The sequence below is a fragment of the Erinaceus europaeus genome, chromosome 15 (genome assembly GCF_950295315.1).
Source record: "Erinaceus europaeus chromosome 15, mEriEur2.1, whole genome shotgun sequence".
Taxonomy (NCBI): Eukaryota; Metazoa; Chordata; class Mammalia; order Eulipotyphla; family Erinaceidae; genus Erinaceus; species Erinaceus europaeus.
In genome coordinates, this window is record NC_080176.1 from 5,569,690 (window position 1) to 5,779,371 (window position 209,682).

Below are 209,682 nucleotides of genomic sequence, written 5' to 3' on the forward strand. Positions count from 1 at the left end.
CATGTGCTGCCAGGGATTGAATTCAGGACCTCATGGTTGAGAATCCAATGTTTTATCCACTGCACCACCTCCCCGACCACAAAAAGATTTTTAAATTTTATTTTCCCTTTTTGTTGCCCTTGTTTTTCATTATAGTTATTATTGTTGATGATGTCGTCATTGGTAGAGAGGAGGGAAAGACGGGGAGAGAAAGATGGACACCTGCAGACCTGCTTCACCACCTGTGAAGCAACTCCCCTGCAGGTGGGGAGCCGGGGGCTCGAACTGTAAACTTTATTTTTAAGAAGAGTGCCAGAGACAGCTCACTGGGTTGGCAAATGCCTTGCCCTGCGCACAACCTGTTGGGAAAAGTTGGATAAGATAGATGTGTTAAGTTGAATGGGAAGAAAAAAAAATGAGATGAGGTAAGCTGAACAGAAGTGGGGCCAGAAGAAACAGCTGACCACAAAGTAGTAGCAACGGTCACACTTAGCTGAGGTCTTCTGAGAATCAAAGGGACTTTCCATGTATTTAACAGCTAAGGGCTGGAACATGTGGGGAGAGTTAAAGAAGATGACAATTGTAGCTTCTATAAAACTTGCTTCCTCTTTGCTGAGGGGAAGAAAACTGGGTCAGAACCTAACATGCCAAAATACCTGCTTCTGTAAGCCAAAAGCTAGCTTCCACCTAGCCATATGGGTATATATATGGGGAGGTGAAACTTGGTCCCTTGCCAAAAGCTTCCAGAATGATCTGGCTTTCTGGCCTGCCTGTGCAATAAAATTCTTTTCTCCATCCAATCCTGGCTCCAGTTTCCTCGGTTTTCTAGGGGAATTCCTGTGTTGGCTTCTCTTACAAACCAGTGCTCAAGTCTCAAGCTTCAAGAGAATTTTTTAAATATATATTCCTTGGGAGAGTTGGGTGATAACAGCAGGTTAAGCGCATGTGGTGCAAAGCGCAAGGACCGGCATAAGGATCCTGGTTCAAGCTCCCGGCTCCCCACCTGCAGGGGAGTCACTTCACAGGCGGTGAAGCAGGTCTGCAGGTGTCTGTCTTTCTCTCCCCCTCTCTCTTCCCCTCCTCTCCATTTCTCTGTCCTATCCAACAACAATGACACCAATATTAACTACAACAGTAAGACATGGGCAACAAAAAGGAATAAAGCCTAAAAAGAGATATTTAAATACACATTATATTCATTCCTTGGATGCTCAGAGGTTGCGCACCTGGTTGAGCACACATGTTAACGTGTGTAAGGATAATTTATTAGTTATTAATGAAGAGGTGAGGGAAAAAACCAGAGCATCGTTCTGGCACATTGCTGGAGATCAAGCTTGAAAGTTCAGTGCTTTATCCACTGCACCACCATCCAGGTCGCAACAGCAAAGGATTCCTTCATAAGAGGGGAGAGACTAGAGCACTGCTCAGCTCTGGCATAAAGTGGTGGCAAGAATTGAACCCAAGGCCGTAGGCATGCAGGCTGAGCTATCCCAGGGCTGCAGTCAGTTTTAGGACTCAGATGAAACATCTCTGCACTTGGCTCTTGCTTGTCGCTGTGGAGGGTGGGTGTTACATGTCCTAAAGATTCACACTTGGAGCCTGACCCCAAACAGCCCTCTCAGTGGTCCCTCCCACCCCCACCTCCACAGAGCCACAGGCCGGAGGTGGGTGGCAAGGAAGGTGGTGGTGGGCTGACTGGCAAAGCAACTCACTCAGAGGGCCAGCTGGTGGTGCACCTGGCAGAGCACCCACATTAGCACGTGCAAGGACCCAGGTTCAAGCTTCTGCTCCCCACCTGCAGGGAGAAAGCAGTGAAGCAGGTCTGCAGGTGTCCATCTATCTACCTATCTCCTCTCCATTTCTGTCCTATCAAAATAGGAGAGAAAAAAATGGTTGCCAGGAGCAGTGGATTCGAAGTGTCAGCGCTGAGTTGCCAGCAATAACCCTGGTGGCAAAATAAATAAAAATTACTCACTTGGATAGGGTGCTGCTTTGCCATGTGTATGGCCCAGGTTTGAGCCTAGCCCCCACTGCACTGATGGAATTTTCCGTGCTGTCACCTTTGCAGCATCATCCTGCTCTCACAGCCAAGGCCCCGCTGCTCTCTGAGCTGTGCCAGCCCTGGGAAGGGCGCCCTGAGCCTCTAGAGGGTTCCTGACTGCAGATCTCTACAGATGAGAGACAGGCACCCCAGAAAACACGCCTTTATTCTCCAGGGCTGTACAAAGGAAGGCTGGAGGTGAGGCTGGCTTGGAAGCTGGCTCCATGGTCTACATGGCTGGCACCCATGGCTGCCAGTCCCCTGGCATGTCTGGTTTCCCAAGTGCTCTCCGGAAGCCACAGCCTCAGCCTGTTGCAAGGTGGCAGGAGAGGAAGGCCTCTCCTTGCACTCTCGGAGGGCAAGGTGCTGGGCAGGAGTGGCCAGGAGGGGGCAGCAGAACGCCAAGGCCCATACGGGGCCCTCCAGCAGTCGGTTAAGGGGACCCGAATCCCTGAAGTCTGTCGGGAAGCCCCTCCCAGGGCCAGTGGCCGCTCAGGGCCTGCAGCAGGAGGCCACACGGCCCTCCCTCCTCACGTAGTCGTGCAGCCGGAAGCGGGGCTCGCTGGGGGCCTTCATGGAGCGCTGCTTCAGCTCCCTGGGGGCAGAGGGGGCAGTGGAGCTGGTGGCTTTTGCCCCCACACCAAGGGGGCCCTTGGCAAGCCTGCGCTCTCCCTGGTGACTTACTTGGCTATGGCCGTGAAGGCCAGGTCCACGTTGAGGCCCGTCTTGGCGCTGGTCTCCATGAAGGGCAGCCCATACTCCTGCAAGCAGCGGCTGCCTTCCAGTGGTGGCCTGGGGGACAGCCCACCCCGCCACCGCAGCCAAGTCCGGGCACCCCCCTTCCCACCGGCCAGCTCACCTTGGCCAGCTTCTCCCCATCCTCCTTCCTCACCACACGCTCCTGGGCGGAGTCCACCTGTGGGGTCCAGGTTGTGGATCTGGGTGAGAGGTGGCCCCCGTGTGACAACAAACCCACCCCGGGGTGAGGACGGGCCTGGCCCCACCTTGTTCCCCAGCAGCATGAGCACCACGTCGCGCTGGGCGTGCTCCTGGATCTCTGTCAGCCAGGCCTGTGGACAGAGCTGGCACCAGGCGGGGACCCAGCCAGAGACCTCACGAGGGCCTCCCTCCCGCCTTAGAATCCTGGGGGCAGGCCCATGCCACCTCCAGAGGGGGTGCTGACCTGGATGTTGTCGAAGGAGGACTTGTTGGTGACGTCGTAGAGCAGCAGCAGCGCTGGGGGCAGAGGCACATGAGCACCTGCAGCCCAGCCTCACCCCCCACCCTCCTGCCGCACCCTCACCATGAGCGTCCCGGTAGTAGGCGTGGGTGACACTGCGGAAGCGCTCCTGGCCAGCCGTGTCCCACATCTGCTGGGACATCGTGGCGCAGCGTCGGGGCGCTGCCCCATGTCCATCCCCCAGCCCCTCCCCCACCCCACCCCCGCTAACCTGCAGCTTCACCTTGGCGCCGTCCACATCCACGACCTTGTTCTGCAACATGGCGGGCGCTTAGCCAGAGGCCCCGCCCACACGTCCAGGGTCCGGAAGAGGGGCCCAGCACCCCCAGTCTATCTCGACCTCCCTTCAGTGGCTGGGTTTTGCCCGTCTCACACATCCTCCACAGGCTAATCCCTGCCCTGTCCCAGTAGGTGGTGGTCCCCCCACTCCACCCCCTACCTAGACTTGCAGCTGAGTAGCTGGCCCCTGCTTCTGCCCCACCCACCCACCAGCACCCTCAGAACTCTGCACTGCCCTCTCTAGGTGTCTCCGTCCACCTCTCACAGCCCCAGCTCTGCATACTGTTGGTGACAGCTCCCTGCAAGAACTGTCTGGAGAGCCGGGTGGTAGCACAGCGGGTTCAGTGCATGTGGCGGGTTAAGTGCAAACACCGGCATAGGGATCCTGGTTCGAGCCCCCGGCTCCCCACCAGCAGGGGAGTCGCTTCACAGGTGGTGAAGCAGGTCTGCAGGTGTCTGTCTTTCCCCCCCTCTGTCTTCTGCTCCTTTCTCCATTTCTCTCTGTTCTATCCAATAATGATGACATCAATAACTACAACAATTAAAAAAACAAGGGCAATAAAAAGGGAATAAATAATATATATATATATTTTAAAGTACTATCTGAAGTCACCATGGTATGACCCCGGCCCACAACTAGTACTCTGTGCCTCAGTTTCCCTGTGTACAAGTGCGGGTAACAGGGGGTCACAGTCCCACTGGCCCCATCCCCTGTGTGCAAGCTCTGCTTCCACAGCCTCCACACCTGCACAGCAGCTGCCCCAGGGTGGGTCTAGTGCCCGCCCCCAGCATGGAGAACTCTGCCTGATGCATGGGGCACTAAGTGGGGTGCTTCCCCAAGACCTCAAGGTTCAGGACTAGGGGTGGGGAGAGCCAGTCCCCACTTGCTGGGTGGGGGTGGGCCATCAGCACCCCTCCTCCCCCATCACTGCAGGCAGGTGCTTCTGGGTCTCTAGGGAACCAAGTGCCGCCATCTGCCGGCTGAGACACCCCACCTTCCTGAACCCCACTGGTGTGAAGCAAGTGGCCTCACCTCCTTCACACCTGCCCCAGAGCCCAGGGGGAGGGGGATAGTGCCACTGATATCACCCTCCTCTTATTCCTTCCTGTCCCCAAAATGGGCCTCTCTTCCAGTCCCCCCCTCCCCAGCCAACTGGGTCTAATTAAAGGGTGAGAAAATGTAAATTCAAGATTCACAGAGAACACAGCATCTCACTTGGGATTTAGGCTGGAGAGAGGTGGTGGTGGGGGCTGCACCCTGCCACTCGCTGCTTATCCCACAGATGCGGGAGGGGCTGGAGAACAGGCATCCAGTGCCACCGCCGCCCCACAGAACACAGCCTGCAGCCTGGCAGACATTTGGATTAGGGCAACTGTGTGTGTGTGTGTGGGGGGCACTTCTCTCCTCACTCCTGGCTGGAGCGTACCCCCAGGCAAGCCCCCAGGCTCAAGAGGGGCCCCTGAGGGTCTGCTTTGTGCAGCGCTGCACCCCTGCCAGCCCCCCAATGTGCCTGAGCCATCTGTCCCTCTCAGTGCCACCACCCGGGGCTCCAGCACGCACCTCCCTGGCAGACAGGACACAGCCCCTGCATGGGGGGGGGGATCCACATCTGCCTCCAGGTTCCTTGGAGGGAGTGTCAGGATGGACGGTTCGGTGACAAAGGTGTCCTTCACCAACCACCCTGAGCCTGAGGACAGGCAGCCAGCTCAAGCTGGTCACGGGGGTCAGGGAGACCCAGCAGCCCAGGGTGCTGGCCAGAGCCAGTCTACATGCTCACCCTGAAGTCGATGCCCACAGTGGAGATGAAGGTCCCGGCCAGGAAGGCTCCGTCCTTGAAGCGCACGAGCAGGCAGGTCTTCCCCACGCCCGAGTCCCCCACCAGCATGACCTGGACAGGCGTGAGGGCCAGGCTCACCCCAGAGCCTGTGCTCCTCCCCTGGCTTCTAGAAGGATCTGTGGTCCCCCCCCCCCCACGCTCCCAGCAAAGGCCCATCTCCATGCACAGCTGCCTCTGCCCCAGACCCTACAACTCCCCACCCTGGATGTGGAAGAAAAGCACTTTGGACTTGGTGTGTGTGGGGGGGAGCAGAGCCTGGGGGCGGGCTGGCAGTTGGTAACCTCCCTGGAAGCCAGTAGGGGCCTCTTCCATTCCCATCAAGATTGGGGAGCAGTTTGCCCAACCAAAATCCAGATCTGCGGGCAGGGAGGGACAGAAGGGCCCCCCCTTCCTCCAGTCTGCAGCCAAGGGCCCCTGAACGCAAAGATGGTCTGCAGATGCCACCCCCCCCAACCACAAACCTCTGCATGGCCTGAAGGAGGATGCCTAGGGCTCCCCAACTGGCAAACCTTCTGCTTACCCACCCACCCCCAAAATATAAATAAACACGTGAGGAGACCCACAGCGCGGGGGCTGGGGAGGCAGCACCTGGGGAAGGGGCGGGACTCGGCACCTGCCCGGCGGCGAGGGCCCTGCCAGCTGCGCGGGTGCCCCTGGGCCCGGGGCCTGCACCCCCTCCCCGCGGCGACCGGCCCACCTGCTGCGTCCGCTCGGTGGGGTGCGGGCGCCCGGCTCACCTTGAAGGCGACGTCGTAGAAGTCGCCGCTGCTGCCCAGCGAGGGCCGGCCGGGCAGCGGGGGCGCGTGGGGCGGCGCGCCGGAGCCCGGGCGCACCGGCCGGGGCCCGTTGGCGGCGGGCAGCGCGGAGGCGCCGGGCGTGCTGCCCCCCTTGCTCTTGGGGGTTTTCTTCCTGGACATGGCGGCCGGCCGCTGTGCCCTCCGCTGCAGCCGCCGCACCCCGGCCGTCCGCTCCCGGCCCCGCGCTCGCACCCGCGCCCCCGCCGGAGCTGGACGCGAACCCGGCCCGCCGCCGCTCGCCCCGCCCCGCCCCGCGCCCCAGCCACTCAGGCCCGGCCTCTCGCCGCCGCCGCCAATAGGCGCGTGGGGGCGTGAATATGCAAATGAGGCGCCTGCCCGGGCGGGGTCCGGAGTCCCGGCTCCGGGGGCACCTGAGACCCTGCGGCCGCCTAGGGGAGCGGGGCCTCGTTATCCTGCGGGCTCTGCCCCGGCTGCCCCCACCCCAGGGACCCCCACTGGACACCCCGGGCCTGTGCAGGAGCAGCGTCCTGCGGGCGTGGGCACTCCGGGCTGCCTCTCCGGGTCTCCCGAGCCACCTGGCCTGCTAGCCCGGCCCCTGGGGCAGGCGGGTCCAGGAAGCTCCCGCACCGGCGCTGGCAAACAAACCACTGGCCCAGCGGCTCAGCTGACAGCTGGTTATCAGGGCCCTGACTTGGCAGTGCCCATGGCCCATGGCGGAGCCCTCCTAGGCCAGCAGAGGCCCCTCCCAGAGGGAGGTGGGAGAGCTCCCCCGCACGCCAGGCTGCCCCCCTAGCCTCCCACTGCCCGTGGGGGCAAGAGCTGATGTCGCCCTGCCCAGCTACCTCCTGAGTCCCTGGGCTTTGAGAATGAGGCTGGGGGTGGGGGCGTCAGCAGAGCCCTGAGTACAGTGCCAAGAGGCCCCCACCAAGGGCTGGGAGGGGCAGCCCCCACCCATCCTCTGGGGAGGAGTTGATCTGGGCTGTCCCCTAAGATGTGACAGCTGTCACGGGGACACTGGGTCCTCAGAAGTCTTCGCCCCCTCAGCTGGCAGTGCCTGGAGTCCAGACAGCAAGCTCAGAGAACTGAGTACCCCCCACTCCCCCCACCCTAGCAGAAGCTTTCGTCTCCTTCCTCAGGAGAGAGCCTACGGGGCCACATGGTGCTGGCACCATCAACATCACCCCTGAAGTCCTGATGGGAAAACTGAAACTCCATCAGAAGGGAGCCGCCCTGGGTCTGCACCCAGCCCTTTACTCCAGAGAGGACAAGCTCACCCAAATGGCCTCGAGACACCCCTAGGGTCCTGTCAGGACTGGGGGCACACAGGCCTCGCAGAGCCTCCCATGAAGTTCGGGAGCCCCCGTGCTATGGCAGTCCTGATCTGGCTGGGCTTGTCTTGCTCCCAGGTGCCACCTGTTCCACTGGTTGTGCCCGCTGGAATGTGGGTTCTCCCGGCACAGGAAGCAGCTTGGTGCGGTCACTGCCGTGTCCCTGGCAGCTGGCTCTGGGCCTCAACAAACAGTTAATAATTGGCGAGAGAAGCAGGAGCCAGCAGCACAGGGTGCGGGAGGACACGTCACTGCCGGCAGGGCTGAAGGCAGATGGTGCCTCCACGTGCAACCCCAGTGAGACCCTGAGGTCAAGGGCAGAGCCAGGCTTCGTGGCAGAGGGGCTTTTGCACTGGGCTCTGAGAGATGAGTAGAAGTCCATCAGAACAGGAAATAGAGCAGCTCCGTAGGTGGAAGGGGGTGGGTGGGTGTGGGTTCAGGGTGCAGGGGCAGACGCTGTCACCTTGAACCATGGGGCCTTGGAGGAAATGGGAAGAAGCTGCGGTGCAGGGGAAGTGTGACGTGGGCATGAGGAGTGGAGTTAGAAGCGTCACAGAACCTGGGAGCAGGAAAGAGGGCAGGAGAGGGAACTCAGGACATTCTGAAGGCATGGGGGTGCGTTGTGACAAAGCAGGAAACGGAGACTCACTGGGCCAAAGGCAGTGGGGCATCCAGGCCTGCCCCAGGGGAAGCGTTTCAGGAGCTGGGAGCCTGTGGCCATGGCAGAGGTGAGGCCTTGTGGCAGCTGCTCAGTCCTGTATGCCAGACCTTCCTCCTTGGTCCCAGCTTTCCCCCTTGAGGAAGGCTCAAGGCATGCACATGGCCTGGGGCTCCGCCATCCGGAGGCCTCACTGCTCGCCCTCACCCAGCACCCTGTAAGGACCTGGCTTCCTGGCACCCAGTCCCACTGCCTCCAAATCCTACCCTCTGCCCTGCACAGTGAGTGCAAGAGCCCCAGCCAGGGCTGTCTCTCTGGGTCCCTCTTTCTATTTTTTCTACCTTTTCTTCCTTCTTATTTTATGGCTCCATGCGGTGGGAAGTGGCCTCCACACACGTGCTTCCTGTGAGAGTCGTGAGTTGGAGAGGGGGAGCAAGGTGTAGCCCCAAAGCATGACTCCACTACCATGGAGCTGCTCTGGTACCATTCACCGTGTTCTGAGACTTGCTCCGAACTCTGCTGGTAATGCCCTCCTCCAAGCAGCCTTCCTGGTCACCCCTCCTTGGAGGGCACTCACCTCACACTTGCTCTCCTGTGGGCCCTGCATGTGGCCTGTGAGTCACCTGAGGACAGGACCCTTCAGGCACTGACTGAACAGGACCAGGCCAGACTTAGGGAAGTGGTAGAGTGTGGGAGCCAGGGCTAGTCCAGGTCTGCCTGCCCTCCTGGAAGAGGGGAGCACTCAAAGGGGGCAGAGCCCCACTGGCTGGGGGACCCCAGCACGCGGTAGGCCAGCTGTGGGTCTGTCCCCTCTCTGTGAAATGCAGGGGCTCCAGGGTCCCTTCCAGCTCCAACACCTGCCGTTCTGGGAAGCGTTGCCATGGAGACAGCAGACAGTGCAGTGAGACTTCCACCCGCTGGAGTGAAGAGCCAGTCACCCCAGGAAGCACTGGCAGAGCAGCCCGCCCCCTGAATCTCCTGCTCCCCCACCTGAGTCCCTCACCAGCCTGTGCCTGGCCCTCAAGGGTCCTCCATCGGGGAAGGCCAGGGAGCTGTGAACTTCTGCCTTGATCTCTGCGGGTTGAGTTTCTCTGAGGTGGGGGTCCCCAGGGACTTGGAGTGCTAGCCTGTCTTGTCTTTAGGAGCTGCTTCCTGGGCCTGGGGTGTCAGGCCAGCTGTAGGGGAGGAAGGAGAGCAGGGGCACCTCAGGCTGATCCAGACTGGGCAGGGTCCAGGGCAGCTCACGCCAGCAGGGGGCGCCCATTACCATGACGACAGACAGCTGCAGTCTTCCGAACACCCCCCTTCCTCCTCACTACTAGCACCTAGCATACTCAGTTGAGCCCACATAGTATTAAGTGCAAAGACCTGCACAGGGATCTGGGTTTGAGCCCCCGCTCCCCACCCGCAGCAGGAATACTTCACGAGTGATGAATCAGGTAGTGCCTGCACTACGAATCGACCGCTTTCGGAGGCCACTTTTTCCCATTTTTTGCCCTTGTTACCCTGGTTGTTGTTGTTATTATTATTGTTGTTGGGTAAGACAGAGAGAAATGGAGAGGGGGGGGGAAGACAGAGAGGGGGAGAGAAAGACAGACACCTGCAGACCTGCTTCACTGCTTGTGAAGCGGGATCCTTGCGCCGGTCCTTGCGCTTTGCACCACGTGCACTTAACCCGCTGCGCTACCGCCTGACTCCCTCAGTACAGAAGATTTTAAAGAGAGATAGGAAAAGAGAGAGAGAGAGAAACAGGAAAAGCACACCAGAAGCACTGTTCCACCACTCATGAAGCAAGTGGGGACCAGGGCCTTGAGTCCTGCGTCATGATAATGTGTGTCCCACTGAAGGAGCCACCACACAGCCCCTAGATATAGATCTCCCAATGGTTATTTATTTATTTATGAGAAAGATCGGAGAGAGAGAAAGAACCCCACATACTCTGGTACATGTGCTGCCAGGGATTGAACTTGGGACCTCATGCCTGAGAATCCAATACTTTATCCACTGTACCACCTCCTGGACCACAGCCAAAGGTTTATTTTATTTTACTTTTTAATATTTATTTATTTATTTTCCCTTTTGTTGCCCTTGTTTTTTTATTGTTGGTGTAGTTATTATTGTTGTTGATGTCGCCATTGTTAGACAGAAAAGGGAGAAATGGAGAGAGGAGGGGAAGACAGAGAGGGGGAGAGAAAGAGAGACACCTGCAGACCTGCTTCACCGCCTGCAGGTGGGGAGCCAGGGCTCGAACTGGGATCCTTACTCCAGTCCTTGCACTTCGTGCCCCGTGCACTTAACCTGCTGCACTACCGCCTCACCCCCAACTGGTTTGATTTTCATGCTGACTAATAAAAATGAAGATATCCGGGAGTCGGGTGGTAGCGCAGCAGGTTAAGCGCACGTGGCGCAAAGCGAAAGGACTGGTATAAGGATCCCGGTTCGAGCCCCCGGCTCCCCACCTGCAGGGGAGTCGCTTCACAGGCGGTGAAGCAGGTCTGCAGGTGTCTGTCTTTCTCTCCCCCTCTCTGTCTTTCCCTCCTCTCTCCATTTCTCCCTTTTCTGTCTAACAATGGGGAGGGGGAGATAGAGAGGGTGAGAGGGGGCCTGGTGGTGGCACAAGGATCTAGGTTTGAGCCCCAATCCCCACCTGCAGGGGGGAAGTTTTGTGAGGGTAAAACAGTATTACAGGAGTGTCCCCCTCTCTCCACCACCCCCTCCCTCTTAATTTCTGGCTGTCTCTATCCAATAAATAAAAATAAAGATAATTAAAACAATTAAGGTGGCCGGCTGGTAGCACATTGAGTTTAAGTGTGCATAGTATGAAGCACAAGGACCTGTGCAAGGATCCTGGTTCGAACCCCTGACTCGAACCCAGGTCCTTGTGCATTGTGACATGTGTGCTCAACCAGGTTCACCCCCACCCATCGCTACACAAATATTTTTTTAATTAGCTTTTCTTTTAATTTTTTTGACACCTGCAGACCTGCTTCACTGCCTGTGAAGCAAAACCCCTGCAGGTGGCGAGCCAGGGGCTTGAACCGGGATCTTTACTCCGGACCTTGTGCTTCGCACCATGTGGGCTTAACCCGCTGCGCCACCACCCGGCTCCCATTAAATTAGCTTTTCTGAAGCACAATTTATGTACAGTTACATTAGCCCATTTGACTCTGCAAGTGGATTTGTTTGGACAAATTCAGAGTGATTGAATCTGAGCTGTAGTTGTGCTCTAAGACATTCAACCTCAGGCTTCTCCCTAGATCCGTCGCAGGCCTCTGCTCAGCAGGGGGCCCTGGGTAAAGGTGAGTTTGGGGAACCCCAAGCTTGGGTGGGTTGGCACAAGCGGCTGCCTTGCAGAGAGTGGGTGAAAGGACTCAGAGCACCACCAGGGGGCAGTGTTGTCTAAAGTCACTTCCCCTGCCGATTTCCTTCCCCCTCATCCTCTCCAAATCCTATTAACATAAATACACAACAGGACAATTATTTTACTTTATTTTTTTTGTTTTTATTCATAAAATGGAAATACTGACAATACCATAGGATAAGAGGGGTACAATTCCATATAATTCCTGCCACCGGAACTCCATATCCCATTCCCTCCCTGGATAGCTTCCCTATTCTTTATCCCTCTGGGAGCATGGACCCAGGGTCATTATGGGGTCCAGAAGGTGGAAGGTCCGGCTTCTGTAATTGCTTTCCCACTGAACATCCATACTCCATACTCGATCCATACTCCCAGTCCGTCTCTCTCTTTCCCTGGTGGGGCAGGGATCTGGGAAGGTGGGACTCCAGGACACATTGGTGGGGTCTTCTGCCTTGGGAAGTCCACTTGGCATCCTGGTAGCATCTGGAACCTCGTAGCTGAAATAGAGTTAAGATAGGAAGCAGAGCAAATTGCTGACTAATCATGAACTTAAAGGCAAGAATATTGCGGATGGAGATTTGAAGTCTCTGTTTTGGAAAAAGCTATCAGGTCTATTTTAGGTATATTCCAAGGGCCCCATGACCCGTGGCCTGCACCTGACATCTAATATGCAGGTGACCAAAGCTATTGTCTGGGAGGATGGTGTCACAGTTGGAAAAAGGACCAGAGAGCTGGATCAGGGAAGAGAGTATCTCCCAAATATGGGAAAAGTATATAAATATTGTTAACTGTAAACCCCATTGATCTGATCTGGGGCCCATAGTCAGCACAGGAGCCTGTGTAACCTCTGCATCCCTGTAGGGCTGAGCTCACATTCTGTGGTCACGGCTAGGAACATTCCAGGCTGCACCAATTTCAGGACCCATGTTCCTCAGGTGATAGGCAGAGAGGATGCTATCCAACCTCCCTTCGGAGAACAGAACATTCCCTACTATTGTTGATCCACATTGAGGGCCAGGTCCGATAGGGACCCACAGAGGGGCCCATTATGTTGTTCCTGATGGAGGTGACCAGTGACAGTGGTGAGAAGGATCTGTTAGAGGTCTAGGCCCATCATGTCTGTGTGGGAACCCCAGGACTCCCTGACTAGGGCCCCAGGTTATTTTACTTTATTTTTGCTACTTTAAAAAATTAATATTTATTTATTTCCTTTTGTTGCCCTTATTGTTTTATTGTTGTAGTTATTATTGATGTCATTGTTGCTGGATAGGACTGAGAGAAATGGAGAGAGGAGGGGAAGACAGAGGGGGAGAGAAAGACAGACACCTGCAGACCTGCTTCACTGCCTGTGAAGCGACTCCCCTGCAGGTGGGGAGCCAGGGACTCGAATCAGGATCCTTCCGCTGGTCCTTGTGCTTTGTGCCACGTGTGCTTAACCCGCTGTGCTACCACCCGACTCCCATTTTTGCTACTTTTACACTGGGGCTTGAGTCCTGAAGGATGAAACCATCACTTCTGGAGGTCATCCTCCCCTGCCCCTTTAAATTTTTTTTAAATTATCTGTATTTATTTACTGGGTAGAGATAGCCAGACATGGAGAGGAAGGTGGAGGTAGAGAGGGAGAGAGACAGAGAGACACCTGCAGCCTGGCTTCACCATTCACGAAGCTTTCCCCCTGCAGGTGGGGACTAGACTCTTAATTCCCAGTCCATGCGCATTGTAACATGAGCACTTAACCAGGTGTGCCACCACCCAGCCCCCTCTTTTTTTTTCTCCCTTTCTTTTCTTTTATGTGGGAGGACAGAGAGAAACTGAGAAGGGAGAAGGTAGGGGAAGGTAGAAATGGGGAGAAAAAAGAGACACCTGCAGCACTGCTTACCACTTGTGAAGCTTCCCCCACAGGTGGAGAAGGTGGCAAGTTGAGCTGGGGTCCTTGTGATGATGTGTGTGCCCCCCAGGTGTGTCACCTTACACCACCTCCCTTTTTAATTAAAATATTTGATTCATTTACTTTAATGGGAGAGGTACAGAGAGAGAGACAAGAGACAGACAGACAAGAGCAGAGATTTGGCAGGAGAGTCTTTTGCAGATCCACTGTGCTGGCTCTCCAACCTGACCTTCCGCCCCTCCCCTCCTTTAAGGGTTGTTCCACTGGGTAGCAGAGATAGTATAATGCTCATGCAAATAGACTTCCACGTCTGTGGCTCAGAAGTCTCAAGTTTCCCTGCACCTCCAGGTTAAGCAGTACTCTGGAAAATTTGTTGTTGTTGTTGTTGTTGATTGAGAGAGAGAGAGAGAGAGATCAGAACACACCTGGGATTCGAAGTGCTTAGGATTAAACTAGGAGTCTCAGGCAAGAGGAGCCCAACACTCTATCCCTTGAGCTACTTCTCCAGTCATTGATTTTTTTTTTTTTTTTCTTGCAGGGCTATTGCTGGTGCTGGGTGCCTGCACTATGACTCCATTGAACCTGGAGGCCATTTTTTTCCCTTTTGTTGCCCTTGTTGTATATCATTGTTGTAGTTATTGTTGTTGTTGGATAGGACAGAGAGAAACTGAGAGAGGAGGGGAAGACAGAGAGGGGGAGAGAAAGATAGACACCTGCAGACCTGCTTTACTGCCTGTGAAGTGACCCCCCTGCAGGTGGGGAGCCGGGGGCTCTAACTGGCATCCTTGTGTGCTTAACTCACTGTACTATCACCCAACTACCATCGCTGATTTTTTAAAATTTGTTATTGGATAGAGACAGAGAGAAATTGAGAGGGAAGGGGGAGATAGAGAGGAAGAGAGACAGAGAGACACCTGCAGACCTGCTTCACCACCTGTGAAGCGACTCCACTGCAGGTGGGGAGCTGGAACCAGGATCCTAACAGGTCCTTGTGCTTTGCGCCACATGTGCTTAACCCACTGCACTACCTCATGACTCCCGGCTGATTTTTTTAAAAAAGATTTTATTTAATAATGAGAAAGCTAGGAGGAGGGAGAGAAAGAACCAGACATCGCTCTGGTACATGTGCTGCCAGGGATTGAAGTCAGGACCTCATGCTTGAGAGTCTGATGCTTTATCCACTACGCCACCTCCCGGACCACCCGTCACTGATTTTTTTTTTTTTAATTTCCTTATTGGGGAATTAATGTTTTACATTCAACAGTAAACACAATAGTTTGTATATATGCATAACATTTCCTGGTTTTCCATATAACAATACACCCCCGACTAGGTCCTCTGTCATCCTTCTTGGACCTGTATTCTCCCCACCCCAGAGTCTTTTACTTTGGTGCGTTACACCAATTCCAGTTCAGGTTCTGCTTGTGTTTTCTCTTCTGATCTTGTTTTTCAATTTCGGCCTAATCCATTGCTGATTTTTTACATTCAGTTTTGTGAGCTCCTTCCTTCTCTTTCTCCTTCTTCTTCTCCTCTTCCACCTTTTCCATTGTCTCTGCAATTAAGATCTCACACCTGGGAGTCAGGCGGTAGCAAAGCGGGTTAAGCGCAAGTGGCGCAAAGCACAAGGAGAGGCGTAAGGATCCTGGTTCGAGCCCCTGGCTCCCACCAGCAGGGGGTCAATTCACAGGCAGTGAAGCAGGTCTGCAGATGTCTCTTTCTCTTCCCCTCTCTGTCTCCCCCCATTCTCTCCATTTCTCTGTCCGATCTAACAACGATGACATCAATAACAACAATAATAACTCAGTTGGGCGGTAGCGCAAGGGGTTAATTGCAGGTTCAATCCCCCATACCACCATAAGCCAGAGCTGTGCAGTGCTCTGTATTCCTCTCTGTGTCTTTCTCTCTCTGCGTTCTCAAAAATAAAATAAATAGGAGCCAGGTGGTGGCGCACCTGGTTGAGTGCACATGTTACAATGCACAAGGACCCAGGTTCGAGTCCCTGGTCCCCACCTGCAAGGGAAAACTTAACGAGAGGTGAAGCAGTGTTGCAAAGTTAACACTTCCTCTCTATCCCCCCTTCCCTCTCAATTTCTGGCTGTCTCTCTCCAATAAATAAATAAAGATAATAAACATTTTAAAAACTATTTTTTAAAATTAAGATAAATAAAATACTTTTTTAAAAAAGAGAGAAAAAATTGAAAGGGAAGGGGTGATAGAGAGGGAGAGAGACATCTGCAGCCCTGCTTCACCACTTGTGAAGCTTTCCTCCTGCAAGTGAGGACCAGGGCCTTGAACCTGGGTCTTTGCATACTGCAGTGTGTGCACTTAACCAGGTGCACCACTGCCTGTTCCCCCTGCCATTTTGTATTTTGTGCTTTCGAAAAACCCACCTTGTTTGGATCTTCATTCAAAGATTTCAAAGATCTTTTATTTGCTTTATGCATTTATTTATCTATTAGACAGCGAGGCAGAGAGGCAGAGGCAGAGAGGGTGTGAAAGAGGCCACAGCATCAAAGCTTCCTTCAGTGCAGTGGCGGCCGGGCTTGAACTGAGCTGAGTTCACTGCAAAACAGTGCATAATTGGGAGTCAGGCAGTAGCGCAGCGGGTTAAGCACACGCACGTGGCACAAAGCTTAAGGACTGGTGTTAAGCACCCGGGTTTGAGCCCAGGGCTCCCCACCTGCAGGGGAGTCACTTCACAAGCGGTGAAGCAGGTCTGCAGGTGTCTGTCTTTCTCTCCCCGTCTTCCCCTCCTCTCTCCATTTCTCTCTGTCCTATCTAACAATGACGACATCAATTAAAACAACAATAGTGACAAGGGCAACAAAAAGGAAAATGAATAAATAAATAAATGTAAAAAAAAAGTAGTGCATTATCTGAGTTTTTTTTCCTGTGCTCTAGTCATGTCCATCTAATTAGCATTTATCTATTTGTGTGTTCTGGTTAACATACAGGTCCCTGCTTCCTTTGTCCATTATTCCCTGAACCAATCAGGTTTTCTTGTCTCTCAAATGTCAACTTTTCCCTTTGTTTTACCATAATATCAATCATAATTTTTTTCTTTCTCAGAGCCTTGCTCAGTCCTGACTTTTGGTAGCTCGGGGGATTGAACCTGGGGCTTTGGAGCCTCAGGTATGACAGTCTCTTCGCATAACCATTATGCTATCTATCCTCACCCATAATTTTTACTTACTTATTTATTCATTTTTGCTACCAGGGTTATTGGTGGGGCCTGGTGCCTGTATGATGAATCCATTCCTTCTGGTGGGGAAATTTTCTTCCTTTTCTTTTTTCCCTCTCATTTGACAGGACAAAGAAATTAAGAGGGGGGAGGGAGAAAGGATGGCAGAAAGAGAGACACCTGCAGACCTGCTTTACTACTTTTGAAACTTCCCCCCTGCAGGTGGGGACTGTTGGTTTGAACCCAAGTCCTTGCACATGGCACATTCAAAGGTGGTGAAGCAGGTCTGCAGGTGTCTGTCTTTCTCTCCCCCTCTCTGTCTTCCCCTCCTCTTTCCATTTCTCTCTGTCCTATTCAACAACAGATACATCAATAACAACAACAACAACAACAACAACAACAAAGGGGCAACGAAAGGGGGTGTCGTATGCTTTACATTGGTTTGTTCTAGCCCTCCCCCGCCAAGAGAATTGGATCAGTCCTATTAATTTCGCAGGCCTGCTTGGCCCCGCCCCGAGGAACCCCGAGAGAGGGTTCCTGAGTCAGAGAGTTCCTGAGTTCGAGAGTTTCAGGGTTACAGAGTAAGAGAGAGTTCCAGTGTGCCAGAGTTTCAGAGGGTTCCCGAGTTCGAGAGTTTGAGAGTTCCTGAGTTCCAGAGTAAGGGAGAGGGTTCCTGAGTTCGAGAGAAAAAGAAAGAGTGCTTGCAAAGAGACAGCAGAGTTCTGTTTGGTGATTAGTTTGTCTTAGTTTATGAATCGTTGTTCCTGAATAAAGAAATACAGCTGCCCTGCCCAGCTGTTGTCTCCGCGTCTCTGTTACCTGCCCGTGAAGCTAGACCCGCCCGGCAAGAGCCTCCGAAAATTTTAACAACAAGGGGGGAATTAAAAAAAATAAAAACCTTCATTGGGAGACAGCATAATGATTATGCAAGACTTCCATGTCTGAAGTTCAGAGGCCTCAGGTTCAATTCTCAGCACTACCAAAAAGACAAGGCAGAGTTGTTCTCTGGTTAGAAAATCAATAACTTGTAAAAGCCAACAGTACTGATTTTTTTGGGTGCTGGTGCGTGGTAGTGTTGTTCACTTGTTGTTGAGCACAGTACTATTCAGTACTACTCTGACTGTTGTTAGTGTTGCGTTATCTTCCCAGACAATAAAAGCTGTAAATCTCTATCTTATGGCTGAAGAACCAAACCAGACATGCACTTATTCCAAGTGAGCCATCTTTGCCACATTTTATTTCCTCTGCCTCACCACAGGGTTTGTTGAAATAGTCTAGGATTCCACTTCCACATTATTCCTCCCCCACCCCCTTCTACACATATGTCTTTTCTACTTCGGAAATCCTTTCCAGACAGTTACTCACCCAGGTCTCATTCATCTGTTTTGCTCATTTGGTATCCAAGCTTCCAGCGGGTGTATCTCTCTGCATCTCGAGCTGGCATCTAGGCAAAGGGAACCGCATAAGGCAAGGCCCAGAGTGGGGAAACTGCAGTGCAGTCTGGAAACCCTGAGTGGGGGCGTACAGGGGCAGAGGCGGGTATGGTACTTGTCGCCACACTCTAGTCCCCGCTCAGTCCTAGCTCCTTGGCTCTGTATACAGGAAATCGTGTCAGCAGGAGACCAGACCGCGGTTCATTCTCTGTTGTCACATTAAAAAGAAGAAATGTTGGCTCCCCACCTGCAGGGCCGTCCCTTCACAGGCGGTGAAGTGGGTCTGCAGGTGTCTGTCTTTCTCTCCCCCTCTCTGTCTTCCCCTTCTCTCTACATTTCTCTCTGTCGTATCCAACAACGAAGACATCAACAACAACAACAACAATAATAACTACAACAAAAAAACAAGGGCAACAAAAAAGGGAAAATAAATAGTAATAAAAACAAAGAAACATGGGGCTTGGGGGTGGCACACCTGGTTGAGTGCACACGTTACCATGCACAAAGGCACAGGCTCCAACCCTCAGTCCCCACCTGCAGGGAGGAAGCCACATGGGCAGTGAAGTAATGCAGCAGGTGTCTCTCTGTCTCCATCTCTAGCTCTTCCTCCGCCTCCTCTTTTCAATTTCATCGTCTCTATCCAAAAACGAGGGAAAAAAAAAAATCAAAACACTGTAGGGAGTCGGGTGATAGCGCAGAGGGTTAACCGCACGTGGTGTGAATCACAAGAACCTGCTGAAGGATCCTGGTTCAAGCCCCCGGCTCCCCACCTGCAGGGGAGTCGCTTCACAGGCGGTTCTTCTTCTTCTAGCGTTTGCCCTTCTTCTGTAGCCAGTCAACAGCGTCAGGTTGCGCCTGATGTCAAGTTTCGAGACCTCCTTTGAATGTGGAGAGGTGGCAGTCGTTGACTATGTGGGTCATAGTCTGTCTGGAGCCGCAGGGGCAGTTCGGGTCGTCTCTGGCTCCCCAGCGATGGAACATAGCGGCGCACCGGCCATGGCCTGTTCGGTAGCCATGGAGGAGGGCCCGATCATCACGTGCTAGGTCAAAGCCGGGTTGACGCTTGCAGGGGTCTGTGATGAGGTGTTTGTTCTTGACCTCAGCTGACTGCCAACTCTGTTTCCAAGAGTCTGGAACAGAGAAGTTCAGTGTAGGCGTAGGGGACCAGATTGGGTGACGAGACGTCAAGCGTTGGACAGGGTGGGCGAAGATATCCGCGTAAATTGGCAGGTCCGGTCGAGCGTAGACGTGGGAAATGAACTTAGATGATGCCGCATCCCGACGAATATCTGGCGGGGCGATGAATATCTGGCGGGGCGATGTTGCTAAGAACTGGCAGCCATGGAACCGGGGTGGAACGGATGGTTCCAGAAATGATCCTCATGGAGGAATATAATTTGGAATCGACCAAGTGGACATGGGGGCTACGGAACCATACTGGGGCACAGTATTCTGCAGTATTCACAGGCGGTGAAGCAGGTCTGCAGGTGTCTGTCTCTCTCTCCCCCTCTCTGTCTTCCCCTCCTCTCTCCATTTCTCTCTTTCCTATCCAATAACGACATCAACAACAACAACAACAATAACTACAACAATAAAACAAGGGCAACAAAAGGGAATAAATAAATAGATAAAAAAACACTGTAGAGTTCACATATCATCGACTTCTGGGTGCACAGTGGTTGTAGTGTGGGTACAAGGGCAACTACGCGTTTGGTAACATAACTATGCCCGCATAACTACGCGTTTCGCTTGTCCTCACGTCCAGAGAACCCGCACACCCTCCCAGCCACCCAGCCCTTGATCCCTACGGGAGTCGTCTATGCTGGGGACATGGGGGTGGGGCTGTCAGCAGTTAGCGTCTGGCTACTGTACTGTTCCTGTACAGGCAGGTGAGCCCCCCACCCCCCCCAGAGGAAAGCGGGGCTGAGAGGCACCTGAGCAGGTGAGGGACCTGGGGGGCGGTCACAGCTCCACCTGGACAGTGCCCAGAGGACGACTCAGCGACCCCGGGTTCGGGGATCCAAGGGGGCGGAAGCCAGCAGCAGTGCCGCTGGTACTTTCAGGGTTGTCGTTGTGACGACCCCGCATCGCGGATCGGCGGACACCCAGCAGCAGGCGCTGCAGGGACTGAGAAGCGCGCCCGCGGAGGCCGCCTGGGGACACCGGGTGGGCGGGCCCGACGGACGCTCCGCCCACAGCGCCTCCGGGAGCCAGCCCGAAGGACGCCCCGCCCACCCGCACGCGCCAGGAGGCGGGGCATTACAAAGCCACGCCCTCCCTGGGGCGGAGTCCGCGGTCGCCCCGCCCCGCGCTGGCCGGGAGGAGGCGGCGCCGTGGCGTCCGGCACTTCAGCGCTAGCGCGCCAGCGGGCGGCCGAGAGCTAGGGCGGCGGGCCGAGCGCCGAGCGGGTGTCGCCAGCAGACAGGCCGGATTCCGCTCTGGGCCCCGCATGCCGGCCGCGGGCCCCGCCTGAACCTCCCGGCCTGCCCGGGACCAGGGCCGGGGCCATGCGCGCGCTGCCCTGACGATGCCGCCCGCCGCGCCCGCCCGCCTGGCGCTCGCTCTGGGCCTGGGCCTGTGGCTCGGGACGCTGGCGGGGGACCCGGGGCGCGGCTGCGGGCCCTGCGCGCCCCCCTGCTTCTGCGGCCCGGCGCCTGGCGCCGCCTGCCGCGCCAACTGCTCGGGTGGGGGGCTGCGGACGCTCGGACCCGAGCTGCGCATCCCCGCGGACGCCACGGCGCTGTGAGTAGGCGCCGCCGGGTTGCCATGGCGCCGGGGCGCGGGGCTCTGAGGGGCGCGGACCGGGGGGCTCTGAGGGGCGCGGACCGGGGGGCTCTGAGGGGCGCGGACCGGGGGGCTCTGAGGGGCGCGGACCCGGGAGGCGGCGCGGGGCTCTGAGGGGCGGCGTGGGGCGCGGGGCTGTGGGACGCGGGGCTCTGAGGGGCGCGGACCGGGGGGGCTTTGAGGGGCGCGGGGCTCTGAGGGGCGCGGGGCTCTGAGGGGCGCGGGGCTCTGAGGGGCGCGGGGCTCTGAGGGGCGCGGACCCGGGGGGCTCGAGGGGCGCGGGGTCCGAGGCGGCGCGGCCCCGTGAGGAGCGCGGTCCCGAGGGCCGGTTGCGGGGTGCAAGCCCTTGTGGTGTCTGCGGCTGCCGCGCGGGGCCTTCTGGCAAGTTCGGCGTCTGGGGCGCGGGCAGGCGGGCGTGTCCCCGGGTGAGGCCGCTAAATAAGGAAAAACCTCGTCCGGGCGTGGAGCCCGGTGGCCGCGGAGGGCGTCCGGGAGGGGGTGTCCCGCGCGTGGTGCGCATCCACTGGCTCTGGGGGGCCGGCGGGTGGGCACAGACCCCCGGCCCGCCGCCCGCCCTCGGGGGTCTCCTCTCTGCCCAGAGAGAGAGGCTCAAACCCAACTAGTGTTACTGTTATTACTAGTGCTATTTTGTGCGAGGGTCTGCGCAGCAGTGGTCTGGGGGCGTCCCGGGCGGAGGTGGGGGCTCCTCATGCAGAGGGAACCAGGCTCCTGTTGCCCCCCCCCCCCTGAGGCACCCAGCAGGGTGACTGGGCAGCGGGACCAGGGTTGCAGACAGCGGGCTTCTGGGCTTCCTGCAGGGTCCGCAGTCGGCTCAGGCTGGCTCACCTGGCCAGGTTTAGAGGGTGTGGGTGTTGGCATGAAGCAGGGTTTGGAGGGGCCCGGTAAGGCCCCTGGAGCTGTCTTGCCCCTTGACTGTCTCTGAGCTGGGCGTCCTGCCTGCCTCCAGCACCCGCATCACCCCGCAGCCCCCCCCCCCCCGCCCTTGTTTCTTGGAGCTTTGGGCAGGTCCCCACCACTGGTGCCCAGGAAGTGGCCTTCCCTGGCCTGCTGGGCACAGGATCCTGTGCCCTCTGCCTCTGCCCCAGAGTTCCCGGCCTCTCTAGGCAAGAGCGGGGCTCCAGTGTGGGGTGGCCTCACTCACCTGGACAGCCCACAGCTGCCTCTGGGGATGTCTGGAGGGCTGGGTGAGGAGCTGGTGGGAAAGGGGGTGCTGGGTGGGTGCAGCTGTGAGTCCCCATCCCCAGCCACTGCCCACTCTGATTCTGCCCCCAACCTGGGAAACCCCTCCCGTGGAAGAGGGTGGCACTGGGAGAGGCCTGATCCTGTGACTTCCTGGGCAGCCTGAAGTCGAGGGTGTCCTCCGCTCCCCAGGCCTCGTCAGGAACCCCTAGCAGGCCCCAGAGCAGGTAGCATGGCATGGTGCCCTCAGGGCCTGACCCACAGTGCCCACCCTTCCAGTCTCGAACAATGGTGTGCGAGGAAGACAGAGAGACACCTGCAGACCAGCTTCACCACTTGTAAAGCTTTCCCCCTGCAGGTGAGGACCCGGGGCTTGAACCTGGGTCCTTGCTCATCTGCACTACTTCCCGGCCCTTAAAGATTTGTTAATGAGAAAGTGGGAGAAAACCAGAGCATCACTCTAGCTTATGCTGTGCCAAGGATCAGAAGTCAGGATCTTATGGTCCAGAGTCCAAGGCTTTATCTAGTGCACCAGCCTCTGGGCCACTATTTTTTCATTACTTAAAATTTTTTGGGGAGGTTGCGTTAGCACAGTGGGTTGGGCACAGGTGGCGCAAAGCACAAGGACTGGCTGAAGGATCCCGGTTCGAGCCCCCGGCTCCCCACCTGCAGGGGAATAGTTTCACAAGCGGTGAAGCAGACCTGCAGGTGTCTGTCTTTCTCTCCTCCTCTTTGTCTTCCCCTCCTCTCTCCATTTCTCTCTGTCCTATCCAACAACAACGACATCAATCATAACTACAACAATAAAACAACGAGGGCAACGAAAGGGAATAAATAATAAATGAAAAATATTTAAAAAAATTTTTAAAAATATTTATTTTCCCTTTTGTTGCCCTTATTGTTGTTGTAGTTATTTTATTGTTGTTGTTGTTGATGTCGTCGTTGTTAGATAGGATGAAGCAACTCTCCTGCAGGTGGGGAGCCGGGGGCTCAAACCAGGATCTCTTACTCCCTGGTCCTTGGCGCTTTGAGCCATGTGCGCTTAACCCACTGCGCTACCACCTGACTCCCTAGTTTTTTTTTAAATTATTTTTTTACTCCCTACCTTTTTTTTTTTTTTTTTAAAGATTTTATTTATTTATTCATGAGAAAGATAGGAGGAAAGAGAGAAAGAACCAGACATCACTCTGGTACGTGTGCTGCCGGGAATTGAACTCAGAACCTCATGCTTGAGAGTCCATTGCTTTATCCACTGTGCCACCTCCCAGACCACGTACTCCCTACTTTTTTATAAGTGATTTGGTAGTGCTTTACAAGCTTGCAAGATAATAGGGTGTGGTCCCACACCAATCCCCGAACTAAAGTTCTTTGCCCTTACCTCCTCCACCGCTGCCACTATTATCTTTAAAATTTTTTTTTTTCTTTCATGAGACTGACACCAGCCAGAGCCCCTATCTGGGATATGCAGTGCTGGGATCAGACTTGGGGCCTTGGACATGCAAGTTTAATAGTCTTCCAGTTGAACTATTTTTTTTTTTTCAAAAAAATTCTTTAATGGAGAATTAATGGCTTACAGTTAACAGTAAAATAAAATACAGTAGTTTGTACATGTGTAACGTTTCTCAGTTTTCCACGTAACAATTCAACACCCTCTAGGTCCTCCTCTGACTTACAGGTCATGAACTCTCTCCTCACCCCAGAGTCTTACTTTGGTGCAATACACCAATCTAGTCCAAGTTCTGCTTTGTGTTTTTCCTTCAGTTCTTATTTTTCAACTTCTGTCTGAGTGAGAACATTCCATATTCTTCCTTCTCTTTCTTGCTGATCTCACTTAACATGATTCATTCAAGCTCCATCTAAGATGTGGTGAAGAAAGTGAATTCATCATTTTTAATAGCTAAGTAGTATATATATACCACAACTTACTCAGCCTCTCATCTGTTGTTGGACACCTGGGTTGCTTCCAGGTTTTGGCTATTACAAATTGTGCTGCTATGAACATAGGCATACACAAATATTTTTGGATGGTTGTGTTTGGTAATACACAATGTTAAAAATTAATTTTAACTCATAAAATAAGAAACATGGTAAATAAAAGTATGCGTGTTTAAGGAATATTGGAAGTGGTTGATAGTTAAAAGGGAGAGGTAAATAAGAAGTGGCACTGGTAGAACTCTGTAAAAGAGTATAAAATAAAGACTGACTAATTGTGGAAATAAACTGAATTAAAGAAACTCAAGGTATTATATATGATAATAAGGGTGTGAAAAAGAAACAGAAAGATGTAGAAAAGATTATGAAGTAGAAAGAAAATGACATAATTTTTTTTTTTTTGAAGTGGTATCTCACTGTTGTCTTTTTTTTTTTTGATGCTTTTATTTTTTTATTTTTATTTATTTTTTTTCTTTTTTATTTAAGAAAGGATTAATTAACAAAACCATAGGGTAGGAGGGGTACAACCCCACACAATTCCCACCGCCCAATCTCCATATCCCACCCCCTCCCCCGATAGTTTTCCCATTCTCTATCCCTCTGGGAGCATGGACCCAGGGTCATTGTGGGTTGCAGAAGGTAGAAGGTCTGGCTTCTGTAATTGCTTCCCCGCTGAACGTGGGTGTTGACTGGTCGGTCCATACTCCCAGTCTGCCTCTCTCTTTCCCTAGTAGGGTTGGTCTCCGGGGAAGCTGAGCTCCAGGACACATTGGTGGGGTCTTCAATCCAGGGAAGTCTGGCCGGCATCCTGATGACACCTGGAACCTGGTGACTGAAAAGAGAGTTAACATACAAAGCCAAACAAATTGTTGAGCAATCATGGACCCAAAGCTTGGAAAAGTGGAGAGGAAGTATTAGGGAGGTACTCACTGCAAACTCTAGTGTACTTCTGCTTTCTTACTTTGGTGCCATACTCCAAACTCAGTCAATTTCTGCTTTGCGTTTCTACTTCTTTTTTTTTTTTTTTTACATGCATAACATTCCCCAGATTCCCATTTAACAATACAACCCCCACTATTTCATTCATCATTTTTCATGGACCTGTATTCTCCCCACCCACCCACCCACCCCAGAGTCTTTTACTTTGGTGTAATACTCCAATTCCATTTCAGGTTCAAGCAGTTGAACTATTTTTTTAAAAATTTTGTTTATTTCTTTATTTAAATATTTTATTTATTTATGATAAAGATAGGTGGAGAAAGGACCAGATATTACTCTGGCACATGTTTTGCCGGGGATCGAACTCGGGACGTCATGCTTGAGAGTCCAAAGCTTTACCACTGTACCATCTCCCAGACCACTAAAGTTTTGTGTTTTTTTTTTAAATTTATTTATTCCCTTTTATTGTCCTTGTTGTTTTTTATTGTTGCAGTTATTATTGATGTCGTTGTTGTTGGATAGGACAGAGAGAAATGGAGAGAGGAGGGGAAGACGGGGAGAGAAAGATACCTGCAGACCTGCTTCACTGCCTGTGAAGTGACTTCCCTGCAGGTGGGGAGCCGGGGGCTCGAACTGGGATCCTTATGCAGATCCTTGCGCTTCGAGCCACGTGTTCTTAACCCACTGTGCTACCACCTGACTCCCCTACTTAACTTTTTTCTTACTTTAAAAAATATATATGTATATTTATTTATCTATTTATTCCCTTTTGTTGCCCTTGTTTTACTGTTGTAGTTATTGTTATTGATGTCGTCATTGGATAGGACAAAGAGAAATGGAGAGAGGAGGGAAAGACGGGGAGAGAAAGATAGACATCTGCAGACCTGCTTCACCGTTTGTGAAGTGACCCCACCCCCACCCCGAAGGTGTAAGCCGGAGGCTCGAACCGGGATCCTTGCGTGGGTCCTTTTGCTTTATATTATGTGCACTTAACCTGCTGCACTACCACCTGGCCCCTTCATTTTTATTTTGAATGTGAGAGAGTGAGCTCAGCTCTGGGATATGGCAGTTCAACCCAGGGTTGAGCCAGGGACCTCTGGGCCTTGGGCCCAAGAGTCTGCCCCATGAACTAGAGCTGCTCTGGCTCCCCAGCCCATTAGTTTGCTTTAGGGTCCAGGCCAGGTTGAGGAGGGCAGCAGGAGCCAGCTGGGTAGCCGCCGTCCACAGGGGAGGGCCCCTACTCCCTCGCTGTTCCTGGTGCGCTTGGCAGGTTGAAGAAACTGCTCCATGGGCACCTGCATCGTATTGCCTCTGCGACCTCCATGTGCCATCCCCCCCCACCTCAGCTGTGCCTCCTGTGGAGTGCTGTGTGGTGGGTCATGCCGGCCACCTGTGGCAGTGGCTACTGTGTTGAGCAGGACAGCAGAGAATCGGGCACTGTAGCAAGTTCTAGGTGTGACAGTGCTGCCCTAGGTGTGTGCTGCCCTTCCATTTGAGGAGTGCTTGCTTTGGGAGGCTGCCGTCTGGGAAGGTGCTGCTGATGTTGGCCAGATGTGGGGAGCGGTGCTGTCTCGGAACGTTTCAAGTCAGCGGCTGGACTCCATAGGTTCTTGTGTGCTGACTTGAAAGACTGGATGGAGCCTGGGTCTAAGCGGTGGTGTGCCTGCTGGAGCTCGCATATTCTGTGTAAGGACCCGCTTTCAAGCCCCATCCCTACCTGCAGCGGGGAAGCTCCATGAAGAAGACACCTGTAGAGGGCCAGGCGGTGGTGCACTTGATTAAGCACTCACAGTGTAGTGCACAAGGACCCAGATTCAAGGCCATGGTCCCCATCTGCAGGGGGAAAGCTTCACGAGTGGTGAAGCAGGGCTGCAAGTGTCTCTCTGTTTCACTCCCTCTTTATCTCCCCCTCCTCTCTCAATATCTGTCTCTATCGGATAATAAATAAAACAGTAAAACATCAATCCCCCAATAAAGAAATAAAAATAAGTAAAACAAAAATTTTTTTAAAAAGGAGCTGTAGCACCACCTTCTCAATTTCTGTAACTGAAAAAAAAAAGGTGTGTGTGTGGTGAAGCCACTGGGAGCAGCGGCTTCATGGTGTAGGCTCCTGGCCTTACCCTGTGGCAAAAAGAACAGAGTGGAGCCTTTGGATCGCCCCAGTGTCCCTAAAATAATAGAGCATGGGAGCCCTGGTGGGTGGGCACTGGGGGCCTGATGTGTGTGATGTGGACTACTTTCCTAGAAGGCTGGGGGGTGAGCAGAGGGGGTGTCCCCATGAAGCCCTAGGTGACAGAAAGTCTAGAACACTGGCTGCTGTTGCAGAGATTGGGGAGCTGTGGAGTCCTCGTGTCTGCTCAGCCTGCTAGTCTCACCTGAACACTTCCTGAGCTGCATGAGATAGATGGCAGCGCTGGGAATTGAGATCATGAAGGCACGCTGATTCTGTGCGCGGCCCTGTGGGATAGGGAAGCCAGGACTCGGAAGGGACCAGCCAACACCAGAGTGCCAGCAGTGGCCCTCAGGACACCTGGGAGTCCTGAGGACAGTTGTGGGCAAAGGGTGGGCACACATCTCTAAAAAGACTTGAAGCCACAACACAGAAAGAACCCTGTGACTCAGAACTAAAAGGCAAAGTGACTGGATTAAAAGAAAAAAAAGGGTTGGGGGGAGTTAAGAGGCAAGACTCTGAACCGATGTTTCTCCAAATATTCAGAGACCTGGGCCAGTTGGTGGCCCAGCTGTAGAGTGCTACATTGCCAAAGACTCAGGTTCGAGCCCCTGGTCCCTTCCTGTAGGGGAGAGGCTTCCTGAGTGGTAGAGCAGGGCTGCAGCTGTCTTATCTTCTCTTTATATGTCTCTTCCTCTCTCCTTTCCTTTCCTCTCCTTTCCTCTTCTCTCCTTTCCTTCCTTCCTTCCTTCCTTCCTTCCTTCCTTTTTTTTTTTTTTTGTCTCCAAGGTTATTGCTGGGGCTCGATGCCTGTACTAGGAATCCACTGCTCCTGGAGGCTATTTTTCCCATTTTTGTTGCCCTTATTGTTACTGTTGTTGTTGGATAGGACAGAGAGAGATAGAGAGAGGAGGGGAAGACAGAGATGGGGAGAAAAAAGATAGACACCTGCAGACCAGCTTCACCGCCTGTGAAGGGACTCCCCTGCAAGTGGGGAGCTGTGGGCTCAAACCTGGATCCTTATGCAGGTCCTTGTGCTTTGCACCATGTGTGCTTAAGCCACTGAGCCTTGCACCCCCCCCCCTTTTTTTTTTTACTAGGGCACTGGGCACTGAACCTGGGGCTTCAGAGCCTCAGGTATGAGAGTCCTTTTGCATGACGATTATACTGTCTTCCCAGTCCCCCTGCCTCTCTTTCTGTCTCTCACCCTGACCCTCTATTGAAAGAAAAAAGGGAAAAATGGATGGTAAGACTGGTCAATCCCTGTAGGCACTGAGCCCCAATGCAATAAGCCACACAGAAAAAAGACCAGTTGAGGGGCTGGGTGGTGGTGTACCAGGTTAAGGACATATATTGCCAAGAGCAAGGGCCTGGGTTCAAGCCTCTGCTTGCCACCTGCAGGGGGTCTGCTTCACGAGCCATGAAGCAGGTGTCCCTCAGCATGTATTCAAGTCCAGATTGTAATGGAAACCAGCACCCTCCTCTTCCTATAGACTCCTCCGCCATCCAGGTGCACACTTGCTAATAGCCACGTGACTGACCCTCCTCTAGTTGTTTGTTCTTTTTAATTTGGGGAAAGGGGGGAGGGGGAAGGACATGTACTACAGAGAGAGACCAGAGGCCATGCACTGCTCAGCTCTGGCCGATGGTGTGGTACAAGTAACTGACCCTGGGACCTTGGATCCTCAGGCAGGAAAGTCTTTTTTGCATCACCATTATGCTGTCTCCCCACCCATGCCTAGTTCTTATGTTGCTGCCAATTCAGGGGCCTTGTGGACGAATCTTTCCCTCTTCTGGGGGTGTGGCAACTAGGTTTAACACATGAGGAGGGGGTGCGAGTTGGGCTTTGGACCATGGAGTGTGAGGTTTCTGTTTGGGGTGATAGATTGTTTTTTGTTTTGTTTTGTTTTTACCAGAGCACTGGCTTATGTGGTGCTAGGGATTGAACCTGGGACCTCAGAGTCTCAGGTATGAAAGTGCTTCTTTTTTTCGGATAACCATTATGCTATCTCTCTACCCTTGAAAATGTTCTAGAGGGGACCAGGTGGTGGCGCAGCAGGTTAAGTGCACGTGGCGAGAAGCGCAAGGACCAGTGTAAGGATCCCGGTTTGAGCCCCCGGCTCCCCACCTGCACAGGGGTCGCTTCACAAGTGGTGAAGCAGGTCTGCAGGTGTCTTATCTTTCTCTCCCCCTCTCTCCCCTTCTCTCTCCATTTCTCTCTGTTCTATCCAACAACAATGACAGCAGTAACAAAATAATAACAACGACAACGATAAACAACAAGGGCAACAAAAGGGGAAAATATAGATTTGAGGAGTGGTGCAGGCGCTGAGCCCCAGCGATAACCCTGGAGACAAACAAAAAAATTAAAAAAAAGAAAAAAGAAAATGTTCTAGAGTGAGTGAGTGGTGGTCAGGTAAAGCTAAGAGCATTCCAGAAGCACGGATTGCATGCTTCAGAAGACTCAACTTTATCACGAGTGAATTACATCTGAATCAGAAAGCAAACCCCCCCCAAAAAATAAAAATAAATAAATAAAAAAGAAAGCAAACCCAAAGAATAGTACTTTTGGGTGCACCCCCTACAGCTCCCCGTTTCCCCCCTCCATGGATACCACATGCTGGCTGCATACTGAACCTTTCCTTCCATTTCTATGGGTGTCAGTCCCCTCTTCGACCATTTTTTCCATGCAAGAGCTGAGACTTGGAGATGTTGCCTTTGTGACTTAGGTCCCATGGCTGGTAGCTGTGGAAAGTTTCTTGGTGTACAGGGACCTGGGGACATGAGTGGAGGTGACTCTGGGCTTGGCCCCCTGGCTTGCTCAGCTGCCTGGCCTCTGTACTCCTCGCACCTTCTCATCTGCTGCTCTCGGCCCCTCCCTCGGCTACCCCAGCCCTGTTTAGGTCGCAAGAACAAGGTGAACACAAAAGGTGCCACAGGCTGTTCCACCCATGACTTCACTGTTTTTTTCCTGGATGTTTCAAACCACAAACACAAAGACCTGATAAAAAAACGTGAATGTGGAGGTTGTGGGTAAAGAGCATAATGGTTATGCAAACAGACTCTTAAGCCTGAGGCTCTGAAGTCCCAGGTTCAGTCCCCCATACCACTGTAAGCCAGAGCTGAGCAGTGTTCTGGTTTAAAAAAAGTGAACGTGGTGACCTGGGAGGTGGCGCAGTGGTTAGAGCATAGGACTAGAACATGAGGCCCTAGGTTTGATTCCTGGCATTGCATGCACACTAGTTCTCCTCCTCTCCTTTTAATGACTAAATCTCAAAACGTGGATGTGCCTGAATGCCATGTGAACTATTCGCTTGCTGATTTTTAAAAAAATCTTTATTTATTTATTATGGATAGAGACAGAAATTGAGAGGAGGCGACAGGGAGAGAGACAGAGTTACCTGCAGCCCTGCTTCACCACTTGTGAAGCTTTTCCCCCTGCAGAGGGTGACCAGGGGCTTGAACCCGGGTCCTTGCACACTGTAATGTGTGCACTTAACCAGGTGTACCCCCGCCTGGCCCCTTTGCTTGCTTATTTTAATGAGACTTCAGAGCCAGACTCAGCTCGGGCATACCTGGTACCAGGGACTGACCCTGGGACCTTGGGCATGTACATCCTGTGCACTGCCGCCCCAGGTGCCCCATGTGGTAGGCATGTGGGGTCAGGCCGGGGAAGGCGGCAGCTTCTAGACGCTAGCCTTCCACTGTGGCCCTGGGGATCCAGCCGGAGTGGAGGCTTGTTGCACCATAAGATGGCCTATCTAAGGCCCAGCATTCGAGCTCCCTGGTCGTTGCCCCAGCTGGCATCCGCTGTCGCTGGCCTGCAACAATCGCCTGGCACTTTTGGTGCAGGGCAGCGGGTTCCTGGCAAGCTCATCCTTTGGTTCTCCCCCCTGAGGCCCAGACCAGGGCGTCTCCTTGTGGCTTTGCTGTCCCTTCTCTGATGTGGTGCTGGCTGCGTCTTGTGATAGCTGGCAGGGCACCGCTGCCATATGTGTCCCAATCCCCCTGCCCCCCTAGTTCATTGGGGCCCCAGATCAGAGGGGGATCCTGTCTGGGCTTTGCTGTGGTGCAGATGCACATTTTCCTTCCTGGGGCCAGCGGTGGCGGCAGTGGGGGAAACGGCCTGCTTAGCACGGAGAATGAAAACATCCGCTTCTGCTGCTGCCGTCTGGGGTGGTGGCTGACTGGCCAGGCACGTGGGGCTGGGCCTTGGAGCTCGGTGCTGGCCGGGGTGCAGGCTGTGTCTGTGGGGTGGGCCGAGTCGGCCGGGTGCCTGCAGTCTCACTGCAGAATGAGACGCAGCTGGAAAATGCAGCTCATGTCCTCATTCCCGGAACACTTCGTTCTTCATGCCTTGGCACCCAGTTCTGCCAGGGGGCCCAGAGGTGCCCAGCTGCCAGTAACGAGGAGTAGGCTGCCTTTAGGGGGCCCATGATGGGCAGGGTTGTTTCCCCAGATGTCTGTAGACTTAGCAGCCTTTAAGGTGTGCCAGCCTTTAACAGCTCACTGTGGATCCTGGGGGGCACCTCAAAAGGCTGGCTCCTGAGTAAAATGGGCCCTGCTGGCTTTCCTGCCTGGGGTGGGGGGTGTGGTGGGAGCCCCATGCTGAGGCAGAGTCAGCCATTAGGGACTTCACAGCCGGTGTGTGGGGGGGGCACTTACAGTTCCACAAGCCTGGCAGTGGACTGTTTTGTGCCAGGGGCCACCATCAGGTTAGAGGGTTCTGGCTGCCTGCTCCTGCTAGTTCATGTGCCTCGTCCCTAGAGAGGAAAGTGACAGTCCTGCTGCTTTTCTCCTTTACCAGAATCTGAAGAGGCAGCAGCAGGAAGAGCAGGACAGGCTCTCCAAGCCCCCAGGTGCCCACCTGTATAGGAGAAAGGTGGTCGGCACCTAGGACCACCTTGCAGTGCCCAGAAGCACTCTGGGTCCGATCTTGAAGGACCTTCTTAGGACATGACCTCTCATTCCCTCCCCATGACTCTCTCCTGTCACAGTCTGCAGGGCCGGGGTCCTGGCAGGGTGGTATCCTGCAGACACTGTCTTTTCTGGGTGATTGATTGCCCGGAGAGAGGGTCTGTGACGTGGGGCTGCCATGTGGCCACCTTCTACAGAGAGGCCGAGACCCCTGCATCTTGCTGATACAGGACCTTGATGTGGAGCTCCAGCCCCTCCCCAGCCGGCCCTCAAGCGTGTTTTTCTTTATATCAGCTCTCTCCCAAACTTGAATTTGTTCATTTAAACATCATCACTTCCGGCCCTGGGAGCTAGCTCACTCGCTTGCTTGCCAGAAATAGAAAGGAATGAAAACAGAATGTGGTTATTCCAGCAGGCTAGGCGCGGGGCTCTTGGCTGGCTGTCCTCCACCCGCAGTCCCCTTCCCCATGTGGCTGTAAGGCGAGAGGGCCCTGCGGGTGACACCGCATGGACCTCAGGGGCAGTAGCCAGTCCTGGCCTTTCTCCCCACTGTGGGACCTGGCTTCTGGGGGGATCCTCAGGAGGGCTGTTTGCTGGGTTAAGGGGAAGCTAGGGGGGCTTTGGGGTGGTGAAGAAAGGAGCAGGGAACTGTAGCCCCTGCCTGGGTAGGGAGCAGGGGTGCCTTCCCGACGCCGGCCTGTCCTGCCAGAGGGAGGAGGCCTCTGCTGGTTGGAGGCTTAGTTACATAACCTCTGCAGACAGCCCCTTGGATCCTAGCCCCCCAAGCCCTGTTTCCAGCAAGGCGGCCAGCACCGGGTGGGGGTGCTGGGCTGGGGCCTGGCACTCACCCCTGCGCTGACCACACACGTCTGGAATGTGCAGATGTTTCCTTGGGGGCCCCAGTAGGCCTGAGACCCCACCCAGCATCAGAACCAGGGTCCCTCCCCTTGTCGGCATAGGAGGAAACTGAAGCTTCGGGGGGCAGAAAGCAGGGCCCCCAACTTGTCTGTGGCCTCTAACTTCCTCACCTCCAGGAAGGGACACCTTGGTTCGGTGGGCACTTTCAGAGCTGTTGGTGTGGGGACCCTCTCCCTGTCTCTACCCTCCAGATCCCCCGAAAGTTATGCTGTGAACCACCATTTGGGCTGAGCTAGTGGGAGAGGCAGGGGGGCCATTTTCCATGGTGGGGTCCTCACCACTTTGCTAGGTGCTTTCAGCTTGGTTGTGGAAGTGGGGACCCCCTCAGGAGTCTGGAGCAAGAGAGATGGGAACCAGACAGGTAGGATGTGTGTGTCTCTCCCCTCCCCCCATGAGATATCGTCTCTAGAAGGCAGAGGGAGTTGGGACCACCCTGCTGGGGGAGACAGACTAGGCTCCAGTGCCTCCTGGGGTGTTGCAGGAAGGCCTGAGGGCAGCATGGGGGTCCTCACCCCCAGCTAGCCTGTCTTGGAGCAGCAGGAGGGCAGGGGCAGGCTTGAGCCTCTCTCCAGACCCTGGCTGCCAAGCAGTGCTACTGGCAGAGGGCCCTGGGGCAGTGCTGGTTCCTAGGTGATACTGGTGTCCCCATGTCCTGGGGGTCTGCCCCAGGCCATCACCTCCCCACAGTTGTCCTGTTGGCCTTATAGGGCCCCATTGGCCCAGGACCTTCTAGCCGGGCCCCCTGGAGCAGGACTGGAACTGTGTGGGGGTGGGGCGTCAGACTGAGATGATGTCACGGGGCGGGGGGTGTGCAGAGGAAGCCTGAGTAGCTGTGGGGGGAGGACCTGGCCCCCGGCTGCTTTGGCGCGCCCCCAGAGTAGTGATGGCAGAAGCAGATGGAGACAGGCGGAGCGCCTTCTGGGCCTCTGCCTACGACGCCTCTAAAGTCCGGTCCCTTTCTTGTGCCCACCAGACACCCAGAATCCTCCCCGGAGACTGTACTAGTGTTTCCCCAGAAGCCCCCTGCTCTGCGCAGTGAACACTGTTACCCCATGTCAACACTGCTTTGCCCACACTGAGCATGTTCTGTGGCACTCCGTGACTCAGGAGGCTCTGGTGAGCAGGTAGCAGTGTTGAGGCAGCAGCTGCACCCAGGGACTGAGGTGCCCTGTGCAGACACCCCACAGACCCTGGGCCAGGCGGTGTCCCCACAGCCTCAGACCTGCCCTGTTGGTCCTGCCCTACAAGTGTGGCCATGGTCACATGTGCTTGAGGCCCAGGCTAGGAGAGCCTCCCTGTGGATTACCCTGGCTGTTTCCTCTTGGCCACAACAGAGGCCCCTGGGAACCCCCGTTGGTCCCATGCAGAGCTGCACCCATTACAGGGCGCCCTGTAATACCAGGGGCAGGGCCTGGCTGCCTCCCCCCTCCACTCCCTCTGCTGGGAGATGGCATGACCCTTCTGTCATGTGTGTGGTGGTGGCCTGGTTTGGGGGCCTGGCCTGAGCCCTGTGTGAGTGGACGTGACTGTCCTGAGTCTGTCGGTGGGAGTGTCACCATCATCGCTGTTGTCTTAGGGGCTGTGCAGGCTGCACCTTCATGTCTCTACGGTGCTGATTCCAGAGGGCACCTGGGCCCTGTGGGCTGGCAGCAGGGCAGGGCGAGCTGGAGGTAACAGCCCGTTCTAGATGGAATGGGGGCCATGGCATCTTACACAGGGGCTTGGGGTTGAGACACTGACCTTGTATCACTGCCCGGTATGTGAGGCTTGTGGAGGCGCTAGGCTCAGCCTTGACATAACATTTGAGGACCCGGGAGGGTGCATGCTGGTGTGTGTGGACTCTGTGAGTGGGAGGTGGAGTGCATCAGCTCTGGGGATAGAAGTGGCCACCAGGGAGGGTGGTCCTGGGACCCCTGGCCCAAAAGCTGGGTGAGCAGGTCACAGGTCCCAGCTTCTAGGCGGCAGGGAAGGTGGGTGGATGGGTGAAGCATGGAGCTGGTGGGAGGTGACAGCACCCGGTGCCCAGCCAGCCTGAGGGTTGTGACTCGCAGGACGTTCCCAGTGCCATGGCGTTGCCTCCTGCTGTGGACAAGGCCGAGGCAGAAGCCTTCTCTGTCAGCTGTGTGTGTGTGGTGGGGAGTAGCGGTCTGTGACCACCATCTAGATGGTTGTGGCTTTTTGCTTGGAAGTTGTATTTATGTAGGAGATCTTTTTTCTTTTTAATTTTATTATTATCTTTATTTATTCACTGGATAGAGAAAGTCAGAACTCAAGAGGGGAGGGGGTGGCCGGGAGGGGGAGAGAAAGAGAGAGACTGCAACACTGCTTCACCACTCACAAAGCTTTCCCCCTGCAGGTGAGGACTGGGGGCTCAAACCTGGGTCCTTGGACACTGTAACATATGTGCTTAACCAGGGGTGCCACCACCCGGCCCCTATGGGAGATCTTTTTTCAATGTGACTTAAAAAAAAATTACTGCTATGTTGGATAGTGACAGAAATCAAGGGGGAAGGGGAAGATAGAAAGGGAGAGAGCAAAAGACACCTGTAGCTCTATTTCACTGCTCAGGAAGCTTCCTCCCCTGCAGGTGGGGAGTGGGAGGGCTTGAACGTGGGTCCTTGCGCATGGTAACACATGTGCTCAACTAGATGCGTCACCGCCTGGCCCCGCTGTGCCACTGGAGATGGAGCTCAGCCTTAGTTCCTGGAGGGGACAGGAGTGCTGAGTGACCCCAGTTCCTACCTCAGTTTCTCCTGATGCCAATTCTCCTGGTCCCTCCTGGCCCTGGGAGTAGCTGCCGTTTGGGAGTGGGGAGGGGTCAGTCGGCTTTGCGCTGGTGCTCATCTGAGACATCTTCATCCCCATAGAGACATCTCCCACAACCTGCTGCGGGCACTGGACCTCAGGGACCTCGAGCCCCTCTCGGCGCTGACAGAGCTGTGAGTGTCCCCCAGGGTGGGCAGGTGGCAGCTGCCCAGCTCTGGCCTGTGTGACTCCGCCCACTCCGCCTGTCTTCCAGGGACATAAGCAACAACAAGATTTCCACATTAGAAGAAGGAATATTTGCTCATTTGTTTAACTTGAGTGAAATGTAAGTTGTGGTGTTGGGGGAGGGTCCCTGCTGCCTCACCTGACATCCAGACATGCTCCCTAGCCTGTCACCTGCCTGTCCCGCAGAAACCTGGGTGGGAACCCTCTGGTGTGTGACTGCCGCCTGGCCTGGCTGCCCCGCTGGCTGGAGGAGCAGCGTGTCCACGTGGTGCGGCCGGAAGCTGCCACGTGTGCAGGCCCCGGCCCCCTGGCCGGTCAGCCTCTTCTTGGAGGCCCCTTGGTGGCTAGAGGCTGTGGTGAGTGTGGCGCCCCTGGGGTGCGTGGGAGGCCGTGCAGGCAGGTGGAGGAGCGTGAGTGAACCGGTCTCTGCCCCCCAGGTGAAGAGTACGTCGCCTGCCTCCCAGATGGTGGCTCAGGCGCGCTGGTGCCGATGGTCTTCTTGGCTGCCTGGGAGGAGCCCCTGGCGCCCGAGGCCTGTGGCGCTGTCTGCTTCGCTGCCGGCCGGGGCCTGGCTGCCTGCTCGGACCAGGGTCTCTGCCTGTGCGGGCCTGTCCAGCCACCTAATGCCTCTGAGGCCTGCCTGGCCTTCTGCTCCACTCCCCCACTCCTCACCCCTGCTTGTGGGGGTCCCACCCTCCTCCGACATACCTTCCCCACCTCCCCTGGGGCCACCCTGGTGGGGCCCCCAGGACCCCTGGCCTCTGGCCAGCCAGCAGCCTTTCACGTGAGCGCCCTGCTGCCTGTCAATGCCACCCGCTGGGACTTCGGGGACGGCTCCCCAGAGGTGGGCGTCGCGGGCCCGGCCACCTCTCACCGCTATGTGCTTCCCGGGCACTATCACGTGACAGCTGTGCTGGCTCTTGGGGCTGGCTCTGCCCAGCTGGGGGTGGACGTGCAGGTGGAGGCTGCGCCTGCCACCCTGGAGCTCCACTGTCCGCCCTCCGTGCACAGTGACACACCCCTGGAGCTGGGCATCCGCAACCGAGGAGGCTCAGGCCTCAAGGCCACCTACAGCATCGTGGCACTGGACCCAGGACAAGGTGGTACCCCACCCCCGCCATGACCCCTCAGCCTACCTGGGGCCGCAGTGGGTGGGCTAGAGCTGGTAGGCACCCGGTGACGCCCTCACCCCTCTGTTGCTACCCACCAGTGGTGCACCCGCTCTGTCCCTCGGACACCCAGATCTTCCCTGGAAACGGGCACTGCTACCGCCTGGTGGCAGAGAAGGCAGCCTGGCTGCAGGCGCAGGAGCACTGTGGCACCTGGTCAGGGGCTGCCCTGGCCATGGTGGACAGCACCGCTGTCCAGCGCTTCCTCATCTCTCAGGTCACCAGGTGCCTGTCCCCACCGCTTGGGAGGCTGGGTGCTGGGTCGACCTGGGAAACCAGGAGTGTTGGGGGGTTGAGCAGGAGCCCTCATTCCCCATAGGCAGGACCCATCCACCTGGATGATTGTTTCTAGCTAGGCTCTTCTGGGGAGGCTCTGGGCATCTGCTGAGACTGGGAGGGCGAGAAGCTGGGCCGCACCCCCCAGCGCCCAGAAAGGCAAGTTGAACTGTGGCAGCACCCTGTCTATACTCAGTGCCTGAGACAGACAGAGGCTTTCAGTGATGAGGGACTCACAGTTAGCAGGCAGTGTTGGCTTTACTCCCCTCCACAGCTAACTCCTGCCTGTGGCTGTCCCGCCGTCTATGAATCTGTCTGTCCTGCCTATGCAGACTCTTTCTCCCCTGGTTAGAGCTAGCTGCAGGCCTGCTCCAGAAGGATGTGGGAGGCACCATCTTGGGGAGCCTCCTAGCACTCCTCCTCCCCATGTGGTCTGCAGGAGCCTGGACGTGTGGATCGGCTTCTCAGCTGTGGACGGAGCAGAGGCAGGCCCGGCACCAAGAAGCGAGGCCTTCAGCCTCGAGAGCTGCCAGAACTGGCTCCCTGGGGAGCCACACCCCGCCACTGCCAAGCGCTGCGTGCGACTTGGGCCCGCCGGCCAGTGTAACACCGACCTGTGCTCCACACCGCACAGCTACGTCTGTGAGCTGCGGCCTGGAGGTGCGTCTCCTGCCACCAAATATGGGGGCTCCAGGTTGCCAGAGCTCCTCCTGTACTGAGCCAGGGCAACCCCCTCGCTCCTCAGCAGTGCATCTGGTACCCTGCCTAGCGGGCTGGCCCGAGACACAGGCTGAGGGAGCTGGGGGGGCTTGGTGCCCGGTCTGGGGACCTTATGGCGTACTTGCCACTCCAGGCCCTGTGCAGGATGCAGAGAACTTCCTCATGGGAGTACCCAGTGGGGACCTGCAGGGGCCCCTGAGCCCCCTGGTCCAGCAGGAGACCCTCTCAACGCCTCAGGAGCCTGTGGAGGTAGGCTGGCCTCGAAACCCTGCCTCATGCACCTCTGCGGTCTCCTGGCCTCATCAGCATCCAGAGTGCCCAGAGGAGGTGGTTGGAGTGGAGAGAGAAAAGCCCCCTTCCCATCACCCAGGACCCCTGGCACCACTGCGCCGTCCCCTTTGGAGCTTGTGGGCCCTCCTCCCTCACAGCCTGCACCTTCCTTCCTGGCGAAGCCCTGCCTGCTGTGTGCCCCTCTCTGCTCTCATGCTGGGATGCTTTGTTCTACCTGGTTTTCCCTCTCAAGTGACAGCGTGGCATGAATGGGTGTGTGGGTTCCCTTCAGGTTTGAAAGGGGTTTGCTCTTGGGGGGACCTGGGCCATGGGTCAAGGTCTGTGGAGCTGAGTGCCCCTGCCCCCCAGGTGCTGGTGTTCCCGGGCCTGGTCCTGAACCATGAAGCCTTCCTCACCGCAGCAGAATTCAGCACTCAGGAGCTTGCCCGCCCCGTCCAGCTGCGCCTACAAGTGTACCGGCCCACGGGAGCAGGTGGGCTGCACCCCGCACAGGATGGGGAGTGTCTCAGGAAGCCACTGCTATTATCCACTGGTCCCTGGTCCAACTTTGGCCTGTCTGACTCCCAGGGACATATGGTGTGTGGTCTGCCTAGGTTGGGACCTGTCCAGGTCATCAGCTGGCCTGGTGTCAGGAGAGCAGGGGGTGGGGAACTGTCTGGTAGGTGCTGTGATGGGGTGGCCAAAGTGAATCAAGGTCCCTAACACTCCTTCTGCCTGCAGGGGCCCGAGAAAATAGCAGTGACAACATGAGCGCTTCCCAGGATAACAGGACTGAGCCAACCCCAGTGTGCATGCCAGAGGGCTGCTGGTGCCCCAATGCCAATGTCTGCCTGCCGCTGGATGTGCCCTGCTTCCCTGGGGCCTGTACCCGTGGCTCTGCATCCACAGCGGGGCTTCCAACGGTGTCCTACTTGCTGTGGAGGGAGTTTCTGTTCTCTGTACCTGCGGGGCCCCCTACCCAGTACTCAGTAAGTGTCACCTGCCCTCTCTCAGCACCCCAGCTCGGAGTCTCCATCCAACACAACGCAGGGTCTTAGGCCGGGCCCCCCACTCTCGCCAGAGCTCTTGATCACCTCTGCACACGGGGAGCCTGACCCACCCTGCTCCTTCTTGTCTGTCTCGGAGACCACCTTTAGGCCTCCTCTGGGGCAACCCCAGCTAGCCCAATTAGCTGTGCCCTGTGTCTGTGTCATAGGTGGTGGCCTTGTCACTTGCATGAGTTCCTGGTGCTGAGGCCCCTGTGGAAGAGTGACAACCCCTTCACTCTCTTCCTTAGGCGACCTTTCATGACCTGGATGACCCCCTGCTCCCTGGCGACCTCTTCAGCTTGCAGCATGATGGGGGCCCTGGCGCCCTCCTGCACTGCCCCCTGGCACTCAGCTGCCCTGGCCCCACAGCCCCCTACTTCTCCGCCAATGCCTCGGGCTGGCTGCTCCATCTGCCACCCCAGCTGGAGGCAGCCCCAGCCGGCCCGTCCTGCGCCCTACGAGTGCTCACTGCCACCGAGTGCCTCACTCCCCTGCTAGGCCGCAACCCTGGGCTGCGGCAGCCAGGGCGCTATGAGGTCCGGGCCACGGTGGGCAGCAGCGTGTCCCAGCACAACCTGTCCTGTCTCTTCCAAGTGGTGTCCCCAGTGGCAGGGCTTCAGCTCCTCTACCCTGTGCCCCAGGATGGGCACTTGTACATACCCACCCACGGCTCAGCCCTGGTGCTGCAGGTGGACTCCGGTGCCAACGTCACCGCCACAGTACACTGGCCAGGGGGCAACGTCAGTGCCCCTTTTGAGGCCAAGTGTCCCGCCACGGTGGCCACTTGGGTACCTAACTGTGACTTGAAGGCCAACAGCACCCTGTTCTCAGTGCTGGCGCTCCCCGGGCTCAGTGAGGGAGAACACACTGTGGACGTGGCGGTGGAGAACGACGGCGGTGGTCGGGCTGACCTCAGCCTGTGGCTGAGGGCTGAGGAGCCCATCTGTGGGCTGCGCGCCACGCCCAGCCCCGAGGCCCGAGTGCTTCAGGGCGTCCTGGTGGTGAGTACGTGGCAGCCCCCGCTGAGCTTCTGTCAGATGGCTCCCGTGCCAGTGCCCAGTAGCCCCTCTGAAGCCCACATCCTTTCCCTGCCAAATCGTTGTCTTGAGGAAATACTGTCTTGAAACAGCATTGTTGTCCCGGGGACATTTTCCCAAGGGGACTCTGAGTGTGTCTCACATAGCACCCTCACCTGGCAGGGTGTGCAAGGGTATGGAGTGAGTGCCTTTGTCCCTGGTGCTCAGGCCTCTGGGCGGACAGCAGAGTTGTGCAGGGAGGTGACAGGTCACCATCCCTGAGCTCCTTCCCCCAGCCTCCTCCTGAGGGCATCTGTCAGGGAGGCTTCCCCACAGGAAGCCTGTGTCCAGGCTGGCTGCCTCGGTGGAGGGGGGTTGTCTGGGCCCAGGCCACAGCTGGTGATGCTGCACCCACTCCACAGAGGTACAGCCCGGTGGTGGAGGCTGGTTCGGGTGTAGTCTTCCGCTGGACCATTGACGACAAGCAGTCCTTGACCTTCCACAATGTAGCTTTCAACGTCATCTACCAGAGCGCCGCCGTGTTCAAGCTCTCGGTGGGCGAGGCATGGGCCAGGGGTGCTGGTGGGGGGGAGTTAATGGGGGAGTGGCAGGGGGGTACAGGCACGAGTGCTGTCGGGGGCATAGCGGTTGTGGGCAAGGGTGCATGGGTACAGATGCATGTGGGTAGGTGGGCTGGTGGCAGTTGGTCCTCACCTCTGCTTTCTGCCCCTTCTGCTGCGGGTGACCCCACTGTGACCATGGGCGAGTGCGGGGCAGGGTACTCTCTGTAGCCCACAGCCTCAACAGCATCTCACTGCCCCTTCTGCACAGCTGACAGCCTCCAACCACGTGAGCAATGTCACTGTCAACTACAATGTCACAGTTGAGCGCATGCAGCACATGCGGGACCTGCGAGTGTCAGCCGTGCCGACAGTGCTGCCCCCTAATGGCACGCTGGTGCTGGCGGCCTCTGTGCTGGTGGACTCAGCCGTGGAAGCCGCCTTTCTGTGAGTGCTGGCTGGACCCACTGGCTGCCTCTTTGAGGCACAGAATGCAGAGGACCTGGGGGCAGGGACCCTCCCCCCCCCCCGCCTTGGCTTCTGGCCCTCTGTCCTCATGCTCTGCTTGCCCCCTAGCTGGACCTTTGGTGATGGGGAACAGATGCTTGGCCAGTTCAAACCACCTTATGAGTCGTTTCTGGTCCCGAACCCCAAAGTGGCCCAGGTGCTGGTGGAGCATAACACCACACACATCTACGCCTTCCCAGGTGAGGGCTGGGCCTGCTGCCCCACCCCCTATCCCTGCCGCTCCCCAAAGGGTTAAGAGGACATCTGGACTTGAAGGGGGAGGAGTGGACTGGGCTGTGGTTCCTGACTGCTGGCCAGACATGGACTGTCACCTCCTCAGAACCATTTTACTTAGAAAACTATCAGCCTGGGTGGGGGTAGATAGCACAGTGGTTATGCAAAGAGACTCTTATGCTTGTGGCTCCAATGTCCCAAGTTCAATTCACTGCACCACCATAAGCCAGAGCTTCAGAAAAAGTTAAAAAAAAAAAAAAATCTGAGGGCCAGGCGGTAGCGCAGCTGGTTAAACATGCAAAGTATAAGGATCGGTGTAGGGATCCTGGTTCAATCCCCTGGCTCCCCACCTGCAGGAGGGTCGCTTCACAAGCGGTGAAGCAGGTCTGCAGGTGTCTTTCTCTTCCCCCACTTCCCCTCCTCTCTCCATTTCTCTCTGTCCCACAACAACAATAATAAACAAGGGCAACAAAAGGGTGGGGGGGAAATGGCTTCCAGGAGCAGTGGATTCGCAGTGCAGGCACCAAGTCCCAGCAATAACCTTGGAGGAAAAAAAAAATCTTTCAGCCTCATTGACCTGCCTGTACCTGGGGCTGGGTGTTCCCCAGTCCCTCTTGGGTCTTTCCAGCATCATCTCCCTCAGGGTGGTTCTTCCTAGAGGGTCCCTCTTCTGCCTTCTTGGTTCTCCCTTCCCTGAGCAGGGGAGATGGCTGAGGCTGCGGCCCCACCCTCACTCCAGGCCTGACCCTCAGGTGAGTACAACCTGACGCTGCTCGTGTCCAACGCCTTTGAGAACCTGACGCGGCAGGTGACCGTCAGCGTGCGTGCCACGCTTCCCACTGTGTCGGTGATTGTGGACAGCTGTGTCCTGGTGGCTGGCCAGCCTGTCATCTTCTCCTCAACCCCACTGCCCTCTCCCGGCAACATCTTGTACACATGGGACTTTGGGGACGGCTCCCTGGCTGTGACGCAGCTGCAACCAGCAATCAGCCACACGTACACCTCAAGGGGCTGGTACAGCATCCGGCTGGAGGTTAACAACACCGTGAGCCGCCGGGTGGCCGAGACCAGCGTCCATGTTCTTGAGGAACTCCGGGGTCTGAGCGTAAGTCTGAGCCAGACCGTGGAGCAGGGTGTGCCCGTGGTGGTCAGTGCTGCCCTGGAGTCAGGTGACAACGTCACGTGGACTTTTGACATGGGCGACGGCACAGTTATCACAGGCCCCGAGGCCACAGTGCAACATGTGTACCTGCGGGCCCAGAACTGCACGGTGACCGTGGCGGCGTCCAGCCCCGCTGGCCACCTGGCCCAGAGCCTATTTGTGCAGGTCTTCGTCCTGGAAGTGCTGCGCATCGACCCGGCGGGCTGTATCCCCACACAGCCCCAGGCCCAGCTCACGGCCCACGTCACAGGTGACCCTGCCCATTACATCTTTGACTGGACCTTTGGGGACGGCTCAGCCAACGTGAGTGTTGAGGGGAGCCCATTGGTGACCCACAACTTCACACGCAGTGGCACGTTCCCATTGGTGCTGGTCCTGTCCAGCCGGGTGAACAAGGCGCACTACTTCACCAGCGTCTGTGTGGAGCCCGAAGTGGGCAATGTCACCCTTTGGCCAGAGAGACAGTTTGTGCAGCTCGGGGACGAGGCTCAGTTGGTGGCCCGAGCCTGGCCTCCCTTCCCCTACCGATTCACCTGGGACCCCGGCTCCCAGGATGCCACAGCCCGCATCAGGGGCCCTGAGGCAGCGTTTACCTACCGTGGCTCGGGCTCCTTCCTGGTGGCTGTCACTGCAGCCAACAACATCTCGGCTGCCAATGACTCGGCGCTGGTGGAGGTGCAGGAGCCGGTGGAACTCTGGGGCATCCAGTTCAACGGATCCCACGGACCCCACGTGCTGGAGTTGCGGCAGCCCTACCTGTTCTCCACCTCGGGCCGGGGCCACCCCGCCAGCTACCTGTGGGAGCTGGGAGACGGTGGGCGGATTGAGGGCCCCGAGGTCACCCACACCTACAACAGCACCGGCCACTTCAGTGTCGTGGTGACCGTCTGGAACGAGGTGAGCCGCGCTGAGGCCTGGCTCAATGTCACGGTCCAGCAGTGTGTGCAGGGGCTGAGCGTCAATGCCAGCCGCACGGTGCTGCCGCTTAATGGCAGCGTGAGCTTCAGCACCTCCCTGCAGGCGGGCAGTGCTGTGCGCTACTCCTGGGTGTTGTGTGACCGCTGCACGCCCATCCCCGGGGGGCCCACCATCTCCTACACTTTCCGCTCCGTGGGCACCTTCAACATCATCGTCACGGCCGAGAACGAGGTGGGCTCCGCCCAGGACAGTATCTTCATCTATGTCCTGCAGCACATCGAGGGTCTGCAGGTGGCAGGCGGCGGCTGCTGCTTCCCCACCAACCACACGCTGCAGCTGCAGGCCGTGGTGCGGGCTGGCACCAACATCTCCTACAGCTGGAGTGCCCATCAGGACGGCGGCCCTGTCCTGGCCGGCAGCGGCAAAACCTTCTTCATCACGGCGCCCAGGCCTAGCACCTACCACATCCAGCTCCGGGCCACCAACATGCTGGGCAGCGCCTCTGCCAGTGGCACTGTGGACTTCGTGGAGCCTCTGGGGGGGCTGACCGTGGTCACCTCCCCCAACCCGGCTGCCGTCAATGTGAGTGTCACCCTGAGTGCCCGGCTGTCCACGGGTAGCAGTGCCTGCTATACCTGGTCCTTGGAGGAAGGGCTGAGCTGGGAGACTGTGGAGCCAGCCACCACCTATGCCTTCCCCACACCGGGCCTGCACCGGGTCACAGTCACGGCTGAGAACCCACTGGGCTCTACCAATGCCTCAGTGGAAGTGGCCGTCCATGTGCCAGTGTGTGGCCTCCATATCAGGGCCTGTGAGCAGGACTGTGGTTTTGTGGCAACTGGCTCCACTGTGACCTTCTGGGGACAGCTGGCTTCGGGGACCGGAGTGAGCTGGTATTGGACTGTGCCCGGGGGCAGCAGACTCGGCCAGCACATCGCCCTGGACTTCCCCAGTGCTGGCACCTTCTCCATCCAGCTCAATGCCTCCAATGCTGTCAGCTGGGCAAGCACCACCCACAGCCTCACGGTAGAGGACCCTGTGCTGGGCCTGGTTCTGTGGGCCAGCAGCAAAGTGGCAGAGCCTGGGCAGCTGGTCCACTTCCAGACGCTGCTGGCCTCAGGCTCTGCCGTCAGCTTCCGCCTGCAGGTCAACGGGGCTGGCTCCGAGATGCTGCTAGGGCCCCATTTCACTCGAAGCTTCCCCCGGGTCGGGGACTACCTGGTGAGTGTGCAGGCCGAGAACCATGTGAGCCAGGCCCAGGCGCAGGTGCGTGTCTCTGTGCTGGAGGCCGTGGCTGGGCTGCTGGTGCCCAACTGCTGTGAGCCAGGCATCGCCACAGGCACCGAGAGGAACTTCACGGCTCGTGTGCAGCGGGGTTCCCGGGTCGCCTACGCCTGGTACTTCTCCCTGCAGAAGGTGCAGGGGGACTCGCTTGTCATCCTGTCGGGCCGAGACGTCACCTATACGCCGGTGGCCGCAGGGCGGCTGGAGATCCACGTGCGCGCCTTCAACGAGCTGGGCGGCGTGAACTGCACGCTGGTGGTGGAGGTGCAGGACGTCATTCAGCTGGTGGTGCTGCTCAGCACGCGCTGCTTCACGAACCGATCGTCCCGCTTCGAGGCATCCACGAGCCCCAGCCCCTGGCATGTGGCCTACCGCTGGGACTTTGGGGATGGGGCACCGATGCAGAACACGGAGCTTCCCTGGGCCGAGCACACCTACCTGCAGCCCGGGGACTACCACGTGGAGGTGAACGCCTCCAACCTGGTGAGCTTCTTTGTGGCCCAGGTGGCCGTCACGGTGCACATGCTGGCCTGCAGGGAGCCCGAGGTGGCTGTGGCGCTGCCCCCACAGGTGCTCATGCGGCGGTCCCAGCGTAACTACCTACAGGCCCACGTCGACCTGCGGGACTGTGTGACCTACCAGACTGAGTACCGCTGGGAGGTGTACCGTGCTGCCAGCTGTCAGCGTGCCCGCCACTCTGCCCATGTGGCCCTGCCCGGAGTGGACACCAGCCGTCCCCAGCTAGTGGTGCCACGCCTGGCCCTGCCTGTGGGCCACTACTGCTTTGTGTTTGTGGTGTCGTTTGGGGACACGCCCCTAGCACAGAGCATCCAGGCCAACGTGACAGTAGCCGCCGAGCGCCTGGTCCCCATAGTGGAAGGTGGCTCCTCCCGGGTGTGGCCAGACACGCAGGACCTGGTACTGGACGGCAGCAAGTCCTATGACCCCAACCTGGAGGATGGTGACCAGACGCCACTCAGCTTCCACTGGGCCTGTGTGGCCTCAACACAGGTCAGCTGGGGGGGAGTGGCGGGCTTAGTCCCCTCCACCCTACCCCTTGGCTCCCCACCTCATGGATTGGGCTCCCTAGCACTCAGCAGACCCTGGGGCCTCTGGCCACAGTGTACCCCGGGGGTTTGCACCCCGGCAGGCCTGTTCTCAGCCTCCTCTTTTCGGACTGCAGAGTGACTCTGGCGTGTGTGTGCTGAACTTTGCACCCCGTGGGAGCAGCGTGGTCACCATTCCTCGGGAGCGCCTGCAGCCTGGCGTGGAATACACCTTCAGCCTGACAGTGTGGAAGGCAGGACGGAAGGAGGAGGCCACCAACCAGACGGTGGGTGCAGAGCGTGATTCTGAGTTAGCTTCTCTGGGGCTATCCTTTCTCCAAAGTGTTACTGCTTCTGACAGAAGTTCTGAGTGGCTTCCGGTGGAGCACACCAACCCTCCAGAACTTCATGGGGAACGTGACCCCCGCAGGCAGGGCCTGCTCTCTGCCCCAGTGGGCACTTGGTCCCTCCTGACGCCAATAGGTCAGGACTGCTGTGTGGGTCTCACCCTGAGAATCGCTCCCTCTACCGGTGGCAGCCAGTGTGCCTGGCCAGGCTGGATCTAACTCTGGGGCCAGGCCCTCAGGGCCGTAGCACATCCTCGGCCTGTGGGCACTTGTCTAGCAGACCCTGTGAGTGCCTCCCTCCCTAGGTGACCCCCCTGGGGGCCCTATGTGCCAGTCCCACTTGGGCTCTGCCTTTTCTGGTGGTATCCGCACCAAGCACCAGCTGGTGGCTCCTACGCCAGCACACAGGACCCCACCCTGGGGGGCCAGGACTGCCCATGGGGCATGTTGGGAATGAAGGTTTCGTGCCTGGGCCTCTGGGCCCAGCCTGCTGAGCCTCTGTGTCCCCCAGGTGCTGATCCGCCGTGGCCAGGTGCCCCTGGTGTCCCTGGAGTGTGTATCCTGTAAGGCACAGGCCGTGTATGCCGTGAGCCGCAGCTCCTACGTGTACCTGGAGGGCCGCTGCCTCAACTGCAGTGGGGGTGCCAAGCTGGGGGTGAGTGGAGCGCGGGCAGGGGCAGGGGTGGGAAGGGCAGGCGGGGTGGGGGGTGCCAGGTGAGCGGGTCTAAGAGCCCCAGTGCCCCGCAGCGCTGGGCCGCCCGCACCTTCAGCAACAAGACACTGGTGCTGGACGAGAGGACCACATCCACCGGCAGCTCGGACCTGCGGCTGGTGCTGCGGCGCGGCGTGCTGCGGGACGGTGAGGGCTACATCTTCACGCTCACGGTGCTGGGCCCGGGCGGCGAGGAGGAGGGCTGTGCCTCCCTCCGCTTGGCCGCCAACCGCCCGCCCCTGGGTGGCACCTGCCGCCTCTCCCCACTGGAGGCTGTGCACGCCCTCACCACCAAGGTCTACTTCTCATGTGAGGGTGAGTACTCCTGGTGGGTAGGGAGGGTGCGTGGGCCGCCAGACTGACCCCCGGCTCCGCAGGCTGGCAGGACGCGGAGGATGCGTCCGCCCCGCTGGTATATGCCCTGTTGCTGCGGCGCTGTCGCCAGGGCCACTGTGAGGAGTTCTGTGTCTACAAAGGCAGCCTTTCCAGTTATGGGGCTGTGCTGCCGCCAGGCTTCGCGCCCCGCTTCCTGGTGAGCCTGGCCGTGCTGGTGCAGGACCAGCTGGGCGCTGCCGTGGTCGCCCTCAACAGGTGAGCCCGTCCTTCAGTGCCCCCCTCCTAAGCACTCTCTCCCCAGCGTGCACCCGCATGCTCACCTGCAGCCTCTGTGCACAGGTCTCTGACTATCGGCCTGCCAGAGCCCCCTGCTGACAGCCCCGGCAGCCCCCCAGACCTGACGTCCTGGCTGCACAGCCTGACGGAGAGCATGCTGCCCGGGCTGCTGAGACAGGCTGACCCCCAGCATGTCATCGAGTACTCCCTGGCCCTCATTGCCGTCCTCAACGAGGTCAGCAGGCAGCACCCCTGGGTTCCCCTCCTGTGAGCTCTCCCAGTCAGCACACCCTTCCACCCCGTGCCAGGCTCTCCCCACACCTGCCCCCAATCCCCTGAGGAACACTTTGCTCTTGAAGCCTCTCACCTGGCTGTTGGTGCAGCCGGTGACCCCCCCATGACCCCGCCCTCAGTACGAGCAGAGCCCACCTGTAGCGGCACAGCTGGACCACCGATGGCAGCTTCAGGCCCAGATTCGCAAGAACGTCACAGAGACCTTGGTGTCCCTTCGGGTACATACAGTGGACGACATTCAGCAGATCGCAGCTGCGCTGGCCCAGTGCACGGTAGGCAGAGGCCCTTCACTGGGTGAAGGGGAGACAGGTGTGAGGCGCCCTCATTGGGCTCCCCCTTAGCCTGTAGCACTAGCATCTAGCAGCCAGGTGGGGCCAGTGCTGGGGTCTCCGCAGGAGGTGCTGGGGAGGGCGTGGAGGCAGGGAGGCCACAGCCCCTAGTCCCGGTGGTGCTGAGCTGACGTGGGGCCACAGGTGTCCAGTCGGGAGTTGGTGTGCCGCTCCTGCCTGAAGGGGACGCTGCACAAGCTGGAGGCCATGGTGCGCATCCTGCAGGCCGAGACCGCCGCCGGCACCGGCACCCCCACCGCCATCGCAGACAACATCCTCAACATCACAGGTAGGAGTGGCCCCGGTGGCGGGTGGGCTCGCCTGCCCCTCCCAGCGCCGTCCCAACCCGCCCGGACTTCCCCTGCAGGCGACCTCATCCATCTGGCCAGCGCGGACGTGCAAGGCCCACAACCCTCTGTGCTGGGGGCCGAGCTGCCGCCGCCATCGCTGCTGGTGGCGTCCAGGGCCTACCACCTGTCCTCGGCACTCATGCGCGTCCTCATGCGATCTCGAGTGCTCAATGAGGAGCCTCTGACACTGGTCGGGGAGGAGATCGTGGCTCAGGGCAAGCGTTCAGACCCCAGGGGCCTGCTCTGTTACGGCAACACCTCGGGGCCCGGCTGCCACTTCTCCATCCCCACTGCCTTCAGCGGGGCCCTGGCCAACGTCAGCGATGTGGTGCAGCTCATCCTGCTGGTGGACTCCAATCCCTTCCCCTTCGGCTACATCAGCAACTACACCGTGTCCACCAAGGTGGCGTCCCTGGCCTTTCAGACAGAGGCTGGCACCCAGATCCCCATTGGGCAGCTGGCCTCGGAGCGTGCCATCACTGTCAAGGTTCCCAGCAACTCTGACCAGGCCTCCCGGGGCTTCCAGGGCCCCCCCCACTCTGCGGCTGTCCCACCTGGCGCCTCGGTCAGCGCTGTGGTGTCCCTTGAGAACAGCAACCCCGAGGCGGGGCTGCACCTGCAGATCACATACACCATGGTGGACGGTAGGTGTTGCTGGCGCACCCCCCCACCCCCCCACCCCCATGGAGAGCAGGGGTCAGGGAGAACCAGTGCCACCTCTGCACGGGGCTTCCTCCACCCCCGGGGCATCGTGTTGGGAGGGAGATTCCCCGCGGTGTCCCGTGATCCCTCGAGCAGCTCGGCTGCCTCTGATGCCATGCATGGTGCCCCAGAGCGCTACCTGCTCCAGGAGCCGGAGCCCTACCTGGCTGTGTTCCTGCACTCCACGCCACGGCCCAATGAGCACAACTGCTCGGCCAGCAGGAAGATTAGCCCTGAGGCCCTGGGGGGCGAGGACCATAGGCCCTACACCTTCTTCGTCGCCCCTGGGTGAGCACACGTCCCTCCCGGCAGGCAGTGCCACCAGGAGCCCCTAGACGCACAGGCTCTATGTTGATGCTCCCTCTCCCCCAGGACCAGAGCACCTGGTGGGAGCTACCACCTGAACCTGACCAGCCACTTCCGCTGGTCGGCACTGGAAGTGTCGGTGAGGCTGTACACGTCGCTGTGCCAGTACTTCAGTGAGGACGAGATGATGTGGCGGACGGAGGGCCTGGTGCCCCTGGAGGAGACCTCGCCCAGCCAGGCCGTCTGCCTAACACGCCACCTGACCGCCTTTGGTGCCAGCGTCTTTGTGCCCCCCAGCCGTGTCGACTTCATTTTGCCAGTGAGTGGCACCCTTTGTCCCTAGGAGGAGTGGGGAGGTACCAGTGGTTTGAGGAGGTCAAAAGGTGCCAGGAGCTTCCAGGAGGTGTGGGGCGCTGTCGGGAGGTGCTTAGAGGTGCCCGGGGCCTCTCTCCCCAGGAACCTGCCGCGGGCGTGAACTATGTAGTGCTGCTGACATGTGCTGTGTGTGGGGCGACCTACGGTGTGGTGGCCGTGCTCCTGCACAAGCTGGACCGCCTGGACGCCCGCCGCAGCCGGGCCATCCCCTTCTGTGGGAAGGGGGGCCGCTTCAAATACGAGATCCTGGTCAAGACCGGCTGGGGCCGTGGCTCCGGTGAGTGTGCCATGGGGCCGTCTGGGGCTGGTGGTCAGAGGCGGCAGTGGACTTGGAGAAAGGCCAGGATGAGTGGCGGGATCTCACGGTGGGTGCTGGGCCCGTCTGGAAGCTACCACTCCCCTAACGGGCCCCTAAGACCCTTGTCTGGAACCATTCCTCTCGCGATGGCCCGCTGGAGTGTGACTCTGTCCCCCAGGCACCACAGCACACGTGGGCATCATGCTGTACGGGGCGGATAGCCGGAGCGGCCACCGGCACCTGGACGGGGACAGAGCCTTCCACCGCAATAGCCTGGACATCTTCCGCATCGCCACCCCGCACAGCCTGGGCAGCGTGTGGAAGATCCGCGTGTGGCATGACAACAAAGGTCTCGGTGGGCACTTGAGTGGCCCTGGGCTTCGCTGGGCGGCCTGCTGGCGCCCACCCTGAATGCCACACCCTCCCCTCATCTTCCACCCAAGGGCTCAGCCCCGCCTGGTTCCTGCAGCATGTCATCGTCAGGGACCTGCAGAGCGCCCGCAGCACCTTCTTCCTGGTGGACGACTGGCTGTCGGTGGATGCGGAGGCCAATGGGGGTCTGGTGGAGAAGGAGGTGCTGGCAGCAAGTAAGGCGCTGCCCTGCCCGCTAGGGGTGGGGTTGTTCCCAGGCCGAGGTGCTGTACGCCCTGCTGTCTTTCCTCAGGTGACGCGGCCCTGTGCTGCTTCCGGCGCCTCCTGGTGGCCGAGCTGCAGCGGGGCTTCTTCGACAAGCACATCTGGCTGTCCCTCTGGGACCGGCCACCCAGAAGCCGCTTCACGCGCGTCCAGCGGGCCACCTGCTGTGCCCTACTCCTCTTCCTCTTCCTGGGCACCAACGCCGTGTGGTATGGGGTTGTGGGTGACACAGCCTTCAGGTGGGTACCCCTGGGCACCTCGGCCTCCCTCGTCCAGCTCCCAGCCTGCCCGCCAGCCCTCACTGGCTGCTCTCCCCTCATCACAGCCCAGGGCCTGTGTCCCATCTCGTCCCACTGGGTCCAGACACAGTCACCGTGGGCCTGGTGTCCAGCGTGGTCGTCTACCCCGTCTACCTGCTCATCTTATTCCTCTTCCGGATGTCCAGGAGCAAGGTGGGTAGGCCTGTGCAGAGCAGCCAGAGGAAAGGAGACTGGGGAGCAGCGAGGCTGAGCCATTGGCTGACCCCAGACCCCACAGATGCTGTGGGAGGTGGGAAGGAAGCCCTCAGCCCACTGCCACCAGGCAGCTCAGGACACACGGACAGCTTCCAGAAGGGCAGACACAAGCCATGGGGGCATCGGCCGTCTCTCCCATAGGCTGGGGGCACGCGCCCTGAGCCCACGGGGCAGCTGAATGTAGACAGCTACCTGGACTCATCAGCACTGGACAGCTCCTTCCTCGCCTTCCCCGGGCTCCGAGCCGAGGTGAGCACTCTTGCTCTTGGGCCTGCCTGTGCTGGGGGTTGGTGGGCCTGGGTGCCCCAGACCCTGAGGCCTTCTGCATCCCCTGCAGGCCTTTTCTGGACATGTGAAAAGCCAGTTACTGCTGGATGACTCAAAAAGGTGAGGGACCAGAGGAGGCAGAGCCCTGGTGCACGTCCCCGAGTACAGCCCCGAGGCTGGGTATGCACACATGTCCCTTCCACCCGTGTCGTTCCCCACAGCGTGCTGTGCTGGCCCTCCAGCGAGGGCACCCTCAGCTGGCCAGACCTGCTCAGCGACCCCTCCATCATGGGCAGCACCCTGCAGCAGCTGGCATGGGGCCCTGAAGAGGACAGTCTATCCCTGGTCAGCCCTTCGAGTGCCCAGTGCTTCTCAGAGGCGGGTGAGCAGCTGGCGCATGGCTCCCAGGGTGGGGCGGGTGGGGGTACTGGAGTCCCGGGGCACCCTCCCTGACTGCTGTGATGTCTAGGTGGTGAAATGGGCCAGCCGAACACAGCTGCCCCACCAGACATGCGCAGAGAGACGGACCTGCTCTCAGACCTGTGAGTCCCCCACAGTAACTGAGCCACCCCCGTACCTTCTCACCCACTTTAAGGACCTCGTAGGGTCTCCATGAGGGGCAGTGGGGCTGAGTGGGGGGCCCGGGAAAGCTCCCAGAAGGGTGACAGAGCCCACAGCCCCCCTTTCCCCGTTCCCTTCAGGTCCAGCTGCCAGGGGGAAAGGGCAGAGACACTGGTGCTGCAGCCACTGGGAGAGAAGGGGCTGCCCGGCCCCACGCCACCTTGGGAGCAGCCCCAGCCCGTGAAGCGTGGCCCAACAGGTGTGTCTGCAGGCCCCCAGCTGCCCGCCTGCCCCTCCCACTGGCTCCAGGGTCACCCCCATGTCTCTGCTCCCCAGGGCTGGTGGAGGGGCTGCGGAGGCGCCTGCTACCGGCCTGGTGTGCGACCCTGGCCCACGGGCTCAGCCTGTTCCTGGCAGCTGTAGCTGTGGGGGTGTCGGGGTGGGTCGGTGCCAGCTTCCCCCCAAGCGTGAGCATCATGTGGCTCCTGTCAAGTGGCGCCAGCTTCCTGGCCTCATTCCTGGGCTGGGAGCCCCTCAAGGTGAGTGGGCTGTGGGGGGGGGGTGGCTCGGGGATAGGAGGGGGCACTCAGCCTACCGAGATGCCCCCCAGGTCCTGCTGGAGGCGCTATACTTCTCATTGGTGGCCAAGCGGCTGCTCCCCGAGGAGGACGACACGCTAGTGGAGAGCCCGACTGTGACTCCCGTGGGTGAGCGGGTGCCCCGTGTGCGGCCCCCCCACGGCTTCGCACTCTTCCTGGCCAAGGAGGAGGCCCGCAAGGTCAAGCGGCTGCACGGGACGCTGCAGGTGAGCCGGCCTCCCTGCCTCCCACAGACCCCAGAGGCCCACCGCCCCCCCGTCTTCCCTGCACCCACGAGCTGGCCGGTGTCCCTGCCCTCAGAGCCTGCTGGTGTACATGCTCTTCCTGCTGGTGACGCTGCTGGCCACCTACGGGGACACCTCAGGCCACAGCCACGCCTACCGCCTGCAGAGCGCCATCAGGCAGGAGCTGGACAGCCAGGCCTTCCTGGCCATCACCCGGTAGGACAGGGGCACCGTGCCAGCCAGGTCCCCCCTTGGCCACCAGAGGGCGCTGCCGGGTGATGGCAGCAGCTGGGGCCAGGGCCCAGGCCGCCCCTGGAGCCTGGGCCCTGGGGCAGCTGTGGCATCTTCGGCAGGTCGGAGGAGTTCTGGCCCTGGATGGCTGAGGTGCTGCTGCCCTCCGTGCACAGAAACTGCTCCAGCCCAGAGCTGGGGCCCCTGCGACTGCGGCAGGTGCGGCTGCAGGAAGGTGAGAGGGGCGGCTGGTCTGCCAGAGCCCCCGGGCGGTGGTGTCCACACGACCTCATTGCGCCCCTGTGGGTGCTGGGAGTCAGCAGGGGCCCTTCCTGCAGCGCTCTGTCCAGACCCGCCGGGAACCAGGGTGCACAGCTGCGAGCCGGGCCGGGACTTCAGCACTGCGGACTACAGCGTCGGCTGGGGGCCCCCCGGCCACAATGACTCCCAGATGTGGGCCTACTCTGCGCCTGACCTCCTGGGGTGAGCAGAGGGCCCGGGCCTGGGGGTGGGGGTGGGGAGGTGCCCAGTCAGCCCCCACTAATTGCCGCCCACCCGCAGTGTCTGGTACTGGGGGGCCTGCGCCGTGTACGACAGCGGGGGGTACGTGCAGGAGCTGGGGCTCAGCCTAGAGGAGAGCCGCGCGCGCCTGGGCTTCCTGCAGCTGCATGACTGGATCGACAACAGGTGGGCCGCCCCCCGCCGTCCCCCAGGCTTCCCCCTACACAGCCACTCTGACACGCGGACGCCACCCCCGCCCCCAGGAGCCGCGCCGTGTTCGTGGAGCTCACCCGCTACAGCCCGGCCGTGGGGCTGCACGCCGCCGTCACGCTGCGCCTGGAGTTCCCGGCGGCTGGCCGCGCAGTGACAGCGCTGAGCGTCCACCCCTTCGCACTGCGCCGCCTGAGCGCTGGCCTGACGCTGCCACTGCTCACCTCGGTGAGCCCGCCCGCCCGCCCGTCCCGCCAGGGAGTCCCACCTGGGCAGCCCCCACTGACCCCACCGACCCCCACAGGTCAGCCTGCTGCTCTTCGCGCTCTACTTCTCCTTCTTGGAGGCGCGCGCCTGGTACCGGGAGGGGTGCACGCGCGCCTGGCAGTCGGTGGCCTGGGCACGGTGGCTGCTGGTGGTGCTGACCGCGGCCGCAGCGCTCGTGCGCCTGGCCCAGCTGGGTGTCGCGGACCGCCAGTGGACGCGCTTCCTGCGTCGCCGCCCGCGCTTCACCAGCTTCGACCAGGTGGCTCAGCTGAGTGCCACCGCCCGCGGGCTGGCCGCCTCACTGCTCTTCCTGCTCCTGGTCAAGGTGAGGTCAGCGGCGAGGGTGCGGGGGGGGGGGGGGGACACAGGGCTCTCCGCTGACACCCGCCTCCGCAGGCTGCCCAGCAGCTGAAGTTCATGCGCCAGTGGTCAGTGTTTGGCAAGACGCTGTGCCGGGCCCTGCCGGAGCTGGCGGGCACAGCCCTCGGCCTGGTGGTGCTCGCCGTGGCCTACACGCAGCTGGCCGTCCTGGTAGGTATTGGTTGGGGGGGGTTCCGGGGGGGGTGCCGGGGAGGGGCACCCCTCACGGTTCTGCTTTCCCCACAGCTGGTCACCTCAGGTGTGGATTCGCTGAGGAGTGCAGCCCGGACCCTCCTGGTGCTGTGCCCCGGGGCAGGGGGCCTCGCCCTGTGCCCGGCTGATTCCTGGCACCTGGCAGCCCTACTGTGTGTGGGACTCTGGGCGCTACGGCTGTGGGGCACCCTGCGGCTGGGGGCCGTGGTGCTGCGCTGGAGGTACCACACTCTGCGCGGGGAGCTGTACCGGCCAGCCTGGGAGCCCCAGGACTACGAGATGGTGGAGCTCTTCCTGCGACGGCTGCGGCTCTGGATGGGCGTCAGCAAGGTCAAGGAGGTGGGTACGGCCCAGTGGGGGGGAGAGGGACGCCCTGGGCCCACGTAGCCCGGGGCGCAGCCGGACTGACCGAGCCCCTGTGCCGCCCCCAGTTCCGCCACAAGGTCCGCTTTGAAGGGATGGAGCCGCTGCCCTCCCGCTCCTCCAGGGGCTCCAAGTCGTCCCCGGACATGTCGCCCCCCAGCGGCGGCTCGGATGCCTCTCGTCCCTCCACCGCCTCCAGCCAGCTGGACGCACTGGGGGTGGGCCGGCCGGGGCTGAGGGGGGAGCCGGAGCCCTCCCGCCTCCACACAGTGTTCGAGGCCCTGCTGACCCAGTTTGACAGACTCAACCAGGCCACGGAAGACGTGTACCGGCTGGAGCAGCAGCTGCAGCACCTGCAGGGCTCCCGGGGAGAGGGTCCCACTGCCCCACCCCCCCCAGGCACCTCCCCAACCCTCCCCTCCCGCCTTGCCCGCCCCAGCCGGGCTTCCCAGAGGGCAAAGAGGAAGGTCCACCCCAGCAGCACTTAGCTCGGGCCGTCAGAGCCACCCTTCAGTATTACTTCCACTGCACGCAGTCCCCAGAGCGCGTGGTCTGCGCCTCTGGGCTCAGCACTTTAAGAGGCCACGTGCCCAGCCAGGACCCAGGGTCCCTCCCCTGAGGGGAGGCGCAGCAGTATTGAACTAGTGCCCAGCCGTGGAGGTGCTAACTTATTTCCTGAGTCCGCAGGTCCAGTGGGCTGTGCCCACTCCTCCTCCTGGGCAGACACCCCCCTCACCAAGGATCCAGGGAGGGACCCTGCACCTCCCACCCCTAAGTTATTGCCTCCCGCCCCCACTGATGCCCAGCCCCCACTGCGTCTGTCTAGCGTCTAATTTATACGGGGTTCAAATGTATTTTTGTACGTCCTCTATTTCTCCCTAGGGCAGGGGCGCTCCCAGACCCCTTCCCAGCCCGGCCTGCTGGTGTCAGGCCTGAGCAGACAAAGGCCGGGGGTGGAGTGGGGTGGTGGAGAGACCCCTCCTGGGGCTGGCTCCTGGCTGAGGAAGGGGTGCTGCCCAGATTCCAGCCTGGCCCATTCCAGACGAAGCCCAATAAAGAAGTTGGCTGACATCCCTGGGCCTGTGTGTGAGCACTAGGCCCGGCTATACTTTTATTTCATTTCAACAAACACGCCCGGTGCCACTTGGTGTGAGGGTGCCCGGGAGGCAGGGTAGCCCAGGCTTCACACAAACTCGGTGAAGTCGTCCACAGAGGAGATGAGGCGTTTGCGCTGGCCCGTCTCGTAGGTGGGCATGGGCTCAGCCGGCACCGGTGCTGGCACCTTGCTGTGCCCCGGGGGGTGCAGCAGAGGCAAGCTGGGATTTGAGTAGTGGGCTTCCTCGCGGATCTGGGGAGAGAGACTGTGAGCACCGAGCCGGACAGGAGCCCCGGGAGGCGCTGGCCCCCCTCCTACCCGATGACGCAGCCTCTTGATGTGGCGGAGCCTGGCGATCCACTTGGACGGGTAGATGTCCGTGGGGTTGGAGCGGCTGTGGTGCACCTGCGAGGCCATCTGGGGGTGCAGGATGGTGAGCCTCACGAAACGGGCACCCCAGGGCACCCCGCCACCACACACACGGCCCCGCTCACGTTTGCATGCAGCGCCATCTGGCGGGCCACGAAGGGCAGGTTCCGGTCAGACACGATCTTGGCCACACTGGTGTCCACCAGCCCCTCCATGTCTGGGAAGCAGATGCGTCAGCCCTGCCTGCGCTGAACACGCCCGCACAGCCTCGCCCCCCACCCAGCCTCACCTTTGCGGCACTGCAGCGTCACCAGATTGCACTCGTAGTCCAGGGGGGTGATGATCACGTGGACAAAGTTGAACTGGCCCTGCAGTGCAAGAGCAGGGCTGTCACCAAGGGCTGCAGCGCTGGGGGGGGGGGGGGGAGGCTCCCATCTCCCGTCCAGTCCCTGTGGTGTGTCACCGTCTGCCTGGCCCAGTGCCCATGAGGGAAATGGCAGACCGTTCTCAGAGCCAGCACAGGCTAACTGCCACTCACCCTGCTGGCTTGGTAGCCGTGGGTCTGTCTCAGTCACTCACCTTGATGGTGCCCAGCTTAAAGTCCTCTCCGGAGTCGTTGTAGACAATGGACACAAAGTCATTGCCCAGGTGGCGTTTCTTGTCACAGCGGTGCTTGTCCGCATCCTTGGTGGGCATCAGAGTGGCGATGTGGAACACAGCTGCCGGGAGAAGCCCCAGGGAGAGGCTCAGTGCCAGGGGGCACACTGCCCGTGGTGGTTGGGGGGGCAGGCCAGCACTCACCCTGCATGATGTCATCGTGCCAGCAGTAGGTGAACTGGCCGTCCTCCCCGCACACGTCCAGGCCGCCCAGGTACACCTTGTCTGGCTGGCAGTCCTTGAGCTCGATGAGAGTGCCCAGGCCCGTCAGGAACTCTGTGTACCGGTAGGAGCCATGCTCATTGGACAGGACGGCCAGCTCACTGTTGCTCTGTAGAGAGAAGCAGTAGCACCTGCACCCAGGCCACCCCCTCAGCACCTTGTGGCCTGGGACTGGTCACTGCAGGGGCCAGTGACTCCCAGCACACTCAGCTCAGACCCACACTCTCCAATATCGGGTCAGAAGCTGGCGGTTCACACACACCTTAGCTCACACCGCCGCCCGGCAGCCCCTCTGCTCAACACTCGAGGCTTCAGCGGCCGGGCAGCTGTGGACACGGTCCCTGTGGTGCAGAGAACCCTCCCCACATGCCCTCTGGAGTCGCTGCTCACCTGGCCTTCGCCCACGTACAGGACGGCGATCTTGTGTGTGTCATAGGACGGGATCTGGTCGAGGAGCTGCACTGAGCGCTCGAAGGACTGTGGGCACAGCCAGGCTGAGCTGGGGCAGAGGCCAACTGGCCTGCCCAGCCCCATCAGGGCCATCCCCGCAGGCTCCAGACCCCTCGGGGAGGGGCGCACACACCTCGTTGGGCAGGAGGATCGGCTTGTTGGACTCGTCGCCAAAGAAGGGCGAGTGGTAGAGCTGCAGGAACACAAAGCTACAAGGGCACAGGCGGGTCAGCCGATGGAGGGCAGAACCCCACGCCTGGAACTGCTCCGACCAACTCCAGCACCAGCCAGAAGCCTACTCACCTGGGGTTGATGCCTGGAACCTTCTCCACGTTGGAGGCCCCGGCCCTGCTCTTAAAGGCGTCCCTCTCCACCCGCTTGCCCCTGCGCGACGGAGCCGAGTCGGAGATGGTATAGCCCCGGGGCCTCAGGCCGCTGGGGGAGCGGGGGCAGCTGGCCGTCGCAGGGCTCTCACGTGGGATGGGGCCTAGGCCCTGACTCTCTCCAGCCGTGGCTGACCAGGCAGCACCCTCCCCGTCCAGGATCCCCGAGTGGGACCGGGCCTTGGCCTCGGGACTCAGCCGGCCAACGTCAGCCTTGTCCCCAGGCTCACCAAGGATGTCCTGCAGCGTCTGCAGCTCCGGTGAGGAGCTGGACTTGCTCAGGGTCTGCGAGGGCTGGAAGGAGAGATCCACACAGGGCCTCGCACCCTCGGAGGACACGGCCCGCTCAATGGGGATGCCTCCTGCAGCTGGCTCTTCACCACGAAATGTCTTCTCCTCCTGGCTGGAGGTGGACGATGACTGGGGACACACAAGGTACCCTGGTCAGGTGGCACCCTGGGGAGACCCGTCTGCCCCCCAGAACCAAGCCCACAGTCCTGTGTCTTGCTGGGAATCCCAAGGGGAAGAGGGCACCGTGAGGGCACTTGCTCACAGACCCAGGAAGGAGGCCGGGAAGAACGGCTAATGGTCCTTAGACCACAGACCTGTACAGGCTAAGGGCGAGTTGGTGGAACAAAAGGCCTGAAGCCAGGCCCTCCAGGTGTCAGCTCCAACCCCTAGCCTGTGCCCTTCTCCACCTACTCAGGGCCCCAGCCCTGCACTCAGTGCCCTGCCTTGGACTCCCTGGGCAATCGGATCCAGCAGGCATGTGCCCTGTAGCCAGCACACTCACCCGGCTGTAAGCTTTGGTGCGGCAACTCCCATCTGTGCCCACGGGGGCCTCCAAGTCCTCCAGGTCAGGGGGCTCACCTGGCAAGCTGGCATCGCCCAGACTTCCCTCCTCAAGAACCACAGCAGAGTCTGGGGGGGACACGGGGGGGGGGCAGCTTGGGGCTTCAGAGACCAGTCTCTCCAGAGGCGACCACAGCCCTGCAGGCCTCCCCCAAGGCCTTCCTCGCTCTGCTGCTCCCACCCATGATCTGAAGTGTTTCCTGGGGAGTCTCTGGGGTGAACGGGGCAGCAGAAGCCGCTGAGCCCCCTCCAATGTCACTGGAGCTACAGGCCTGAGAGGCGGGGCCCTGGAGTAGCCTGGGACAGCACTGGGGGCTGGGAGAAGGCCCATACACACACTTGGGAAAGTTCCAGAAAGCAGGGGCTCGCCTTCCGAGTCCAAGCCAAACCAGGAGCCAAACTCAAGAGCATCCCGGGTGCCAGTGTCCATCCAGGGGGCAGGGAGTGCAGGGTCAGCGCAGATGGCGAACCTGCCTGGCCCTCGGGTGGGGGTGGCACACAGGGTCAGGCCCTTCTGCCAGGCCCAGGGTCGACGAGCCAGCCCACGATGAAAGCGGGTAGACTGGGGGGTTCACAAAGCCAATCAACCCTCCAGAGGCCAGGGCAGCCAGCTCGCTGAGCCCCAAGGCCACTTCCAAACAGCTGTCCCACAGCACCTGCGGCTCAGCTGCCCACTGTCGCTACAAGTCCGCAGGTGGGGCCTGGGCACCCACAGCGCAGGGCTGTGCAAAGCCAAGGCAGAGCAGACTCGCCATGCACCAGCCTGCTGCCGGGCTCACGGGCGGAACGAGCAGGCGAGCGGTGCCGCAGCCCACCGCTCCAGAGACGCCGAGTACCTGCCCAGGAAACGCTCCTGTGCAGCCGTCCTCGGCAGCTGGACTGGCACAGGGAGGAGAGAGAGGCCACTGCAAGGGAACCCGCAGCCTGTCAGCCGGGTGCGCGGGTGGGCGAGGGGCAGCCCAGGGAGAGGGCAGGCCCCAGGCCTCTCCAGGTGGGGCCCCAGTGAGAGCACCCCTCCTCTCACAGTGGGCACAGGCCGCAGCGTCAGGCAGCCTGGAAGGAGGCACAAGCCCAGACAGACGGGACTCGAGCGCAGGCAGGCTTGGGGTTCAGCCCCAAACCCAAGCAGGAAGTACTGCGGCCGCGGGTGTCCCTGGCTCTGCCTGTGCGCAGACCTGCTCACCTGTGTTGGAGCGTGGGGGTGGCGGGGGCTTGACTGAGCCGGTGGCTGGCACAGACAGCGACTTGTAGAGCGCCGTGTCCCGGCGCTCCTTGAAGCGCTCGGCCGCCATGAGGGCATTGGACAGCTCCTGCAGGGGCATGCTATTGATGTCCGAGGAGAAGGGGCTGAGAGGGTTCTCCAGGCTCATCAGCCAGCTAGTGTTCCCTAGGGGCGGGGGACAGGGGGCATCCCTCAGCCTACACCCAGAGCCAGCGCGCCTCCAGGCCCGCCTGACCTCCGCCGGGGGATTCCCAGGGCAGTCCCACATCGCCACTCAACACGTGCCTGACGCGCCCCACGGCAACCCCGGGCCCTCGAACTCGACAATGTCCTTCCTTGGCCCGAGACACCCATTGGGGACTAAGTGTCCCCTGACAGCCACATGCTGAAGCTCTAACACCCAGGGAACCCACACAGGGCTGCAGGAGGGCGCGGAGCCATTATAGGAGAGGATGGGGGACATGGGGTTTCCGGGGTACCCGGACTTCTGACTGTCCTTATGAGAAAGGGGAAGAGCTACAGACATCCAGTGAGGGAGGGGCAGTAGCGTCCACACCAGGAGTGTCCACTGCCCTCAGACCCCCATCCCCAGCAGCATGGCTTTGCTTGAAGGCCACAGGACTGACTGGCTCCACTGCCTGTGTGGCTACCTGTGGGCCTGCGCACCAGGATCTCGGCCCAGCCCTGGGTCAGCAGGGGCACGTAGGACGCCAGCTTTGTCGGCTTCGGGGTTGGAAGTGAGCTGCCGGCCGTCTCAGGCTTGCAGGCAGGCGTGGCCTGCGGTCCAGGGGAGGCAGAGCCACATGGGAAGTGGGAGGCGGGGGTGTCCTGGGTGCCCACTCGCAGGCCGTGGCCCCCTGTGGAGGGCACGGGTCAGTGTGTGCGGCCCCAGCCCGGGCCTCAGAGAAGCCAGGGGCTCAGCCTCCACACCTGCCCGTGTCAGCTCACTGCACCTCAGGGGCCCAGGCCCCAAATGTGGCTGGCTTGGTTTCTAGCCAAAGCAGAGAACTGGGCTGAAGACCAGGGCTCCTGAGGGCTGACAGGAATGCAGGCACACAGCAGCCAACCCTCTGGACCCGTGGCTCCGACAACCCTCCAAGCCCCCTCAGGGACGGCCCACCAGAGGGGGTCGGGGGCTGCTCACCGGACATGGAGCGGACCCGGTCTCGGGCCCCACGGCACACCTGCTGGCCAGCCTGAGACTCCAGCTTGGCAGGGGCCTCCTTGGTCTGCCGCACGTGCATGCCAGGGCCAGAACTGAGGACACAAGCAGAGTGAGGGCCTGAGACCCAGGGCCACTGTCCCAGGCAGGCCTGCTTGGGACACAGCTGGGCAGAGGTGAGGTGGAGGGGAGGGGGTGGCACCTCAGCTCCAGACTGCCCTGCAGCTCTCCTGCATCCAGGCCCAGCAGCGACCGGGTCCCGGTCCCCACACTCGTCGTCACGGTGACAAGCTTGTTCCCCACCAGCCAGGTCTTGGTCCTGCCGCCAGCCAGCAGGAACTCGCCCACAGGAGACCTGCGAGCACAGGCATCAGTTCCGCCCTGTCCGGGGCGGCCCCACGCCAGTCCCGTGGTCCCACCTCTTGGGCACCGCTGTGAAGTTGGAGAACACATATCTGGCCATCATGTCCAGGCACGTCTCCGTGAGCTCCAGATGCAGGCTCTTCAGGTGGTCATCTGCCTGGGCCACGGAGTTCTCGTCGGCAGAGCCCAGGCTGGCACTGGTCAGGGATGTCTGGATCCTGCTGGAGGGGGACCCTAGCGGTCAGGGTACTGGCAGGCAGGGCACCTCCCCGGGCCCAGGGCGAGGCATGCATAGGCCGAGGCCTGCTCGCGCCGCCAGCGCGCACACCCGAGAACTGTCCCTGGAGAGGGGCCAGGGCGCAGGGAAGAGCCGGCGGCCAGTGGAGCAGGCAGGAGGCGGCAGGACAGGCCCTCACCGAAGCGCCCAGGAGTTAGGGGCCGGCGTCTGGTGACAGCTTAGTCATGCAGACACACAGACAAGATTGCATTCTGCCCACAGACCCACCTCCCAGCAAAGCCGGGGAGGGTGTGGGGTTCCGCCTCATTCAGGCCCAGGGCCCCAAACTCCACACACACCCAGACAGGGAAGAGGTGCTATGAGAGGTTTCTCTGACAGAAGTCACAGGCCCCTTTTTCAGCGTTTGCTGACAGTAAAGACTGACAGAGCTGAGAAGGACCTCCGTGGCCACCCCCAGACCAACCCCACTCAGCAGAGGCAAGTTGGGGGCCAGGGAAGCCCCCTTGGGAGCTTCCCGGCAAGGGGACGATGGTCCCTGCTCGGTGCGGCTGACCTGCTGGGCGCAGTGACCCAGGTACGCCCAGACTGCCTGCCTACCCTGTCCCCCTTGCTATGAGAAGCAGAAGACTTTCTAGAAAACGCTCAGAAGTCCAGCTGAGAGCAAGAGGAGCCGGCCCCGGACCAGGCCCCAGCATGTGGTGTGCCGTCTGCAGAGGAGCTGGCCCGGAGCCCGCGTGCCTGGCTCTCTCAGTCCCCGACTCCATCCAGGCCCGGCCCGGCCCAGCCCCAAGGACGCCGTGCAGCCAGGCTATGCCCGCACAGGACATGGGGACAGAATGCAACCTTCCCGCCCTCCCCACCAGGCTCCCACACTCGGCCCTACCCTGGGTCCAGCCACGGCTGGGGGCCGGAGGCCAGGGGCCAGGCCATGCAAGCAGCCCCATGCACCACCGCCACCCGGGAGCTCCCGCCGGGCAGCGCCACCTCAGGCCGGTGCCAGGGCCGAGCCCCCCGCCCGACAGAGCCACTACCTGCGGACCACATGTTCAGACACACTGATGCTGCGGCACCGGAAGACCTCGGCGGCAGAGCTCTCCTTGAACTCTTTCACAGGCGGAGAGTTATTCAAGCCTTGCTTGGGGGGCCTGGCTACCCTCAAACTACCAGGTGAGGAAGGAGGCCCCGGCCCGCAGAGCCCAGCTCACGGAGGGAGGACAAGCCAGTGGAGGGAGGAGCAAAGGTCACAGGCCACAGGGTCGGGGTGGAGAGCCCGCGGGTGAGGTGGCAAAGCCCATGCCAGAGGCCGGGGAGCAGGGGGAGAAACAGAAAACAAAAACGCGTGAAAATATATCTCGTAAACACAATGGAGAAAGTCAGGTTTCACACACGATACCAAAACCAAGCAGGGCAGCAAATCAAAGGGGGGTCCAGGCAGCTCGCAGGGACCCCCAGGGCTCTGGAAGCTGCTAAAGACCCACTGAGGGCTCCCAAACAAGCTGGGGGGAGGCTGGGAGGCAGGGCTGCAGACAGGACACAGGCCCAGCGCAGCTCTGCTCTAGGAGTGGCACAAGCACCGTGGGCAGGAGCGTGGCTGACAGCAGTGGCTGGGGAGGGAGCTCTGGAGGGCGGCCCTACCCAAGACTGGGCTGAGCGCAGGTGTGGGGTGCGGGCAGGGGGTGCCCCGTCCAGGCCAGGCAATGGTTTCCCGGGGGGTCCCTAACACAACCTCTGGGCTTGCTTGAGGGGGCTGGACTTCAGCCAGCACCCTGCCCCGACCTGAGCTCGCGCCGGCCACCTGTGGCCAGCCAATGTGGTCTCCATCTGGTCGCCTGGCGCCGTAGGCCATAGGGGGCAGCACCGGCCACTCTGGCTGAGTGAGGGCGGCCCTGGCCTGTCACCCGCACGGGACCCCGGCACCCAGTGTGGCCTGCAGAGGACGCCTCTCTGCCCTCCCTGCCCGCCGCAGGCCCCACACCTCTTGGGCCTCTCGTTGAGGCTGGTGCTCCGTGCCCGGAAGCTGTCCTTCTCGGGGGTGTCATCAAAAGAAAGCAGGACATTGGAGCGCAGGCCCTGGCAGAGGGGAGTACAGGCTGGGGGCGGGTCTCTGCCTCTGCCCAGGCACCCCCAGCACCGACCTACATCCCTGCCCCTGCCCACTGGCAGCCTTGCCAGGGCCTACCTTAGTGATGTAGGGGACAAAGTCCTTCCTGAAGGGCAGGCGACACCGGATGAACCACATGGCGATGACGTGGTGGGCCAGGCACACGATGTACTGATTGAACCTGCAGGAGAGAGCACTGGCGCTCACCCCGAGGGAGCCCCGAAGCCGAGGCCCAGACCAGGTTCTGAGGCCACCAGCAGTTGTGAGGTACAGATGTCTGGCCTCGGGCTGGCCTGGCTCACCACCTAGGGGCATGGCCTCTGAGGGACTCACTTGGAAGGGTTGGTATACGGCAAGGAGATGGCAAACACACTTGCGTACTGCTCGGCCGCGAAGTTCCTGTAGAGGTGGGGCAGCCTGGCTAGAGCTGCCCAAAGAATTGAGCTGTGAGAGGCCCTGGGCAGAACCCCAGCTCCAGGCAGGCCCAGCAGGGGCTGGGTTCAGTGTAGCCCCCACTGTCAGCGACCACGGCCCAGCAGCCCACCCCTGGTCCTCACCTGGGATGCCCAGTCTAGGGCTGGCACACTGGCCTAGCCAAACCCACCCAACAGTGGTTTTTGTCTTCAAAGGCCATGAGTGAGTGAGGGTCTGCAGTGGAGGCCACATGGCTCCCAGGGGCCAGCCCCACCCTCCCTCCTCCCGGGTGCCAGTCCGTGTGCTGCTTTCAGGGGAAGGAGGGCTGGGCCCTGTGTGGGCGCCCTAGCAAGGAGGCTTCTGGCCCTGGACACGGCAGAGAGCCAGCCACTCACCGCCAGGATGGCGTTCAAGGGCTGAGGGCAGACAGGCCCAGGGGGCAGAGAGAACAGGGTTCTTCCAAGCCAGACAGCACCCCCGAAATGGCATCGAGAGGGGTCAGCACCGCTGGTGTGAACAGAGCAGGGTCCCAGGGTCCCACACTCACAGGGCAGTGTGCACACGCGTCTAAGCACAGCTACTTACTGGACAGGAACTCGAGCAGCGGGACAGCCATGCTGGCCGTGGCTGAGATGTGCGTGAGCTTCACCACCAGCACGGGCAGTGCCTTGATGATGATGTCAGGCATCTCCACGCTGCATATGGCCAGGGCCACCACGCACTGGCTGGCACAGCGGAAGATGAGGCCTTGCTCCAGGCAGTACACCATCTCCCGCTGTGGGCACACAGGAGTCTCAGGCCCTACCCGAGGTGCTACGCAGCGCAGCCAGCACTGGCCCAGGCTGAGAAGTGCTCCAGAGAAGGGCACAGCTAAGGAAGCCTAAGCGTTCTGTCCCTTGTCATCCCACAGAGCTGCAGGCAGTGGACCTTTCCCATGGTGAGTGGGCAGTGGGGCTGTTCTAGTCAGGCTCTTTCTAACTCATCATCACCAGCCAATACTCAACGAGCCCCCAGCTGTCCAGCCCTGGAGCCAAAATGTGCTGAATTCATACCCCCTTGGTTCTGGAACCCTCAGCTGACTGACTCTACCTACACAGCAAGGCTGTCAGGAGCACAGGTACCAGCCTCCAGACAGCAGGCATCTCTAGACCTATACTAGCCTCACCCCTGCAAACACAGCAGCCTCGAGGGCCCTCAGGGAACCCTCAGTGCATAGCCACCTGCTTGAGGCTCAGTCTGAGGAGTGGAATGGAGGGCAGACAGGAAGTGAGCACAGGCTGGGCCCAGGCCCCTCCCCTAATGACTGTGACTTCGAGGAGCTCCCAGGCCTCTCCAGGCCTCTAGTCACCCACGAATAAGGTGGTGCAACAGGAGGGGAGTCAGGAATTTAATGAGACAGCTACCCCTTCACCAGCCCAGACCACAGGCCACGAAGAGCACCTGGACTTTTTCAGTGACAGCCGAACCCCAGGCTCCAGGAGGCTCACAGCCCAGCCCACACACACCTGCCTGGCTTTGTCCAAGTAGTTGTGATAAGAGATCAAGGCCGTCAGCACGGGAACCACAGCCAAGTGCAGGTCTGTTCTGGAGAACCCTTCTGGGGTGCCTCGGAGCCGCTCCAGGGTCTTGGGACCTGAGAGCTAGGGACCACAGTGCAGAACTGAAAACACCCGCTGCTGGAGCAGATGAGGGGGAGTACAGAAGTGGAGTACACGCGACCGTGAAGGACGACACAGCTCGAGGAGGGGAGCCCTTCATGGAGTGCTCAGACCTCCCACCCTGCTGGGAGCTGGGGCTGTGCCTGGGTGCCGACCCATGGCCCTCACTGGACTGCCAGCTCATGGCAGCAGTGAGCTGGTCGGGCCTCAGCTGCCCTCTGCCCAGCCGGCCCAGGAGGGTTACCATGGAGCAGAGCGCTGAGGACAGCTGGTCCACACTGCATGGGGATGTAAATATGAGGACTTTGTAGCGCAGTGACTCGGGCAGCTTGCTAAGGACCAGCTTCAGCACCTTCCAGTCTGTCTCCTGAGGAGAGAGAGGGGGGTCAGGGCCAGCTGGCTGCCAGGGCCAGCACTCTCTGTGGACAGAAAGGGTCCTGTCCTCGTTCCGCCTGGCAGACGCGTGGCGTGGCCTCCCTGTTCCACCCCAGCACAGGTACCAGAGCTGCTATCTCCCTCTCTTGCTTTGTCTCATGTGGAACTTTCATCCTCACACATGATAAGTAAAATGACTTTTCAGAAAAATGTATTAACGAGAAACAGGAGAAAGAACCAAAGCATCTCTCTGGCATGTGACACTGGGGATCAAACATAGGACCTCATGTTTGAGAGTCAAGCATTTTAGCTACCATGCCACCAGCATGGCTACAAGTAAAAACAGTATTAGGCAGCCTGGGTGGAGATGCAGTGGATGAAGTGTCGGACTCGCAAGCAGGAGGGCTCCCGAGTTCAACCCCCAGCACTGCATGCGCCACAGTGACACGCTGGTTCTCTCTCTCCCACTAGTAAATAAAAATGTATTTTAATTTGAAAAATGAGTGCAGGGGCCAGGGGGTGGCACACCTGGTTAAGCACTCACATGACAGTGCACAAGGACCCAGGTTCAAGCCCCTGGTCCCCACCTGCAGGGGGAAAGCTTCATGAGTGGAGAAGCAGGGCTACAGGTGTCTGTCTCCTTCCCTACTTCCCCTCTCAATTTCTGTCTCTATCTAATAAGTAAATAAAATATTTTTAAAATAACGAATGTAGGGTAGTCCGGGAGATGGCGCAGTGGATAAAGCATCGGATTCTCAAGGATGAGGAGGTCCTGAGTTCGGTCCCCAGCAGCACATGTACCAGAGTGATGTCTGGCTCTTTCTCTCTCCTCCTATGTTTCTCATTGATAAATAAATAAAACATTTAAATAAAAAAAAAGAATGTAGGGGCTGGGCATGGTGTGCCGGGTTACGCACACATAGTGTGAAGCACTAGGATCCTAGTTTGAGCCCCAACTACAAGGGGGGGGTCACTTCATAAGTGGTGAATTAGTTCTGTAGGTGTCTATCTTTCTTCTCCTCCTCTCTATCTCTCCAACAACTCTCAATTTCTCAATTTCTGTCCTATCCAATAAAATGGAAAAAATGGCTGCCTGTAGCAGTGATTCCTAGTGATGGCATTGAGCCCCAGCAATAACTTTGGAGACAAAAAAAAAATGCACCTATCCAACAACGACAACAACAATAACTACAACAATAAAAGACAACAAGGGCAACAAAAGGGAATAAATAAAATTTAAAAAAAAGATAATAAAAAATTAAAAAAAAAAATGTATCAAGGGCTGGAAAACAGCACAGTAGTCATGTAAAACACTTAAACCCCAAAGGTCCTAGGTTCAGTTGCCAGCACTACCATGTGCCAGAGTGATCAGTGTTCTGGTATTTCTGTATCTCTCTCAGTAAAATAAATAAATATTTTTAAAATATTGATGAGAAAGATAGGAAAGAACCAGACATCACTCTGGCATATGTGCTGCCGGGGACTGAACTCAGGACCTCATGCTTGAGAGTCCAACACTTTATCCATTGCGCCACCTCCCGGATCACAAATAAACATTTTTTTAATATTTATTTCCTTTTGTTGCCCTTGTTGTTTTATTGTTGTAGTTATTATTGACGTTGTTGTTGTTGGATAGTACAGAGAGAAATGGGGGGGGGAGAAAGACACCTACAGACCTGCTTCTCTGCCTGTGAAGCGACTCCCCTGCAGGTGGGGAGCCAGGGGCTCGAACAAGGATCCTTATGCCAGTCCTTCGCTTTGCGCCACGTGCGCTTAACCTGCTGCGCTACCACCCGACTCCGTTTTTTTAAAAATATTTATTTATTCCCTTTTGTCGTCCTTGTTTTTTTATTGTTGTAGTTATTACTGTTGTTATTGATGTCGTTGTTGTTGGATAGGACAGAGAGAAATGGAGAGAGGAGGGGAAGACAGAGGGGGAGAGAAAGACAGACACCTGCAGACCTGCTTCACAGCTTGTGAAGTGACTCCTCTGCAGGTGGGGAGCCAGAGGCTAGAACCAGGATCCTTACTCCAGTCCTTGCGCTTTGTACCACCTGCGCTTAACCTGCTGTGCTACCGCCCAACTCCTTAAAATGTTTTATTCTAATTTCTTTTTAATCTTTATTTATTTGCTGGATAGAGACACTCAGAAATTGAGAGGGGAGGGGGTGACAGAGAGGGAGAGAGACAGAGAGACACCTGCAGCCCTGCTTCATCACTCGTGAAGCTTTCCCCCTGTAGATGGGGACCGGGAGCTCGAACCTGGGTCCTTGCGTGCTGTAACATGTGCGCTCTATAAGGTGCACCACCACCTGGGCCCCCTAAAATGTTTTTTTAAAGAATGTATTGGGCCAGGGTAGATAGCATAATGCTTATGCAAAGAGACTCTCAAGCCTGAGACTCCAAAGTCCCAAGTTCAATCCCCTGAACCACCATAAACCAGAGTTGAGCAGTGCTCTGGTTTAAAAAAAAAAAAAAAGAAGAAGAAGAATGTATTGATGACAGCCAGAGCACCAGTGCAGTATGTCACACCAAAGAGCCTAGCTCTCCAAAGCATCGTCTCTCAGGTCCTCAATTTACAAGGAAGGGGCCAGGCAGAGGCTCACTCAGCTATATAGTACCTTCATTATGAGGCACAAGGACCCAGTTCAAGCCCCTGGTCCCGGCCTGAAGCAAGGAAGCTTCACAGGTGTTGGAGCAGGATGGCAGATCTCTCTCTCACTCTATCTCTGTGTCTTACTCTATTTAAAAAAAATAAAAGAAAAAAAAGAAAAAGGAAGTCGGGCAATAGCGCAGCAGGTTAAGCGCAGGTGGAGCAAAGCACAAGGGCCGGCATAAGGATCCCGGTTGGAGCCCCTGGCTCCCCACCTGCAGGGGAGTTGCTTCACCCCTGCAGAGGTGAAGCAGGTCTGCAGGTGTCTTTCTCTCCCCCTCTCTGTCTTCCCCTTCTCTCTCCATTTCTCTCTGTCCTATCTAACAATGATGACATCAATAAATACAAAAAAAAAAAAAAAAAAAAAGCAGCAACAACAAGGGCAATAAAAGGGAATAAATAAATAAAATAAATATAAAATTTTTTTTAAAAAGCAACAAAAGGGAAAATAAATAAGAATTTTTTTAAAAAGGTAAAATAATATACCCATATAAACACAGGGTTTCTGGGATGAGTGGAGTCATGCAGGCACCAAAGCCCAGCCATAACCCTAGTGTCAAAATAAAATAAAAAGAAGAAAAGGAACTTTGCCATGTGTGTGGTCCAGGTTTAAGCTTGGCCCCCAACTGCACTAGAGAACACTTTGGTGTTGAATCTCTGGATCTCTTTCACTCACTCACTTTCTGCCTCTCTGTATCTGAAAAAAGAAAAGAATAGAAAGAAAAAAAAAAAGAATAGAAAGAAAGAAAGAAGAACCTGAAATGGAATTGGCGTATGGCACCAAAGTAAAAGACTCTGGGGTGGGGTGGGTGGGTGGGGCGAATACAGGTCCATGAAGGATGACAGAGGACATAGTGGGGGTTGTATTGCTAAATGGGAAACTGGGGAATGTTATGCATGTACAAACTATTGTATTTACTGTTGAATGTAAAATATTAATTCCCCAATAAAGAAATTTTTAAAAAGACATACATATAAAAAAGAAATTTAAAAAAATACATATTAAAAAAAGAAAGAAAGAAAGAAAGAAAGAAGGTGGAGGAGGCGGCAGAGGCAAACTCTCACATTCGCAGGCAGCAAAGGGCAGACAAAGGCAGACCATCTCAGCACAGCCCACGGCCCAGACACCCACCCCACCTGACCCAAGGCCACGGAAGCGAGAACAGGAGGCCTTCTCTGGATGCCTTGCTGGGCGCCCTCTGCCTGCAAGCTACACTGGAGGTGGGCGGTTGGTCCCCAAGCCTTTCCCTGTGACAGATCCCTAGGGCCCTGGGGTCTCCGACACTGTTTATGGTGAAGCCCAGTGTCCCTGCTTCTCCATTAGCTGCGCCCCCAGGTCCTGGGTGCCCATCCAGGCTGCCCTGCACTGCCCTCTTGTGGCTGCATCAGGGAACAGGCACAAGCTCAGTGCTATGGGCCTCACCACCAGACCGCCCCCAGCCCTCCTAACCTTAGGCTTCCTCCTACCCTCTGGCCCTCCCTGCCTTTCAGGACAGACTCTCCTGGCCCCACCCCAAAGCTGTGTGGCCTTCCCATCAGCACCTACAATTCCCGGGGTCTATGCAGCTCAGTCTCCCACCAGAACCTCCCGGGAGCCACTGTACAGCAGACGCCTGAGTGGCCGTCGTGACACTGCTCCTGGCAGCAGTACCTCCTCGGCCTCAGGCGCCGCGGGCCCTCACCTGTTTCAAGCACTGCAGCAGCACGCGGAAGAGCAGGCAGTAGGGCAGAAAGCCCAGCCGCACAGCAGGGCCTGTGGGCACAGGGCCGGGTGGTCCACTGGGGGGTGACAGCGGCCCGCTGGCCTTCTTCTCGGCACCTCGCTCTGGCTCCCTGTTCAATCAAGTGGGCGTCACTGAGGCCCGAGACCCCGTCCATGGGCAGAGGAGACACGGGGTCCCAGTAGCAGAGGACCCCCCACCCAGAACCCAGGGCTAGGCGCAGAGGGCACGCACGTGTGGTCGCAGAGGCAGTAGGGGCTGAACCGCACGGCCCCGTCCTTGTTGGGCAGGCCCAGGCGGTGCAGCGAGTCAGCCCGGAGCAGCAGCAGGAAGTCGAAGGCCTGCAGAGCAGAAGTGGTAGCCCAAGCAGTAGCAGGGCACCCTGCCAACAGCAACCCCCCCGCGCACCCCGCAGACAGGGGCAGTATAGAGGTGGCGGACATCGAGCCTCTTGTGCCAGGGGTGGCACAGCCCAAGTGTAGGGCGCTGAGCGCTGCAGGGGACAGTGTCGTGTCCTTCCACACCAAAGGGGCACGCCACTGGGCTCCCAAGTGACAGAGGGCAGGCATCTGGGGGGGATAAGGCTTCCACTCAGTGAGCAGCATCCAGAGGACACAGTGGGGCCGCTGCTTCTCTGGCCCACCCAGGCCACGGTGGGACGCTGACAGGGCAGAGGCCAGGCCCACAGCCTACCTGCAGCCGGATGCTGCTGGCAATGGGCAGCGTGTAGCCGTGCTTGTAGTGCAGCTGGAGGTGGCCGACCAGCGTCTCATATACCCGCACGGCGTGGCTGGCGGGCAGGGAGTACAGCTTGGTCTGCAGGGACAGCACGCGGTCACTGCCGGGGCAGGCGGCCGGCTGGCTGGGCAGTCACAGGACACCAGGATGGCCGATCCCCAGGGAGGACACACAGACCCTCGGCACCAAGAGCTTCCTGTCTATCTGCCCACATCTGCGGTCGAGGAGCTAGGCTGTCAACGTGACGCTGCCGGTCAGTGCAGACAACCTGCCCGAGGGACTAAGCAGCGTGTAGTGTGACCGATGCTGAGCCCCTGGCACAAAGCACGCCAGGGCAGGATGGGGCCTCCGGGCAAGAGGGCACACCGACCTTCATCCCCCTCCCCCCAAGGAGCCAGAAAGTGACTCTGAATACCACTGGGAGAGAATGGGGAGCCCGGGGGGGGGGGGGGCACAACCAGGCGCAGCTGCATTCTGCGTGATGAGGAGAGTCGCAAAGCCATCTGTGAGCACGGACCGAGCACAGTTTGGCCTCAGGGGCCCTCAAGGATGTGCCTGTGATGACCCGCCCGTGCCCACCTGCAGAATGACCAGCAGCCCCAGCACCGCCGTCTTCACATCCTCCAGGGAGGCCGAGTACGCGGCCACATCGCGCTCCTCCAGCTCGGGGGGTAGACACAGGGGGCGGGCGATCACCTGGAAAGACAGGACAGAATGGAGGCACCTTGCACCACAGGGCCTTCTCCCCGGCTCTCTAAAGGATATGGGGACTCCACACCCAGTGGCTGCCGGGAAGCTGCAAGGCACGTCCAGTAAGACAGGAGAGATGCAGCCAGAGGCCAGTCCAGCTCCCCCACAGCACCTCCCAGGGGCCTCAGGGGCCAGCCCCCACAGGGCCTGCTGGTAGAGGGTGCCAGGCCCACCACGCCCACCTTCTCAATGATATCCAGCAGGCTGTTGAAGTGGTGGGTGTGGCAGCCCTCAGCCAGGTCCACCAGCAGCTGGGTGGCCAGCTTCCGGACCTGGTGGTCTTTGTCCTCAGGAACATGGGACAGCTGCGAGATGACCACTGAGTTGATGAGCTCCTCCTGCGTGTAAGCACAGGGGAATGGGATAGTGGCACTGACTACCCAGGGGAAACAAGAACAAATTCACTCAACTGGGGCCAAGCACAGGGCGTCTGGCTCATGGGGGAAGGAAGCGGTGGCCCCACCTGTTGTCACTCGGTGCCTCAAGAATGACCCTACGTGAGGACTCGGTGTGGGGACACAGTGATGGGGCAGCATGGCAATGCACTCAAAGAGACCAGAGAACAGACCAACCCTGACCAGAGGGACCTGAGAACCCAAAAGGGCCTCCTAGCAAAGGAGACAAGAGGCCCACACTGAAGAAGGATGGGATTACAAGAGACAGAGAAATAGGAGAGAAGGCTGGGGCGGAGGTCCTAGGGACACAGGGCAGTGGTTGCGGTAAAAGGTGTGTGACTGTCAAACCCACAGGGAACGAGCAGAGCGTCCCACCATGGGGTCACGTCAGCAAGTCCAGCCTGGGTCTGGCAGAGGGCACGCCGGAAGAAAGGAAGGGTGGCAGAATGAATCAATGAATGTATCAGTCAAAGACAAAGCCTACCGAGGAACCCAGCAAAGAGGGGCACCTACTGGACCCCGAGACCAGGAAGACCCCTGCACCAGCCGAGCCTGGGCCCCAGCCCCGACAGGACACACCTCGTAGAACTGCCTGTTGATGAGGAGCACGAAAGACAGCACGTCCAGCACCTTGATGCGCACGGCGCTGCGGGACTCGTTCCTGCGGGCAGGGAGGACACACCTGCTGGCCCCAGCCCATCCCGCCCCGGGCCCGGCTCAGCCAGAGGGGGTATCTTTCTAGACGGCTGCTCCCCAGAAAGAAGGCAGAAGCTCAGACTCCGCGCCTCCAGAAACACCCTGTTCCACGGGGCACACAGCACAGGCGCCGGCGGGATGGGTGTGCGGGGACCTCACCTGAAGAACCTCTCCATGAGGGACTGCAGGTTGTGGATCCAGCCATCTTTGGCTGGGTGGATGGACTGGGCTCTGTAGGTGATCAAGTTCAGGAGGGAGGACTCCTGGCAAAGGGAAGACCAGGTTCCGGTGAGCTGTGTGTGTGGCCTTCCGGGAGCCTCCTCATGAGCAAGCTCCAGGCTCCAGCCACAGGCACAAGGGGAAACTCATGCCAAGGCCACAAAAAGGCCCTGCAGGGGCTAGCTGGTGGCACAGCTGGTATACCACACACGTTACCATGCACATGGACCCAGGTTCAAGCCCTGGTCTCTGCCCGCAGAAAGGAAGCTTCACATGTGATGCAGCAGTGCTACAGGTCTATCTTTATCTCTCTCAATTTCTGTTTCTCGCAATAAAATAAAGAGAAGGAAAAAAGGAAAACGTGGCTGCTGGGAATGGGAGATTTACTGTACAGACGTGAAGCCATAGCACTAACCCCTGCAGCAAGAAAAAGAAAGACTTTGTGGTCCAGGAGGTGGCACAGTGGATAAGGCTTTGGACTCTCAAGCATGAGGTCCTGAGTTCAATCCCTGGCAGCACATGTGCCAGAGTGATGTCTGGCTCTTTCTCTCTCTCTCTCTCTGTCTCCCATCATTTCTCACGAGTAAATAAAATCTTCTAGGAAACGAAAAGACCTTGGCACCAAGCCGGGCTTTCCTGACAACAGAGCTGTTTGCTGTCTGCTGCCCAGGGAGCCGATGGGCTGAGCAACAGGCCCCCAGTGGTGAAGCTGGCGCCCCGCCCTCTGCAGCAGTGAGAGGAAATGGGCTGGTGGAGCCCCCAGCAGCTTGCCCTATGCCCAGGAAGCGGGACCCCAGAGCCCAGCACCCAGGCCCCACCCGCAGCTGGGGCAGGCTGCTCACAGGCCTCTGGTCCGCACAGCTCTCCACCAGCTCGAAGTATCTCTCCTGTGAGCCGTGGAACTCGTTCTGGTCGCACAGCTCTTCCACCGTGGTCAGCAGGTCATGCACGATGCTCCTCAGCTCCGGGCTGTCCAGGCTCTGTGACACCGAGGTGCAACTACTGGTGTGACTTCTGTCTCCTCTTCCAGATGGCCCCAAGGCTTCTACTGGCTTGGGGTGACACCACCCAGCCTGCCACTCCCAGATGAGGTGCCACCGGACCCGCCAGCCAGTGACGGCGGCCTGACAGCCCAGTGTCAGTCCTTACTCCCTCTGCTCTGGCCACGACCACCCCCAGCCGTGCCTTGCCTTGTCGACTGTGGGCCTCAGCATCAGCATCCTCCTGCTGGGTCAGCGCCACCCCCAAGGCATGCCAAGAGCCCACTCACACCTCCCACCTGCTCCTGTCTGGGGAGACTGATGGTGCTGTGGGAAGCCAAGCCTGGAGGAGCCCTGCGCGGCCTCACCTGCACCTGCTGGAGCAGGCGCTCAAGGATGTTGAGCAGGATGTCCCACGTCACGGCCTGGAGCTCCCGCCGATACTTCTTGATGAGCCTGGTTATGGAGAGGACGATCTCGTAGGACACCACCTCGTTGGCACAGGTCATGGCCTGGAGAGTGCGCAGGGATGGGGCAGTCAGGCAGAGGGGCCTTCGCACCTCCTCAGCCCCACCTCATGCTTGGAGACCTGTTACCTCATAAAACGAGGGCAGCACAGAAGTCGGGGAGTTCTTGAGGGAATAGAGGCGATGGGCTCCCCAGAGAGCCATGCCCACAAAGAATACTGCTCCTCTCAGCAGTGGGGCATCTTCCCTGTAGGCCCTGAAAGGTTCCCCAGAACGATGGGACTTAAGCTAGGCCCCACAGACAGCCTCAGAGACGGGGGGCTAGGCAGGCATGAACTGCAGAGGCCAACAGCAACACCTTCACTCACTCACTCACTCACTCACTCACTCAGCCATCACTGCTGACAAGGGGCTGGGAAGGCTGATGCCTGAGCAGGAGGTGAGAATGCCCTCGGCCTCGCTGCTCTGGGCTGAAGACTGATGTGGGCCAAAGGGCGTGGAAGGGAGCAGCAGGTCTCTACATCAGTGACCACTGGTGGGGGAGGCCCTGGGAGGTCAGAGGTCAGAGGAAAAGCACAGAGAGGGTGGAAAGGCAGGATGGAGGGGAGGGGAGGGCTGGGGCAGGGCAGGGCTGGCATGCAGCCTGCCGCCTCAGGAGCTCCACTGCTGCCCTGAGAGTTTCTAGTGGGGCAAGGCCATCAGGTCCATGCTAGAGCAGGACCCACAGGGCCTCAGCAGAGGCCCACAGGTGCAGGCCGGGGGCGGGTGCAGCCCCACAGGACAGACCTGCACCTCTACTCTGACAGGCCTGGCTGTGCCAAGGTTGGTGGGGAGAGCCCGCTAGGGGACGTGAGCTCAGGGCTGCAGTGCTGGCCTTGCATTCAGGGAGGGCGGTACACACGCCGTCAGGAGGGAGAGGAGCCCCTGCCTCTGCCCGGCCCCGTGCGTCCTCACCTGTCCTCCATGATGCGGCACATGTTGTAGACGGCGCTATGGCCCAGGTGGGTGCCCAGGAGGTTCCGCATCAGCTGGGAAACAAGGCTGTCAGCTGCGCAGACACCTCTTCCCCCGCCCCCCCCCCCCCCCCCCCGCACACGAGGCAGCAGGGTTTTCCAAATGCCACCAGAACCCTGACCTCAGCTCAACTGCCTGAGAAAATGCCACTGGGTGCCCCTCAACAGACCATTGTCTGGCCACCCTGAGAATCAGACGGCCATTCATGGCAGACAAGTGGCCCTTGTCCCACCCCAGGCCCAGGGGAAGAGCGTTCCAGGGCTCACGCAGACCCCCACCTTCCAGCAGGGCTCACAGAGCTCCTTGACGTTGATGGTGCGGCAGAGGGTGACGATGAACAGAGGGAGGCTCTCGGCCGGTAGGCAGTTGTAACAGACCACGGCGTCCAGCACCTGCAGAGAGACCTGGCAGCAGGAGTGGGCACCTGGGCTCTCCCAGCTCCTCTGCCCAGGGTCCAGCAGCCACCCCCACCCCCAGCCCCACCACTTCCAAGGCAACTTTGCTCAGAACCGAGAGCACGTGGACATCCCAGCCACCCTGAGTCACCCCTCCAGAGCTGTGACCCCACAAGCGGTCACCAGCCAGCCTTCCTCATGGGAGGCCAGGGCCCACACAGCAACCTGTGAGGGGCTGTGTCTTCAACACTATGCCCCCAGGCCCCAGGAGGCAGGCCTCTGCTCACCTCGATGTCCATGGAGGAGACGGTCTGGACGCACAGCAGGCAGATCAAGCTGGGGGTTGGGGGGAGAGTCAGCGGCAGGCGTGGGACCAGGGCCAACCGCTCAGCTTCGGGTGGTCAGCAAGCAGACTGCTTGGTTCCATGGCTTCACTCACCCTGACACATGCAGGCCCCCCAGGTCTCCCCTCTCGGGCTGTCCCCTACTGCTGGGGGCTGCCACGCAGTGTAAGACCAAATCCTGCCTTAGTTTGCCTCAAGGTTCCAAATAAATAAGATCACAAGGAAAAGGCAGACAAAATAGCAGATGAAAAAAAAAAGACAGAGAGGGAGTCAGACGGTAGCGCAGGGGGTTAAGCGCACATGGCGTGACGCGCAAGGACTGGCGTTAAGGATCCTGGTTTGAGCCCCGGCTCCCCACCTGCAGGGGAGTCGCTTCACAGGCAGTGAAGCAGGTCTGCAGGTGTCTGTCTTTCTCTCCCCGTCTCTGTCTTCCCCTCCTCTCTCCATTTCTCTCTATCCTATTCAACAATGATGACATCAATAACGACAACAATAACTACAACAATAAAAAAAAAAAAGGGCAACAAAAGGGAATAAATAAATAAAATAAAAATATTTTTAAAAAAAAGACAGAGAGGCAACCTAGGAGGCCAGGTGATGGCACACCTGGTTGAGCGCACGTTACAATGCACCACAAGGGCCAGAGTTCGAGTCCCCAGTCCCCACCTGCAGGGGGAAAACTTTGCAAGTGGTAAAGCAGTGTTGCAGGTGTCTCTCTGTCTCTGTCTCCTCCCCTCTCAATTTCTGGATGTCTCTTTCCAATAAATAAATAAGTAAATAAGAGGTAACCTAGCAAGTAGGAAGAGATGTTAGCACATCTCACCTCTGACAAGCAGCGGACGTTGAAAACAAAGAAGCCACAGAGCTCAACAACGAGAAAGCAAGCAGCCAAGTAAAGGCTGCTCCAAGTCCCAGCACCGCATGTGCTGGAGTAACACTGCTCTTCTCTCCCTCCTCTCTCTCGTTCATACACCCTCAAAATATATAAGTAAAAAACAAAAACACTTTACGAGCCAACACCACTCCTAGCCTTGTACCCAGAGGATGTGAAAATGCTGCTCTGCATGTTCCTAGGTGCAGTATTTACATCAGCCCAGGTGCTGAAAGCACCGTCAACAGATGACTGGCTACAGAAGTGACGGGAGAGGGCTGGGACAGCACTAGTGGTGACACAACAGACCTGCACACCTGAGGTCCCGGGTTCAATTCCCAGCACCACGGTAGGCCAGATCTGAGCAGTGCTCTGGTCAGATAACTAATCAGACAGGGAAATCAAAACACAAAAAGCCACCACTGCGCAGTCTCCTAAGCACATGCATGAGGCCCCGGGGTCACTTCCCAGCACCACAAGCAAAACCTACAGTGACCTGAGAAGAAAGTTGCCACGGCCACCTCTCCACAAGGTGGCTGGTAGGTCGTGCAGGCACCTTTAATCACCCTGCACCTCTGAGCGGCAGCCCTGAACCGGGGAACTGGCGGAGGATGTCAACAAAGTCTGTCTCTTACTGGACCATAGACGCAATGTACTCATCCAGGTAGCAGCTATTGAATTTGACCAAGTTGACGAGCACCAGCAGGAATTCAGAGGTGAGGCCGACATCCATCCACTGCAGGACAAACTCAGCTGGGGAGAAAGAGCACGATCACCCACTCAGTTCTGCGGGAAATGTCACCCAGGACCAGTGGTGCTGCGACCACAGCCCACAGGGCCTGGCTGGGTACCAACAGGGCCCGCACAGCACTGGCTTGAACTATGTCTCTATATTCCCAGCGGCACTGGCTGAGAGGCATGAGAGCCCTGGCCCCAGACCCAGCACTGGGTATCAAGCGTCACAGAGTCACATGTCTGTCCCCATCTCTCCGCAGCAGCTCAAGCAACACCTGGCTGCTAGCCAAATGCCAACAGAAAACCTAGCCAGAGATGCCCATGAGCTGTCCTAGGGGCACGGAGCCCCACTTCCAGAGCTGGAGTCACTCTGACCTCTTATTCCTGTCTTCCAGCCCCACAGTGACACAGAACGTCAAGACTGGAGAAGCCTCCCACCAACAGGATGGCAGGGAGTGAGGCCAGTGAGGGGGGCCAAGAGTCAGGGCCAGGGCAGAGAGGGCATGGGAAAGACATTCAGGCTGTCCCCCAGCACCCACAGATGCTTGGATCAACAGCACTAGCACCCAAAGACAAAACGCAGGACTCTTCCTCTGCCCAGAGGTACAACAGGCCTCACGCCTCAGAGGTTCTGAGCCTGCAGGCCTGGGGCAAAGTCAAGGAGTCTGCATTTTTAACAAGTCCCCCTAGAGATCGGAGGGCTGATCCAGGTAGTATCCAGGGAGCAGAACGGAGCCAGGCTGGGGAACCACAGTGTGCACTCCGCGCCCAGAGGCCTCCTAACATCCCAATCTGATCATCAAGGCCAGGGAAACCTCACACCCATCATGGCACCCACCCAGCTCTTCTTCCAAGTAGGTGATGTGTCTCCCGTTGTCTGTGAGAGCCTTGAAAACTTCTAGTCTTTCGTGGAGGTCTTCATTGGAGGGATAGTCCTTGATGACCCGGAAGAAGTGGGCCCGGAGAATGCCCAAGCGGTCTCCCTGCAGACAGAACCATGGTCAGCAGTCCTCCCAGGACACCCGGCCACCTGGGCTTACAGCGCCTGCCAGGGAGGCCAGGAAGGACAGGGGGCTTTCAGACTCCTCCCAGACCCTCTCTCGTGCTCTCGGGAGCAGGCTGGAAAGCAGGATCTGGGAGCGTCCGAGGTCTGGGACCAGGGACGACGCTGTTCCTGGCCACACAGCAGGGTTCAGGGCCTGAGCGAGCACACAGGCCCTTCTAAGCAGAGGTGTAAAGCTGTGGCAATGGGCCAAGGGGAGAGGGAGCCTTCTAGAGAGAGCGGGAGGAAGTGGTCTGGATGTGCCACCTGCATGGCGGGCGCAGGATGAGCCCAGGGGCAGAGGCCAGCGAGGGAAGACAGCAGCTCTTTCACGATCTGACCATCCCACATGAACCGCCTCAAGCCACCCACTGATCTTCCCAGAGGGGAGAGAGAGGCAAGACCAAGAGGTGGAAGGTCGGGGCCCCGGTGACCTGCCCAGAGTGGCAGGGACCCCCAGGGCTGAGCCAGATATCCACTCGTACCTGCATACCCTGGCGGCGTGACGCCCCATGGCAGTGCCCACCACACCCCACTTACCTGCCCCTGCACGATGGCCTTCAGCAGTGCCAGCACCGCGTGCCGAGCCTCTGGCGGCCGCTCTGGCTGCAACAGGTCTGCAACGGCCCTCCAGAGTGCTTCTACGGCGTGCTGAGCCAGCAGAGGGGACAGCGGTTAGGGGTACAGGTCTCCGAGTCAGAGTCTGCGCCTCCAAAGCTCACAGCTCTTTCCCTGCCCCTGCCCAAGGTGCCCACCACAAGCCTGACAAAGGGAAGGCTCCAAGCCGCCGGTGTGGGGCTAGGTCCCTTCAGCCCTCCCCAAGACCCAAGCCAAGAGAGATGGCATGCGGGCATGGGAGCGGGGAGGCCCCATTGTATGTGCTTGCTCTGGAGGGGGAGCCAGAGGCTCCATGGCAGCCTCAGACCTGCAGCCCCAAGAAGCCCTGCTCCCGGCCTCGCTCCGTAAGTGCCCCTGCTCCACACCTTTGCCCTGCCGCTCACTGCCAGCCTGACTCTGGCTTCTGGAACGACCCTGAGTCCCAGGGGCTGCAGGAGCTGGGTCCTGCTCCCCACAGCCACCCAGAATCAGAATCAGTCTCCTACCTGTCACCTGCCTTTTCTGAAGGCCACCAACCTGACCCCTTCAATCAGAGCCTTCACCCCCTTTAGGAAGACAACAAAAATGTCATCTGACATCATCTAACTCAGGACACAAGGGGACCTGCGCCACCTTTGTCCCATTCACAATACTCCCAAGACGCAGCCCGACACAGTGCTCTTGTGTGAGGTGGACCACCAGGAACAGTCTCACCCGCTGTGTGGCTGAGGCCCCATATCCTCTGCATCCTACGGGTGGGGCAAGGCCAGAACAGGACACCCCCAGGACAACCTCCCACTCTGCCCACAGGATGGCGGGAGGGCACCTGGAAGCGTCTGATGGAATAAACACACGCTGTGTCGCAGGCTGCTCGGCGCCAAGCGGTAACTCCCAGGGACTCACCGAGCCCCGGGTGCCCTGAGCTGTCCTCTGCGAGCTGCCACAAACCCTCTGGGATCTTCAAAGACGTGGCCACCCCTCTGCCTCCCCACCCTCAAACTGGCCCCACAGGGATGCGCTCAGGACATTCCAGAAGCTGCCCATCAGTTGCAAACCCCACTTCTAAAAAGAGCTGAATCAGGCATCAGCCCAAAAGCCTGCTGGGATGAACCCACCTCTTCAAATTTCTTCGTTTTTGCAACTTCACAGATCTGCCCTATGGCCCGGATGCGAGTGTGGAGGCTGCATTCGACACTCAGCTCCTGGAGAAAGACGGCAGATGAGAGGAGAGTGAGCCACTGGCGCTCGGGGAGGCTCGCCTCACAGGCCCCTAAGACTGCACCCTGCTCCTCACGCCGTCACGCCGGAGACTCAGCAGGCACTCTGAAATCAGGACTCCTCAGGCTCACAACTGCCCTCCAGGAAGTGAGAACAGCTTTTTTCTACCACAGATGCATTGTTTTTCATTTGTTACCAGAGTTATCACTGGGCCCCAGTGACTGCATGACTCCACTGTTCCCAACAGACATTTTACTTTTTTCTCTAATATTTATTTATTAGATAAAGAGAGAGATAGAAAAGGGAGGGGGAGATAATGAGGGAGAGAGACAGAGAGACACGTGCAGCCCTGCTTCACCACTTGTGAAGCTTTCCCCCTGCAGGTGGGGACCAGGGGCTTGAACCTGGGTCCTGGCACACTGTGATGTGTGTGCTTAGCCAGGTGCGCCACCCCCCCCCCCCAATTTTCCTTCTAATAAAGTGAGACAAAGGCAGAGAGAAAAGACGAGACAGCTGGTCTGGGAGGTGGCGCAGTGGATAAAGTACCGGACTCTGCAGCACACGACCCTGAGCCTGCTCCTCACATCAAACGCGCTTTTCTCTCTCGTTAATGTGGAAACAAGTGAAGACACTCACAGCACCGCTTTCCCCCACAGGTGGGAGCATGGCCCCTCGCACAGGAACGTGTGCACCCTACCAGGCGCCCCACCACCTGGGCCGCCTGGCCAGCAGCCCTTCACCAGGGCTTTGCATGTGCGCTGTTCCATCACGCTGCTCCCAGTGCACCCAGGTGGACACCCCTTCGCTGCCAGCCAAGCTCCCCACACGCGGGTGCTCCCACAGGGTGCGGCCCAAATGTGCGCGGCAAAGTCTGCGCTCTAGCAGCGGAGCTGTCTCCCGTCTCCCCGCACTTTTACTTGAGGGAAAACTCACTACCGCTTTAACAGTTTAGACCAGGGGTGGGGAGTGCCTGACCTACGGGCCACATAGGCCCCAAAGTCACTTGGCCTGACCCTGCCAAGACAGCCACAGGCAGCAATCAGACTCAGGAGCAAGGTCCTCCTGCATGGCAACATGAAGCGCTGACTTCTACTTTTTAAAAATTTTGACTGGACACAGAAATTAAAAGGAGAGGGTAGAGAGAGATGGAGACAGAAAGAGATGCCTGCAGGTACTACTTCACTGCTCAGAGAGCTTTCTCCCTGCTGGTGTGGACTGGGAGTCTGAGCCTGGGGCCTTGTGCATGGCAGCATGAGCCGAGCCACCACCCAACCCCCTAAATGCTAATTTTAAAATATTTTTTAACATGTATTTATTCCCTTTTGTTGCCCTTGTTGTTTTACTGTTGTAGTTATTGTTATTGATGTCGCCATTGTTGGGTAGGATAGAGAGAAATGGAGGAGGGGAAGACAGGGGGAAGAGAGAGACACCTGCAGACCTGCTTCACCACCTGTGAAGCGACTCCCCTGCAGGTGGGGAGCCGGGGCTCGAACCTGATCCTTATGCCGGTCCTTGTGCTTCGCATCACATGTGCTTAATCTGCTGCGCTACTGCCTGACTCTTAAAATACTATATATTTTTAAATGTATTCACTTTTTTATTATTTATTTTATTTATTTATTCCCTTTTGTTGCCCTTGTTTTATTATTGTCATCTTTGTTGGATAGGACAGAGAGAAATGGAGAGAGGAGGGGAAGACAGAGAGGGGGAAGAGAAAGACAGACCCCAGCAGACCTGCTTCACCGCTTGTGAAGTGACTCCCCTGCAGGTGGGGAGCCAGGGCTTGAACTGGGATCCTTATGCCGGTCCTTGTGCTTTGTGCCACCTGCGCTTAACCCGCTGCGCTACAGCCCGACTCCCTAAAATACTAATTTTTTAAGCAGACATTTTTGCACATATTTTTATTTATTTATTCTCCCTTTTGTTGCCCTTGTTATTTTATTGTTGTAGTTATTATTATTGTTGTCATTGATGTCGTTTTTGTTGGATAGGACAGAGAGAAACGGAGAGAGGAGGGGAAGACAGAGAGGGAGAGAAAGATAGACCCCAGCAGGCCTGCTTCACCGCCTGTGAAGCGACTCCCCGGCAGGTGGGGAGCCGGGGGCTCGAACAGGGATCCTTACACCCGTCCCTGCGCTTCTTGCCACGTGCGCTTAACCCGCTGCGCTACCGCCCGACTCCCTTAAGCAGACAATTTGCCCTCAAATGGTGCCGTAAATACTCAAATGGGCCTGCACATAAAAACAGGCCTGACTAGTGGTCCGGGAGGTGGCGCAGTGGTAAAGCTTTGGACTCTAAAGCGTGAGGTCCTGAGTTTGATCCCCGGCAGCACATGTGCCAGAGTGATGTCTGGTTCTTTCTCTCTCCTCCTATCTTTCTCATAAATAAATAAAATCTTAAAAAAAAAAAAAAAAAAGCCTGACTTAAACAGCGCAAGACACATATTTTAGTATTTTCACAAGTCTGCAACCACTTCCACTAATTCCAGAATGTTTTCGTGCCCTGAAAAGACAGTATCACTGCCCCCACCCCCACCCCCGAGCAGCGCCAGCGACAATCTGTCTACACACAGTTACGGAGATCTCTGTGGCGGCTTGTCACCCGGTGTGATTTTCAGGGTCGGGCACCGCACACCCATCAGCCATCTGCTCCTTTCTTCTGCTAAATGAAGCTCCGCTGGGAGAACGGGTGGTATGTGATCTCCCGCTCACCAGCTGGGTGGCACTTAGCTTCAGAGGGCAGACGCCGCCCGCTCGTGGGCAGCAGCACAGGGCCAGGCGTGTGGCACAGGCGGCAGGACACACAGAGACAACAAAGCGCCCTCCTCCAGGTCCTAGTTCAAGCCCTGGTGCCAAGCCCCGTCGGGGCAGGCCGGCTTGGCCTTTGCATTTTGATGGCTCCGGGCAATGCGCTCAGGGCCTCCTCCCTCGATCACCAGAGCAAGCGGCTGCCAGGCCCCGCGTTTCTCTTATTTCGAAGGGTTGGGAGAGCGGTCAGAAAGACAGCAGAGTGAAGGGCTCTAGTTTCTGAGCCTCTTGGTTCGAGACCCTGTGCCACATTCCCGGAGGGCTGTGTCCCGGCTTCTCTCTCTTTCAGCCTGAAGTAAAAGTCTTTAAAAATAGAACAGACTGTGTGGTCTGGGAGGTGGCGCTGTGATGAGGCTTTGGACTCTCAAGCGTGAGGTCCCGAGTTCGATCCCCGGCAGCACATGTGCCAGACTGATGTCGGGTTCTTTCTCTCTCCTCCTATCTTTCTCATTAATAAATAAATAAAATCTTCAACAAAAAAAAAAAATAATAATAATAATAAAACTAGAACAGACGTGTGGGCAAGAAAGACAGGAGACGCATGACAGCACAGCCTTTCCACCATGGAGAAAACCTCACCCAGGCCGCAGCGCCGAGTGCCCGTGTCTGCGGTCGGTCGTGTGTGGGGGGGAGTCCCCGGCCCGGGCCGCCCGCAGCCGCACTCACCCTCAGGTTGTCGGCGGTGACGGCGAACTCCGTCTGCCTGCCCTCGGCCGACCTGGGGCTGGGCCGCGACGTCCCCAGGCCCAGCAGGATCTTAAACTTCTCCTTCAGGCCCGAGTCCTTGCTGCTGGGCTTGGCCATGGCGGGCAGGGGCGCAGCGGCGGCTCCTGCACCGGGACGCAGCTGTCAGGCGGGCCGGGCCCGAGGGCGGCCCTGGGTCCGGGTCCGGGTCCGGGTCCGGGTCCGAGCCCGAGCCCGGGGCGGCGCGGGACTCAGCGCGCGGGCTGAGCAGGGAGCCGTGTGGAGAACTGAGGGGACGCGGCGTCCCGAGTGGAGACAGGTGAGCCCCGTCAGGCTGAGGGGGCGCGGCCCGGGCCCCGTGGGATGCCCCGCCGCCTCCCCGCGAGGACAGAGCCACCCGGCAAGACAAGCGGGCGCCCCCGAGCAGGGGCGCCGCCCGGTCGCTCACCCTGCGCCGCGCCCACCGCGCACCGGGCGCTCGGGGCGCGGAGAAGGGCGCACACCCCCCGGCCCAGAGTCGCCGCCGGAAGTGCTCCCCTCACTTCCGACAATGGAAAAACAGCAAGGGCCGCCGCGCGGCTTGCTGGGAGTTGTAGTTCTGAGCCGCTCATTAGCCGCCGCGACGGGCGAGGGTCGGGTCACGTGGTGTGGCCGCGGGGGGCGCCGGGATATGTAGTCCACAGGCGTCAACATGCGCGTGGTGGGCGTGAGGATGTTGACCCGCAGCCGCAGCCGCAGCCGGGGCCCCGGAGACCCCAGAACCCCGCGGGGAGGCGAAGAGGAGGCCGCGCCGCTTCGGACGAGCGAGGCTGCTGCAGGTAGCGCCACGGCCCCGGAGGAGAGGCGGGAAAGAGATCCGTAGGGGTTGGGGCGGGGGGTCCCGGGTCGCCCCCTCCCAGGGCTCCCGCCCTCGCCCTCCACGTTCTGCGGGGCCCGCGAGGCCCCTGTTCGGGGCGCCCAGCCACCCCGCGCTCGGGTTTGAACGCGCTTCCCTGCCGCCTGTCCTTCCTGGAGGTGGGGTCCCCAGTGCCAGGCTCTCTGCGGGCACCAGACTCGTCCTCCAGGCTATTTCCCTGGAGAGGGGCCCCCTGCGAATGCAGGACGGGGCTTGGCCTGGCTTCCGTTCGTCACGTAGCCGTCGCCGAGCTGCCTTGTGCCAAACGCGAGCCTCAGCGGGGAGAGGGGAGAGGCGGGGCCCCGGGGACCTCTGCAGGGTAGGACCCAGGGTCAGGGCAGGCGGAGACGCCCCGCGGGGACCGGAGGCGGCAGGACCTGGGGCTGGAGACAGCAGGGGCCGCTGCTGGCCAGGTAAGCAGGATCTTGGCTGGAGTTCATCGCGAACACAAGGAGGAGCCCACAAGAAGCTTCAGATGGGGGAGGTGACGTGTCTTTGGGTCTCAGAAAATTCGTGTGCAGCGTGGGCTGGGGGCATCAGGGTGCAGGCAGTGGCTGGAGGAAGAATGACCAACCTTGGGGTGGAGGGGGGGATCGTCCTGGGGGCCAGCAAACCCTCAAGTGTGGCACGTGGCGGAGGTTGTTGGCCAAGGGAGGAGTGAGAAAACAGGTGCCCTCCACTGTCCCCCTCACTGAAGAGCGGCATGTTTTGCAGAAGGGAGGAAGAGCCGCTGCCCCGTGAAGGCACAGAGACTGACTGTGGCCTATGAGGAGGACACAGAAGGCGGGACAGGAGAGAGCACCAGGTCCCCTGAGGTGCCAGGCTGGCAACCCCAAGACTGGCAGCAGCAGCTGGCCAACATCCGAACCATGAGGAGCGGGAAGGATGCACCCGTGGATCAGCTGGGGGCTGAGCACTGCTATGACTTGGATGCACCCCCAAAGGTAGGTGGGGGACGCCTCACAGGGGACAGTCTGGCTCTTCCAGGTGGCCCACACCTGCAAGGCACTGCAAGTGCACGCCTGGGGCTAGGATGCTTCCTTTTTTTTTTTCTTTCTCTCTTTTTATTTATTTATTTATTTATTTATTTTGGTGACAGCAGGGGACTCACCCAGTGCCTCATGCATGTTCAGTACCACTGCTGAGTGGCCTCGCCAGTCACGTTTTTCACTTAATATGTTTTTGAATATTTCACCTATTTTTTATTTATTTTGAGTGAAAGAGAAATACAGAGAAACACCTTTGCGTGTCTATATATGTATGTAGAAAGACACATGGTAGTCTGGGAGGTAGCGCAGTGGATGAAGTACTGGATTCTCAAAAGTGAGGTCCTAAGTTCAATCCCTGGCAGCATATGTACCAGAGTGATATCTGGTTCTTTTTTTTTTCTTTCTTTCTTTCTTTCTTTCTTTCTTTTTTTTTTTTTTCCTACCTCCAGGGTAATTGCTGGGGCTTGGTGCCAACACTACAAATCCACCACTCCTGGTGGCCGTTTATTCCTTTTCTTTTAAATTTTATTCAGTAGGACAGAGTGAAATTGAGAGAGGGAAGGGGAGATAGAAAGATAGATACCTGCAAACCTGCTTCACCACTTGTGAAGCGTTCCCCCCTACAGGTGGGGAGCACAGGTCCTTGCACTATGTGTCATTAACTGGATGCACCACTGCCCAGCCCGTCTGCTTCTTTCTCTTCCTATCCTCTTCTTGAATAAATGAATAAAACCTTAAGGAGGGGGGTAGACACACGGTGATGTGCACACCAGAGCCGCTCAGCTCTGGCTTATAGCCATTAATGCTAGCTCCTTAATCCTTCGTTGTATTTTAGTGAAGTAGAGACAGAGAAGGGAAGATAGAGAAAGAAAGAGGGCTGGGAAGACAGCACAATAGTGACGCAAAAGACTCTTATGCCTGCGGCTTCAAGGCCCCAGGTTCGATCTCCAGCACGACCATAAGCCAGAGCTGAGCAGGGCTAATTTAAACTTATGTAAATAAATATTAAAAGAAAGAAAGATCCCTCCTCTCCCAGCATTATTCTACCGTCGTGAAGTTTCCCTGGTGTGGTCACGGTGCTCCCGTGTGGTGTAGGGAACCCAGGTCCTTGCTAGGGGTGAGGTGCGCACTCTCCTGGGCCCTGCCGATGTCATTGACAAAGTGGCACCGCCAGTGCCAGTGGCCACTGGCTGCTGACATTCCAGCAGGTAGCAGGTTCAATTCCAAGCACACTGGCTGAGGCAGGTGACAGCCAGGCCACCTGCAGCAGGTGGGGCCTAGCAGCTGTCTCTGGCAGGTACAGAGGCTCCAGGTGTTGCTGTCGCTGATGCTCTCCAGCCAGACCAAGGACCAGGTGACGGCAGGCGCCATGCAGCGACTACGTGCCCGGGGCCTGACAGTAGACAGCATCTTGCAGACAGATGACCACACACTGGGCACCCTCATCTACCCCGTGGGCTTCTGGAGGGTGAGGCTGTGGTGGTGTGCGGGTGTCTCTGTCTACAGGACCTCTCCAGAGACCATGGGGCCCAGGCACAGAGGCCTCCAGTCAGCGATGCAGCCCCCCCCCCCCCGGCCTCCTTCCTGTATATCCACCCCTTCCTTCCTCCATCTCCCCACCCAGCCACCTAGCCCTTCCCTTCCTCCTCCCAGCTCCCTGGCTCCTTGTGTTGACTCCCAGGCACCCTGACCCACGGTGACCCCCCCCCCAGCACTGCCAGGCACAGCGTGCAGGGTGGCGGGCAGCCCCGGGCGGGTGGAGTTGCTTCCCCTTGGCACTGCGTGGGCTGCACTTATAAGACGGGACTTAAATAGCCCTCTCGGCTCAGGCACAGGATGGGAACCACCCAGCCAGCCCCACGCTGGGACGGGGGGAGCCCCAGCTCCAACCTTCCTTCCTGAAGGCCAGGTGCTGCTGGCCTGGCTCAGCCTCCACCCAGAAGGGATAACAGGCCCCCACGTGGTGGACAGTCAGTGCCTGGGACTCCAGATGGACAAGGGCAGGCGGCTGTGAGCCTGTGGGGTTCTCTGGGCTTCAGCCCACACAGGCCTCACTCACTTCCTGTAGACTAAGGTCAAGTACATCAAGCAGACCTGTGCCATCCTGCAGCAGCGCTACGGCGGGGACATCCCGGGCTCTGTGGCTGAGCTTGTGGCCCTGCCGGGGGTCGGGCCCAAGATGGCACACTTGGCCATGGCATTGGCCTGGGGCACCGTGTCAGGCATCGGTGAGTGACACATCCCATAGAGGGGGGCCAGCTCCAGGCTTGTTGACGACTCTCTGGGCACCTCACAGCCTAGAGACCTACAAACACCCCCCCCAATCCTTCTGGACTCAGGTCAGAGGGGTCCCCAGCACACTGGAGAGACAGGCAGCGGGGCGCAGGCCAGGGCATGTGCAGGGGCCACTGCACCTGGGAGGACTCCTGTCTGATGGGTGGGAGTGGGTGCAGGGCCAGCCTGGCTGAGGAGGAGGAAGGATGTTGCAGGCAGAAGGAACAGGAGCTGCAAAGCCCTTGTGGGGAGAGATGCTGGCAGCTGTACAGCCCATGGGCGGGTGGAGAGGCGGTGATTGAGTGGCCTGGGCCCCTTCCTGGCACAGGGGACTCCGCCGACGTGGAGTTAGGTGAGTAGGGCTGTTCCCCCCACACAGACAAGTCCTTGCTCCTCTACCTGGTGTCCGCAGTGACCTGTGTGTGCCCTCAGCTCCTGGCTTCCCTGGAGCTGTTGCCGAGAGGGCACACTGTGGCAGTACTGCTTGCCCCGTAGGCAGCCGGGAACTGAGGCTCGGGCCCCGGAGTTGGAGTCTGGAGCAGCCCAGAGATGCAGGCAGGCCTCCCCAGGAGCTCTGCAGCTGCCGGCACCTCGGCAGATACTTGAGCTTATCTGGCGCTGTCCTTGGCTGCCCGGAGTGGTCGGCGGGTGTGGGGGGGAAGGGCCTGCCCGTGGACAGGGCGGCAAATACGAGGGAACAGAAGGCAACAGAGAGGAAAGAGGCCCTGGGACCCCAGATGTGAGCCCCATCTGTGTGCTCTACTTCTAACGAAAGGGGAGCAGGAGGAGGTGAGGAGGTGCCAACTCAGTCCCTGGATGCCCAGTAGTACCGTAGAGCCAGCACCCCTGCGGCAGAGCAGCCCTGTGACGCCAGCGTGGTGTGCTGTGGGCCCCAGGGAAGCTGGGGCCAGGAGGGGAAGGAGATCCCAGCGCTGCCCCAGCTGCCTTGTTCACCTGTTCATTTCTGGCAGCGGTGGACACACATGTGCACAGAATCGCCAACCGGCTCAGATGGACCAAGAAGGTCACTAAGTCCCCAGAGGAGACCCGTATTGCCCTGGAAGAGTGGCTGCCCAGGTGCGGGCAGGGCTGCTGGGTGGGGCAGGCGGGTGGCCTTTCTTCTGCCCTCCCACCCCTGATATGCTGCCTCCCCCTCCCCCGCCCCAGGGCCCTGTGGGGTGAGATCAATGGACTGCTGGTGGGCTTTGGTCAGCAGACTTGTCTGCCCGTCCGCCCTCGCTGCCAGGGCTGCCTCAACCGGACCCTGTGCCCGGCTGCAGTGGGACCCTGAGTGCCTGTGCCACTGTCTGGAATGTGCCTTTGTTGGGGGGCTGCAGCCTGTTTGTAATAAAGCTTGGGGGTGTTTGCAGCTGGGCTCTCACCAGCTTCTGCATTAGGGGTGGCTGAGAGGCACGTGTGTGAGCGTGTGTGCGCTCCAGCTAGCATCCAGCCGGGGCTGCCTGGGAGGCCGGGCTGGGACGTGACCATCTGGGCCCAGTAGGGGCCTGCACAGGCACAGAGCCATGGGAGCCAGCTGCAGCCAGCTGCTGGGAATCAACTCTGGAGGCGGATCCTCCTGGCAGCTGGAGGGGACCGGAAACACATGCACATGCACACGACCCTCCTGAACTTTTCCCCGGGAGCCTGGCAAGCCAGGAGACCCCCGCACAGGCAGAGCCGTCAGCCCATGGGGGCACCTCCGGCAGTCCAGGCAGCCTGGCCCCAGTGTACCTGTGGGGTGGCCCACAAGGCTTTCAGGAGAGGTGACCTCTGGAGGCTGGGCCTCACCAGAGGCCACCGCAAAAGCCCGGGGTGGGGTGGGGGGGTGAGAGGGTAGTTCTAGGACACCAGGGTCTCAGTGGGGCAGCAGGAGCAAGGGAGGGCCAGGGGACAGGGTCAATTTCCTGAGCTGAGGCCGGGGACTCACTGGGCTGCCACCTCACTGCCCCAGCCACAGTGCCACCCTCCATGGAGGCTCAGGAAGGACAGAGGTGGCCTTGGGGCTGAGGAAGGCCTGTTTATTTGAGGGCGCACATGCGCTATGGCTTACAGGGCAGACAGCACTGTTGGTCCTGGGTGGAAGGCAGTCATGGGGCCGAGCCCCTAGGGACTCTGTGGGGGCTGGGGGACTTCAGCACACCTCACCCCTTAGCCTGTGGGCTGAGGGACAAGGGGCCTGTCCAGAGGCTGCCCCCCCCCCAGGGGCCAGGGCCTCCATCCTTGGCCTCTCGAACCCCCTACACCCAGGAGGGTAGGAATGGGGTAGTCCCAGCCACATCTGTTCTGTCCCCAACAACCCCCCAAACACAGCCCTCCCCCCCCAAGTCCCTGGGACTCCTGATGGAGAGGCCTGCGGAGGGGGAGGGAACTCTCTGCAAAGGAAGGTCTGTCTTACTGCAATTATTTAGAGCGCTGGTGGGGGGCGGGGGCGGGGGCTCTGGTATTAAGTGGAAACATGTGTGGAGCCAAGCTCTTTTTGGAAAAGAAGCAAAAACACAAAATTCCTTTAAGTCCGCAGGCGGGGCAGAGCCCAAGGCCCTGCCTTCAGGGCGGGTCTCCGTGGCTCTCCCTGGGCAGTCTCTGCTCAGGGGCTCTCCCCCACCCACCCGGCTACCGCACTCCAGCACCCAGAGGTGGGAGCAGGACTGGGGTTCACTGGGGCTCAGGTTGGCTCCTGGGAGGCTTTGGGGCGAGGTTACCCCCCTCCAGTCCACCAAGACTGGGGAGCTCAGGGCTGGGCCAGGGGGGCAAGGCCAAGGTCCGTGCGGGGTGGGGGCCGGCGGGCAGGTTGGGCCAGGGGCTCAGAAGTTGCTGAAGATCTCACGCTTCCGGTTCCAGTCCATCTGCGGGGCCCTCTTGTTCACCCGAGTGGCTCTTGCCTTCTCCTTGGCCTCAGCCGCCGTGGGACTCAAGTGCAGGCCACTCTCCTGAAAGGGGTCCCGCTTCCAGCTCCCACCGTCCTGGGGAGCAAGGTATCAAGAGTGAGCCTGGCCCTAAACCCCCCCACCAGACGGAGCCTTTCCCGGGGAGCCTGAGGTCACATGGTCAGGCAACAGCAGCAACAGGCCCAGGAGGGCTTCCTGGCAGCTGCACTGACATCCACCCCAGGGCATGGCCAGTGGAGGTAGGCGGTACCCGCTACCTCAGCATCCTTGTCTAAGCCAGGCAGGTCACTTCGGGAGGAACACGTCGAGCCACCATTGAGCTGGGAAACCAAGGGCAGGTTTAGGGGCCCTTGCCAGGAGCCACAGGCATCAGGTAGACAAAACCCAGGATTGTACTTGTACTTTTGGACAGTCACACACATCCACCACACCCCACCCGGCCTACACTGCTCACTGGGCACCCAGCTGTGAAAGTGAGGACACCCCAGGCCCCGTGGCTGAGGCAGGAAGGGGGAACGAGGCCAGAGTCCCTGGGACGTCACACCAGACCTGAGAATGACAGACTGGATTGGGGGGGTCTCACACCCACACCTGCTGAAGGACAGATCTCTGGGGGTGCTCGACAATCACGGGGCCCAGCGGAATCCTGTGGTCTCACAGCCAAGCCAGCCCACCTGGCCTCTCACCTGGGCAGGGCTGGTCCCGTTGGTGACCGGCGATGGCAGTGGACCTGTGGGGATAGCGTGTCAGCGACCGGCCCGCCCCATGCTCCCTGTCCCAGCCCCCCGAGGCCCGGCCCACCTTCCACATGCTCCTCAGTGGGGGTGACCTGCAGCCTCTTGAAGCACTCATCCGTCTCGGGGTCCACCACCAGCAGCCGGGCCTCCTCCTCCCTCGCCTTGATCCTGGCCACCACCTCGGCATGGCGCAGCCCCTCCACGTTCTGCCCGTTCACCTGCCACCCACAGCAGGGTCAGCACCACAGGGACACACACACACACACACACACACACACACACACACACACCCCGGCTGGGACCATGGGTGGCATCAAATATTCATCAGTCCTGTCACCAGCTGGAAGCTCGGGTTCCGGTGCCCCAGCCTCCCACAGGCATCCGGAACCAGGGACACATACATGCAGGGGCCCACAGCCCACAGAGCTCCCAGCCTGCACCAGGGCACTACCTCGATGAGTCGGTCCTGGGCGCGGAGGCCTGAGTGGGCTGCAGGCGAGCCAGGGTCCACGGAGCGGATGTACTGACCGGGCCGGGACTTGTCACTGTGCAGGTTGAAGCCATAGCCCTGGGGGCCCTTGCGCAGGTGGCAGAGGCGGGGACGCAGCTCCCTTGGGGACCCATTGGCCTCCTGTGAATGGCGTGGGTCAGGCTCTGGCACAGCTCCCATCTCCACAGCCCCCCTCTGAACCCCATGCTTGGCCTCCCCCCACGTGGCTGCCAAGGTCCCAGGTTAACTGAGTGACCAGAACCATAGGCCGCCAGCGACAGCCTCCATGTGGGGCACTTACACATGGGAGACAAGCCGCTAGAGCTTGCCTGAGACCCCCCAGGTCCCTGGCTCAGCCCCCAGCAGATCATAAGTCAGAACCAAGCAGTGCTCTAGTGTCTGTGTTTCAAACAAATAGCAATAACATATATATATATATATATATATATATATATATATATATATATATATATATATATATATCCTCCAGGGTTATCGCTGGAGCTCAGTGCCTGCGCTACAAATCCACTGCTCCTGTTACTATTTTTTTCATTTTTTGGATAGGACAGAAAGGAGGGAAGACAGGGAGAAAGACTCGCATCACTGCATGTGAAGTGATCCCTCTGCAGGTGGGGAGCCAGGGGCTCCAACCAGTGGGATCTTTGAACGGGTCCTTGTGCTTCGTACTGTGGGAGGTTAACCTGTGCACTATCGCCTGCCCCCCAAAACAAAAAAATTTGTAATCTTTTTTTGGTTGCCACCAGTGTTATGGCCAGGGCTCCGTGCTTGCAGTGAATCTACTGCTCCTGAAAGCTGTTTTCCTTCCTCCCTTCCCCTCCCTTCCCTCCCTTCCCCTTCCTTCCCCTCCCTTCTGATAGGACAGAGAAAAAGGGAAGGGGGAGGTGTCCAGGCGGCTAAGGGCATGTAGCACTGTGTGCTTCCATCCACCTGCAGGGGAGGCGTTACAAGGGGTGAAGCAGGTCTGCAGGTGTTTGTCGTTCTCTCTCCCTCTCTCCCTGTCCTCAGTTTCTCTCTTTCCTACAGAATATAATGAAAAAAGGGAGTCAGGCGGTAGCACAGTGGGTTAAGTGCTGGTGGCGCAAAGCGCAAGGACTGGCCTGACCTAAGGATCCTGGTTCGAGCCCCCAGCTTCCCACCTGCAGGGGAGTCGCTTCACAGGCGGTGAAGCAGGTCTGCAGGTGTCTGTCTTTCTCTCCCCCTTTCTGTCTTCCCCTCCTCTCTCCATTTCTCTCTGTCTTATCTAACAATGATGATGTCAATAACAACAATAATAACTACAACAATAAACAAAACAAGGGCAACAAAAGGGAATAAGTAAATAAATATTAAAGTAATGAATATAGTGAAAGGGGGTCAGGCAGTGGCACAGCGGATTAAGCGCACGTGGCACAAAGCACAAGGGCCGGTTTAAGGATCCCAGTTTGAGCCTCCTGCTCCCCACTTGCAGGGGAGTCGCTTCACAGGCGGTGAAGCAGGTCTGCAGGTGTCTATCTTTCTCTCCCCCTCTCCGTCTTCCCCTCCTCTCTCTGTCCTATCTTAACAACAACAACAGCTATGACAACAATAACAATAAGAACTACAACAAGGGCAACAAAATGGAAAAAAACGGCCTCCAGGAGCAGTGGATTCATAGTGCAGGCACCAAGCCCCAGAGATAACCCTGGAGGCAAAAAATATATCTATACATATAGTGAAGTGAGAAAAAAAAAATCGGGACTGGGCAGTGGCACACGAGGTTAAGGTCACATAGTACAAAACACAAAAATCCACGCAAGGATCCCAGATCGAACCCTGACTCCCCACCTGCACAGAGGGTCACTTCACAAGCAGTGTAGCAGGTCTGCAGGTGTCTCTCTATCTCCCCCTCTCCTCTCAATTTATCTGTCCTATCCAAAAATGAAAAATGTCCACCAGGAGCAATGGATTTGTAGTGTTGGCACCAAGCCCCTGAGTCCCAGTGATAACCCTGGAGATAAAAAAAAAAAGGGGGGGAGGGGGAGATGCAGACAGAGACACCTGAAACACTGCTTCACCACTCATGAAGCTCCTCCGCTAATGCAGGTGGGAGTCAGAGGCTTGAACCTAGGTCCGTGAACATGGTAACATGCACTCTACCAGGTGTGTCACTGCTTGGCCTCTCAAATGTCCCTCATGAATTCAGAACCACTGGGGGAGGGGAGCGAGGGGGAAACTGCAGCTCTAAACCCAAGCCAGGGTCCCAGGAAGAACCAAGCAGAAGAGCTGTCACTAGTCCTGGTTTCCTTCACGGCTGTCCCCAAGGGCCCTGCCTGTCCCCTAATGGCTGTCCCAAGGACCCTGCCTGTCCTCCCCAAGGATTTCCCCAAGGACCCTGTCTGGCTGTCCCCCAAACCCAGCCTGTCCCTGCCGCCTCTACAGCTGTCCCCAAGGGCCCTGCCTGTTGCCCCCACCACCACCAGCATCCCGGGCCTGGCTGGGCAGTCTTCTCCTCCCCAGGCCTCCCAGGCCTGTGTTTGGCTGTGTTTACAGTCACATTCCAGAGCAGGCAGGGGCCGCCCCCACCCACAGGCCCAGGACAGACACAGGCCTCCCAGCCCTCCAGCCTGAGGCTGGACATAGAGGCCTCCCTTACCTCTGGCATACTGTTGTCTGGCCAGGGGCGTGGTGGAGCTGGCTAGGACCCCCACCCAGCGGTGACAAAGCCGGGTGACTGACCGGCAGCACTGGCGCTCAATTAAACATGCAGCAGCCAGATCGGACGGCTCGGGTTTCCAGGGACACTCAGGCCACAGCGCCTGTGCAGGGGGGTGTGTGGGTGGGGTGCTCGTCAGGCCCCCACCCTCTACTCTCTAGGTGGCCAAAGGACCCTGGGTGGAGCTGGGGCAGCCACTGGGACACCAGAGAGGGTCCCCAGACCTCAGATAGCTGTAGCCAGGCAACGCCCCCCAAGTCTCCATGCCCATTGGGACTTCTGGCCTGCTGGTCTAGACCCCCCATACTCCCTACCCTACTGAAAGGGTGGGTGCCTGGCTCCAGTTCCAGCCTTCACAACCACTAAGAATCCTTCTCCTCTTCCTTTCCCTCTTCCTCCTTGGCTTATGATGATGCTGGGGACTGAACCCAGGACCTGGGAGCTCATTATCTTATCTCCCCAGTTCAAGAGTCCCCTGTCTTTATCCAGGCTCAGCCTCCTCTTCCAGACCTTTATCCCTGACCCCAAAAACCTGCCAACACTCTTCCCGCAGCCCAGAACCTGTCCAGGAACCCCAGAGACACAGCCATTGCCCACCAGAACTGGGCCAAGCAAGGACTGGGATGTGATCCCAGGACCATTACACACACTACCCCTGGGCCCGTGCGATAGCCACAGCACAGACCAGTCCTGGAAACCCAACTGTGGAAACACCACCAGACACACGGCCGGTGCAGTCTTTCCCATGCTCTCTCAGGGCCCCCAAACAGGAAGCAGGATTTTGGGGGGGGGCATTCAGGGCCATGAAGAGTCCAGCCTGAGGTCATATCCGGGTCAGGCTGAGGGAACCAGGCCCCCTGCCTCAGCCCTTCTCTGCACCAGCCAAGAGCTCACTCCAAACTCTAGCCAGCCTTGCAGCTGGGGTCCTTGAAGTGGAGGGGGACAGGGAGCCCCAGAGAGGCAGGCAGGGCGTGGAGGCACACGCATAGCATAACTGGCATTCCTGCACCCGCCTGGCTCCCGGCACTTCCTGCAGCCTCCCTCCAGGCCCTCAGGCTCCCATGGCTCAGCCCCCACTCCTGACCCTGCTCCCCGTGGTGACTCTCCAGCCAGGGGGTCTCCTTTGTTGCTCAGGGTACAGCCTGCTTACACAGACTCCTCTCCCTCCCCAGGGGCCGAGAGCTAAGGCAGCTGTTGGAATCCTCACTGCCCCCCAGAAAGCTCCCCCCTTGCCCCAGCACCTAACCTGGAGGAAGACCCGGCACGGGCTCCGCGGAGGGGCTCCAGGGACATGGGCAGGCGGTGTGGCCGTCCCCGCACGGGCCATGGGTGGCACGGTACTAGAGTCCAGCTGGAGTGGCCTGAGCTCTCCTGCCCACCCACACCCGCCGCCACTCCATTTATCTACCTCCCAAGGTGGGCCTGGCTCCCCAGGGACGGGTGGGGACCCAGGACTGAGTCACTTTGGGGTGCGGGGTGGTGGCCAATCCCCCTCCCCTGCTCAGGCTCCAGCAAGGCGCCCCCCACCCGCCAGGTTTCCGTCCCAAGAAAGGAAGGAAGGAAGCTGCTCAGGCCCTGCCCTGCTCCCAGGACCCGGGCTGGGGACATGGAGACGGTGGGGGGGGTGGGCATCCAGAACTGAGGCTGCTGCGGTTGGAGGTGCTTGCCAGGCAGCCCCAGATGCTGACTAGACGGTCACCCCCAAAGGACTTGTGCACCTCACCCCACAGGCCCTGGGGCCTGAGACTGGCAGGGGACAGGGGCACTCCATGGCTGTTCCTGCCCAGGGCCTGGCACAGCTGACTGCACTGTCTGCTGGGGGCCGTCCTCTGTTGTCACCAGGGCCATCACCAGCCCTGCAGCTGCAGCCACCCCAGCCCCAGTGGCTGAGTCACACTGACAGCCCCCAGACAGAGGGGCTCCACCCCCCAGCCCAGCCTGACTGCCCCCCACCCGACACACGCACCTGGCAGAGCATAAGGCACCCCTTTCTTCTGTGGCCCCAGAGCTGCCAGGTCTGCCCCGTCACTCCCCCAGCCCCTGCCCAGGAATCACTGCAACCCCTGACAGCATGGGAATGGGAGCCCTCGTAGGAGCTGAGCTCAGCTCACTGAGCCTGGGCTCTGTGGGAAGGAGGAGACCCTGTCCCCTGGGCTGCCCCAATGCTCCGGGGACAGCCCCAATTTCAAGATCTGTCAGCCAACCCCGTCTTTGTTCCTCCAAATACACACCCAAAGGAAGCTCCCCTCCCAGGCTTCCTGCAGCCCCCGAGCCCAAAATAGTGAGGTGCCTGGAGCCCCACCCTCAGATAAGGCGGGAGCAACGTTTCCACAGGAAGGTTAACTCAGCTCCTGTCTGATCCATGAACAAATGCCGGGGGGTGGGGGGTGGCTCAAGGGGCACGTGGCCTAGGAAGGAGGGAGCCTCCAGACCCACCACTCAGGACCCCGAAATCACAGCTGGGCTCACACAGCTCCCAAGCAGCCTGAGCAAAGCTGGGACTCTGGACCTAGATGTGGCCCCCAGGGCGACACTGAGATGAGAGCTGGTCCAGTGGACTTTGGGGCTGGGCCCTGAGCTCTCTGCCCTGAGACCTGTGTCCTAAACCCTTTGCCCTGAGCCTTGAACCCTGAGCCCTGTGCCCTGAATCTGGAGCCCTAAGCCCTCTGCTCTCAGCCCTGAGCTTTGAGCCCTGAGTCCTCTGCCCTGAGCCCTGTGCCCTCTGCTCTGGTCCCTATGCCCTGAGCTCTCTGTTTTGAGACCTGTGTCCTAAACCCTTTGCCCTGAGCCTTGAACCCTGATCCCTGTGCCCTGAATCTGGATCCCTAAGCCCTCTGCTCTCAGCCCTGTACCCTGAGCCCTATGTCCTGGGCCTTGAACTCTGTATGCCCTGAGCCAAGCCCTCTGCCCTCAGCCCTATGTTCTCTGCATGAGCTTTGAGCCCTGAGTCCTCTGCCCTGAGCCCTGTGCCCTCTGTCTGTACCTTCTGCCCTGTGCCCAGACTGGCTCCCCACCAGGAGGCCCTGAAACCCCAAGATGGGCCCCACATGTGGGGAATCACAGGCAGGACCAGCTCACACCACAGCCTCTGGGACAGGATCACGGCTGATGCCAGGGTCCCTGCACATAAACACACTTTGTATCTCACCCTCCCTTGGGCCCTGGGTTACTGGTTCTCAAACTAGGATCTGGGGAAGCCCTAAGCAAATCCCCCAAAGGCATTTCTTCTTTAAACGAAAAGAGATGTGAGATGGGGGAGGAGGTGCACTGGAGAGCAGAGCAACCTGGGGTGCTTCCTCTTGGCCTGCAGGTGCTGCCCAGGTGGGGTGGCTGGCCTGCCTTCCGGAAGGAGGTGTAACAGGCCCTCCCTTGTTCTTGCTCAGCGCTTCTGGCCCAGGGGCAAAGAGAGTCTGGTGTCCCAATCCCTGAGACACCTCCCCACCTGAGGACCCTCCCAGCCCCCCCACCTCACCTACACCCCAGGAAGCAGTGAATACACACACACCCAGAGTGGGGTTCTCAACCCTGACATGTCCAAGCAGCTGTGCCCACTTGTCTCTGGTGTTCCCCCATGCCAGGTCCAGGGCACCAGCTGTGGGTACAGGCAGCCCAGAGAGTAGTGCCCTTGGAGAAGGGTCCAGGAGGCAGGAGAGCAAGAGACTTTCAGGGTGAGCAAGAGCAGGTGGGCTGAACCCCCTTACCTTCTGGCCAGCCTCGGAGCCCGGGTTGCCAGGCTCCCAGTCGGGCTTGGGCTCCCAGGGGTCATGGACAGGCGGGAGGCCCCTCTGGGCCATCTCCTCAGTGCAGGTCAGCTGACGCCGGCGCAGCTCCTCGTCCGTATCCTTGTCTACCACCAGCAGCCGGGTCTGCCCCTCCACGGCCTTGATCCTCTGTACCACCTGTGGGTGCAGGGCGGTCAGCAGCAAGCAGGCAGCACACGGTAGTGGCGCCACCGGGGCTGCAGGGCGGGTGGGCAGACAACTGGACAGCAGGCCTCGGCTCCACCTCCCACCCCCGGCCGCCACAGCTCCACAGCTCCGTCCCTCCCTCCTTCCCTCCCTTCCTTCCAGCTTCCGCTGGCTCTCTCCTCTGCCTGGGTCTCCAGGAGGGAATAGAAGGGGAGAGGCCATCTCCCCGCAGGTCCCTGCAGGGAGACACAGAGGGATGTGGCTAATGCCACGTGTGTCTCACTTTGTCTCTCTGGCGGGTTGTGGGGACAGGTGTTTCTCAGGGTGCAGTCTGCCCACAAAGTCGGAACCCCTGCCTCTGGCCAGCTGCTCAGCCCCAGACCACCCACAGGATGCAGGCCCAGTAGGTGGGGGACAGCCACCTGTGGTCACCTGTGCATCTATCTGCCTAGGTGCTGGGAAGCATCTCAGCATATGGATGGCTGTGGTTCATACGTGCCACTGGGAGATGGTACCGTGCCCACTGGGCAATGACATCATGCCCACTGGGCAAGGGGTAAGAATGGCGACACCCCCACCTGGGCCTGGGGGAGGGGCTGGGCCCTTGCCAGATGCCCGGCAGATGTCCTAACAAATAGAAACCTGCACCCAGCTGCCTTCACCCATTCCCCCTGCCCCTGCACTATCCCTGACACCTCCTACCATCAGTTTCCTCATCTGTAGAATGGGGACCCTCACTGCCCTGCCTCCCTCCTGGGGGAGCAGGAGAGGCCTGAGCAGCTGTGTGTCATATTCTGAGACCAGCAGCCGCAGTCTCCTGGGGCAAGGCTGGCACTGACAGGCCAGCTGCCAGTCCCTCCTCTGACTGCCAGCCAAGCCCTGACTCCCACCCTCCTTCAGCAAGTAGCTTATGCAGTGTGTGCTGGGGGGGGGGGGGTGGTGGCCACACAGACAGGCCACAGAGGGCAGGTGCAGGGGGACGGGCGGACCCTGAGTACGGAGACTGGAGGGAGGCCGGACCCAGGCAGGTGCACCCAGCCTGGGGGCTGGTACTCAGGGCAGAGAACCTGCCACCCTCCCGCTTCACCTCCAGCAGCCGCAGCAGCTGTCACCACGGGGACCCAACCGCGCCACCCGCACACGGTCCAGAGTGCAGGCACTCAGCTGCGCCCCTCCCCAGACACCTGCGCCCTGCACTCGGCTGCGGGGTGCCCAGGTCCCACGCGCCCCCGGGCAGGGTGCCAAGCGGAGCAGCGCACCGAGGCCGGACCGCACCGACGCGCCGCACTGCGGGCCCCTCCCTGCCCGGACCCCCCCTCGGCGGCGCGGGACCCGGCTTCCTGGGGGGGAGCCGCCTCCGTGGCCACGTCCCCAGCTCCCGGCGGGAGCCCGCGGCGCAGGCGGGGAGGAGCCCAGTGGCCGGGGCGCGGGCCGGGGTGCGGGGTCTCCCACCTCGTGGTGCGTCTCGCTCTCCACGTTGACGCCGTTGACCTCCACCAGGCGGTCCCCGGCGCGCAGCGCGGCCGCCTCTGCGGGGGAGCCGGGCTCCACGCGCCGGATGAACTGGCCGCGGCGGCCCTTCTCGCCGTGCAGGTGGAAGCCGTAGCCCTGCTCGCCGCGCACCAGGCGGCACAGGCGCGGCCGCAGCGGCTCGGGCGCGGCCATGGCGCGGGGCCCCGGGGGCGAGGACCGGGCGTGGGGCGCGGGGCGCGGGGCGCCGGGCGCGGGGCGGCCAGGCGCTGGTGGCGGCGGCTTCGGTGGCTGCCGCTCGGCTCCCGTCGCCTCGGGCTCCGGATCGGCCCCGGATCGGCCCCAGCTCGGCCTGGCTGCGGCACCGCCCCCGCGCCCGCCCCGTCCCCGCCCCCGCCCCATCCCCGCCTTCCCCGCCTGGCCCCTGGACTCCCCGCACTCCAGCCAGCCAGTGGGCGGGCAGGAGGACCCCGGCGGGCTAGGGCCTCCTCTCCCCGGCCCCCCACTCTGGATAGCCAGCCTCTTCGGCTTCCTTCCAGAAACATCAGTGGGGCACCCCCGTGTGCCCCGCGCCGAGGTGCAGAACAGGGTGCAGAAGGTTCTCTGGTGGAGGGACCCCAGTTGGGCAGGGGGAGAGTAGGGCACCCAGGCTGGTCTTCTGCGGGGCCCCTCACACCCTGCCCGCATAGCTCCTGGCACAGCACAGGGTCCCCGAGACCTAGGAGACCTAAGGGTCGTTCAGAAGTGACAAAGTGATCCAGCAGAAAAGCAGTTACAGAAGCCAGACCTTCCACCTTCTGCTCCCCATAAAGAGCTTTGGTCCATACTCCCAAAAGGATAAATAAAGAGTAGGGAAGCTTCCAATGGAGGGAAGGAGATACGAAACTCTGGTGACGAGGATTGTAAGGAATTGTACCCCTCTTGTCCCACAATCTTGTCGATCATTAAACCTCTCTCTCTCTCTCTGTCACACACACACACACACACACACACACACACACACACACACGGCAACAAGGTGGCTGGAGCCAGAGACTGACCCCAGGCCTATCAGCACCCCCTCCCCCACTTCTCCAGCTCACATCCTGATGGTCCAGGGTGAGGTCCTACCCTGGTCTTCTGGTTCAAGGGCTGATTCACCCCTCACCATCTAGGGTAAATGCACTAGGCAGTGATCAGAGCCCCCTCCCTGCCCACCCATGCCTCCCCCTCTCTCCTCCATAATAAAACCCCCAAGGCAGAATCATCCCTGGGTCTGTACTTTGCAGGAACAACCCCAGGTGGCCCTGGCCTGTCCCCATCTGCAGATTGAGGCTGGAACGGGCATGGATCCCTACCAGTTCCTGCCACCCTTGGGCCCATAGCCCGGAGATAGATGCCAAGGGCATACCCCTCGTGTCATCCACTCCCAGATTAGCAGACAGAAGCCAGGGACCCTCCATCAGCCCCTACCTGGTCCCCAGAGGGCAGGCACAGCTGGCAGTTCCCCATGAAGGCAGAGGCCTTGTGGTTCCAAGCTCCCTGCCCCTTCTCCGGCCAGGACCTGCAGCCTGGGCTCCCCAGCCCCCAGCCAAGCACAGGGCCTGCCTCTGGGCAGCCTCCTGGGCCGTGGTCCCCTGGGTGTCCACACCCTGGCCGCTGCCCCTAAAAGCCACTTAGGCCGAGCTGCTGGATTGCTGCCCTGCCCCCATCCTGCATGTCTGCTACTGCAGAGGCTCCTGCCTGGCTGGCTACCTCCGACAGTCTGTCTGCCTGTCTGTCCAGAGGCTGCTCATCCAGCCCGCACTGGCCCCCTCAGAGCCCACCTAGTGCTCCTGCCCAGGAGGCCGAGAGGATGATGTAGGCCGTGCAGACCACCACATGGCTCCCAGGGCTCCTGGCTCCCCTCATGGCAGCCTCGTCCAGTGGAGCTTTGGAGCCTTCCAGAGACAGCTGGCAGCTGGGGTGTTGGACGGGAGAGCCAAGTGGAGCAGGGCAGGTAGGGTCCTTGGGGGCCTTTGCAGGCTCGGCCTTGACTCAGTGCTGGCTGACCTCTCCCACCGATGAGTGCCCCGGGGGGAGCAGACACTGCCAGAGAGGCCAGGCCCGGAACCCTGCATACCAGGAGGCAAAGCTACTGAAGCACCCCCAAACCTGTGGGGATACACCAGAACTCTAGGTGGCTATGTTCAAGGTAGGCACCATCCTGGCTTGGTCAGTGTGGGGGGGGTGTAGGGGGGGTTAGGATGGGAGTACAGAATGCAGTGGGGAGAGGGGTACGCAGCCTGCTAGAAAGAGACCACTTCTGGCAAGCCCCCCCCTATGCTGGACCCCCCAGGAAGCAGAGGGTTTTCCCAGGTGCAGGTGGGCGTTGTGGCTGGAGCCATCCAGGACTGTCCAGGCTGCAGTGGACTCAGCCTTGTGGGCTTAGATTGGAAGCTTCAACCAGGGCCCTTGTCTCTTTTTTATTATGTGTGCTTAACCCGGTGTGCCATCACTTGGCCCCTTCTTTCTTTCTTTCTTTTTCTTTTTTAAAATATTTTATTTATTTATTTAATGGAAAACATAAGAAAGAAAGAACCAGACATCACTCTGGTACATGTGCTGCCAGGGATTGAAGTCAGGATCTCATGACTGAGAGTCCAACGCTTTATCCACTGCGCCACCTCCCAGACCACCACCCCCCCCTTTTTTTTTTTTAACCAGAGCACTGCTCAGCTCTGGCTTATGGTGGTTGCAGAGGACTGAACCTGCGACATTGGAGCCTCAAGCATGAGAATTTCTTTGCATAACCATTATACTATCTACCCCACCCACTTGTTTGTTTGTTTCTTTCTTTCTTTAAAGATTTTATTTATTTATGAATGAGAAACATAGAAGAGAGAAAGAGCCAGACATCATCACTCTGGTACATGTGCTGCCAGGGACTGAACTGAGGGCCTCATGCTTGAGAGTCCGATGCTTTATTCACTGTACCACCTCCCGGGCCACCCTTGTTTCTTTTTTAAGCGTTCATTTACTTATTTATGCCAGAGCATTGTTCCATTGTTGTTCATCTCTGTCTTGTGATGGTGCCTGGGGCTGAGCCTGGGACTTGGGAGCCTCGGGGATGAAAGTTTTGCATAATTAGTATGCTGTCTCCCCAACTACCCCAGTGAAAGTAAAAGGCACTGCCAGAGGCAGCAGGGCCAGTCACCGGGCACAAAGGCAGAAGAGGTGTAGGGACCCCAGGGTTGGGGCCTGGGTCTGGGCAGACAGGTGGCTGCTCACTGGGGGACAATCCGCGGTACACTGGGGGGTGAACCCCAGAGAAAGCAGCGCGCGCGGAGGCGGCGGCACAGAGGTCCCGGGAGGGGACATGGGGGGGGGGTGACCAGCCCTCCAGCCCCGCCCCCGGGAGCGCCCAGCCCGGAGGGGACACTAGGTGAGGGCTGCGGGTCAGGGCGGGAAAGCTGAGGGCGCCCGTAAGGGCCGCTCCCTAATGAGCACTGTGGCCCCGCGGGGATGACCCGGCCGCACTTAGACCTCCTTCTGCTAGTGCGGAGGGGAGCGATGAGACACAGAAGCCAAGAAACGAGCCTGGCAGAGGCGCCCAGCCCAGCCCCGCCCCGCCCACCACCTGAAACCCTGGTCGCGCGGCGCCCCCTACCGCCCACGGGTGGGATTACACCGCCCGGCGCCGGGACCTGCGCTCCTCTGCCACCAACCACCCTGTGACCTGGGGGGTGGGGACGCCCAGGCTGCCCGAGCTGCAGAGGCACAGGGCAGTGGGGATGGTAGGCAGAGCAACCGGACCTCTGCCCAGCCCCTCACGGGCACCGTCTCCTCACGGTGGGTCTGCGACCCCTTCTATAGGTGGGGTACCTCCAGGCCATGTGGGTTTTCTTTTTACTTGGACCAGAGGACCCTGGGCGGTGGGGCAGGGAAGTTTTGCAGAGACCACAGGGGGGAGCCAAGGCTGTGACCAGCCTGGGGCTTGGCTGTCCTCCTGCAGGCTGGCTGGGGAAGGGGACAGAGCAGGCGCCAGAGCAGGGAAGCTCAAGGGACCCTGCACTAGCGCTACTGGGGCCGGGGGTGTAAAAAGCTCTGTGTGGTAACTTCTTTTTTTTTTCCCTCCCCCCCTCCAGGTTTGTTAATGGAATTCAGTGCCTCCTTGACAACTCCACCTCTCACTGGCCTTTTTTTTTTTTTTTTGAGATAAACCTGGAGAAACAGAGAAAAGAGACATTGAGAGATGGAGAGACACCTATAGCACTGCTCCACCGCTGGTGGTCCCCCCTACAGATGGGATGGGCTTGAACCTGGGTCTGTGCACGCCAAACAAGTGTGTTCTACTGGGGGTGCCACCTCGAAAGCCCTGTTTGGTGAGGGCAGAGGCAGGAGCAGCTCAGAGGGGTTCGGCTGACCCTGTGACAGGCTGTGGCCCCAGTGCAGGTCCTGGAGCTTGAGCAGAATCAGGTCTGCACATCCAGGTGTGGAGGGGAAAGAACCCCCATGATGGTCCAGGTGGCCAGGAGAAGGGCACCCCCAGGACAGGCAGGAGAGACTGACAGACGCAGCTCTCCTTTGGGCCTGGCTCGGTGCCCAGCAGAGTGGGCCTGGGGCCTCTCAGTGGCCAGACTGAAGGGTGAGCAGGAGGGCTGAAAGGCAGAGGGGGTGTTACTCCAGAGGGCAGAGCGCCCCATTTAGGGGAGTTGGGGGGCAGGGGTGGGTCAGACTGAGCAGCTCGGCTTCCCTAGGGAAACAGAGTCCTGAAGCCCGGTAGGGTCCCTGAGAGATGGGGTCCCTGGGGGGGTTCCCTCCCTCCCACCCTGCTGAAAGAGTGGGCTGCCTGGCTTTGGGGTCTTGTTCCCTGGGTAGCCAGCTGTCAGGGGGCAGAGAGGGGCTGCTGGTGCGCCCTCGCCTCTGAGCTTGGCCCAGACCCCTCCCCGCCGGGCAAGCAGGGCAGGGCAGGAGGGCAGGAGCAGCCGGCGCAGAGCAGGGGCGCTGACATTTGCCGGGCGTGGGCGCGGCTGTTTGCGCGGCTGGACGCGGAACACACAGTGCGGGGCGAGGCCGAGGTTTTATTGACCGCGGGCGGGAGGCGGGAGCGCCGGAGCGCGGGGCGAGGGCGAGGGTGGTGCGGGGCGAGGGTGCGGGGCGGGGGTCCGCGCTCAGGACCACGGCGGGGCCACGCGGGGACCGACCCAGGCGCTGGACCACGGCAGCTCGGCAGGTCCTCCGAAGGCTCTGGAAGAAGCAGGAACAGGCCGGTGGGGAGGGCCGCGCCGCCCGCTGGCTGCCCGCAGGGGTGGGTGGTGGGCGCAGCCGCCGCCCCGAGCCTCCCCAGCGCGGAACGGACGCGCCCCGGCACCCCGCACCCCCAGCGCCCGCACCTACCTGGCCAGCTCGGCAGAACTGCGCCGCGGCCCGACGGGGCGGCCCAGCCGGGGGTCGCTGCGGAGCGCCCGCCACAGCTCCCGAGCCGCGGGGGTCAACGGGAAGGGGGTCGCCGGGTCCGGGCGGTTCGGGGCGGCGGCGGGTTGCAGCGCGCGGCGCCACACGTAGGGCGAGCGGCGCAGCCCCATGAGCAGCCCGGCCGCGCGGCCCACCGTGTGCAGGCGCGGGCTCGCCACGTGCTTGTACCAGGCGCGCGCGGGCGGGAGCGGGAGCAGCAGCAGCAGCAGCGCCGCCAGCAGCAGGCGGCCTCCGGGGGCTCCCCGCCCCGCGCCCCGCATCTCCGCGTGGACGTGGACGTGGACGGCGGCGGCTCGGCAGCTCGGGCGCGGAGGAGCGGGCGGCAGGCGGCGGGGACGGCCCGGGGTCCCCTATAAGGGCTCGGCGCCCCGCCCCGCTCGCCCCCGCTGGCTCCCGGAGGACCCGGGAGAGGAGAGGAGCGGAGGGCGCCGCGCTGCTCAGCGGGGCCGCCACGTGGGGGAGCGCCCGCCCCAGGGGCCCCCTTGTCCACCGGAATAAAGCTCCCTGGCTACCCACGCTCTGCCCCAGCCCTCCACCCCCAGCCCAGGCTCCGGCTGCCTGAAAGTCTGTTCCTGAAGTCTGCCAGGGGGTAGGCTCACACCTCCAGCCTCTTCTGCCCCCCCTACCCCGCAAAGACACAGTCCCTGGCAGGTCTCCAGGCTGGTGCTTTACTCAACAGCTCCTGTTTCTGCATGCTTCTGGGGCTGGGATGGCTTCCCTTGGTGTATTTTGTGCCTACGTGGTTGGACACAACAGTCCCTTCCCGAGGACAGGCCTTTTCTCTGGGAACAAGACCCTCTCCTCCTCCAACCCCAAACCTCACCCCCTTATTCCTGTCCTGGAATGACTTCCAGATCCCTGATGTTGGGGCTCATGAAATAACCGGATGATTCTCCTCCTGGTTAATGTGGGATATATATATATATATATATATATATATATATATATATATATATATTTCCCCTTTTGTTGTCCTTGTTTTTTTTTTTATTGTTGTTGTAGTTGTTGTTATTGATGTCATCGTTAGATAGGACAGAGAGAAATGGAGAGAGGAGGGGAAGACAGAGAGGAGAGAAGAAAGATAGACACCTGAAGACCTGCTTCACCGCTTGTGAAGTGACTCCCCCTGCAGGTGTGAAGTCGGGGGCTTGAACCAGAATCCTTAAGCTTTGCACTACGTGCGCTTAATCCGCTGCACTACCGCCAGACTCCCAGTTAATGTGCTTTTGTTTATTTTTTTCCTCCAGGGTATCGCTGGGGCTTGGTGCCTGCACTACAAATCCACTGCTCTTGGAGGCCATTTTTTAAATTGGATAGAACAGAGAGAAATTGAGAGAGGAGGAGAAAATAGAAAGGAGAAGAGAAAGGAGCAGGGTTGAGCAGTACCACAGCAGGTTGAGCACACCTGGTGCAGACTGACATAAGGATCCAGGTTCCAGCCCCCGGCTCCCCACCTGCAGGGGTGTCGCTTCACAGGCGGTGAAGCAGGTCTGCAGGTGTCTATCTTTCTCTCCCTCTCTGTCTTCCCTTCCCCTCCTCTTCTGATTTCTCTCTGTCCTATCCAACAACAGCAATGGCAACAATAACAACAATGGTAATAAGATTCGGCATCATCTAAGTTCATTTCCCGCGTCTACGCTCGACCGGACCTGCCAATATACGCGGATATCTTCGCCCACCCTGTCCAACGCTTGACGTCTCGTCACCCAATCTGGTCCCCTACGCCTACACTGAACTTCTCTGTTCCAGACTCTTGGAAACAGAGTTGGCAGTCAGCTGAGGTCAAGAACAAACACCTCATCACAGACCCCTGCGAGCGTCAACCCGGCTTTGACCTAGCACGTTATGACTGGGCCCTCCTCCATCGCTATCGAACAGGCCATGGCTGGTGCGCCGCTATGTTCCATCGCTGGGGAGCCAGAGACGACCCGAACTGCCCCTGTGGCTCCAGACAGACTATGACCCACATAGTCAACGACTGCCACCTCTCCAGATTCAAAGGAGGTCTCGAAACTTGACATCAGGCTCAACCTGACGCTGTTGACTGGCTACAGAAGAAGGGCAAACGCTAGAAGAAGAAGATGGGGGAAATGGCCTCCAGGAGTGGATTCCTAGTGAAGGCACTGAGCCCCAGGGATAACCCTGGAGGCAAAAACAAAAAAAAAGGGGGGGGAGAGAAAGACACTTACAGACCTGCATCACCACTTGTGAGGCAATACCCTCCACAGGTGGGGGGGGGGGGCTTGAACCATGATCTTAGTACAGGTCCTTGGCTTTGTACTATGTGCACTTAATCTGGTGAGCTACTGCCCGCCCACACCCCTCCCCCAGTTAGTGTTTATTAGGAGGCAGAGAAGGACAACCAGAGCTTCTCTCTGGCACTCGTGATGCTGAGGATCAGACTCAGGACCTCATGCTTGAAAATCCAATGATTTATCCACTGTGCCTCTTCCTGGGTCACTGAATTCTTTCTTTTTTTTTTTCTTCCCTTTTTTTTCTTTCTTTTTTTAGAGAATTTTTTAATATTTTATTTTTATTTTATTTTTGAGAGAAATGCAGAGAGAGAGACACCAGAGCACTGCTCCGCTCTGGCTTATGGTGGTGCAAGGGATTGAACCTGGGACTTTGGAGCCTCAGGCATGAGAGCCTCTTTGTATAACCATCATGCTATCTACCCCTGCCCTTTAGAAATATTTTCAGGGAAGTCAGGCGGTAGTGCAGCGGGTTAAGTGCACATGGCACAAAGCACAAGAACCGGCATAAGGATCCCAGTTTGAGCCCCCTGGCTCCCCACCTGCAGGGGAGTCGCTTCACAGGCGGTGAAGCAGGCCTGCAGGTGTCTGTCTTTCTCTCCCCCTCTCTATCTTACCCTTTTCTCTCCATTTTTCTCTGTCCTATACAACAACATCAATAACTACAATAAAAAAAAGAAATATTTTTAGATAGAGTCAGAGTGGCAGAGAGACAAAATGTGGAGATACCACCACCAAAGTTTCCTTCCTTTTTCCTTCCTTTTTTTTTTATTTTCCCTTTTGTTGCCCTTGTTGTTTTTCATTGTTGTTGTTATTGATGTCGTCGTTGTTGGATAGGACAGAGAGAAATGGAGAGAGGAGGGGAGGACAGAGAGGGGGAGAGAAAGACAGACACCTGCAGACCTGCTTCACCACCTGTGAAGCGACTCCCCTGCAGGTGGGGAGCCGGGGGCTCAAACCAGGATCCTTGTGCTTTGTGCCACGTGCGCTTAACCCGCTGCGCTACCGCCCGACTCCCCCTTTCTTTTCATTATCACTGGGGCTTGGTGTTTGCATGACAAATCCACCTCTCCAGGTGGTTTTTTGTTTGTTTGTTTTGATAGAAATTGAGAGGGAGGGGGGAAGAGAGAGAAACCTGCAGCCCTGCCTCACCACTTGTGAAGCCTCCTCCCTGCAGGTGGAGACTGGGGACTTGAACCCTAGTCCTTGTTCACAGCAATGTGTGTGCTCTACTGGTGCACCACACCTGTCCCCTGAGATTTCTTTCAGTGTGGTGGGCATTTGCCTGGAACCCGAGTTACACACAAGGTCAAGCATCACACTATCCAAGTGGATGGCCTGGGGGAAGGTGTCCCGAGGGCTCAGTTTGGGGGCCCAGACAGCCTGGAGCTGTCCTTCCTCCATGACCTGTTGGAGGGGCTCCCTGGGGAGGGCTGTCAAGTGCCTTCCCCTTAAAGGGCGGCGAGGGTTTGCCTCACCTGCCTCAGTTTCCTCCATTCTAACAACCAGCTTAGCAGCTGGCCATGAAGCCTGGCCAGTGGGCACGGCTGCGGGCCCTGGCTCTTACTGTAAAGCAGCCATCCCCCCACCCCCAGCCACCCCACACCCTCCGCAGCTGTCAGAGAAATCATGTGGGTGGTCAGGCCTGCAGCCTGGAGGACCTTAGGGACGGGGGACTGGGACACCGCGCGCACAGCGCCCCCGCTCCGCTCTCTGGGGCTCTCCAACTCGAGAGGACCTGGAGTGCCAGTGGGCGGCGGGCAGCTGCATGACGCGGCCGCTGGGGACCCCCGCGCGCCACCCCCAAGCTGCTAGGGGACGCGGCCCCCGGGCCGGCCATCTGGTGCGCCCTCTGGCGGCCTCCCGGGAGCACGACCACGGGTGGACACCCGCTGCTGCGGAGAAGAGCCGCATCAGGGGCGAGTGGACGGGCCAGCAGGGCTGCTGCCCACTGTGCCCCAGGCAGCAAAGCCGTCGGGGAGCAGCTAAGAGGGTGGCCACGGGACAGGTGGAGCGGGGAGGTTGCGGGACGGGACTAGGGAAACAGGACGCAAATAGGTGGAGAGTGGGGGCTCCAGATTGGGGTGCAGGGGAGGCAGGGCTCTGTGCCCCTGCTGAGGGGGGCAGACAGATAGCTCAGCAGGTGCCAGGAGGTGGCACAGTGGATGAAGCCGGAACTCTCAAACATGAGGTTCCGAGTTCAGTCCCCAGCATCATATGTGAGAGCGATGCTCTGATTCTTTCCCTCTCCTCATCAATAATCTTTTTTTTTTTAAAGATTTTGTTGGGAGTCAGGCGGTAACGTAGGTTTGAGCCCCCAGCTCCCCACCTGCAGGGCAGTCGCTTCACAGGCGGTGAAGCAGGTCTGCAGGTGTCTGCCCTTCTCTCCCCTTCTCTGTCTTCCCCTCCTCTCTCCATTTCTTTCTGTCCTATCCAACAACAATAACAGCAATAATAACTACAACAATAAAACAACAAGGGCAACAAAAGGGAATAAATAAGTATTAAAAATTATTTATTTATTTATTAATGAGAAAGATAGAAGGAAAGAGAGAAAGAACCAGACATCATTCTGGTACATGGCCTGTCCAGGACTGAACTCAGGACCTCATGCTTGAGAGTCCGATGCTTTATCCACAGCGCCACCTCCCGAAGCACATCAATAATCTTAATTTCAAAAATTAAATATAAGTAAGTAGATTCTCAGGGGTCGGGCGGTAGCGCAGCAGGTTAAGCGCACATGGTACAAAGCACAAGGACAGGCCTAAGGATCCCGGTTCGAGCCCCCAGCTCCCCACCTGCAGGGGAGTCACTTCATAGGCAATGAAGCAGGTCTGCAGGTGTCTGTCTTCCTCTCTCCCCTCTCTTGTCTTCCCTTCCTCTCTCCATCTCTCCCTGTCCTATCCAACAACAATGACAGCAATAACAACAATAATAACAACAACGATAAAAAAAACAAGGGCAACAAAAGGAAAAAATAAAAAATAATAAAGTGAGAGTGGAAGAGTCTTGCAGATTTGCAGATGTGGCCAGTAGAGTACACACGTTACCAGGTGCAAGGCACTGGATTTTTTTTTTTTTTTTTTTTACCAGAGCACTGTTCAGCTCTGGTTTATGGTGGTGCAGGGGATTGAACCTCGGACTTTGGCGCCTCAGGCATGAGAGTCTGTTTGCATAACCATTATGCTATCTACCCCTACCCAAGGCCTTGAATTAAAGCTGTCAGGAAGCTTCAAGATAGGGGTGTCTGTCTTTCTCTCCCCCGTCTGTCTTCCCCTCCTCTCTCCACTTCTCTCTGTCCTATCCAACAACGACGACATCAACAATAACAATAATAATAACTACAACAGGGCGGAGGGTAGATAGCGTAATGGTTATGTAAAAAAATAGACTCTCATGCCTCAGGCTTCAGAGTCCCTGGTTCAATCCCCCGCACCACCATAAGCCAGATCTGAACAGTGCTCTGGTTAAAATAGTAATAGTAATAATAATAATAATTACAACAATAAGCAACTAAGGGCAAGAAAAAGGGGAAATAAATTTTTCAAAATTCTTAAAAAACAAAAAAAAACCTTTAGCGTAGATCTGGCTCATAAGTGCTGGGACACACTCACAGCAAAGCCCTGTAGCTCTTCCTATGGGGGAGTCCGATATCTCATGCCAACACCCCCCTCCCCCGGCCCCTGTGTGGGACTCTGGACAGGCTTGGGACACAGCCCGAGCAGTCGGACCTTCAGGCTCCAGCGCCGGATAGAGCGCCCCCTCCGGCGGAGTCGCTCTGGCCGCCGTCTCGCTGATCGGAAGTGGATGACACACTTCCGCCAGGGGGAGCGGTTGCCGGGCGGGGTGTGACGTCACCGGAAGGGGCGGGTCCGCAGGGACCAGCCGCGCCGCGCCGCGCCGGCCGGGAGGGGCCCGGGCCGACCATGGCGGCGGCGGCGGCGGTGACGGTACCGGAGCGGGGCGGCGGCAGCTGCGTGCTGTGCTGCGGCGACCTGGAGGCCACGGCGCTGGGCCGCTGCGACCACCCAGTATGCTACCGCTGCTCCACCAAGATGCGGGTGCTGTGCGAGCAGCGCTACTGCGCCGTGTGCCGCGAGGAGCTGCGCCAGGTGCGCCGGGCCGCGCGGTCGGGGCGGCGGGGACTCTGCCCCCGGGGGCGGCCAGGCGGCGCTCTTCCCGCGCGGGGCCCCGGGGCCGGAGGCAGCGTCCCTGGGGACTCGCGGTCCTAGGAGCTCCTGCCGGGACGCAGCAAGGGGCGCGATCGGAGCGGACCGCCCCGCCTGCCCGACCGCCGAGCCCGTTCCCCGGGCTCCCCTCCCCGGGAGGGGACGGTACCCGCGGCCACTTCCAGGGCTGAGGACAGAGGGCGACAGCGGCGCGTCCCCCTGGATAACTCCAGCCGGCCCACCCCCGACTCAGATCCGCCCGTCCCAGGGGCTTACACTGCCCTGAGGTGCCCCCGCTCCTGGGCAGGGCGCAGTGCCTTGAAGTTTCTCTTCCTCGTCCTCTCTCGTTCCCACTGGGGTCTTAATGCCAGAGGAGGTGGGGAGCACACGCTTCTGACTCTGATTCAGAGTTTGGGACCTGGGGGGGTGTCGGGGGGGACCCGCGGTGCCCTCCTGCCCTCTCTGCACCGCCAGCCGCTAGCTGCCAGCTGGAGTTGGACCTCCCAGGTTTGCTGGGCCTTGGCATCTGTTTGCTTCCAGCGTTGTGAAACGCCTGGGTTTGTTCATGGAAAGCTTGGGCTGCCAACATCTGCCAGGGACTCTGACTTGCCTCTTCCTAGAAGTGGCTTTCAAGTGGCATCGTTGTGGGCTGACTTTCTTTACGTTTCAAAAGTAGACGCCTCTACACCAAGGCACGCTCCCCCAAGCATTCCGCGGGCATGAATCTGCGCCGTCGGAAAAGACACTGAAGCGGCCGTCAGGGTGGACGGAGACAGCTGGGTGCGGGATGCCGGGCCCCTCCCAGCCCCACTGGAGCCTGCCTGGCCGGCTGGCCTTGCACAACATGACATCATCACTCTGCCAGCCAGGTTCCCAGCACACCTGTCACTTCCAGGAAGCAGTTGCTGTGGTCCCACTCAGGAAAGGGGCGGAATGTGCAGCCACTATGGGGGTCCCCTGTCTGCAGGCCCCCGCTGGGCTGTGGCTTGGCCCCAGGTGTCCCTGTCAGAGTTAGGCCTTCAAGGGTGTGTCCTGTGCTGCTGGGCACTAGCAGGGCACGGGGGTGGCTCCTCTGCCCTCTATCCACCCGCCCTACTTCACTCCTGCTGCCCCCCCAACCCTGCTCGCCCAGCCTGTGCCCCTGCGGTAACTCCACAGTGACTCCCAGGCCCCAAGCCTGCCTCAATGCTCTACCCCCCCACCTCTCTCTCTCTCAATCTCTCTCTCTCCACAGCCCTCGGGAATGAACTGAGGCCCTGCACATGGGCAACATCTTTGAGAAGCCTCTCAAGCCATTTTTTGGTTTTGTCTTCTTCAGTCTTTTTATTTTTATTTTTTTTAAAGAATTTATTTACTCATGAGAAAGGAAGGCAGAGAGAGAAAGAACTAGACATCACTCTGGTACATGTGCTGCTGGGGATTGAACTCAGAACCTCATGGTTGAGAGTCCAGTGCTTTATCCACTGCACCACCTCCTGAACCACGTTCTGTCTTTTTTTGTGTGGCATCTGGGACTCATACATGCCTGATTCCAGCATGTTCAAGCCGACTTTTTAATTTTACAGAGAAACAGAGATAGTATAACAGTGCACTATAATCTGGGAGCTTTCCCTGGTGCTACCATGGTACTCCCATGTGGTGCCTGCACTACAATTCCACTGCTCCTGGAGGGTGTTTTTTCCCTTTTGTTGCCCTTGTTATTTATCGTTATTATTAGTTATTGCTGCCATTGTTGGATAGGACAGAGAGAAATGGAGAGAGGAGGGGAAGACAGAGGGAGAAAGAAAGACAGACACCTGCAGACCTGCTTCACCGCCTTTGAAGCGATTCCTTGCAGGTGGGGAGCCAGGGACTCCAGCCAGGATCCTTGTGCTGGTCCTGCGCTTCTTGCCACATGCATTTAACTCGCTGAGCTACCGCCCGGCCCCTGGTACTGGGTCTTTTTTTATTTTTTAATTTTTATTATTATTATTTTAATATTTTATTTATTCCCTTTTGTTGCCCTTGTTGTTTTATTGTTGTAGTTATTATTGTTGTCATTGTTGGATAGGACAGAGAGAAATGGAGAGAGGAGGGGAAGACAGAGAGGAGGAGAGAAAGACAGACACCTGCAGACCTGCTTCACCGCCTGTGAAGCGACGCCCCTGCAGGTGGGGAGCCGGGGTTCGAACCGGGATCTTTATGCTGGTCCTTGTGCTTTGTGCCACCTGCGCTTAACCCGCTGCGCTACAGCCTGACTCCCTTATTATTTTTTTAACCAGAGCACTGTTCAGCTCTGGCTTATGGTGGTACGGGGGTTTGAACCTGGGACTTTGGAGCCTCAGGCATGAAAGTCTCTTTGCATAACCATTATGCTATTTACCCTCTGCCGGATACTGGGTCTTAAACTCTGATTTGGGGTGTGGTGAGGCATGCTGTTTACCCACTGAGCTACCTCCTAACCTAGGGACTCAGTCTTTGTAATAGACTAGGATGCTGCTAGGGGTTGTGTGTTCTTCCTTAGTGTGGGGGTGCTGGGACTGGCCAGTGGTACAGGCAGGTGCTCTAGACTTGGGGAGGGGGCTGTGGTGGTGCCCTGTGTCTAAGCAGGAAGTGGGGGAACAGTGCTTCTCACCTGTGGCTCTGGGTAGGGCAGCCCCAGCTCACCTGTGCTCTTCTGCCCCTGCTGCTCCCCCTTGACACTTCATGAGCCCCATTCCTGCTGAAGGTGGGTGCAGGCCCACCCTGTGTGCGGCTCTGGCCCAGGCCTCTGTCCTCGGACCCTCGACTCCATTCAGGAAGGTGCAGAGTTGGTAGCCAGGCCCAGGGCCACACTGCTGGCTTTCCGGCACCATCTGGCCAGGCCTTGTCTTGACACTCAGCCTTGGCCCATGGGCAGGCAGGGTCGTGTCCAGGAGGGGGTGTTCTTTCTCTGGGACAGAAGTTTCTCCACCAGTTTGTGGCTTTCCCTGCTGACAGCCACTTAGACACAAACCACAAGCTCCCGTGTTCCTCCATCTGTGGTTCCATCCTGCCAGAGAGCCCGAGTGGGCTGAGGACTGGACTGGGGGGCTGCTGGAAGGGCAGGGAGGTTGAGAGCAGGGCAAAGGGAAACTGGCCCTGGGAACGGCTCTCTCCTGAGAAGACGCCAGGTCAGGCCCCGAGCCCTCCCCCAGGTTCAAGGTTTGGGGGTAGGTTGGCCCTTTGGAAATGGGGCCACAACTCTTTTGTCAGAAACACGTCCTGGGGGACCGTAGTGGGTCTTCTGAGACAGCACAGGAGCAGAAAGGGCTGATAGGTCCCCCGTCCCTCCTGCCCATGGTGGGTGTGGCCGGGTTGTGCCACCTCCCCTGGAAGGCTGGCCTGAGTGGGGTGCACACTCCCAGCCTGTGGTCTCCGAGGCCCAGCCCTTCCTGTGCTGCCTGTAAGGAGCATGCTGCTGGAGGCAGTGTTGTCAGATGCCCTCCCAGCCAGAGCCTAAACGGACCTGGTGACCTTGAGTGACCTCTCCCGGGGCGCTAACACCCCCAGGTGTGCTGCTGCGACTAAACCAGGGCCCCTAGCTCCCAGCTAGGGTGGTTCTGACCCGGGAGCGCAGGCCTGGGGTCTGGCAGAGAGCAGGTGCTGGAGGGACTGGCAGTGTTAGGAGCGGAGCCCAGTGGGCAGTACCCTGAGAAATGCCCGGCTGCTAAGGATTCCACTTGTGCCCCTTCAAGTGTCCTGGAAACCTGAGGCAGGCAGGAAGCCATCTGGGGAGCCCTCCTGGGTGTCAGGGTTGGGGACAGCCCAGACCTTCATGAGGGGCCCCTGGTGGCCTTTCAGCACCACCTCTCCCAGGAGAGACATCTGGTGCCAGCACCCACATGACTGGCACTTGGTTGTGGGTGAGCTGGAGCCTTGTTTCACAGCCCCAGGGATGAGAGGGGCTGCCCACTGCGTCACCCTCCCCTCTAGCTCACCAGTCGCCTTCGGCATCCAGGTGGTCTTCGGGAAGAAGCTGCCTGCTTTCGCCACGATCCCCCTCCAGCAGCTGCAGCACGAGAAGAAGTATGATATCTACTTTGCCGATGGCAAGGTGCTCGCCTTGTACAGGTGAGGCGGCCCGGGTGCTGGGCTCTCGGCTGAGGTGGGAATCGGGTTACCGTGGTCGGGGCCCCAACTTTGCAGGTGAGGAGCCAGCCCCCCCCCCCCCCCAGGCTCCGATGAGGCCCCGGGGCCTGGCAGTACTGTGTCCCCCAGCACAGCGGCCTGTCTGGGGTGCCCTCGGCCCAAGGGAGCTGAAAGCCCTGCGTCTCCCCCAGGCAACTGCTGCAGCACGAGTGCCCGCGCTGCCCGGAGCTGCCGCCCTTCGGCCTCTTCGGAGACCTGGAGCAGCACATGCGCAAGCAGCACGAGCTCTTCTGCTGCAAGTTGTGCCTCAAACACCTCAAGGTGCGCCCGGCCTCTGCCCAGAGACCCCGCTCTCCTGCTCCGGGGCCCCTTGCACCCAGCTCCCCATCCCCTTTCCGCAGATCTTCACCTACGAGCGTAAGTGGTACTCGCGCAAGGACCTGGCTCGGCACCGCATGCAGGGGGACCCCGACGACACGTCGCACCGCGGGCACCCGCTCTGCAAGTTCTGCGACGAGCGCTACCTGGACAATGACGAGCTGCTCAAGCACCTGCGCCGAGACCACTACTTCTGCCACTTCTGCGACACCGATGGCGCTCAGGACTACTACAGGTGGGTGCTGGGCAGGACTACTACAGGTGGGCGCTGGGGTGGGTGAGGCAGGACTACTACAGGTGGGCGCTGGGCTGGGGTGGGTGAGGCAGGACTACTACAGGTGGGCGCTGGGGCTAGGGTGGGTGAGGCAGGACTACTGCAGGTGGGCGCTGGGGCTGGGGTGGGTGAGGCAGGACTACTGCAGGTGGGCGCTGGGGCTAGGGTGGGTGAGGCAGGACTACTGCAGGTGGGCGCTGGGGCTGGGGTGGGTGAGGCAGGACTACTGCAGGTGGGCGCTGGGGCTGGGGTGGGTGAGGCAGGACTACTGCAGGTGGGCGCTGGGCAGGACTACTACAGGTGGGTGCTGGGGCTGGGGTGGGTGAGGCAGGACTACTGCAGGTAGGTGCTGGGCAGGACTACTACAGGTGGGCGCTGGGGTGGGTGAGGCAGAACTACTACAGGTGGGCGCTGGGGGTGTTGGGCAGGACTACTGCAGGTGGGCACTGCTGGGGTGTGACCATGATGGTGATGGGGCGGTGGTGGCGGTCCAGGCCGCGGCAGAGGTGCTGACAGCTCCCATCCTGGCAGTGACTACGCATACTTGCGTGAGCACTTCCGGGAGAAGCATTTTCTGTGCGAGGAGGGCCGCTGCAGCACTGAGCAGTTCACCCATGCCTTCCGCACCGAGATCGACCTCAAGGCCCACCGCATGGCCTGCCACAGCCGGAGCCGCGCCGAGGCCCGCCAGAACCGCCAGATCGACCTGCAGTTCAGCTACACACCACGCCACTCACGCCGTGGTGATGGTGAGAGGCCCCACCCTAGACCGAGGCCTGGCTGAGGGGCACACCTGCCGTGCCCATCCTTACCCCTGGACAAGCACCCACCTTGAACCTTGGGGAGCCTTTCAGAGCCACTCATCTGAGGTGCTCGAGTCGGGGCTACTGAGTGCTGGGCTCTGGGCACGCCATGTGTCGAGCCTGGCTTGTGTGCTGCCGGGGGTGGAAAGCCCTGTGGCCCGAGCCCTGACAGGCTGTGTGCTGGTGACAGGGGTGATCGGAGGCGAGGACTACGAGGAGGTGGACAGGTACAACCGCCAAGGCCGTGCAGGTCGGGCCGGCGGGCGCGGAGCCCAGCAGAGCCGCCGTGGAAGCTGGAGGTACAAGAGGTGGGAGGCTTTGCTTGCTGCTGATACTCTGGCACCTGGCCGAGGTGGTGGGTTGGGCTCAGCTGGGCCTCCTGGGACTCTGAGCACAGAGCCTCTGCTGACAGTCCCTGCTCCTTCTGTTTGAGCGAACTCCGGACCCTGGGGTTTGGCTGGGGTTTCTTGTGTAACAAGCACAAACTCATGCCAGGCACTACCTGCCTGCCAAGGTCAGGGCCCAGATGCTGCCAGGTGTGGTGTCCAGGCTTCCCAGGGCACTGCCAGGCCCTGCCCAGCCTGACCTGAAGGCCTCCCATGCAGGGAAGAAGAGGACCGAGAAGTGGCAGCTGCCATCCGGGCCTCGGTGGCTGCACTGCAGCAGCCAGAGCTGCGCCGGGGAGAAGATGGTGAGGAGGGCGGCCGGCCCAAGAAGGAGGAGGCGGGGCAGCGTAGGCCTGAAGAACCCCGAGGCTCCCGGCGTGTGCCCCGGACTCAGGGTGAAGGCCCAGGTGAGGCAGCCCTGCCAGCACGGCAGGACAGCCTCAGTGCCTGGCACTGGAAACCCATAGCCTCCCCCTGGACGTGCCGGCCCAACCTAGGGTGCCTTCACGTTTTCTAGGTCCCAAGGACACTTCGACTAACGGTCCCATCAGCCTGGAGGCCCTCCCAGTGACCGGCCTGGCTGGGGTGGCCCCACTTCCCAGGTGTGTGTGCGTGGGGCAGGGGGGAGGCGGCGGGTGGCTCCTTCTGGAGCAGAGGACACTGACCGGGTCTCTCTTGCTCTCAGCACCCACCTGCCACCCCCTGTGAAGCTTAAGGATGAAGACTTTCCCAGCCTCTGCGCCTCCAGCTCCTCGGCAGCACCTGCCCCCGGGCCTGTGGGCTTGTCACTGGCCTACCCAGTGCCCGCCCGGGGCAAGACAGCTTTCCAAGAGGACGATTTCCCTGCCCTGGTGTCCTCAGCCTCCAAGCCCAGCCTTGCCCCCACCAGCCTCCTCTCTGCCTGGAACAGCGGTGCTGGCAAGAAGGTGGCACAGCCCAGCCCGGGTCCCCCTACAGCCATGGGGGGCAGCCAGGCTGCCAGGAAGGCGGGGAGAGGGGGGAAGGGGGCCCGAAAGGGGGGCCCAGCCCCTGTAGAGGAGGAGGAGTCCCGGGGTGCGCCCACCTCAGGCTCCAGCTCCGGCTCCCTGCTGCCACTGGCCTCCCAGCCCTTCACTAAAGTCGGCAAGAAGAAGAAGAGTTCTGAGAAGCCGGGGGCCACGGCCCCCCCCACCCCCCCTGACAAGGATGAGGAGGCCCCTCCAGCCCCCAACAGCCAAGCTGAAAGTTCAGCCACTGTTATTGTCAACGGACACACAGAGGGTCCGGTTCTGGCCCGGACCACCCCCAAAGAGCCCCCCGGGCTCCCCCGCCCCCTGGGGCCCCCTCCGTGCCCCCCGCCTCAAGAGGACTTCCCAGCGCTCGGCAGCCCCTGCCCACCCAGGATGCCTCCCCCTCCAGGTACAGCCACCAGCTCCAGCTCTGCTTGTTGTCCAGGTTTGGGCCAGCCACTGTCCTGGGCGTGTGTCCCAGCGACCTTCCTCCCCCACGTGTCTGGCTGTGGCCACCCAGTGAGGGTCACCGGGGTTTGACTCTTGCTCTGCGCAGGCTTCAACACCGTGGTGCTCCTAAGGGGTGCGCCGCCACCCCCACCCCCACCCCCACCGGGGCTGGTGCCCCCCGTCAGCAAGCCACCCCCCGGTTTCTCCAGCCTCGTGCCCAGTGCCCACCCAGTCTGCGTCCCCAGCACGATCGGCACCACCCCCACGAGCACGAAAGCGTAAGTGTGGGTGGGCTGTCTGACCCCACCCTGAGCCTTCGAGCCCCCCAGAAGTGACAGCCCCACTTCCCCGGCTGCTCCCCCCAGGCCCCGGCCTACGCCCGAGCTGCAGGCCTACCTGGTGCCTGAGAACTTCCGGGAGAGAAACCTGCAGCTCACCCAGTCCATCAGGGACTTCGTGGAGAGTGACGAGGTGCGCTTCAGCGAGTTCAAGAGCCGCTCGGGAGAGTTCAGACAGGTCAGGCTGGGGGCCTGGGGTGGCTGGGTAAGGTGGCAGGGCGTGGGCGGTGAGCGAGGGGCCAGGTGGGCCTGATGGCTCTGGCCATCTGCAGGGCGTCATCTCTGCAGCCCAGTATTACCAGAGCTGCCGGGACCTCCTGGGGGACAACTTCCAGAAGATCTTCAGCGAGCTGCTGGCGCTCCTGCCCGACACGGCCAAACAGCAGGAGCTGCTGACGGCACACACGGACTTCCGCATCCGAGAGCAGCCGCCCAGTACCAAGGCCAAGAGGAGCAAGAAGAACGTGTGGCAGGCCGGGCCCCAGCAGGCCGCTGGCCTGGACTGCCGCGTGTGTGCCACCTGCCAGCAGGTGCTGGCTCGTGGGGATGTCAGCAGCCACCAGGCCCTGCACGCCGCCCGGGACGACGACTTCCCCTCACTGCAGGCCATCGCCAGGGTCATCACGTAGCTCCTCGTGAGCCCCTGCCTTCCTCCTCCTCCCGGGCTGCCGGGCAGCCCGGTGGGGCCGGCCATGCCAGCCCCTCAGTGGCTTTCCTGCCAGGAGTCACTAGGAAGTCACACAGGAGCCCGTCGGTTTCCTCCTGGGGCCGGCAGAGACCCTGCCTCGGCGGCAGGCCGGCCTTGCTTTGTGTCCTCGTGCTTTTGGAAGGGGCGGGAGGAGGGCTGGGGTGCCGGGCACTGGCCCTGCTGTCCCAACCGGCGACCACCCTGGCCCGAGGCCTGAGCCCTGGCAGTTGTAGGTCCGCTGGTGCTGGAAGGAGATGCCGTGTGTGTTGTGCAAAAACAGTTAGCTGTTTTGTGATTCAAGAATGTTCAGGATTAAAAACAGACACGAAATTGTGCTGCTTGAAGTTGAATCTTTTTAAGAGACAAGTTGAGTCTGGGATCTCAAATTGCCTCTGACCTTTTATAAGACAGTTTATCTTCAAATAAATTTATTTTGCAATAATGCACACAGCTGGTGTTCTGAGCTTCTCTGCCTCCCAAAGTCACCGAAGCTAGGGGAACCCAGAGCCATCAGAAGCTCCGGCTGGGGCAGCAGCCAGCATGTGGGAAGTCCCCAGCCAGCCATGCAGGCCTGACACCGGCATCCTCCCAGAAGGTGGCTGGCCTGGCATTTGGGGTTCACACCTGGAGGCAGGAAAGAGCCTCTGGCGAGAACAGCTTAGAAACAGCATGTCTGACATACCTGAGCTTCATCGTGTGGCTCTAGTCTTCTGGAAGGCTGAAAGCCACAGACCTTGCCAGGGGCACCCAGGTGACTCACAGGGCAGAGCACACGCGTCACATCCCACCACGTGGGAGCACTTCCTGGGGGAAATCCCACAAGTGGTGGAGGAAGTGGTGCTATAGTGTGTTTCTTCAGTCTCCATCTCCTACCCTTTTTTTTTTTTAAGTTTTATTTATTCCCTTTTGTTGCCCTTGTTTTTTATTGTTGTTATTGATGTCCTTGTTGGATAGGACAGAGAGAAATGGAGAGGAATGGAGAGAGGAGGGGAAGACAGAGAGGGGAAAGAAAGACACCTGCAGACCTGCTTTACCGCTTGTGAAGCGACTCCCCTGAAAGTGGGGATCCGGGGGCTCGAACCAGGATCCTTACGCCGACCCTTGCGCTTTGCGCCACGTGCGCTTAACCTGCTGCGCTACTGCTAGAGTCCCTCTGTCTCCTACCCTTTATAAGGTTTTTTTTTTTTTTTAATATTTATTTCCTTTTTGTTGCCCTTGTTGTTTTTATTGTTGTTCATGTCATTGTTGGATGAGAAATGGAGAGAGGAGGGGAGGACAGAGAGGGGGAGAGAAAGATAGACACCTGCAGACCTGCCTCACCACCTGTGAAGCGACTCCCCTGCAGGTGGAGAGCCGGGGGTTCGAACCGGGATCCTTACGCCGGCCCTTGCGCTTCACACCACATGCGCTTAACCCGCTGCGCTGCCGCCCGACTCCCCATCAATAAAGAAAAGAGAAAATGGGTCAGGCAGTGGCGCAGCGGGTTAAGCGCCTGTGGCTCAAAGTGCAGGGACCGGAGTAAGGGTCCTGGTTCCCAAGCCCCCGGTTCCCCACCCACAGGGGAGTTGCTTTATGAGCGGTAAGCAGGTTTGCGGGTGTCTTATCTTTCTCTCTTCCTCTCTGTCTCCCCCTCCTCTCTCCATTTCTCTGTCATATCCAACAACGACATCAATAATAATAACCACAACAACGATAAAACAAGAGCAACAAAAGGGAAAAAAATAGCCTCTAGGAGCAATGGATTTGTGGTGCAGGCACTGAGCCCCAGCAGTAACCCTGGAGGCAAAAAAAAAAAGTTATGGGGCATATACTCAATGGAGTACTACTCTGCAATTAAAATATATATATATATATATATATATATATATATATATATGGGGGTCGGGCGGTAGTGCAGTGGGTTAAGCAAAGCACAAGGACCAGCGCGAGGATCCTGGTTTGAGCCCCAGCTCCCCACCTGCAGGGGAGTCGCTTCACAGGCAGTGAAGCAGGTCTGCAGGTGTCTATCTTTCTCTCCCCCTCTCTGTCTTCCCCTCCTCTCTCCATTTCTCTCTGTCCTATCAAACAAGGAACGACATCAACAACAATAATAACCATAAGGGCAACAAAGGGGGGGGATGGCCTCCAGGAGCAGTGGATTCATGGTGCAGGCACTGAGCCCCAGCAATAACTCTGGAGGCAAATATATATATCATACTTTTAAAATGTTAAACTGTCAGGCTTTTTTTTAAAAAATCTTTATTTATTGGATAGAGAGCCAGAAATAGGGCTGGGGAGATAGGGAGAGAGAAAGATACACCTGCACCACTGCTTCACCACTCACAAAGCTTCCCCTTGCAGGTAGGTTGGGGGGGGTGTTTGAACCTGAGTCCTTGCACATGGTAAGATATGCACTGGGCAGGGATAGCATAATGGTTATGCAAACAGACTCTCATGCCTGAGGCTCCAAAGTCCCAAATTCAATCCCCCGGACCACCATAAGCCAGAGCTGAGCAGCGCTCTGATAAACAATACAAAATTAAAATAATTATTAATTAAAAAGAGAAAACATGCGTTCCACCATCTGCCCATCAGGCTTTCTAATATGCATGTAGATGTGTGTATCTACATATATAAGCATACACGTGTGATATGATGACATTGGGAAGGGGGAAAGGCAAGGGAGACCAAACTCCTCCAGGTATCTATCTGGGGTTGGTGAGGGAGGTGAGGAATTCAGCTGAGCGTCCATTAGCTAGGAGATGCCACTGTTACTCTCTGCTTAAGCAGCAAGCATTGGGCAATGAACTCAGGACTCACATGTGACACTGCTGAGCAGCCTCCCTGGTCATTTCCTGTTCTTTATTTAATTCTTGGAAGAAAAAAAAAAGGAGAAGAGAGAGGCAGGCAGAGAGTGGAGAGACAGGATAGCACTGTTCTATCATCCATGGTGCTGTGGCAGGCCCATGTGGTGCCAGATGTGTTCAAACCCAGAACCTCAAGCATGGTTAGGCATGTGCTCTAGCAGGCGAACTATCTTCCAGCCCCAAGAGTCTGCTTAAAGGGGACCCCCTGGCTGGAAAATAGCGCGACTATATAAAGGGTGGAAAGCTGCCTTCCCCAGCATCTCAGCCCACTTGAGCCACCTAGCTCCAACCCTCCCAGATTCCATTCCCTGGGGTGCCAGTCCCCACAGTCCCCACCTCTGGCTCCAAGAGGGGAGGGCCAGAAGCACTCCCAGTGCAGTGGGGCCACAGCAAGCTCATGTACTGTCTTTATTGTCAACACATCGCAGCTGGAACCTGGGACACTAGAGAATCCACAACCACGGATGAGTGCTCTTTTCCAGAGGGGGGGGGGCATATATACAAAAGTCGTAAACATATTCACTTAAATACCCACACAGAACGGATGGATCTAGTCTACAAGGTAGAAGTGCCACTCGGCGGCAGCTCCAGAGGGAGGCTTCTGTGCCGATGACATGTGGCAGCTGCACCTGGTACCGGGGGGGGGGGGGCGGGGGGGGACGGGAAGAGCCAGCTTCAGGCAAAGCAGCAGCAGTCGGCTATTCAGAGGGACTCTGATCTGGGCTGGGTCTTAAAATGAGGTGCAGGCAGGGCGGTGGGGCTGGTTCCGGAAGCTACAGGGAGGGGTCTGTGGGGAATGGCCATCCCCGGGGGGGGGGCTCTCTCTCACTGAGGGGTTGGTTTTGTTAGGCACCAAGGGGTCCTATGATACCCTTGCCCATGGCCATGTTGTACCTTCCTGGTGAGATCTGTCCACTTCCCAGTGGGGGACTGGGCAGGGCAGGCAGCTACTGGATGGGGGCCACAGACAGAGGGGGTCTGCTGTGGAGACTTGAGCATGACCACAGCATCGAGAGGGCCAGGCTACTCAAGTGAGCCTGAAGGAGGAGGGGCAGTGGGCTCTGAATAGAGCCCCTGCTGACAGTATGAACCACCACAATGGGAGCAAGGACAGTCACTAGCCACGGGGACACAGGACAGGGAACAAGCTCCCTGGTCATGGGTGAGGGCAGAGCTGTCCAGCTGGGTCCTTGACCCAAGTGGGCAGGTGAGCCAGCCTGACTGCTCCTCGAGGGGAATGGCCCCTGCCCACACTAGTCCTCTAGGGCCTCAACACCAGTCAAAGATGCGCTGCCCCCTTCTCAGGACCCCAGGCCAGGGACCAGGGGAGACAACTGGGGGGACACCACAGGCTCCCTGGGGTCTACCCCCTCTTGGCCCCAGACAACCCACCGTGGCCACCTGCTCTGTCCCTCGGTCAGGAGGATCCGAGAGAGGTCCCAGGAGCCTCTGGGGCCTGCGATGGTGGGGCCAGCCTTTGAGCCCTGGTTCAGGCCTGCTGGTTACTAGTAGGCAGGAACCTGGTACCCTTTGGGGCTGGTGTCCAGGGTCTCGGTGAAGGGTGGGCTCTGATAGGTCTCGGTGCCTTCCACGCCGCTGCCCACTGGATAGCCAGGGTAGTCCTGGCCAGCTCCTGCGCCCAGCTGTTCGGTGGCAAAGAGCGACATGTCGGTGCCCAGGCGGAACCGCTGCAGTGCCTTCACGGTGAGCGCCACCTGGGGAAGCGCAGTGTCAGGAGGCCGCCCTGGAACCGGCCTCAGACTGCCCCGCCCGCTGGCCGCACTCACCCAGCTGACGATGGAGAAGAAGCTGAAGGCGATGGCGGCGCGCGCTGCGTCCCCCGCCTGCACCGTGCCCGGTCCGGGCGCCGTGCGCTGCCACTGGTTGGTGAGGAAGCAAAAGCCCACGAACCAGAGGAACGACCAGAGCCCTGTACGCGCGATGGGTCAGGATGCAGGTGCGACCACTCAATGGCCACACCTGTCAGTCCCTGTCCCGCCCACTGTGGCTGCCCAAGGTCCCGCCCCACATGGAACCCCGCCCCCAGGAGCCCAGTGGCTGCCCGAGGCTCCGACTCATATGGAACTCCGCCCCCAGGATCCTAGTGGTTGCCCGAGGCTCCGCCCCACATGAAACCCCGCCTCCAAGAGCCCAGTGGCCGCCCCCAGGCTCCGCCCACAGCAGCTGCCCGAGGCTCCGACTCATATGGAACTCCGCCCCCAGGAGCCTAGTGGTTGCCCGAAGCTCCGCCCACATGGAGCCCCGCCCCCAGTGGCTGCCCTGGGCTTTGCCCGCCTGGAGCCCGGAGGCTGCCCCAGGCCCCTCCCTACTCCGCCCACCTGAGAAGCCCAGGTCCAGCAGCACCGCCCGCCGGCGGTCGCGGACGCTGCTGATCTGCTGGAAGCGCAGGTCCAGCATCAGGAAGGCGGCGCAGGCTAGGAAGGCGCCCAGGCCGAGCGCCACGCCGAAGCGGCAGGCGCCCGCGTTCCCATTGAAGATGCAGCGCAGCTCCGGGCCGCTGTCAGCATTCACGTAGCCCTCGTTGACTATGGGCCCAAAGACAGCGATGGAGAACACCTGTGGGTGGGAATGGGGTACGCGCTCAGATCCTCCTGCCCGGTCCAGGGACTGGTCGCTCGTGCTGCCTGACCTGTCCCCGCAGCACCAGACCCATGCCGGGATGGGGGTCTTGGGAGCCTGCTTTCCCGCCCGTTCACATATACAGTAACAATGGACGTGTTTAGTGAGCATCTACTAGGTCCTGGCCCGCTGCTTAAAGCTATCATTGTACAGGTGTTGACTCCTAGAAGCCTCCCCTCAAGTCACCAGGGCACCACTACCCTTTCTCCCCATTAGAGGGGAGAGATGGGCCCCTGCAAGCGAAGTGACTGGTTCTCCGTGCCCAGAGTGAGAGTTGGAGCCTTGATCAGTATGTTATTATTAGATATTTTCGGCTTGAGAGCATTGGGTGGAGGTGAGCAATGGGGGCAGCTGCACCGGGCCCTCAGTCTGCCCTTGGCTTCTGGGAGCTGCCAAGTAAGAGTAACTGGCACGGCCCATGGGCTGCCATGACAAGAACTGATGGGCACTCCAGGAACGACAGCTCCACGTGCCAGTGATTCACTATGTCATCCATGAGTGTTTGGCCTCAGAGGCAACATCGATGATCTCAGTGCGCTGAGGCAGATGGAGAGGTGGTTGGGTGGGGTAAAGATGCCTCATTTACACCAGGTGCTGCTTTTTGCTCTGGGAAGGTGTGTGTGTGTGTGTGTGTGTGTGTGTGTGCGCGCGCGCGCGCGCGCAAGTGAAACCTACTGGGTCAGCATCACCTCTCTCCTTTCCTGCCCCAGCTCAGAGACTGAGTCAAAAAGGAAACTTAGTCCCAAGTTCTGGACATGCCCCACCAGAGGGGCCCAGTCCCCTCCATGAGCACCGCCCTCCACACTAAAACCAGTGCTGTGCCACCCCACTTCCCATGGACGGCGGGAAGGAGGAGCCGGCACCCGGCCTAGCGAGGCCCCTGCAAGCTAATCTACACGCACACCAGCTTTTCCCACACCACCCCCGGGAAGACCTCCCAGGGCCGAGCCGCTGAAGGCTGTCCCTCCCAGAGCAATCTCAGAGCACCCCACCCGGTACCCGCTTCCAGCCTGGAATCCAAACGCAGCGAGGAGCGAGGGTTGAGGGAGGGGGTTGAGTTAGACCTACGGAGGAGTTGGGGAGGGGGCGGCCGGCGATGACCTCTCAAGGTCCCGGATTGTCGCCGCCCGCCCCTCCCCCGCTCGCAGGTGGGCGCGCCCAGCCCCGTGACGTCACCCCAACCTGCGGCCGGCCCGGGGAGGGTCGGGCTGTGATGAGGATGGAGGCGCGGGGAGGGCAGGGGGCTGGGGGTCGTACCCCGGGCGGGGCCGGGCCACTCACCCAGGATGCGACCCGCAGCAGGGTCTGCGGCCGCCGCGCGAAGCTCACGGGGTCCAGGGCGGCCCCCGCCCGGCCCGCGCCAAACGAGGCTCCCTCCATGGCCGGCCCGCTTGGGGTCCGCGTCCCCGGCGCCCTGTCTGTCTGTCAGTCCTGCCCGCTCTGCCCGATGCCGCCCTGGGCTGCTGCCGTTGGATGCTGCTGCCGCCGCCGCCGCAGCTGCCGCCCGGGAGCGCGCGCGAGCCCTGCGGGAGCGCGCGGGGAGTGGCCGAGCCCCCCTCCCGTCCACGCGCGCTGAGCCCGACCCCCGTCCACGCGCGCCGAGCCCGCCCTGCTCCACGCCCACCCTTGCCCGAGCTTACCAGTAACACCCAGACCTCCCAGGGGCGGGGTCCAAGCCCCACAGGCCTTTTATTTTTACTATTATTATTATTTATTATTATTATTTTTTACCAGAGCACTGCCCAGCTTTGGTTTATGGCAGTGTGGGGGAATTGAACCTGGGACGTGGAGCCTCAGGCATGAGTCTCTTTGTATAACCATTATGCAATCTACCCCCACCCACGCTACAGGCTCTCTGGAGCATGGACAGAACCCAAGAGACTCCATCCTCTGAGCAGGCCTTCCAGAGTGCCTATGGGAGGAGCCCTTCAGAGAGGGCCTGACACCTTCCCTGGTGGTCCAGTGGTTAGGATTCGGTGCTTCGGAGAGGGCCTGACACCCAAGCCACTCACAAGTGCCCCAGAGATAGCTGCTGAAGTCTTTCCACGACCCGGTCCCCAGAGTCCTTGTCTAGAGCTGAGCCTCTGCTGGATACTGTCACTCCCAGGGTGCTCACAGAGCTCTCTGCAGTGGCCTTTGGGCCTCCTGGATTGAGTCAACTAATATCTTTCTTTTGGGGCAGGCAGTGGCCCAGAGGGAACATCAGTGGTTGTGGGGTCCCTAGCAGACCTCTGCTCCTGCTGGTTTCTCCTCCACACAATCCCAGAGCATATGACACCCACACCTATCTTCTTTTTTAAATTTTTATTAACTTTTATTGGATAGACACAGCCAGAAATTGAGAGGGAAGGGGTGCTAGAGAGGGAGAGAGACAGAGAGACACCTGCAGCACTGCTTCACCACCCATGAAGTTTTTCTCCTGCAGATGGGGACCAGGGGCTTGAACCTGGGTCCTTGTGCACTGTAACATGTGCGCTCAACCAGGTGAGCCACCACTTGGCCCTCACCCACACCCATCTTTCTTTCTTTTTTTTTTAACCAGAGCTCTGCTCAATTCTGGTTTATGGTGGTGTGGACTATTGAACCTGGGACTTCGAAGCCTAAGGCATGGAAGTCTTTCAGCAGAACCCTTATGCTCTATCTCCCCCACCCAGCACACCCATGTTTCTGTTCTGGGTGCTGTAGGGCCTGTAGGGGAGGGATGGGTGTCCTCTCCCAATTCTGCAGGTTGGGCTGCAGGCACCACCCTCCAGGCTGACAGCACCTGTCCTGCTACCTGTCAATTTCTGTATCACCCATTTTCCTTTCTTATGAGAGGGGAACTGCTCTGGCATATGTGGTGACGGGACTGAACGTGGGTCCTCAGGCATGCACAGCAGGCCTAATACTGCCTCTCGTCGCCCCCCCCCCCCCCAATCTCCTTTAAAGATTTTATTAATGAGAAACATAGGAGAGAGTAAGAGCCAGACATCACTCAGGTACATGTGCTGCCGGGGACTGAACTCAGGGCCTCATGCTTGAGAGTCCAATGCTTTATCCACTGCGCCACCTCCCAGACTACCATTCTCCTTTAGTTGACAAGTTCTCTCACTTGTGGGAGTTGTCAAGTCCCACACATGGGACACTTCCTTTGAAACAAGTCACTTCTCAGAAAGGCTTCCAGAGACGTTCTTCATATTCTGGGTGCTTAGGTCACAGTCCTGGGGCTCTCCTCCACCCCCAGCTCATTGTGTTGGCCTGTGTGCCGGGGACACCACACAGTGGAGACTTGGGAGGCGCTGCAGCAGCGTGTGCACAAGCCTAAACCCACAAGCCCCAGCATTTCGTAAAAGTGGCTTTATCGGGGGTGAGGCAAAGTTGGGGCAGGGGTGTGGCAGAGAGGGAAGAAGGTACAGGCACCATGTTCCCAGGCTGCGTGAAGTTCCAGTTGAGCCATCCATCCTGCACATGAGTGGGCAAAGTTCATCACAGCTCCTGTGTATCAGGCCAGGGAGAAGCACTCACTGCTGCCCGACCTTGAAGTTGTGGCTGAGTGGAACTGGACCCAAGCCACCCTAGCACTGGTCCTCTGGCAGCCTCCTCATTTTAGAAGAAATGACACAATGTACCTTTGGATGCTGAGAACTGGGCATAGCTCCTGTCTCACCTGAAGTTCTCTCTCGACCCCACCACCATCCTTCTAGCTGCAACCACGAGCCTGCCTTCCCTGCTTCAGCCTCATCAGTCTCCCAGCTAGACAGACCTTTCTTTCCTTCCTTGAATGTAGTGGGGGCTGGCTCCAAAATGGGTCACGGGGGTCGGGCAGTGGCGCACTGGGTTAAGCGCAGGTGGTGCAAAGCGCAAGGACCGGCGTAAAGATCCCGGTTCGAGCCCCTGGCTCCCCACTTGCAGGGGATTTGCTTCACAGGCGGTGAAGCAGGTCTGCAGGTGTCTATCTTTCTCTCCCCCTCTCTGTCTTCCCCTCCTCTCTCCATTTCTCTCTGTCCTATCCAACAACGAACAACATCAACAATGGCAAGAATAATAACCACAACGAGGCTACAACAACAAGGGCAACAAAAAGGGGGAAAAAATGGCCTCCAGGAGCGGTGGATTCATGGTGCAGGCACCGAGCCCAGCAATAACCCTGGAGGAAAAAAAAAAAATTGTAAAAAAAAAAAAATGGATCACATGCATGACAAAGCAGGGCACTATCCAAGTGAGCCTTCTCACCAGCCTGCTAGAGGGAGCTTTCAAAAGCCCCATCTCATTTCTTGGTCCCAGATCCTCCCAGAGCTCCATGTGGTGGCAGCTGGGTATTAAAACCCATCCTTGCAGGTGAGGGATAGCATAATAATTATGCAAAAGACTTCCATGCCTGAGGCTCTGAAGTCACAGCTCCAATCCCCTGAACCATCATAAGCCAGAACTGAACAGTGTCTGGGAAAAAAAGACAGACAAAAAACAAACCCAACTGTCTTTCCAGAAGCCTTGAGACCAATCCCCCAGCTCTGGCCCCTGGGCAGCTTTTAGCTGGGCTACCCATTCCTGCACCGGGGCCTCAGAAGAATGTAGAGGTGGCGAATGGGCAGCCTGTGCAAGGCTGAATTCACACATATAGACACAGACACTGAGGCCTCAGACAAGTCTTAGCACTTTATTTTGGTCTCAGGCTCTTAAGGAAGCTGGTTCCACCAAGCCACTGACAGGCTTGTTTCAGTTCTGGAAGGTTGTACGGTTGGGAGGCCCTTAGACAATCCCTGACAGAACAGGGAGCTCAGTTGGGGCTTCCTTCCTCCTAGCACACTGCACACAGTAGCTCAAGCTACTTCCTGGCCACTGTACCCACACCTAAAGTGAAGGCCTGGCCGGCCTCAGGCAAAGGGATGGGGCCCCGTCTAGTTATCACCTTCCTGTGTGGGAAGTGGGAGCTGGGAGCAGACTGAGCAAGGGAGCAAATCCTGAGTGGTGACAGACAGCCTGGGCTGCTACCTCCTTGGCCTGCAGTCCATGAGCCTGATTAAGGAGGTCCGTGGGAGCCTGCCACAGACTCGCCCCGCTTCCAAACCCATGAAGGAAAGGGCCACATCCCAGTTCCACCCCACTGAGACGCATAAGCCACGGCTCTGAGCACTTTAATGAGCGCCCACACCCCAAGCCATGGTCAGTCTTCTTCTAGTCGCAGGAGCCATCCTTCCAGCCATCACGCCAGCGTTCGTCCACTAGTGTGCAGTCGAAGTCTGGTTTGCCCAGCTTGCGGTTCACCTCATTGTGCAGGCGGCAGAGCCACTGGGTGAGGCCCACCCGTGTGCGTGTGTCCGGCTGGTTCCTGTATATCCTGTGTTGGAGCACCGGCACAGTGTGGAGCCTACAGTCATGGCCCTGTCCCTGTCCCTGTCCCCCCAGATCTTTGCCATTCAAGAGGTAGGAGATGAGACACACCCAGGGGTCCCCTCCTGCTGGAGAAGTAAGAACGCTATGGCGTCCAGGCCCCTGCCTGGCAAACTCTGCCAACACATCAAATGCCCTGCCTAGCCTAATGCATACATTTACAACCTCATAACAATCAGGAAGCCTCACCCAGGCATCCCTTGCCCGGGGCGGTGGGGCAAGGTACAAAGGGTGGGGCAGGACACAAAGGCATAACTGAAAGCGCCAGGCTGTTTCTTAGAGCCTCCCCTGGGCCAAAGGCTTCACGCCAATAGGTTTTTCTGGCCTTCAAGATGAGGAAAAGGCAGTCCTGCTCCAGAAGTTAGGTAATGCAGAGCACTGAGTCTGCTGGGGCCTCCATCTGCGGAATCTCATCAAAGGTACTTTGCAAGGGAAACCTTACCAGCCCGGGTCCAAACAGGAGACCCAGTCAGCTTGTTCTTTGAGAAGAAAGGAGATGGCTCAAACTGTCCAGTACCCACGCTCCCAACAACGCTCCCAACTCAGCTCCCGCCTTTCTCACCCCTTTTAGGACACGGGGGCTGGGGGTGGGGGGAGGGCAAGGAGCTGGTGGTGCACCCCCTTACCTCTGCCTTATGTCTTCAGCACACTCCTCGCACGGATAAAACTTGGAAAATAAATGGATGAACTGGGTCATGTCTTTCTGCTGTTCTGGGGTGGGCAGATCGGGGTAGTAGGCGGCCACGGTGTGGAGAACGGCCCAGCTCTGGCGGCCCAGTTCCTCGCGATCCTGAGGACAGTCTTCCCTAAACTTGCCGTCCCTCTGTGGAAGGATGAAGGGTCAGTTCAGTGTCTCCGACCGGGATGCCACAGAGCCTCAGGCCCGGTCGGTGACCCAATGCGACTAGGTCGGGCCTACCCTGGGGGCATCTGCGGTCTGGGGCCGCCCCACCCGGGCACGGGTTCGTTGTGCATAGGGCGTGCGGGCTCTGCCCCCGACAGGGGACGCGTGGGGGCCGTGGGACGCCCTCGGGCTTCTGCACCTTCTGCTGCGTCCGCATCCACGTCTTGAAGTCGACGCAGGCCCGGCAGGGTCGCCTCCGGGCGGTGTCCTCGGCGACCTGAGCCGCGGGGGCCGGAGCAGCATCTCTGCGGCCCGCGCCCCGGCCGCGCGCGTCGGTGTCCATGTCGTCCGTGACCTCGGAGCGCGCGCCACCCGGCAGGAAGGAAAGGAGGCCGCCGCTGCCCCCGGAGCGGCTGGGCCCGCTGGGCGCCGCCATGTTGCCCGCGCAGAGGCTGACGGGCCAGCGCGGCCTCCACAGGCGCCGCCAGCTCGGGCCCCAGGCCAGCGCGCGCGCCGCCGCGAGGGCGCGGCCACAGGAGCCGGGCGCGGGGGCGGCGGGGACGGGCGCGGGGGCGGGGCTGGCGGCGGGGGCGGGGACGGGAGCCGGCGGGGCGGCGGGGCGAGCCGGGCGGGAGCGAGCGGGGGTGGCGGCGGCTGCGGCTCGGCGGGCCCGGCGGGCCCGGCGGGGGCGGCTGGCAGGGGGGGGCCGGGATCCGTGGCCCGAGACGGGCTTGCGCCCTGGGCGGCGGCGCTGCCGCTTCCTCCAGTAGAAGAGCAGCGTGTGGTGGTAGACGCGCCGGCGCGGCGCCGCGGGCTCGGGTTCGGGCTCGGGCTGGGGCTCGATCGGTGTAGCCACCCGGGACGCCCCCATGGCTCCGCTTGACCGCCGCCCGGTCTGAGCCACGGGCCGGGATGCGCCCGGGGGACTGGAAGCGGCTCCATGGCAACGCGGGCGGGGCCGCGAGCGCACAGAGGGGGCGCGCAGGGTTGCGGCCCCGCCCTTTGCTGTCGCCATGGCAACGGGGCGGAGCTTGGGGCTCCCGGCAAAGTCTGTGGTGTTCCAGCCTTCCTACCTCTGGACCCGGCAGACGTCCGTCCCTGGCGCCTCCCATCTCTACCTGAATGGAAGGTGACTCAGAGGACCTGGGAGACAACATGATGGCTCTGCAAACAAAAAGACTGTCATGCCAGAGGCACCATGGTCCCGGGCTCCACCATAAACCAGGGCTGAGCTGCTCTCTCCGTGTATCTTTCTGTCATTAAAATAAACACTTGGGGCCAGGTGGTGGTGCACCTGGTTAAGCGCACACACTATAGTGCGCAAGGACCTGGGTTCAAGCCCCTGGTCCCCACCTGCAGGGGAAAAGCTTCACAAGTGAAGCAGGGTTGCAGGTGTCTCTCTTCATCTCCATCTCTATCTTCCCTTCCCCTCAATTTTCCTCTGTCTCTATCCAATAATAAAAACAAAGTAAAAAGAATTAAACACTTAAAAAAGTGGCCCAGAGGGAGTCGGGCTGTAGAGCAGAGGGTTAAGCGCAGGTGGCGCAAAGCACAAGGACCGCCATAAGGATCCCGGTTCGAACCCCGGCTCCCCACCTGCAGGGGAGTCGCTTCCCAGGCGGTGAAGCAGGTCTGCAGGTGTCTCTCTTTCTCTCCTCCTCTCTGTCTTCCCCTCCTCTCTCCATTTCTCTCTGTCCTATCCAACAACGACAACAACAATAACTACAACAATAAAACAACAAGGGCAACAAAGGGAATAAATAAAATAAATATTAAAAAAAAAGTGGCCCAGAGTAGCTGTGAAGTTGAGCCTTGGAAGAGATCCCAACCCACAAACTGGGAAAGAGGCCAGGAAAGTGTCGCTCAGTGATTGAACACACAACAGATGAACCTGCATGAAATGTTGAGTTTGATCTCCAGTACCTACTGTGAGAGTGATACATTAGTCCTTGACCTTTTTTCATTAAAGAAATCTAAAGGGAAAAAAAAAGTCGGGGTAGCGCAGTGGGTTAAGCCCATGTGGCGCAAAGCACAAGGACCGGCATAAGGATACCAGTTCGAGCCCCTGGTTCCCCACCTGCAGGGGAGTCGCTTCACAGGCGGTGAAGCAGGTCTGCAGGTGTCTATCTTTCTCTCCCCCTCTTTGTCTTCCCCTCCTCTCTCCATTTTTCTCTGTCCTATCCAACAAAAACGACATCAATAACAACGATAATAACCACAATGGTAAAACAACCAGGGTCCAGGAGGTGGTGCAGTGATAAGACTTTGGACTCTGAAGCATGAGGTCCCGAGTACAATCCCCGGCAGCACATGTGCCAGTGATGTCTGGTTCTTTCTCTCTCTTCCTTTCTCATAAATAAAATCTTTAAAAAAAAAAAAAAACAACAACCAGGGTAACAAAAAAAAAAGGGGGGGATGGCCTTCAGGAGCAGTGGATTCATGGTGTTGGCACTGAGCCCCAGCAATAAACCTGGAGGCAAAAAAAAAAAAAATCACACCAATTACATTGACAGGCAACATAGGCAACACAGATCTGGGTCCTCTTGGAAGTGGTGATCAATGCCCTAGCAGAACACGGGGTGGGGTGGTGTCAGCCTCTAGCCTGGACAGAAAGGCCAGGGGGATCACCCCAAGGAAGGCAGGGGAAACAGGGACTGTCTGTGGAGTCTTCAGTGCCCTAGATCTTCATCCTCGGTCCAGTTTCTTGTCTAGAGCTGTCCCACCCTGGCAGTAGCATACCCACCTTCCCCCAGGATGGGGAGTATGACCCCTGTGGTGAAGGCATTCCATGAGTCAGCCTCAGAAATCCACAGGCCAGACAAAGGCCCTTTGTGAGCAGCTCAGGACAGCTTCCTGCAGGGATGCATCCCAGGAGACTGCTCCCTGGAAGGCGGGAGGGGAAGGGGGAATCCCAAACAACAGGAAAGACCCATGTACCAGGCCTCCCCTATAAGGAAGCAGTTGAGGGGCAGGGCATCTGGCAGGCTTGTCCTCACCTGCTCCTGTTAATGTGTGTCGGTCATTTCTAGAAGGTGGAATTCAGGGGTGTTCTCAAAACAGTCCAAGTCATCACCTTCTTTGCCCTCCAGGAAGCTTCTTGTCTTACCCCAAATGTTCCCAACATAGGAGGCTGCTGGGTTGAGCCCCAGACCTGCCCCTTGCCACCCACACACATTTCAACAAACATTAATTATCCATTTATTAGAAAAGTCCCGTGTGACTTTCAACTGAAAGAATCTTTCCTCTGAGGTCTTAGGGTTAAGGGTACAGAGCAGGGCAGGTACCCAGCGGGGGGGGGGGGGTGCGGTTCCCAGGAGTTCAAAGGCAGAGGCTGGGCCCTGGCAGACTGCCCTCACCTGTCCCAGCTCTGCAGGCCTGGCACTTTCTCCTCCTCCTCCTGTGGGAAGACTCTTGAGAGTCTCAGGCTGCAGGCTGGCTCTCGCTGCTTCTTCCTGCACCCTCCCTCCCACCACCCATAATTAGGCTTTGGGTGTAGAGAAGGCCTGGAAGGTTCCTGGGACAGGGCATTGCACTCACAAGGGGGAAGAGTCTTCAGGTGCTGGGAGAGAGCCCTCCCCTGCCGCCACCCCCCAATCTTCAGAAACCAGCAGCTGGAGGCCAGAGATGGCCAGTCCCCCACACCCGGTTTCGGTGCACCCAGCAGCTCTGGTGCAGACTGAGCACCTCCAGGTAGGCCAGGGGATGGGTGGGCCGGCAGGAGGCCAAGGGTGCCCAGGGTGCTCCACCCTCTCCCCCACAGGTGTTCTCATTCTATGTGCGCTGGTCTGATGGTGGAGAAACTTTGGTGCACAAGAGCTGGGACGAGTTCCGGGGGCTTCATGTGAGTGCCTGACCCTGGGGCCTGGTGGACCCCTCCCTGCCAGGAAGGCCTGAATTAATCAGCTGTTGGCTCTTACTCTCAGAAAACACTCAAGGAGACCTTTCCCGTGGAGGCGGGTCTGCTGAGGAGATCTGACCGTGTCCTCCCCAAGTTTCCTGGTCAGGCCTGCGGGGATCCTGGGAGGGGGTGGCCTGGTGCGGGGACGAGTCCTCAAGGCTTGTCCCCTCGTGGCCACAGGTGCTCCGCTTTTGTTGCTACGGGGACGCATGGGCCGCAGCCTGGAGCGCCTCCAGCGGCTAGGCACCTACTTGCTTGCGCTGCTGGCAGCGGAGAGCCTGTCCCGGAGCCCTGCGCTGGGCGGCTTCTTTGCCCCGACATCGCAGGACCTGGAGTCAGCACTGTCCCCCGGCAGGTAGCTGACCATTCCCGTCCCCAGAGCTTCTGGGCAATCCCAGGGGGGTGGCCCCGGCCCACCCAGCTCCCGCTGCCCCCAGCTTGGTGATCCTGCCCGTCCCCACCGAGGCAGTGGCCAGCCCCAGGGCCTGCAGCCTGGAGGGCGGGAGCCTGCGCTGCCTACACCCCTACAGCACCCAGGACGCGCGTGGCCGGCTCTTCCGCTCAGGGGCTGGAGAGGTGCTGGACGTGCTGCTGAGACACCCCTCAGGTGTGCGGGGTGTGGGGACCCAGGCTCCCTGCTCGCCCCCCACACCCAGATATGAACCCCATCCCCCCTCCTGCAACAGGCTGGTGGCTAGTGGCAAATGAGGAGCAGCAGATGGCATGGTTTCCAGCCCCCTACCTGGAACAGGCTGCGGGCCAGGGGCCCAAGGGCGGCCAGCTTTGGGGGTGCCGCGGTAAGAGGCCAGCCCCTCACACACCCACCTCCACGCTGGGGCGCACCCCGGGTGCCTGTGGCAGGTACCAGTGCCCCAAGGGTGAGGACGAGCGGCCCAGCGGTGACCCCACCACCTGCCTGCAGCATCCCAGTTCTGTGTTTCCCGTGCCTACAACAGCGGCCACTCCGATGAGCTGTCGGTGCCCGCGGGGGCGCGCGTGTGTGTGCTGGAGACATCTGACCGCGGCTGGTGGTGGTGCAGGTGCGGGAAGGGAAGGTGGAGGCAGGCACACCAATGGGGTGGGGGCAGCGCTGACCATGCCCCTCTCGCAGGTATGGCGAGTGCGAGGGGCTGCTCCCAGCTGCGCTGCTGCGGCCTGACCAGCTGGGAGTTCTCTTGAGCCCAGCAGCGCTCTTCCGCAGTGCGTGCCATGAGGATGAGGGCGAGAGCAGGGCCCCTGAAGCCCGAAGCCTGCCCCCCTCCGTGCCCGCCCGGCCCTCCCCTGGGGCTGTTAGGAGGAGCTGCTGCACCATCACCCGCAGGGCCCTGGGGAGGAGCTCAGGCAGCCCCTGGAGAGCCCCATGGGAGGGGAGGCCAGGGGTGCCAGTCCCCAGGGAGGAGGCTGGGGGCAGACACAGCAACTCAGGGTGCGTAGAGGGGAGCACCCAAGCCTGAGACCACAGACGTCGACATCTCCAGTGAAGCCCTTTGACCCTGGGCCCTGGAGGTGGCACACTGGATGGAGCAAGGAACCCGCCCCTCTGCAGGGGAACCTCACCAGCCGTGGCACAGCGCTGCGGGCGCTTCTCCCTCCCTATCTCCTCCTTCCCTCTCAATTTCTGCCTCAAATAAATGTTTACAAAATTCTTATCCTGGTTCAAGCCCCCGGCTCCCCACCTGCAGGGGAGTCGCTTCACAGGCAGTGAAGCAGGTCTACAGGTGTCTGTCTTTCTCTCCCCCTCTGTTTCCCCCTCCTCTCTCCATTTCTCTCTGTCCTATCCACCAATCACAACAATATTAAACAAGGGCAACAAAAGGGAAATAAATAAGTATTAAAAAAGTTAAAAAAAAAAATCTTGTGGTCCAGGAAGTGGCGCAGTGGCTTAGGCACTAGACTTTTAAGCACGAGGTCCTGAGTTCAATCCCCGGCAGCACATGTACCAGATTGATGTCTGGTTCTTTCTCTCTCCTCCTTTCTAGTAAATAAATATAATCTTTTTATTATTTTAAAGATTTCAATGAAATATTATTTTATTTAATTTATTTACCCTTTTGTTGCCCTTGTTTTCGCTACTGCCCAACTCCCTACTATGATTATTTTTTTGTAAATAAATAAAATTTTATCATGCCTGAGGCTCCCAGGTCTCAGGTTCGATCCCCCGGCACTTCTGGCGGCTCAGCCATAGCTGAGCAGTGCACCAGTAAAAAAAAAAAAAAAAAAAAAAAAAAAAAATTCTTTGACCCAAACCCACGGAAGCACGGGGATTAGCCAGATGCCAGCGAGGTGTGGAGGCCTGGGTAGGCAGGACAAAAGACACGGGGCCAACTGGGTAGGAGAAGGGCTTTCTGTGTGTCTCAGGGCATGGGGGCACTGGTGGGGAGGGTGGGCAGCTTCATGTTCTGCCACAGGAAGTCCAGGAAGGTGGCTGTCTGCAGCGTCCGGCTGAGCCGCTGGAAGTGCCGCTCTGGGGAGGGCAGGGGAGTCAGAGGGCGCGGGGGAAGGGCGAGGAGCCCCGGCCTCCGCCCGAGCCAGTCCCACCTACCGGTGTAGGGCAGCAGCGCCTCGAGCGAGGCCCGCACACCCTCATAGGCCAGCAGCTCCTCGGGGGCCTCGTGCCGCAGCAGCACACCCAGCACCGCCTGCGCCTCGTGGCAGTGCCGAGAATTGGTGTTCCAGGTGACACAGAAGCGGAGCAGGGCCTCTGCGGGTGACGGGGCCGTCAGTGCTGCCTGCCTGCTGGGCCCCCACCCTCCAAGTCCCCCACCTGGCCTTTCTCCGGCCCCCGACCTTTCTGGTCCCGCCGCAGTCGGAGCACCGTGGCTTCCAGCTTCTGGCAGGCCTCAGGGTCCCTTCGGATGGCTGTGGAGGAGGGAGGGTAAGCCAGGACAGGAGCACGGGGAGCCCCAGCCTGCCTGGAGGGCGGCACTGACCCTGGACGACGGTCAGCACGGTGTGGGGCCGGTCCAGGGAGATGGCCAGGCCCAACGCCCGCAGGTACTGCTTCTCGTGAAGGAGGTTGTCCAGCTCTTGCTGCCTGGTGGGGACAGGGTCACAGGACCTGGCTGAGCCACAGGGGCGGGGGGCACACGGGGCCTGGGCCAAGGAGGGGGAGGGCAGTGGGGCGGGTTACAAGGGGCATGGCAGCTCAGGGTTAGGAGCCAGTGTGATCCTCAGTTTCCCTAAACCACAACCCAGGGGAGCTAACAAGCGCCTGTGCAGTTAGGCATGGAGCTGCCATGGGGGTTCCCAGGCCTGGGGATGGGGTGGGGTGGGGTGGGGTGGAGAACCTACTTGACCACCTGCTCCTCACGCTTGGCCTGCTCCTCGGCCTGCTCCACCTCCGTCACGTCCTGGATTCAGACTGGGCTCAGAGGATACCCTGTCCTGGGCCTCCTGCCCACCTCTCGGCCTTGGCTTGGGGCCCACTTACCTTCCAGAGCAGCACACGGGAGTCGCTGGCACCGGTGAGCGCCCGGTCATCCAGCCGGCTGCAGTGCAGCCCCCAGACCTTGTCCTCGTGGGCATCTAGCGTGCGCACGCACTCGTTGCTCTTGACAGTCCAGAGCTTCACCAGCCCATCGGAGCCACTGGGGGAGTGGGGGGCTCAGTGCCGAGGCCTGTCCCCAGCCCAGCCCCGAATGACGCCCACTCACCTGGACAGCAGCTGTGTGCCCCGGCTCACAAAGGTCACTTTCAGCACTGAGGCGTCGTGCCCCTCGAAGGTCTGCAGATGGGGAGAGGCTGGGCGTGTGAGGTGGGTCCCAAGCAGCAGCCCTAGGTGCCCAGTGGGAGTGTGGGGGACACGGGGCGGGGCCAGCTCACCTTGAGGCAGCTGAAGTCCTGCAATGCCCAGAGTTTGACAGTCCCGTCGGCTGAGGCCGTGGCCAGTACCTGGTCCATGGGTGAGAACTGGACACACCAGAGGCCCCGCCGGTGGCCTGAAAAGACGCCCAGCAGCTGGAGCTGGGGCAAGGCCCAGAGCTTGGCAGTGCGGTCCTGGGAGCCTGTGGCCAGCAGCTTGTCGTTGGGGGCAACGGCTACACTGTTGATGTCCTGGGGAGGGGGTGAGTGGCCGCTCATACCCTCTCCCACGGGAACCAGCTGCCTCCCTGCCCAGGTGCCCTGTGTCACCTTATCATGGCAGCGCTGTGTGGCCTGAGCGTGGAGGAGAACAGGGCCACCATCTGGGGCTGTGCTTGTGGCTGTCAGGGCCTGGGGGATGGGCCACAGCTTCACGGTGCAGTCTTGGCTGCCCGTCACCAGGAAGGACTCCTTCAACCTGAAGCGCCAGCAGGAGAGAGGGAGATACCTCTGAGGCCCGGCCACCTTGCAGGGCATTGCTGCTCAGCCTGCAGGGCAGGCCCTGGGTTTCTGGGGAATGTTCTGGAATGCGGGCAGCCAGTATCTGGAATGTGCCCTCGGGGGCCACTTGCCAGTCAGTGCCACCACATCCTGGCCTTCAGGGTCATTCCCTTAGCCCCAACCCTTTCTCTTACACGAGAGAGACCCAAGGCCACCTCCTAGGAATGCCCCAAGGGTACAGGGAGTCCTCCGATGTCTTTTTCACATCCTTGGGCTGGAGTTTAAAAAATCAAGGCCAGGGCTTGGACTGCCAAAACTTTCTCCCCCTGACTCAGGACCATCCCACCCCCAGCCCTGACCTCACTACCTGGAGCAGCAGATGGCACCCACGCCATGTGTGTGCCCAGTGCCCTGAGCCACACAGGCCACCTGGCCGGCCTTGTTCATCCTCCACACTCGGATGCTCTGGTCCTGGGGACAGGTGGGTGTGTGTGTGGGGGGTGAGACACGCGGTCGGGCTTCCCCACCCAGGCCCACACCACCTCACCTCCTTGGGTGACTCACCTTGGCACAGCTGGCAAAGAGCCACCCCTTCCGGAAGACGTCCAGGGCCAAGATGATATCTGAGGGAAGAGTGGCGAGGGAAGAGGTCAGAGGGCAGCAAGCAGGCCAAGGGTCTCTTGGTTGCCCACCTGGCATCCTCACCTGTGTGGCCATGGAGGATCTGACAGGAAGACGTCTGTAGTTCAAACACTTTTAGGCAGGGGCTGTTGGAGGCCACCACCACGTGGGAGTCCTCAGGGCCCAGGAACCGGACATCCAGCACCTCTTCACTGTAGCCGGCAAACTAGGGGGTGGGGGATGGGGGAAGACGCAAAGGTGGGCAGTGAGTGAGAGTGCGGCACCCCGGGTGGGCAGGAGGGGAGGACGGTCCCAACACACCTGTTTCTGCAGCTGCAGGGAGCGGGCCTCGTAGAGCAGCAAGTTGTGGTCAGCAGTCACGCTGAGCACCAGGCCGGCGGCGGGGGCCAGGGCACAGTGGGTCAGCTCCCGCCCGGGGCCTGGTGGCCGCTGCTGCTTATACACGCACTGTCCTGAGTCCACCTCCCATACACGCAGTGCGCCTGTATGGGGACAGGGCTGGTGATCACAGGTCCCCGAGCCTGCCGCCCACTGGGCCCTGGCCTGGCCACCCATACCTAGGTCTCCAGCTGTCAGGAAGTGCAGACCCTGAGACTTCACACCCAGCTCTGGGGCTGGCTCCTCAGGCAGCAGCACAGCGGCCTCCACACTCTGAGGAGGGATCAGAAGAGGCTGTAGCCCCTACCCTGACCTCCCGATCCCCACCCCACCATGGGCTCCACACACCCCCACCTCAAACACAGGCACAGTCTTTGTGGCTTGGTGGCTCCGCAGGTCCCAGACGACGCAGATCTTGTCACGGCCCGAGCTGCGGGGTGGGGAGGGTGAGCAGACAGGAGCCTTGGTGGGTGCTGCTGTCTCAGCTCGACCCACTTTCCCACCACACTGGGAGGAGCCGCTGACCTGAGCATGGTGTGGCCGTCGGCACTGAAGGACAGGGAGGTGACAGCGCTGTAGTGTGAGGACAGCACAGCCAAGCACGAGCGGTCCTGCAGTGTCCACACCCGTATGGCGGCGTCGATGGCCGAGGAGAAGAGCAGCAGGCGTGAGGGGTCCGGGTGGAAGGACACCAAACTGGGGGGTAGCAGGGGTGAGCAGTGCCGCCCAGCACAGGCCCCTGCCCGCCTGCCCTCCGCTTCCCTACTCACTGTACGACGCCAGGAGAGCCCCGGAAGTGGTGTGTCCCATAGTGTCGCACTGTATCCCAGACACGCACACCCCCATCACAGCCACCTGGGAGACAAACCTGATGTACTCAGAGTCCTGTCCCACCTATCCTGCAGCCCTGCCCACCCAGTCAGGGGCCCACCTGTGGCCAGCAGTGTGGAGGTGGGGTCGAAGGCCATGGCGGCCACGGGGGCCGTGTGTACCGCCTTCCACAGACGGGTGACACTGCCCTCCCGCCAGGCCCATTGCGCTAGCAGCAGAGCCCGGCTAGCTGTCACCAGCACCTGGAGGGGAAGCATTTTCGTGAGAGGCAGAAACACACCTCCCCCTCTGTTTGGGCAGGTGGTCCTGGAACCACGTACCTGGTCATCTGGGCTGAGGTCAAAGGCAGTTATGTCTTCCTGGTCTTCCTAGAGGGGAGAGGGGGCAGGAGACACATGAGGACAGCTGCCTCACCACGGGCACAGCCCAGCCCCACGCTCAGGCAGCCCGCACCTGCTCCAGGCTCTGCAGCACAGACCCCGAGGCCACGTCCAGGATGTTGACTCTGGTGCCGCAGACACAGAAGAGGTGCTTCCCGGTGTGGTCCAGCTGCAGACACAGGGACCTCAGCCATGGTCACAGTCCAGTCCCTGCCACCCTGCCCCAACCCTCTCCCAGGCTGATACCTGCACTTTCCCGCCCTTGTAGAAAGGCTCGATCTTGCGCTCGATGGCATAGCTGCAGGGAGGGCGAGGGACAGTGAGCCACCAATCTCCGGCTTCCCAATGCCTGGTGCCCGCTTCATGCCCCCAAGACGCCCCTGACCTCCATGAGTTCCCAGGCAGCAGGGACAGCAGGGGGAGGGGTGTCTGGAGCGAGCTTGACTGCAGTCGGCCACCCGCGAGCTATCCTTTCAGCACGGCCCTTCCCTAACTGGTGCTGTGGTCTCAGCCCCCCTCCCAGGGAGGTGACTTTACCCAGCTGGCTGCCCAGCACACGCGAGGCGGCAGGACCCCCCCCCCCCGGGGGCAGACGGGCACCCAGGCTTAAGGCTCAGCAGCCTGGCTCCGGGCCCCGCGGACACACCCGCCTCCTGCGCGTCGGTCCGCCAGCTCGGGGCGGGAAGGGAGAAGAGCAGCAGCAGAGCCAGCTGGCGGGTCGCCTGCCCCAGGCGGAGGGGCCCTGTCCCGACCTGGAGCACGCGGCCCGCCCGTTCCCGGCCTCCGTCCGGATCCCTCCTCACCCGCCAGCCCCGGCCCCATCCCCACCGGCTGCGCCCGACTGCGGCGCTGCTCTCCCGCCTGGGGTCCCCGCAGCCGCCACGCCCGGCTCCCAGCGCCCGACTCACTTGGCTTTGAACCGGCCCACCTCGGCCACGGCCTCCGCCATGCTACACACCGGCTGAGGCTCGCAGCACCGCAGCGGCGCTCCGCTTCACACAGGCAGATCCTTGTCTCAAATTTGAGGCGCCCGGTCGCACTTGAGAGGCCCTCCGCCATACATTAGCGGCGCATGGCGCGCCGCGAGATGACGCCATCAACCGCGCGCGCCGTGACGTCATCTCACCGCGTCCCTGGCGCCATTTTTGCTACGGGTAGCAGCGATCTTGTTAGAACAGGAAGCTGGCGGAAGTTAATCGGCACCTCTGGCGTGCAGGGTGGGGTGTGGGCGGCGTGGCCTCCCGTGCCTGGGCTCACCGTGGTCGCGCAATGGACAATTTAAAAGACGCTCATCTGGTGGGACGCTCAAACATGAAATTCTGAGTTCAATCCTGGACATCTATGTGCCAGAGTGATGCTCTGGTTCTGACCCACTGCTCTCAATAATTAACAGAAACATTAATGTTTTTTTTTAATATTTTCTTTTTCCTTTTATTATTTATTTCCCCTTTTGTTGCCCTTGTTGTTGTAGTTATAATTTTTGTTGTTGATGTCGTCGTTGGGTAGGACAGAGAGAAATGGAGAGAGGAGGGGAAGACAGAGAGGGGGAGAGAAAGACAGACACCTGCAGACCTGCTTCACCGCCTGTGAAGTGACTCCCCTGCAGGTGGGGAGCCGGGGGCTGGAACCTGGATCCTTGAGCCAGTCTTTGTGCTGTTTCCTTTTTTTTTTTTTTTTTTAATATATATATTTTAAATTTTATTTATTTATTCCCTTTTGTTGCCCTTGTTGTTTTATTGTTGTAGTTATTGTTGTCATTGTTGGATAGGACAGAGAGAAATGGAGAGAGGAGGGGAAGACAGAGAGGAGGAGAGAAAGATAGACACCTGCAGACCTGCTTCACCGCCTGTGAAGCGACTCCCCTGCAGGTAGGGAGCCGGGGTTCGAACCGGGATCCTTATGCCGGTCCTTGCGCTTTGCCACCTGCGCTTAACCCGCTGCGCTACAGCCCGACTCCCCGTTTCCTTTTTTTTATTTCCTGTTTCCTTTTTATAAATAAAAAATAAAAAAAATAAAACATTGAACTGTTTACCTGGACCACTGAGGGCCTAGTTTCAGGAGCTCACCTATACGTGGTGTGGGGTGGGAGGGGCACAGGAGGTACTGTGGGAGGAACAGATCAGGGACTGACGGGGTGGAGGCTTGTGAACATGGTGTTTAGAAGTAACTGGTTGGGGGGCGGACGGTAGCGCAGCAGGCTAAGCACACATGGCACAAAGCGCAAGGACCAGCTTAAGGATCCGGTTCAAGCCTCCAGCTCCCCACCTGCAGTGGAGTTGCTTCACAGGCAGTGAAGTAGGTCTACAGATGTCTTATCTTTTCTCTCCCCTTCTCTGTCTTCCCCTCCTCTCTTGATTTCTGTCTGTCCTATAAAAAAAAAAAAACAACTGAGGCTGGAATGGGGGTAGGTAGCACAATGGTTACGCAAAGATGCTCTCATGCCTGAGGATTCAATCCCCTGCTCTACCATAAACCAGAGCTGAGCACTACCCTGGAAAGAGGCTGGGGTGATTTCAAGTTGGCAACAGGCAAGAGCATGGGACTCCAATGTCACTATAAGGAACTGGCATATATATATTATTTTTTGACTATTGGAGAGACAAATTGAGAGGAGAGGAGGAGGGAGAGAGACAGACATTTGAAGCCCTGCTTCACCACTCATGAAGCTTTCCCCCTGCAGGTGTGGATAGGGCTTGAATCTGAGTCCTTGTACACTGTAATTTGAGTGCTTAACCAGATGCGTCACCGCCTGGCCCCCTATATTATTTATTAATTTGATGCATAGAAGGAGAGAGAAAAAGAATCAGACATCGCTCCAATACATGTGCTACTGGGGATCGAACTCAGGACCTCATGCTTGAAAGTCTAACACTTTATCCACTGCATCACCTCCCAGACCACAAGAGCTGGTTTTCACTTTGATTCTGGGACTTTGAGCCATTTGAACTACCAACTGTGAAGTGAGTTAAATAGAGGAGCAGAATAGGGAAGAAGATTGGGAGAGGCTGCTGGGAGAAGCTAATCTAAGGGTGGGGGAGGTAGCATAGCGATGATACAAAACTGGCTTTTATGCCTGAGGTTCCCAAGTTCCAGTTTCAATGGTCCTGCAGCACCCTAAGGCAGAGCTGAGTAGTGCTCTGGTAAATTTGCGGTGAGGGCCTCGGTAACGGGGGGGGGGGGGGGGGGGGGGGTACGGGCAGCCAGTGCGAAGACCCAGTGGACGGAAGAAAGTTAGAGGTCCAAGAAGCTAGCCCTGTGTCTCTACAAGACAAAGGGTAGTTGGTGCTAGCTTGGCCCCCCATGGCCGCCAGGAACCCGAGAACTGGTTTGCACCCAGTTCTCCTCCTCCGCAGACCCGAGTGGGCGCCAGAACCCCTTCCCCAAGTGCGTGGACAAATGGCAGTGGGCGGTGGCAGAGCTGACAAGAAGACGGGGTCACCAGGCAGATGTGGTGAGCGAGCGGGCCAGGCCTGGGCTCGCATTTATTTAGCCCTCTATTTGGAAGGTACCGTGGCCCTGGGCCCCCCACACTTCAGGTCTCCGGCTGCCCTCTGGCGTGGCCCGGGCCTGCTGCACCGGCGGGGCCGCCACCAGCAGGGCATCGTCCTCCAGGAAGTCTCCGAGTTGCGCCAGCTGGCGCCGCAGCAGGCTGGTGGTGCGGTGCACCTTGCGCATGCGCCGCAGCAGGCCGAGCAGCAGGCCCCGGCTGCGCTCCTGGCTCTGGCTCCAGGCCTCGCGCAGCTCGCGGTAGCAGTTGTGGCGCGTGCGCTCCACCGGGTTCAGGCTGGCCCCGCAGCCCAGCGGGCACCGCTGCCGGGCCGCATGCGCACAGACCTGGCTGTGCTCCGCCAGGCTTCCCCGCGGGACCTTCACCGGGCAGCCTTCATTGGGGCAGGCGGCCAGCTCGAACGGGCAGGAGTCCTGGTGCCCCTTGCGGTGGGCCAACGGGCACGTCACCGAGCAGCCAGCGTCGGCGTTCTTGCACTGGGGAGGGTGCGGGAGAGGCCGCGTGAGCTACGGCACACAACCAGCCCCGCACCCCTCCCCATCCCCTGCGTGGGGCCCGGGGAGGGTCTTTTGCAGAACGGGGAAGTCTGGGCCCAGGTGCTCAGAGGCGTCGGGGAACTTGCGGGGAGGAGTCGTACGACAAGCTGCAGCCCTGGACCCCGAAGGTGGGGTCTCCCGGGTGGTAGGGAGCATGATGACTACGTAGGAGAGCGGGCGGTGGCCCACCTGGTTATGCGCTCACATTACCGTGCGCACGGACCGGGGGTTCAAGCACCTGCTCCCCCACCTGCAGGGGGGAAGGCTTCCCGAGTGGAGAAGCACGCCTGCAGGTGTCTGTCTCTCTCCCCTCTCAATTTCTCTCTGTCTCTATCCAATAATAAACAAATAAAAGTGTTTTAAAAAATGAATTTCAACAAGGGCAACAAAAGGGAATAAATAAATACATAAATATATATATTTTTAATGAATATAAGTGGTCCGGGAGGTGGTGCAATGGATAAAGCACTGGATTCTCAAGCATGAGGTCCCGAGTTCAATCCCTGGCAGCGCATGTACCAGAGTGATATCTGGTTCTTTCTCTCCTCCTATCTTTCTCATTAATAAATAAATAAAATCCTTTTTAAAAAAGAATTTAAGGGTGGGTGGGGAGAATACAGATCCATGAAGGATGATAAATGACATAGTGGGGGTTGTATTGTTAAATGGGAAACTGGGGAATGTTATGCATGTACAAACTATTGTATTTACGGTTGAATGTAAAACATTAATTCCTCAATAAAGAATTAAAAAAAAGAATTTAAAAAATGACTATGCAAAGAGACTCTTATGCCTGAGGCTCCCAAGTCCCAGGTTCAGTCCCTCGCACCACAGTAAGCCAGAGCTGAGCAGTGCTCTGGTGTTTCTCTCTGTATCTTTCTCTCTCTGCATCTCTCGCAAAAATAAGGAGTTGGGCGGTAGCACAGCAGGTTAAGTGCAGATGGCGCAAAGTGCAAGGACCGACATAAGGATCCCAGTTCGAGCCCTCGGCTCCCCACCTGCAGGGGAGTCACTTCACAAGCAGTGAAGCAGGTCTGCAGGTGTCTGTCTGTCTCTCCCCCTGTCTTCCCCTCCTCTCTCCATTTCTCTCTGTCCTATCCAAAAATGATAACAATAATAACTACAACAATAGAACAACAAAGGCAACAAAAGGGAACAAATAAATATTTAAAAAAAAAGAAAGCTTAAAAATAAAAAAGTGGTCCAGGAGGTGGCACAGTGGATAAAGCACTGGACTTTCAAGCATGAGGTCCTGAGTTTGATCCCCAGTGCACATGTACCAGAGTGATATTTGATTCTTTTTTCTCTCTCTCCTCCTATCCCTATTATTTAAAAAATAAATAAAAATAAGGGAGTTAGGCAGTAGTGCAGAGGCTTAAGCGCACATGATGCAAAGTGCAAGGACCAGCGTAAGGATCCCAGTTCAAGCCCCCGGCTCCCCACCTGCAGGGGAGTCGTTTCACAAGCAGTGAAGCAGGTCTGCAGGTGTCTTTCTCTCTCCCTCTCTGTCTTCCCCTCCTCTCCATTTCTCTCTGTCCTATCTACAATGATGACATCAATAGCAACAACAATAATAATTACAACAACAAAAAAACAAGGGCAATAAAAGGTGAAATATATAAATTTTAAGAAAGATTTCTAAAAATATATTAATAAATACAAATAAAAATAGAGGGTCTTCTCCCAGTTTTCCTGGCTCTGGGCCAGCCCTGCAGGTGTAGAGAGCTACCTTGACTTCCAGGCGGCCAATGGTCTTGCGGAGTTTATTCACGTGGACGAGCTTTCTGTGCTTCACCTCCTCTCTGCAGCAGGGACAGGTCTTTTGTCTAGGAGACATGGGGTTGGGGTTGGAAGTGGGAAAGGGAGCCTGTGGCCCCCACCCCCCTCCTCCCCATGACCAAAACCCGCTGAGAGGGTTTCCTGGGCAGCTCAGCCCCGGCTGGGTGAGGGTCCCAAGCTGGCATCTGAGTCCCAGGAACATCACACCCTTCCTCTGTTCCAGCCTGCCCGCCGGCTCCAGGGCACCTGGCCAGCCAGCGGAGGATGCACTTCTTGCAGAAGATGTGGCTGCATGGTAACCTCACAGGCCGCTTGAGCACCCCATGGCACACAGAGCACAGGAAATTGCAGTCAGGAGGGGTGGCGAAGAGGTTGAGGTCATACCCGCCACTCTGCAAGGCCAGGCCAGCATCAGGAGCAGGCAGGGGCCGGGCCTGAACCCCACACCACATCCCTGGGGGGAGCACCCTCCAGGAAGCTGCTGGGATGGTGCCCAATGAAAGTGTGTGTGTGGGGGGGGCAGGGATATCCCTCTTGCAGCTAGAGAAGCAGGTGGGGCCCTGGGTTTGACCGTTACAGCCTATGAATGGTCCCTTTCCCCTCCCAGGAGCCTAGCCTCCCTTCTTGGCAGCAAAGTGACGGCTCCCCGCCGTGTATGCGGAAGTGTAAGGGCCTCAGCCAGGATGGCCGGCTCACCATGATCTCTGTCTGGACAGCAGCTCCACTGCCCACAGCACCTCAGGAGGGGCCATTTCACTGGAGGCAGGGCCGACATCACAGTGGCATTGTTCAGCGGAGGCCAATCATGGTCCTGGCACCACCCAGCCTCGCTCCCCTTCTGTCAGGTCACAGGTGAGGGGTGGGGTATCCCAGACCTGCAACAGCTTCTGGAGACCCAGCCTTGGGAAGAGGCACTGAAAGCTCACCCCTAAGGAACACACTAGGCTGAGAACCAATCCTCTGGGGGCTGCCCCCCAAGCCCTCCCCTCAGCTGAGGCTGCAGCAGTACAGGGATTGTCCTCTGTCCTTTCTTAGTGACCAGCTCTCTGGATGACAGGCCTCTAGACACTGAGCCTGCAGGGTTGAGAATGAGCCTGGGCACCACAGCAGGGGCCTGGTTTGGGGACGCCCACCAGCAAAAAGGCAGAACTGAGAAAAGGCATGCAGATGTCACTTTAAAAAAATATATTCATTTTCCCTTTTGTTGCCCTTGTTTTATTGTTATTATTGATGTCGTCGTTGTTAGGAGAGAAATGGAGAGAGGAGGGGAAGACAGAGAGGGGGATAGAGAGACACCTGCAGACCTGCTTCAGCACTTGTGAAGTGACTCCTTTGCAGGTGGGGAGCCGGGGACTCAAACCGGGATCTTTACACCCAGTGCGCTTTGTGTCATGTGCGCTTAACCCGCTGTGCTACCATCCGAGTCCCAGGGATGTCACTTTAAAAAAAACTACATCGAGGGGGCCGGGCGGTAGCACAGTGGGTTTAGCACACATGGTGTGAAGCACAAGGACCAGCATAAGGATTCCAGTTCAAGCCCCCAGCTCCCCACCTGCAGGGGGGTTGCTTCAGGAGCAGTGAAGCAGGCCTGCAGGTGTCTTTCTATCCCCGTCTCCGCCTTCTCTCTCGATTTCTCTCTGTGCTATACAACAATGACAACAATAACCACAACAAGGGCAACAAAAGCTAAATAATGGCCTCCAGGGATCCGGGTGGTGGAGCACCTGGTTGAGCACACGTTACAATGCACAAGGACCCATGTTCAAGCCCCAGGTCCCCACCTGCAGGGGTAAAGCTTTGTGAATGGTGAAGCAGTGTTGCAGATGTCTCTCTCCCTATCATTCCCTCCCCTCTTGATTTCTGGCTGTCTCTATCCAATAAATAATTAAAAAAAAAAAAAAAGGCTTCTAACAAGGGCAACAAAAGGGGAAAAAAATAGCCTCCAGGAGCAGTGGACTCATAGTACCAGCACTGAGTCCTAGCAATAACTAGCCCGGGGAATAAACCCAGAAAACTGCTGACACATGCAGTGCCAGGATTGAACCCTAGTCCTGCACTCTACCATTAGATCCAATTTTAATTTACTTACCTTTGAGAGATAGTGAAAGAGACAATGGCACCAAAGCTTCTAAGTGAACACTTAGTCTGACAGAGGCCGGAGCAACACCGTGGCACATATGTACCTAAACTCAGGACCTCACAAGGCCAGACTTGTTCCCCGAGCCACATCTAGGGGTGCTCAATTTTATGTATTTATTTGATTACTGGATAAAGAGAGAAATGGAGAGTAAGGAGATAGTGAGGAAAAGACAGAGACACCTGCAGCCCTGCTTCATCTTCCCCCCTACAGGTAGGGACCAGGGGCTTGAACCTGGGTCCTTGTGCACTGTAGTGTGTGTGCACACGCTTAACCTGATGGGCCACCGCCTGGCCCCAGGGTGCTGTTTTAAAATTACTTGACAGGACAGAGAAAAATTGAGAAAGGGATGGAGAAACACATGCAGGGGGCCAAGTGGTGGCAAACCTGGTTGAGCACACATTACAGTGTGCGAGGACCCAAGTTCGAGGCCTGGTCCCCACCTGGGGGTGTGTGGGGGGCACAAGACACGCTTTGGAAGTGGTGAAGCAATGTTACAGGTGTCTTGTCTTTCTCCATCATCCCCTTCGCTCTTGACTTCTGGCTGTCTCTATCCAATAAAGATAATTAGAGAGAGGGGGGAGTTGGGTGGTAGCTCAGCTGGTTAAACGCAGGTGGCGCAAAGCAAGGACCTGTGTAAGGATCCCAGTTCGAGCCCCCGGCTCCCCACCTGAAGGGGAGTCGCTTCGCAGGCGGTGAAGCAGGTCTGCAGGTGTCTGTCTTTCCCCGTCTCCATTTCTCTCTGTCCTATCCAACAACATCAATAATAACTACGATAAAACAAGGGCAACAAAAGAAAATAAAAAATTTTAAAAAAAGAGGGGAACACATGCAGCGCTCCTTCACGGCAGCTGAAACCTTCCCCCTGGACATAGGGAATGGGGGCTTGAACCGGGAGTCCCTTGCACGTGGTAAGAAAATTCAGCGACATGGGCGTTTGGGGCCTGAGGCACTTCTATCATTTTTTTTTTTTGTTTAGTCATTATGCTACCCCTGCAGCTTTATGCATTGTTCAGAGATTTAAACAGGACTGCCCGACCCTTCTCCCCTGCCCAGAATGTGCTTTGGTTCCTGAACATCAAGCAGAGCTGGCGATCGATCGATGGCGGCCCTCACTTCAGTCCTGCTCCGTCGCCTGACCTCGGACACCCATTTTCTTTCTTTTACCAGAGCAGTGCTCAGCTCTGGTTTATGGTGGTGCAAGGGATTGAACCTGGGACTTTGGAGCCCATGCACAGGAGTCTCTTTGCACAACCATTATGCTGCCCACCCTCCCCTAACTGCACAGGCAGCCCCGTGAGTCGGGGGAGTATGGCGACCCAGGCGATCGCAGCCGACGGTTAAAGACACGCGCACACGGGGATCGATCGATCAGCAGCTTTATTTAGTTTATTAGAATCATAGCAGAGAGAGAACCAGACACTCTGGTACACGTGCTGCCGGGGACTGAACTCGGAACTTCATGCCCGTGCCAGTGTCCGATGCACTGTGCCACCTCCCGGACCCCACGACCCGCAGCCTCATTGAAGCGAGGCGGGATCCCCCCCACACACCTGCGGTTCCGACGGTCGCGACTTCCAGCTCGGGGCATCCGGGGTCCTGCGGGCAGAGCGGGAGGTTAGGGGCCCGGGCGGAGGTGAGCGGCCGCCGCGGGGCGTGTCGGGGCCTGGGTTTCACCTGCGCGCACTGCGGGCGGGCGGTGAGCTGAGGCCCCGCTGGCTTTAGGCGCCGGATCTCACCCGTGGCCACGGTAGAGGCCGAAGGTGATTTTCTACAGACGCCGAAACAAACACGGTCTTCGGACGCAACCCGAATCCACCCGGACGCGAGCCCACCCTACCCGACCGGCTGCCAAGCTAAGATCCCGTGAGCTTACCTGCAGTTTCAATCTGCGGTCCGGCGGAGCGGCCTTTTATAGCAGATTCCGGGCATGCCGAGTCCCGGGCCCGCAGTCCGCTAATGCGCAGGCGTGCGCAGAGCCGGAGCCAATCACTGTCTGTCTTATGCACGCAGGCCTCTTGGGATCTCACGGGTCCTTAGAAATCTCGCGGTAATTGTTGTGATACAAAAGGCCTGGCCCACAGGCTTTCTTTCTTCTTCTTCGATATCACACGTGAGTTCTTTTAATGGCGGCTAGTGCTCCTCGCCAGGGCCGCCGAATCCGCGCGCATCCGGCGTGTCCCCGGGCGGGCGCGCGCAATTTGTGGGGTGGTGTTCCTGGCCCGGGCCCTTAGGACCCTGACGCCTGACCATCGGCCGTCTCTTGTCTTCCAGCAAATGGCGGATGACGCCGGTGCTGCGGGAGGGCCCGGAGGCCCGGGGGGCCCCGGAATGGCGAACCGCGGCGGATTCCGCGGAGGCTTCGGCAGCGGATTGCGAGGCCGAGGTCGCGGCCGGGGCCGGGGCCGTGGTCGGGGCCGCGGAGCTCGTGGAGGCAAGGCCGAGGACAAGGAGGTGGGTCCGGGCCCCGGGCGGCTGCTGGGCTTCGGGGGCGCCCGGGGCAGGAGCCTTTATACCGGCTGGTCCTTTTCTCCAGTGGCTCCCGGTCACCAAGCTGGGTCGCCTGGTCAAGGACATGAAGATCAAGTCCCTGGAAGAGATCTACCTTTTCTCCTTGCCCATCAAGGTAACCGCGCTGCCCGTGTCCTTTGCAGTTTTTGGGGTGCCAGCAAACGTCACCGTTGCTGCGGATTCAGTCCGGGCGGGGCCCTGGGGGTCTCCACCGCGGGACTGAGCGCCTTTAACCTCCTTCCGCAGGAATCTGAGATCATCGACTTCTTCCTGGGGCCATCCCTCAAGGACGAGGTGCTGAAGATCATGCCCGTGCAGAAGCAGACCCGAGCCGGGCAGCGGACCAGGTTCAAGGTATCGGGGTGCCCCCCGCCGGCTCCCCGCGTGTGTGTGTGTGGGGGGGTTCGGGGCCCTCCCGGCTCTGCATGGTTGCACTTGCTTCTAAACGTGTGGCTTTCGTATTGGGGAGGGAGAGAAAGGAGCTTCTCGAAGCCTGGAGTGGCCTCGCGGTAGCCGCTCTGTCCTCGAGGGGCGCGACAGCCTCTGGTGCGGGAGTCTCGGGAGTGGGTCGTGCTTGTGCCCGTGGTCACTGTGCCCTGCCTGCAGGCATTTGTGGCCATTGGGGACTACAACGGGCACGTCGGCCTGGGTGTCAAGTGCTCCAAGGAGGTGGCCACTGCCATCCGAGGGGCCATCATCCTGGCCAAGCTGTCCATCGTCCCCGTGCGCCGGGGCTACTGGGGGAACAAGATCGGCAAGCCTCACACCGTGCCCTGCAAGGTAGGTAGGCTGGCACGGTGCCCCCAGGGGAGTACACCCCTTCTCCACCTGTGTCCTCACTCCCCCCCCGTCCCCCCAGGTCACAGGCCGCTGCGGGTCTGTCCTGGTGCGCCTCATCCCTGCCCCCAGGGGCACTGGCATTGTGTCAGCCCCCGTCCCGAAGAAGCTGCTGATGATGGCTGGCATCGACGACTGCTACACCTCGGCCAGGGGCTGCACTGCCACACTGGGCAACTTCGGTGAGTTAGGTGGCTCCGGTCCAGCTACTTGGGCAGGACCCTCACCAGGCAGCCCACCCACTCCTGGTTTATTTCCCCTCTAGCCAAGGCCACCTTTGATGCCATTTCCAAGACCTACAGCTATCTCACCCCCGATCTCTGGAAAGAGACGGTGTTCACCAAGTCTCCTTACCAGGTACTGCCTTGTCCGTCGCCCTGACTCTAGCCCTAAATCTTAGACTTGGGTTTCTGTGCACTGATGCCTGGCTGTCTTGCTAGGAATTCACCGACCACCTTGTGAAGACCCACACCAGAGTCTCCGTGCAGAGGACCCAGGCTCCAGCTGTGGCCACGACATAAGTTTTTGTACGAGAGAAATAAAAGTGATTACTGGTCAAAGTTGTCTGACTTCTTATTTGTAAATGTCATGGGATTGGGGTGTGTTGAAGGTGACAGAACAGACCAGTTTCAAGACGGATTTTATTTAACAGTTTCATTGACAATTACAGGGGGCCCAGGACCCCTTCAAGCCGCAGCTGCCTCTTTGGCAGCCTTTCTCTCCTCCAGCATCCTCTGCTTCTGCTTCGCCAGGCACTTCCGGGCTGAAAAGTGGGCGCCCAGGTCATGATCTGCGGGGAGAGGACAGTCAGACGAAGGGCAGAGGGTCGGGAGGGTGGGCCAGGCCGCGCGGGGGTCACTCACAGCGGTCCTGGTAGGCCTTGGCCACCTGAGTGAACTGCTCCAGCTCCCGGGCACAGTTCTGCACGTAGCTTTCGCCTTCCCGCTGCTGACAGGCTTTCATCCGCTTCTGGATGATGTTGACAATTTCTTGATCCACGTGGCTAGAGGGGAACAAAGTTGGCTATGGGGCATGTGGGTCCCAGCGGGGCCGCCGCGTGGGCGGGCAGGGCCGTCACCTACTAGTCTCGCAGCCACTGCATTTCGGCCTCGTAGATGCACAGGACGTCCTTCTCCTCGCACTCGGTGATGTCCGGGACGCGGCGGAACTGCCGGTGGTAGTAGTGGTACCTGTGCTTGGCGTGCTGCTGCTCTATGAGCTCTGCAGAGAGCGCGGGGCCGCGGTGAGCACGGCCGCAACCGGGCCACGCCGAGCGCCGGAGGTGCCCGGTTCAGTTCCCGGCACCACAGGCCGGAGCTGAACAGCCGGGTGGGCTGGGGACTCCGGTCTGCAGACTCCCGGGCCTCTCGGAGCCGATCGCATGAACGAAACGGGACCGGGGCCGCTGGGGCTAAGGCGCGACCGCGCGCGGGACCCGGCGTGTTGATGGTCAGCGTGGAGCCATGTTCGCCGCTTCGGGTCGGGGATGGAGACGGGCCACGCGGGCTGCTCCCCGGCGGGGCGGGGCGGGGCAGGGGCCCCTCCGGGTCGGAGCTGAGTCCGCAGGTCCCGGGGTGCGGCCACCGGGGCGAACCCCGGGCGGGGCGACAGGACTGCGGGGGGGGGGGGGTTACCTCTCACGAGTGTCACGGGCCGGTCCACGAGGAGGTCGAACGCCTTGGCCAAATAGGTGACGGGGTTGGGCAGCGAGGTCTGCGGCGAGGGCGCCGGCGTGCGGCGCGGCGGCTCGGGGTACACGTCCTTGTCCCAGTTGTCCGGCATGGCGGCGTCCGCACAGCCCCGGCCACCCCTTGGTCCGCGGCCTTGTTCGCTCGCACAGAGGACGCCCTAAGGCCGTCGCGCATGCGCACGGCGTCTAGTGGGCGCGAGGCACCTTGGGACTTGTAGTTCTGCAGGACCCGGTCACGTGAGAGCTTGGGACAGAGCCTCGGCTCACGGGCGCCCTCTTGAGGGGCTTCGGCGCCACTGAACAATTGGACTCGGGAAAGAGCCTCGACTCACGGGTGCCCTCTCGTGGCACGGCGGCGCTACTGCACTCGCAGTGGCTCTCGGTCTCAGTCTACTATGTGCCCTGTGTTGGCCTGAGACACCGCAGTGGAGGAGCGAAAGCTCTACTGCTGTTCTAAGAGGAAACAGACACCGACAGGTAGCTATCCATTCAGATCCCACCGCATGCAGGCCTCATGCATCACGGAGCAAGATGCACACAGGCCTGATCTGGCGGAGAACTCAGAAAAAGCAAACAAGTGGCAAAGCCTGCTTTTCCAGGAATCCTTCCTTGTGTGGCCTTCACAGGTCTCTTTGAATCCCACTCTATCTACTAGAGTCCCTTATAGACTGGCAGATACCAGTGAAGTTAGGGGTTCTGTCTGGGTTCCCACCGACCGTGAGAGGTGGCTACGACCCTGCATAGGCTCCATTCTGAGGACTTTGGCTCTGGGTACCCCAGGGGCACTATCACTGAGTGGTGCTTTTGTGAGAGAATACAAAATAGACTTTGGAGGGGCCAAGCGGTGGTGCACATCTGGTTAAGCACCCACATACAGTGTGCAAGGACCCGGGTTCAAGCCTCTAGTCCCCACCTGCAGGGGGAAAGCTTCATGAGTGGTAAAGCAAGGCTGCAGATATCTCTCTGTCTCTTTCTTTTTTCGGAGCACTAGTCAGCTCTGGTTCATGGTGGTGTGAGGGTTTGAACCTGGGACTTCACAGCCTCAGGCATAAGAGTCTCTTTTGCTATCCCCCCGCCCACGTATCGTAAGTATTTATTTATTTATTTATTTATTTATTTTGTAATCGCCACCAGGGTTATCACTGGGGCTTGGTGCAGGCACTATGAATGCACTGTTCTCAGAGGTCCTATTTTTCTTTCTTTTTTACTATGCTTGATAGGACAGAGAGAAATTGAGAGGGGTGGGGAGTTCGAGAGGGAGAGAGATGACACCTGCGGCCCTGCTGTGTGTGTTTATTTATTTAAAGGAGGGTGGCTCTGCAGGAGGTGGTGTAGTAGCTGGACTCAAAAACATGGGGCCAGGGAGTCAGGCGGTAGTGCAGCGGGTTAAGCACAGGTGGTGCAAAGCGCAAGGACCGGCATAAGGATCCCGGTTCGAGCCCCCGGCTCCCCACCTGCAGGGGAGTTGCTTCACAAGCGGTGAAGCAGGTCTGCAGGTGTCTGTCTTTCTCTCCTCCTCTCTGTCTTCCCCTCCTCTCTCCATTTCTCTCTTTCCTATCCAACAACGACGATATCAACAACAATATAACTACAACAATAAAACAACAAGGCCAACAAAAGGGAATAAATAAATAATTATTGAAAAAGAGAGAGTCTCTATAAAAAAAAAAAAAAAAGAACTTGGGGCCACCAGACATCATCAGACCGCCAGACTGATGTTCTGGTTTTCTCTGTCTTCCTTGTCCTCCTCCTTATCCTTCTTCTTCCTCGCTCTCTCCTCTTTCATTAATTTATGGACAGATAGTTTTTTCTTTTTGCCTCCCAAGTTATCGCTGGTGCTCGGTGCCTGTACTATGAATCCGCTGCTCCTGGAGGCCATCCCCCCCCATTTTTGTTGCCATTGTTGTTGCTGTTATTGTTATTGTTGTTATAGCTGTTGTTGGATAGGATAGAGAGAAATCAAGAGAGGTGGGAAAGACAGAGAGGGGGAGAGAAAGACAGACACCTACAGACCTGTTTCATTGCTTGTGAAGTGAACCCCCTGCAGGTGGGAAGCCGGGGGCTCGAACCAGGATCCTTGCGCCTGTCCTTGCACTTCGTGCCATGTGTGCTTAACCTGCTGCACTACCACCTGGCCCCCAGACAGATAATTCTTTTTTTTTTTTAAACATTTTATTTATTTTATTTTTGAGAGATATGCAGACAGAGAGATAAACACCAGAGCACTGCTCAGCTCTGGCTTATGGTGGTATGGGGGATTGAACCTGGGACTTTGGAGCCTCAGGTATGAGAATCAGTTTGCATAACCATTATGGTATCTCCCCCACCCCAGATAATTCTTAAAAACAACAGGAAAATGTGCCTTGGTTCCTAGCACCTGTGTCTTTTGTTCCAGAGAATCACTGTTGAAACTGTGCCCCCCACTTCTCCAAGCTGGAGCAGAAAGGCATAGGAACCCTTGCTCTGTGGCTGGCAGCGGCTGTGTGTGTGTGTGTGTGTGTGTGTGTGTTTCTCTTTTCTTTTTAAAAAATATTTTATTTATTTTTAATATATATTTATTCCCTTTTGTTGACCTTGTTGATTTACTGTTGTAGTTATTATTGTTGTTATTGATGTCATTGTTGTTGGATAGGACAGAGAGATATGGAGAGAGGAGGGGAAGACAGAGAGGGGGAGAGAAAGACAGACACCTGCAGACCTGCTTCACTGCCTGTGAAGCGACTCCCCTGCAGGTGGGGAGCCGGGGGCTTGAACCAGGATCCTTACACCGGTCCTTGTGCTACTCCCTTCTTTTCTTTATTTTTTTTAATCTTTATTTTTATTAGATAGAGACAGCCAGAAATTGAGAGAAATGGGGAGAGAGATGGAGAGACACCTGCAGCCCTGCTTCACCACTTGTGAAGCTTTTCCCCTGCAGGTGTGCACTGGGAGCTCGAACCCGGGTCCTTGCACGCTGCAACACGTGCGCTCAACCAGGTGCGCCACCACCAGCCCCTCTTTCTGTTTCTGTTTCAGCAAGAACCGGGGAAGCTCTTCACACATCAGTCTGCAGGAATGGATGTCCAGTTACAGTCACCAAATCCAAAAGAGTCACTTAGGCTGGACACCTGCCAAGAGCCCGGGGCAGTGGCCTGGTCCCAGGAAGGGAGGAGGACCAAGGATACGGCTGCACGGCAACCTGACCTTCAGGGCAGCTCCCTGCCGGCTCCCTGAGCACCAGACTCTGCCCCAGGAGAGTGAGGAATGGGGGGGACTAGGAGAAGGAAAAGCCAGCATCTGGGCTGGCTTGCTCAGTGCAGAGATAAGAGTGGGGGGAAAGCCGGACTGCTATCACGCGGTGCCTTCCTGGGACAAGGTGGCCTTTCCTAGGAAGCGCCGTGTGCCAGGCCTCGGGCAACTGTCTGTGTCCTGCTGGCTGTTCCTGTCCTTGGTTTCACTCTCATCAACACAGTGCACACACCCAGTCTGCTCTTGGCTACCCTTTTCAGCTGGCTCCCAGGTGGTTAAGGCAGGTCACCGACTGCGCGCCTGACAGCAGCACCACAGGCTGTGTCCCTGGGCATCACGGAGGGGACTGTGGACTTCAGAGCCGCAGAGAATGTAGTCACAGAGTGGTCCAGGATACTGGATAAAGCACTGGACTCCCAAGCATGAGGTCTTGAGTTCAATCCCCAGCAGCATGTGTACCACACTGATGTCTGGTTCTTTCTCTCTCCTATCTTGCTCATTAATTAATAAATAAAATATTAAAAAAAAAAGAATGTAGTCACAGAAGCACCCATGATGAGACCACCAGGCCCGGGGCTGGAGTGCTGGGCCATGAGGTGGCACTGGCAGAGGGGCACCTGGCGATGGCGGGTGAGGAAAAACTGTCCTGGAGGCTGGAGGCCTTCTGCCCCTGGGAGGTCAGGAACCTCGTGGGTGTGACCAGGTCCAGCCTGGGGGAGGCGGCCCCCTCCTGACACCGCAGCCCTGCTGCCAGGAGCTGAAAGGGCTCCCCTGCCAGGGGCTAAATCTGGGTACTGGCTGCTGAGTCGGTCTTGCCACTTCAGCTCCGGCGCCCAAGGGGAGGCCCCTTCTCTTCCTGACCTGCAGGGACTGGAACCCGGATCATGGTCAGTGGGGCCGGAGCCACCTGCTGGCTTCCTGGGGAGGGGCAGGTGGGGTTCTGGAGCCCCTGCAGGGCCTGCAAGGGAGCAGGGGACTGGACTGGAGGGGACAGCAGAGGCTGAGCCAGGCAGGAGAGGTGCCCCCTCCAAGGCCAAGGCCAGCCAGGAGCTGGGTGCTGCCCCCATTCCTGCAGACAGGTGTCAGGGGCGGAGGGGGACACTGGGACCTTGGGCTGGGCTGGTTCTGTCTCAAGTTGGACTCCGGGGTCATCCTGGCCCCCATGGAGACCCTGGCCCTGACCCGCTCCCTGCCCGCAGTCCCACCGGAAGTTCTCTGCACCTCGGCATGGACACCTCGGCTTCCTGCCCCACAAGCGCAGTCGCAGACACCGGGGCAAGGTGAAGACGTGGCCGCGGGATGACCCCAGCCGGCCGGTGCACCTGACGGCCTTCCTGGGCTACAAGGCCGGCATGACCCATACGCTGCGTGAGGTGCACCGGCCTGGGCTCAGTGAGTGCCAGGGCTGGGGGCTGGAGGTGGGGGGCACCCTCTGGGCATCATTGCCTCCAGTTGACAGAAGAGGGAACTGGGGCAGCGTGGTCAGGGGAGGAGGAGCTGCAAGCATAGGTGGATGCCCACCCATTGTTCCTCCTCAGGGGGCTGTGGGAATGGCCAAGGTCCTGCTCTCCCTTTTCTGGATGGGAATGGCTGTAGGGTTGGGCCTATGCTGAGACACTAGACAGCCATTCCAAGGCAGCCCCCCAGCCCCAGCTCTCAGAGAGAGAGAGTGTGTGTGTGAGCTCTGACCTCCCACAGCTGCCCAGTGACACCCCCACCCACTCTGCAGCCCCTTTAACTGTCCTCAGGCTGAGTGGAAGAGCCTTCGGAATGATAAGAGTGTGGCTCGGGGTGTCATGCCTCTGTGATCACTGACATTTAAAGATGGGGCTGGGGGCCAGGTGGTGGCACACCTGGTTGAGTGCACATATTATAATGTGCAAGGACGGGAGTCCGGTGGTAGCGCAGCGAGCTAAGCGCACGTGGCGCAAAGCACAAGGACCGGCAGAAGGATGCCGGTTAGAGCCCCCGGCTCCCCACCTGCAGAGGGGTCACTTCACAAGTGGTGAAGCAGGTCTACAGGTGTCTGTCTTTCTCTCCCCCTCTCTGTCTTCTCCTCTTCTCTCCATTTCTGTCTTATCTAACAACGACGACATCAATAACAACAACAATAATAACTACTACAACAATAAAAATCAAGGGTAACAAAAGGGAAAATAAATATAAAAAAAATTTAAAGAAATTAAAAAAAAATATGCAAGGACCTGAGTTCAAACCTTCTGTCCCCACCTCCGGGAGGAAGGCTTCACAAACAGTGAACAGTGCTACAGGTGTCTCTCTCCCTTTATTTTATTTTATTTTATTTGCCTCCAGGGTTATTGCTAGGGCTTAGCACTAAGAATCTACTGCTCCTGGCAGACATTTTTACTGGATAGGACAGAGAGAAATTGGAAGAAGAGGAGGAGATAGAGAGGGAGAGAGAAAGATAGACACCTGCAGACCTGCTTCACTGCTTGTGAAGTGACCTCCTTGCAAGTGGGGAGCAGGGGGTCCTTGCACCGGTCCTTGTGCTGTGTACTGTGTGCGCTTAACCTGCTGCGCTACCGCCCGGTCCCCTTTCTATTTACTTACTTATTTATTTATTTATTTATTTATTTTACCAGAGCACTGTTCATCTCTGGCTTATGGTGATGCAGGAGATTGAACATAGGACTTTGGAGCCTCAGTTGTGAGAGTCTGTTTGCATAACCATTATGTTATCTACCCTTCACCCTTCTATTTTTTAACATTTATGTTTATTTATTTACTAATGGACAGAGACAGAGAGAAATTGAGAGGGGAGGGGAAGAATAAAGAGAAAGAAAGACACCTGCAGCCTTGCTTCACTACTTGTGAAGCTTTCTCTTGAAGGTGGGCACCAGGGGCTTGAACCTGGGACCTTGCGCACTGTAATGTGTGTGCTTAACCAGGTGCACCACCGCCTGGCCCCTCTCCTTTTTTTTTTTTTTTTTTAAAAATATTTATTTATGCCCTTTTGTTGCCCTTGTTGTTTTATTGTTGTAGTCATCATCATTATTATTGATGTCGTCGTTGTTGTTGGACAGGACAGAGAGAAATGGAGAGGAAGGGGAAGACAGAGGGGGAGAGAAAGACAGACACCTGCAGACCTGCTTCACTGCCTGTGAAGTGACTCCCCTGCAGGTGGGGAGCCGGGGGCTCGAACCGGGATCCTTCCGCTGGTCCTTGCGCTTTGCACCACGTGCGCTTAACCCGCTGCGCTACCGACTGACTCCCCCCACTCCTTTTCTATTTCATCCTTCCTCTTAATTTCTGGATGTCTCTATCAAATAAATAAGTAAATAAAAAATATAAAGATGGGGCCAGGTGGGTGGGTGGCCTGCTGCTTCCAGCCCAGTGCTGCATGTGGCACTCCCTCTTACATGGGGGTATTAAAATCAGTCCCTTGTTTACAGTGGGGCCTGAGAGGTGTCTGGCCTGGTAGAGCAGGGGAGCTCAGTGGATGGCATTTCTTGGATTCTCCTTTTTCTCTCTCTTCTTTCTCTCTTTAATTTGTTACCAGAGCCCTGCTCAGCTCTGGTTTATGGTGGTACTGGGGATTGAACCTAGGACCTCAGAGCCTCAGGCATGAGAATCTCTTTGCAGAACCATTATGCTGTCTACTGTCTCCCCAAAACCAAAGGAAACAAAACAAAAAAAATGTTCATTGGTTAGCCAGAGACCAAGCTGTGGGCGGCAATCAGTCTTTGAAGGGGGCTGCCTGGTGAGCCTCTTGTTCTCTCTGGCCCTTCCAGGCAGGAGAAACGGAGGCAGGAGAGGCCCTGCTCAGGGTTGAGCAGGGGAAAAGGGTGTCTCCTACGCATGGGCCTCCAGAGACACCTCCCTCCCTTGTCTCGTGCAGAGATTTCCAAGCGGGAGGAGGTGGAGGCAGTGACCATAGTGGAGACCCCTCCTGTGGTGGTGGTGGGCGTGGTGGGCTACGTGGCCACCCCCCGAGGCCTGCGGAGCTTCAAGACCATCTTCGCTGAGCACCTCAGTGATGAGTGTCGCAGACGCTTCTACAAGGACTGGTGAGGGGGACCCCGCAGGGCTGTGGGCGGAGGTGGCCGCACACGGAGAGTGTGAGCCCACGATGGAGAGGATCCACCCCCAACCCCGACAGAGGAGCTCAGGGGGTGCACTGGCGTGTCTGAGTTGGTGCTGAGCTTCCTGGCCACCAGGGAGAAAAGGAAGTAAGAAAAGGAAGTAGTAGGAGGACGGGAGACGGCTCACTCTGTCATACTTGAGGACCTGGGTTCAAGTCCCTGGGCACCAGATGGGAACAACATGCAAAAGGGAAATTTCACAAGTAGAGCACTGCTGTGGTGTCTCTCCTCCTCCTCCCTCTCTTTTAAATCTTGATTGTGCTTTATTATTTTATTTTATTTTAAAATATTTTATTTATTTATTTATTTTCCTTTCTGTTGCCCTTGTTTTTATCATTGTTGTAGTTATGATTCTTGTTGTCATTGCTGGATAGGACAGAGAGGAATGGAGAGAGGAGGGGAAGAAGGGGGAGGCGGGGAGAGAAAGACAGACACCTGCAGACCTGCTCCACCGCTTGTGAAACGACTCCCCTGCAGGTGGGGAGCTGGGAGCTCGAACCGGGATCCTTACGCCAGTCCTCAAGTTTCGCGCCATGTGCGCTTAACCCGCTGCACTACAGCCCGACCCCCTTTATTTTATTTTTTAAATTATCTTTTTCTTTTTTAAAAAAAGAATTTATGTATTTATTCATGAAAAAGATAGGTGGAGAGAGAGAGAAAGAACCAGACATCACTCTGGTATGTGTTGCCGGGGATTGAACTTATGACCTCGTGGTTGAGAATCCAATGCTTTATCCACTGTGCCACCTCCTGTACCACTTCTTAAAGTTATATTATTTATTTATTCGTTTATGTGCTAGATGAGACTGCCAGAAATCAAGAAGGAAAGGGAGAGAGAGAGACACCTGTAGCCCTGCTTCACTTGCAAAGCTTCCCCCCCCCGCAGGTGGGGACCAGGGGCTCAAACTCAGGTCCTTGCGCACTGTGACATGCGCCCAACCAGGTGCGCCGCCCCCGGCCCTCTCCTCCTCCTCTTCCTTTTCCCTCTCTGTCTCACTCTTTCTTTTGTTTTTATTTTTTTATTATTTATTTTCCCTTTTGTTGCCCTTGTTGTTTTATTGCTGTAGTTATTATTGATGTCGTTGTTGTTGGACAGGACAGAGAGACATGGAGAGAGGAGGGGAAGACAGAGAGGAGGAGAGAAAGACAGACACCTGCAGACCTGCTTCACCGCCTGTGAAGCGACTCCCCTGCAGGTGGGGAGCCGGGGGGCTTGAACCGGGATCCTCACGCCGGTCCTTGTGGTTTGTGCCACCTGCGCTTAACCCGCTGCGCCACCGCCCGACCTCCTCTGTCTTACTCTTATCTGGAAGATAAAAGTTGGGCCTGAGAGGTGGAAATTGTGCGGGTTAGAAGTCCTGGAAGGACAAAAAGAAGAAGAAAGAGAGAGAGAATAGGAAGGCAAGGCCAGCCCTCACATCCTCCCTGCACAAAGCGGGTCCCGCAGCGAGATGGGGTGTTGCCCACTGTTCAGGGTGCTGATGTGAGTGTGGGTGCAGGGCACTTATGAGCTTAAATGACCAGCAGTTTGAGAATCTGAGAGGCCCCACACCCTGCCACCCACCACTCACATTCAGGACCTGGGGGGTCTGGGCACCTACTTGAGCAAGTGGGGTAGGCATTCAGTGCTGGAAGACGGAGGCCCAGGGACCTAGGGGAGGCCCTTCCCTGGCGCCCAAGGAGGAAGAGCAGAGGGGTCCCTGGTGCAAGCCCCTGCCTGGAGGGCCCTGTGGCCCCGAGCCCTCCTTGTCATCTGACCCGGCACAGGCACAGAAGCAAGAAGAAGGCCTTCACCAAGGCCTGCAAGCGGTGGCGTGATGCCGACGGCAAGAAGCAGCTACACAAGGACTTCGCTGCCATGAAGAAGTATTGCAAAGTCATCAGGGTCATCGTGCACACCCAGGTGCGCCCTGCCCCCGGCCGCCCATACCCTGGAGCCCGGCAAATGTCAGCCTAAAAATACCTAGGCCTGGGCGCCGGGCCAGCACTCCAGGCAACCGTGCCGGCTGTGTGTCAGCCGAGGTTCAGTGGCTATACCCAAGGGCCGGTTCTCCTGCCAGGTGGTACCATTGGCCCCTGGATTCTGACGTGTGTGTGTGTGTGTGTTTGTGTGATACTCTGGAATGTTCCAGGATGTCCTGTATGGAGGAAGCTTGCTCTTACCCGAAGCACACCCCTTACCAGGTGTCCCACATCCTCCCACCCCTGGCTCACCCTTATTGACATTTCTGGTGATGTTCTGGACGTCATGGCAGACCCGATACCCCCAGGCAGTAGGTGCTGTCAGCCACCTGGCCTCCCAGGCCACCGCCCGCCTCCCAAAGTGATCAGGTGCAGTGGGTCGCTGAGAATGAAGCCCAGCTCCCTGCTCTGGATCTGCCTGGCCTGGCCCTGCTGGCTGCCACCTGCAGCACCGCCATCTCCTCATCAGACTCTCCACTCCATCTCTTTTCTGTCCTGCCAGCACCCCAGGGGCTTCCAGGCCACAGGGCCTTTGCAAACCCACTGCCCACAAAACTCATACCTCTCACACTCTTGTCACCTCTTCAGAGAGGCCCTCCCTGGCCACTCCGTGTGCCGTGACTATTCCCTCCACCCACCCCGGTCAGAAAGCAGCCTTCTCCCAAGCAGCAGGTGCCCGGTCTGCCCCCTGCATGCCCATGGCCAGGCTGAGCATGGGAACCCTGGTGAACGAGCGTGGCCCCCAGCCGGTCCCCAGACTGTGACCCTGTCACCCCCCGCAGATGAAGCTGCTGCCTTTCCGCCAGAAGAAAGCCCACATCATGGAGATCCAGCTCAACGGCGGCACAGTGGCCGAGAAAGTAGCTTGGGCGCAGGCCCGGCTGGAGAAGCAGGTGCCCGTGCACAGTGTGTTCAGCCAGAGCGAGGTCATCGACGTCATCGCCGTCACCAAGGGCAAGGGTGTCAAAGGTAGGGGGTGGGCCCAAGGGCAGCTGCCCGCCAGTCTCCGGGGGTCAGGCTGCCCCCTTAGCCCCAACCATCCTCGCCGGCAGGGGTCACGAGCCGCTGGCACACGAAGAAGCTGCCTCGGAAGACGCACAAGGGGCTGCGCAAGGTGGCCTGCATTGGCGCCTGGCACCCGGCCCGAGTGGGCTGCTCCATTGCCAGGGCAGGGCAGAAAGGCTACCACCACCGCACGGAGCTCAACAAGAAGGTGCGCGGGGGAGACATCTCGACGTCGCGGTCGGCTAGAGCACCGGGCTGTGTACCTAAGATTCCAGAGGACACAGGTTCAATTCCCAGCACTACCTGATGCCAGAGCTGAGTGGTGCTCAGAGCTGAGTGGTATTCCGGTCCCCCCTCCTAGTCTCTTGCTCTTATTATTATTTTTTAAATGTTTAAATATTTATTTATTTTCCCTTTTTGTTACCCTTTTTTTATTGTTGTAGTTATTATTGCTGTTGTTACTGATGCTGTCCTTGTTAGATAGAACAGAGAGAGAAATGGAGAGAGGAGGGGAAGACAGAGAGGGGGAGAGACAGATAGACACCTGCAGACCTGCTTCACCGCCTGTGAAGCGACTCCCCTGCAGGTGGGGAGTCGGGGGGCTTGAACCAGGATCCTTACACAGGTCCTTGCGCTTGGTGCCACGTGCGCTTAACCCGCTGCGCTACTGCCTGTCTCCCATCTCTTGCTCTTATAATAGATAAATAATTGTGAGGTTGGGGTAGATAGCATAGTGGTTATGCAAAGAGACTGTCCTCCTGAGGTTCCAAAGTCCCATGTTGAATGCCCTGCACCACCATAAGCCAGAACTAAATGGTGCTCTGGTAAAATAAAATAATAATAATATTAATAATAATAATGGTGTGTGTGAAGCAGGGACCTCACGAATACATACATTTACTGCAGCAGGGCTGCCTTTTCACTCCGATGGAGACAGACAGAGCCAGAGGCAGTACTGGAGCTGCCCCAGTGTTTGTTGTGGCTCTCCCATGTGGTGCCAGGGCTCAGCTTGGGCCACACACAGCAAGGCAGGTGCCCTACCCAGTGAGATCTCTCTCCAGCCCAATCATACTGAAAAAGAAAAAAGGTGTGCTGTAACGGGGGTGCTGTGAGCAGGCCTTGGGGAGGGGGCTGCCAGCCCCCTTCCCTGCACCCCTGTGAAATGTGCACGGCTCCTGGCCGGCGCTCTTGCCCGCAGATCTATCGCATCGGCCGGGGGCTGCACGTGCAGGACGGGAAGCTGGTGAAGAACAACGCGGCCACCAGCTATGATGTCACCGACAAGGCCATCACTCCGCTGGTGAGGCTGGTGGCGAGGCCCGGGGCTCGGCACAGGGAGCGAGCGGCCCCGGTGGCAGGAGCCCCTGTGCTGGGTGGGCTCCGCAGCGCCAGCCGTGTGAGACTGCAGTTAGGCTGCCAGCAGCTGAAGCACTGACTCCACCCTACAGGCCTCAGTTTCCCCTGTGTAAAAAGTGCAGGCTGGGGAGTCGGGCGGTAATGCAGCGGGTTAAGTGCAGGTGGTGCAAAGCACAAGGACCAGCATAAGGATCCCGGTTCGAGCCCCCCAGTTCCCCACCTGCAGGGGAGTCGCTTCACAGGCGGCGAAGCAGGTCTGCAGGTGTCTGTCTGTCTTTCTCTCCCCTTCTCTGTCTTCCCCTCCTCTCTCCATTTCTCTCTCTGTCCTATCTAACAATGGTAACATCAATAACAACAATAATAACTTAAAACAAGGGCAACAAAAGGGAAAATAAATAAATATAAAAATTCTTTTTTAAAAAAGTGCAGGCTGCTGGAGGGGGATGCACAGACAAGACTTAGGGGGTGGCTCCGAGGCAGCCCTGTCCAGTGAGGAGGGGGAGTCCCCTTGGACCAGGGGTGGGCTGGTAGAGTCACAGTCGCCCCCTTCCTGGCCGGCCTGCCCCCGCCCCATACAGGGTGGCTTCCCGCACTACGGGGAAGTGAACAACGACTTCGTCATGCTGAAAGGCTGCATCGCTGGCACCAAGAAGCGGGTCATCACGCTGAGGAAGGTCAGCCCTGGAGTGAGGGAGGCCTGAGGATGCTCTGCTCTGTTCCCCAGCTTATGGGGTGCAAGAGAGAGGGATTTGGGGGTGGGGGTAGATATCATAATGGTTATGCAAAAAGACTCTCATGTCTGAGGCTTGGAAGTCCCAGGTTCAATCCCACACTGACCACCATAAGCCAGAGCTGAGCAGTGCTCTGGTTAAAAAATAATAATAAGTGGTCTGGGAGGTGGTGCAGTGGATAAAGCACTGGACTCTCAAACATGAGGTCCTGAGTTCCATCCCCAGCAGCACATGTACCAGAATGACATCTGGTTCTTTCTCTCTCTCTCTCTCCTCCTATCTTTCTCATAAATAAATAAAGTTTTTAATAATAAATCAACTTTTAAAAGAATGAGAAGGATTTGGAGAGGAGCTGGGTAACACCTCCCAGCACGGGGTGTGTGTGGGGTGACCCCAGGGGCTGGAAGGGGCCTGGATTCAGCCCCTGACCTCTTGCCTTCTGCCTCCAGTCCCTGCTGGTGCACCACAGCCGCCGGGCACTGGAAAGCATCGAGCTCAAGTTTATTGACACCACCTCCAAGTTCGGCCACGGCCACTTTCAGACGGCCCAAGAGAAGCTGGCCTTCATGGTGAGCCCTCCCGCGTGCCCACACGCTGCCTGCCAGGATGGGGTGGGGGGCTGGCAGGGTGGCTCTGGGAGGCTTTCCTTGCCACACCCCCAAACTGAAGCTCTTGTGCCTCCCCCAGGGTCCGCAGAAGAAGCACTTGGAGAAGAAGCCAGAGACCTCGGGCGAGCTGTAGTTGGCGCAGGGCGCTTGGGGTCTTAGCAAAGCTGGGTTTGCCCCATCTGCCTTACTTGTAAAGGCCCCACTAATAAAGGCCAGAGAAAATTCTTCCCATGGAGTCTCAGCATTGGGAGTGTTATTAGATTCTCAGGCCGAGGGATGGGACACCCTGAGCCTCTAATGCGGGAAGCAGTTTCTTCTGCCCGCAGACCCAGCCAGACTTGTGTCCACAAGACACTGTGCCCTGAATGCACTGCGCTGGCCCTTTAAAAAAAAAATTTCTTTATTGGGGAATTAATGTTTTACATTTGACAGTAAATACAATAGTTTCTACATGCATAACATCTGCCAGTTTTCCATATAACAATACAACCCCCACTAGGTCCTCTATCATCCTTTTTGGACCTGTGTTCTCTGCCCCCCCCCCCCCCCCCCGAAACCCCAGTCTTTGGCTTTGGTGACGCTGGCCCTTTTATACAGTTGTCAACTTTCCCATAGTGACTCATAGCAACAAGCTCAACATATTACTTTTTCTCTTGTGTATACAGAGTGTACAACTTGTCTGGATTATTAGCTGACTTTTGGGCAGAAGTAGCAGATTCTTTTTTTTAATATTAATTTATTTACTCTCTTTTGTTTTTAAAATTTTTTTATATTTATTATTGTTGTTACTGATGTCATTGTTGTTGGATAAGACAGAGAGAAATGGAGAGAGGAGAGGAAGACAGAGGGGGGAGAGAAAGATAGACACCTGCAGACCTGCTTCACCACCTGTGAAGTGACTCCCCTGCAGGTGGGGAGCAGGGGCTTGAACTGGGATCCTTATGCCCACCGGTCCTTGTGCTTCACGCCACATGCGCTTAACCTGCTGCGCTATTGCTGACTCCCTATTTACTCTCTTTTGTTGCCCTTGTTGTTTTACTGTTGTGGTTATTATTGTTGTCATTGATGTTGTTGCTGGATAGGACAGAGAGAAATGGAGAGAGGAGGGGAAGACAGAGAGGAGGAGAGAAAGACAGACACCTGCAGACCTGCTTCACCACCAGTGAAGAGACTCCCCTGCAGGTGGGGAGCCGGGGGCTGGAACTAGGATCCTTACGCCAGTCCTTGTCATTGCGCTTTGCGCCATGTGCGCTTAACCTGCTGCGCTACCGCCCGACTCCCCAGATTCTTTTTAAAAATTTTTTTTATTATCTTTTATTTATTTATTGGATAGAGACAGCCTGAAATTGAGAGGGGGAGGGGGTGATAGAGAGGAAGAGAGATAGAGAGACACCTGCAGCCCTGATCCACCACTTGTGAAGAGACACCCCCCCACAGGTGGGGAGCAGGGAGCTTTGCACTGGCCTTTGCAGTTCCTAACTACTATGTGCCATTCACCTAGTGCACTACCGCCTGGCCCCTCAACTTTTCTCTCCCCCTTTCTTTTCTTTCTTTCTTTTTTTCTTCCTTTTTTTTTTTTTTTTTTTTTTTTTACCAGAGACCTACTCAGTTCAGTTATGTTGGTGCAGGGGATTGAACCTCAGGTCTTGGAGCCTCAAGTATGAGAGTCTTTTTACATAATTATTATATTATTTTCCCCACCATGAGAGTCTTTTTACATAATTATTATATTATTTTCCCCACCCTGCATTTTCTTTCTTTTTTAAAGACTTTATTTTTTGCAGGCTTTAAAAAAAATTATTTTTATTTATTTATTGGATAAAGACAGCCAGAAATTGAGAAGAAGGGAGTGATAGGGAGAGAGACAGAGAGAAACCTGCAACACTGCTTCACAACTTGCGAAGCTTTCCCCCCTGCAGATGGGGACCGGGGGTTTGAACCAGGGTCCTTGTGTATTGTAACATGTGCACTCAGCCAGGTGCGCCACCACCTGGCCCCTTGACTTTATTTATTAATAAAAAAGATAGGAGAAAGAGCCAGATATCACCCGTACATGTGCCGTGGGGGACTGAACTCAGGACCTCATTGGGCTTGAAAGCCCAATGCTTTATCCATTTCACCACTTCTGGAACCAACTCTGCCATTTTTCTTTTAAAAGTTAACCCTTGGGAGTCGGGCGGTAGCGCAGCGGGTTAAGCGCAGGTGGCGCAAAGCGCAGGGACCGGCGTAAGGATCCCGGTTCGAGCCCCCGGCTCCCCACCTGCAGGGGAGTGGCTTCACAGGCAGGTGTCTGTCTTTCTCTCCCCCTCTCTGTCTTCCCCTCCTCTCTCCATTTCTCTCTGTCCTATCCAACTACAACGACATCAATAACAACAATAACCACAACAATAAAACAACAAGGGCAACAAAGGGAAAATAAATATTAAAAAAAAAGTTAACCCTTGCTTGTCTCAGGAGCACTGAGCGGTGAGCAAGGTCCTGCGGGGCTCTCCCTGGAGTCAGGGGCGGGGCTGTTGGAGGGGCGGGGTCTTCGGAGGGGCTGGTGGGCGGGGCCTGAGGGCCGACGAGGGTGGAGGGAGCCGCCTGGAGGCGGAAGCCGTAAACCCGAGTCTCATGACGTGATTGGTGTATGGCAAGGGGCGTAGCTCACCGGCGTGGTGGGAATGATTGGCTTCTGGCGAGGGCGTGGCCTCAGGCGGCTCGGATCCGGGGAGTGATTGGCTCTTGGGGCCAGGGGCGGGGCCGGCGCAAACCCACGGCCTAAGGTCGGGTCCCAGGTCGTCCGTGGGAGGCAGTGAGACCTCCCAGCGTGATGTCCTTCTGCAGTTTCTTCGGGGGCGAGGTCTTCCAGAACCATTTTGAGCCGGGTACGGCCTGTGGCCTTCCGGGAGGGCTGGGGGCAAGGCGGCATTTGGGGGTGGGGGAGTTCGGAGCTCCAGAAATGGGAGGCGAGGGGCAGATCGGGGTCACAGAGTTGGGGTGCTCTTGGGGCCATGAGGGTGGGGGGTGCCGCAGACATCCCTCCAGGGGGACGAGCCTGCGGTGTGAGACTGGCATCTGGGGTCAAAGTGCAGGGGTCAGGGGCACCGGTGGGCAGGGTCACTGTCGAGGTGGGGACAGGCTGGCTAGAGGAGCTTGCGACACCCCAGAGGTTAGCCCCGTCCTTCCTCCCCGGGTTCCTGGGACCGCAGGGGAAGTTGGCACAGGATGTCCTGCTAGGCTTGGCTGGGCAGCTCTGCCCTCGCCCCCGCCTCCAGGGCCTTAGGGTTGTATAACGAGGGTGCTTCATGCCGCAGTTTGACCCGGCAGCCTGGGCAGCTCTGAGGCTGGCCGCCTCCAGCCCGAAAGCTTTGAGAGGCCCAGGCGGGCAAGGCTGGTGACTGTGGACTAATTTGGTAAAAACATGCCCAGAGGCCCATCTAGGGACCCGCTCCCTGTGAAGGGATTTGCTGTGTGTGTGTGTGTGTGTGTGTGTTGGGGCGGGGGCAGGGTGGTGACACCAGCGGAAACACGGGTGCACCTGAGATGCTGGTGGTCCCAGGTGCTGACTCCCAGCAGCCACTGCTTCTTCCCCTCTGCCCCCTCCTCAGGTTGCTGGTAGGGCCATGTAGGTCAGAGTCCAGAAGAGCCTGTTCCCCGGATGGCAAGTCCAGGCTGTATACTTTGAAATATTTTATTTATTTATTTATTTATTTATTTATTATTGGATAGAAACAAAGAAATTGAGAAGGGAGGGGGAATAGAGAGGGAACGAGACAGAGAAACACCTGCATCCCGGCTTCACCACTTGCAAAGCTTTCCCCCTGCAGGTGGGGACTGCTGGCTTGAACCTGGGTCCTTGTGCCCTGTAATGTGTGTGCTTAACCAGGTGAGCCACCACCTGGCCCCCCACCCCCAGGCTGCACTTTGCAGCACCTGTGATCTTTGGGGAACAGGATCTCCACCCTGGCTCTGTCTTCTTGGGCTGTTCTCATCAAGTGAGCAGCAGAATGGCATCATGGGAAGGCAGGGCTCACAGAGCTCCATAGTAGGGCATGCAGATAGGGACTAACTGGGTACTGCTTGCCCAGCCTCAGTTTCCCCCTCTGTGATCTGGAGAACCCCTATGGGGGAGGGTGAGGAGTGTCAGGGACAACAGTGGTGACTTGGGCCTGGCCCAGGACACGGTAGTGTCTCTTCACTCAGCCAGGGCAGGCCTGAGGGTGGGAGGTGGGGACATGGGAGCACAGCCCAGCTTGAGCGTGGGGACCGCTCCAGCTTTCTTGGGTGGGGGACAGGGTCTTAAAGCCCTTCCGCCTGGCCCCTTTCCCTGCCCTAGGTGACTACGTGTGCGCCAAGTGTGGCTATGAGCTCTTCTCCAGCCGCTCCAAGTATGCACACTCGTCCCCATGGCCGGCCTTCACTGAGACCATCCACGCCGACAGCGTGGCCAAGCGGCCAGAGCACAATAGGCCTGAGGCCTTAAAGGTGGCAGCACTGCTGGGCTGGGCAGGGGGCTGGGATGGGAGGCTGGTAGCTCTGTGGGGGCTTAGGATCTGCTCCAGGCCTCTGACCTCAGCCAGGGGAGCTGCCACCCCAGACTGGAGGGAGGGCTGGGAGGACAGGGTGGGGTGATGGGCAGCTCCCAGGAAGGCTAATTGTGCCTGCACATGTTCTGAGAAGCTCCCCCGCTGGTGGCAGGAGGGACAGTGCCCAGGCCCCAAGCTCACGGACTGCTGGGCTCTCCCAGGTGTCCTGTGGCCGGTGTGGCAATGGACTGGGCCATGAGTTCCTGAATGACGGCCCCAAGAGGGGACAGTCCCGCTTCTGAATCTTTAGCAGCTCACTCAAGTTCATCCCCAGAGGTAAGCCCACACCTAGCCTGAAGACGCCTGGCCCCAGAGCCCCATGGGGGTGGTGGGGGCCCTGCGTGCCTGTGGGATGGATACCCAGACGGTGTGATGTGTCCTTCTGACAAAAGATTCACTGGGTGCTGGGAGACAGCTCAGCTGGTAGAGAGCCCCCTTTGTCATGCTCTAGGACCTGGGTTTGAGACCCCATTACCACACGGGAGCACCTTGCTTGACACATAGTGAAGCAATGCCGTGGTCTCGCTTCTTTCTCTCTCTAGCCCATTTCCTCTTTTTCACCTTAGGGGTGTGGAGTCTACTGAAGAGGTGAAATCATGTAGGCATGGAGCCCCGGGCAAAACACTGGTGGAAAAAAATAATGTGTTAATTCTCATCAGAGAGAAAAAGAGATACAGACAGAGAGAGAGAGCAGGGCGCTGCTCAGCTTTGGCTTATGGTGGTGCCAGGGCTTGAACCCGGGACCTCTGGGGCCCCAGGCATGTAAATCTGGTACATGACCTCTGTGCTGGTGCCACAGCTCTCTTTGTTCCTTTGTCATTTTCCATCATGCAGATCTTGGGGGGAAGGAGTGAACAAGACTCCCCCACACTGGGCACTGGAGCCTTCTTGCTCCCCTTGGCTGGAAGGGCTGTGGGTGGACTAGGTTGGGGATTCATTTAGAAGGGGGTTGGTTTTCTCTCCCCCCCTCCTTTCTTTCAGGCCAAGAAACTTCTGCTGCCCAGAGGAAGTAGGCTGGACCCCAGGTGACCCTGTGGGGGTACATCTTGCCACCCCACTTTGAATCAGAACCCAGACCTTCAGACAGGGAGGGGCTACAGAAATCAGGAAGCCCCCAAGTTGTTGGCTGTCAGCAGGCTGACCTCGGGAACCACAAACAGCATTTTCTGCTTTGGCCCTCAGCCCCTTGCCCCATGCTGCCTGCTTCCTGGAAGGGTCAGGACTGGGCTGGAGGCTCCCCTGTCCTCCTGAACACAGGGGGCTCAGGGCAGGCTCCAGGCCTAGGTTGGCTCTCGATGACCCTGTGCCCACCTTTTCTTCTCTCCTGCCTGTCTGTACCCCGTGTGAGACATGGTTCCAAGCTCTACCTTCTCCTGGGCCTGCCTGGCGTTCCTACAGCCACCGCATGACTCGCTCTGGCTAAACCCTGCCTGGCAGCCAGAGTGCCGAGAACCTGTGACTGGGAGCTGCCTGGCCTCTGTCTTGGGAGGAGCGGCCTGCCTGTTTCTCAGTCAGTGTGCAGTTTGCCTCACTGGGCTTGGGAAACAGGAAGTGAGGCCCTGTGGCCTTGGTCCCACCTTCAGGCCTGGGTGGGGCAACCCCTCCCTCAGGAGTCTTCTCTGGAATGGGCAGGGGAAACAAACATAAACACTCGAGGCCCCCATCTGCTGTCTGGGTGATTTCTTCTGTTTGGGGGCTGGGGATGAGACCCCAACTTCATACCTGGCAAGTAGCCTGGCTTTTACCCCAGGGTCCCGGCTCCTCCTCTGCCCTGGTTTCTTCCTGTTTGGGCCCTTCTGTGTCCCCAACTGGTCACCAGCTAGAGAGGAGCCTGATTCTGGGGCTGGCCTCGCTGCCTCGCCTGGCCTGGGAGCACTGTCAGCCCAGCCTGTGGCTGAGGGATGGGAGGGAGCAGAGGTGTTGTTTGCTGAGTCCTCTGGGCTCCGGGGCTGAGTCTCCACCCTCTGGGCAGGGGCTCATGCTCCTGGGAGGACCAACCAGAGGGTATTTCAGTGCCTCTGCCCACAGCTCTCCCTTCCCATCTGCCCCAGAGAGAAAGTGGCTCTGGGAAGGTAGAACCCAAAAGGCAGAATGCACTAGGGGAGCTGAGGGCCAGGGGACCTTGGACATTGCTCCCCCTGCCCCCTGTTCTCCGGGGCTCTGCTCCTGCCCAGAGGGGCCCGAGTGTGGACTTGGCTGAAGAGCAGACTGGCCTCACCCTCCCGCAGACCTCCGCCTCAGTCTAGCTGTGCCCCTGCGGCTGCCTGCCCAGCTCGGACCAGCAGGGGGCACTGAGAGTCTTGGCAGGTGTCTGGGTGGGTCTCTCCAGCACCATCAGCCTCGTGGGGTGATGTAGCTGGCTGTCCGCACCCCAGCCCTGCCCCGCACTCATCTGCACGTCCAGGTTAACAGGGTTGGGCTGGAGGTAGGGAGCTGGAGAGACCAGGTCGTGCCCCAGGATCCTGAGGTTCCCTCACAGGACGGCCACCTGCAGGTCTGTCTCAAGGTGAAGCTGTCTCCTGTGGGCACCTGTCCCCAGCCCTCCTGGGAGAGCCAGGGGCAGCAATCTGTCTGTGCTCTGCAGATACAGCTGGCAGCTGTGGGTGGGCCAGGCATCTTGGGCCAGAGATGGATGCAGGTGGAGAAGGCGGCTCCATGGGTGCATGCAGGTGAGGGAAAACTGGCCATGCTTGGGGCTCTGGGCCGTAGCTGGCCCTGTGGCCCTGGAGGGGGTACAGACCCCAGAACCTCCTGGCCTGAGACTTGTGGACAGGGCAGGCAAGTGGGAGGGTGCGCCCTTGGTCACTGCCAAGGCAGGTATTGTGCCCCTACTCCCAGATGAGGACTGGCAAGGGAACCCCCATGACGCCTGTTCTGCACCGATCTGTCCAGTTAAGATCCACCCTCCCATGTGCGCTGGGACTGTGCACAGGACGGCCGGCAGGGGGCGCGCGCTCCCTGTGCTGCCCGGGCCATGGGCTCCGTCTGGCAGTTCCAGAACTCGCCGCCCCCAGGTCACAGCGACAGTTGCGCCAGATCTGGGGAAGCAGGACCCCGGCACCACCATCTCCGCCCCTGCCCTGCCCTGACCGCCGGTGGAGCCCCGGGGGCCAGAGGCACAGGGCGGGCCGGCCAGCGCCTCCCACAGACGCACGGCCCCAGCGCCCCTGGGCCCCTGGGACTTAGCCCAGGTCATGCCACCTCCACCCCCGGCTGGGCCTGGTGGTGCAGGGGTGGGGGTCGGGCCCTGCCTGGAGCCCCTCCCAGTTTGGTGGCTCTTTGAGGCCTTAGTCTTGGCTGCCCCACTCCACCCCCAAGCAGACTCTGGCGTGTTGGGGGGGCGGGGGGGTCGGGACAAGGGTGGAGATATTGTCTTCTGTGTGTGAGGGTGTGGGGCTGATTTGGGGTCCTTTTTGTGCATGGAGGTGGGGAGGACTCGGTCTCCATTTTCCCTGATCCAGGCTTCTCCTGGGGTCAAGTTGAACCCGAGCTGCTCCACGTATGTCTGTCTCTCCAGTCTCTGTAGGGGCAGGGGTGTGGAGACATGGAGCAGCCCTCCACCCTGGGAGTCTGGCTGGACTTCCCTGGGCCAGGGCAGGTGTGTGGGGACAGGCCTATTCCCAGCCTTCCACTCTGGTCGGCCCACAGCCCGAGACCCATGACTCTGCTCATGGCCACCTCCAGCCAGGGGACGCTTGGAGGCCAGGTACCCAGGGATCTTTCCCAACAGGCCGAAGAGCTTGGGGGAGGGGGGTGGGCGGAGTCCTGCTTCTGTGGGGACTCTGCTCCTTTTATTGTCATGTTTTTCTTTTTAGGTATTTAAATATTTATTTATTTTGTATAGGAACAGAAATTGAGAGGGAAGGGAGAGAGAGGCAGAGAGACACCTACAGCCCTGTCTCACCACTTGTGAATCTTTCTCCCTGCAGGTGGGGATCAGGACCTTGAACCCTGGTCCTTGTGCTCTGTAGTGTGTGTGCTTAAATTAACTAGGCGCTAGGCGCCACTACCTGGCCCTATTATCATGTTTTAAAGGTTCATTTATTGTAGCCACCAGGGTTATGGCTGGGACTCTGCCTGCACATATCCACTGCTTTTTTTTTTTTTTTTTTTTTGACAGAGGGCAAGAGAAGGAAAGGGAGAGAGACAGAGGAGGAGGAGGAGGAGGAGAGACATCTAGTACCCGCTGGTGGCCATCTCTTTGGGGCCATTCCCTCTCCAGGAGGGAATGCACGCTCTGTGCTGGGGAATCTGGAAACCCCAACAAACACAAATCAAGACCTCTGGCCCCTGTCGCCCGCTCCTCAGCCTCTGAGCAGGCGTGGGGACACTTGGACAGCCCTTCCGGGCTGGGGGTGCTGCTGAAGTGGGGGAGGGGGTGCTGGGCCCCAGAGAAGCAGCAGGTGCAGCTGGAGCTGCAGGGCGAGTACCCGGCCGCCAGACCCCGAGACAAACTCCCCCCTGCGTGCTCGGACAGGCTGCTCCCTCGGCCCACGGACCGCCTGCTGCGGCGGGTAGGGGCAGGCCCAGCGACAGAGGCCTGGGGTCTTCACCCTGGGGGTTCCAGACAGGGCCACCGGGGTGGGAGTGCTGGAAACTTGTGTAGGAGTTGAGGACCGTACTCCCAACCCCGCCTCCCCCAGTGGCCCCCGCAACTCTGGGCCGCCGCCTCCAGGAAGCCATCCTGCCTGCGTGGGAGCCCAGGTGGTGGGGACAGGACAGAAAAGGCCAGCTCCGCTTCTCGGGGAAGTTGCAGGACCCAGGTTTGCCTCTGGGGTCCGAGCGAGGTCGGTCTTGGCTAGTCTCTCCGCCGCCAGGGCTGTCACCAGGCGTCCCCGAAGCCCCTCAGTTGGGCCGGGCCCGCGACTCGTGGGTAAGCAGGAGGGTCGGGGGGAGTCCTAGATGCGGGTCCCGGGCGGGAGGGGCGGCCTTGTCACCGCCGGCGCGGCCCGGGGTCTGGAGCCGGGGCCCGATGCCGGGTGTTTGGTGCGGCAGGTCTGGGTCCCCGCAGGGGCGGGCGGAGCGGGCCGTGGGCGGGGCGCCGGGAGGGGCGGGACCCACGGGCGGCGGGCTGGGCTCTGCACCCGGCGGAATGCGCGCCCCGCAGCCCCCGCAGCCCCTGCGCGGCGCTGCCCCATGGCAGGTAGCGACCGGCCCGGGGGCGATGGGTCTGGGGTCGCGGGGCCCGGGCGGGGGGCGGCGCTGCGGGCGCCCCGGGCGGCTGTGCTGCTGTGCGCGCTGGTGCTGGGCGCCTTCTGCCTGCGCGCCCTCCCCGGCAGCCGCCCGCCGCCCGCTCGTGCCCGCGCCCCCGCCCCCGCCCCGCCGCCGCTGCCCGAGCCGCCCGGGCCTCTGGGGGTCCGCGGGCCGGGGCGCCGCCGCTTCCCGCAGGCGCTCATCGTGGGCGTGAAGAAGGGGGGCACCCGCGCGCTGCTGGAGGCCCTGCGCTTGCACCCCGACGTCCGCGCGCTGGGCTCCGAGCCCCACTTTTTCGACAGGTGCTACGACCGCGGCCTCGCTTGGTACCGGTGAGCCTGGCGCACGCGGCCTCCCCGCACGGTGGCGGGGCCCTGGGGTCTCGGGGCACCCTGGGGTGCGGATGGGGGTGCGGGCGGCGGGGCCCCGACGGCGCGGTCGCTCTGCTGCGGAAAGGAGGGGTCTGCCGGGCCAGAATTTGCCCGAAAGGCGGGAAGCTTCCAGAAGCTGCCGCTACCCCTTTCTCTGCTGGGGGGGGGTCGCCTGCCCCGCTCGCTCCGGGTGCGGGTGCGGGGGAACCGGTCGTGGGGGGCGGCCCTGCTGAGTGGTTTCAAGTCTGTCCCCCTCTCTCCAGAGCAGCACATCTGTCCTCTGGCCACTCACCCCCGCGAAGCATCTAGCTTTTTAGAAAGTGTCCCCCCCCCAAGACCTCGGGCGGGAGAAGAAGGGCTCCCCAGCCTCCTTGGTCTAGAGAAGCAGTGGCTCGGTACCACCAGCTCCCATGACCCCGGGGCACTGTGTGGAATGTGGGGGACCCTGTCCTCGACAGAAAGCACTTGGGTGTGAGGCTTCCTGCCCTTGTGCCCAGGCCTGCCCTTACCCTAAGTCCTCCCCCCAGGCCTCCCCCCCCCCCCCACACACACAGGAGAGCATGTCGCCCTCTCCCTGCCCCTCTCCCCAGCTCCTCAAGCTTGGGCCAAGGAGGAGGAGCCTGCCTGCTCAAGATGGCCTGGTGGGTTAGAGGGGCACAAACTCTGAGCTCCAGCTCCCCCAACATTGTGGCCCCTCCCCACATTGTACCCCATTTGCTCTTTCGCCTTTGCATGAAATCTATCACAGGGTGTGGGGTGGGAACAGGATGTCCTGGCTGCTGGGTTCTCAAGTCTGGCTGCATCTTGGGGTGTTGGGAAGTGGGAAGATGATGGGGAGCCAAGTCCACCCTTGAACCCTGGGGTCCTCTGAGCTCAGGAATGGCATCATCCCAATAACCTGCTAGGGTAGGGGAGGAAGGGAAGGAAGTGGGTGATCCCTGGCAACCTCCCCAACAAAGATTTGGGGGTTGGGTCCTGAGCTAGGGAAGACTGGAGGAGTTCTCAAAGATGCTGGCACTCCTGTGGGGCGAGGGTGGAGGCCAGGCGCTCAGCTTCAGAGAGGCTCTGGGTGGGAGGAGCTTAGGTTCCTAAGACTCTTCCCCCAACCTCTGCTTCAGTTTCCCCAGTGTCTGTTCTCTGCACCCAGGATGGGACACCCAGACAGTAGGGCTCAGTTCTGGACAAGCTGGGGGTGGGGAGAATATCAGAGGAGGGGAGGACCTCCCCACCCTCAGTTTCTGGGACACCTGGTTCCCCGGGTGCTGATCTGGCCTTTCTCCTGGATGGGCTGACTTTGAGCCACCCCCCCCCCCCCATCTCCCCCGTTAGGCTCATCTCCCCAGGTACCAGACTCAGCACTTTCCACCAGCCACCTTATCCTCACCACCTGCTGTTTGCTGGGTGCTGGGCTCACAGCATGCGCCAGGAGCAGGGGTGGGTCACAGAAAGGGGGCGGGGACAATCCTACTGGGTTCCTGGGGCAGGAACACAGGGAGCAGGGGGCTACACAGGGCCACCTGGCTTTCTGGGGGATTTGTCTGCCCGCAAGCCTGAGCGGAAGCTGCTCAGGGCTGGAGGTGCTGGAAGGCCAGTGGGGGTGGGGTGGGGTGGGAGCAGCTGGGAAATGCAGACCAGATGAGTGGCGGCTTGTCAAATGTTCCCAGTGTACAGGCAAAGTCTCCGCTTGCCTCCTCCCCATTTCCCCCTCTCCCTCCCCTGTGCAGGCTGGGGGGAACTAATTCACCTTGAAGTTCTTCATATATCAAAGTGGCCTGTAGAGGCTACACCCCTTCCATGCAGGGGTGGGGTGCCTGCTTTTGCTCTGACATCCTTGGGGCTTCCCTTGGACTCTATGCAGGCTTCCCTCCTCCAGACTAAAGGATGGAGGGGCCCTGAGAAGGAAGGGAGGGCTCAGAGGCCACTTGACTGTGGGGCAGACAGTGATGGAGGGCACCTTAGGCGGAGGAGGTGCTGGAGGCTTGCTTGCCTGCCCTCTGCCTGGCTTCCACCTGCCCTCCCTTTTTCCGGCTGTTTACTCAGCTGCCCCTGTGTGCCTGCCTCAGCCTGTGCCACCTGGCTGCAGGCTTAGGTCACCTGGGCCTTCCTGGGCCAGGTGTGCTGCGGGTCTGTTCCTAGGGTGGCGAGCTTCAGGCCCAGAGCCAGCAGGGGCTGTTGTCTGGGGGCTCCCAGGAAGTGAGGGTGGGGTGGGCAGAGGAGAACCTAGAAGGGCTACCTCCACAGCCCCACGGCCTTCACTCCCAGCCAGGTGTAGGAGGATGGAGGACGGGAGAGACTATGGTCTTGGGCCAGGCCATGCCCAGCCGCCTCACTTACTGTCCCCTGCTGGGCCAGGCTCTGAGGGTGGCACCACCATGTGACCCTGCTCAAGACAGTAAAACTAAAATCAAAGGGCGGGGGGGGGCATCTGGGAAGAAATGGGGGTGAGCACCCTGTGTGGGGGACACTTGTCTTAATTGATGGTCTCACATAGGAGACGCGGACAGTCACTTAATGAGAATGTGATGGTAATTACCGTGCAGGGGTGATGCTGGCAGAGCCAGATTGTGAGTGGCAAGTCCTGGCATCACGGGAATCTGGTCTAGGTCAAGGGTCACAGCCGGATGTGGTGACCCCTTACCGTGGCCAAGCTAGGTGAGCACCCTCACACCCTGTACTGTGATGTATTTATTAAGGAGAGAGAGAGAGAGAGGTTCAGGAGGCAGCATCATGGTTCAAGAGACTCTCCTGCCTGAGGCTCTGAGGTCCCAGGTTTAAGCCTCAGCACCACCATCAGCCAGAGCTGAGCAGGGCTCTGGTCTCTAGTTAAAGTAAATAAATAGGGGTGGGGTGGTGGCACATGTAACAATGTACAAGGATCCTAGTTCAAGCCTCCAGTCCCCACCAACAGGGGGAAACTTCAAAAGTGCTGAATCAGTGCTGGCAGGTGTCTCTGCCTCCCCCTTCTGTCTCTATGTAAATAGGTAAATTAATTAATTAATAAAGTAAATAAATAATTTATTTATTCCCTTTTGTTGTCATTGTTTTATTGTTGTAGTTATCCTTGGATAGGAGAGAGAAATGGAGAGAGGAGGGGAAGACAGAGAGGGGGAGAGAAACACACCTGCAGACCTGCTTCACCGCCTGTGAAGCAATTCCCCTGAAGGTAGGAAGCTGGGACTTGACCGAGATCCCAGGTCCTTGCGCCTCACTCCACCTACGCCTAACCCGCTGCGCTACGGCCCGACTCCCTTAATAAATATATATTTTAAAGGAGGTGGGGAGAGAGAACCAGAGCACGGAGTTCTGGTCTGCCCACTGGGCCCCTGGCACAAGCAAGCCTGGCGCTCGCTAGTTGCTGTGTGGCCTAAGTACTTAACCCCCTCCCCCCAGGACGTGGGTGGGACCTCTAAATTCTCTTTGAAGGGCACAGACAATCCTCCAAAGGCGACAAGGTCCCCTCTGCTGTCAGCACCGGTGTTTGAACCACTATTACAGTGAATAGTGGCCTGTGCGGTTTAGCTACTCTGGACGCTTGCTTGCAAGTCCCGTGCTGGGGCTGGACTCCCTGGACTCAGCCGCCTCTGGTGCGTAGGGGTGCGGGCCTGCAGGGCGGGGCCTGGGGGCTCTCCGCTCACACTCCTCCCCACCCCCTTCCCCAGGAGCCTGATGCCGCGCACCCTGGACGGGCAGGTCACCCTGGAGAAGACGCCCAGCTACTTCGTGACCCGCGAGGCGCCCAGGCGCATCCACTCCATGTCCCCCAACACAAAGCTGATCGTGGTGGTGCGCAACCCGGTGACCCGCGCCATCTCCGACTACGCGCAGACCCTGTCCAAGACGCCCGGGCTGCCCAGCTTCGGCGCGCTGGCCTTCGGGCGGGGCCGCGGCGCGGTGGACACGGCCTGGAGCGCGGTGCGCATCGGCTTGTACGCGTTGCACCTGGCGCGCTGGCTGCGGGTCTTCCCGCTGTCCCGCTTCCTCTTCGTCAGCGGCGAGCGGCTGGTCAGCGACCCGGCCGGGGAGGTGGGCCGCGTGCAGGACTTCCTGGGCCTGCGGCGCGTGGTGACCGCCCAGCACTTCTACTTCAACGCCACCAAGGGCTTCCCCTGCCTCCGCAAGGCGCGGGGCGGAGGCCGGGCCCGCTGCCTCGGCCAGTCCAAGGGCCGGCCGCACCCCCGGGTGCCCGCCGCGGTGGTGCAGCGCCTGCGGGACTTCTACCGGCCCTTCAACCGCAGGTTCTACCGGATGACCGGCCAGGACTTCGGCTGGGACTGACCGATGTCTGTGCGGGCCAGAGCCGGGGGGAGGGCGGGAAAATAAAGTCCGCTGCTGGGCTCTGCTGGTGATCTTGAGGGGTGGGGGAGCGCCGGCCAGGGAGTGCCACTGGCGGGGTCCCCAAGCCCCAGTCGCAGAGCCCAAGCGGGGACTCCTGGGTCTGGGGGTGGGGGGCAAGCTGGGAGGGGCTAGGAAACGGAGACCCGGGTGGCCCTCCTTTGGGGCGCGGGTCTCACTCTGAGGGCTGCGCCCCTGACCTCAGCTGTCAGCCTCCCAGAGCCGCGTGGACTCTCCTGCAGACCTGGTGCGTCTGCTGCGGAGGAGGGGAGGAGGGGAGGAGGGGAGGAGGGTGGGGCCCAGAATGAACCGCCCCTCTGGGCCTACAAGACACGCCCACACAGTGGGCCACGACCACAAGGCCGTATCCCTCTCAGCCAGGGAACACGCCCACAAAACCAGCCCACGCCCACCAGGCCCACCGGCCCCTAAGTCCTGGCTTCACAGCTGTGTTGTCACGTGACTCCTTCTGCCCCCAGGAGTGAATGTCCAGCTGCGGCCCAGCTGCCAGCGTCAGGCTGGGGTGCCCTGTCCACTGCGGGGTCCTGGTTATTGGGTCCTCACCCCACCAGGGTTCCAGGGCAGGTGACTCCAGCCTGTTTTTTTCTTTTTCTTTCTATTTATTTATTCCCTTTTGTTGCCATTGTTGTTTTCCTTGTCGTTGTAGGATGGGACAGAAAGATCAATGGAGAGAGGAGGGGAAGGCAGAGAAGGGGAGAGAAAGATAGACACCTGCAGACCTGCTTCACCGCCTGTGAAGCGACTCCCCTGCAGGTGGGGAGCCGGGCATCCTTACTCCATCCAGTTCTTGTGCTTTGGGCCATGTGCATTCAACCCGCTGCGCTACCCGTTTTTTTTTTTTTCTTTTATTATCGTTATTCATTTATTGGATAAAGGACCAGAGGGCAGGGGGTGATAGAGAAGGGAGAGAGACAGAGAGCCACCTGCCACACTGCTTCACCACTCACAAAGCTTTCCCCATGCAAGTGGGGACCAGGTGTTTGAACCCAAGTCCTTGCGCATTACAACATGTGCACCCAATCAGGTGTGCCACCATCCAGTCCCAGCCTGGGTTTCTTATCTTTTTGTTTGTTTGTTTGTTTATCAGAGCACTGCTCAGCTCTGGCTTATGGTGGTGCAGGGCACTGAACCTGGGACTTTGGAACCTCAGGCATAAGAGTCTCTTGGGCTTCTTGTTGGACATCTCCCCAGTGTCAAGGCCCACTGTGAGCTGGGGCCCCTGCAGTTGCCTGACCAGTGTCTATCCCATGGGCCTGATGGTCAGCTGGCATCAGACGTCCCCTGCCCAGATAAAGCTCAGAGATGTGAGAGTCCACCCCTGAGCCCCTAGTTCCAGCCCAGAGAACACTACCTCCGGAGTGACCATAAGAGGCCAGCACTGTCACTAGGCCCTGCTGATGGTTTGCGGAGACTGGTGGACACATGGTGGCAGCTGAGGCAGGTGCTCGAACACCCTCCCCAGCTCCTAAACTCCACCTTGGATGGGCAGGAGGGCTAGCCAGGCTGCAGAACCCCCACTGGGGCGCTGACAGCCCCTCCCCGTCTTCAGTGAGACCTTTGCTGCCCAGGGCTATCGCCAAACAAGCCAGATCCATGGTTCTGACATGCTCCCCTGCCCCCACTGCTGGAGAGCGAGGGCCAGATGCCTGACCAGGCCGTGGCCCCAGCCTGTGGTCCTCTGACCACCCTCTACACTTGCCCAGCCTCTGCAAAGTTGCCCCTCTGTGTTCTTCTTGCCACTCAGCCATGCGTGCACTCCTGGCTCTGTTAGGTCCTCACACTTCCCCCTTCCCCTTCTAGAAGCTTCCTGTGTGCAGCACTGTGGGACCCCTGGTGTGCCATGTTTGGGGTCCAGGCTGGCTCAGAAGGCAGCACAGGGAGCAGCTGGCCTCTATGTGCCCCTCTAGGATGGCCTGCCTGCCCACATCCAGCACCAGATGCCCAGCTGGCACACAACACATGGAGGGCAGATGTGGGGTTCTCCCTGCCTGGCTGTGGGGGCAGGGCTCTGCAGGATAGTCAGCAGCCATTAGTTAAAGTCCCCAGATTGCCTCTCCTGCTGCCCTGTGGGTTTCCCATGTTGGAATGTACCAGACAGGGCACACAGACAGTGCCTACTCTGTTATGCTCTTCCTGCTCCTCCCAGTGGAGGAGAAAGGGCCAGGAACCCTCACTCCACCCTTGACCCCAGACTGAGGTGGGGTCCTCAGGCCCAGGAGGCCAGGAAGGGAGTGGGAGAGGCCTAGGGAGGTTACTGCTTCCAGCTTGGGGGTCCCCTTGTCCCAGGTTTCCTGGACACCATGGGCTGGGGCACTGGGACCTCAACAGTCAGTCTCTGCCCAAGTGGCGCCCCAGAGAGCAGAGCAGGGTGTGGGGGTGCATAGTGAATTTCACCCATGGGCCCTAGAGTCCCTTCCTGTGTCCTGGAGACAGCCCTGGAGTTCCCCACAAGGCCACAAAGTTTCTGTCTCTGTCTCCTTTCTGGCTCCTGCCCTCTCTCTGGCACTCAGGGGCTTCTCCTCCAAGGCCTGATTCTTTGCTCTGAGCCCCAGACAGGCCCTGCCCCCAGGCAGCCTGAGAGCACAAAGCTAAGGACACAAGAGCCAAAAGGTGGGAGGGATTAGGAGGGGAGGGAGGGGATCTGAAGGAGCCTGGGCAGCAGTGGCCTGGGATGCAGGGCTGTGGCCATGAATAGCCCTTGAATTAAAGATGGATGTGTAAACGCAACCTGGCACACCGGTGTTCACAGCAGCACTGTTCACAGGAGGCACAAGGGGGAAACAGCCCAGGTGTCCATCAAGGATACATAGATAAGTAAAACACATCATAGCCACACAATGGAGTATTGCTCAGCTATGAAAAGGAACAAGGCTCCCCTACATGCTGCAGTACCAGCCTGGAGCTGGCACACTGCGTGTCTGATTCTGTTTCTTCTACTTTTTAAAAAGATATTTTGTGGGGGTTGGGCGGTGGCGCAGTGGGTCAAGCGCACGTGGCGCAAAGCGCAAGGACCGGCATAAGGATCCCAGTTCGAGCCCCTGGCTCCCCACCTGTAGGGGAGTCACTTCACAGGTGGTGAAGCAGGTCTGCAGGTGTCTGTCTTTCTCTCCCCCTCTCTGTCTTCCCCTCCTCTCTCCATTTCTCTCTGTTCTATCCAACAATGAACAACATCAACAATGGTAATAATAATAACCACAACGAGGCTACAACAACAAGGGCAACAAAAGGGGGAAAAATGGCCTCCAGGAGTGGTGGATTCATGGTGCAGGCACCAAGCCCAGCAATAAACCTAGAGGAAAAAAAAAGATATTTATTAATGAGAGGGATAGGAGGAGAGAAAGAGAAAGAACCAGACATCACTCTGGTACATGTGTTGCCAAGGATCGAACTCAGGACCTTCCACTTGTGAGTCCAGTGCTTTATCCCTATGCCACCTCCTGGACCACTCTGATTCTATTTCCATGAAGGTCCAGAACAGATAAAACCCAGACACACATAGGCGCTTATGAGGGGCTGGGGGCCTGGGAGTGAGTGCTGGTGGGGACAGGTTTCTTTGGGGCACATGATGTTCTGGAATTAGATGGAGGCGTCGGTTACACAGCACCATGACTATGTCCCACTTCACTGAGCTGGTCACTTTGGATTGGTGCCCTTTGTTAGTGTGCATCTGAAGTTGGAGGTAGGGACTAGGTGACAGTTCACCCCTTCCATGCAGAGGCTGGACTCACCACTCTGGACTCCTGCACTGCAGACAGAGAGACTCCCAGGAAACTGGGAGCTGCAGCCTTCTCCTCCCTTTGGGCCAAGAGCTGCTCTGCTAAACCCTCTCCTTCTTGAACCTTGGGCAGCTCCCCACACCAGGCATTCGTCCCCCGATGTGAACTGTGCTCTAGAAGCAACATCCTGGGAGCCAGGCTTCTGGGGACTTGGGTTAGGCACTGGTCTGCGTCCAGGGAACGGTGCTCCGATAGTGAGGCCCACAGGGGAGTCTTTCCATAGTCTTTCCATAGTCTTTCCAGAGGGGGCACAGGAAGGACCTCACCCCCTAAAGCCAAGGGGACCTTCATGTGCATGCAGCTGCTGGCCCTCCACCCTGTCCTGCTCCCCAAGGGTTTAGGGATAACAGGGCTCCTTGCAGTGACTCCTCTTCAAAGCCGGGGACCTCAGACACTGGGCCAGGCACCCTTCTTTGCTGCCAAGCAGCCCCGCCACCCGCCAAGGAATTCCTTTCATGCCGCTAATCGGAGCCACATTGCAGGAGCTTTGTCTGCAGGAGCCGCAGGAAAACGGTCAGTCAAGCAAGACGGTTCCTGTGAGACTGACTCCCAGGGTCGGCACTAGGAGGGCAGAGCTGCAGATGAGCTGGGGACGGCGGGGCTGTGCCTGGCTCCCCGCAGCCCTTGGGAGGGGCAGGTCAGATTCTATCCAGCCTTTCTGCGTATCTGATGGGAGCAATCTGGAGAGCCTATAAGCACCGCGCCCCGAGGAGATGGGTGGCTGTGTTAGGGACTGCTTTGTCAACCACAGGATCTTGGGAGAAGCATCTGGAAACTGTCTGCCCCTGGTCACATAGTCTGGACTCTGCTTGGGCAGCAGGGGAGCCCCTCCTGCCAGGAGTGTGGGCTGGGGCTGCTCATCCTGTGGGGTGCAACATAGGGAGACACAACAGACAAGAGAGAGCCTCTCAGGGTGCAGGGCACAGCCAGGGCTCCAGGGTGGCCAGGAGTCCATTAGAGGTTCTCTGTTTCCCCTGGGGAGTTCACAATCCACCCAGAGAGAGCCAGAATGCAGGGAAATAGAATGGGAGTGAGTAGATAGCATAATGGTTATGCAAAGAGACTCTCATGCCCGAGGCTCCAAGGTCCCAGGTTCAATTCTCGGCACCATAAACCAGAGTTGAACAGTGCTCTAGAAAAACAAAAAACAAAAAACAGAGAAGAGGTGGAAGGAGGGGAAGGAGATGGAGCTTCCCTTCCCCGCCCATCTCTGCTGGGCAGATCCTGAAGTGTGCTTCAAGGAGTCCACCTGCGGCACGGCACCGAGACCAGCACGCACTCAGTCACTTCTGTCATGCTGATCCGCCAGCCAGCTAGGTCACCACCCCCACCCACAGGTGGGTAGCCCGAGAAGGGACAGTGCAGTGGGCAGAGGTCTTAGACGGCCCCCAGTATTGCAGTCCCAGATGCAGGCCCCTCAGGTGTGAGTTTGACAGTCATCACTCTTGAGACTGGCTGCTCACTGGCGTCTCAGCTGGCCCTGACCTTCTCAGTGGGCTTTCTCTTGAAGTAGTCTAGTTGCTCTTGTTTAAGTATTTTATTTTATTTTTTAAAGATTTTTTAATGCTTATTTATTTATTCCCTTTTGTTGCCATTGTTGTTTTATTGTTGTAGTTATTATTGACCCGGGGGCTCGAACTGGAATCCTTATGCCAGTCCTTGCACTTTGCACCACCTGCAGTTAACCCGCTGCACTACTGCCCGACTCCCTAGTATTTTCTTTTCTTTTTTTAAATATTTAAATATTTATTTATTTTCCCTTTTTTGTTGCCCTTTTATTTATTTATTTAAGAAAGGAGACATTAACAAAATCATAGGATAGGAGGGGTACAACTCCACACAATTCCCGCCACCCAATGTCCATATCCTATCCCCTCCCCAATAGCTTTCCCATTGTCTATCCATCTGGGAGCATGGACCCATGGTTATTGTGGGTTGCAGAAGGTGGAAAGTCTGGCTTCTGTAATTGCTTCCCCGCTGAACATGGGCATTGACTGGTCGATCCATACTCCCAGTCTGCCTCTCTCTTTCCCTTCTTCTTCTAGCGTTTGCCCTTCTTCTGTAGCCAGTCAACAGCGTCAGGTTGAGCCTGATGTAAAGTTTCGAGACCTCCTTTGAATCTGGAGAAGTGGCAGTCATTGACTATGTGGGTCATAGTCTGTAGCCGCAGGGGCAGTTTGGGTCGTCTCTGGCTCCCCAGCAATGGAACATAGTGGCGCACCGGCCATGGCCTAGCGATTGAGGAGGGCCCAATCATAACGTGCTAGGTCAAAGCCGGGTTGACGCTTGCAGGGGTCTGTAATGAGGTGTTTGTTCTTGACCTCAGCTGACTGCCAACTCTGTTTCCAAGAGTCTGGAACAGAGAAGTTCAGTGTAGGCGTAGGGGACCAGATTGGATGACAAGACTTGAGTGGGTGAAGTTCAGACTTTCCATGAGTTGTTGCCAGCGGGCTTGGCGTGCTGCATCCAGGGAGGCAATGAGATGGTCAGCCATATCTGGGTCGCATTCAGCATCAAGACAAGGTGTATAGTTAGCACATTAGCACGTCTCCCACGAGGAATAGCTTGGGAAGCTGCTTTGAAGATGGCTTGGCGGAAGCGTCTGTAGGAATCTTCAGAGGGGATAGAGTTAATTGGAATTGCAGGAATAGATTTGTTGGTAAGATCACTGAACAGACTCCAGTTTGCTTTCTGAAAGTTCCATCTTAGTTTCTCCGAGCACAGAATCAGTGCGAGCTGGAGACCAATGTGGATGATAGCTGGGCGGTGATGACTGTGCGGGAAGATCTTGAGAACTTGTCTTGTAGCGGGAAAGGCTTGGCTGTTGACTGTGCTAATCGAGCACAGGTCGGGTGACGAGTCTTTATTCCATCTAGCACTGTGCAAAGAGCCTGGCTGTTTGGGATCTTATAATAGAGAGAGGTCATTCGCTGAAGCCCAGTCGGCTAAGATAGAGCCGTCAGCACGAGTGGAGGAATATCCCCAGTATTGGTGATGACTATTAAAGTCTCCAACGTAAACGGCTGGGTGATTCGGGCTAGGCAGGACCTCATTATCCCATGAGGCACTGAGAGGCTTATATACGTTGATGAGCTGAATAGTTCCAATAGTAATGGAGTCGTAGAAGGTCGAAGAGGCCGTATGGTAAACGTCCGCAAGATACAATTTAGCATAGATGGCTCGGCCGTGTTTAGGATGGAGATTATAGCATATTAAATCGAATCCACTGATGGTGAATCGAGCAGCTTCATCGACTACTATATGTGTTTCTTGTAGGCAAATAACATCTGCCTGATGCTGTATCGCCAATTGACCAATAAGAACACGTTTGGCAAAGGACAGTCCCTCAACATTAAGTTGGAGGACTTGAAGAGCAGGACAAACAGCTTGAAAGCTGTCAGGAGCTGCTTGTTGCTGGCTTTGAAAGTGACTGGGATCCATGTGGATTCAGTCGGCTAGGAAGGATCATCAGTTTCCCCAATGAATGGGTACTCTCTTTCCCTAGTAGGGTGGGTCTCTGGGGAAGCGGAGCTCCAGGACACATTGGTGGGGTCTTCAGTCCAAGGAAGCCTGGCCGGCATCCTGATGGCATCTGGAACCTGGTGGCTGAAAAGAGAGTTAACATACAAAGCCAAACAAATTGTTGAAGAATCATGGACCCAAAGGTTGGAATAGTGGAGATGAAGTGTTGGGGGGTACTCACTGCAAACTCTAGTGTACTACTGCTTTCAGGTATATAATATATTTTGCCCTAGTTTGTGGATACGTGTGAACATATGCTCTATCTCACAGAACCTGGTCTATATCTAGGTTTTGGGACTGTGTTAGGAAGTGAACCACCTGGGATAGAATTAGAGAATACTATGAAAGAAAAGGTCTCACCCGAGTAATGAAGCTGAAGGGTTGTCATTCCACACCTGAAGTCTCTGGACACAGTCTGAGCTGAAGCATGTTGAGGTGGCACTCGTTGTGTTGATTAGTTTGCAATTGGCAGATGCAATATTATTTGATATGAATTGGGAGAAGCATGTGGGAAAGTGGGCCCTACCTTAAGGTTCCAGGATTGGGGGAAATATAGGCTCTATAGTGGAAGCAGGAGGTTCCTGCTGTCTTAGGGTTCAAGAAGACAATGGATAGTTATTGTTATCATCACATTTTTTGTTAATTGGGTTAACTTTGAAAAGTCCCTTTGTTAGGGTTTGCTGTCTAATAGCCAGTATTTTGTATATAGCTGTGCTGTTGCCCTTTTTTATTGTTGTAGTTATTATTGTTGTTGTTATTGATGTCATCATTGTTGGATAGGACAGAGAGAAATGGAGAGAGGAGGGGAAGACAGAGGGGGAGAGAAAGACAGACACCTGCAGACCTGCTTCACTGCTTGTGAAGCTACTCCTCTGCAGGTGGGGAGACGGGGGCTTGAACCGGGATCCTTATGCCAGTCCTTGCGCTTTGCGCCACCTGCACTTAACCCGCTGTGCTACCTCCCGACCCCCTATTTTTATTTTCTAATTTTGGCCTGCCCGTGTTCAATTTACCACACTACTGTAAGCCAGGGCTGAGCAGTACTCTGGTTAAAAAATAAAGAGACGAATTAGCACAGCGAGTTAAGCGCAAGGACCAGCGTAAGGATCCCAGTTCGGACCCCCAGCTCCCCACCTGCAGGGGAGTTGCTTCACAGGTGGTAAAGAAGGTCTGCAGGTGTCTGTCTTTCTCTTCCCCTCCTCTCTCCATTTCTTTCTGTCCTATCCAACAACAACGGCAGCAATAATAACTTCAACAATAAAACAACAAGGGCAAAAAAAGGGAATAAATAAATAAATATAAAAAAAATATAAAGAGAGTGGTCCAGGAGATGGCGCAGTGGCTAAGGCACTAGTCTCTCAAGCATGAGGTGCTGAGTTCAATCCCCGGCAGCACATGTACCAGAGTGATGTCTGGTTCTCGCTCCTCCTATCTTTCTCATTAAAAAATGGTTAAAATGTTTAAAAAATAAATAAATAGAATGGTCTGGGAGGTGGCACAGTGGCTAAGGCACTAAACTCTCAAGCATGAGGTCCTGAGTTCAATCCCTGGCAGCACATGTACCAGAGTGATATCTGGTTCTTTATCTCTCTCTCTCCTATCTTTCTTATTAATAATTAAATAAAATCTTAAAAAAAAAAAGAAAGAGAAAAGATGAGAGAGAGGGAGAGAGAGAGAGTCCTGTGCAGGAAACACCCCTCTCCAGCCCTGATGTTTGTTTTCAGCTTCTGAAGCTGCAACTCTTGAGGTCGGGCAGTAAGAGAGGAGACAGAGCCTCTGGTGGGGAGGCTGCAGGGCTGCCCCTCCCTCCCTCCCCTCACCCCTCCTGTGCTAGGACCTGCAGGAGCCTGCTCTCTGTTGTCAGGAACTAACCCCAGCCACAAGCCTGCACCCTGCAGTAACCACTGTGCCATTTCCCCGACCCAGCCCCTCTCCTAATACCATCACATGTGTGTGTGTGGGGGGGGAAGGGGAGGATTTCCACATAGGAATGGGGGCACTCAGCCCTTAATGGGCGTAGAAGGCAAGGACAGAAAAGTCTGGGGGAGACAGCCCTGTGATAGTGCGCAGGACTTGCACGTGAGAGGTCCCAGGTTCCTTCCCCAAGCACTAGAGACAGCCAGAGCTGAGTGGGGCTGCGGGGGAAGGACATCAAGAAGAGCTCTCCCCAACTCCACCTCTTACTGGACAAGTAACTATCACGTGGAGAGCAGCCCCTGGGGGCCCAGGAAGGGAACCCTAGGCTCAAAGACCTGCCACAGGTCTCAGCCAACTAGCAAGAAATCAGGGACCTCAGTCTTAGAAATGCAACTCTGGGGAGTCGGGCAGTAGTGCACTGGGTTAAGCGCAGGTGGCACAAAGCACAAGGACCAGTGTCCTGGCTCAAGCCCTCAGCTCCCCACCTACAGGGGAGCCATTTCACAAGCGGTGAAACAGTTCTGCAGGTGTCTATTTTTCTCTCCTTTTCTCTCTCCGTTTCTCTCTGTCCTATTCAACAACAATGGCATCAATAACAACAACAATAATAACTACAACAGTAAACTAGGGCAACAAAAGGGAATAAATAAATATTAGAAAAAAAAAGAAAAGCAACCCCCTGTGCGTGCGTGTGTGTGCGTGTGCATGTGTGCATGTGTGTGTGTGTGTGTGTGTGTGTGTGTGGCTAGTGGTCTTGTGGTGACCCCTGTGAGCAACTTATTGACTGCAACCTTGGAATCACTGCTGACTAGAGTGGTTGGGTTTGTGGGCATTTGTTACTCAGCCCAGAGAACAAATACAACAGGGCAAGCTAGCCCAGAAGAAAATTCTAGAAGAAGGGAGCAGGGACCAGACTAGGCTCATGCCACCCTACTGTCCAAGTAGGGTGGGTGCTGGTGTGTGTGTGAAGGGGGTGCCTCACAGTGAGTGACCCCGGAAGGAAGTCAGGGGTAAGTCCGGATAACCTGTCTGCAGGAGTGTTGGCTTCCCCAGGAGAAAGGACTCCAACAAAAGCAGCTTTTGAAAGACAAGGAAAAGGGGGAAGAAAGCAGAGCCCAGTGAGGGTCGCCTGCCCGCCCGGTTGTGGGGCCGACAGGAGAGCTCGAGTTTCACCCCTTTTCTCTCAGATCCTGCGTCTGTCTGCAGGTGAAAGGACCTCCAGGTCTGACAAAAAAAAAAGTCTAAAGCTGAGACGGGGAGGACTTGCCGTCAGTCTGGAGAGGGTGGAAGAGGGGCTGTAGTGTGTGTGTGGGTGTGGGTGTGTGTGTGTGTGTCTTACGAATACTGCTCTCGGACACTTACACAAGCTGCCCGTGACCTCCACATGCCACAAGATAGCTCTCTCCTTTTAATTCTTGCTCACCGCCGAAACTGAAAATGACAAAGCAGCCTGTCTCTCGCCTGTGGCGCCAGGAGCCGCCAGGTGCCCTGCTTGGAAGCCGCGTCTGCCCCTGTGCTGAGGGGTCCTTACTCCAGTGTCTGCTGGTGGGCTCACTGGCACCTCCATGCAGGAGTGGCTGGACTCTGAAGGGTCACATCCATCTCCTCATCTCTCTGGCTTTCCCAAAAGTCTTGGGGTCAGGAGCCAGCTCACGCGGTGTTGTGTGCACCTTGCTGTGGGTTCGAGTTCTCGGGCACATGGAATACCACGGGTAGCACAGAGGAAGCTTTGTAGATGGTGGAACAGTGTTGTGGTCCCTCTCCAACTCTTTCCTCTCTTCTCTCTAAAAAAAGAAAAGCACTAAGGAGATCACTCTGCAAAGGCCCTACCTCTGCCCCTCAGCCCAAACAATTTTCCCTCCTTAATTTTTTTAAAAAATTTATTTATTCCCTTTTGTTGCCCTTGTTTTATTGCTATAGTTATTGTTGTTGTTATTGATGTCATTGTTGTAGATAGGACAGAGAGAAATGGAGAGAGGAGGGGAAGACAGAGAGGGGGAGAGACAGACAGACACCTGCAGACCTGCTTCACCACCTGTGAAGCGACTCCACTGCAGGTGGGGAGCCGGGGGCTTGAACTGGGATCCTTACATCGGTCCTCGTGCTTTGCGCCATGTGCACTTAACCCACTGCGCTACCGCCCGACTCCCCCCTCCTTAATTTTGTTAGAGTGTGAGAATACAGTTCAACTCTAAGCCCTCACATCCCATAACTGATGCCACTGATAAATTAAAATTTTTTTCTCTCTTCTAATGATTTATTTATTTTTGGGAGGGGATTTTTGCCAAGGATCAACTTCAGGGCCTTACACATGCTGCAATGTTCTTTTTTTATTTCTTTTTATTATCTTTATCTATTTATTAGATAGAGACAACCAGAAATCGAGACGGAGGGTTGGATAGAGAGGAAGAGAGAAGAGACACCTGCAGCACTGCTTCACCACTCGTGAAGCTTTCCCCCTGCAGGTGGGGACCGGGGACTTGAACCTGGGTCCTTGCGCATTGTAATACGTGCGCTCAATCAGGTGCGCCACCACCCGACCTCCCTGCTGCAATATTTTTGTTTTGTTTTTTCCTACAGGGTTATCACTGGGGCTCGGTGTCTGTGCTATGAATCACTGCTCTGGTGGCCATTTTCTCCATTTGTATGTGTGTGTGTGAGACTGTTATTGTTGTGAGATAGGACAGAGAAAAATTGAGAGAGAAGAGGAAGACAGAGAAGGGGAGAGAAAGATAGACACTTGAAGACCTGCTTCACCGCTTGTGAAGCGACCCTCCTGGACTTGGGGAGCCGGGGGCTCAAACTGGAATCCTTGTGCTTTGTACTATATGTGCTTAACCTGTTGCACCACTGCCTGACTTTTTTTTTTTTTTTTTTTTTTTTAGGTAGAGACAGAGGTACACACACACAGAGAGACCACAGCAACAAAACTTCCTTCAGTGGGATGGGGGCCAGGCTCAGACCTGGGTCATGTACATGACAGAGCAGCACACTATTGAAGTGAGCTATTCCATCGCCATTATTTATTTGAAAGTCTGTTTTTGTGCCGGGCTAGCCTGAGGGTGTTTCTTCCCAGGCACGTGCTCTCTGGGTTGGAGAGAACTCGGTCTAGGCTGCTGAGTATCAGCAACGTGGGAGAGGAAACAAGAACTCTTGTGGCTGAGTGGGAACGCAATGCAACGCTGCCTTTATTGACCCGCCTTTCTATCTCCTGAAGCTGAAGTGGTAGGTTGGAAAAGGAAATGGGGAGGATAGGGGGTGGGGAGAAGAGCAGGGAAAGTAGTAAACTTCCATCTGACCAGTGGGGATTAAATCAATACCCTCCAGGCAGAGTGGGTCTCAGGCAAAACAATGATTATGCAAATAGACCACAGCATTAAGCAATGGAGCAGGGGGGAGCTGGCATAATGCCCAACATTTTGGGGCCAGGTGTTGATGTACTTGGTAGAGTGCACATGGACCTAGGTTCAAGCTCCAGGTCTCCTGCAGGAAGGAGCTTAAAAAGTGGTGAAGCAGGAGTCTGACGGTAGCGCAGTGGGTTAAGAGCATGTGGCACTAAGTGCGAGGACCTGCGTAAGGACCCTGGTTTGAGCCCCCGGATCCCCACCTGCAGGGGAGTTGCTTCACAAGGAGTGAAGCAGGTCTGCAGGTGTCTATCTTTCTCTCCCCCTCTCTGTCTCCCCTCCTCTCTTGATTTCTCTCTGTCCTATCCAACACCGACGACAACAATAACAACAACAATAATAACTACAACAACAATAAAAAAAAACAAGAGCAACAAAAGGGAAAATAAGTAAATAAAAAAAGAAGTGGTGAAACAGTGCTATACATCTCTCATCCTCCTCTATTTCCCTCTTTTCTTCTCAGTGTCTTTCTTGCTTCATTCAAAGTAAATAAGATATTCCTTTTAAAAGGTCTATTTTTTTCTTTAATAGCTTATCTTTAATATTTTATCTTTCACCAGAGCACTGATCATCTCTGGCTTATGTTGGTGCTGGGAGTTCAGAGTATCAGGCATGAAAGTTGTTTTCATAACTATTATACTGTCTCCTTGACCTTATTTATTTATTTATTTATTTTTATAGAGACAGAGAGAAATTGAAAAGGAAGAGGGAAATACGGAGAGAAAGGAGAACCATTTCACTGCTTTTCTTCTTTCTTTATTTTCTTTTTAAAAATATATACATATTTTTAATATTTTTAAATTTATTTTTATTTTTTAACCAGAGCACTGTTTAGCTCTGACTTATGGTGGTGTGGGGGATTGAACCTGGGACTTTGGAGCTCAGGCATGAGAGTCTGTTTGCATAACCATTATACTATCTACCCTCCACCCATATATATATTTTTTTTTTCTTTTTTTTTAATTTTTTTTTATTTAAGAAAGGATTAATTAACAAAACCATAGGGTAGGAGGGGTACAACTCCACACAATTCCCACCACCCAATCTCCATATCCCACCCCCTCCCCCGATAGCTTTCCCATTCTCTATCCCTCTGGGAGCATGGACCCAGGGTCATTGAGGGTTGCAGAAGGTAGAAGGTCTGGCTTCTGTAATTGCTTCCCCGCTGAACATGGGCGTTGACTGGTCGGTCCATACTCCGTCGGCCTCTCTCTTTCCCTAGTAGGGTGGGTCTCTGGGGAAGCTGAGCTCCAGGACATATTGGTGGGATATATATATATATATTTTTAACCAGAGCACTACTCAGCTCTGGTTGGTGGTGGTATAGGGGGTTGAACCTGGCACCTTGGAGCCTCAGGCATGAGAGTCTCTTAGCATAACTGTTATGCTATGTAGCCCTGCTCTTTTACTTTTTTTTTTTTTTTTTTAACCAGGGCACTGCTCAGCTCTAGCTTATGGTTATGCAGGAGATTGAACCTGGGACTCTCAGGCATGAGTGTCTCTTTGCATAACTATTATGTTATCTACTCCTGCCCAATAACTTTTTTTAAATGATTTTATTTATCTTTTTTTATTTATTGGATAGGAACAGCCAGAAATTGAGAGGGAAGGGAGTGATAGGAAGGGAGAGACAGAGAGACACCTGCAACCCTGGTTCACCACTCACAGCTTTTCCCTTGCAGGTGGGGACCAGGGGTTACAACCGGGGTTCCTGCGCACAGTAACATGTGCACTCAACCAGGTGCACCACCACCTGGCCCCACTATATATATTTACCAGTGTTATCATTGGGGTTTGATGCTTGCAAGATGACTCTACCACTACAGGTGGCCACAGAGGGAGAGAGAGAGAGAGAGAGAGAGAGAGAGAGAGAGAGAGAGAATGGCTCTAGGCTCTGCTCCACCCCTTGTGAACTCCCCCCACCAGAAGGTAGGGGTTGGGGGCTTGAACCTGGGTTCTCATGCATGGTGTGTTCTGCTGGGTGTGCCACTACTTGTCCCCTCACCCCCATACCTTTTTGAAAATGAGTTTGGATGGAATCACTGCCATTAACTTGAACAGTTTTTTTTAAAGATTTTATTTATTTATTCATGAGAAACATAGGAAGAGAGAGAGAAAGAACCAGACATCAGTCTGGTACATGCACAGCTGGGGATTGAACTCAGGACCTCACGCTTGAGAGTCCAACGCTTTATCCCCTGCGCAACTACCCGAACCACAACAATTTTTGTTATAGAGTTCAAAAAGCATAATTTTTCTTTTCTTTTAAACAAGATCTCTCTCTCACTCTCTCTCTTTCTTTTGCCTCCAGGGTTATTGCTGGGGCTTGGTGCCTGCACTACAAATCCACTGCTCCTGGAGGCCATTTTCTTCCATTTTGTTGCTCTTGTTATTGCTGTTGTTGGATAGGACAGAGACAAGTCGAGAGAGAAGGGAAGACAGAGAAGGGGAGAGAAAGATAGACAGACGCCTGCAGACCTGCTTCACCGCTTGCGAGGTGATGCCCCCTGCGGTTGGGGCTCGAACCTGGATCTTTGTGCAGGTCCTTGTGCTTTGTGCCATGTGCGCTTAGCCCAGTGCAGCAGGTCCCCAATACCTCTCTTTTTCTTTATTTGGTAAGATAAAATTTGAGAAGGATGAGGGAAATAGAGAAGGAGAGAGAGAGAGTGAGAACTCCTGCAATACTTGCTTCATTCATGAAGCTTCCCCTGGCAGGTGGGGAGTTGGGGCTTGGACCCTGGTCTTTGCATATGGTAATATGTGTGCTCAACCAGGTGCACCACCACCCAGACCCAAGCATCGTTTTACTAAATTTTTCCACTTGCTTCCAAACACAGGGGGACTGATGTGGTAACTTGCCTCTTGCCTATTGAGAGCCTGGCAGATGTTAAGAGCAGCCGTGACAAGTGTGGTCTTTATTCTGTGTGAGGTGGGGGCGGGTGGTGGGGGTGGCCAGGCCTCTGCAGTGACCGCCTGCGTCTCAGCAGCTTTGAGCAATTAGTGCGGATCCCCTGACAGTGCCCTGCCTGAGAGCTCAGGTGGGCTTTGTCTCCACTTGTCTAATTGCAGAGACAAAAGGCCTTGGTACCTGGTGCTGACATGGGGAATTCGTCAGGCCACCATGAGACTGTGTGATCACTGTGACCTTAGGATCATAAAATGAGTGGTCCAGAGGACATCTTTTTATGGCCCAGAAGTGACAATACTGTATTGACTATTTTTAGCTGTCACCAGGAAATGAGCTGTCCCTCCTCGGCCAAACCCCCTCAATCTGACCTAACCCCCAGGGAAAGACTCACAGTGTCTGCAACTCTGCACCAACATTACAGATGGAGAGGGGAAAAAGCCTGTTCTTTAAAATACATAAGTTTATTTGTTTTACTTTAATGAGAGAGAGAGAGAGAGAGAGATACACAGAAAGAGACCAGAGCACTATTTAGCTCTGGTTTATAGTGGTGTGGAAGACTGAATTTGGGGCTTTGGAGCTTCAGGCATGAAAGTGTTTTTGCATAACCATTATGCTATCTCCCCTGTCAAGGTTTCTCTCTCTCTCTCTCTCTCTCTCTCTATATATATATATATATATATATATATATATTTTTTTTTTTTTTTGCATCCAGGTTTATTGCTGGGGTTTGGTGCCTGCACTATGAATCCACTGCTCCTGGAGGTCATCTTTTTTCCATTGTTGTTGTAGTTGTTGGATAGGAGAGAGAGAAACTGAGAGAGGAGGTGAAGACAAAGAAGGAGAGAGAGAGAGAGAAAGACACCTGCAGACCTGCTTCACCACTTGTGAAGCACTTCTCCCCCCCCCCCCACAGGTGGGGAGCCAGGGGCTCGAACTGGGATCCTTGCTCTGGTTCTTTTTTTTTTTTTTTGACTTAAAAAATTATTCATTTATTCCCTTTTGTTGCCCTTGTTGTTTTATTGTAGTTATTATCGATGTCATTGTTGTTGGCTAGGACAGAGAGAAATGGAGAGAGGAGCAGAGAGGGGGAGAGAAAGACACCTGCAGACCTGCTTCACCGCCGGGATCCTTTCACCGGTCCTTGCGTTTGGCGCCACCTGCGCTTAACCCGCTGCACTACCGCCTGACTCCCCCCTTACTCTGGTTCTTATGCTTCGCACTATATGCGCTTAACCCAGTGCATCACCGCCTGCCCCCCCCAAAGTTTGCTTTTAAGAATACTGGAAAGTGAGAGTCAGGTGGTAGCGTAGCAAATTAAGTGCATGTGGCACAAAGCGCAAGGACGGGGCTAAGAATCCTGGTTGGGGGGGGGCTAAAAAAAAAAAGAATCCTGGTTCCAGCCCCTGGCTCCCCATCTGCAGGGGAGTCGCTTCACAGGCGGTGAAGCAGGTCTGCAGGTGTCTGTCTTTCTCTCTCCCTCTCTGTCTTCCCCTCCTCTCTCCATTTCTCTCTGTCCTATCTAATAACGATGACGTTGATAACAACAACAATAATAACTACAACAATAAAAAAACAAGGGCAACAAAAGGGAAAATAAACAAATTAAAAAATTAAAAAGACGGGAGCTGGGCGGTAGCGCAGCGGGTTAAGTGCAGGTGGCGCAAAGCACAAGGACCGGCATAAGGATCCCGGTTCCAACCCCGGCTCCCCACCTGCAGGGGAGTCGCTTCACAAGCGGTGAAGCAGGTCTGCAGGTGTCTATCTTTCTCTCCCCCTCTCTGTCTTCCCCTCCTCTCTCCATTTCTCTCTGTCCTATCCAACGACGACAACAACAATAATAGCTACAACAATAAAACAACAAGGGCAACAAAAGGGAATAAATAAATATAAAAAATTAAAAAGAATAATAATAAAAAAGAATACTAGAAAGTAGCCCTGGAGGTGGTGTGGTGGATAAAACATTGGGCTCTCAAGCATGAGGTCCTGAGTTTCATCTCTGGCATTGCATGTGCCAGAGGGATGCTCTGTTTCAAATAAATTAGTAAACAAATAAATATTTTTTTCTATTTAGTCACTTTTGTTGCCCTTGTTTTATTGTTGTTATTGATACCATCGTTATTAGATAGGACTGAGAGAAATGGAGAGAGGAGGGGAAGACAGAGAGGGGGAGAGAAAGACAGACACCTGCAGACCTGCTTCACTGCCTGTGAAGTGAATCCCCTGCAAGTGGGGAGCTGGGGGCTCGAACCAGGATCCTTACGCAGGTCCTTGCACTTTGTGTCACATGTGCTTAACCCGCTGCGCTACCGCCCAACTCCCAAATAAATGTTTTTGAAAGCACAGTGGGGAAAAGTGAAGTGTCTTGGAGTTCTACAAAGTAGACCATAGAAGTTGAAGTCAACCTGCATGGACACTGAAATGTGAAGAGAGACAGCTGTGATGTCCTCAGATGTCCTAAGTGAAGGCAGGCTGGGGTGTGTATGTGGCTCTGGGCCCCATTCCTATCTGATCACGTGAATACACACACACACACACACACACACACACACACTCCAGTGAACTAGACCACTTTACAGTTTGTTTGTTTTTAAACTCTAGATGAGGATCTCAAAATATCATTTGGCTTAGAGAAAAAAGCATAAATTATTGTGTGGATCCCAAAGAACATTTACGGACCTGTAGCTAGCTCACCTGGTGAAGTGTGCACTTCTTTGCATAGGAGGCCCCAGGTTTGAGTCCCAGCACCACATGGGAGCACCTTGAACCGCACCAAGTGTCCTCCATGGATGGTGGAGTGGTGCCGCTGTGTCTCTCCTCTCTGTCTGTGTCTCCCTCACTTTTCTCTTGAGTAAAGAATAAGAAACAGGGCTGTACACGTGTGAGACCCTGGATTCATTCAAAGTGTCATTAAAAACACAGGGCCAGGGAAATAGCCCACTTGGCTAGAGTGCTACTTTGCCATGTGTGTGACCCAGTTTTGAGCCTGGTCCCCGCTTTGTTGAAGGAAGCTTCGAGGCTGTTCTCTCTCTGTCTCTCTCTCGCTATACCACCCTGTCTCAAACAAACAACAAACAAACAAATAAAGTAGCAAAAACAAAAGTTAATTGGGGAGACAGAACAGCGGTTAGGCAAAAGGCACCAAAGGTCTCAGGGTCAATCCTAACATCATCATAAACCAGAGATGGACAAAGCTCTGCTTAAAAAAAAAAAAAAAACAGGTAACTTAAAACAGACAAACAAAAACAAAAAACAAGACCAGGGGAAGAATGTCCTTGTTATCTTCTCGTCACACTCCCCTAGCTGGTTTGAGAGTGTCTACACTCCAGGGTGCTGACTGTGTAGCCTCACAGCGCTTCTTCAGTCAGATATGCAGTGACAGAGAACGCAGCTGCATGCCCCGTGCTCCAACAGGAAGGACAAGCAGACACCAGGGGCCGCTCTGCTGCTTTGGAGCAAGAAGCCCTCTAGCTCGCTCTGGGAGAACTGAGTGAGAGAAGCAGAGGGTAAGGCCTCTCAAGCTGCTTCCCAGAGGTAACCTGGAATGAAGGGCAGCAGTGGTCCTCGCTACCCACAGAGCTTCCCTACAAGCCCACCGTCTGGGCCCTTGGAATGCCTGGAAAGCGTGAGCCTCCGACACACAAGACACATTTTCTGCCTGTCGTCGTGAGGAGCCGGGAAGTTGACTGAGTACTTGGAGATACACAGCATTATTTACATATCATATAAATTAAGTTAGTGAATCAAGTCGATTTAATTAACATCAGAATTTACTTCAGATAAAGTAGCAAGAAGTGCGGCTAGACAGTCTGCTTTTGTCCCCATCCTGAGGTGCCCCTTGACACCGTCGGAAGAGACTGTCCCACATCCTACAGCAGACACAGAGGATCAGAGAGAAGTGTGCTGTTGGGTGGACAGATACACAGCGGAGGAGGGTGTGGACCAAGGCTCCAGTTAGTGGCTGCTCCCTGGATAGCTGGAGGGGTCCCCTGAGGAGTCATAGGACTCCTCAAGTTTTCCTGTTGCCCCCTTGTCACATATCCTAGCCAGCTTGACAGGGCCACACTCCGGGGAGGTGGTAGTATAGCCTCCTAACATTTCTTCACCCGGACACGCATCGATTTCAGCTCTGACCTTTGCTCACTGACTGACTTGCACAGTGAGTGAGAAGACTGGGCAGCCCCTGCCCTAGCTTCCCGGCACCCCGTCACGCCGTCACGGATGCATGGAATTGGCAGGTCCGTGCTGTTGTGAAGGACATACTGAGTCTCCCCCCCACACCCCCAAACTGCTACAAACATGGAGAAGCAAATGCTTTACACGGTGTGCAGATTTTGTTTCTGATGGCAGACAAGAGCAGCCCACGTGGCTCCTGTGTGGAAGGGCCCGCTGGGTCCTGGTGAGAGAAAGTACCCTAAGTAGCTTTCAGCAAAAACTAATTTACTCAACTATGACAAAACAGAAATTCAGAATAGCAGGCCCCCCAGGCACAAATGAAATGGATGCAAACTATTTTTATAGCTTTAAAAAAATTACTTCAGATTGACTTAAAAGGCCAGTTCATTCTCTTGGAAAGGTCAAGACATGTTCTGTTAAAGACCAAGGCTGAAAAGGGATATGAAAAACACCATAAACTGTATTGAATTTGAAATGGTGGGAACGTGGCCCTTCATTTTGCTTTCCATTATGATCTGAGGGAAAAATGGTAAATGAGGTAAAGCAAAAATGCTGTTTTGATAATAACATAAACCCTGTCCCTGATGGTGTGTTTTCCTTTTGCAATATCTGGTTGTATAAGTATTAGCCTCATTTTCCTTTGTGGAGGCAGAATCGCAGTAATTGGAGTCATGCTACGTGGTGCTAAGGTGGAGGGCAGCTGACTGATGTATGACATCAGCTGTTGGCCCAACCAAACACTCTCCCCCCCATTAGTATTCTTTTTTAAAAACATTTTATTTATTAATGAGAAAGGAGGAGAGAGAGAAAGAGCCAGACATCTCTCTGGTACATGTGCTGCCAGAGACTGAACTCAGGACCTCATGGTTGAAAGTCTAGTTCCTTAGCCACTGCTCCACCTGCCGGACCACCCCCATTAGTATTGTTGTAACAAAAATCAGTTTCCTCGCAGCTAGTGGGACTGGTGGTGCACCTGTCATGTGCAGAGGCTGGGGACTGCCCTCTAGGTTGGGGGTCACGCTCCGGGTCCACAAGACTGGAAAGAAACTGAACCACAGGGGCCAAGTGGTAGTGCAATGGGTTAAGCACACATGGAGCGAAGCCCAAGGACCTGTGCAAGGATCCCGGTTCGAGCCCCCAGCCCCCCACCTGCAGGGGGGTCGCTTCACGGACGGTGAAGCAGGTCTGCAGATGTCTTATCTTTCTCTCCCCCCTGTCTTCCCCTCCTCTCTCGATTTCTCTCTGTCCTATCCAACAACAACAAAAGCAATGACAACAATAACAATAATAACGAGAAGGTTAACTTAATGGGAAAAATGACCTCCAGGAACAGTGGATTCATAGTGCAGGCACCGAACCCCAGAGATAACCCTGGAGGCAAAAAATAAAAAGACAGAAAGAGAGGGAGGGAGAGGGGGAGGGAGAAGGAGGGAGGGGTAAAGAGGGGGAGAGAGGGGAATAAGAAGAGAGGAGAGGGGGAGAGAGGGGAATAAGAAGAGAGGAGAGGGGGAGAGAGGGGAATAAGGAGAAGAGAGAAGGGGAGAGAGGAGGAGGGGAGAAGAGGGGAGGAGGAGAAGGGGAGAGAGGGAGAAACTAAACCACGTGATCCGCAGGCCCAGCAGCGACCTGGGCGTGGCGAGGGCGGGCGAATCTCGTCAGAGCATGGGGGCGGGGCCTGAGCCGTGTGGGCGTGGCCTGAGCTCGAGGCGGGGCGCCAGGGGGCGGGGCCTCGCTAACGGTCGTCCGCTGTCGCCCGAGGCGCAGTCTGAGGAGCGGCGGCTGTGGAACCCGGGCGGGCGGACGCGGCCTCACGGGAGGGAGGCTGCTGTGGGGCGCGCGGCGGGCTTTGCGGGCGCGGAGGTGACACCTCCCAGGACCCGGCGGGCGGGGCGGGGCGGGGCGGGGCGGCCTCCTAGCTCTGCGCTCGCGTGCGGGGCGCTGCTGACTGAAGAGCGCGGGTGTCCCGACCCGGCGGGAGGCTGCGGCCTTGGGGCGGGGGCTTGGGGGGCGGGGGCCGCGGAGGGCACCCCCGGTGCACCCCAAGAGGCGGCCCCTCCACGGGCCTCTCACCGACCACCTCAGAGTGCACCCCAAGAGGCGGCCCTCTCACCACGCACCCCGCGACGCCCCCAAACACCCCACAGTGCACCCCAAGAGGCACCCACTCACCACACACCCCGCGACACCCCAAACACCTCACAGTGCACCCCAAGAGGCGCCCACTCACCACGCACCCCGCGACACCCCCAGACACTCCACAGTGCACCCCAAGAGGCACCCACTCACCACACACCCCGCGACACCCCCAAACACCCCACAGTGCACCCCAAGAGGCGCCCACTCACCACACCCCGCGACACCCCGCGACACCCCCAAACACCCCACAGTGCACCCCAAGAGGCGTCCACTCACCACGCACCCCGCGACACCCCCAAACACCCCACAGTGCACCCCAAGAGGCACCCACTCACCACACACCCCGCGACACCCCCAAACACCCCACAGTGCACCCCAAGAGGCACCCACTCACCACGCACCCCGCGACACCCCCAGACACTCCACAGTGCACCCCAAGAGGCGTCCACTCACCACACCCCGCGACACCCCCAAACACCCCACAGTGCACCCCAAGAGGCGCCCACTCACCACGCACCCCGCGACACCCCCAAACACCCCACAGTGCACCCCAAGAGGCACCCACTCACCACACACCCCGCGACACCCCCAAACACCCCACAGTGCACCCCAAGAGGCACCCACTCACCACGCACCCCGCGACACCCCCAGACACCCCACAGTGCACCCCAAGAGGCGTCCACTCACCACACCCCGCGACACCCCCAAACACCCCACAGTGCACCCCAAGAGGCGTCCACTCACCACGCACCCCACGACACCCCCAGACACCCCACAGTGCACCCCAAGAGGCGCCCACTCACCACGCACCCCGCGACACCCCCAAACACCCCACAGTGCACCCCAAGAGGCGTCCACTCACCACGCACCCCGCGACACCCCCAAACACCCCACAGTGCACCCCAAGAGGCGCCCACTCACCACGCACCCCGCGACACCCCCAAACACCCCACAGTGCACCCCAAGAGGCACCCACTCACCACGCACCCCGCGACACCCCCAAACACCCCACAGTGCACCCCAAGAGGCGCCCACTCTTCACCCCCCACCAGCCTCCCACGCTCTGCATGGGGCAGGGAGGGAGTGGCCATGAGAGCCGGAGGGAGCAGATGCAGAGCTGGGGGGGCAGTCGGGAGACCTGGGGTGGGGCGACAGCCCTGGCAGGTCTGGGCGGGGATGTCCCGTCCTCAGAGCGGCTGCACCACCTTGTCATCTGTGAAGCTGTCACCTTGTCACCTGAAACCGGACCTGATCGCCTGATCTTCCTTCCCCTCCAGCTTGGCGGTGGCAGGTCCCATCAGGCCGAGGCCTCGGGCCTGGCAGCTCCTGTCCCTACTGCCCCTCTCTGAGTTGCCTACACTGGAGTCACCCAGGTTCGGTACTTTAGGTGAGGAGTGCCTGAGCCTTGGGCTAGAGAGGAGGACAAGGAGCCATGCGGGACAGTAGTTTCTGAGGCATAGTGTAGTCTGCAGTACCTTCTCAGGTCGTTTGTTTTGTGTTGATTTTGTATTTCTCAAAATATCCAGGTAGAGAAGCAGGCCATCATCAGGTGTGGGCGTGTGGACGGATATTCTGAATAGCAGAAAGTGATTTTCAAGGACTTTGTGCAGACATGTAAGTCAAAGACCACTCCACGTTCTTAAGACGTGTCAGGGGTGGCATTTTGGCGAACTTCAGCATATACAGGGGGTTGTGTTGTTAGGTAAGATCCAGCCGCTGAATAGTTCATCCAGCCTTAAATGTCTAGGACTTGGTACTTCCCCTGGTGAGTGAGTGAATGAATGAGTCCATCAACCAGTCAGTCATATTTTGGCAAGTATTGCACAGACTAAAATTGCAGAGTCACATCGGCTCAGCCAAAGAATGAGTACCTGAACACTGAGAGTTCTCCATCGTTTCTCCGGGTGTCAAGAGGCCTTGAATACAGAAACTGCTACACAGGATCAAAATTAAAAGCAAGTTGTCATCTTCAGAGTCTGTGGACCCCAAGCACCTAAATATGCCTTCCTTTTTTAAAAAACATTTTATTTATTTATTAATGAGGAAGATAGGAGGAGAGAGAGAGAAAGAACCAGACATCTTTCTGGTACATGTGCTGCCAGGGATCAAACTCAGGACCTCATGCTTGAGAGTCCAATGCTTTATCCACTGCGCCACCTCCCGGACCACCTTTTTTTTTTTTTTTTTAAAGATTTTATTTATTGATTGATGAGAAAGATAGGGGAGAGAGAGAGAGAACCAGACATCACTCTGGTACATATGCTGCCAGGGATTGAACTTGGGACCTCATGCTTGAGAATTTGATGCTTTATCCACCACACTACCTCCTGGATCACAGTATACCTTACTTCTGTTTCTCTTTTTTCTTCCCTTCCCTTCCCTTCCCTTCCCTTCCCTTCCCTTCCCTTCCTTCCCTTCCCTTCCCTTCCCTTCCCTTCCCTTCCCTTCCCTTCCCTTCCCTTCCCTTCCCTTCCCTTCCCTTCCCTTCCCTTCCCTTCCCTTCCCTTCCCTTCCCTTCCCTTCCCTTCCCTTCCTTCCCTTCCCTTCCTTCCCTTCCTTCCCTTCCCTTCCCTTCCCTTCCTTCCCTTCCCTTCCCTTCCCTTCCCTTCCCTTCCCTTCCCTTCCCTTCCCTCCTTTCTTTCTTTCTTTCTTTCTTTCTTTCTTTCTTTCTTTTTTTGCCTCCAGGCTTATCACTGGGGCTCAGTGCCTACGCTACTAATCCACTGCTCCTGGAGGCTATTTTTTCCCTTTTGTTGCCCTTATTGTTTATCGTTGTTGTTATTGCTGTCGTTGTTGGATAGGACAGAGAGGAATCAAGAGAGGAGGGGAGACACTTGCAAAGCTGCTTCACTGCCTGTGAAGCAACTCCCCTGCAGGTGGGGAGCCGGGGTCTTGGACCGGGATCCTCACGTGGGTCCTTGTGCTTTGCGCCATGTGCACTTAACCCGCTGAGCTACCGCCCGACTCCTGCTTCATTCTTTTTTGTATTTAATTTTTATTGGGGAAATGTTTTACAAGGTAGTTGTCTTGGGTTACAATTTCACATCTCCCCAAAATATCAACAACACCAAAGTATTATCTCTCTCCATCACAGAGCACTGTGCCCCAGCCACCTAAGTGCATTTAAAACAATTTTTTAAAAATATTTATTTCCAGGGGGTCGGGCGGTGGTGCAGTGGGTTAAGCACATGTGGCTCAAAGCGCAAAGATCGGCATAAGGATCCCAGTTCGAGCCCCCGGCTCCCCACCTGCAGGGGAGTCGCTTCACAGGCGGTGAAGCAGGTCTGCAGGTGTCTGTCTTTCTCTCCCTCTGTCTGTCTTCCCCTCCTCTCTCCATTTCTCTCTGTCCTATCCAACAATGAACAACATCAACAATGACAATTATAGTAGCCACAACGAGGCTACAACAACAAGGGCAACAAAAGGGGGAAAAATGGCCTC

General features: G+C 57.8%; 17 protein-coding genes, 2 long non-coding RNA genes and 3 other non-coding genes across 43 annotated transcripts; 9 read left to right on the top strand and 13 right to left on the bottom strand.

Annotated features, from left to right (window-relative positions):
* Positions 1-2,167: 2,167 nt before the first annotated feature.
* On the bottom strand, positions 2,168-7,591 carry RAB26 (RAB26, member RAS oncogene family). 3 transcript variants are annotated; one of them, XM_016190414.2, is made up of 9 exons: positions 7,410-7,591; positions 5,318-5,428; positions 3,472-3,513; positions 3,324-3,390; positions 3,204-3,256; positions 3,025-3,090; positions 2,880-2,936; positions 2,705-2,781; positions 2,168-2,615 (listed from the first exon to the last, which is right to left on the bottom strand). In XM_016190414.2, exons 2-9 carry the CDS (start codon positions 5,423-5,425, stop codon positions 2,513-2,515), a joined length of 573 nt encoding a protein of 190 aa, XP_016045900.1. In that variant the 5' UTR covers positions 5,426-5,428; positions 7,410-7,591; the 3' UTR covers positions 2,168-2,512. The 3 variants fall into 3 exon arrangements, with proteins under 3 accessions (XP_016045900.1, XP_060028587.1, XP_007528088.2); XM_060172604.1 differs by lacking the exon at positions 7,410-7,591 and adding an exon at positions 6,115-6,414 and having other exon boundaries at positions 2,913-2,936; XM_007528026.3 differs by lacking the exon at positions 7,410-7,591 and adding an exon at positions 6,115-6,412.
* Positions 7,592-17,446: 9,855 nt separating this feature from the next.
* LOC132532965 (uncharacterized) lies at positions 17,447-20,075 on the bottom strand. Its single transcript, XR_009544867.1, has 3 exons — positions 19,919-20,075; positions 17,917-17,995; positions 17,447-17,527 (listed from the first exon to the last, which is right to left on the bottom strand). It is a non-coding gene; the product is annotated as an uncharacterized LOC132532965 (long non-coding RNA).
* Positions 20,076-20,326: 251 nt separating this feature from the next.
* On the top strand, positions 20,327-56,389 carry PKD1 (polycystin 1, transient receptor potential channel interacting). Of its 2 annotated transcripts, XM_060172605.1 has the most exons (46): positions 20,327-20,726; positions 35,712-35,783; positions 35,864-35,935; positions 36,022-36,191; positions 36,273-36,935; positions 37,046-37,229; positions 37,720-37,940; positions 38,134-38,249; positions 38,640-38,763; positions 39,012-39,259; positions 39,568-40,320; positions 40,758-40,889; positions 41,167-41,342; positions 41,472-41,602; positions 42,389-46,011; positions 46,184-46,333; positions 46,905-47,048; positions 47,141-47,420; positions 47,483-47,696; positions 47,781-47,952; positions 48,131-48,283; positions 48,485-48,629; positions 48,708-49,334; positions 49,524-49,680; positions 49,765-50,017; positions 50,155-50,350; positions 50,550-50,720; positions 50,815-50,958; positions 51,036-51,246; positions 51,333-51,459; positions 51,664-51,771; positions 51,860-51,909; positions 52,011-52,171; positions 52,259-52,331; positions 52,491-52,609; positions 52,687-52,889; positions 52,961-53,155; positions 53,250-53,389; positions 53,527-53,639; positions 53,743-53,887; positions 53,966-54,091; positions 54,169-54,343; positions 54,420-54,707; positions 54,779-54,913; positions 54,989-55,294; positions 55,387-56,389. In XM_060172605.1, exons 1-46 carry the CDS (start codon positions 20,512-20,514, stop codon positions 55,804-55,806), a joined length of 12,801 nt encoding a protein of 4,266 aa, XP_060028588.1. In that variant the 5' UTR covers positions 20,327-20,511; the 3' UTR covers positions 55,807-56,389. The 2 variants fall into 2 exon arrangements, with proteins under 2 accessions (XP_060028588.1, XP_060028589.1); XM_060172606.1 differs by lacking the exons at positions 20,327-20,726; positions 35,712-35,783; positions 35,864-35,935; ... (6 more) ...; positions 39,012-39,259; positions 39,568-40,320 and having other exon boundaries at positions 40,784-40,893.
* Positions 56,390-85,364, bottom strand: TSC2 (TSC complex subunit 2). 8 transcript variants are annotated; one of them, XM_060172608.1, is made up of 41 exons: positions 85,189-85,364; positions 81,613-81,699; positions 80,441-80,551; positions 79,697-79,841; positions 78,759-78,876; positions 77,196-77,244; positions 76,792-76,917; positions 76,454-76,527; positions 75,629-75,755; positions 75,401-75,544; positions 74,895-75,032; positions 73,993-74,096; positions 73,717-73,798; positions 72,925-73,080; positions 72,572-72,688; positions 71,948-72,070; positions 71,489-71,595; positions 71,216-71,366; positions 66,750-66,872; positions 66,353-66,487; positions 65,433-65,622; positions 64,767-64,860; positions 64,512-64,614; positions 64,308-64,402; positions 63,364-63,492; positions 62,151-62,312; positions 61,934-62,086; positions 61,714-61,826; positions 61,220-61,426; positions 60,531-60,734; positions 60,184-60,252; positions 59,289-59,416; positions 58,416-58,915; positions 58,246-58,321; positions 58,053-58,139; positions 57,585-57,771; positions 57,363-57,502; positions 57,073-57,151; positions 56,909-57,000; positions 56,733-56,831; positions 56,390-56,666 (listed from the first exon to the last, which is right to left on the bottom strand). In XM_060172608.1, the coding sequence occupies exons 1-41, from the start codon at positions 85,324-85,326 to the stop codon at positions 56,502-56,504; spliced, it is 5,427 nt and encodes a 1,808-aa protein (XP_060028591.1). In that variant the 5' UTR covers positions 85,327-85,364; the 3' UTR covers positions 56,390-56,501. The 8 variants fall into 8 exon arrangements, with proteins under 8 accessions (XP_060028591.1, XP_060028590.1, XP_060028596.1 ...); XM_060172607.1 differs by having other exon boundaries at positions 62,151-62,315; XM_060172613.1 differs by lacking the exon at positions 63,364-63,492.
* A 458-nt stretch (positions 85,365-85,822) lies between these two features.
* NTHL1 (nth like DNA glycosylase 1) lies at positions 85,823-90,733 on the top strand. The gene is made up of 6 exons (XM_007528092.3): positions 85,823-86,024; positions 86,816-87,045; positions 88,388-88,558; positions 89,159-89,318; positions 90,336-90,441; positions 90,532-90,733. Exons 1-6 carry the CDS (start codon positions 85,898-85,900, stop codon positions 90,653-90,655), a joined length of 918 nt encoding a protein of 305 aa, XP_007528154.1. The 5' UTR covers positions 85,823-85,897; the 3' UTR covers positions 90,656-90,733.
* Positions 90,734-91,361: 628 nt separating this feature from the next.
* Positions 91,362-101,902, bottom strand: NHERF2 (NHERF family PDZ scaffold protein 2). Of its 4 annotated transcripts, XM_060172616.1 has the most exons (7): positions 101,529-101,897; positions 99,870-100,067; positions 93,438-93,617; positions 93,051-93,204; positions 92,936-92,979; positions 92,507-92,569; positions 91,362-92,324 (listed from the first exon to the last, which is right to left on the bottom strand). In XM_060172616.1, the coding sequence occupies exons 1-7, from the start codon at positions 101,739-101,741 to the stop codon at positions 92,166-92,168; spliced, it is 1,011 nt and encodes a 336-aa protein (XP_060028599.1). In that variant the 5' UTR covers positions 101,742-101,897; the 3' UTR covers positions 91,362-92,165. The 4 variants fall into 4 exon arrangements, with proteins under 4 accessions (XP_060028599.1, XP_060028600.1, XP_060028601.1 ...); XM_060172617.1 differs by lacking the exon at positions 92,507-92,569 and having other exon boundaries at positions 101,529-101,902; XM_060172618.1 differs by lacking the exons at positions 99,870-100,067; positions 101,529-101,897 and adding an exon at positions 98,135-98,161.
* Positions 101,903-106,574: 4,672 nt separating this feature from the next.
* NPW (neuropeptide W) lies at positions 106,575-107,482 on the bottom strand. Its single transcript, XM_060172277.1, has 2 exons — positions 106,905-107,482; positions 106,575-106,754 (listed from the first exon to the last, which is right to left on the bottom strand). The coding sequence occupies exons 1-2, from the start codon at positions 107,240-107,242 to the stop codon at positions 106,679-106,681; spliced, it is 414 nt and encodes a 137-aa protein (XP_060028260.1). The 5' UTR covers positions 107,243-107,482; the 3' UTR covers positions 106,575-106,678.
* Positions 107,483-113,086: 5,604 nt separating this feature from the next.
* Positions 113,087-122,244, top strand: ZNF598 (zinc finger protein 598, E3 ubiquitin ligase). Of its 4 annotated transcripts, none has more exons than XM_060172621.1 (12): positions 113,087-113,346; positions 117,362-117,474; positions 117,684-117,813; positions 117,894-118,105; positions 118,676-118,893; positions 119,138-119,255; positions 119,553-119,638; positions 119,851-119,935; positions 120,019-120,731; positions 120,879-121,050; positions 121,138-121,288; positions 121,383-122,244. In XM_060172621.1, exons 1-12 carry the CDS (start codon positions 113,161-113,163, stop codon positions 121,737-121,739), a joined length of 2,541 nt encoding a protein of 846 aa, XP_060028604.1. In that variant the 5' UTR covers positions 113,087-113,160; the 3' UTR covers positions 121,740-122,244. The 4 variants fall into 4 exon arrangements, with proteins under 4 accessions (XP_060028604.1, XP_060028605.1, XP_007528151.1 ...); XM_060172622.1 differs by having other exon boundaries at positions 119,138-119,246; XM_007528089.3 differs by having other exon boundaries at positions 113,089-113,346; positions 119,553-119,740.
* Positions 122,245-125,038: 2,794 nt separating this feature from the next.
* Positions 125,039-128,808, bottom strand: SYNGR3 (synaptogyrin 3). The gene is made up of 4 exons (XM_007528022.3): positions 128,566-128,808; positions 126,984-127,221; positions 126,432-126,574; positions 125,039-126,359 (listed from the first exon to the last, which is right to left on the bottom strand). The coding sequence occupies exons 1-4, from the start codon at positions 128,662-128,664 to the stop codon at positions 126,150-126,152; spliced, it is 690 nt and encodes a 229-aa protein (XP_007528084.1). The 5' UTR covers positions 128,665-128,808; the 3' UTR covers positions 125,039-126,149.
* A 3,096-nt stretch (positions 128,809-131,904) lies between these two features.
* Positions 131,905-134,528, bottom strand: GFER (growth factor, augmenter of liver regeneration). The gene is made up of 3 exons (XM_007528021.3): positions 133,698-134,528; positions 133,281-133,477; positions 131,905-132,601 (listed from the first exon to the last, which is right to left on the bottom strand). Exons 1-3 carry the CDS (start codon positions 134,511-134,513, stop codon positions 132,439-132,441), a joined length of 1,176 nt encoding a protein of 391 aa, XP_007528083.2. The 5' UTR covers positions 134,514-134,528; the 3' UTR covers positions 131,905-132,438.
* Positions 134,529-136,946: 2,418 nt separating this feature from the next.
* Positions 136,947-199,928, top strand: NOXO1 (NADPH oxidase organizer 1). Of its 3 annotated transcripts, XR_009544953.1 has the most exons (9): positions 136,947-137,188; positions 137,259-137,339; positions 137,422-137,497; positions 137,577-137,751; positions 137,834-138,003; positions 138,083-138,193; positions 138,319-138,436; positions 138,508-138,958; positions 199,919-199,928. XR_009544953.1 is itself a non-coding variant. In XM_060172630.1 (8 exons), the coding sequence occupies exons 1-8, from the start codon at positions 137,123-137,125 to the stop codon at positions 138,848-138,850; spliced, it is 1,176 nt and encodes a 391-aa protein (XP_060028613.1). In that variant the 5' UTR covers positions 136,947-137,122; the 3' UTR covers positions 138,851-139,039. The 3 variants fall into 3 exon arrangements, 2 of the variants coding, with proteins under 2 accessions (XP_060028613.1, XP_060028612.1); XM_060172630.1 differs by lacking the exon at positions 199,919-199,928 and having other exon boundaries at positions 137,422-137,533; positions 138,508-139,039; XM_060172629.1 differs by lacking the exon at positions 199,919-199,928 and having other exon boundaries at positions 138,508-139,039.
* On the bottom strand, positions 139,409-145,018 carry TBL3 (transducin beta like 3). The gene is made up of 22 exons (XM_016190435.2): positions 144,838-145,018; positions 144,176-144,227; positions 144,003-144,098; positions 143,870-143,917; positions 143,650-143,791; positions 143,489-143,573; positions 143,244-143,414; positions 143,073-143,148; positions 142,898-142,991; positions 142,641-142,822; positions 142,404-142,545; positions 142,263-142,321; positions 142,066-142,169; positions 141,528-141,675; positions 141,219-141,449; positions 141,050-141,120; positions 140,827-140,983; positions 140,688-140,746; positions 140,327-140,430; positions 140,184-140,255; positions 139,939-140,097; positions 139,409-139,860 (listed from the first exon to the last, which is right to left on the bottom strand). The coding sequence occupies exons 1-22, from the start codon at positions 144,876-144,878 to the stop codon at positions 139,751-139,753; spliced, it is 2,403 nt and encodes an 800-aa protein (XP_016045921.1). The 5' UTR covers positions 144,879-145,018; the 3' UTR covers positions 139,409-139,750.
* On the bottom strand, positions 147,387-150,359 carry RNF151 (ring finger protein 151). The gene is given in 4 exon segments (XM_007528087.2): positions 147,387-147,457; positions 147,459-147,913; positions 149,703-149,799; positions 149,999-150,359. Coding segments are annotated over 4 exon segments (792 nt in total). The 5' UTR covers positions 150,205-150,359; the 3' UTR covers positions 147,387-147,423.
* Positions 153,253-153,748, bottom strand: LOC132533066 (uncharacterized). Its single transcript, XR_009544952.1, has 2 exons — positions 153,567-153,748; positions 153,253-153,488 (listed from the first exon to the last, which is right to left on the bottom strand). It is a non-coding gene; the product is annotated as an uncharacterized LOC132533066 (long non-coding RNA).
* LOC132533279 (small nucleolar RNA ACA64) lies at positions 153,544-153,668 on the bottom strand. The gene has a single exon (XR_009545172.1). It is a non-coding gene; the product is annotated as a small nucleolar RNA ACA64 (small nucleolar RNA).
* Positions 153,987-155,797, top strand: RPS2 (ribosomal protein S2). Its single transcript, XM_007528019.3, has 8 exons — positions 153,987-154,002; positions 154,164-154,343; positions 154,426-154,515; positions 154,647-154,754; positions 155,007-155,180; positions 155,260-155,419; positions 155,503-155,594; positions 155,678-155,797. Exons 2-8 carry the CDS (start codon positions 154,167-154,169, stop codon positions 155,756-155,758), a joined length of 882 nt encoding a protein of 293 aa, XP_007528081.1. The 5' UTR covers positions 153,987-154,002; positions 154,164-154,166; the 3' UTR covers positions 155,759-155,797.
* On the top strand, positions 154,810-154,942 carry LOC132533260 (small nucleolar RNA SNORA64/SNORA10 family). The gene has a single exon (XR_009545155.1). It is a non-coding gene; the product is annotated as a small nucleolar RNA SNORA64/SNORA10 family (small nucleolar RNA).
* NDUFB10 (NADH:ubiquinone oxidoreductase subunit B10) lies at positions 155,861-157,099 on the bottom strand. The gene is made up of 4 exons (XM_007528018.3): positions 156,872-157,099; positions 156,320-156,458; positions 156,101-156,240; positions 155,861-156,027 (listed from the first exon to the last, which is right to left on the bottom strand). The coding sequence occupies exons 1-4, from the start codon at positions 157,017-157,019 to the stop codon at positions 155,924-155,926; spliced, it is 531 nt and encodes a 176-aa protein (XP_007528080.1). The 5' UTR covers positions 157,020-157,099; the 3' UTR covers positions 155,861-155,923.
* On the top strand, positions 160,905-170,151 carry RPL3L (ribosomal protein L3 like). 2 transcript variants are annotated; one of them, XM_060172624.1, is made up of 10 exons: positions 160,905-161,042; positions 161,355-161,547; positions 164,015-164,183; positions 166,026-166,161; positions 167,003-167,189; positions 167,273-167,433; positions 168,424-168,525; positions 169,160-169,255; positions 169,762-169,881; positions 170,000-170,151. In XM_060172624.1, the coding sequence occupies exons 1-10, from the start codon at positions 161,040-161,042 to the stop codon at positions 170,051-170,053; spliced, it is 1,221 nt and encodes a 406-aa protein (XP_060028607.1). In that variant the 5' UTR covers positions 160,905-161,039; the 3' UTR covers positions 170,054-170,151. The 2 variants fall into 2 exon arrangements, with proteins under 2 accessions (XP_060028607.1, XP_007528078.2); XM_007528016.2 differs by having other exon boundaries at positions 161,025-161,087.
* On the top strand, positions 172,629-184,387 carry MSRB1 (methionine sulfoxide reductase B1). 3 transcript variants are annotated; one of them, XM_060172627.1, is made up of 4 exons: positions 172,629-172,787; positions 174,239-174,387; positions 174,650-174,764; positions 183,712-184,387. In XM_060172627.1, exons 1-4 carry the CDS (start codon positions 172,733-172,735, stop codon positions 183,717-183,719), a joined length of 327 nt encoding a protein of 108 aa, XP_060028610.1. In that variant the 5' UTR covers positions 172,629-172,732; the 3' UTR covers positions 183,720-184,387. The 3 variants fall into 3 exon arrangements, with proteins under 3 accessions (XP_060028610.1, XP_007528148.2, XP_060028611.1); XM_007528086.3 differs by lacking the exon at positions 183,712-184,387 and adding an exon at positions 175,470-176,151; XM_060172628.1 differs by lacking the exon at positions 183,712-184,387 and having other exon boundaries at positions 174,601-174,738.
* Positions 179,368-184,387, top strand: HS3ST6 (heparan sulfate-glucosamine 3-sulfotransferase 6). The gene is made up of 2 exons (XM_060172626.1): positions 179,368-180,013; positions 183,712-184,387. The coding sequence occupies exons 1-2, from the start codon at positions 179,391-179,393 to the stop codon at positions 184,325-184,327; spliced, it is 1,239 nt and encodes a 412-aa protein (XP_060028609.1). The 5' UTR covers positions 179,368-179,390; the 3' UTR covers positions 184,328-184,387.
* Positions 183,446-183,578, bottom strand: LOC132533257 (small nucleolar RNA SNORA68). Its single transcript, XR_009545152.1, has one exon. It is a non-coding gene; the product is annotated as a small nucleolar RNA SNORA68 (small nucleolar RNA).
* Positions 199,929-209,682: the final 9,754 nt, after the last annotated feature.

Bases quoted from the DNA above. Each gene is read 5' to 3' on its own strand.
- RAB26 (XM_007528026.3), bottom strand. From the start codon at position 6,294: ATGTCCAGGAAGAAAACCCCCAAGAGCAAGGGGGGCAGCACGCCCGGC. The intron at 3,091-3,203 runs GTCAGCACCCCC...CTCTGTCCACAG, and splicing joins CCTCCTTCGACAACATCCAG to GCCTGGCTGACAGAGATCCA. The intron at 2,616-2,704 runs GTAAGTCACCAG...CTCTGCCCCCAG, and splicing joins GCCTTCACGGCCATAGCCAA to GGAGCTGAAGCAGCGCTCCA.
- PKD1 (XM_060172605.1), top strand. From the start codon at position 20,512: ATGCCGCCCGCCGCGCCCGCCCGCCTGGCGCTCGCTCTGGGCCTGGGC. The intron at 54,914-54,988 runs GTAGGTATTGGT...CTTTCCCCACAG, and splicing joins ACACGCAGCTGGCCGTCCTG to CTGGTCACCTCAGGTGTGGA. The intron at 55,295-55,386 runs GTGGGTACGGCC...TGCCGCCCCCAG, and splicing joins GCGTCAGCAAGGTCAAGGAG to TTCCGCCACAAGGTCCGCTT.
- TSC2 (XM_060172607.1), bottom strand. From the start codon at position 85,326: ATGGCCAAGCCCAGCAGCAAGGACTCGGGCCTGAAGGAGAAGTTTAAG. The intron at 76,918-77,195 runs GTGAGCAGAGGC...TCCTGCTGCCAG, and splicing joins TCTCCTCCATGGACATCGAG to GTCTCTCTGCAGGTGCTGGA. The intron at 61,427-61,713 runs GTGAGCAGCCCC...TGCCCTCCACAG, and splicing joins CCGGGTCCGCTCCATGTCCG to GGGGCCACGGCCTGCGAGTG.
- NTHL1 (XM_007528092.3), top strand. From the start codon at position 85,898: ATGCGCGTGGTGGGCGTGAGGATGTTGACCCGCAGCCGCAGCCGCAGC. The intron at 88,559-89,158 runs GTGAGGCTGTGG...CACTTCCTGTAG, and splicing joins ACCCCGTGGGCTTCTGGAGG to ACTAAGGTCAAGTACATCAA. The intron at 89,319-90,335 runs GTGAGTGACACA...CATTTCTGGCAG, and splicing joins GGGCACCGTGTCAGGCATCG to CGGTGGACACACATGTGCAC.
- NHERF2 (XM_060172616.1), bottom strand. From the start codon at position 101,741: ATGGCCGCGCCCGAGCCGCTGCGGCCGCGCCTGTGCCGCCTGGTGCGC. The intron at 92,980-93,050 runs GTGGGCCGGGCC...CTATCCCCACAG, and splicing joins CACTGAGGAGCATGTGGAAG to GTCCACTGCCATCGCCGGTC. The intron at 92,325-92,506 runs GTAGCGGGTACC...CTTGCTCCCCAG, and splicing joins GCTTAGACAAGGATGCTGAG to GACGGTGGGAGCTGGAAGCG.
- NPW (XM_060172277.1), bottom strand. From the start codon at position 107,242: ATGCGGGGCGCGGGGCGGGGAGCCCCCGGAGGCCGCCTGCTGCTGGCG. The intron at 106,755-106,904 runs GTAGGTGCGGGC...TGCTTCTTCCAG, and splicing joins AGTTCTGCCGAGCTGGCCAG to AGCCTTCGGAGGACCTGCCG.
- ZNF598 (XM_007528089.3), top strand. From the start codon at position 113,161: ATGGCGGCGGCGGCGGCGGTGACGGTACCGGAGCGGGGCGGCGGCAGC. The intron at 118,106-118,675 runs GTGGGTGCTGGG...CCATCCTGGCAG, and splicing joins GGCGCTCAGGACTACTACAG to TGACTACGCATACTTGCGTG. The intron at 118,894-119,137 runs GTGAGAGGCCCC...TGCTGGTGACAG, and splicing joins CCACTCACGCCGTGGTGATG to GGGTGATCGGAGGCGAGGAC.
- SYNGR3 (XM_007528022.3), bottom strand. From the start codon at position 128,664: ATGGAGGGAGCCTCGTTTGGCGCGGGCCGGGCGGGGGCCGCCCTGGAC. The intron at 127,222-128,565 runs GTGAGTGGCCCG...TCCCACCCACAG, and splicing joins TGCTGCGGGTCGCATCCTGG to GTGTTCTCCATCGCTGTCTT. The intron at 126,360-126,431 runs GTGAGTGCGGCC...GCGCTTCCCCAG, and splicing joins TCTTCTCCATCGTCAGCTGG to GTGGCGCTCACCGTGAAGGC.
- GFER (XM_007528021.3), bottom strand. From the start codon at position 134,513: ATGGCGACAGCAAAGGGCGGGGCCGCAACCCTGCGCGCCCCCTCTGTG. The intron at 133,478-133,697 runs GTGCAGAAGCCC...ATCCTTCCACAG, and splicing joins GGATGCGGACGCAGCAGAAG to AGGGACGGCAAGTTTAGGGA. The intron at 132,602-133,280 runs GTAAGGGGGTGC...GCTCCAACACAG, and splicing joins GCTGAAGACATAAGGCAGAG to GATATACAGGAACCAGCCGG.
- NOXO1 (XM_060172630.1), top strand. From the start codon at position 137,123: ATGGCCAGTCCCCCACACCCGGTTTCGGTGCACCCAGCAGCTCTGGTG. The intron at 137,189-137,258 runs GTAGGCCAGGGG...TCTCCCCCACAG, and splicing joins TGCAGACTGAGCACCTCCAG to GTGTTCTCATTCTATGTGCG. The intron at 137,752-137,833 runs GTAGCTGACCAT...CGCTGCCCCCAG, and splicing joins TCAGCACTGTCCCCCGGCAG to CTTGGTGATCCTGCCCGTCC.
- TBL3 (XM_016190435.2), bottom strand. From the start codon at position 144,878: ATGGCGGAGGCCGTGGCCGAGGTGGGCCGGTTCAAAGCCAA. The intron at 140,984-141,049 runs GTGAGTGGGCGT...CCACTCCCCCAG, and splicing joins GGCACACAGCTGCTGTCCAG to TGGCTCCGATGGGCTGGTGA. The intron at 139,861-139,938 runs GTAGGTGGGACT...TGCCCTCCCCAG, and splicing joins GGCGCTGCTGCCCTACACCG to AGCGGCACTTCCAGCGGCTC.
- RPS2 (XM_007528019.3), top strand. From the start codon at position 154,167: ATGGCGGATGACGCCGGTGCTGCGGGAGGGCCCGGAGGCCCGGGGGGC. The intron at 154,344-154,425 runs GTGGGTCCGGGC...CCTTTTCTCCAG, and splicing joins GCAAGGCCGAGGACAAGGAG to TGGCTCCCGGTCACCAAGCT. The intron at 154,516-154,646 runs GTAACCGCGCTG...CTCCTTCCGCAG, and splicing joins TTTTCTCCTTGCCCATCAAG to GAATCTGAGATCATCGACTT.
- NDUFB10 (XM_007528018.3), bottom strand. From the start codon at position 157,019: ATGCCGGACAACTGGGACAAGGACGTGTACCCCGAGCCGCCGCGCCGC. The intron at 156,241-156,319 runs GTAGGTGACGGC...GTTCCCCTCTAG, and splicing joins ATGCAGTGGCTGCGAGACTA to CCACGTGGATCAAGAAATTG. The intron at 156,028-156,100 runs GTGAGTGACCCC...CTCTCCCCGCAG, and splicing joins CAAGGCCTACCAGGACCGCT to ATCATGACCTGGGCGCCCAC.
- RPL3L (XM_007528016.2), top strand. From the start codon at position 161,040: ATGGTCAGTGGGGCCGGAGCCACCTGCTGGCTTCCTGGGGAGGGGCAG. The intron at 161,088-161,354 runs GTGGGGTTCTGG...CCCTGCCCGCAG, and splicing joins GGCTTCCTGGGGAGGGGCAG to TCCCACCGGAAGTTCTCTGC. The intron at 168,526-169,159 runs GTGAGGCTGGTG...CGCCCCATACAG, and splicing joins ACAAGGCCATCACTCCGCTG to GGTGGCTTCCCGCACTACGG.
- MSRB1 (XM_060172628.1), top strand. From the start codon at position 172,733: ATGTCCTTCTGCAGTTTCTTCGGGGGCGAGGTCTTCCAGAACCATTTT. The intron at 172,788-174,238 runs GTACGGCCTGTG...TCCCTGCCCTAG, and splicing joins CCAGAACCATTTTGAGCCGG to GTGACTACGTGTGCGCCAAG. The intron at 174,388-174,600 runs GTGGCAGCACTG...CGCTGGTGGCAG, and splicing joins ATAGGCCTGAGGCCTTAAAG to GAGGGACAGTGCCCAGGCCC.
- HS3ST6 (XM_060172626.1), top strand. From the start codon at position 179,391: ATGCGGGTCCCGGGCGGGAGGGGCGGCCTTGTCACCGCCGGCGCGGCC. The intron at 180,014-183,711 runs GTGAGCCTGGCG...CCCCTTCCCCAG, and splicing joins CGCGGCCTCGCTTGGTACCG to GAGCCTGATGCCGCGCACCC.